General features: G+C 43.6%; 7 protein-coding genes, 2 long non-coding RNA genes, 52 other non-coding genes and 1 pseudogene across 68 annotated transcripts in view; 24 read left to right on the forward strand and 38 right to left on the reverse strand.

Moving 5' to 3' along the window:
- Nucleotides 1-10,184: 10,184 nt before the first annotated feature.
- Nucleotides 10,185-11,120, reverse strand: LOC116335497 (odorant receptor 131-2-like; the record flags this gene model as incomplete). Its single annotated transcript, XM_031759201.2, has 1 exon — nucleotides 10,185-11,120. A coding segment is annotated over one exon (936 nt), but the record flags the coding sequence as incomplete, so codon positions are not given.
- An 11,882-nt stretch (nucleotides 11,121-23,002) lies between these two features.
- On the reverse strand, nucleotides 23,003-24,565 carry LOC116335496 (annotated as a pseudogene).
- A 7,713-nt stretch (nucleotides 24,566-32,278) lies between these two features.
- LOC116335495 (odorant receptor 131-2-like) lies at nucleotides 32,279-33,244 on the forward strand. Its single transcript, XM_031759198.2, has one exon. It carries the CDS (start codon nucleotides 32,279-32,281, stop codon nucleotides 33,242-33,244), a length of 966 nt encoding a protein of 321 aa, XP_031615058.2.
- A 56,907-nt stretch (nucleotides 33,245-90,151) lies between these two features.
- On the reverse strand, nucleotides 90,152-91,447 carry LOC120442391. Its single transcript, XR_005614707.1, has 3 exons — nucleotides 90,963-91,447; nucleotides 90,740-90,850; nucleotides 90,152-90,223 (listed from the first exon to the last, which is right to left on the reverse strand). It is a non-coding gene; the product is annotated as an uncharacterized LOC120442391 (long non-coding RNA).
- Nucleotides 91,448-117,522: 26,075 nt separating this feature from the next.
- On the forward strand, nucleotides 117,523-118,500 carry LOC116309980 (odorant receptor 131-2-like). Its single transcript, XM_031726697.2, has one exon. The coding sequence runs from the start codon at nucleotides 117,523-117,525 to the stop codon at nucleotides 118,498-118,500; it is 978 nt and encodes a 325-aa protein (XP_031582557.2).
- A 10,542-nt stretch (nucleotides 118,501-129,042) lies between these two features.
- trnaw-cca lies at nucleotides 129,043-129,114 on the reverse strand. The gene has a single exon. It is a non-coding gene; the product is annotated as a tRNA-Trp (tRNA).
- A 758-nt stretch (nucleotides 129,115-129,872) lies between these two features.
- Nucleotides 129,873-129,955, forward strand: trnas-uga. Its single transcript has one exon. It is a non-coding gene; the product is annotated as a tRNA-Ser (tRNA).
- Nucleotides 129,956-130,939: 984 nt separating this feature from the next.
- trnam-cau lies at nucleotides 130,940-131,011 on the reverse strand. The gene has a single exon. It is a non-coding gene; the product is annotated as a tRNA-Met (tRNA).
- A 1,295-nt stretch (nucleotides 131,012-132,306) lies between these two features.
- trnaw-cca lies at nucleotides 132,307-132,378 on the reverse strand. The gene has a single exon. It is a non-coding gene; the product is annotated as a tRNA-Trp (tRNA).
- A 757-nt stretch (nucleotides 132,379-133,135) lies between these two features.
- Nucleotides 133,136-133,215, forward strand: trnas-uga. The gene has a single exon. It is a non-coding gene; the product is annotated as a tRNA-Ser (tRNA).
- A 2,109-nt stretch (nucleotides 133,216-135,324) lies between these two features.
- trnaw-cca lies at nucleotides 135,325-135,396 on the reverse strand. Its single transcript has one exon. It is a non-coding gene; the product is annotated as a tRNA-Trp (tRNA).
- Nucleotides 135,397-136,152: 756 nt separating this feature from the next.
- Nucleotides 136,153-136,234, forward strand: trnas-uga. The gene has a single exon. It is a non-coding gene; the product is annotated as a tRNA-Ser (tRNA).
- Nucleotides 136,235-136,982: 748 nt separating this feature from the next.
- Nucleotides 136,983-137,054, reverse strand: trnam-cau. Its single transcript has one exon. It is a non-coding gene; the product is annotated as a tRNA-Met (tRNA).
- Nucleotides 137,055-138,354: 1,300 nt separating this feature from the next.
- On the reverse strand, nucleotides 138,355-138,426 carry trnaw-cca. The gene has a single exon. It is a non-coding gene; the product is annotated as a tRNA-Trp (tRNA).
- A 753-nt stretch (nucleotides 138,427-139,179) lies between these two features.
- On the forward strand, nucleotides 139,180-139,260 carry trnas-uga. Its single transcript has one exon. It is a non-coding gene; the product is annotated as a tRNA-Ser (tRNA).
- Nucleotides 139,261-141,379: 2,119 nt separating this feature from the next.
- Nucleotides 141,380-141,452, reverse strand: trnaw-cca. The gene has a single exon. It is a non-coding gene; the product is annotated as a tRNA-Trp (tRNA).
- Nucleotides 141,453-142,209: 757 nt separating this feature from the next.
- Nucleotides 142,210-142,290, forward strand: trnas-uga. Its single transcript has one exon. It is a non-coding gene; the product is annotated as a tRNA-Ser (tRNA).
- Nucleotides 142,291-144,411: 2,121 nt separating this feature from the next.
- Nucleotides 144,412-144,481, reverse strand: trnaw-cca. Its single transcript has one exon. It is a non-coding gene; the product is annotated as a tRNA-Trp (tRNA).
- A 753-nt stretch (nucleotides 144,482-145,234) lies between these two features.
- On the forward strand, nucleotides 145,235-145,316 carry trnas-uga. The gene has a single exon. It is a non-coding gene; the product is annotated as a tRNA-Ser (tRNA).
- Nucleotides 145,317-147,413: 2,097 nt separating this feature from the next.
- On the reverse strand, nucleotides 147,414-147,485 carry trnaw-cca. Its single transcript has one exon. It is a non-coding gene; the product is annotated as a tRNA-Trp (tRNA).
- A 753-nt stretch (nucleotides 147,486-148,238) lies between these two features.
- Nucleotides 148,239-148,321, forward strand: trnas-uga. The gene has a single exon. It is a non-coding gene; the product is annotated as a tRNA-Ser (tRNA).
- A 751-nt stretch (nucleotides 148,322-149,072) lies between these two features.
- trnam-cau lies at nucleotides 149,073-149,144 on the reverse strand. The gene has a single exon. It is a non-coding gene; the product is annotated as a tRNA-Met (tRNA).
- Nucleotides 149,145-150,415: 1,271 nt separating this feature from the next.
- On the reverse strand, nucleotides 150,416-150,487 carry trnaw-cca. The gene has a single exon. It is a non-coding gene; the product is annotated as a tRNA-Trp (tRNA).
- Nucleotides 150,488-151,242: 755 nt separating this feature from the next.
- On the forward strand, nucleotides 151,243-151,324 carry trnas-uga. The gene has a single exon. It is a non-coding gene; the product is annotated as a tRNA-Ser (tRNA).
- A 2,114-nt stretch (nucleotides 151,325-153,438) lies between these two features.
- trnaw-cca lies at nucleotides 153,439-153,511 on the reverse strand. The gene has a single exon. It is a non-coding gene; the product is annotated as a tRNA-Trp (tRNA).
- A 752-nt stretch (nucleotides 153,512-154,263) lies between these two features.
- trnas-uga lies at nucleotides 154,264-154,344 on the forward strand. The gene has a single exon. It is a non-coding gene; the product is annotated as a tRNA-Ser (tRNA).
- A 2,117-nt stretch (nucleotides 154,345-156,461) lies between these two features.
- trnaw-cca lies at nucleotides 156,462-156,534 on the reverse strand. The gene has a single exon. It is a non-coding gene; the product is annotated as a tRNA-Trp (tRNA).
- A 751-nt stretch (nucleotides 156,535-157,285) lies between these two features.
- On the forward strand, nucleotides 157,286-157,366 carry trnas-uga. The gene has a single exon. It is a non-coding gene; the product is annotated as a tRNA-Ser (tRNA).
- Nucleotides 157,367-158,113: 747 nt separating this feature from the next.
- On the reverse strand, nucleotides 158,114-158,185 carry trnam-cau. Its single transcript has one exon. It is a non-coding gene; the product is annotated as a tRNA-Met (tRNA).
- A 1,301-nt stretch (nucleotides 158,186-159,486) lies between these two features.
- Nucleotides 159,487-159,558, reverse strand: trnaw-cca. The gene has a single exon. It is a non-coding gene; the product is annotated as a tRNA-Trp (tRNA).
- A 750-nt stretch (nucleotides 159,559-160,308) lies between these two features.
- On the forward strand, nucleotides 160,309-160,389 carry trnas-uga. The gene has a single exon. It is a non-coding gene; the product is annotated as a tRNA-Ser (tRNA).
- A 2,947-nt stretch (nucleotides 160,390-163,336) lies between these two features.
- On the forward strand, nucleotides 163,337-163,417 carry trnas-uga. The gene has a single exon. It is a non-coding gene; the product is annotated as a tRNA-Ser (tRNA).
- A 2,115-nt stretch (nucleotides 163,418-165,532) lies between these two features.
- trnaw-cca lies at nucleotides 165,533-165,604 on the reverse strand. The gene has a single exon. It is a non-coding gene; the product is annotated as a tRNA-Trp (tRNA).
- Nucleotides 165,605-166,358: 754 nt separating this feature from the next.
- trnas-uga lies at nucleotides 166,359-166,439 on the forward strand. Its single transcript has one exon. It is a non-coding gene; the product is annotated as a tRNA-Ser (tRNA).
- A 2,174-nt stretch (nucleotides 166,440-168,613) lies between these two features.
- Nucleotides 168,614-168,684, reverse strand: trnaw-cca. Its single transcript has one exon. It is a non-coding gene; the product is annotated as a tRNA-Trp (tRNA).
- A 756-nt stretch (nucleotides 168,685-169,440) lies between these two features.
- On the forward strand, nucleotides 169,441-169,523 carry trnas-uga. The gene has a single exon. It is a non-coding gene; the product is annotated as a tRNA-Ser (tRNA).
- A 752-nt stretch (nucleotides 169,524-170,275) lies between these two features.
- On the reverse strand, nucleotides 170,276-170,347 carry trnam-cau. Its single transcript has one exon. It is a non-coding gene; the product is annotated as a tRNA-Met (tRNA).
- Nucleotides 170,348-171,645: 1,298 nt separating this feature from the next.
- Nucleotides 171,646-171,717, reverse strand: trnaw-cca. The gene has a single exon. It is a non-coding gene; the product is annotated as a tRNA-Trp (tRNA).
- Nucleotides 171,718-172,473: 756 nt separating this feature from the next.
- On the forward strand, nucleotides 172,474-172,554 carry trnas-uga. The gene has a single exon. It is a non-coding gene; the product is annotated as a tRNA-Ser (tRNA).
- A 2,122-nt stretch (nucleotides 172,555-174,676) lies between these two features.
- trnaw-cca lies at nucleotides 174,677-174,748 on the reverse strand. Its single transcript has one exon. It is a non-coding gene; the product is annotated as a tRNA-Trp (tRNA).
- Nucleotides 174,749-176,331: 1,583 nt separating this feature from the next.
- Nucleotides 176,332-176,403, reverse strand: trnam-cau. The gene has a single exon. It is a non-coding gene; the product is annotated as a tRNA-Met (tRNA).
- Nucleotides 176,404-177,703: 1,300 nt separating this feature from the next.
- Nucleotides 177,704-177,775, reverse strand: trnaw-cca. The gene has a single exon. It is a non-coding gene; the product is annotated as a tRNA-Trp (tRNA).
- A 754-nt stretch (nucleotides 177,776-178,529) lies between these two features.
- Nucleotides 178,530-178,611, forward strand: trnas-uga. The gene has a single exon. It is a non-coding gene; the product is annotated as a tRNA-Ser (tRNA).
- Nucleotides 178,612-180,732: 2,121 nt separating this feature from the next.
- Nucleotides 180,733-180,804, reverse strand: trnaw-cca. Its single transcript has one exon. It is a non-coding gene; the product is annotated as a tRNA-Trp (tRNA).
- Nucleotides 180,805-183,758: 2,954 nt separating this feature from the next.
- trnaw-cca lies at nucleotides 183,759-183,830 on the reverse strand. Its single transcript has one exon. It is a non-coding gene; the product is annotated as a tRNA-Trp (tRNA).
- Nucleotides 183,831-186,783: 2,953 nt separating this feature from the next.
- On the reverse strand, nucleotides 186,784-186,855 carry trnaw-cca. Its single transcript has one exon. It is a non-coding gene; the product is annotated as a tRNA-Trp (tRNA).
- Nucleotides 186,856-189,919: 3,064 nt separating this feature from the next.
- trnaw-cca lies at nucleotides 189,920-189,991 on the reverse strand. Its single transcript has one exon. It is a non-coding gene; the product is annotated as a tRNA-Trp (tRNA).
- Nucleotides 189,992-192,944: 2,953 nt separating this feature from the next.
- On the reverse strand, nucleotides 192,945-193,016 carry trnaw-cca. Its single transcript has one exon. It is a non-coding gene; the product is annotated as a tRNA-Trp (tRNA).
- A 2,947-nt stretch (nucleotides 193,017-195,963) lies between these two features.
- trnaw-cca lies at nucleotides 195,964-196,035 on the reverse strand. Its single transcript has one exon. It is a non-coding gene; the product is annotated as a tRNA-Trp (tRNA).
- A 5,973-nt stretch (nucleotides 196,036-202,008) lies between these two features.
- Nucleotides 202,009-202,080, reverse strand: trnaw-cca. Its single transcript has one exon. It is a non-coding gene; the product is annotated as a tRNA-Trp (tRNA).
- Nucleotides 202,081-202,836: 756 nt separating this feature from the next.
- On the forward strand, nucleotides 202,837-202,918 carry trnas-uga. The gene has a single exon. It is a non-coding gene; the product is annotated as a tRNA-Ser (tRNA).
- Nucleotides 202,919-205,043: 2,125 nt separating this feature from the next.
- Nucleotides 205,044-205,116, reverse strand: trnaw-cca. The gene has a single exon. It is a non-coding gene; the product is annotated as a tRNA-Trp (tRNA).
- A 4,291-nt stretch (nucleotides 205,117-209,407) lies between these two features.
- On the forward strand, nucleotides 209,408-209,489 carry trnas-uga. The gene has a single exon. It is a non-coding gene; the product is annotated as a tRNA-Ser (tRNA).
- Nucleotides 209,490-210,121: 632 nt separating this feature from the next.
- LOC120442318 (piggyBac transposable element-derived protein 3-like) lies at nucleotides 210,122-210,844 on the reverse strand. The gene is made up of 2 exons (XM_039618687.1): nucleotides 210,731-210,844; nucleotides 210,122-210,491 (listed from the first exon to the last, which is right to left on the reverse strand). Exons 1-2 carry the CDS (start codon nucleotides 210,754-210,756, stop codon nucleotides 210,209-210,211), a joined length of 309 nt encoding a protein of 102 aa, XP_039474621.1. The 5' UTR covers nucleotides 210,757-210,844; the 3' UTR covers nucleotides 210,122-210,208.
- Nucleotides 210,845-213,213: 2,369 nt separating this feature from the next.
- Nucleotides 213,214-213,285, reverse strand: trnam-cau. Its single transcript has one exon. It is a non-coding gene; the product is annotated as a tRNA-Met (tRNA).
- A 2,989-nt stretch (nucleotides 213,286-216,274) lies between these two features.
- LOC120442400 lies at nucleotides 216,275-218,038 on the reverse strand. The gene is made up of 3 exons (XR_005614717.1): nucleotides 217,957-218,038; nucleotides 217,743-217,877; nucleotides 216,275-216,397 (listed from the first exon to the last, which is right to left on the reverse strand). It is a non-coding gene; the product is annotated as an uncharacterized LOC120442400 (long non-coding RNA).
- Nucleotides 216,361-229,248, forward strand: LOC116310004 (microtubule-associated protein 11-like). 3 transcript variants are annotated; one of them, XM_031726726.2, is made up of 13 exons: nucleotides 216,361-217,083; nucleotides 218,023-218,366; nucleotides 218,485-218,580; nucleotides 218,674-218,803; nucleotides 219,578-219,664; nucleotides 221,031-221,151; nucleotides 221,598-221,745; nucleotides 222,021-222,103; nucleotides 222,327-222,478; nucleotides 225,653-225,789; nucleotides 225,867-225,945; nucleotides 226,027-226,141; nucleotides 226,211-229,248. In XM_031726726.2, exons 1-13 carry the CDS (start codon nucleotides 216,891-216,893, stop codon nucleotides 226,365-226,367), a joined length of 1,842 nt encoding a protein of 613 aa, XP_031582586.1. In that variant the 5' UTR covers nucleotides 216,361-216,890; the 3' UTR covers nucleotides 226,368-229,248. The 3 variants fall into 3 exon arrangements, 2 of the variants coding, with proteins under 2 accessions (XP_031582586.1, XP_031582587.1); XM_031726727.2 differs by having other exon boundaries at nucleotides 218,026-218,366; XR_005614716.1 differs by lacking the exons at nucleotides 225,867-225,945; nucleotides 226,027-226,141; nucleotides 226,211-229,248 and adding exons at nucleotides 223,874-224,156; nucleotides 224,285-224,954 and having other exon boundaries at nucleotides 225,653-225,765.
- Nucleotides 229,249-230,036: 788 nt separating this feature from the next.
- Nucleotides 230,037-238,880, reverse strand: zgc:152891 (uncharacterized protein LOC767741 homolog). The gene is made up of 16 exons (XM_031726716.2): nucleotides 238,822-238,880; nucleotides 238,590-238,631; nucleotides 236,817-237,011; nucleotides 236,479-236,704; nucleotides 236,255-236,336; nucleotides 233,770-233,859; nucleotides 233,569-233,684; nucleotides 233,042-233,214; nucleotides 232,820-232,963; nucleotides 232,516-232,719; nucleotides 232,300-232,386; nucleotides 232,042-232,211; nucleotides 231,839-231,948; nucleotides 230,959-231,059; nucleotides 230,690-230,860; nucleotides 230,037-230,364 (listed from the first exon to the last, which is right to left on the reverse strand). Exons 3-16 carry the CDS (start codon nucleotides 236,970-236,972, stop codon nucleotides 230,185-230,187), a joined length of 2,010 nt encoding a protein of 669 aa, XP_031582576.2. The 5' UTR covers nucleotides 236,973-237,011; nucleotides 238,590-238,631; nucleotides 238,822-238,880; the 3' UTR covers nucleotides 230,037-230,184.
- Nucleotides 238,881-239,849: 969 nt separating this feature from the next.
- trnav-uac lies at nucleotides 239,850-239,922 on the forward strand. Its single transcript has one exon. It is a non-coding gene; the product is annotated as a tRNA-Val (tRNA).
- A 437-nt stretch (nucleotides 239,923-240,359) lies between these two features.
- trnaa-cgc lies at nucleotides 240,360-240,431 on the reverse strand. Its single transcript has one exon. It is a non-coding gene; the product is annotated as a tRNA-Ala (tRNA).
- A 383-nt stretch (nucleotides 240,432-240,814) lies between these two features.
- On the forward strand, nucleotides 240,815-240,896 carry trnas-uga. Its single transcript has one exon. It is a non-coding gene; the product is annotated as a tRNA-Ser (tRNA).
- Nucleotides 240,897-248,908: 8,012 nt separating this feature from the next.
- LOC116309992 (rap1 GTPase-activating protein 2-like) overlaps nucleotides 248,909-250,926 on the forward strand; it is a 36,939-nt gene continuing 34,921 nt past the window's right edge. For 5 of the 6 annotated variants that reach the window (XM_039618823.1, XM_039618824.1, XM_039618825.1 and 2 more), the window contains exon 1: nucleotides 248,909-249,032. In XM_039618823.1, the coding sequence (XP_039474757.1) occupies nucleotides 248,989-249,032 (44 nt within the window). In that variant the 5' untranslated portion in view covers nucleotides 248,909-248,988. The remainder of the gene's footprint in view (nucleotides 249,033-250,926) is intronic. The other variant, XM_039618827.1, reaches the window with a different exon arrangement.

Consider the following 250,926-nt stretch of genomic DNA (forward strand, 5'->3'; position numbering starts at 1 on the left):
AATACAAATACGAAATACAAAACAAATAATATCTAATGCTAATCATGGTACTTGCAGGGTGCACCATACTCCTGAGCTGGACCAGACTGACCATACAACCCCAGGCCTCAGCCAGAGAGACCGTGCGTCTCCCACGCCTCCCAGCCTCAGCCAGAGACCACAAACCAGTCTTCATACAGGTGAGTTTTTTATTGTATTCATATGCAGTTAAATTAATATATATTTGGAAGATCTGATGTTTAACTACTTCACTGTTATTTTTTCTTCCTAGCACTCCTTAGAAATATTCTCACAAATCAAGAAATGATAATGGACCAAATCAAAATTCTTTTCACAACTGTCCAGGGACTGAAAACTGTAACTGAAGAAGAGATAGGTGTTGAACCAAATCTGCTGCCATTAGCTGATCGCCAGGCTGTTGAAAACCTGGAGGAGCGGCTCAGAAATAGTCCCGACCTCAAAAACCAATTGGTAAGAACTGATTCAACTTCAGGATTTTCTGGCACTATTGCTGTTCTTGAATAAGTTTTAAATATTGTTTTCAAATCTTTCCTATTACAACATCAGGAAGCACCCTTCAGTCTTCATAATAATAAACATAATAATGATTATCACAGTGATCCAAATTGTATTTAAACAGACTAACAACTGTTAAAAGTAAGAACTACAAACATCACATCATAGACACACCAGTTGGTACAATGAAAGTAAGTATGGGGACACTGCCGTCACTCATGTACTTCTTTTCTATCTTTAAATATTAACAACGTTAAGCTTCTATTGTATAGGCCTCACACTGCTTAGACTATCAGATCAGGTCGATTTTTTGGCTGAAAATTTAAAATGTTTTAAGGTGTTGTATGTTGTACTGCTGATCAATTAACAAAGATATATTGATTCAGTGTGTTAGAAGAGTCATGGGTGCAACCTTAACTCATAGTCTTGCCAATAATGTCAACATGAGAGGCATTAATGGGAAGATAGGCTTTCAACACCTTCAAATAAAAGATATTGTGATTGGTAAGTTTGTCTAGAGATTTGAATCTAACTGAATCCGTCATACAGTCAATTAGACTTTGCATTTTTTATGGCTGGGTTTATCTTGATTCATTTTTGCATTTTTCTGATATTTGAAAAGTTTCATGTCTGTGTTTTAGCGGCTTTGCGACGTAATCGTCTTACTTCTAATGCCACAGCCCAAGAAGTTGAGATGAGAATAACCAAGTGGCTCCAAAACGCGCCTGATAGGAATGGAGGGCAAACTCAAAGAATGAGAAGGAAGGATTTGTGAAAGTGAAACTGTTGTGATTTGTGTTCCAGTGTGTTTTGTGTGTGTGTGTGTGTGTGCTACATTTGTTGTGGGGTTTTTTCAGTTCAAATTTTGATGTTTGAACTGTGTTCCTGTCCACAGTGTTTACTTTTGCACTATTATGTTCCAGCAGCAGTATTATTTGATATATTATACATTATATAAATTCTTCAATTCTCAATAAATATGTGCTGCATCACTTTTGTTGAGACATTTTTAATCTGTACTCAATACGGCACATGTTATTACATGGCTTGATTAGGGTACACATTAGGCTGACATTTGTGGCCAGAGCTGAAACTGTTCTGGGCCAGCACAGAGCTGTCTGCAACTGGCCTTGTGCTGGCCCATGTGTGGACTACCTCTGGCAAACCTGATTTGGGCCACCAAAGGGCCGTCATTCTTTGCGGTATGTGGGCCATGTGTCAGCACATTGTGTGGGCCAGATTCGGGCCATACCAATTTTGCTATCTGGGAAGCTGGCAACACTCGTTGTGCACCCCACCCTATGTGACTGGCTACAGGACTTTTTGACTGGCAGGCCCCAGACCATCAGGATCGGCAACAGGACTTCAACCAGCATTATTACAAACACGGGCGTTCCACAGGGTTGCGTCCTCAGTCCCATCCTCTACACCCTGTACACTCACAACTGTGTCACCTCCAATAGGGATAACACCATACTGAAGTTTGCAGACGACACTGCAGTGATTGGTCACATCACTGGAGGGACACAGTGGCTTATAGGAAAGAGGTGGCCGGTCTGGTGTCATGGTGTGAGGACAACAACCTCACCCTCAACACTGATAAGACAAAAGAGATGATAGTGGACATGAGGAAGAAGAGGAGGCCTCACTAGCCGCTGTTTATCTGGGGGCTTGAAGTGGGGAGGGTGAGCAGCTTTAGCAGTCCTCACCTGGACACTGAACACCACACAGCTGGTCAAGAAGGCTCAGCAGCGGCTGTATTTCCTGAGGAGGCTGAGGAAATTTGGTATGTCGGCCAAGATCCTCAGCAGGTTCTACAGCTGCATTGTGAAGAGCACACTGACCAGCTGCATCACTGCATGGTACGGCAGCACTACTGCTATGGTGCACAAATGCCTGCAGAGAGTGATAGCAACTGCGGAGAAGATCATTAGGACCCCGCTGCCCTGTTTGCAGAGCATCTACCATCGCAGAGTCCAGAGGAGAGCTGCCTCCATCCTCAAAGACCCCACACACCCCCAACACGGACTGTTCACACTTCTGCCCTCGAGACGGACACTCAGAAGTGTGAAATCCAGAACATCTCGACTCAACAACTCCTTCTTCCCCAATGGTATCAGACTGACCTACTTTAACAGTAATAATAATTTTTGCACATCAGGTAATCTCACATATTAAACCAGCGTATTTTATCTATTCTACATATTAACCAGCATCTGTGTGTGGACAGCAGAGAAAGAATTTCTTTGTACAGAGAAATTATTTTCTTGGAACACGTGAAAAAAAAAAGCTTTGAATCTTGGATCTTGTCTGAGGCGACTGAGGCCTTTCAACTTCTGTTGGACAATGCTCAGGCTTTTCTATGAGTCTGTTGTGGCCAGTGCTATCCTCTATGCTGTTGCATGCTGGGGCAGCAGGTTGAGGGTCGCAGACACCAACAGACTCAATAAACTAAACTGGCAGTAATCTTGTGGGCAGTGGCGGTTTTTGACATGGACAGTTGCCAGAGCAGCATCGTGGTATCTGCAAAACAAGAAAGTTGCTTGCACCCATGCTGCCCCAACATCATGCCAGCACATTTTGTGGATTGCATGGGCACCGAATGGTTTTCTATTGCCCATTTGCGAGGTGTAAGGACGCCCTCCATTTACGAGGTGCACTTGTTGCTTGCTGCATATAGGAAGGAGAGATGTAAAGGTCAGAGGGCTCAGTGGCTTAGTTAGTGACAAGCTGCACTTCTAACTCAGACCAGATTTTGTGGTGCACATGTGCCAGTAGGTAGCTCTCAATGAAGCGTCAAGCAGCGTGATACCGGACTCTAACGAATTAACAAATTGCAGCCCTTGGGAGCGAGTTTTCACGGTGTATTGGTGCACCTCAGCACTGTTAGATTCTGAATGAATCTTGAAGTAAAAACACTGCACCCGGCAAGGCTCTCTCTATTTCTTCCTTGGTCCAGGGGAATGCTACAAGAGGGGTGGGATGGCAGGGGATTCTCTGGCTGACTGGAGTGGCACCTAATTGTCATGGTCCTTGGTCATTTTGGCATTCTTAGTTTTCTTGTGTTTTGGTATTTTGTTAGTTCATTATTTAATCTACGGTTCCTAGGTTGTTCAGTTTAGTTTATTGGATTCCCCCTTGTGTCCCTGTCCTCTGTGTCTCCCTATGTGTCTGTGTTTATATTGTGGTGTGAGTTCTTGTGCCGTGGTTCCCTTTGTGTTTTATTCTGTTAAGTTTCCCCAGCGCGTCAAGCCTGTGCTCTCCCTTGTGTTCCCTCGCTCCCTCGTCTGCCTCTCCTCCACTCCCACATCATGTTTCCTGTTTTATTGTGAAGGTCCCACGTTTTCCTGTTTATTCTGTTCAGTCCAGTCTCCCATGTCTCATTATGGTTATTAGTGTCAGCTGTGTACCTTGTGTGTTCTCACTTCCTTGTTATCCCTCGGTGTATTTTGGTCAGCGTCTCCCTCATGCCTGTGTGTCTCTCCCTATGTGTCCCCATGAGTTCATATTCTTAGATTTTCCCAGTTTAGTTTTGTATCGCTCCCTCTGTTCCCAGCAATAAAACTGTATTTTGAGTTCACGTTTTTCTTAAGTGAGTTTGAGTCCAATTCCTGCCTGCACTCAGCCGGTTCATGACACTAATAACCAGCTTGCTAAATAAAATAAAATAAAATAAAATAAAATTAAATAAAATTAAATTAAATTAAATTAAATTAAATTAAATTAAATTAAATTAAATTAAATTAAAAAAAAAAAAACGAACAAACTAGGGCTGTCAAAGTTAACAGCGTCATCACGATTAATGCAATTAAAATTTTTAATGCAATTAATCCATCTGGAGCGCAGAATGACTCAAAATCCCTGAAAGGTCTCTGTCAACGCATTTCAGGCAGTTTGTCCAAAGTTTGTCTATTCTGCGCTCCAGGTGGGTTGATTCTGTTAAAAATTTTAATCGTGTTAATTGTTATGACCGCGATGACAACCCTACAACAAACACAAAGAAGACATTATGATATAGATTTATAATTTGTACACATATGTTTTCTAAATTCTTTCACACACATATAGACGAAAAGTGAGCGCGAGGGCTGCTTGCTGCTGCTGCTGCTGTGCTGAAGCCATCAGGTGCTCAGTTTTTCAAAGAGAAAAAAAGAGTCAAGTCAAGTCATCTTTATTTCTATAGCACATTTAAAAGACATCAAGTGTCGGTCAAAGTGCTGAACAGAGGGATAATATGATAAAAAGAATTAAAATAGATAAAATGAAAAACATCATAGAAACATTGTAAGACATCCATATATGTTTGTAAAAAGTATATGTGTACATGCGAATATGCAACTACATAAACAAAAATGTACACATTCACACACAAGCACACATACGTGAACATAAAATACATGTTATATGTGTACACACATGCAAACATCATCCAATGAGATAAAAGACCAGAATAGTTAAAACAGAATAAAAGTGGTGTCAGAGAGATCTGAAAGCCTTGGAAAATAGGTAGGTCTTCAGATTTGATTTGAAGACTTCGAAGGATGAAGAGGATTTTATGACTGTTCCAGAGTTTCGGGGTGGCAATGGAGAAAGCCCTGTCACCTCTAGATTTGAACTGGGAGTGTGGATCTAATAACAGGATCTGACTGGAGGAGCGCAGAGATCGAGTGGGTAAGTGCAGGCTAAGGAGATCTGAAATGTAACCTGGAGCCAAACCATGGAGAACTTAAAAAACAAATAATAAAACCTTAAAATCAATTCTATATTTAACTGGCAGCCAATGTAGAGATGTGAGTGTTGGAGTAATACTCTCTCTCTTTCTGGTACCCGTCAGAAGCCTTGCGGCTGCATTTTGAACAAGTTGCAGGCGGGACAGGCTTGAGTGACAGATGCCTAAGTAGAGAGAGTTACAATAGTCAAGACGTGATGATATGAAGGCATGGATTAGGGTGAAAAGATGCCAAAATGGAGTGCTGTTTTTTTCAGTACCTCTTCTTCTTTTCTTCTGGTCCTTTTTTTTTTATTAGTTTGCTTTAGAAACAGTCAAGAGGATGAAAATACAGGTAAGCAGATGTGTCTTTGGATAGTAGGAGGTCATGTATCCTGAAACAATCAGAATCAGAATCAGAATACTTTATTAATCCCTAAGGAAATTACGTGGGTTACAGTTGCTCCAGGAAGAAATTGTAAAAAACAGTAACAGTAACTGTTGTTAGTGTTATTTATACTGGAGCAACTAACACCCACATAATTTCCTCAGGGATTAATACAGTATGCTGATTCTGATTGTTACAAATGATCTTTTCATATCCTCTGACAGTAGACTGTGGAGTGTTCTTTATAATATTTTATTTTGGAGTGTTACGCCCCGTCTAGGGGTACAGGAACGCAGCATAAGTTGAAAGAAGAGTGACCCCGCCCTGGTCCCCAAAACCAAACCACAGCCGATTTATATGTGAAAGTGGCTTATTGTGCCTAAACTGAAGCGTGACTCCGGGGTGAACAAAGGCCAAAATAACAAACAAAACCAGCTTAATCAGTAAAGGGGGTGCTACCTAAATCCTACGTGATAAAAAGAACAAACAAAAGACAAATGCTACCCCTAACTCCCTAACTGAATAAACAGGAGGAAATAATACAGAAAATAACAAGGCAGCTCACCCCTTTGGCTTCAGCGACTATTTACACGTGACTCTAAACTACACACTATATACAGAAACTCAGCAATCCTCAGGAACACACACACGAGTAACACAGGGTTTGGAGGCCAAGGATGGGTCTGCTGCTGCTGTCAGTTGCTGTCCCGGGACAACTGCTGGTGACAGATTTTCAAAGCAACCACATGATCAGAGGACCAATCAGCAGCCGACAGCTTCTCCAATCAGGGACCTGCAGAGACTCTTAAAGACACAGACAGGCAGAACAAAAAACAGCCACCAAGACACATTATGGCCAGGGCCGTAACAGGAGATCAAAGCATACCATAGGTTTTAAAGGTACTGTGCTATAGTGGTTTGAATCATATTTATCTAATAGACTCCAGGTTGTTCATGTAGGGGACTCTTCTTCACACCTTAAGGATAATATTTGCGTTATTGTGTATTAGGCACATTGTGTGTTACACACATTCCCTGAGTAGGTACCCTTCAATTATTTCCATCTTACCCACATAGCAAGCAGGTCTGGCCCGGATCTGGTATCAAGCCGGCACTGCTGGCTGACTTCTGGCATGATAAGACATTTCATCTACTGGCGTAGATGGCACTGTCTATGTGATGGCATGCCATATCTGACTAGATTGTGGTTTGGTGCATGTGGCCCAGGCTCATAGAAAACAGGTCTTCCCTGGATCCGGCATCAAGTTGGCACTTCTGACTGACCGCTGTCATAGCAGAGTGTATGTCAGCCAGATATGGGCCAAGTCTGGCAATGATGGCACTGTTTATGTTCCTATTTTCCTAGTTTAGTTAGAAGATCCAAATGCCATGTTGCAATACTATACTGCTATGGTAGCCAACGTTTCAAATGCAGGTTTGACAGGTTTGTGAGTGTGCACTTTATCCAAAACCTATTGAGGGTTTACTCATGCTTATCACTGGGTGCTATAGCTCAGGAGGTTGAACGGGTCACCTACTGATCGGAAGGTTAGTCGTTCGATCCCTGTCTCCTCCAGTTTGCATGTCAAGAGTGTGAATGTAAGTGACTGTAGTTAGGAAGCACTCAGTTTAGAGAAAGTGTGTGATTGGGTGAATGTGACGTGTTGCATAGAGCACTTGAGTAATCCGGGAGAGTGAAAAGCCTTATATAAGAATCAGTCCATTCACTGTCTGAACAGAGTATCGTCATGTTACTTTTGCACTATTATGCACATGTTGTTATTACATGTCTTAATGAAGGTACACATTAGGCTGACATCTGGGGTCTGAGCTGAAACTGTTCTGGGCCAGCATAGGGCCACCAGTGTGTCTACAACTGGTCTTGTGCTGGCCCATGTGTGGGTCACCTCTGGCAAACCAGATCTAGGCCACCAAAGGGCCGTCATTCTTTGCGACATGTGGGCCATGTGTAAGCACACTGTGTGGGCCAGATCCGATCCATACCAATTTTACTATGTGGGTATCTTCTTTTCCTATCCTAAAACAATCTGAATGTAAATCTACATGCTGCCAATGGAGAGAAAGATCTACTCCATCTTAATTATAGCTTTCCTCAGGTTTCTGTGCTAGGAACACTTCTATTTACATTACACAAGTTTCCTTTTATGTAGGGCCACAAGAGCCACACACATTGAAATAAAGAATTCTGTGCTTAAATAATGAAATTCACAATAACATATGCATTTGTAAATTCATTTACAAATGTATTTTTTTATTATTTCATTTATTTAAACATAGAAAAGTTAAATCTGGTAAAGAATAATGACCAGCGAACATGACGAGGGTTAAGTCTCTTGGCTGTGTGAAGGTGAGTGAGATTTTTGTGATTGTCCAGATAATAAACGGATGCTCTGCCCCCTCGAAAAAATGACGCCACTCCTCTAAAGCAAGTTTAACTGTGAGAAGCTCCCTGTCCCCCACATCGTAATTCCTCTCCTCATGGGAGAGGCGATGGGAGAAAAAAGTGCACGGCTGTAGTTTGGGTGGTGAACCAGAGTGTTGAGACAATACTGTCCCTGCCCCCATGTTGGATGCGTCTGCTTCCACAATGAATGGTTTGCTGGGATCTGGGTGGACTAGCACAGATGCAGATGTGAACAGTTCCTTTAAGATGGCAAAAGAGAGGTGCTATCAGTGATAGCTGACAGCACCAGATCTGCATGGGTTCCTGTTCCAGGTGGTCGGTCGTGACCCACATTACAAGCTCCGGAGGTTGGAACTCCAGTGGAATGGCGGTAGAGGTGACGGGAAGCGTTCGCAGCAATGGCCAATGGGAGTTGTAGTTCTTTCCTTTCTTTCTCTCTCTCTCTCTCAGTCAGTTGTCTATGTGAGAGTGAGAGAGACAAGCTCTTCAAATGAGGCCGACTCATCCCTTGATGCTAACTGATCTTTCGTTGCTACGTTTGCCCTGCCAGAGATTCAGGAGCTTTCCAGCAACACTGCCCTACGAGCTGGGATGAGCAAAGGGTTTCTTTAACTCAATCTAAAACTCAGAGCAGAACTGAAACGGTCGTGCACAAACAGATGCCTCAGCCCACTGCACAGCTCGTCCCTGGAATTTTCCAATCAGGTAAGACATCCGAGATGCATTATCAGGGAAAGAGTGGGGAGAGCGGCTGAAAACTAAACCACATTGAAGTAGAAAACCACCGCACAGACCCGGCTCCCCAGAAAAAGGCACAGGCTCTGGGGAGGCAATGTCATGGAAGCTGGGAGCTAGAGGTTGCATGACATAATAGAAATTGCGGGAGGTGTGATTGGGGCATTGAGCCTGCCCGTCAATAATTTTCTTTTGTTGAGCTAACAGAAACTGGATTGATTGTTCATGGCTACCAAGAATGGCTCCCTGCTTGGTAATAGCAGTCCGGGTTGGATCTGCTGGGTCCATACTGCTGGCCAGAATGTACTGTCAAGGCAGAAGCCAAGTTTGATGTGGACCCAAAAGCAGATTCAAGACAGAGGCACCTAATGAGGTGAATGAGGTTTTATTTACAAAAGGCACTATGAACATAAACAATGAGACATGAACAATGAGACCGCCCCGAGGAGGAGAGCAGGCACTGTGGACAATTACTGTGACTCACCCACACCATGACATACCATGGTACTTTTCTGGGTCCCCAAAATATATTTTTGTTGCTTTGGTTTTACCACTGAAATATATATATAAAAAAATATGTACCAGTCAACATTACACACACACACACACACACACACACACACACACACACACACACACACACACACACACACACACACACACACACACACAATCAAAGAAACAAAAACATCTTAATTTCTATCCAAAATCTCAAAGCATTTGCAACCTTGCTTTAAAAAAAGGCAGAAGGTGCTACATTAGTGCTGCATTGCTCTGAAATTTTTTTAAGAGAAAATAAGTTGGTTTATATTATTTTAGTAGTACTGAAGTGTCTCTGTTTAAAAAAATTATAATACAGCAATAACTATACAATACATAATAACACTGCAATTAAATGATCCATTGTTATGACCAAGGAAAAAAGCCCGCTAACAACAAAAGATATAGGGTAAATAGCAAACATGTAAAAACTCAGGCTCAGTATTGGGTGTTATGCAAGACTAAGGCCGGTCAGCGACTCCAGCGACACAAAGTATGATTTCCTGAGATACATTGCTTAGTTAATTTGCACATCTTAGATTAGAAAGAAAACTATAGTTCCTAAATGTTTAAGACAATTAAAAACTTTAAGTGCAGGGTGTCACAAAAATAAAGGTATTATTTAGAGGACAGTTGTGATGTGGAGCAATTTCTGTCACTAAGCAACAAAGAAAGACAAATGCATGCTAATACACAAAATAGTATGTTCTTTGATCAAAAATTAAATGTCAAAATGAGGAAAACAGAGTAAGCCTGTTGTACTGTATTTAAGATTAATAAAGAAGCTGCTTAATTGATCCTTATAAAACTTAATTAAATGATTCTTTGATGATGCTGTAAACAGCATAAACAGTCTTGCTTGTATAAATTGGTTATCTCAGTCGACAGCATAGATGTTGCATGAGGACAGGTCTGATGCTTTGATCTCTGATACCATAAATCAGAGAACTCAAACATCTGGGAAGCAAGAAAATACACACATAAAAAACAACCTGAATGCGCACAAACACTATCCTTTTTAAAACTCTTGCAAGTGCTGTGAATAATGGGTAGTGAATTGTTGAAGACAGATAGAGGCCCAGCTGCACCAGATGTAGCAGCAGTGTGTTACAAGCCTTATGGGCTGAAGCTTTATCTGTGGAGGCCGACCTGGCTGCTACTATAACACCAATATAAGAGCATGTAATTGCCACACTTGCGGAAATAAACAGAACACATGTGAAAGCTTTGTCGTAATCATCAGACATAGACCCAACAAACATTGCTATGTCAGAGCAAAAATCTTTCATCTGCAGACTATCAAGGGCTTCAAAAGGAAACTCTAACAGCAGAAGAACCCGAGTGAGAATATTTAGTGAACCAATGGCCCAAATCGCAATGATGGCCACACCTGTGTTGGTGATAGTGATGATGGTGGTATGCCTCAGTGGGTAGCACACAGCGACATATCTCTCCAGAGACATCACCACCAGCGTGAGAGGAGAGACCACAGTTGTAAGATTGGCAAGCATGGTGAGAAAACCACATACAGGATACGTTAGTGTTATTCTAGAAGTAGCAATAATATACAGTAATTGACTCAGTGCCATCTGTACTGTGTCTGCAAACAGAAGGTTATACAGGAGAATGTATCGAGACGTCTCACAGAACAATATCTTACTCCTTAAAGTAAATAGCATGATTCCATTGATAAAGAGGAATATACAACATGACATCGTAGACAGAGTGAAAAATAGCACAATTTCCAAAACCCCTAGATACTGCAGGTTAGCAGTAACATTGGTCAGTGTTTGATTTGAAAGTGACATTTTAGAGAAACAATTTAGTTATAAAAATCTTTACAACATCCTAATGCCACTGAAGCTGAAGCACAAAGAAAACTTTCCAGTATCTATTTTCAATATACAGAAATTTTCAGCGTAGATTTCAGTAACCTTCTGTAGACAGGTAGAGTTATGTGGTTGTTTCAAGTTGAACAGGGCGTTCTTACCGTCACACTCTGTATATGAGCTCTGTCTCCACACCCCTTCCTGTGACACATGCCTGCTTGCTAAACAGTCTATGAGTATTCTATTTCTTACTTTGTATACAATATGAAATAGTCTCATATATATTCTACGCATCCGCAAAATTTTAAGAAAACTGGACCTTTGACCTTGAAGTCAAGGTCACTGAGATTCAAAGTTATCCAAGATTTTTAGTATATGAATCTATAGTATCAATTTGAATATTCCAAGGTGACTTACTTTTTAGATTATTGTACCCACAAGATTTTAAGTAGATGTATCTTTGATATTAATTTTTTTATTTTTTCCAAGATGGCGCCACAGTAGGCAGCTTGTTACCTCAGCTTCCAGTTTGCTTTTCCTTTCCTTTTTTAATGTGTTTTAAGCTTTTTTTCCCCCGACACTCTTGATCGTGTTTTATTTGAACTGCAACTGGACATGGACCCACGAATTTTCATGAGACTAGTAGCATGTCTTCTACTCTTTTTGGGACTTTTCAGCACCACTTCTGGAGAACCTGTAAGCCACCCCATTGTTTACAGCAGGGAGCAGCTATTATCACTGTGCAACAGGAGAGTATTCCCAGAGGAGTGACCCAAGATTTGGAAGGAATTACAGCATCGGAGGAGGGGAGTGAAGTACCAGGAAAGAGGGAGACGGTACAAACCAAGCATTCCATCCATTCTCTTGGGTAATGGAAGATGGAAGAGCTACTTGCGCTCACCAGACTGCAGTGGGAGTGCAAGCAGAGCAGCCTCTTGCTGTTCACGGAGACATGGCTCACGGACCACACACCGTACTCTGTCGTAACTCTGGATGGCTTTCAACTGGTTAGAGCGGAATGCAATGCAATGGAGAGTGGTAAGAGGAGAGGTGGGGGACTACCAATGTCAATGAGAGATGGTGTAACTCGGGACACATCACTGTGAGGAAATAGCGCTGTACCAAAGACATTGAACTGTTGGCGGTTAGCGTCCAGCCATACCACCTGGCCAGGGAATTTTCACACGTTATTGTGCTGACTGTTTACATCCCGCCCTCGGCCGACGCTACGGCAGCCTGAGAGTACATTCACTCCACTGTCTCTCAGCTACAGATGGCACATCCGCAGTCCCTCATTATTATCTCTGGGGGCTTCTCACAATCTGCCACTCTACCTAACTTCTCCCAGTATGTTGACTGCCATACAAGGGACACAAAAACCCTGGACTTATTTGTCTGTGAAGGTTCTCAGTCATCCAGGTCATCGTAGTCTAAGGAGCTTGGAAAGAAAAGCGTCTGGATTTCTTTAAGTTGCTTGAAGACGTTTCACCTCTCATCCGAGAAGCTTCTTCAGTTCTAGGGTCAAATGGTGGAGAGTCCCAGATTTAAACCCTGTGGGAGTGTCCCACCCATCCTCTACCTAATCACGAGCCAAGGTGTGAAAACGGGTGTGGGTCACAATCAGCCAAGGTTTCGAGAGCTCATTGGGAAACTTGCCCCCCCCGCCATGTGATTTCCTGAGGTCAGATGGCCCAGGATGTGAGTGGGCGTTAAGGCGTCTGGGAAGGGCTCTCAAAACTGGATTATAAATGGCAGACAGTTGGTGTCGTAAACCACCGCCTCTGTTCAAAGATGGTCGCTCACAGTGGACATAAATGACTTCTTTCACGCCTCTTTCAAACCATCTCTCTTCTCTGTCCAACAGGTGGACATTGGCATCCTCGAAAGAGTGACCTTTGTCCTTTAGATGCAGATGGACTGCTGAGTCTTGTCCTGTGGAGGTGGCTCTTCTATGTTGTGCCATGCGCTTGTGAAGTGGCTGTTTGGTCTCTCCAATGTAGAGGTCTGGGCATTCCTCGCTGCACTGTACAGCATACACCACGTTGTTAAGTCTGTGTTTTGGAGTTTTGTCTTTGGGATGAACCAGTTTGTGTCTGAGTGTGTTGCTGGGTCTGAAGTACACTGGGATGTCGTGCTTGGAGAAAACTCTCCTGAGTTTGTCTGATACACCGGCTACATAGGGGATGACAACGTTGTTGCGTCTGTCTTTCTTACAAACATCTCACAGACATCATGCTTTTTGACTTCTCTGGTGCTTTTCATTCAGTCTGCACTACTGAGAGGGAAGCTGGAGGGAGCCGGAGTAGGCAAACAGCTGACTGCATGGACCATCGACTACCTTACCCACAGACCACAGTATGTGAGGCTCCATGACTATGTGTCCGAGGTGGTAATCTGCAGCACGGGGGCACCACAGGGCTCGGTTCTCTCCCCCTTCCTGTTCAGTCTGTACACTTCAGACTTCTGTTATAATTCGGTTGATTGCCACCTACAGAAGTTCTCAGATGATACAGCCATCATCGGATGCCTATCAGGCAGGAATGATCAGGAATACAGGGGGTCATCAGTGACTTTGTTGAATGGAGTGAGACCAAAGTGCTCCAAATCAGCACGAGCAAAACAAAGGAGATGGTCATAGACTTCAGGAGGAAGTCTCCCCCTACAACACTGGTGAACATCCAAGGAAAACACATTGAGATAGTGGACTCTTATAAGTACCTGGGTGTTCACCTCAACAATAAACTGGACTGGACTACAAATACAGACGGACAGGGACAGGAGCAGGATTGACAAATTGGTGCGGAGGTCTAGCTCTATGCTGAGATGTCCTCTGGAGTCTGTGGAGGTGGTGGGCATGAGGAGGATGTTAGTAAAACTGACATCTATCATCATCATCATGAACAACCCACATCACCCACTCAGGGCTCTAGACTAACTTTTTGACATGGGCGCCTAACTTTAAAAATTTAGGCGCACCGGCACAAAAGTTAGGCGCACTCAAATTTTTCAACCGCATCGCTTAACACCGCAGTTTTACATGTGCACTTTCTTTGGGGGGGAAGTCCATACAGACAATATTCATTTCTAAATTATTAACTAACAAACTTGTGCTTAAATTGCTTTGTCAATATTGTAGAAAATGTTAAACTTAATCATCATCTCGGCTCCTCTGACGACCTGTTTGCTGCTGCCTGCTGCTGAAAGGCAGTGGGGAGAGGGGACACTTGGGCAGTGCATTTATTGCAGCATATAATGTGTTTTCTGGATACACTGCTGCTTTTTCAGCATTCAAAGATTGATGGCACCGTGTCAGAGCTGGCTATGAATTTCAGACGGATCAGGCCTTAACTTAACACAAAAGTTATCAATAGTTCTTTTATCTTTTCTTATTACCCACAGCTACATCCACTTCTGTCGGGCCTAGGCTGCTCACTAGGGCTGGGTATCATCACTGATTTCTATAATCCATTCGATTCCAGATCTCAAAGTCCTGATTCGATTCAATTTAGCCTCAGACAGTCAGAAATATTATAATTCTGATCATTTATCAGCACTGATACACATGAGACTTCATCAGAATTGTGAACATCACAGCAGATGCCTTTGTGTCAAAGTAACTAGAGAATAAAACACAGAAAAACATGAAGGAGATTTTCCTGGTCTGGCGTTTTATAGCAGATAACCTTAAAATATTCTGCAATTTTGCATAATTTTAAGAAGTTTAAATTTCTTCAGTATTGAACAGCAGAAATTAGGCTTTCTTGTCCGAGGTCATTTAAGTGAAGAAAAGAAAAAAGAAAAGAAAAAGACAGCGCCGACAGCGCTGTAAACAACGGTAGACTGGTGGGTAATAAGCCAATGAATAATGCAGAAAACAGAGATTTGAGACGGAAACTGTTCTTGAAGTAGAGAGAGAGAGAGAGAGAGAGAGAGCTGTGCATGAAGTGGGATTTTATCGTGGTGGAAGCAAAACAGCAAAAGTCAGAGGGAATTCATGACGACATTGATCAAATGTGAAGCGTAGTTTGCTGCTTCTTTTTGCTGCTGGCTCGGCGAATTTTGGTTGGAGAGACAAAACCTGCAGCTCAGAATCAGCGCAAAAAGACGGAAACACAGCGCGGACCCGCCGCATCAGAATCGCTGAGCTCCGACAGCGTGTCCGTGTTCGGGCCGTGGGGTGAGAAAGCCGAGAAAGACAAAGCTGGTTCTGATGCGTCGGGTCCGTTAATGAATTGATATCGCTTTATTCAAGCTACTCACCTCTCTCTTCCACCTGCACTTTCAACTGGACCACGGCCAATCAGAGAGGTCCCGCCCCTGACTATCTCTGATTGGTTTAGTCCACGATAGGGGCATAATGTGTGTCTGTTGTTGACCACACGGAGAGTTGCAGAGATTTTTTTTTTTTTTGTTACCCGAAAATATTTGGTTGCATTTGCGACCAAATTGGTCGCACTCTAGAGCCCTGCCACTGCATGAGTCTGTGAGTTTGCTGAGCAGCTCCTTTAGTCAGAGACTGAAACACCCTCGCTGCAGATCATTCATCCCAACAGCAGGTACACTCTATAACTCCTCAATCACGATGTCATAAATCACTGGACATTGTGGACATCCATCCACGGTCACCACTTCATGCATAATGCACCTTCTATGTGTATGGATGTGTGCAGCTATATGTGAATGTATATGTATACATATGTATATTTAGTGTGTACATGTGTGTGTGCGTGTGGATGTCTATACTTCTGGATATCTCTTACTTACATAGGAATAGTAGTGGTAGAATAGTTATGTTATAACTATATAGTTTATGTCTTGCATATTTCCACAACCATATCCATGATCACATACTTATTTTATATTTGTTTGTATTTTATTTGTATTTTTCTTCTGCTATCTGTACCTGAGCTGAAGTAACGCAAACATTTTCCCGCCGTGGGATCATCAAAGACCCCTCGCACCCTGGACACTCACTTTTTCCCCCCTCCCTCTGGTAAACACAACAGGTCCATCAGGTCAAAGAGAAACAGACTCAATAGAAGTTTTTACCCACAGGCTGTCAAACATGCCCTACCTCCACCCCGATTGGAAGATAACTGCACTGCCAACACTCATGGACATTACACCTTATTCATAAACCGTATTTCTATGTATACTTTAATGCAACCAACATTCATATCTCTTTAAACTGTATTTATTATACCACTATTTATTATAGTTGCAATATCACCCCCCCCACACACACTCAACGTGCAATATCACTGATCACTATGCAAGCATATATGTATGTATGTGCGTGTATGTATAACTTGTACATATCTTTCTTGTGTAAATGTAAATTTGTCTGTGTTATGTGTAAATACTTATGCTATCGTGTACTTCACACACATGGGGAGATGCCAAACTGCCTTTCATTGTTTTTGCAACAATGACAATAAAGAGCTATTCTATTCTATTTTATTCTTATCTTATCTTAACTTATCTTAATTTGAAAAGGCCACGTTTTCAAGTTAATGCTTTCACAAGATTTGCAGTTGATGCACGTGTTGAGTATCAACACGTGCATCAACACTGTGTGTAAGTTGTTTAGTTACTCCTCAGCCTCCTTTAGTAATAACTGCAATACACTGGCAGTTATTACTCTAATCATTGACGCTGCACTGAATCATATCTGTTATTAATCTCTGTCTCTCTTCCACAGCATGTCTTTATCCTGTCTTCCTTCTCTCACCCCAACCGGTCGCAGCAGATGGCCCCGCCCCTTCCTGAGCCTGGTTCTGCCGGCGGTTTCTTCCTGTTAAAAGGGAGTTTTTCCTTCCCACTGTCGCCAAAGTGTTTGCTCATAGGGGGTCATATGATTGTTGGGTTTTTCTCTATATGTATTATTGTAGGGTCTACCTTACAATATAAAGCACCTTGAGGCGACTGTTGTTGTTGTGATTTGGCGCTATATAAATAACACTGAATTGAATTGAACTGAATTATATCTTTTGGCTTGCTCAGGAATGCTTGTGTGTCGCCTTGGAAGATGTGGAGTAGACAGCTTTGGAGAGGGAGGTCTGGGAATCTCTGTTTAATTCAGTTCAATTCAGTTTTATTTAGGCAGTACCAAATCACAACAACAGTTGGCTCAAGGCAATTCATATTGTAAGGCAAAGACCCAACAATAATACAGTGAAAACAGAAAGACCACCAACTGTATGACCCCCTTTGAGCAAGTTCTTTGGCAGCAGGGAGAACTTCAAAAGAAATAAGAATGAAAAATTACTGTTTTAGAACTCATAAGTTTCATAATTTCTAGTTTCTGTTAGAGCTGGGCGATATAAGATTTTTTCATATCACGATATGTTTTTTTCATTTCAGGCGATAACGATATATATCACGATATAAGCCAAATAACTACATTTGTAAGATTTAAATGTGCCGTTGCTCACAAGTAAAATGTGAAGTAATCAGCAGCTTGTTTTAATTAAAATATTTATTTCCCATAATAAGTTCAACAGGGTAGATGTACTTAAGGAACATGAGACTTCAGTTTCAGATAAATAAAGGCAAATATTGCAAACTACACAAAAGGCAGCCGCTAAAGCGTTTAAGTTTCAAAATAGAACAAACAAACAGACTAAATTGTCAATTCCACTTAGAAACAAAATATTAATTCTAAAAATAAATCTTAGGTCGTTTTACAGAAGAACAGACAAAATTGAGTCTGACAAAAGCCGAATGACGAATCAGCGCTTTCAGTCAGAGATTGAGCATGCACTGCTTTATTGTATTTCCAGACTTGCTTTCGGCACAATTTACAGTGCGCTGAGAGGAGTAGGAATATTTTACTGCTATTATTTGCTGCTATTTTTATAATCATCATTACCATTTCATTATTAATAGTGATGTTGCATTTAGATGCATTCAGATGTTCAAATATATGGGTATTATATTAGTCTTTATTACAAGTCCAGAAGAAACACTTTAAATTGTTGAGTTGAATCTATAATTTTAAAGGCTTTTGAATGTTTTTATATTCTTATACTGAAGTCTTCAGTGGGTGAAGCACTCAAAGAGCAGGGACAGGAAACACGTCTGCAAGGCATGCTTTTGCAGAAGTGAAACTGAAAGCAGACTCTGAATGCAAGTACTGTGAGTAGGATATGAAACTGTATGAAGCTTTTAGTAGAGGCTCTTGATTAAAACATTTATTCAGTAGATTACATATATAGTTCCAGTTAGGTTATTATATGTAAGGATGAGCCTCTGTTCTGGTGAAAGGTCAGAAGTGCAACGGGTGAGAGGTGAGAGCATTTAAGGGCGAGACACACATACACACACATATAGTAAGAGAGGTCATGACACGTACGCAGTACACAGCACGCACGCGCCCCCGCACGTGCACGCACACACATATTAGATAGACTCATTTAGGTAAGAGTTTATGACTGCAAAGTTTGGGTGCGTACGTGGTAGTCTGTTCCAGGAAGTACACCAGATGTCCCAGAAGATAAGCGACAGTGAAGACGAGCTGGGGGAAGCACCTGGCTTCAACCCGAAGAAGATGTTCTGTTTTAACTATGTTAAAAGTCATTGTGGTTTTGGAGTGACGTATGCTTTGTTTGAGTCTGCCTGGTAACAGGAAGACTGCCAACCCTATAAAGTCTTTGTTCTGACTATTGTAGTTAGTTCGACGCTGAAATCTGCACAGCGGTCGGACTCACACATGTGTTCATTAAAATGTCGTCTAATTTGCACCCGGCTGGATCTGTGGTTATTTTTGAATTCCCCCTCAATATTTTTGAACCTTAACAGCGCGCTACTCTGTTTTTTGCCAGACTTGAAATAGCCGAAATACCTTCACACTACGGAACTTCTGTGGCCCTTCCGTTCGACAAGCTCTCCGGCATTGGAACCATCATCTGTTTTTTCTTCGGTAACCTTTGCTCACGCTCTCGGTTGATTTTTCTCTAGTCGGCAAACTCCTTTCCTTCATTACCCAGGCTGCACGGCTGCAAAAACAAATACACATGTGCGCCTTGTGCTGTACGTAACAAGTCACGTGACGCTGCGGCTGTGATTGGTTCGGCTCTGCGCTACTTAATTTGGATTGGCTGTTCTTTTTTTTTTAAGAGGACAAGAGAGATGAGGCCTATCGCAATAGTTTAATTTTTCTATCGAGAAATAGTTATTTCGCAATACATATCGTTATCGTTTTATCGCCCAGCTCTAGTTTCTGTCCTATTCATCACATAGTTCATAATATAAGCTTATCTAAGCAGAGATAGGAGATATGGAAACTCTAGAAAACTTTAGAAAAGGACTGTGCTATAACTCAGATGGTGGATACATTATTGAAATCTAATAGGTAAAACTGTAATGTTGTAACACTGTAAAATCTAATATTGTGTTTAATTAAAAATATTAAATAGGCTGAACTCAATTTTTATCAATTTGTTATTAGAACTCAATTTAAATACGTTACCAGTACTTTTTATGCAAAAACGCTGATAAACTCAATTTATTTGAGTTGTCTTAACTTAGAAAAACTAAGTAAGCTGGAAGTTTTGCTTCTCAGTGCGGAAGGATGAAAGATGTGTTTTGAAAATGCCACGTCACTACCGTCCTCCTCCCTCTCGGATCAGTCCGCATGTTCACGGTGCATTTTTTTATGGAATATGTTGAGCAAACCTGGAGAAGCTTCAGCTCAAGATATTATTGTTGTCATTGCTGTGGATCTTTACCTGATACACTGACTTGGTGAGTAAATGTTTACTGTTATTCAAACTGATTTTGTAGCTTCTCTTAGTTTAGCACCCGGTTTAAAATCTTGCTAGCTAGTTAGTGTTAGCCTAGCGTTGCTGCTGCCGCTGGGCTCATATTACTTAAAAATTAACACCACAGCCTTAAAAACCTTACATAAAACTATGTGGTGAAATTTTCTGTTGATTGTTTGAAAAAAAAAAAAAAAAAGTGAGATAAGAGCCCAGACAAAATTCTTCTGGAGGTGCAACCGTTAGGGGTGGGGTGTGGGGGGTATTTTCAATCCATAGCCATAACTAACTATAACTAACTAACTATATATATCATGTTTAACCTGAGTAGCAAAAGACTGCAGGGGGGTTGAAAACGATACACCAGGAGTTGGCTGTGCTCGCGGACTCTATCAAGCCTTGACCTCCCGGTCAGCTATCGCGCTGGTGGATAACAGAGCTCTCCGAAAACGTGGAAGCACTTTTACAAATATGTGATATTTTGATGAATTAAGTAGATATTTGAGCATTACACAGCTACATTCTCGCCTGAAAATATCTTAAAAGGTTATTTTGTGACCCAGAAAGGGTAGTGTGGGGAAAAGGAGGATCGCATTTGTCCACCACGTTTGCAGAGCCTGTGCGTACTTGTAAACGCGGCAATGGCGGAGGAGCGCGGCTAAAAAACTTATTACTTTTTCTGGGTCACAAAATAAACTTTTAAGATATTTTCAGGTGAGAATGTAGCTGTGTAAATTTCAAATATCTGTTCGATTTATCAAGACATCACATATTTGCAAAAATGCTCCAACGTTTTCGGAGACGTCTATTTTTTTTAATGCTTTGTGGCAGCTTTGAACATCTGTGGCATCTATTAATGTCAAATCTAGCCTTTATTTAAAAACATAAGCAAACTGCTTTTATATTTAACCACTTTTCTGTTTAATTACATTTTAAATAATAATAATGATAACAATAGTATTTATTTTGTTAAAAAATGTCTACTACTACAACAGTAGTAGACTACAACTATAAAGTCTAGGTTGGCTTTATAGTTGAGAATAAAGTAATATAGGTTGTCCTTTGAAAGAATTAAGTTAAATTCCACAGTTGAATCATAAGAAACATTATGTTACATATAAACCCTATGTTAGATCTGGTCATTTTGCTTATTAGAAACTTCATATATTGGAAGTTAACTTTTAACAAGCATGTAATGATTATATTTAAATTAGGTGGTCTTTTTTTAAACACATATCTCTTCAGGCCTAAACTGACAGTGCCAATACCACACATTCAGACACAGTAGTAGATGGTGTTTTTAATACTATATGTGTTAGTCTAATTTGGTTGTATGGGGTCTACATTGACCTTCTGTGTTGTAAGTTACAATGATTGCACAGCCATTACGGATCAAATCAGTTTCTGAAAAATGTTCTGTTTTTTCTCCCTCTGCTTGCTTCTTACTGTCTTTGAGGCTCGGGACCAGCACTCCTGCTGTTGGACAGAAAGACATCAGTAAGTGTTTTGGTTTTCCAATATATTAGCAACTGTCAGTGACATTTATATTAATCAGGCTGAACTTTAATCATACTTTAGATCAGCCTGTTTTACTTATTGTTTTATTTGTGCTTTGGTTTGGGGAAGTTGTTTTTTTACTGATCTTTTCCTGTCTTCTGTTATTAGACTTGAGATATGACTGCACTATGCTGTTGCTGGTGACTCCAGTTAATTCTACAAGACATGCTGTGTAAGTAAACAAACAACAACAGTTTGGTCTGCATTTCTTGAAAGATCACATCCCCCAAACTTAGTTTAGAGGGTCTACACTGTATATAGTGAAGTCTGCAAGTTTTCTAACAGCAAAATCTGTTTTGTGCCCAAATCATTTTGCAGATCATTAGAATGAAAGTTATTGGCCATGTTTGCATAGCCCTTTTTAAAATGATGCTTTCATGACATTATTGTATGCTGGGTGGTGGTCTGGGCTATGCAGACTGACAATTTGGGACATTGAATGTCACCTCTCCGGTGGGGAGGGGGCCTGAGATTGTCTAAATTGGAGTCTGTTCTATATCAAATGCAGAAAAAATTGTTTTAAGAAAGCAATTAAGTTCATGTTCCAAAATATATGATTGTTTGCTTGCAGGACAACAGGAGAGATGAGTCCTCCGTCACAGATGGTGTGGTCAGTGAAGATGGTCGCCTGTAGGTTCAAGCTCATTGCATCTCCAACCCACATCCACTGCTACTGTACTTAAGGGAAGTTAAAGACTTTCTTCTGCACCTACATTTGGATGACCTCGATCCATGACAGTCATTCAGGCAGTGATGCCTGGACTGGAAACAAGCATCCTTAAAATAATACAACATTCCAGCTCATGTGTTGGAATGCAAAACAAATGTGTTGTTTAAATTAGAGACTGCACTTGTGACAGAACAATAAATATTTTATTTTGATTATATAAGTAATGTAAGTACAAAACAAACTGTGGTAGGCCTAAACTTATTTTCAGAATAATTACATCTGAGACTTTGTTTCATTGTAAGATTATAATTGTTTGTTGTTCAGCAGAACAGTGTCCAGTATGTTGGCTGTTATACTTTGTTGTGTTTGAAAATAAAAGTTGGGCTGATTTTAACATCATTACAAAAAGTGTTGTTAATTATTTTTAATCATATTCAGGTTACCACAGATTGTTTTTTCATTTAGTTGAACTTGAAATATTTGTCACTAGGTAAACAATTAGTATTGTACAGTCAGAGATATCAGGTTATTCTTAATGCTGCAGACTTGCAATGTATAAGTTGTCCTAACAGTCATCTTAAGTACAACTTTACTCACTTTTTTTGAGGCAACGCGTTTCCATAGTTTTTTTGAGTTCTGTGAACTAATTAGATTTTACAGTGAAATGTAATTCAGTTTTATTTATATAGCACCAAATCACAGCAACAGTCACCTCATACATTGACAAACAATCATTATTTAATGTGAACATATGTTAAGCGCTGCAAAGTTAGCACATTGTAACTTAATTTTCCACCTCATCCAATGGCAGAAACCTTTCTCACATTCTTTTTTTTTCAATTTTGAATCCATAATTTTCAGTCAGATGACTGACTCACTACACTGGCGGGTAAAACATTACTCTATTATGACCATAAAAATCTCACCTGTCACGAGCCAAGACTGCTTGGACCATCTGTTCATGGAAAAATAACTACGATATAAGGAGAAACTACAAATATCGACTTGTGATCCATATTCCAGTTTAACCAAAGCATGTAATAATTTGAGAGAATTATAAAGAATTGTGTTCCTTTAGTAAACAGCAGCAATAAACTCCTCACCTATGTCATTTGACAATTATATGGTTTTCAATAAAAATTAAAAAGTCAAGTCAGTAACAGAAGGAGTTATAACATAATTACAATATATGAGTCTTTAATTGCTTGCAAAATTGCAGAATGGTACTTTGTTGGTCAGAATATACACCACGCTTACAAGCATACAAGTCTCGATCTATTTCAATCACAGCCTGGGATGAAAGTTCAGTCTTGGCTGTATGACTGAATATTTCAGTCGACAGCAAAGATGATATATGAGGACAGGTCTGATGCTTTGATCTCTGATACCATAAATCAGAGAACTCAGACATCTGGGGAAGATGAAAATACACACATAAAAAGCATTCTGGATGCGCACAAACACTATCCTTGTTAAAACTCTTGCTAGTGCTGTGAGAAGTGGGTTATAAATGGTTGAGGAAAGACTGAGACCCAGCTGCACCAGATGTAGCAGCAGTGTGTTAAGAGCCTTATGGGCTGAAGCTTTATCTGTGGAGGCCGACCTGGCTGCTACTATAACACCAATATAAGAGCATGTAATTGCCACACTTATGAAATAAACAGAACACATGTGAAAGCTTTGTCGTAATCATCAGACATAGACCCAACAAACATTGATATTTCAGAGCAAAAATCTTTCATCTGCAGACTATCAAGGGCTTCAAAAGGAAACTCTAACAGCAGAAGAACCCGAGTGAGAATATTTAGTGAACCAATGGCCCAAATCGCAATGATGGCCACACCTGTGTTGGTGATAGTGATGATGGTGGTATGCCTCAGTGGGTAGCACACAGCGACATATCTCTCCAGAGACATCACCACCAGCGTGAGAGGAGAGACCACAGTTGTAAGATTGGCAAGCATGGTGAGAAAACCACATACAGGATACGTTAGTGTTATTCTAGAAGTAGCAATAATATACAGTAATTGACTCAGTGCCATCTGTACTGTGTCTGCAAACAGAAGGTTATACAGGAGAATGTATCGAGACGTCTCACAGAACAAAGCTTTACTCCTTAAAGTAAATAGCATGATTCCATTAATGAAGAGGAATACACAGCACGGCAGTGTAGTCAGAGTGGAAAATAAAACTCTTTCCAAAACCCCTTGATACTGCTGGTTAGCAGTAACATTGGTCAGAGACAGATTTGCAAGTAACATTTCAATAAAGAAATTCAGTTTTTAACATCTTCAGTGGAACTAAAACACAAAAAAGTATTCCAACATATAACACAGAAAGATCCACAAAGCTCTTCAGATCATCTTCCTCCTGCGGGAAATTAACAGGTTAGAGGGCTGTGGTTGCTTTCAGCTGAACGGCACTGGACAGCAAGATTTTCTTACCCACACATTGTGTATATAAGCTCTATAGTCACGCCTTTTCACATGACTATCACGTCTGCATTTTTTTAATCCTTTTTATTTATGACCACCCTCCGCGCCCCAGAGACATGATAACTTGAACATCATAGGAGTAATATATTAATGACCTGTTAAGTTGATTCCGTATTGTTTAAAGCATTTTTTTTCCGATATTGCCATGTGTATCCTTATTAGAATAACTAACATTTACTATGTGAAATGATGTGCAACAAACAAGAATCATCACTCATGCCAGGTTGCCCCCCAAAACAATGTGACCTTGCCTGCTTGCCAGTGCTTTCGCTTTGGCCAATGCAAAAGGTGAACGTTTAGAGATTATTCAAACAATTTGCTTGCTTTGGTTGAGCATGCATCAAGACACGTACACCACTAGTACCAGTGTCTGCAGTCAAATGAGGAAGAGCATCAGTAAAGAACTGAAGGCAATTGATGTTGATTCACTTACAATAAACGTGGTCAACAACAAACATGGCTTCCAAAATGTCTGTGAAAGCCTATTTATTTCCTCTGCCTCCTTACTTTCGCTTAGCATACAGTTTCAGCGTTTTGGACTTGTGCTTTTTTGTCTTGATATTAGTAGCTTCTATCTCCTCCTTTGACCAGCAGGGCATCTGAAAACTGGGAGGGCACAGGCGTTAATTGCCCAGATCTTATTCTTCCCATTCAGTTGACTCCTCAGGACTTGCCTTACTATCTGCAGCTATTCTGTGATTGCAGTTTTCCTAGCAGTCTCTTCATGGTTCCCATTTCCCTGAGGGATTCCCAAGTACTTGTAGCTGTCCGCAATGTCTGCAATGTTGCTTTCTGGTAGTGCGATCCCCTCAGTTCTTACTACCTTCGCTCTCTATGTTAGCATCTCTTTACACTTCTCCAGTACGGATGACATTCTCTACAACATGGATCTACAACATGTCAGTGTTGTAGATCCATGTTGTGTGGATCAGTGAATCAATGTGCCTTTACCTTACCTGCTGGCATACAGCTTGATATCATCCAGTAGAAGAGGTGTAGCAGAGTTGGCTAACGGTTGCTCCATTCTGCAGTTGGTTTGCGTAGCCATCCTGATAATAATCTCACTGGGGATAGTGGGGACAGAGCATCTCCTTGGCACTGCTGGCACTTGATGGTGACAAGTGCAATTGCTTTAAAGTTAGCCTCTAGTGTTGTTCACTACATCCTCACCAAACTCCTGATGAAGGCTCTTAGGGTCCTGATCTTGTATAGTTACAAGTATTCCAGGATCAACGTGTGGACATTGAGTCAGAGACTTTATTTTAGTTAATTCAGGCAGTGCACAGGTTGGTCAGTCTGTTCGTACTGTCTCAAGTGACTGCTCTGTTTACCAGTAGCAGGGGTTTTGCTCCCATTATGTTTCTGCCAGTTCCTTTCTGGGCCCAGCTCAGCTTGTATTATTGTATGGTCTTTTCTTTACAATATAAAGTGCCTTAAGACAACTGATGTTTGTTGTTGGCGCTGTATAAATAAAATTGAATTGAACTGAATTCAATGTACCTACTGATCATGTCCATAGGAACCATGAAGAGGCAGGTAGGAAAGCCGCAACCAACATCTGCATTTCTACTCTTAACTATGGCCACTAGCCCCAAAAGTTGATTCTGTTCATCTGGACATAGTTTTTCAGTGGGAGAAACGTTACACCACCAAGTCATTGGTTCAGGTATGTGGATGACACCTGGGTGAAAAATCAAATCTCAGGCCGTACCGCAATTCACGGATCACATTAACTCAGTGGACCGACACATCAAATTCACCAGGGAGGATAGAGTCATAGACTGTGAGATTTTCATCAGTAATGGGGGACATCTAAAAGCTGATGTGTACCAGAAACCTACGCATAGTATTTAAAGTTTGACTCTCATCATCCACTGGAGCACAAACTGGGTGTTATCAGGACGCTACAACTTAGAGCAAACACCATCCCCACTGACACAGCGGCCAGGGAGGCAGAAGAACATCACATCAAGAAGGCCCTGAGCAAATGTGGTTATCCCAGCTGGACATTTGTCAAAGCTGGGAAGGCACCTAAAGACTCCAGCCGATCCAGGAGAGGACAACTGCTGCCTAAGCGAAAACCTGTAGTGATCCCATATGTGTCAGGAGTATTGGAGCACCTGAGACACATTTTTTCTAAACACTGAGACTTTGTGGCTTTTAAATCCCAAAACACGCTGTGCCAAAAATTTGTCCACAGCCCATTGTTCATTCAGTGGTGCTAGTTTCAGTCTCATATCTGACAAGCATGCCTCTTGGGCACCACCTAGGTGAGGGGTTTTGGAAAGATTGTAACTCTTGGTTGGCTTAGGAACATCTCAGTGTTCTCCTGGAGGAGCTGGAGTTGGAAATAAAGCATAGAAAGATATGCTTAGACTTCTGCCACTCCAACCTAGAGAAGTGGCAGAAAATTGAATGGAATGGGTAAAGCATGTGGACATATGACGATCTAAGTGAACAGTGTTTTTTTTTGTTTTTTTTACATCAGCAGCTGCAAGTTTTGCACTACTCAGGAAAGGCGAAACAAGCCTAAAAGAGTAGCAGGATACAATATTAAGTCAGGATAAATTGCTGTTTGTGATGTTACTTCTCATATCTAAGTTACTCAGTCTTGTAATGTAAATAGAAATGAAAGCTTTGTTTATAGCAAAATCTTTAATCTTTATCTAAATTTTTATGTTGCTGTAGGAGATTAACCAAATAAAATAAACAAAAATATATTTCTTTTTTTCATTTTTTTGCAGTTTATAAAACATTTCATTTTGTACATTTTGTATTTGGGTTTATCTTACAAAAACAGAAATTGAAAAAATTGTGTGCCGATTGTACTACATGACTTGCCAAAACAGGATGTTTGCTGTTGCATGTTGATATACTTCAGCATGGGCCAATTTTATATATCTAATACTCGATATAAGTAGTTGTGCAGTTTACCTATCAAATAAATCTGAGAATAAGGGTTTTCCTCTTGTTTTTGCACAGTTTTTAGTTTCAATGTAACTGTGTATGTGTTTTTTATTGAGCGTACTTAAAAGGCCCAGTAGCAGTCAACTAGTTGGATCACTCAGATTTGGCGCATTACTAAATCAACGCCCATGGGATCCATTAAGGACACTGAAATGAACTTTTCTCAGTTTACCTTTGACTTCTTGTTAACTTTCCCATGTGTCTCTGCTGGGATGCACATCATCCCCTCCCGACGAAGACTGTTAATCAATACCCATGGGATTCATTAATCATGTCAGTATTTACTATAAGCATTAATTAGTTAGGTTCTGAATATTTAATGTAATTAAATGAGTTATCAGGAGACTTTGTGAGATGGGAGCTTTCTCTCTATGGTACCTCTGAGTGGGTTCAGTTGTTGAAAAACAACAATGCCGCAACAACAACATTTAGACTTAGCACATTAGGAAAATGGCAGTGGTTAATTAAGAAAACAGAAGCAACGGGCTGATGTTGATGATGAAATCCAAGGGGAAAAAATAGTGGATAGAGACAAAACTTATTTGTATTTTTCTTCTATATTTTTCCTACAGTTAAAAAATGTAAAGGTACAACCAGGTCTTGCTTGCCATTGTCTTTTTATCATTAATACAAAAAAAAAGTAAAGCCACCCACAGCCAAAAAAGAACAAAAACAGAAAACACTGTCAAGCACTCTGATACACATGTAACATATGAAGTGCAGTTTTCGGTTTGGTTCCACACACAACTTAAAACTTAAACTTTCCTTTTCATCACTTTTGTTTTGAATTTTTTCAGGTGACAGGATCATCTGTGGACATGATGATTGGGAGACTTCTGCGTTTTTTCGTGGGGGGTTTAACTCAAGGGCACTATGATTAATTAACAACTTCATTCACACACTTGAGCTGACTATGCAACCAGATATCATGACCAAGCATGTAATTGACACGTCTGTCCACCGTGTCCATTTCACGCTTTGCCTTTCCAAAACATGAAAGGTAAACGTATGTGGAAGCCGCAGTAAGCTGCACTACCAACAGAGGGAGATATTATATTTCAAGGCAACATGGAAATAATCACAGGAAAGTTTTTAAACAGACATCGTTAACACATTTACATGTATATATATGTTAGCCCCCCTAGCCTAATCGATTCTGATGACGAAGGACCCTAGAATGTACTTGCACTTGTAAGTTTTTTGCTCCCTACCGATTTAACTTTAAAAATAGTCTTTTCCCCTGCTGGTAATGCAACTTCTGTGGGTGTGTCCATTTCTTGTTTTGGAGAGACAAACCAAGAAATGATGTCTATTACATCTTTTGCCATGATAATGGGTTAGACTATGCTGGAGACAGAACAATGATCGATATCTTCCCCCAATATCTGGCTCTCAGCTTTCAGTCTTCAATGACAACTTATTATGAAAAAGCTTTATTTTAAAGCAGTCTTTAAAGTTACAAAGTGCTTCACACAAATGTATATGTAAAATCCAAGAAACAGTTAAAAACTTTAAAACAGGAACAAAGAGAAACAAGACAAGACTCCCTCTTCTCTGCAAGATGCTACCACTGGTAAAAATAAAGAGATTTAAAACATTGTGTATATTGTATATTTAGTGTTCTTATATTGTTTCATTCTTTTTTGTATATTGTTTTCTTTACTTTGCACCTTGTTGGTCTTGCTACCTACCTTTGCTGTACAAGCAACTGTACAGTTACAATAAAAAAGGTTCTAAGTTCTAAAAGACAAAGACAATAACAAAGTTTTGGTCCCAGTGTGCAGACTGTTCCACAACTTAGCAGCTCTGATGGAAAAAACCTGCAGAGCTTCATTGCTAGCCAAGATATTACCAAGATTCTACCCACAGGCTGTCAAACATGCCCTACCTCCACCCTGATTGAAGGTTAACCTTGCTGTTAACATTCATGGACACTTGCACTGTACTTATCTATAAACATTTTTTATTACAGTATTTATTCATAAACAGGAGTCATTACAGTATAATAGAACCAACATTCCTACCTCTATTTATATAACTGTTCAGTAGCAACTAGCATTCCTACCCCTTACTCGATGTGCAATACAACCAGTATCACCACGCACTAATCCTGCTCCTTACACTGTACCTGTAGATATATTTATATATTTTGTTTTTGTATATAATGTGTGAATTACCTCTTAAACTTATTTTTATCTTTATTTATCTCATTCTCCAAAGAATGTTGAAATGGAGAGATGCCAAACTGTGTTTCACTGTTCTGGTAACAGTGACAATAAAGATCGATTTATCTATCTATTAGGAAACTAGTGGAGCTGCTTAAAATCAGAGAAGGACATGCTCAATCATCAGAAGCCTTTTAAGAGTGCTCTGAACAAAGAACATGACAAGGCAGGCAAAAATAAAAAATAAATAAATTGGTGGCAGACAAGAATGATCACTGTCCACCGTCACTACATGGTTACTGTCATACTGCTTAGCTTTGTGGCTCAATGATGGTGCCACCATGGCCACATTGTTCTGAAGGAGGATTTCTGTAACCCACATCTTAAAATCTTGTGGTCGATGCATTTTAGAAAGAAACAACTTTGGCTAGAGTGTCACATATGAGTCTGGTGGTGTCATAGTCATAATTGGCATTAATATTAATTTTAGGCACTTTAACTGCTGTATCATTTGAACTTGTGCAGTATTTAACTTTGAAGTGTTTTATAGAAAGTGTCCTAGGTGTTCATTTATTTTGCATACTGTACTATAAAATAAGATTTTTTACATATTTTTTTTATTTACTGCAAATTATTTATTATTGTAAACAAGTTCACACCTTTAAGATGTAAGCAGAGTTTTCAGGAAAGGCAGTGAAGATGAAAGTTTTCTCCAATCATATTGAACTTGCTTTTGCTTCTTAAACTTACACTTTGTCCCTACAGGGATACACATAACACTCACTTCATTAAGCTTAATGATGCCAACAGGACGCATTATTCACTGCCAACCTTAAAAAAAGTATTTGAATAATTAATGTGCTTAAATGAATAATCAGGGGACTGTTATACCTCTGAGTATTTCATCAAACTAAAAACAAAGTTTACAAGAGAAAAAACAACATAATTATTTGGAAAGTTTAGTAGGAATCAAAGTTTTACTCACAACTCTTACTCTCTGTATTTGTTCCTTGCCTTTGTTAATGTTGGTGTTTATAAACCTTTAGAATAAAACCTGAACCACTAACCTAACAAATAACATAACAACACTGCATAAAATGTCTTGATGCATGTTCAATCATCCAGGTAAGCAAGTGCCAAAAGGTTGATTCTGTTCATCTGGCCATAAACGATACGTCCAAATGAACAGAATCCACCTTTTGGGACTGCATAAAACAGATTTTGGAACATCTGGTATCCAGAGTTTAAAACTTTTTAACTTACTTTGTTCTTAATAGGTTTATATTTTGGAATAAAGTAAGAAATTATAAATTGGCCAATTTTGTAACTCTCAAAAACTGTATCAAGTGTAACACTGTCTGTGAAGCTGGTTTAAATTTTAGAACATATTTAGTGCCACCTTTTGCCAGCACAGAACACTGGCTAACTAGTGACAGAACCCATAAGTCAGGGGGAAATAAGGACACTAAATGTGTTATTGTTATTATCAGGATGCCCTAAAAACTCCCTGAAAAGCCTTCAGTTAATTCAAAATGCTGCAGCAAGAGTCCTGACAGGGACTAGAAAGAGAGAGCAGATTTCTCCTGTTTTGGCTTCCCTTCACTGGCTTCCTGTTAAATCCAGAATTGAATTCAAAATCCTGCTCCTCACATACAAGGTCTTAAATAATCAGGCCCCATCTTATCTTAATGACCTTGTAGTACCATATCACCCTATTAGAGCACTTTGGCTTACTTGAGTATTTAAAAGTAGGGCCTAAAAATGATCTAAAGCAGATGAACAGTATCCTGTTTGGGATGAGCTGGAAACATGATAAAATGTGTAACAAATGAAACACTGTGAAACTATACTGTAACTTCCAGCTGTTGAACCTACAAATTCCATAAAATGCAACACAAATAGCAATCACGCAATTATTGTTATTATCAGGATGTCCTAAAAACTCCCTGAAAAGCCTTCAGTTAATCCAAAATGCTGCAGCAAGAGTAAAAAAAGAAAGTCATATTGTAAGATCTGGACTGATGAGATTGTTTTTACAGCCAGCATTTTATTTATTTTAACAGTTATAGAGAGTAGCTTTTGTAACAGGGATTGGTGGTGTTTGTGGTTTTTTAATGTCATCATATCTATTGAGAAAAAAATAGATCACAGTTTTGGAAAGAGGATTACATTCGTTATTGCCGTCTAATTGGCTTACTACGCTTACACGTGATGCTGTCATGTGAATCGTGTGCGAGGACTGAGTTCTTAAAATGCATGTGAACGTGGGTAAATCCTGCAGAAGACTCCTGAGCAGATGGAACCAAGCACTGCTTGTTACCTGCTAACCACTGACAAAGTAGAACCTTTCTCTTTGGAATGTGAACTTAAAACGTATTGTGTCTTTGGGTTATAGCTGCAACAAAAAAAATGTAGTTTTTTTAGGTGTCGACTGACTTTTAACTGAGAATAATTACATGTCTAGATAAAATCCTTAGTCAAAACAATCAAAGCTTCAAGAGAGTCAAGTAAATGTGTATCTAATATGTCCTATGTCACTCCATCTAAGACTAACTTCACTGTTGGACTGCAGTACAGAGGGACACTGGAAGTTCTGTTGTTTTCTGCTCCAATTACAACATCTTGCTGTGTGTTTCTTTTAGTTAATGGGACCATGCTATACATCTTAAGGAGTAAAGCAGTGTTTCGTGAGACAGCCCGTTATGTTCTTCTTTATAATTTACTTTTTGCAGACACCATACAGATGGTCCTGAGTCAGTTACTGTACATACTATCTGCTTGTAGAATCAGACTGACATATCCTGTTTGTGGCTTTCTTGTCATGCTTGCCAATCTCACAACTGGGATCTCTCCTCTCACACTGGTGGTGATGTCTCTGGAGAGATATGTAGCTGTGTGCTACCCACTAAGGCATGCTAGCATCGTCACCATCAGGAAGACAGCACTAGCGATCATCATAGTTTGGGCCGTCAGTTCACTAAATGTTTTTATTCGACTGATTTTGCTGTTAAATTTTCCATTTGAAGACTTAGAGAGTCTCCAAATGAAAGACTTTTGCTCTAACACTCCTTTGTTACTTGGCCCCATGTCTGATCATTATGACAAAGCTTACACTTGGGTTCTTTTTGTATCTGCTGGTGTTGCAGTTACTTGCTCCTATATTGGTGTTATGATAGCAGCCAGGTCGGCCTCCACAGATAAAGTTTCAGCCCGTAAGGTTCGTAACACACTGCTGCTGCACCTGATACAGTTAGGTCTCAGTCTTTCCTCGACTATTTATGACCCTTTGGTTACGGAGATCTCAAAAGTCCTTGACAGAGTAACAATTTTACGCATCTGGAGTATACTTTATGTGTTTATGATCCTTTTCCCCAGATGTTTGAGCCCACTTATCTATGGCATTAGAGACCAAATGATCAGAGGCATCCTCATGTACCATCTGTGCTGTCAAGTAAAACTGCCCAACAGTATAAAATTACTCAAATATTAAATTAATGTAATTTAGAATATACTGTACATGTTGTTCTAAAGAAAAGCAGACTGTAGTGTATAAACAAAACTAATGTAGAAGACAACCAAGCTGATATCATATTTCTGCTTTATACTATACTGTAATTCTTTTTTATTGCATAATAGTAATAAACACGGTGGCACAGTGGTTATCACTGTTGCCGTAAGAAGGTCCTGAGTTCAATTCCACCATCAGGCCGGGGTCTTTCTGTGTGGAGTTCGCATGTTCTCCCCGTGTTTGCGTGGGTTCCCTCCGGGTACTCTGGCTTCCTCCCACTGTCCAAAGACATGCAGTTGGTGGGGATAGGTTCATTGATTAATCCAAATTGCCCATAGGTGTGAATGTGAGCGCAAATGGTTGTCTGTCTCTGTGTGTTAGCCCTGCAAATGACTGGCGACCTGTCCAGGGAGTACCCCGCCTCTCGTGCTGTGACAGCTGGGATAGGCTCCAGCGCCCCCCGCGACCCTGAAAAGGATGAGCGGAAGCAAACAGATGGATAGTAATAAAAGCATGGCTATGAAGCTGCTTTCTGAATTATGTCTTTTGTGCATATTCTGGATAACTAATATATAAAAACTGTTTTATTAATTGTGCATATTTTAATGTGTTCAAGCACTAGAGTAGTTGAGTATTTTAGATAGTCATATGTGTGTTTTGAGCACTGCAGTACTCTTGTATAGATCAAACTTCAAATCAAACTGCAGCTCTTGTCAGCATATCTAAATATGTTTATGCACTTTTAAAAATTCTTTCCACTCTGTTTACAATTATAAGTAACCGAGGAGGGTTTACACATTTACATCAATATACTGATTGATACTGATTTGATTTATATATTATATATTTATACTGACTGATTATATTGATTTATCAATCAATATAATCAGTCAGTATAAAAATATTATTATTAAGGAGTTACTAATTAACTGCACACAGAGGGTTAGAATGGTTACCCACCTCTCCACAATTATCAATATCAAATTTATTTCTATAGCACATTTAAAAGCAACAAAGTTGACCAAAGCACTTCACAATTAGTTAAAAACAAGAGAAAGCCATAGAAAAACAAATACAGATAAACAAGATGTATTAACATAAAAACAAAACAAACATAATAAACATAAAATAAGCCTGATGGTACTCAAACTGAACTTGAACTAAAGCCAACGTAAAAAGTGAGTTTTCAGATGTGATTTGAAACACTGAATAGACTCTGCAATACGAATATCGTCTGGCAAGTTTTTCCAGTGTCTAGGCGCTGCAAATGCGGAAGGCCCAATCTCCTCTATACTTCAATTGAGATCTCGCTTGTACAAAGAGCATCTGGCTAGATGCTCTGGCTATCTCAGTGCTTTTTTGGGGTTATGTATGTTGAGGAGTTTGCTTAAATAAATGGGCACCATACCATTTAAAACTTTCAAAGTAAGTAAAAGAAAATTCAAACCAATATGATCATGGACATGGAGCCTATGTAAATTTGCTAAAACTGGAGTGATGTGTTCATACATGCAGTAGTCCAGTCAAGAGATGATGAAGGCATGAATACATTTTTCTAGGTCTTTAGGAGGAAGGAGGCTTTGCTTTGGCAATTTCATGTAACTGATAAAAAGTGTTTTTCACAACTGTGGACACTTTGTTCTCTAATTTAAAAGAGCTATCTAAAAACACTCCAAGATTTCTTACAGTGTGGGGCTGATGACAAGCGGAATCAAGATGACCGAGGGCATCACGTAACTTATCCAAAGGGCATGACTTCCAAAAACAATAACTTCAGTTAAATACACTGACATAGGACACAGACCTTCACAAGAAAACAGGAAACTCACCACACATGCAAAGACACCGACTAAGAAACACGGGCTGGAGCTGGAGGCCATCACCCAATGAAGCCAACAGAACCACAGCATCCGCGAAAAGCAGAGATGAGATTCTGAGACCACCCAGGTGAAAGCCTTCCGCCACTTGGCTACGCCTAGAAATTCTGTCCATAATAATTCTGAACAGAATCAGTGACAAAGGGCAGCCCTGGCAGAGCCAGCCACCGCGAAGAAGTCCAATTTGTTGCAGGCTATGCAGACCAGGCTCTTGCAACAGTAAGATCGAATGGCCCATAGCAATGGGCCAAACATCCCATACTCCCAGATCACCTCCCATAGGACACTCTGAGGGATAGGGTCGAATGCCTTCTTCAGTCCATAAAACACATGTAGACTAGCTGGGCAAACTCCCAGGCACCCTAAAGTATCCTTGAGAGGATAAAGAGCTGGTCCAGTGACCAGGATGGAAACCACATTGTTCCTCTTGTTCAATTCTCAATTCAATTCAATTTTATTTATACAGCACCAAATCACAGTCACCTCAAGGTGCTTTATATTGTAAGGTAGACCCTACAATAATAGATATAGAGAAAAACCCAACAATCAAATGACCCCCTATGAGCAAGCACTTTGGTGACAGTGAGAGGGAAAAACTCTCTTTTGACAGGAAGAAACCTCCGGCAGAACCAGGCTCAGGGAGGGGCGGGGCCATCTGCTGTGAGTGGTTGGGGTGAGAGAAGGAAGACAGGATAGACGACATGCTGTGGAAGAGAGACAGAGATTAAAAGCAAGTACAATTCAATGCAGAGAGGTCTAACAATGATGATGTAACAAAAAATTAAAAGACAGGTATACAACAAAAATCACATATCTAGTACAGCAAAATATAAAGAGGATGTCATAAAATGGCCTGTCATCCAATATCTGGAAGTACTCAAGATTTAGCCCAATTGATGTTAACCAGCAAGTAATCATATCCAGATTGCTGTGTGTCTCACCCAAACCACAAGGCAGCAAACTTATTCAACAACCTGAAAAGACACCACAAACTGCAGTATAATGAAATTATTTAGACTCTTTTTCTCCATTTGGTCTTTGTGAAATAACTTCAGTAATTCCACAGGGTTCTGCGCTAGAACCAACTCTGTTTACATTTTATTTATTTATTTTATTTAGAAAGAGGGGCAATACATATTAATGAACATTTAAACAAATGTAAAATATGCCAGATTATAGCCTTGGGCTAATTTCCATCTGCAGACCCTCTGGCAGGTTGGTGTTAAACACATGTCGGTAAAAACATACAGAGACACTATTTACAGGTCATGTGACAGTGACCACATTATACTAGAACAAACAATGACAAGAAGAGTGGACACAGAGGACAATATAGATAACAATAACGGAAACACATCAATTATATTGCACAAACCCCAGTATTGCACATGCCCTGACTGTCCTGATATTGCACTGACCCATTGCACTAACAGTTGTTTCCCTTTTTGTAATACATTAACTCTTTTTCCCGTCCAATATAACGCATGATTATTAAACATGATCACATGTTTATATGTCCCTCAGCCGCCCTTTTAAGTGACTCTTAAAGATGGGGAGACTTGTACTTTCCCTCACTGACAGTGGAAGAATATTCCAGAAGCTCACTCACTGATATGACAGAGCATTCTGTGAAAAGGTGGTCCGCCTGAATGTCAATTCACAATCACCTCTAACAGCAGATTTTAATCATTTGAAATTAGAAATTTAGAAACTTGTATTTATCTAAAATGTCACAATGGTGATATGAAAAAGTTTTTTTATCTAATATTTTCAATGCTCTTTTGTAGCATACTTCGATTGGCCCAATAGCAGCAGAGCTCGTATAGGACCAACTTGTAATACCAGTATCATAGAGTAGAGGAATGTAATCGCTGCTGTTTCTGTTAATGATGTGTGGATAAGTCTACAGTTCTGTATATTAACATTTGCAGTTTTCACTACTTTTTTAACGTGTTTTTTAAAGGATAATTTTGAGTCTAGTAGCACTCCCAAATACTTAAATTCCTCAACATTAATTAGTTCTTGTGCACCCAAGCGAACTTTTACTGTAGTCATGGTTATTTTAGGTTTACTAAAAAACATTGATACGGTCTTTTTAACATTAAGGCACAGGCATGAGTCATTCAGCCATTTTTGTAAATCATGTAATGCCAATGAAAGCTGATGGGCTGCATCATCATACATGTCTTCCTTTAGGCAGTATTATTAGAAGGCATAGCATATATTTACACTGCTTCATTGCTAAATTATTTATTATTGTTAGCAAGTTCAGACCTTTAAGATGCAAGTTAAGGACGTTTTCAGGAAAGGCAGTGGAGATTAAAGTTTTCTCCAATCATATTGAACTTGTTTGTGCTTGTTAAACTTTGTCCCTACAGGGATACACATAACACTCCATTAAGATTAATGATGCCAACAGGATCATTCAACATTACATCATTATTTACTGCCAAAAAATCATTTGAATAATTAATGTGCTGAAATAAATAATCAGGGGACTGTTATACCTCTGAGTATTTCATCAAACTAAAAACAAAGTTTACAAGAGAAAAAAACAATAATAATTATTCCAATAATTATTTGGAAAGTTTAGTAGGAATCAAAGTTTTACTCACAGCTCTTACTCTCCATATTCGTTCCTTTCCTTTGTTAATGCTGGTGTTTATAAAACTTTAGAATGAAACCTAAAGCACTTACCTAACATAATTTAACAACACTGCATAAAATCCATTTTGGAAGCTGTGGTATCCAAAGTCTAAAACTTATGATAATAATGACAGTGTGTGTTACTGTATGTACTAAATAGATAAATTAAAACATAGCCATCAGGCATTTTAATTTATTCTTAAAAGTTTTATATTTTGGACTAAAATAAAGAATTATAAATTGGTCAATTTTGTAACTCTCAAAAATTGTCTCAGTTGTAACACTGTCTGTGAAGCTGGATTTAATATTTAGTAGTATTATTTAGAACATGTCTAGGCCCACCTTCTGCCAGCACAGAAAACTGGCTAACTAATGACAGAACCCATAAGTCAGGGGGAAATAAGGACACTAAACGTATTATTGTTATTATCAGGATGCCCTAAAAACTCCCTGAAAAGCCTTCAGTTAATCCAAAATGCTACAGCAAGAGTCCTGACAGGGACTAGAAAGAGAGAGCAGATTTCTCCTGTTTTGGCTTCCCTTCATTGGCTCACTGTTAAATTCAGAATTCAAAATCCTGCTCCTCACATACAAGGTCTTAAATAATCAGGCCCCATCTTATCTTAATGACCTTGTAGTACCATATCACCCTATTAGAGCACTTCGCTCTCGCACTGCAGGCCTACTTGTTGTTCCTAGAGTATTTAAAAGTAGAATGGGAGGCAGAGCCTTCAGTTTTCAGGCCCCTCTTCTGTGGAACCAGCTTCCAGTTTGGATTCAGTATACAGACTCCCTCTCTAATTTAAAGATTAGGCTTAAATCTTTCCTTTTTTGATAAAGCATAAAGCTTTCTAAATCTTTGTCAGAGTTTTCTTTGGACACTGGCTTCTTTTTTCACAAATTTTCAATGCAATTCTTGTATTTGAACATTGTCAGAAGAATGTTTTTCCCTCTGCAGTCCAGCCATCCCCTGCACCCATATCAGTTTCCTGGGTGAGGGAGGCTAGGCCCCCGTTGGTTCCTGGTCCGGTTCCCAGGCCGGCTGAGGCTCCGCTAGTCCCTGCACATGTACCTGCTCCTCTGGTGGGGACAGCAGATGCCCACCCATTGCCGATGCCTGTCCTGGCTCTCTGGGTGAGGGCGGCCGTGAACCAGCTCATTCCTGCACCCGTACCTACTCCTCAGGTGGGAGTGACTGATATCCTGGAGGCTCAAGTGAGCTTGTCCAGCCATTTTCTTTGTCAGGTGAACTAGCTTAGCCACCTGCTTAAACCTCTACTGTCACTAGCTCAGTCACTGGTGCTGGACTGCCTCTGGAGAGCCAGTCCAGAGCCATCATGTCCGTTGGGGGCTCTGGAGAGTTCGCCTAGGTGTCGTCTGTCTCCTGGAGAGTCCATCTCGCCGATCAACCAACTGCTCAACCGCCTGTGGCAGCCAAGTCACCATCAGCACAACTGCCAGATCAAGTGCCTGCGGCTGCCATTCCACCATCTGGTCCTGCATCATCTGGTGCTGTGCCCCGGCCACCTGCCAAGCCTCCCAAGAGCCTTGAGATACGTCCATGTCCTCCTTGGCCTGTGCTACCACATTCATCCACCACACCACATCAAAACCAGCCATTTTCTAGGCCATTAGGACTTGGACCTGCTTTGCCTGTGCCACCACCACTTTTCATGCAGTCGGCCCCCCTGAATTGTTTCTGCGTTACGCAGTGTCACGCAGTGTCACACAGCCAGCCTGTTTCACCCTGGGCTCCTGTGCTGCCGACCCCTGGGTCAACCCCCAGAATTGTGTTTTTTGGACTCTGTGTTTTGTTTATTCTTCTTGCTCCGATTACTTAGGAAGAACACATTTAAACCACCTATTTTGTTATAATATTTTTGTTGAATGTATATATAGAATGTTAACTATAACATAGTTTGGGGTATAGATTGGGGCAGCTTGGGGTGTGTGTAGAAACCAAAATAGGTGGACAGAAACCAAAATATTAACAGTGACAACCCTGAAAAACAAATACTCAAGAATGAAGAACAGAAATAAAGCAGCTACCAAACACTGGGTCACCGACCCACCGACCATAACACACAGTAAGACGAGATAAGAGTAATTACACAAATTTTTACATGCCTGAATATAGATTTTTTGTTTTTAATTTACTCATATCTACTGAGAAAAAATAGATCACAGTTTTGGAAAGAGGATAACATTACTTATAGCCGTCAAATTGTCATGTGAATCGTGGCCACTTTCCAGGCCACCGGCTGATGAGCTTCGCCATCAAGGGGAGCCTTCCGTAAGGTGTTGCCACCTTTTTCCACGTGGCCGGACTTCTCAACTGTTTCTTCACTGCTGCTGGCTCTGCAGTCAGCCTCCCAAACTGACTAATCATGGACTTTTGTGCCGTCGACCCTCGGGTCAGCCCCCAGATTTGCTTAAATTTGGACTAATGTGCTGGCGACCTCCAGGTGGATGTCCTTACATTTTGTTTTTTGAGTTAATTCGTTCGTCTTTTCCACTTTAGGTGTTAGTTACTTTAGTTTTAACCCAGTTTCTTCTGTCTTGGTTTTCTGTTCGCTTGTGATCAGCCATGTTTAAAAGGTTGGTTTTGGTGTAATTTCCTCTCTCAGACACTGAGAGAGGAACACTGGTGTTGAGGAAACAGAGTTACATTTTCACTCTGTTTACAATTATAGGTAACCAGGAAGAGTTTACACATCTACATCAATATGCTGATTGATATTGGTTTGATTAAAATCCTTGAGAAAGTTGTTGCCTCCCAGCTTCACTCATACCTCAATGACCATAATCTCTACGAACAATTTCAATCTGGTTTCCGCCCCAATCATAGTACAGAAACTGCTTTGTTAAGAATTACTAATGACCTTCTGATGGCGGCTGATTCTGGTCTTTTAACCATTCTCATCCTTCTGGATCTTAGTGCGGCATTTGACACAATTTCTCATAATATTCTCCTGAGCAGATCCAGATCCAGCAGCATCCATTGGCATTAGTCAAACCCCCCTTGCCTGGTTCACCTCATATCTGTCAGACCGCACTCAGTTTATCCAACCTAAATCAGACTCTTCAAGTCTCTATCCTGTTTCTGCTGGTGTGCCCCAAGGTTCAGTATTAGGGCCTCTTTTATTCATTATCCATCCTTGTCCATAGTCTTATCACCCCAATTCTTCAGCAGCTTCACTGGTTGCCCATAGAAGCCAGGATAAACTTTAAAATCTTAGTTCTCACGTTTAAGTGTATTCATAACCTTGGCCCTCCTTATCTCTGTGATCTGCTTCATATCACCACAGTTTCCTGCTCTCTCAGATCTTCATCTTGTTGTTCCTTCTGCTCGTCTTACCACTATGGGGCACAGGGCTTTCAGTCGCTCTGCTCCTTGGCTCTGGAACTCTGAACTTCCTTCAGCCTTAAGAAATATAGATTCCCTTCCCTTATTTAAGTCACAGCTCAAAACCCACTTGTTTAAACTGGCTTACTCGCTTTAATACAGATTTTACCTGCTGTCAAATCGTGTTTTTTTTGTTTTTTAATTTGTTGTTTGTGGTTGTATTTTGCTGGTTTCTGTATTTTAATTTATTAGAATCTATTTTAATCTACTGTTTTATTTGATTTCTTTTTCTCTTGTAAGGTGACCTTGGGTTTTAGAAAGGCGCCCTCAAATAGAATGTATTATTATTATTATTATTATTATTATTATTACATTATTTATTTATTATATTTATTTGTTTATATTATTATACTGATTGATTATATTGATTAATAAATCAATAAAATTAATTAATTAATTAAAAATATGATTAGGATTAAGGACTTCCTAAGTAACCGCACAGAGAGGGTAAGAATGGTTACCCACCTCTCCACATTTATCAGTCTCAGCACTGCCTCCCTGTGCCTCACTAGAGGGCTGTTTGCTTAGCCCCTGCTCTATACTCTTTTACATACATGACTTTACTCCTGCCCACCACAATAACACTGTTGTCACATTTTTGGACAATACCACTGTGCTAAGGCTCATTTCCGGGGTTTTGGGAGGGGGGGGCGGGGAGTGTGACTACAGGGAGGAGATGTAGCAGTTGGCAGCGTGGTGTAGGAACAACCTGAACACCACAAAGACCACGGAGCTATTGTGAACTTCAGGGAAAGGCAAATAACATCCTGCCACTCACTGTCAATGGGGTTTGTGTGGAGAGGGTCTCACACTTTTGCTTCTTGGGAGTCAACATCAGGCAGGAAATGACCTGGATAACATATATTGTTGAACTAGTGAAGAACACCCAAAAAGACTCAACTTTCTGAGGGTTCTCAGAAAGAAAAACATCCCTGAGAAACTGTTGGTGCAGCTATTGTTGCACAATACAGAGTATCCTGGTCTATTGTCTCTGTGCATGGTTCTCCAGCTGTACAGCAGCAAAGAAGAAAGAGCTCCACAGTGTTATATAGGTTGCCCACGGGATAGTCGGGTGTCCTCTACTCTCACTTGAAGAACTGCACAGCTTCAGTTGTCTCTGAGAACATGAATAAAATCCTTCACCCTGGTCATGTATTGTTTGAATGTCCACCTTCAGGCAGATGTTTAAGATCCATAAAAACAAAACCTAACAGATTAAAGAACACCTTTTACACCATGCTGAATGCTGCAACTTAATAGAAGAAGAAGAAGAAGAACTTTATTGTCATTGTAGTTATACAACGAAATTTATTTGGTAGCTCACAGGGGCCAGCAGCAATAAAACAAGAAGCAGCGTAGTAATAAATAACCGTAGTAAAAGTATAAGATATAAAGTAAAAGGAAGGCACTTAGCACAGTAAATAACAAAGAAAATATAATAGTATTTACAATATGAGTTTGAGCACAAACAGTATAAGATAATATAACTGTTAAGACAAAAGCTGATGGACCCAAGAAGCAGAACACACGGAGGCAGAGTTGCAGTGAAGGCAGTTTATTTACAGTGAGGGGAGGAGATATTTACAAGGACAACATATGTACAACGTGTATGAATGAGGACGCGGAGCCAGGACGTGCTAGTGACGAAAATACACATAAGCAGTGCACTCGATCTAGAAAAAAGGAGAGGGAGGAAAATTAGGAGGGTCTCGCCTGTTAACCGAAAAAAGCTTAAAACTTTACAGAGAGTTGGAGAGCTTACTTGGCACAGTTTGGAGCCCAAAACCTCCAGGCTAGGCAAAACAGTCGAGGCCAAAATCCTAAGGAGGAAACAAAAACTCCTTACAGACACCAAAGTAATCCGAGGGCTCCAACAGGCAGGGGCAGAATTTCCACACTCCAAAAACGCCAATACTCCGACACTAATCTTCTGTCAGGTAGCTCCTAAAAACACTTCTGAAGAGAGCATCTGATGAGTAACAGGTGCGCCAGGTTCAGTGACTCACTGCCCCGCCTACCTATACAAAAAGGGAGGCACCAAAAACACATACAAACAAAAACACCACATCACTAAAACCCAACACCTAACAATAACAGTATTTACAATGTAGCAGTTGAGTGCAAACATGAATGTCCCATTAAGTGTCTAAGATAATAAGTATAACAGTTATTACAGTGTGGTAATTTAGTGCAAACATTAATGCCCAGTAAATGACTTTGTACATTAGCAGCAGACATGATATGGGGTAAAGGAGAGAGAGGGAGAGTTAGCTATTGTGTGTTGGGGGAGGGTGACACAGGCTACAGCTCTGGGGAAAAAGCTGTTCTTTAGTCTGTTTGTGTGGGTTCTGATTGCCCTATATCTCTTCCCCGATGGGAGGGGTACAAAAAGTCTGTGACCTGGATGGGTTGGGTCCTTGATGATGCAGCTAGCTCGCTTCTGTAAACGGCTAGCATAAACGGTGTCAAGATTCAGGAGTTTGGTTCCAATGATCCCCTGGGCAGTTTTGACGATCCGGGTCAGAGCTTGACAGTTTTCTGCAGTGCAGCTGAAGTACCACACTGTGATGCAGTGATAGAGGATGCTCTCTATTGTGCTCCTGTAAAAGTTTACTAAGAGCTGGGTTGGCACGTTTGCTTTTTTAAGTTTTCTTAGGAAGAAGAGTCTCTGTTGTGCTTTCTTCACTAAGTGGGATGTGTTAATAGTCCATGTGAGATCTTTTGTTATGTGTAGGCCCAGGAATTTAATGTCATTCACCCTCTCAACTTCCTCACCATTTATGTGGAGGGGTGGTAATGTTGTTTTCTTGGCTCTCCTGTAGTCTACAACGATCTCCTTTATTTTGGCAGTGTTCAGAACCAGGTCGTTGTTTCCACACCATTTGATTAGATGTTGGACGCCGTCTCTGTAGTGAGACTCGTTGTTGTCTGAAATCCTTCCCACTATTGTAGTGTCATCAGCAAACTTCACTATGGTGTTAGAAGAGGAGTGGATGGGTTTGCAGTCGTGTGTGAATAGGGTGAAGAGAGCTGGACTAAGAATGCAGCCCTGCGGTACTCCTGTGTTAATGGTGATAGTAGAGGATGTAAGGTTGCCCAGACAATCAGATCCAATATAACTTTAATGTACAATGTTTAAAATAATAATGTGTCTTGTTTACTTCTTTACAACTGCATGTTTACCACTGATTTTACATCAACAACAGCAAATGGGGCCTAGGACAAAATGGAAACAATTGTGTTTTTGTTTATAGACATATTTGTATATAGAAATTTCCCCCTCTGGTGTTCCTGCCAATGTATTGAACCACATGTTTCATGTGGTAACTGAGGGAGTAGTGGTATTGATATTGAAGCAGGAGCAGGTGTGTGGAGACCTGGAAGAGACCCTTGTGTCAAGGTGAACAGAAGGACTCAAACGCAAGACTCCGAATAGTGCAATTAAAGTGAGTTTATTTACAGTGAGGCACCAGGTGCTATCTACAATATTGAAGGGAAAGGGGCTCCAGGGAATCTGGGAAAGAAAAAACACATCCACACTCCTCTCTTCACAAAGCCAGTCACTCACACGTCCCAACTTGCATTCCACACTGACACTTAGTCACAAACAAGAACTCGGAAGAGGTACTTCTAGAAGGAGGTCAGTAGCACAACCAGCATTCATGTTGGCAGACCACTCTAGCTTGTGATCCAGCAGCCACTAGGCCCAGGATCCTCCAGCAAGGCACCAACAACTAAACGGACAGTGACTTCAACGGGCCATCACAAGGTAACACCAATCTCACCATTTTCAAAATGCCGCCTAAAAAATCAAACCCAGGAGTTGAAGAGGACTTGGAGGAGATTAGGAAATCGCTTAATTTCATGTCTGATGAACTGAGCAAAGTGGCTAAACAACAAGGTATGCTACATGACCTAATGGATGAGATAAAAACAACTAAAAAACTTGATAAAGGAGAAGGACAAGAAAATAGACGACTTGGAACGGCGAATCGAGGACCTTGAACAATACACAAGAATGGATGACTTGATCATAAGTGGACTGGCAATGCAACACCGAACCTGCCCCAGAGTAACAGCTGGCGGAGGTAAAGACAGTGAAGATGCCCCGGCAGAGGAGCTGCAAATGCTTGAACAGCAAGTGATAAAATTCCTTCAAACGAAGAAGGTAAGTATCCAGAGCCATCATATCGCAGCATGCCACACGCTCCCCAGAAAAGACAGTAAAACAAAGCCAGCAATTATTCTTCGGTTTGTGAGTTGCAAAACAAAGATTGAGTTACTGAAACAGGGAAAGCAGCTAAAGGGGACCGGTGTGTATTTAAATGAACATTTAACGAAAAAGACTACTGAAATTGCAAGACAGGGATGCAGCCTGAAAAACCAAAATAAGATACAAGCGACATGGACGAGGAACTGCAAAGTAATGATAAGACTAAATGGCACTCCCGAAGAAGTGAAAGTTGTGATGATAAGAGAACTCAAAGACTTAGAGCAATATAAATAATCAAGAATCTAAAAACAATGGAAAAACAACAACAACAACAACAAAAACAACAACAACAACAACAACAACAACAAAAACACACAAATGACATGTTTGGACACAGATTATAGGTTTCCATTCAGAGATACTGAAGAGGAAGACTTTGATTATGAAAAGGAATGTCAAGGTGGTTATTTTGCAACACACGTTGAGAAAACAAACTTCAAAACATTTAACTATGCACAGCACAACATGCACGAGCCTAAAGTAACATTGACCCAGATAACCACTTCTACAATAACAACAATAACACTTGTGAGTACTAGGGTTGCAAAATTCCCGTAATTTTCAAAGATGGAAACTTTCCATGGGAATAAACGGGAATTTATGGGAATAAACTGGGAATTTTCAAAATTGAAGGTTGGCTCTTCTTAGGGAACTTAAATATAGTTGAGCAAAGTATATTTTAGCATAATATTGACAAAAACAAACAAATGCAATTCAAATACACTTGAATATCCATGCCATTCCTTAATCACATGTACAGAGCACATGCTTGCTGCATGGCTATTGAGACCACCTACTGGCACTGTGCATGCCTCCATCACATGTACACATGGACCACACTTTTGAGCCTGAAGAACAAATTGTAGTAATTGTATTGAGTATTGAAGGCACACATTTGAGCCTGTGGACTTAACAAGTGAGGTAAGTTTTGATGATATTATGGGAAAATATATTCATTAAATGTTTAAATTGTGAATATCACATAAAATGTATTAATCTGGTAGATAGCAATCTGATAAGATGCTAAATAAAATGCTAGCATCTGTTAGATGCTAAATAAGCCACAGCTAGTATAACATAAAGAAGATGCTAGCTTCCTCATTTGGCTGTTTTGTTTTGAAGATCATTCCAGTTGTTTAGCTAGCCTTACTATTTATATCTGTTTATTATCATATTGCAATTGTATTATTACGATCTCTTGCATTGCATTAGCATTTTTACAAGCTCTTGTTTTATTTTACAGAAAAATGCCACGTGCGCTATCTGATGTGTGGAGACATTTTACACCAGCTAATGTACAAGGGAAATCTGTATATATATGTGTAAGTATTGTGATAAGACGTACGTGAAGAATGCCACAAAAATGCAGCAGCACATTGCAAAGTGCAAAAAAATTCCTCAAGGCCCAACACATGCAGCAGCCAGGAGTTCCACTCAAGGGGAAAATGAATCTGTTTCAGCTGTATCAGAGTCAGATACCCACTCATCAGCTCCTGGTCCCTCTGGCATCAGAGGATTCTTTGATTTTATGGATGACACTAGCCAGAAAAACACAGATGAGTGTTTCGCTCGTGCACTCTATGCAACTGGCTCACCCCTGATGCTGACATCCAATGTGTACTGGAAGAGATTTTTGAATGTTCTCCGACCAGCAGCCATCTAACATTCAGTCATCTCTGATGGATGGTCCAATATCAGGGGACAAGGAATTATTAACTACATAATCACCACTCCTCAGTCTGTGTTCTACAAGAGTGTAGACACAAAGGAAAACAGACACACAGGCCAATACATTGCAGATGAGCTCAAAGTGATCATCAATGACCTTGGACCAGATAAGGTTTTTGCACTGGTCACTGACAACGCAGCCAACATGAAGGTTGCCTGGGCACATGTGGAGGAGACCTACCCTCATATAACTACTATTGGCTGTGCTGCCCATACACTAAATCTTCTCCTAAAAGACATAATGGCACTAAAAACAATGGACACTCTGAATAAGAGAGCGAAGCAAGTTCTGAAATATGTTAAAGGCAAACAAGTAACTTCCGCTACATTTCTGTCAAAGCAAAAGGAAAAGAACAAGAGTACTACACTGAAGCTTCCCAGCATAACGCGATGGGGTGGTGTTGTTATCATGTTTGACAGCCTTCTGGAGGGAAAGGAGTTTCTGCAAGAGATGGCCATATCCCAGTCTGTAGGCATCGACAGTGACATCAAGAAGGTCATCTTGGATGATGTGTTCTGGGAAAGAGTATCTAGCAGTCAGAAAATCCTCAAACCTATTGCAGCAGCAATAGCGAAGATAGAGGGGGATGGTGCCATCTTGTCAGATGTCCAGTGCCTTTTTGCAGAACTCAAAGAAGAAATCCAGACAATTCTGCCCACTTCCCTACTACTGAAAGCAGAGGAAACAGCTGTGGTCAAGTCATTGGAACAGCGGAGGGAGTTCTGCATGAAGCCAGTGCATGCAGCAGCATACATGCTGGACCCCAAATATGACAAGGGCATACTTTCTGGGGAAGAGATCAACGGTGCCTATGCGGTCATTACAGCCATGTCTGACCACCTGGGTCTCGATAAAGGCAAAGTTCTAGGCAGTTTGGCAAAGTATCGAACAAAGCAAGGCCTTTGGAAAGGGGATGGAATATGGCAGTCATGCCAGCACATATCTGCAGCCACCTGGTGGAAGGGACTATGTGAATCTGAGGCCCTTGCACCTGTAGCCTCCATCGTCCTCCAAATCCCACCATCATCAGCCGCGTCCGAGCGCAACTGGTCACTGTTTGGGAACACCCACACAAAGGTTCGCAACAGGCTCACAAGTGTGAGAGTGGAAAAGCTGGTCAGCATTTGGGCAAACCTACGGCTCTTTGAGCCTGACACAGAGCCATCCTCAACAAGGCTGGAAAGTTGACACTGAAGAGGAAGACTCAGAGTTGGATGCTGAGGAAGTGGACATGTTGGATGATGATGAGGTCCAGGAAGAGTCTATTGACTGAGCAAAAATGAGAAAAGAGGATTGCTTGAAGGAAGATTTGCATGTTTAATGGGACGTTTTGGGGGATAAGTGGCATTTTTCATTTAACCATTTGAATGGGCATTTTTGAATGAGCGGGGTTAGGGGATGGTAATATTGAACTCAACATTTCTGTTTTTATTCATCCATGAAACAAGTTATTGAAACGTGTTCTATTCTACTGTACTTACAAATAAATCTGTTGAAATATCTGTTGAAAACATTTTGCATGGAGGTTTTCTTATGATTTCTGTTTATATTTATGCTTGGAAATAATATATTCCCAGTTAGTTCTCCTAAATTCCCATTAATTTCCATAATTCCCATTATTTCTATGGAAAGTTTCCAATATGAAATATTTCCAAAATTCCCAAGCTTAACTTACCATGGAAATTTACCGGAAACTTTCCGGAAATTTACCGGAAATTTTCCGCCCCTTTGCAACCCTAATGGGTGAGGTGTGAGGAGGCAGAGTTCAGGAGTCTCATAGCTGTAAGGAAGAAGCTGTTCTGGTACCTGGTGGTCTTGGTCCGGAGGCTCCTGTAGCGCCTCCCCGAGGGCAGGAGTGTCCGTGCGCTGGGTGACTGGGGTCTTAGAGGATTTTCCTAACCCTTTTCAGACACCGCTTCCGGTAGATGTCATTTATGGCAGGAAGTGGTGCTCCGGCAATGTGCTGGGTGGTTTTCACGACCCTCTGCAACGCCTTCCAGTAGTGTAATGTAATGTCGCCCTTTCTATCTCCCTCGGGAATTCACTGTGGTCATTGCCTGCACTGTTTACATCCCGCCTCACGCGGACTCAGACACTGCCTTATGTGAGCAACATGAGGCTCTCACACATCAACAAGCACTTCACCAAGATGCCGCACTCATTGTTATGGGAGATTTTAACAGAGTAAATCTCAAACGGGCATTTCACAACCTTCACCAACACATCAAGTGCCCCACGAGGGGCACTAGAACATTAGACCACTGCTACACTCCATTCAAGGACTGCTACAAGGCTCAGCCTCTGCCGGCATTTGGAAAATTGGACCATGCCACCATCTTCCTCATGCATGCTTACAAACAAAGGCTAAAGCAGCAGGCACCAATCAGGAGGGAGGTTGCTCGCTGGACGGACCAATCTGTGACCACGCTGCAGGACGCACAGGATGACGCAGACTGGGACATATTTTGGCGCAGCTCTGATGACATCAACATGTTTTACGGAAGCGGTTGTGGGATTTATCGGGAAACTAGCGGATGACACAGCAGAAAGAACTGTCATCCGAACGTTTCCCAACCAGAAGCCGTGGGTGGATAAAAACATCCGTGACGCTCTTAGATCACGCACCGCTGCCTTCAATGAAGGGCTCGTCTCCGGTAACATGGACCTATACAAGGCTGAGTCGTACAACGTGTGCAGCGCGGTCAGAAAGGCAAAGCGGAGCTACGGGGAAAAACTAGAGTCACAGCTACGACAGTGTGACTCTAGGAGCCTGTGGAAGGAACTGCGGACAATAACGGACTATAAACAACCAGCTTCTCCAATGATGAATGCCAACGCTTCACTGGCTGATGAGCTGAACATGTTTTATGCTTGCTTCGACGCTACAACAATTACAACAACAAACGGTTGCGCGCGCACGGAGTACACCAGTGAAGACAACGCCTTCATCATCACAGAGCATACTGTGAGGAACACCTTCAGGAGGGTGAACACCAGGAACGCAGCAGGACCAGATGCAATCCCAGGCCGGGTCCTGAGAGCCTGCGCTGACCAGCTAGCACCGGTGTTCACGGAGATCTTCAACCTCTCCCTGGCCCAAGCAATGGTTCCCACGTGCTTCAAAGAGTCCATCATTGTCCCTGTCCCAAAGAAACAACAGCCTGCTTGCCACAATGATTACCACCCAGTAGCACTGACCCCAATTGTGATGAAGTGTTTTGAAAGGCTGATGAGAGATCATATTACTTCTTCACTTCCTGCCACCACTTCAGTTTGCTTACCGGACTAATCGTTCCACAGACAACGCCATACCTCACCTACTCCACACATCCCTGAGTCAACTGGACACTGGCAGAGGGAATTATGTTAGGATGCTGTTCGCGCACTACAGTTTAGCATTCAACACAAGAATTCCCTCTAAGCTTTTCACGAAGTTGACAGATCTAGGACTGAGCTCATCACTGTGTCAGTGGATCCTCAACTTCCTCACAGACAGATCCCAATCTGTGAGGGTGGGAAAACAAGTCTCCCCCTCCATCTCACTCAGCACCGGAGTGCCTCAGGGCTGTGTTTTAAGCCCCCTGCTGTACTCACTGTACACTTATGACTGTGTAGCCACATCAGACACCACCTCCATTGTCAAGTTTGCTGACAACACTGTTGTTGTGGGCCTGATCTCCGACAACATCGAGGAGGAGATTAGGAGGAGGAGATTAGGAAGCTGGAGACTTGGTGCCGGGAGAATAATCTCCTCCTAAACGTCAGCAAGACTAAGGAGCTAATCGTGGACTTCACTACAGGCGAGGAATGACAAGCCCCTCATCATCAGTGGCATGCCAGTGGAGAGAGTGGACAGTTTCCGATACCTGGGTGTCCACATCACTCAGGACCTGTCATGGTCTTGCCACATTAACACCCTGGTTAAGGGTTTTACTCCTGCACCATCGAGAGCGTCCTGACGGGAAACATCTGCACCTGGTTTGGGAACAGCACCAAGCAGGACAGACGAGATCTGCAAAGAGTGGTGCACTCAGCCGAACGCATCATTCGATCAGAGCTTCCTGATCTGCTGTCCATCTACACCAAGCGGTGCAAGGCTAAAGCCAGGAAGATTATGATGGACCTCTCCCATCCCAACAATGGACTCTTCTCACTTCTCACTGAGGTCTGGAAAGGGCTTCCGCTCCCTTAAGACCAAAACAGAAAGAATGAGGAGGAGCTTCTTCCCCCAGGCTATTCGGACCCTGAACCAGGTGTACGACTGGACTCTCTCACACATATCACATCACTATAGCACTGGACTCTCACACACATCACATCACCACACGCACTCTGGTTTTTCTTCTCGCACACTTCCTCTAATTTATAATTTCTTTTGACTAATAATCTCTTACGTAAACTGTTATTTGCACATTTTTTGCTGTTATTTCTACATTTTTACTGTAAATTTCTGAGTTGAAGCTGTAAATTTTGTAGTAACCTGTAAATTTGTATATCTTACTGTAAACCTACTGTCATTTAATGGTCGGGCACTGCACCGCTACAAGCATTTCACCTCATGTCATACTGTGTATGGTTGTGTGTGTGACAAATAAAATTTGAATTTGAATTTGAATTTAATGTAGACAAAAACAACAACAACAAAAGAAAGATAGTTACGGAGCAGGTCCTTACTGTGCATGTGCAAAGTCAGGACCGTACAAATTGGATCTACCCGATCCGTACCGCGCATGTGCAGATGTTCTCTTCTTCTTCTGTTTTGTTTAATGGCGGTTTACTCCCCAGTGTATGAGGATACCGCCACTTGCTGACCGAGTGAATGAGCCCTATTGTAAACTGAACTAGCGTCATTACAAATTATGTTTGTGTATGCGTTAAATTTCATTCAGTGATAGTCAAGTATGTTTATGGTTGTCTGTGTGGAGAGGATTGAGTGGAATAGTTATGATGATGTCCACTATCACTGTCAATTGCCAGTAAAAACTTAATCTGGCTGATTAATCTTCACGTGACATATTACCAAGTCTGTATTATTAATCCTGTAATTAGGCGCCATTCTTCTCATTTTACAGTGCTGTTATTCAATCGGGGGTAGCTTTCCATTCAGGAAAAAAGCATGAATTTGTTTGGAGGTATCCAGTGTTTAAATGTCCCGGGCAGTCGAAAACGAGGCAGAGCTGTGTCATCCAAATATATTAACTGTAGCAATGTTGGCAAAGACAGGAAGTGACGTGAGATTTGCGCATGCAAGGTACCGATCGGGTTTCCGGTACGGATCGGGTAGTGACAGCACCCTTCATTTCACCAGATTTGAAGGCTGGGTCCAGTGTAGACTTTGTGACCCAACTTATCCCACAATTCATAGCACAGCGGTGGGTGTAGATATTTTTTTCGGAAAAAAAACAGCAGATGGCTGAAGCAGAGCGGCCGAAGAGTAACCTTTTAACCGCAAATGTTAAATAACGAAGAACATTAAAAGATTACTCTTGGCCACATGTCGGCAAAGTTATGTTAGTGATGTTTGTACTTTCAGTGTTAACTTGGTCTTAAAGCCTTTTCTTTAAAATATACACCGTTCAATAGTTGACCTTAATCTTACAGAGAATGTTACAATTACATATTTAACATTTACCAAATCTAAGAAAACATTCAACTTTAAAATAACTTTTGATATCAGAACAATATTATATTATAATAATATTGTTATATAATATAAAATAATATATTACAATAGATTATATATTATATTATGCCTGTGCATAATTACATTACCTGTGCAGTACTGGTTTTTCAGCATCACTCTGAGACAGGATATTTCTAATTTTAGAGATGTTGCGCAAATGGAAGAAAGCAGTCTTACATATTTGTTTAATATGTGCGTTGAAGGACATGTCCTGGTCAAAAATGACTCCAAGGTTCCTCACAGTGTTACTGGAGGCCAAGGTAATGCCATCCAGAGTAAGAATCTGCTTAGATACCATATTTCTAAGATTTTCAGGGCCGAGTACAATAACCTCAGTTTGATCTGAATTAAGAAGCAGAAAGTTAGCGGCCATCCAGGTCTTTATGTCTTTAAGACATTCCTGCAGTTTAACTAATTGGTGTGTGTTACCTGGCTTCATGGATAGATAGAGCTGCGTGTCATCTGCATAGCAGTGAAAATGTATGCTATGTCTTCTGATGATACTGCCTAAGGGAAGCATGTATAATGTAAATAGAATTGGTCCTAGCACTGAACCCTTAGTGTGTGAAGAGGACTCTCCATTTACATGCACAAATTGGAGTCTATTAGATAGATATGATACAAACCACTGCAGTGCAGTACCTGTAATACCTACAGCATGTTCTAATCGCTCTAATAGGATATTATGATCGACAGTATCGAACGCAGCACTGAGGTCTAGCAGGACAAGCACAGAGATGAGTCCACTGTCAGAGGCCATAAGAAGATCATTTGTAACCTTCACTAAAGCTGTTTCTGTGCTGTGATGAGCTCTGAAACCTGACTGAAACTCTTCAAATAAGCCATTCCTCTGCAGATGATCTGTTAGCTGTTTGACAACTACTCTTTCAAGGATGTTTGATATGAAAGGAAGGTTGGAGATAATAGCTAAGACAGCTGGGTCTAGAGATGCTTTTTAAGTATAGGTTTAACTACTGTTAAGTCAAATTGTTGAATGTTGTCATTGTGTTTCTTAAATTTGTAAAGTCTTAGTTCAAGCAGTAGGATCAAAGCCATTCCTTCGATCCTGACCACCTCTCCAGCCACTCTGCGCTAGGGGAGGTTTTATTGTAGATACATCCTGTCTGGAAGATCTGTTTCTTGTGTTGTAAGCTTCCTGCTTTTATGACCCTTTTGGTGAGCAGGAGGTCACACAAACGCAACCCCATGACACACACACACACACACACACACACACACACACACACACACACACACACACACACACACACACACACACACACAGTGCCTTGTCTTTGTAACCAAGGGGGCTTTTACGGTGGGAGGTGCTTGTGCTGTGATGTGTATTGTAACTGTCATGTCAATAAATAGCTGCGAGGAGAGCTGCTCTTTGAAGGATTTGGGCTAGAGACAGGTGAGGAGCATTGCTCAGGCGGCGGAGCAATGCAATGCGGGTTAAAGACCGGTTGAAGATGTTCTGTCTTGTTTTTCGTTCTTCATGAGGAATAAGTCTCTAAACTAGCGGGGCCTGTGGAAACATAGACCCAACATTTATTTGGTCCTCCGAGCCGGAGACCAACACATCGCATCCACCGAGGAGGAGGGAGATGACGCCGCCGCAGTCTGCTAGCAGCCAGCATCTGGGACGCCTGATGAAAGACCTGGTGCTTAACTTTGACACCAGGCCGGACAGTTTGCGTCTGAACTCCCCTCAAGTTGGATGGCGATTGACGGGATCCAGAGACTTTCCCGTGAACAAAAACAACACGAACAGTGAGTACAGAAGGCCTTGGAGAGCGGCTATGTGACTGTGCGGTTAAACGCAGGTACGTGAGTGTGCAAGCTGTGCGTGTAGACGCAAGCTACCTGGTTTCTCCACCAGCTTTTCTTTCTTTATTGTTTTTTAAGGAGGTCTGGTTTCTCCACCAGTATTTTTAAAAAATTTTTAAGGAGGGTTATGCAGGTTTCCCCACCGAAAGGAGGTCTAAGCAGGTTTGTCCACCGAAAGAAGGTTAAAAAGGGGTTTTCTCCGCCGCTGAGGGCGTTGAGTGTTGGTTTCTCCACTAAATGTAAGGAAGTCAGAGCTCTTGTTGGTGTCTATTTTGTGTGTGCAGGCCAGACGTGGTCTCTTTGAGTGAGTCTGATTGTCGTTTTGTATGCAGTCACTTTTAAGCTGATGAGCAAGCTACACATTTTCAGAGCAGGAGCTGGTTGAACATATCAGAGGGGAGGGAAACAGAGCTATGATATCTCGAGCATGTAGCTATCCGTGAGTTCAGTTTCTTCCTCACACCTCATATGGGCAACAGCCTTTCTGCATCCTGATTCATGTGTGTGAGACTTTTGTAACATCAGCATCATGTTTTTGTTTTGGCGAAAAGCAGGTGATTGTGTCTGACGTCATGCTGTGTGGGTGAGTTACAGAGAGGTGTGAAAGTATGTGAGTGAAGCGGTATCCAGCTGGGGCAGACATGATTCTGCAGGTCACCTGCCCAGTGGACACAAAAGAGATAAAATTTCTGTTTATGAAATATGAATGAAAACATGAAGCGTGTTTGGTGTTTCTCAGCCTGAAACAACTGTAATGCCACTTTCTGGTTTTAAGAAAGGAGGGTTAAAAAAAAAAAGAGAGAGAGATGTGTGTTTTAAGCAGTGATGAGAATAATGAAAACGTGATGAGAGAGGTACACAAAAACACACACAAACAGAAAATGCATTAACCATACTAACCCTGCATGCATATTGTCAATGGAAAATTGTACTGAGTAGTCAGTATAAGCTTTTAGTGATATAAGTTTACTGATGATAGAATACTGCATGATGACCTTTTCATTGCTTAGAACTGATTGTTCTTTATAAAACGTGTTCTGATATTTCTATCTGAATCTTCCCACAGCGAGAGTAAGAAGTCGAACAAGCAGTTCTGACCTCACACACACACACACACATAATCACATACGCACATGCTCACGTCACTGAGCAAATGTATTCATTTTTCTTGTGTATAAATAAAGACAAGTGCAAGAACAGAGCACGCACTTCACAGGGCCCCCACTGTGATGTGAGCGTTCTGTGACCGCCCTTGCAAGTAAAACCTGCAGCGTGTGTGTGTCTTCACTCTTACGGTGTGTTCACACCGAACGCGATAGAGGCAGCCAGAGCGTCAGGTTTACATGTAAAGTCAATGGAAAGAGCGCGATGGCACGCGATTGCAGGTCCCGCGAAAATTCGGAGGCAGATTTGCGTCGCGAAAACGCGTGAAACGCGAGGCAGTGTACCGCGTCTGGCGCGTGTGACTTGTGAAGAAAACCACGCGCGTAAGTTTTTGTGTTGCATTTTGTGCATACGCGCACATCGCGTCAACCGCTCGAGTTGGAAAATCTGAACTCCAGCGTCAAATCGCACCGCGACAACCAATCAGGAGCCTGGTGACGTGGCTCTGACCCTAGGTCAAAGGGGTAGATCCAGCCAAAGCCCTTCATTCTTCATTCAGTATGGAGGAAAAGCTCGTCACTGCCGTGGCTAATCACCCTCACGTCCAATAGAAAAAACAGCACAAAAACACTCATAACTATGACCCTCATTCGGAAATACACACCTGCGCCGGGTGGGAAAAAGCCGCACGAAACTGGCGCGCAGACAGAGAAAAAGCGCAGCATAATAATACTTTTACGTTTTAAAATCGACAAAGGTTTGCACTTTGAGAATAAACTTGTGAGAACTGCGACTACTGTTCATGTGCTGCAATAAATAAGAGACCACTGTATATAATTTCTCTATGACTATTGTTTTCAACCTGTTAACATTTAATATTGTCTTGATAGAGCCAACTGATTCTGCAGCAGAGCATCCCCTGCTGCTTCTCCTGGCTCCCCAGTCCCTGGTCCCTCGACTCCTGCTGCTGCACCCACAGGTATGTACATCAAGCACTGATAGCTTTTTATATACCTACAACCAATCTGTTTATATCCTGTTTTTTTTTTTTTTTTTCAATTTTGAAAATGAAAATCTAGTAGCAGCCTTCTCATTTCTTTGTGTTGTTTTGTGCTGTGTTTTACAGGCCCACAGAGGAGGACAGCTCAAAGGCGGTCGAGGGACGGGTCCCAGGACGGTCCATCGGCGGTGGAGCTGGCCATCCTAGAGTCCCTGAAGAGGCCACGCCAGTCTCCAACGGAGCATTTCCTCCTCGGCCTTGTTCCTGCTCTGGAGAGCATGCCGCCTCAGACACGAGAATTCGTGAAATTTCAAATGTATAAATTAGTTTTTGAAAACAGCACAGCTGTGTTAAATTTGGAAACATTGGACCTTAATGATCAGTAGTTTTCTGATGAGGCAGCAGGCTCTCCTCCTTCTCCCTGAGGCTCTTCCACTCCAAGCTGGGTCCTTTTTATTCCTGTCTCTCTGTAAATAGTTAAATTTTATATATTTATGTTTAATGTTTTTGTTAGTGAATATATTTTTTACAGTAAACATTTGTAATGACTAATGTCTCTGTTCTACTACACAGCAAATATTGGCACCTGATTTGACACATGTAGAATTTATTTCATATTATACTAATGACAAAACATACTAGTACAGTGGGATGCAAAAGTTTGGGCAACCTTGTTAACAGTGATTATTTTCCTGTACAAATCGTTGGTTGTTACAATAAAAATTGTCAGTTAAATATATCATACAGGAGACACACACAGTAATATTTGAGAAGTGAAATCCAGTTCACTGGATTTACAGAAAGTGTGCAATAACTGTTTAAACAAAATCAGGCAGGTGCATAAATTGGCAACACAAAAAAAGAGAAATGAAATGAATATTTAGTGTATATCAATGTGTGTGTCTCCTATATGATATATGCAAGTGACATTTTTTTATTGTAACAGCGATTTATACAGGAAAATAATGACTATTAATAAGGTTACCCAAACTTTTGCAACACACTGTATATAGGAACATAGTGAAGACAAGTTATAGATAGATATAATTTTATTTCGAACATGCAAATATAATTGAAATAACAACAGAAAAAAAAAAAACAACTTAAAAATCATCAAGTTTTCATGTACATATCTTTGTCTACAGAATGCGTGTGCTCGAAAAGGAATAGGATGAAGTTTACACTTTTCTTGTTCCTACCCCCTTATTTCAAATTTCATTGCTTACAAATCCATATCCAGGATTCAACATTATTTGATCATATATGGTTAACTATGTACAAGTCTAACACATTGAACATACACAAATAAAAACCATTTTCAGCACGTAAACCAGAACAACAACAAACTACATTTTTACATAAACTAATCACCCTGTCTATAACACCCGCTTAATCTCTGAGCTTGTTTTATTTCTATGTGACAAACACCTTAATGAACACTTAAGGTTGGGTTACTCAGGCCTTGATCTATAAAAAAAACATGAGGACACAATGAGACAACTCAGTCACTGAGAGGAAGATTTCCTATATTCATGCAATTTATTATTTTTGAACAATCGTGTGAATTTTTGTATTGATGTACTTGTCTCGATCTCACCTGTACAGGTGTTCCACACACCAACTCCTCTGACTGTAATGCTCTGATATTTTACATTTGTCCTTCCTACTGGCTTGCTGAACATAAGGATTCCTCTCAGGTCAGGAGTATTTTGTCTTATTTGGAACAAGTTCTGAATGTTGTGGGGCAAAGATTTATTTGCTGCTTTGTACATTGTTTCCGCAGTTCTGAGGTTGACCAAATCTTTAAATTTGAGAATATTTAATTTGATAAAAAGTGGATTTGATGGTTCTCTTGAAGTAGCTTTATTTATTATCCTTATTGCTCTTTTTTGCAGAATGTATATTGGATGAGTGTGTGTCTTATACGTGTTTCCCCACACTTCCACACAGTATGTCATGTACGGCAGTATAATAGAACAATAGAGAGTATATAATGATGTTTGATTTATGAGATCCTTGACCTTATAGAGAATTGCCAGAGACTTCGATATTTTGCCTTTGATATGAGTAATGTGGGGAATCCAGGATAGTTTGTGATGTATTATCACACCAAGGAATTTTATTTCAGATACTCTAATTCAGTGTCATTTATTGTCAGTTTACTGTTAGTAGAATATGTGCGATTCCCAAATAATATGAATTTTGTTTTGCTCAGGTTCAATGTTAATTTATTATGGTCAAACCAGGTCTTCAGATTATTTAATTCATTTTCTAGCTCATTCATTTTCAAAGACTTTGAAATGGCATTTATTTGGGTAAATTGTTTACAGTTTGTAAGGTAACTGTTAACCCATGATAATGCCACCCCTCTGACCCCATATGTACACAGTTTGTTAAGTAACAGGCTGTGATCAACTGTATCGAATGCTTTCTTTAAATCTAAAAAAACTCCGACAGCATATTTTTTGTTTTCAATAGCAGTTGTTACTGTATCTATAAACTCCATTAAGGCATGCGTTGTGGTCTATTGTAAAATATTTTTCCAGTATCTTAGAGAACTGCGGTAGTAGAGAGATGGGCCGATAGTTTGTGGGAAGATGTTTATCTCCAGCTTTATTGGAACTACCTTTGCAATTTTCATCTTATCAGGGAATAAACCACTTTGTAATGACAGTTTACAAATGTAGGTAAATGGTTTCACAATACATCCAAAAATATCTTTAATTAAGTGCATATCAATGCCATCACAGTCAGTTGATTTCTTGGAGTTAAAGGATATAACTACATCCATAATTTCCTCTTCATCTACTCCCTCATAAACATTGAGTTTGCTACATTAATAGTTTTAGTTTTAGGAGGGTGCCCAGTTTTTACAATTTCTTTAGCCAAGCCAGGACCAACATCAAGAAAAAAGTCATTAAAACCATTTGCAATTTGTTTTATGTCACTAGTTGTTGTATTTTGTATTTGAAAGTTATTTGGATATTCCAATCCTTTAGTTCCTTTATTTACAATATTATTTAGTACTGTCCACATGTTTTTCATATTTTTTTATTTTCATCTAAAAGTTTACTGTAGTAATTTCTTTTGCTGCTTCGCATGATCCCTGTCAATTTATTCTTATACCTCTTATAAGTTTGTTCAGCTTCTATTGTTCTTTTCTTTAAAAATGTCTTGTACAACAGATTCTTTTTCTTGCATGCGTTCAATATCCCCTTTGTTAGCCATGGTTTTTTTCCTGAGTTTTCAGTTTTCTTTGTTTTATTCACCAGGGGACAGTGTTTATTGTAAAGAGTTAATATTATTGATAAGAAGTTTTCATATGCCACGTCAACGTCTTGAACATAGATGTTACTCCAGTCTTGGTTGTTGAGCTCTTTCTTAAGGCGGCAAATTGCTTCTTGTGTTTTATGTCTAATTAATTTCTTATTAGGTTCACATCTGTTAATCCTGGCGTAGCTCTGTACTGTTGCAAAATCTGGTAGATGGTCACTTAAGTCATTTATTATTAATCCACTTACAACATTCCTGTCAACAACATTAGTGAAAATATTATCGATAAGTGTAGCACTATGTGAGGTTATTCTAGTTGGACGGCAGATTAAGGGATAAAGACTAATGCTGTACATTGTATGGATGAAATCAGTGATGGCACTGTTCACAGTTGGATTCAACAAATCTATATTGAAATCACCACATATAAATGTCATTTTCTTGTTGTTAACGGGATTGTACATCTTCAACATTTCCTCTGTGAACATTTTTATACATGATCCAGGGGTCCTGTAGATACAGCTGATTTGCAGATTCTTTGAATTTTCAGCTTCTATTTCGATAGTTATGCACTCCATTATGTTATCCAGTGCTAGTGACAGTTCACTGATGATTCTACATTTGTAATTTTTATCAGTATAAAAGGCAACACCCCCTCCCCTTTTTTTTATTTCTATTGATATAATACATGTCATAGCCATCAATCTTCACTAAGTTTTGATCCCCATCTAACCAAGTCTCTGAAACTGCAATGACAGTGAATTTCTTAGAAAACTGTGCCAGACAGTCCAGGATTTTTGAATGGTTTGAATTGAGGCTTCTGCTATTAAAATGTATGATTGATTTTGCATTATCCATTATTATTGTATTTTGATTGAATTGCTCATTTGTATAATACTCACATTTTTGATCATACTTATGGGTATACAAATTGTTTTCAGGGTCTATATCGTTTTCCAAGTCCCATGGTCTGTGATCAGTATACTCAAAGGGTTTTAGTCCCAAATCCTTATATACAATGTTCATATATGGGTAAGGTTCATTTTCACCTTACTAAGAAAAGTGATTATTTATCACAGTTGTGTCATGTTATATGATTTATTTCTATAGTTGGTGTCTCAAGGTTTGTTTTTTAGAATTTCTAGTATTTATCCAGTTCTGAAAGTTCTTTAATGACCACAACTTTTTGTTCTTCTGGTGTTCCTTTGAGTTTGATGTAGACCTTGCAGTTTGCAGTCCATGTTGATTGAATCTTGTTTTGTCTTCTTAGTATTCGTGCTTGTCGTGCTATGTCAGCATTTTTCTTTGTCAGATGCTCGTTTATGTAGACATTGGTTCCTCTCAGCTTCTTAGCTTGTCTTAGTAGCTCCTTTTTTGATTTTCTGTTCACAAAACGAATTATTATAGATGGTTTTCCACTATTATTTTTTCGAGGCAGAGGATGGCAAGCTTCAATACTTTACTATTAATGGTAATTCCCTTGCCACTAAAGAAATTGAGAATTTGTTGCTCCAAAGAGTCGATGTCAGCTTCAGTGGGCTCCCTGCCTTCCTCTGCCACTACAGCTCTGGCATACGTTCTGTGTTTGGTCTCCAATCCACTTACTATTAAGTCATTCATACGGGTGTACTGCTCTAGATCTGCCACTCGGGACTCAAGTAGGGCTATTTTTTTGTCCTTTTCTTCATTTAGTTTTTGCAGTTCTTTAATCTGTCCCATCATATCCAAAAGCAATTTATGTTGTTTGGAGATAGTAGAAAGCTCTCCTGACATGTAATTTAGAGATTTCTTAATCTCCTCCATCTCATCCTCGGAGACTGTGCCTTTCTTTGGTGGCATTTTGTAGGCGGCTCAAATAAGATGCAAACACACCTGTTTAGTTGTTGATGCCTGATGTTGGATCCTGGGCCTGGTGCCTGGTGGTGGATCCTGGGCCTAGAGGCTGCTGGGGGATCCTGGGCCTGGTGGCTGATGGTGGCTCCTGGGCCTGGTAGCTGTTTGAGGCTCCTGGGCCTGGTGGCTAATGGCGGATCCTGGGCCTGGTGGCTAATGGCGGATCCTGGGCCTGGTGGCTAATGGCGGATCCTGGGCCTGGTGGCTGATGGTGGATCCTGGGCCTGGTGGCTGATGGTGGATCCTGGGCCTGGTGGCTGATGGTGGATCCTGGGCCTGGTGGCTGCACCAACAAGGTGATTCCCAAAAAGCTATTATCTGAAAACCTGACATATTTCTGACACAGGACCTGAGAGATGCATCTGACCTCATCAGATACATTTAAGAGAGTAAAGAGAGGTTAGTTTATTTTGGAGTAGAGCTCCATTTATTAAGAAAAATTTAAAAAGGCAGGGACACTCTTTAGAGGTTTGTGGGTGGCTCTTAAAAGAGCCGTTGTGGGGAAGTCACTCGGACTTCAAACAGGCTACTCCTTTGGTTGCCAAGACACAGCTCCCTCCGCCGAGAAGTGGGCCATGAATTTCTCCCTCACCAGGGCAGCCTCTCTGGAGGAGTTGTTTACTGCAACACGACCCAGGCCTTGCAACGGCTCCACCACAGCAGGTGCCACACCCCTCACAGCAGGTGCCTTTCTCTCGTCCAAACAGCGCAAACACTGATAACAGCATACAGTAAATCGACTTAAATCGGGACTTGATGAGACCTTTCGAGTATCACTAGAAATATTATAAACAGTCGTCTCCATACCACAGTTTGCTATCAGTAAACACCGACGGCATTCACTGTTAGCATAGCACATCCATGTTAGCAGTGTATAAAGGGATAGCTTAGCATATATTAGCACAGGTATCAATAAAGGACTACCACATTAAACACTTTTACTAACCTCAGGCAGATGGACAGGCGCTTTGCAGGTGGGATTGAGCGCCTGTAGTTGGTGTCTAGGCGGGCGATGCTTGGCCGACACAGGAAAGCAGGTCCTCAAACTGGCCGAGTGAAAGATGGTGGTATCGCTGGAATCGGCCGTCATCCAGGCGCAGCTCCTGGAGCAAATGGTGAAACTCACCAAACTGCTCACGCTTCTGGAGGACCTGATGGACCCAGGTACGGCGAGGACGTCTTTTACGCCGCTGCTCTGCTCTCCACAGTAAATAGCGCTAGCTCGACAGCTGCCATCTTGAGAAGATACCGTCTCACACAACCTCCTCCCACATTCCTCCCACATTTCCGGTTCACGCGCGTCAAAATTGCATATTTTGACGCGCGATGGATTTTTCTTGGACACGCGTTGAGGTGCGAATGTGCACGCGTCAAATTAGGGGCGTTTGGGGCGTTTTCGCTCGCATCTATCGCGTTCAGTGTGAACACACCGTTAGACTCTCAGCTGAAGAAGTGTCATTTAGAACAAATCTCTTGACACATATACACATACAATGACACTCATGAAGACCAGACAGCATCTTAAGCATGAGATTCTGTTTGTCATCTTGTCCAAGTCACTAGTAAGATGAAAGTGATACATAGACTAGTGGACTGAATATTATAGGAGAACAAATGGTTGCATCATAGGGAGAAAACAGAATGCTAATGAGGGGTCTTGAATGAGTGAGCTGAGTGAGCTGATTGTTGAGTTTCTGGTGTGTGAAGAAGTTTTAACATGGCACACATTTGGTTACATGAGAAGAAACTTATTATGTGATGAGACAACAGGGTTATGCTGTATGTTGTGTGTGGCTGATTGGATGAATGTTTTGAGATTAAACTGGCTGATGACTTTTGTTGCAAAGTTGAGCCTGCCAATTAGGTTTGGTATGATTTATCCCCCTGAGATGAAGAACATGTGTCATGATTTAACAAGGCCTTTCTTTTCTTTTTATTCTTTTTATTTTGATACTTTCACAGTGCACTGAAAGTTTTGTTTGATAATCTCTATCGTTTGAGCAGATCTGCACGATTAGAACGAAAGCCCTATACGGCATGCCATCGGGAAAACCGTTGCAAGTGAGTTTCTCCAAAATTAAAATGGGCTCATGTGAAAACCACTTTCTAAAAGGATTCAGTGAGGAAATCCAGTCTAAATTCTTTTCCTTTTTAATGTCGTCGTTTTGCTGAGGGTGGAAATGAAATGCGACGATAAATTCCACTATCAGCAAAGAAAGAATCGCTGAGTGAATGATGAGTGAAAATAAAAAAAATGGGGAACTGACTGACTGGTAAAAGCTGACAAGACTGACTAACTTAACACAACTATGCGAAGTTAACCCCCACGCCAATGTGACAAAGGTGTGGATGTATATCTGTGTGTCTTCTGCAGGAGCAGGAGGAGACCACAGGAGGAAACTTGGGTCACATGACTATGTGAATCCTGCAAATTTAACCTCATTAGTTGTAATTTTTCTGGATGTTTTTGAATTTACCAAGGGTGTTTTCATCACCTTGTGTTGCTCACAGAGGTCACTGTGAGAAAGTGTGTATACACCTGCACAGCGCTAACATTTACATTTCTTTTCCACAGCAGAGGGTTAATCATGTGATTTGATCATGTGATTTACAGCAGGACACAAAACTTAATAATGTTTTTCTACAACAGGATTACTCAATTTTTGTGTGAAGGAAACTGTGGTTACAGGCTATATGTTGGTGATGAAATTACACTGTGTTGTTGAGAAAATGTGAATATTACAGGGAAGAAGAGAATACAGTGTGATACATACTGTGTTTGAAACCAGTGTTACTTCTTTTTACAGCAGAGTGTTAACTTTATGACCTTTTACAGCACCTCTGGAATCTGGATGACCTAGGCTCGACCACCAGGATGAACCGTGTGTTTGGCTAATGTTTGTTTTCTTTAACAGTGCTTGTAAAGGATTCAGCACAGACAAACAAGTGACACTTGAACAGATGTGCAGTGGTTACTGAATAATTAAATTGGGCTCATTATCTGACCACTATTGAGCTCATAGTGAATGACAAACTTAAGGAAAGTCGCTGATTACAATGTGGAATGAAGTTGAGATGTTCAATGATTTGGAGCCAGGAGAGAGGCTTCAGGAGGATCAGAGATCATCTTCAGCACAGCAGACATCCCACAGAGAACTGTGCTACTGGGCTTCCAGAATATCGTCATGAGGAGACTTTGCACAGCAAAATCTTAAATAGAATGAAACGAAATGCGACGTTGACGTTGAGGAAGACAACTAGGGTGTACGATGTGCTCTGCCTTAAATCGTCCGCAGCATTGGAACATGAGAACCTGAAGGATGAAGGAGCGTGCCAATCTCCATCCGACGGGCAGGAGAAAGTTCAGCGATGGACTTGTGGTTCTGTGAACAGCACAAATGGCAGGTGACTGTGAAATAACTAACAGCACTTTACCCAAAAATGAAGCCAGTAACTTACTATTCTAAGAGATTAGATCCAGTTGCCTGTGCTTTACCTCCGTGTGTGAGATCAGGATGTGCAGCAGTTCAAGCTGTACAATGTTCTGGGAAAGAGTTTTATTTCACCCTTTTTACACTGTTAGTTCCACACGAGGTAGATGTTTTACTACTGCAGACTAAAATGACATTTCTGTCACCTACAAGATGCTTGTCTTTAATGTTACTGTTACTCTCACAACCTCTCATAACCATAAAGGGGTGCACAATTCTGAATCCGTCAACCCTTCTGCCAACAGAGGAAGAGGGCACTCCTCATGAGTGTAGAGAGCACGTGGAGAAGGAATGTAAACCAAGAAATCACTTAATAGATGTGCCAGTCGTTGAGGGAAAGGTTTGGTTTGTTGATGGTTTGAGCTTTACAACAGCAGAGGGACAGACTAAAATAGGGTTTTATTCTAGTAGATAGTGAGAAAGTTATCTGTGCAGGACAATTAGCATGTTCCATGTCTGCTAAAGCAGCAAAAATAGTAGCTTTAACGGAAGCGTGTAAAGCTGCAGAGAAACACTATATATGCTGATAGTTAATATGCATTTGGTATATTAAATTTCTTTGCAGCGCAGTGGGCAAGACGAGGTATGACAACCTCGACAGGGGAACCTGTAGAACACGCCAAACTCCTGCAAAATCTGCTGGAGGCAGTGTTATTACCCAGTAGAATTGCCATTTGTAAATGTGCAGCACACATGTGAGGGAAAGATCCAGTTGCATTAGGGAATGCTTTTGCGGATAAGATCGCAAAAGAGGCAGCTTTAGGAGCACATGGTGTTCACATTTTAACAGTGCAACACCAGCAGACATTGCCTATTATATGAGATGCATTGGCAGACATGCAGGCCCGGCAGGAAAAACAGTTGAGGTTCACAAATGGTGCAAGCTTGCAGGATGATGTTTATTATCTGTGCGATAAACCAACACTGCCTGAGAATTTATATAAGACTGCTGCGATTTTGAGCCATGGGCTGTGCCATGTCTCAACAGGAGGTATGATGGCAGCAGTAAAGCAACATTTTCATACTCTAGGATTTAGTGCTTTTAAAAAAAACTTTTGGAGGTCATGTATAATATGTTGCAAGCACAATTCTCAGGGTAATTTGAGACCTAAGAGAGGGAAAATCCCCAGACCCAGTCACACATTTCAAGTTATTCACATGGACTTTATAGAGCTGTACAACTGTAATAACTACAAGTACTGTCTAGTGATAGTGGGCCCTTTTTCAAAGTGGGTAGAAATCATCCCAACTAGGAAAGCAGATGCCATTTCGGTTGCCAAAGCAATATGTAAGAATATCATTATTTATAGTGATAATGGTCCACACTTTGTAAATGAAGTGATTGGATTAATGGCACAGCATCCAGTGATAACTCTTAAACATTATTGTTCATATCACCCACAAAGTGCAGGGTTGGTAGAGAGAACTAATGGGACAGTAAAGCTAAGACTTAGGAAACCAATGGAAGAGACAGGCAGCACATGGTTAGACTGCATAGAATTAGTTAAGATGTACATGAGGATTACTCCAACAGAGAACGGTCTGACACTCTTTGAGATTATATATGGTAGACCATTTAGAGTTCCAGTTTTCAGTAGTGATGATAGAAAAGCAGAAGAGAGAACACATTAGCAGATTGGATGCTTAAAATGTTAAAAAGTGAAGAAATCATGAGAACAAATGATCTGCCAGATGATTCTGTTTCTCCACAGGAGCAGAGTCTGAAGTCTGGAGATTGCGTGCTGATAAAGGCCATAAAAAGGAAGTGCTGGTCCAGTCCACGGTGGGAAGGTCCCTATCAGGTGCTGCTGACGACGCCCACAGCAGTGAAGACTGCTGAGAGAAACATTTGCATACATCAAGCGCACTGCAAGAAGGTAACACACTTCCTGGCCGAGTCTGGGTAATTGTGAAAAGTCCAGGGTTCAAAGTGGGGGAGAAAATCTCTAGGACCTCTCATCTCAATCCTGGTGAAGAAACCAACGGATCCAGAACCCAATTTAGAATGGCTAAGGAATGTGCTGTGCACCTTCTTGAGCCAGTTAACCCTGAGTGGATTTACAGGAGCGCACTGGGACAGAGCAAACCACACCCAGTACCTGCATGGGTTTTCAACTACAACTGCTCACATAAACAACGAGACCAATTGTTATGCTTGTGATGCCACTGTCTACACATTCTTCTGGGCTATGGCCATATAGCATCACTGAGAGTGAGACAGTTGTTTGCTGTCTCACTCTCAGTTGCTTGCACATTCTCACACACTGACTCAAACACACACCCCCACACACATTCTTGCACACATGCTTACACGTGCACACACACACACACACACACACACACACACACACACACACACACACACACACACACACAGTGCCTTGTCTTTGTAACCAAGGGGGTTTTACAGTGGCAGGTGCTTGTGCTGTGATATGTATTGTAACTGTCATGTCAATTAATGACAGCCTGGCTACAGTGCTGAAGAGAAACCTGGGGTTGTTCTTATTTTCTTCAATCAGTGATGAATAGTAAGATGTTCTGGCTTTGCGGAGGGCTTTCTTATAAAGCAGCAAACTATTTCTCCAGGCTAAATGATGATCCTCTAAATTTGTGACACGCCATTTCCTCTCCAGCTTACGAGTTATCTGCTTTAGGCTACGTGTTTGAGAATTATACCACGGAGTCAGGTACTTCTGATTTGAGACCTTAGTTTTCACAGGAGCTACAGTATCCAGAGTCGTACGTAGTGAGGAGGTAAAATTATTAACAAGATAATCGACCTCTGTTGGAGTAGCGTTCAGATAGCTGCTCTGCTCTATGTTGGTACAGGGCATTGAAGATGATAACAGTGGGTGGATTATATTCTTAAACTTAGTTACAGCACTTTCAGAAAGACATCTACTGTGATAAAGTCTACTCTCCACTGCTGTGTAATCAATTATTGTAAATGTAAATGTTATCAGGAAATGATCAGACAGCAGAGGGTTTTCAGGAAACACTGTTAAATGTTCAGTTTCTATGCCATATGTTAAAACAAGATCTAGAGTGTGATTAAAGTGGTGGGTGGGTTCTTTTACATTTTGAGAGAAGCCAATTGAGTCTAATAACAGATTAAATGCCATGTTGAGGCTGTCATTTTAGCATCTACATGGATGTTAAAATCACCCACAATAATTATTTTATCTGAGCTGAGCACTAAATCAGATAAAAAGTCTGAGAAATCAGAGAGAAACTCTGTAAGGCCCAGGTGGACGATAGATGATAACAAGTAAGACTGGTTTCTGAGTTTTACAGCTGGGGTGGACGAGGCTAAGCATCAGGCTTTCAAATGAATTAAAAGTCTGTCTGGGTCTTTGGTTGATTAATAGACTGGTGTGAAAAATTGCTGCCACACCGCCCCCTCGGCCTGTGCTTCGAGGTTTCTGGTAGTTAGAATGACTCGGGGGTGTTGATTCATTTAAACTAACATAATCATCCTGCTGCAACCAGGTTTCTGTAAGGCAGAGTAAATCGATTTGCTGATCAATTATTAAGTCATGTACTAACAGAGACTTGGAGGAGAGAGACCTAATATTTAATAATCCACATTTCACTGATTTACTCTTTGGTTCAGATGTGGATACTGTATTGTTCTTTCTTTGCGATTTTTTATGTTTAAGTTGTTTATTGCTGGTTTTTAGTTTGTTTTTTGTCTGTTTGGGAGCTGACACAGTCTCAATGGAGATCTGTCAGGAGACAGGAGACCTGTCTGTCTGTCCTGCACTCTCTCTCTGTTTCTTTCTCTCTGATTGTGGAATAAAAGTATGAACATGTATTTATAAGTTACACTTGTGTTTGAATCCTGCAGCTTATCACACATTTGATTTCCATGTGTGACAACTGCAAGTGTCCAGAGTGAGGACAGACTGAGGGACCCACTGCTGCACATCATCTGTAAGGCTTTGCACCCCTGATGATCCACCAGGACAAACTCAGCAGTGTGTGAGGAAGAGGAGGAGGAAGAGCCAGCAGCAGCTGACAGATGGAGAGAATAGACAGACTGTTCCCTGTTTGTGAAGGACTGCTAGGAAAGTTTAACATAACTAATTGTCTGTCCTGAATCAGTCTTATTAGGTAATGTTCAAATAATGTTATCATCCCAGTGTTTTCAGTGTGGGAGAAAGTACTCAGGGCCTTCAAGTTACACACTATGAAAGGCAGCAACAAGTTTAATATTCAGAAACCTAAAGTATGTATCAGCAGCAGAATGTAAATGTCATGGTCTCCGTGCCTGCCCAGCCGGCCTCGCAAGGCTACATGTGTTTGTTTCATTTTCTCTCTCTCCCTCTCTCTCTCTCTCTCCCTTCTCTCTGCCTGGGCGGCGCTCACTGCAGGCTCCCGCCCTTGACCCACACACCTGTCCATGATCAGCTGTCATTACCTGTCCACTATTTCAGGCTGGGACACAGACCTTCTCATCGCTGGATGATTGTTCTACAGACGTTAGTGATTCTCCCAGCTCCCGTGAATCTGTGCTTTAGTGTTTTCGTGATTCGTGAGTGACTTCTTTTTCCTGTGCCACAGTTTTCCTTCCCGGACCTATGACCTTCCTGCAGTGCGAGCGTGTGTGAGGCTGGGCATGAAGACGAGAGCGAGTGTAAGAGAGCTTCCCCTTGGTCCTTTGGAGCCTGGATTTTCCCCTCACTGTATATATTGTGCACCGGTGTTGTAAATAAACTGTTTGGAGACGTCAACCTGTTCTGCTCTTGAGTCCCTACTATCAGTTGTGACAGAATCATCCAGCCAAGGAAATGGACTCAGCAGATTCTGTGGTCTTTTTCCTACTCCGAAAGCTTTCACTGGAGAGATTGATAAGTGCACTGGTTTCCTTATTCAATGTGCCCTTCAGTTTCGCCAGCAACCACAAGCCTTTTCTAATGATGGTGCAAAAATCGCTTATATTGTCCAGTTGCTCCAGGATCGTGCTCTAACCTGGGCACAAGCTGTGCTTCAAGCAAATCCGGACATTACTTTTTCTGACTTTCTTGATAAGTTTAAAGGTGTGTTTGACAGGAAATCTACGACTGCCACCGGCGGCCAATGCTTACTCGCGCTCAAAGAAGGCAACCGGAGCATGGCTGATTTTTCTATTGATTTTTCTACTTTGGCTGAGCAGACGAAATGGGGGGAAGAGGCTCTTAAGAGTGCATTACTCGCTAATATTAATGAGGAGATAAAGAGTGAACTGATCCTTCGTGAACTGCCTTCCTCCCTAGATGCGCTTTTGTCCCTGTGTATTCGGGTGGACGATCAAGTGTGCACACACCTGGGTGCACGCATACGTTCGGGGCATGAATCGCTGGATTTTCATGGAACCTCCACAGCAGCCCATGGGCTGCTGTGCGACTCCGACACTTGTGAAGAGGAGGAACCCATGCAGCTTGGGCGCTCACGGCTGTCACCCGCGGAACGCCAGCACCACCTTGCCGCCGGTGAGTGCGTTTATTGCTGCAGTAAGGGCCACTCTGTCTCCTCCTGCCCGACACTGGCAAAAGGGCGTGCTCACCAGTAATCGAGAGGGTGCTGGTGGGCGATCTGTCAAGTGAGAGCCCTCTTCCCAGATTTCTCTTACCGGCTAAACTACTCGTTCAGTCTGTTTTTCGCTTTCTCTCGGTACTCATTGACTCTGGGGCTGAGCAGAACTTTATTGACACCTCGCTCGCCGCTAAACTAACCATCACGTTGGAGCCTCTGTCGCGCCCTCTCCGTGTTCACGCACTGTCAGGTCAGCACCTGCCCGATATTACTCATGTTTCTGAGTTCCTTTCATTATCCCTCTCGGGCAATCACACAGAGAGGATTTGTTTTTTTTCGTTTAAAGCTCCACTCACTCGACTGGTTCTGGGTCATCCCTGGCTTGTTCTCCACAACCCGCACATTGACTGGGAGAAAGGTGACATACTGGGTTGGAGTGTGAATTGTCACATGAACTGCCTCTAGGCTGCGGCTTCACCCGTCCCACTTCCGCCCCCTGACTCGCCGTCCGGCCCCCCGGACCTCTCAGCGGTTCCGCAGGTTTATCATGATTTGCGGGATGTTTTTTGTAAGGATCATGCGTGGTCCCTTCCCCCCCACCACCCGTACAATTGTGCCATCGATCTCCTTCCTGGAGCCCTGTTGCCGTCTAGCCACCTGTACAGCCTCTCCCATCCCGAGAGGGATGCTATGGAACGTTACATCACGGAGTCGCTTGCAGCAGGGTTGATTCACCCTTCCTCTTCTCCTGTTGCGGCTGGATTTTTTTTTGTGGATAAGAAGGATGGGTCACTGCGCCCATGTATTGACTATCGGGGCCTTAACCAAATCACTGTTAAGAACAAGTACCCTTTGCCGTTGCTCTCCTCGGCCTTTGAGCTGCTTCAGAGTATAACTGTCTTTACCAAACTGGATCTGCGCAACGCTTACCACCTGGTGCGCATCAGAGAGGGGAATGGAAGACCGCGTTCAATACTCACCAGGGCCACTTTGAGTATCTCGCGATGCCTTTCAGTCTGACCAATGCTCCCGCAGTGTTTCAGGCAATGGTTAATGATGTGCTTTGTGATTTTGTTAACCGCTGTGTTTTTGTGTACTTAGATGACATTCTGATATTTTCTAACACGGTCACGGAGCACCAAGTTCACGTGGGGTAGGTCCTGCTACGCCTTTTGGAAAACTGGCTTTTTGTGAAGGGGGAGAAGCGCGAGTTCCACGTGACTCCAGTGGCCTTTTTGGGCTATATCATCGAAAATGGGAACTTAAGGACTGACCCGGAGAAGGTGCGAGCGGTGGTGGAGTGGCCCACTCCTCCTAATCGCCGAAAACTGCAACCTTTTTTGGGATTCGCAAACTTTTACAGACGATTCATTCATGATTTCAGCAGAATCAGTCTCCCTCTCACTAAACTCACCTCTCCCAAAGTTCCTTTTCAGTGGGATCCTGCCACTCAGCAAGCCTTCACCCTGCTTAAGGAGAGATTTACCACTGCACCCATTCTCCGGCAACAGGAACTCACACAGCAGTTCGTTGTGGAGGTGGGCACGTCGGACTCCGAGGTGGGGGCAGTCCTGTCCAGAGGACAGAACAGGAGGACAGTAAGCTCCACCCGTGTGCTTTCTATTCTCGCCGTCTCTTTCCCGCAGAATGTAACTACGACATTGGGGACCAGGAGCTCCTGGCCATTAAGCTTGCCTTGGAGGAGTGAGACATTGGTTGGAGGGAGCTGCACAGCCGTTCATTGTATGGACAGATCACAAGAATCTGGAGTACCTCCGTTCGGCCAGACATCTCAATTCCCAGCAAGCCAGGTGGGCACTGTTCTTTACTCGTTTTGACTTCACTATCACCTACAGGCCAGGGTCGCGAAACGTGAAGCCAGACGCCCTGTCCCGGCAGTTCTCCATCACGGGGGAAGAATTGGACCTCGAACCCGTTCTCCCGGCCACCTGTGTAATTGGAGCAGTTTCTTGGGAGATCGAGTCACTCATTCAGGCACAGGAAACCGAACCGGATCCTGGGACCGGTCCGCCCAGCCGCCTCTTCGTTCCTTCAGGTGTCCACTCTCAAGTTATCCAGTGGGCTCACACCACCCATTTTTCATGCCATCCGGGGGTCCTCCGCACCTTATCCTTCCTCCGATGCTACTTCTGGTGGCCTGCTATGGCTAAGGATGCCAGGGAGTATGTGTCGGCCTGTTCGACCTGCGCCCAGAACAAGCTTTCGAAGCACCCTCCTACGGGCCTTCTTCAGCCTCTTCCCACACCAGCCCGACCGTGGTCACATATCTCTCTGGACTTCATCACGGGACTGCCGCCCTCTGCAGGTAACACCACTATACTTACCATTGTCGACCGTTTCTCCAAGGCTGCACACTTCGTCGCCCTCCCGAAGCTGCCCACTGCCCTGGAGACGGCTCGGCTCCTCACCTCACCTCACATGTGTTCAGGCTTCACGGGATCCCCGAGGACGTCGTCTCGGATAGCGGGCCACAGTTTACTTCCCAAGTATGGAGGGAGTTCTGCTCTGCGTTGGGAGCCAAGGTCAGTCTCTCTTCCGGGTTCCATCCACAGAGTAACGGACAATCGGAGCGGGCCAACCAGGAGCTGGAAGCTGCCCTCCACTGTGTCGCTTCACATAATCAATTGACCTGGAGTGAACAGCTTCTGTGGATTGAATACGCCCACAACAGTCACACTTCTACCGCCACGGGCAAATCTCCTTTTGAAGCGTCCCTGGGTTACCAACTGCCTTTGCTTCCAGCAATCGAAGGTGAGCACTCCGTTCCCTCTGTACAGGCTCACCTCCGCAGGTGCCGCCATGCCTGGCGTGCAACTCAGGCTGCCCTACTCCACACTAAGGAACGAAACACGGCCCTCGCTGACCGTCGCCGGACACCGGCCCCAGAGTACGCAGTCGGACAGCAGGTATGGCTGTCTACCCGCTTTGTGCCACTACGGACCGAATCAAAGAAACTGTCCCCCCAGTTTATTGGCCCTTTTTCCATAGACACCATTGTCAATCCTGTGTCTGTCTGTCTCAAACTGCCACGCAACATGCGCATTCATAAGGTCTTTCATGTGTCTCAGGTCAAGCCAGTGCTCTCCAGCCCGGACCTGTGACCTTCCTGCAGTGTGAGCGTGTGTGAGGCTGGGCATGAAGACGAGAACGAGTGTGAGAGAGCTTCCCCTTGGTCCTTTGGAGCCTGGATTTTCCCCTCACTGTATATATTGTGCACCGGTGTTGTAAATAAACTGTGTTTGGAGACGTCAACCTGCTCTGCTCTTGAGTCCCTACTATCAGTTGTGACAGTAACTAAAAATAAATGTCCATGTTTTTTTTAGTTCTATGAAGCTTCGAGTATTTTGTGCTGTGTTGTTGCATCACATTGCTGTAATAGTTTTTATGCTTTCTATATTCTGAGGTAAGTTGATCTATAGTGTTACATCATATTCTATAAAGATGTTATGTGTTTGTATACTTTCTGCCCAGTTTGACCCATTTAGCAGAAGTCAGCCTGTTTAAGGCTCTGATATCTATTCTGTATGACTTAAAGCAGTTATTACATGGTATCATTTTCTCACCCAATAAAGGAATATTTCATATATCAGTCTACTTTTCACTCTGTCAGAAACAGTTATCACAGCTCGTACATTTTCTTTTTACACATGTAAGTAAGCATTCAGACAACTTTACTAATGCCAACATATCAAAAGAACAATATTTGTCTCTTATATATAATACATCTATATATACACTGTCAAAGATAAACAACCGCTACTTCAATCTTTACTGAAGCTCAGTATTTGAAACAGAGTTCAAGCTCACTGCTGTAATAAATCATAATTAATAAAATAATAAATATAATATTGGCCATATTGTGTTTACATTATCAAAGTGTAATGACACTAGTCTCATGAGTGACATTAGCTAATTGTTATTTACTAGCTCATCTTGAAAAAAAACAGTTGGTTAGAGAAATGAAGCCCAACAATCATGTATTTACAGTCCTGTGGTCTCAGCCTCAGATACTCAAAAAATCAAAACATCTCATAAAAAAAACAAAAGAACAAAAAAAACAAACATTTTTTCTCCTTCATTTCTGTCAAACAATTCTCTATGAAAAGTTACTAGTGGTTAGTATCATGGTTGCCAGGCAACTGGAGCAGCGTGAAGGAGGCTAGACTGTCCCATTTCACAAGCCTCTCACTTTCGCCCTTCTCTCTTTGGAGTGCCCGCCCCATATAGACCACGAAGGCCGTGTACTCCAAAGTGTGCGGCCCCTGAATTGGGACACAGCTATAGCCTTACCGTTATTCTTCTTCGCTATAGCAACTCAAGTTCACAAGCACTGCACAGTCTCATAGTGCCACATAGTGGGGCGATCGTAGCTCAAGAGTTGGCCGTTCGTCTTGCAATCGGAAGGTTGCCGGTTCAAGCCCCAGCTTGGACAGTCTCGGTCGTTGTGTCCTTGGGCAAGACACTTCACCCGTTGCCTACTGGTGGTGGTCAGAGGGCCCGGTGGCGCCTGTGTCCGGCAGCCTCGCCTCTGTCAGTGCGCCCCAGGGCGACTGTGGCTACAATGTAGCTTGCCATCACCAGTGTGTGAATGAATGGGTGGATGACTGGATGTAGTTTAAAGCGCTTTGGGGTCCTTAAGGACTAGTAAAAGCGCTATGCAAATACAGGCCATTTACCTACTGACATTCCTCAGGAACAGCAGTTAATTTTATTAGGCAATTTTAGGTGACTTACAATAATATCTAAAGCCTTAGACAGTTGAAACTTTTTCCAACAGTACAATGGCCCCTGAACACCCAATGAACCTAGTTGTTAAAAAGGAAAATCAGGAAAGTGGTTGCTTTCCTACAATGCAAAGAGTTTAAAACAGCCTCTTTCAGTTAAAGTGTTGTTTTCAATAAATTGCATGCTCAAAAAATGTTATGTCTCACTCCCATTTCTTCCTGTTGCATGTTGAAGCTCGACTTGGAACCTTGTTAAGATCCAACCATTGAAAGTTGTTTAGTCATCAATGTTCGGGTGGACCAGCACCCCAGTACAGGAAGTCTGGATCGTCTCTGTTTAAAAAGTCCTATCCCAGGGGTCAGCAACCTTTAAGACCCAAAGAGCCATTTGGACCCAGTTTCCACGTAAGAGAAAACACTGGGAGCCGCAAATACTTTTTGACATCTAAAATGAAGATAATACTGTATATATTGTTTTTTACTTTTATGCTTTGTGTGAACAACTAAGGTGTGTTGCTTATGAAATCCATGAAGTGCTACAGAGAAAATTACATTTTCTTTATGTAATTAACACATTTTGAACTCTTAAAGAAATATAACAAAAGAAAAAACACCCAGCTGAACTAAAATGATCCAATGAAACAAAAACTGTTGTGAGCCGCCACCCTTATATCGCTTTTGGGCTTCTGGAACCTTGACCTGACTTTTTAAAAAAATTTGAAAAAAAGCACTATGCTGCTAAAAAATTAAAAATAGATATTTGCAAAATTCTGCCTAAATATATATTTTACCTGGATAATGTGAGTAGTAATATACCTATAGCTTTTTTTGCCCCACCCCCCCACCCCTCACCCCCCACACCTCCACCCGCATCCCCCTCCGCGTCCATGTGTGCGCGCGAACGGACCTTGCGCGTGAACGGACCTTGCGCGTGAACGGACTTGCGAGTTCAGAGATCATATGTTTACATGTGTTTAATAGCGTTTTATTTAATGAAACCATTATGTGTTTTAATTAAACTCTTTTTTAAAGGATTGTATAGGTCTCAGAGTTCTGTTATTTAGACATAGATGATTTAATTTAACTAGTTTAGGGAATTTTTCTTTAGGGCTCTGAAACACACACAGAGGCTAATAGTTTTTAAACAGAAAGTTTTTCCACCTTCTAAAAACACATATTCACACGCAGCATATAATTTAGCTAGTTTAGGGGTTTTAAACAGAAGTTTTTTCCATCTTCTAAAAACACATATTCACACACAGCATTTAATTTAACTAGTTTTAGGGGTATTTTTCTTTAGGGCTCTGAAACACACAGAGGCTAATAGTTTTTAAACAAAGTTTTTTCCACCTTCTAAAAACACATATTCACACGCAGCATTTAATTTAACTAGTTTTAGGGTATTTTGCTTTTCTTTAGGGCTCTGAAACACACAGAGGTTAATAGTTTCAAACAGAATACCACAAACAGCAGGCATTCCTTTAGAAATAAACAGGATTCTTAATTCTGCAACAGTTAGACCCCCTACAGTCAGCAGAAGAGGTCATCCTTATCAAGAGCATCTCAATTGTACTGCCATAGTTTTCAATACAAACAGTCTCCTTTATCTTATGGCAGAGGTCCGGCTGTGCTAGGTCCATCGGAGCCACTATAGCTTTTATCATGCCATTACACTTTGTACTGACCATCCTCCAAACAGGCATCATCTTTTGTTTACACCTTTATCTCTGCATCTCAGAGGTCACCTGAAACAAGCCCCACACCTATATAAAAAAACGCCCTAATCAAACACCCTGTATTTTTCCTCACTACTTTACATCGGTCATTGAGAGCATAACACTTACGTTCACCAGCACGGACAACAACCCTAAAGCGTTCTTTTTAACATGGACAGCATGTATGGTAGGTAAAACAAGACTATTAACGGATTCTTAAATTTATACAATTGCATATCAAAAAATATTCAAACTGTTTTCTCTTCTAAACAAAAGCCTGATTTTTAGGAACTTGGTACACTGGGACACCCCACGCGGCACTTACACAAGGTTTGTATTTCTTCTTCTCACACAAAACAGATTGTGCCTCATTGTTTAGAAGCAATCTTACCTGTTTCACACATAGTAACATTTAAATGTGTATTTCTCATTCTTTCTACAGGATCACAAAGCTATATAGGGCAAACAACACCTCTAACTAAGGAGTGCAGGATGACGTCGGCATCAACCATGACGAACAGCCAGAACATCGCCCAAGCCACAGAAGCTCAGGGTGCGTGTACAGGTATATGTACCGATGCCCCTCATCGTAAAAAGCAACGCTGTAAAAACGTCGTAGATGGGTCTAAATTTAAGTTAGAATAGCAAGGCAGTAATAGGTATGTGTATACTGTTAAATATAACAGCGGAGCAGTTATACTTCGCGTAGATTGTGGTGAGGGAGTGTTTGGGGGGGGGAGTCACAAGTCATATTTGCGCTGTCTTGGACAATGTAGTCATCCCAGAGATGCTGTATGTTTCCCAGTGGAACAGTCCAACAGGCCCTGAGCTTTACAGTGCGAGGCTGATCGTTTCAACCGTAGCACCGATGACTTTATTTTTCTCAGTGTATGTGATGACAGGGAAAGTTTTATAGCTGCCAGAGGGGTTGAAAACTGGAGGTTAAATCCTTACCCTCTGAGCATAGAAGAGCCGCACTACATGGTTTAAGGATATGGTTTTTATACAGTGGCATAAATGTGTGTGTCTATGCAACAAAATATAAAATCTTTTTTATTGTTCCCATTTTCAGAGCGAGACATGCAAGCGTGGGACCTCTCAGACTCCCCACCGCCTGCGCTGCTAATCCAGACCCCACCACATCCTCCCCCCTCTCCTCAGCTGCTGCAGGATCCTACAGGATCGGGTCTGTGTGAGGAAACCATTATCGACATCAAGCTTGCAACCCATCACCTGGTGATGTTGGCATTAAACGCCTTTCTACAGGAAACATGCTACGGATGTCGAACAGCTCAACCCAGTCAGGTGCAACACAGTTGTTTGCTCGAACTGCCCGAGTATTACTTTGACACCTACTACGACGATGTGATGCTGAGGCTCAAGACATTCCGATTCATCCCCGCCATTCGCCTGTTTGTACGCTCGTACACAGTCGATGGGACTAAAACACAATTCAGCAGAATTGCAGAACACACCATGACTGAACTGAGATCATCACAACATATAGTATGTGCAATTAACGACAATATTGCACAGCTGCTAGAAGAAGCAAGTCGTTATGCCCGTCGTGTTAAACCAGCCATGCTTCGCATGATTGGTAACTACTGGGCTGGGAGACACCTGGTTTAATGTATGCTGTTCAGTATTCATTGTCTGTGTGAATGAAATAAAAAGACATGTCAACACCGACACCTTAGTCATTTGCGGTCGACTTTGCTTATACAATAGAGAAAAGCAACAATACAGCGTGTTTCTCTGCTCCAAGACATCGGCGGGCCTTTCACACGGTAAGCATGTCTGTTATACCCAGCGCATAAATGTCTGTGTGTCAGTGCTGATTATACAAACCCTGTTTAAAATGTGACACATATGTTGTCCGAAAACAAATCCTCTAAATTTGCAAAGTTACTGATTTAAAATATATTTTCGAATTTTTAGTTGCATGACAAACATACGATAGACTCTTGAGCGTATTTATTTATATAGCTACATTCACAATGGTATAGACGTGCTAAATAAAAGAGGCTCAAGCACCAAAACACTCTAATGCAAGCCTCTAAACTGTATGTTGATAAGTGCATAAAGTGTACCTCTACAGTTGAAAACAGTTTGTATCCGCACTCTGAGGGTCTGCTGAATTGTTTTTAATATTGCTTTTTTTTCACGAACTGCAGATGATGAATTTCTCTTTATTGGACATAGTGTCTCTAAGCTATTGTTGCTCATACTTACAGAGTTCCCTAGCTACTTCTTTACTATGTCAGTAAACTTTTCGAAAAGGAAGGTGTTGTAGATTTAAAGAAACATCCTAATTGAAGCAAAGGCAAAAATTGGAATGAATTTTATGTGACTGTTCATATTAAAGCCAACAACAAGTGAAAATCCAAAACCGGCTCCAATCCTTTGTATTAATGATCTCCCCTCTCTCTCTCTCTCTCTCTGTGTGTGTGTGTGTGTGTGTGTGTGTGCCCTCACAGAAGGAAGGACACAGCAGGAGCTTTTTCAAACGCGTTTCCAATCATTTTTACAAGAAGTGTAGCTCATACGATGGTATAAATGTATTATTTGCGATACTTTATAAATATGAAACTCTAAAGATTTTGAGTTCATGCAAATTGTGAAACAAGAATCTAAATATTTTGTGTCACAATGATTTCTATAAAAGCATGTTGTTTATGGGCATAATGTAACAAATCTTTTGTGGGCCCTATTAATGATCAAAGGTGATTGAAGAGGAAGCTTGAACCCAGGCTCGGACATCTTCATGACAAGTGACAGCGCAGACATCTACTAATGAGAGAACACTGTGATATGAAGCATCGTTAAAGTGTCACTTCAGTAATGTTTTTAATAGATGTCTTTAAAACACTAAACTCTAATTTCTGGGGCTTTATTTTAAGTTTACAGAATATAACATGTGGTAAGACGACGAGTTTTACTTCTCACAGGTTGTGTTATGTGTATCTATTTATCATGTATGCTACTTTGCTCTGTGGACTGTAAAATGTTTCATTGTGTTCATAAAATAAACCAAACTTTCACCGTCTGAATCTTTTACTGTTTTTCTGCTTTTGTTCACACCAAGTTTGACAAACCCACAGACATCCAGAGTTAACTCACTAACAATGTGGAGCAGTCTCAGCGTATTTAGCTGCTTTTTCCCTAAACACAACCAACTGAGAGAAACGCTTGTAGTCCTCACTTTGGTCATTTGAACGCTGAAGGAGATTTGCTCCATAGACACCTTATACTAGTGTTTCCTGCACTTAATCCATCAGCACTATGTTCTATTTAAATTCAGATTCCTTTTATAGTTTGCAGTGAAATTTCTTAAACCGCTGCTTAATGTGACAGAAGTACACGTCACTCTTTACTAACACATTTGTAGATAAGTTATTGCTGAACCACACAGCCAGCAGGCTCACACACTCTTTAGGTTTTTGAAGGTTTGTGTGTAATGGTTTAGTCTATCAAACCTTATCCTTTTCTCCCCAGTATCACAACAGTATGACTCCCAAAGTACGGATCAGTAAACAACCAATGATTCTAAAGCCAGAACAGAAAGATACAGTTGGAAGATGCATGATTGCGTTTTTATGAAGCGTAGTAAAACTGGTCCCTCTTCTTCTTCTCTGTTGTTGTTGTTGTTGTTGTGTGTGTGTGTGTGTGTGTGTGTGTGTGTGTGTGTGTGTGTGTGTGTGTGCCTTAGAAGTCAAATAATACATTAGCCACACTTAAAAAACAAAAACATTTGAATTTCATTTAGAACTGAGATTCTAAGTTGTAAGCAGAAATCTTGTGCTCAGCCACAAACATGTTTCCCCACTTTCACAATGCTGAGGTGTCAAATCCACAACCCCAACAGATGGTTTGTTACACGTGGGGTGAAGGGCAAGCTTTACTTACACAGCCTCACACACAGTAGATTTTTAAAGTTTTTGGGGACAATGGTTTAGCCACAGATGTAACTTCTACTTTTGATAAAGATCACTCCACCTGTTTATTTCTTAAGAAATTAAGCATCTTTATTAAGCTCTTATTTATACATGTCTACACAATAATAGACACTGTGTGCTCTGTGACATTATAGTCTTCTACTGCTGCTTCCATTGGTTTGCATTTTAAACTCCCAACCTTTCAGGTTGTTATGAACGACTTATATTTCTAACATTTTGTGATATAAAAGTGAACCATGTGGGTTTTTTTTTAATTTTCTGTGTGATGGAAGGACTTAAGACACGAGTTATTTAAACAATTCTAAATGAAAGTGTGATGGCCATAGTACTTAGTGTGGGCCAAATATGTTAAGGATAATGTTTATCAATGTAAAATTGCAAAGAACCTTTGAATAGATTATAACATTTTGTAAACAGTTACCTCAGAACCTGTACTGTCAGCCCTATGTATGTAAGGTGAAACTTTCCACAGTACTTACACTTAAGTAACTAAACACATAAAGTCACCCTTTACCAATAATCCACAGCTCCTTGAAAAAGTAGCACAAACAGACAACTGACTCAGCAATGATGAGTAGAGCTACCCGAGGCCGAGACTCAAGCAGAAGAAAATTAAAAGTTTTGGTTTTTTTGCGGCTCTCGAAAAATTAAAGAAAGTATGTTTAATAATTCAACAAGACCTACACTTTCAACACACGTACATTCAAATTTTGGATCAGACTAACATCGATGTTGTTCAATAGTTTTTATCCGTTCAAAAAAGCCATTTTACGGCTTTAATGTTTCCAGCTGATAAGGAGAATGAGTGCATTTCATCAAATGCGGCGTCCAAAGGCTTTAAACAACCGCTTTGTCTGTAAAGACAGTATCAAACTACAGAGCATTGTTTTACTAAAATTCAACATTTTCAGATGAAAATTTGGCTGCTTTTTTTTCACTGTAACACCCCTCAATGCCATTTTTAGGATATTCTCGGTGATCCCATTTTTATCATATTTATGCTTTTGGGACTGAGGGTATCTAATCACGCACGTCGTCACAGTGTATTGTACTACCAACTGTGAGGGCTCTGCTTTTGCTTTGAGCAGACTGTTTTTATTTTGTCTCCTGAGTGTGTGTTTTCAAACGAGATCCTCCTCCTCAGTTTGATTTTGTTACCACAAACTTTGTGTAAAGTTCACAACAGAGGTAAAGAGATTTAAACACCCCAGTTTGAGGAGGCAGGGGTTGGACCAGCTGCGCAGGGCAGGTGAAACAGAGAGTGTCAGGGGAGATGTGCAACAGAAGCAGAGGAACATTTTACAAGATGATAAATGCCACATTTAGGTGATTAAGGATTTGTTGACAAGATTAAAAGACACGGCAGTCAGAGTTCAACAACATTACAGTTTGATTAAATAAAAAGTTTTAAACTACACAAGGTTCATTTTCTCCTCTGATAGTAATCATATTAAACATGTCAAGAAAGAAAGAGTACAAAGAAAAATAGTAAAGGTGTGTCTAATTCAACTCTTCCTGTGAACCTTATATGGTGAACCTTATATGGCGATGGCCAGAGGGGCCGATGGCGCGATATGGCAGCCTAGCCTCTGTCAGCCTCCCCAGGGCATCTGTGGCTACAACAGTAGCTTGCCGCCACCTGTGTGTGAATGTGAGACTGAATGAATAGTGGCATTGTAAAGCAATTTGGGTGCCTTGAAAAGCGCTATATGAAACCCAATCATTATTATTATTATTATCATCCCTTAATATGTTCGGTGTTACAAACTTGAAGAATCAGAGAAAAGATCATCAGACATTAATCTAATCAGTTTTCAGCCTTCATTCATTCATATTGAAAAGTTGGAAATCTTCCTGCTAGACCAAAGTGTAGCGTTTAACACCGTTGGCCATAACATTTTATTACAGCTATTATTAAATGGAGAGGCCTCTTCACACACCGAGGTTAATTATGAAGCTCCACAGGCTTCTGTGCAAAGATCAGTTCTGTTTACATTATACGTGCTTTAGAAGACATAGCGTACATTTTCACTGCTATGCATATGATACCCACTTTTATTGGTTAAACTGCTGGGATGTCTTAGACACATAATGAGCTTTAATTTTCTGCTTCTAAGTTCAGATAAAACTGAGGTTATCGTAACGGGGGGTAAAAATCTTAGAAACACTGTCTAACAAGATCCTTACTCTGGACGGCATTGCCTGAGTAGTCTGTTGTAGTCATTTGGCGCATTATAAGTAAAATTGAAACATACAATCCCATAGCACAACATCAACATTTATTTATATACAAAAATAAAAATGCTTTTTTACAGAAAAGAATTGTAACTTCATATTTTATCAACGATTACGCGGGTACATAAGGTAAGTCCTCATCATTATCCCATAGCGGTTCCGGTAATCTCTCAGGACCTTGGAAGGGTGGCCATGCCCAGTCTACCTCATCAATGTCGGGAGAGTCGCGAAATACAAAAAAATCTTCCTCGTTGTCAGTGTCCATAGTCCACAGTTGTGGTGGTGAAGGGGGTGGGCTCCACTCTGATACTGGTGAATACGGTGCGTCTTCACTCCAATCTTCAAATGCAGGGTTAGTGGATGGCTCTTCAGAGAGTAAAGAATGCCCAGCATCACTGATAGTACCAAGTACCAAGTATGTACCAGGTTCAGCCACTTTGATGGTTGATTGAACAGAAGGGCTGGAAGATGCCATTTTCATGGAGAATTTCAAGCCCAACAGATGAAAATTACCGCTCTTTTCCAAAGTTGCAACTGCTAGAGAGACACGTTGGCCAACTCTACGGTTTTTGAAAATTGTTGCCACTCCTACCCACAACCTTTAAGATCAACCCACTTCCAGATCACGCCCCCTCCTGTTATTTTAAAAAGAAGACCGCCGTCTCATTCCTTCAAACCTTTTTTTAGCTCAAAAACCAGAAGTATGGCCTCTACAGCCCTGCGCCACACTGAGGAGGAGGAAAGTTCTGCGGCCGAGGGCACAATAGTACCCGACACGCCCGGTTACTATCGCCCCTTGAGAAGCAGCAGCAGCAGCAGCAAGCCAAGCCGACGAGCTTGACGGTTGGGCATCTTCTTTTTCATCGATACCGTGAAAACCGCGGTGTATCATCTAGTCAACCTAGTAATCAGCAGGTACCTCACTGACGAATGCAACGGCTGTAAGTCCGATCACCCCCGCCAGAAACAACACGAGTGTCTGCAAGTCTTGGAGGATGACTTTTACGCTGAAAATTATCACAGCATCAGAAAAAGACTCCTCACCCCACGTTTCATTCCATCTATTCAACGGCTTCTGATTGCTCGCAACATCAAAATGGACGACGTCAAAGTCCGCATGGTGGCGGAAACTCTCTTGCACGAACTGAAATCGGAAAGGAAAGTCTTTGACGCCATAGCCGAGGCATACACCAATCTGGTGGGGTTGGACATGGTGAAAATCAGACAGCTACGGCTGGTCGCAGAGTGTTACAAAGGAGGCTGCTAATGTTTTCTTTGAAAGACTGATTTTTCTTTCTTAAAACGTGTAACCTGCATTTTACCAAACAATGTATCCAACATTTAGTGCATTTTTAAAACATGTACCCGCGTAATCGTTGATAAAATATGAAGTTACAATTCTTTTCTGTAAAAAGCATTTTTATTTTTTGTATATAAATAAATGTTGATGTTGTGCTATGGGATTGTATGTTTCAATTTTACTTATAATGCGCCAAATGACTACAACAGACTACTCAGGCAATGCCGTCCAGAGTAAGGATTTTGTTAGACAGTGTTTCTAAGATTTTTACCCCCCGTTACGATAACCTCAGTTTTATCTGAACTTAGAAGCAGAAAATTAAAGCTCATTATGTGTCTAAGACATCCCAGCAGTTTAACCAATAAAAGTGGGTATCATATGCATAGCAGTGAAAATGTACGCTATGTCTTCTAAAGCACGTATAATGTAAACAGAACTGATCTTTGCACAGAAGCCTGTGGAGCTTCATAATTAACCTCGGTGTGTGAAGAGGCCTCTCCATTTAATAATAGCTGTAATAAAATGTTATGGCCAACGGTGTTAAACGCTACACTTTGGTCTAGCAGGGAAGATTTCCAACTTTTCAATATGAATGAATGAAGGCTGAAAACTGATTAGATTAATGTCTGATGATCTTTTCTCTGATTCTTCAAGTTTGTAACACCGAACATATTAAGGGATGATAATAATAATAATAATGGATTGGGTTTCATATAGCGCTTTTCAAGGCACCCAAATTGCTTTACAATGCCACTATTCATTCAGTCTCACATTCACACACAGGTGGCGGCAAGCTACTGTTGTAGCCACAGATGCCCTGGGGAGGCTGACAGAGGCTAGGCTGCCATATCGCGCCATCGGCCCCTCTGGCCATCGCCATATAAGGTTCACCATATAAGGTTCACAGGAAGAGTTGAATTAGACACACCTTTACTATTTTTCTTTGTACTCTTTCTTTCTTGACATGTTTAATATGATTACTATCAGAGGAGAAAATGAACCTTGTGTAGTTTAAAACTTTTTATTTAATCAAACTGTAATGTTGTTGAACTCTGACTGCCGTGTCTTTTAATCTTGTCAACAAATCCTTAATCACCTAAATGTGGCATTTATCATCTTGTAAAATGTTCCCTCTGCTTCTGTTGCACATCTCCCCTGACACTCTCTGTTTCACCTGCCCTGCGCAGCTGGTCCAACCCCTGCCTCCTCAAACTGGGGTGTTTAAATCTCTTTACCTCTGTTGTGAACTTTACACAAAGTTTGTGGTAACAAAATCAAACTGAGGAGGAGGATCTCGTTTGAAAAACACACACTCAGGAGACAAAATAAAAAACAGTCTGCTCAAAGCAAAAGCAGAGCCCTCACAGTTGGTAGTACAATACACTGTGACGACGTACGTATTAGATACCCTCAGTCCCAAAAGCATAAATATGATAAAAATGGGATCACCGAGAATATCCTAAAAATGGCATTGAGGGGGTGTTACAGTGAAAAAAGCAGCCAAATTTTCATCTGAAAATGTTGAATTTTAGTAAAAACAATGCTCTGTAGTTTGATACTGTCTTTACAGACAAAGCGGTTGTTTAAAGCCTTTGGACGCGCATTTGATGAAATGCACTCATTCTCCTTATCAGCTGGAAACATTAAAGCCGTAAAATGGCTTTTTTGAACGGATAAAAACTATTGAACAACATCGATGTTAGTCTGATCCAAAATTTGAATGTACGTGTGTTGAAAGTGTAGGTCTTGTTGAATTATTAAACATACTTTCTTTAATTTTTCGAGCCGCAAAAACCAAAACTTTTAATTTTCTTCTGCTTGAGTCTCGGCCTCGGGGTAGCTCTACTCATCATTGCTGAGTCAGTTGTCTGTTTGTGCTACTTTTTTCAAGGAGCTGTGGATTATTGGTAAAGGGTGACTTTATGTGTTTAGTTACTTAAGTGTAAGTACTGTGGAAAGTTTCACCTTACATACATAGGGCTGACAGTACAGGTTCTGAGGTAACTGTTTACAAAATGTTATAATCTATTCAAAGGTTCTTTGCAATTTTACATTGATAAACATTATCCTTAACATATTTGGCCCACACTAAGTACTATGGCCATCACACTTTCATTTAGAATTGTTTAAATAACTCGTGTCTTAAGTCCTTCCATCACACAGAAAATTAAAAAAAACCCACATGGTTCACTTTTATATCACAAAATGTTAGAAATATAAGTCGTTCATAACAACCTGAAAGGTTGGGAGTTTAAAATGCAAACCAATGGAAGCAGCAGTAGAAGACTATAATGTCACAGAGCACACAGTGTCTATTATTGTGTAGACATGTATAAATAAGAGCTTAATAAAGATGCTTAATTTCTTAAGAAATAAACAGGTGGAGTGATCTTTATCAAAAGTAGAAGTTACATCTGTGGCTAAACCATTGTCCCCAAAAACTTTAAAAATCTACTGTGTGTGAGGCTGTGTAAGTAAAGCTTGCCCTTCACCCCCACGTGTAACAAACCATCTGTTGGGGGTTGTGGATTTGACACCTCAGCATTGTGAAAGTGGGGAAACATGTTTGTGGCTGAGCACAAGATTTCTGCTTACAACTTAGAATCTCAGTTCTAAATGAAATTCAAATGTTTTTTGTTTTTTTAAGTGTGGCTAATGTATTATTTGACTTCTAAGGCGCACACACACACACACACACACACACACACACACACACACACACAAGAACAACAACAACAACACAGAGAAGAAGAAGAGGGACCAGTTTTACTACGCTTCATAAAAACGCAATCATGCATCTTCCAACTGTATCTTTCTGTTCTGGCTTTAGAATCATTGGTTGTTTACTGATCCGTACTTTGGGAGTCATACTGTTGTGATACTGGGGAGAAAAGGATAAGGTTTGATAGACTAAACCATTACACACAAACCTTCAAAACCTAAAGAGTGTGTGAGCCTGCTGGCTGTGTGGTTCAGCAATAACTTATCTACAAATGTGTTAGTAAAGAGGACGTGTACTTCTGTCACATTAAGCAGCGGTTTAAGAAATTTCACTGCAAACTATAAAAGGAATCTGAATTTAAATAGAACATAGTAGTGATGGATTAAGTGCAGGAAACACTAGTATAAGGTGTCTATGGAGCAAATCTCCTTCAGCGTTCAAATGACCAAAGTGAGGACTACAAGCGTTTCTCTCAGTTGGTTGTGTTTAGGAAAAAGCAGCTAAATACGCTGAGACTGCTCCACATTGTTAGCGAGTTAACTCTGGATGTCTGTGGGTTTGTCAAACTTGGTGTGAACAAAAGCAGAAAAACAGTAAAAGATTCAGACGGCGAAAGTTTGGTTTATTTTATGAACACAATGAAACATTTTACAGTCCACAGAGCAAAGTAGCATACATGATAAATAGATACACATAACACAACCTGTGAGAAGTAAAACTCGTCGTCTTACCACATGTTATATTCTGTAAACTTAAAATAAAGCCCCAGAAATTAGAGTTTAGTGTTTTAAAGACATCTATTAAAAACATTACTGAAGTGACACTTTAACGATGCTTCATATCACAGTGTTCTCTCATTAGTAGATGTCTGCGCTGTCACTTGTCATGAAGATGTCCGAGCCTGGGTTCAAGCTTCCTCTTCAATCACCTTTGATCATTAATAGGGCCCACAAAAGATTTGTTACATTATGCCCATAAACAACATGCTTTTATAGAAATCATTGTGACACAAAATATTTAGATTCTTGTTTCACAATTTGCATGAACTCAAAATCTTTAGAGTTTCATATTTATAAAGTATCGCAAATAATACATTTATACCATCGTATGAGCTACACTTCTTGTAAAAAATGATTGGAAACGCGTTTGAAAAAGCTCCTGCTGTGTCCTTCCTTCTGTGAGGGCACACACACACACACACACACACAGAGAGAGAGAGAGAGAGGGGAGATCATTAATACAAAGGATTGGAGCCGGTTTTGGATTTTCACTTGTTGTTGGCTTTAATATGAACAGTCACATAAAATTCATTCCAATTTTTTGCCTTTGCTTCAATTAGGATGTTTCTTTAAATCTACAACACCTTCCTTTTCGAAAAGTTTACTGACATAGTAAAGAAGTAGCTAGGGAACTCTGTAAGTATGAGCAACAATAGCTTAAGGACACTATGTCCAATAAAGAGAAATTCATCATCTGCAGTTCGTGAAAAAAGCGCAATATTAAAAACAATTCAGCAGACCCTCAGAGTGCGGATACAAACTGTTTTCAACTGTAGAGGTACACTTTATGCACTTATCAACATACAGTTTAGAGGCTTGCATTAGAGTGTTTTGGTGCTTGAGCCTCTTTTATTTAGCACGTCTATACCATTGTGAATGTAGCTATATAAATAAATACGCTCAAGAGTCTATCGTATGTTTGTCATGCAACTAAAAATTCGAAAATATATTTTTAAATCAGTAACTTTGCAAATTTAGAGGATTTGTTTTCGGACAACATATGTGTCACATTTTAAACAGTGTTTGTATAATCAGCACTGACACACAGACATTTATGCGCTGGGTATAACAGACATGCTTACCGTGTGAAAGGCCCGCCGATGTCTTGGAGCAGAGAAACACGCTGTATTGTTGCTTTTCTCTATTGTATAAGCAAAGTCGACCGCAAATGACTAAGGTGTCGGTGTTGACATGTCTTTTATTTCATTCACACAGACAATGAATACTGAACAGCATACATTAAACCAGGTGTCTCCCAGCCCAGTAGTTACCAATCATGCGAAGCATGGCTGGTTTAACACGACGGGCATAACGACTTGCTTCTAGCAGCTGTGCAATATTGTCGTTAATTGCACATACTATATGTTGTGATGATCTCAGTTCAGTCATGGTGTGTTCTGCAATTCTGCTGAATTGTGTTTTAGTCCCATCGACTGTGTACGAGCGTACAAACAGGCGAATGGCGGGATGAATCGGAATGTCTTGAGCCTCAGCATCACATCGTCGTAGTAGGTGTCAAAGTAATACTCGGGCAGTTCGAGCAAACAACTGTGTTGCACCTGACTGGGTTGAGCTGTTCGACATCCGTAGCATGTTTCCTGTAGAAAGGCGTTTAATGCCAACATCACCAGGTGATGGGTTGCAAGCTTGATGTCGATAATGGTTTCCTCACACAGACCCGATCCTGTAGGATCCTGCAGCAGCTGAGGAGAGGGGAGGATGTGGTGGGGTCTGGATTAGCAGCGCAGGCGGTGGGGAGTCTGAGAGGTCCCACGCTTGCATGTCTCGCTCTGAAAATGGGAACAATAAAAAGATTTTATATTTTGTTGCATAGACACACACATTTATGCCACTGTATAAAAACCATATCCTTAAACCATGTAGTGCGGCTCTTCTATGCTCAGAGGGTAAGGATTTAACCTCCAGTTTTCAACCCCTCTGGCAGCTATAAAACTTTCCCTGTCATCACATACACTGAGAAAAATAAAGTCATCGGTGCTACGGTTGAAACGATCAGCCTCGCACTGTAAAGCTCAGGGCCTGTTGGACTGTTCCACTGGGAAACATACAGCATCTCTGGGATGACTACATTGTCCAAGACAGCGCAAATATGACTTGTGACTCCCCCAAACACTCCCTCACCACAATCTCACGTGAGTATAACTGCTCTCGCTGTTATATTTAACGGTATACACATACCTATTACTGCCTTGCTATTCTAACTTAAATTTAGACCCATCTACGACGTTTTTACAGCGTTGCTTTTTACGATGAGGGGCATCGGGTACATATACCTGTACACGTACCTAGAGCTTCTGTGGCTTGGGCGATGTTCTGGCTGTTCGTCATGGTTGATGCCGACGTCATCCTGCACTCCTTAGTTAGAGGTGTTGTTTGCCCTATATAGCTTTGTGATCCTGTAGAAAGAATGAGAAATACACATTTAAATGTTACTATGTGTGAAACAGGTAAGATTGCTTCTAAACAATGAGGCACAATCTGTTTTGTGTGAGAAGAAGAAATACAAACCTTGTGTAAGTGCCGCGTGGGGTGTCCCAGTGTACCAAGTTCCTAAAAATCAGGCTTTTGTTTAGAAGAGAAAACAGTTTGAATATTTTTTGATATGCAATTGTATAAATTTAAGAATCCGTTAATAGTCCTGTTTTACCTACCATACATGCTGTCCATGTTAAAAAGAACGCTCTTAGGGTTGTTGTCCGTGCTGGTGAACGAAGTGTTATGCTCTCAATGACCGATGTAAAGTAGTGAGGAAAAATACAGGGTGTTTGATTAGGGCGTTTTTTTTATATAGGTGTGGGGCTTGTTTCAGGTGACCTCTGAGATGCAGAGATAAAGGTGTAAACAAAAGATGATGCCTGTTTGGAGGATGGTCAGTACAAAGTGTAATGGCATGATAAAAGCTATAGTGGCTCCGATGGACCTAGCACAGCCGGACCTCTGCCATAAGATAAAGGAGACTGTTTGTATTGAAAACTATGGCAGTACAATTGAGATGCTCTTGATAAGGATGACCTCTTCTGCTGACTGTAGGGGGTCTAACTGTTGCAGAATTAAGAATCCCTGTTTATTTCTAAAGGAATGCCTGCTGTTTGTGGTATTCTGTTTGAAACTATTAACCTCTGTGTGTTTCAGAGCCCTAAAGAAAAAGCAAAATACCCCTAAAACTAGTTAAATTAAATGCTGCGTGTGAATATGTGTTTTTAGAAGGTGGAAAAAACTTTGTTTAAAAACTATTAGCCTCTGTGTGTTTCAGAGCCCTAAAGAAAAATACCCCTAAAACTAGTTAAATTAAATGCTGTGTGTGAATATGTGTTTTTTAGAAGATGGAAAAAACTTTCTGTTTAAAAACCCCTAAACTAGCTAAATTATATGCTGCGTGTGAATATGTGTTTTTTAGAAGGTGGAAAAACTTTCTGTTTAAAAACTATTAGCCTCTGTGTGTGTTTCAGAGCCCTAAAGAAAAATTCCCCTAAACTAGTTAAATTAAATCATCTATGTCTAAATAACAGAACTCTGAGACCTATACAATCCTTTAAAAAAGAGTTTAATTAAAACACATAATGGTTTCATTAAATAAAACGCTATTAAACACATGTAAACATATGATCTCTGAACTCGCAAGTCCGTTCACGCGCAAGGTCCGTTCACGCGCAAGGTCCGTTCGCGCGCACACATGGACGCGGAGGGGGATGCGGGTGGGGGTGTGGGGGGTGAGGGGTGGGGGGGCAAAAAAAGCTATAGGTATATTACTACTAATGTGTGCGGCGGGGCGTGGTCTGCAGCGCGCTGCAGAGGAGGCAGACGCACCTGAGCAGCACCCGCAATCACGCCTCGCCGCCTTAACGTCTGTGCTATCTATGCTGTTGTGTTGTTGTTGGTGTGTGTCGGGCTGTGAGCTGAAAAGCTACAGCCGGCTGTATGTGTACAGCAACTGTGTGTGAAAAGTGGTCAATAAAGAGATGCTGAAAAGCATGCTCATGGAAACATCGTCGGGTCTGCCGTGATTTGTTTACAATGGGACTTCTGCTCATGAACCTCTGCGCACAGCGTCTGCAAATCGGGGCTATACGAAGTCACTTTCATCTTTACGCAGGACTGTAAGCTGTCATCTGTCAGGTGTGAGCGGTGTTTGTTTTTAACATAGTTCACGGTGGAGAACAGCTGCTGACATAATGTGAAGATCCATAATTGGCCTACCTGGGGTTGAAAGTCTCGATAAATGCACGGCGTTTCGGCGGGAATACTGTCTTCCGCAAGTGTGACTCTTATTTTGAGCGATGAAAAAATAATAGAATATGATTTTATTTTTATATTTCAATATTACAATAATCTTCCAATTAAGAACTACGAGTTAAAAAGAACTAACATAAATAAAATACACTTCAGCTAAATACTTCTAATTTATTTTCCCAAACCACGCAGAGCCGCACTATAAGGACTAAAGAGCTGCACGTGGCTCCGGAGCCGCAGGTTGCCGACCTCTGTCCTATCCTATAATCCTATGAGTATTACCCACCAGGCCATGCAGAACTCAGATGGAGCTCTGCATTGGCTGCAGGCCCCTTCCTACCAGCCACACCTGTTACAGCAGCTACCCCCTAGATTAATGCACTTGGAATACCTGGTTTAATTTTAGGGGCCTCTGAGACAGGGGCCAAACAATGATAACTAGGTAACTCCATCAGAATATCTCCATAGCACCCCATAATCACTCAATTTCATTCTGCTGGAAATCCAGGTTGCCATCTACATTTCAGGACATTTAAGTAGTTAGATCATTAAAGCGGTTTGGAGTGGGAGGAAACATATTCCAAGAGGCCTATTAGTTACTCTTGGCAGTTAATTTAAAATGTTTGAATGTTTTATCTTTTACGAACTTAGAAGTTGATTTGTTAAATACTTTCACTTTAAAATCAGTTTACAAACACAGCTACACAGAGAATAGAGCTGCTTCTGCTTTTCAATTCAACTCAGTTCAATTTTATTTATACAGCGCCAAATCACAACATCAGTTGCCTCAAGGTGCTTTATATTGTAAGGTAGATTGTACAATAATTCCGTCCATCCATCCTCTTCCAGCTTATCTGGGGGAACACCAAGGTGTTCTCAGGCCATCTGAAAGATATAATCTCTCCAGCGTATCCTGGGTCTGCCCCAGGGCCTCTGCCTACACCTCACCCAGGAGGCACTCAGGAGGCATCCTTGACAGATGCCCGAACCACCTCAACTGGCTCCTTCCGATGTGAAGGAGCTCTACTCTGAGCCCCTCCTGGATGGCCGAACTTCTCACCCTATCTCTAAGGGAGAGGCCAGCAATCCTTCGGAGGAAGCCCATTTCCGCAATCTTGATCTTTCTATCACTACCCACAGCTCATGACCATAGGTGAGGGTAGGGACGTAGATTGGCTGGTAAATTGAGAGCTTCGCTTTTACACTAAACTCTCTCTCACCACAACAGACCGGTACAGCGTCCCAATCAGTTCAGCCACAGCACCAATCCATCTGTTGATCTCCCGCTCCCTTCTCCCCTCACTCACGAAGACCCCAAGATACTTAAACTCTTCCACTTGGGGCAAGAACTCGTCCCTTATTGCTGGCTATATGGACAAAACTGTTGCAATGGTTGTATAAGGATTAAATGGCCCGTAGCAATGTGCCAGACACCCCATACTCCCAGAGCACCTCGACAGGACACTCTGAGGTCCGCGGGAGAATGTCTTCTCCACATGTACACTGGTTAGGCAAACTCCCAGGCCATCTGCTGCGACCAGTTGGCGTGTTTCTTGCATTTTTTTTGCTTGCCTTAATCTTAGTGTATAACTGTTAACAGGCAAGTTTTCTGAAACACTGAAGAACAAACCAGGTCCCACAGTTTTGCTACATTTCACCTTTTACAAGCACTCCATGTTACACTAAAGAACACTGATCCAGAAGCACACATTACAGAGCCAAGTTGTCAAATGGCAAGGAGCACTTGCTGCTGAAGCTAGATATGCAGTTTCACTAATGAGCAGAATTTAGCTGCAGTATTCAGATGTGGCAGTAGTAAAACACAAAGATGAAGAGAAAGCTCACTTTCAAAAACAGGCTGTTACGGCTGCGGCCATATGACCACTGTGTGCTGTCTTGTTCTGTCTCTCTACTGTGTTTTAGACTCTTTGCAGGTCCATCCTCTAATGAAGAGTAGCGAGCGGCTGATTGGCCCGTGGAACACGTGCCCACGTTCAAAAGCCGCTCTGACAGCTCCGGGGAGAGAGAGAGAGAGAAGCGAGCAAGCGGTTTGACAGCCGACGCGGTCCTGGCCCTGGTTTCCAGCTTATACCTTTTGTTGTGTATTTGTGTGAGCGTGTTCGGTGAGAGCAGCTCCTAGTGTGTTAACTTAGTGCTTAGGCACTTATAGGCTGAAGCAGAAGGGGTGAGCCGCCTTTTTCTTTGGAACAGTTTTCTCCTGTTTTCCGGGTTAGGGAGCGAGGGTTAGTATTGTCATTTGTTTGTTTTATTTCTTTCATAGGGTTTAGTTAGTTTTCTCTGGTGGGATTTAGTTGGTTTTGTTTATTGTTTTGGCCTGGGTTCACCCTGGAGCTATGCTTCATCACCTTTAATAAAATCACTTTTTTTACTCACAACTGGTTTTGGATGTTTGGCTTGGGAACCAGGGCGGGTATTTGTCTCTCTCTCTTCCAACCTTTATGTGCGTCTCCACCCGCCTAGACTGGGGGCGTAACATAAATGGGGGCTCGTCCCTTTTCGTTCGTTTGATTGGTTCGTTTCCTTTTTGCGTTTGTGGTGGGGGGAAGCGTCATTTGGGGTGTGTGGGGAGACGGAGGGTTTCATTCGTCTAAGCGTTAGGCGCGAGTTTGCGGCCCTTGAGTGAGCGGCTGTAGCTGCGGTTAGTTGTCTGCAGAGGTGTGTTTTTCCTTGTTGCTTTGTTCGTGATGACGTTTGACATGGATGATTTTGCGCAGCAGCCCTCCATTGAGAAGTTGGAGCGGTGCACAAAAGCAGATTTGTTGGTAGTGGCTCATTTATTCAATGTGGATGTTCCGTTGCATTCTAAGAAGGCTGAAATTAAACAATGTCTGATAGAGAAACTGGTGGATAGGGGAGTGTTTGGGAGGCTTAAAACTTCGCCGAGGGGGTCTGGGAGTTTGGAGACGGCAGTGGGGGCGGAAGCTGCTGGGGCCGTCCCGAAACCTTCCAAGGGGCGAACGACGTCGGAGGCGGAAGCTCCTGTCGCCGTTCAGTCTCCTAAATTGGACCCGATTGGCCATGTTGCGGCGGGTTTGGTGACGGAGGATCTTAAGCTCGCCCTTCGCTTGAAGGAGGTGGAGCTGGAGGCTAAGGCTAAGGAAGTCGAGCTCATGCATCTTCGCATACGAGCTATGGAGCTGGATCCTTCTCGAGCGAGAGACGCTGCTCCCGTCCCTGTAAGTACAGCCCCCGACACTTCTGCTGTGGATCAGTTTAACGCTAGCAAGCAAATTGTTTTGGTACCTCCTTTTAGGGAGGGAGAGGTTGATTCGTATTTCACTGCTTTTGAGCGCATCGCTACCACTTTAAAATGGCCAAAGGATGTCTGGAGTCTGTTGTTGCAATGCAAATTAGTAGGAAGAGCGCAGGAGGTTTGTGTGAGTCTTTCCATTGCTGACAGTCTGGATTATGAGGTTGTCAAATCCACTATTTTGCGGGCTTATGAGTTAGTCCCGGAGGCTTATCGGCAAAAGTTTCGTGCCTGTAGCAAGTCCGACAGACAAACATTTGTGGAGTTTGCACGTGAGAAAGCTGTCTTATTTGATAAGTGGCTGGCTGCCAGTAAAGTAAAGAACTTTACCGAGCTGAAGGAGTTGATCCTGTTGGAGGAGTTTAAGACATGTCTCCCTGAAAGTATTGTGGTGTACCTTAATGAACAGAAGGTGGAGTTACTGTCTAAAGCCGCTGTTCTTGCCGATGAATTTGTGTTAACCCATCGCGCATCACTCTCGACAGCACGCCGTGAGTGCGTTTCCCCGACTCAGCATGCCAAAAGTTATAGGGTTTCTCCTAAGCGACAGACGCGTTCTGCTGCTATTCCTGTGTCAGACCGCAAATGTTTCTATTGTCATGAAATCGGTCACCTTGTCGCTGCTTGTCCATCACTACAGCGCAAGGAGCAGGCTCACACGGTAAGGAAGCCGAAAAGTGTTGGTTTCGTTCGTTCTATGTCTGCTTCCACTTCACCTGACAATGAAGTGAGAAGTGACAGCCTTGATGACAGCTACCGTCCTTTTGTGTCGGAAGGATTTGTTTCTCTGAACGGAAAGGAGGAGGATCGGGTGCCGATCACGATTCTGCGTGACACGGAGCCGCGCGAGACACTTATTTTGAGGGGTATTTTGCCTTTTTCTGATTTCTCTTTTTGTGGTTCGGATGCTCTTGTCTGGGGAGTGAAAATGGATGTGTTGCGAGTACCGCTACACAAGGTGTTTCTCCAATTGCCGCTCGTTTCGGGTCCGGTAACGGTTGGAGTGCGCGATTATCTGCCAGTGCCCGGTGTTGCGATGATTTTGGGGAATGATTTAGCAAATGGGAAAGTGTTTTTCACCCCGAGAGTGGTTGAGAATCCTGTGCCTGATACTTTGATATCTGACCCTGCTGCGGAGCGCTCCCACTCTGTTTTTCCTGCCTGCGCAGTAGCTCGCGCGCACAAGCGCAGGTATGGCGACGTTGATTTGTCGGATTCTTTTCTCTGCGCTGGTGGTGAGCCGGAGTCTGAATCTAAAACCTGTGACCCGCTAATGGGCGACTCGGAGGCGATGCTGTCTGTTAGCTCATCCGTGACATCTCAACTGCCTTCCGGAGTTAACAAAAAGGATTTTGTTTTGGCACAACACAGTGACCCGACTCTGGTGGGTTGTTTTTCAGCTGCCCACACTAGTGACCAGTACCCTTGTGTTTATAGTGTTGAGGATGATGTGTTGATGCGTACCTGGTATCCGCCTGCAGCTGGTGATCTGGGTTGGAATGTGTCTAAGCAGGTTCTGGTGCCTCAACAGTACCGGCACAAAGTTCTTAGTCTTGCCCATGACAATTTTTCTGGACATTTAGGTATTAGGAAAACCTACCACCGCATTCTGCGCCATTTCTTTTGGCCAGGACTGAAGAGTGACGTTGCTAAGTATTGTCGTTCTTGTCACACCTGTCAGATTAGCGGTAAGCCTAACCAAGTCATTCCACCCGCTCCATTACACCCTATTCCAGTTTTAGGGGAACCTTTTGAACACATACTCATTGACTGTGTTGGTCCACTTCCTAAAACAAAATCTGGCCACCAGTACCTCTTGACTTTGATGTGCGTTGCTACACGTTTCCCTGAAGCGATTCCATTGCGCACCCTTAAGGTTAAATCAGTTGTTCGGGCGTTGGTAAATTTCTTTTCTACGTTCGGGTTACCAAGAGTTGTCCAAACCGACCAAGGCTCTAATTTCATGTCTAGGATTTTTGCTCAAGTTTTGCAGTCGCTTGGTGTTAAACATCAAAAATCCAGTGACTACCATCCAGAGTCTCAAGGTGCACTTGAGCGGTTTCACCAGACCTTGAAATCCATGATGCGAAAATTCTGCCTTGAGTCTGGAAAGGAGTGGGATGAGGGGTTGCCGCTGCTCCTTTTAGCGGTGAGGGAAAGTGTGCAGGAATCGCTGGGATTTAGCCCTGCTGAGCTGGTGTTTGGTCACATGGTGCGTGGCCCACTGCGACTGCTCAGGGAGAGTTTCCTGTCCGACACAGTTGCTCCTAAGGAAAATGTGTTGAATTATGTGAGTTCTTTTAGAGAGCGTTTGCATAAAGCATGTGCAATCGCACGTGATGCTCTCGTGGCAGCGCAGGGCAAGATGAAGAGAAAGTTTGATAAGAAGGCTGTGCAAAGGAAATTTGAGGTCGGTGATAAGGTTTTAACCCTTCTACCGGTCCCTGGTTCTTCTCTCCAGACAAAGTTCAGTGGTCCGTATACGGTGCAGGCAAAGTTGAGTGACACGGATTATGTCATCGACACCCCAGAGCGAAGGAAAAAAATGTCGTGTGTGTCATATTAATATGATGAAGCCCTACTTTGCTGGTGGTGTGTCAACAGTTGCGACTGTGGGGTGTCAGGTTTAGAAGCCCGGTATGACCCGTAAATGATGATTTAGTTTTCGGTTGTGCGGAGGGCTGCGCACGCGTCTTGAAACTCTGAAATCCTAAGTGACCTCAGGTCCCATCTAACAGATCTAGATGATGATGTTCAAGATGACGTGTGTCAGTTGATTGAGAATCATCTTGATCTTTTCTCGGACACTCCATCCTGTACTACCGTGCTGGAGCATGACATCGATGTGGGGGCCATCCTCCAATCAAGCAGCATGCCTACCGGTGAATCCCACTAAACGTGCTCTTTTCCAGACAGAGGTCTCTTATCTGTTGGAAAATGGTCTTGCTGTTCCTAGCTCTAGCGGCGTGGAGTTCCCGTGTCTCCTAGTGCCTAAAGCGGACAAGACCCCACGGTTTTGTACAGATTTTCGGAAGGTGAACAGCGTGACCAAGCCTGACTCATATCCTCTTCCCAGAATGGAAGATTGTGTTGATAGGGTCGGTTCTGCGAAGTTTGTCACTAAGCTGGACTTGTTAAAGGGCTATTGGCAAGTTCCTCTAACATCACGTGCAGCCGAAATCTCTGCTTTTGTCACTCCTGACCATTTTCTGCAGTACACTGTCATGCCTTTCGGGTTGCATAACGCCCGCCACATTCCAACGACTCATGAACATTGTGCTGGGAAGCGTTCGCAAGTGTGAAGTGTACCTAGATGATATTGTCGTCTACTCAGACACCTGGTCAGAGCATATAGAAACACTCACTGGACGTGTTCCATCGCTTGGGAAGGGCATCCTTACCCTCAATCTCGCCAAGTGTGATTTCGGTAAAGCCATGGTGACATATCTGGGGAAGCAGGTGGGTCAGGGCCAAGTGCGCCCTCTTCTGGCCAAAATCCAGGCCATACTGGACTTCCCTGCCCCTCGTACTAGGCGTGAGCTCCGCCGTTTTCTCGGCATGGTGGGCTACTACCGGGGTTTCTGCCGGAATTTCGCGGAAGTGGTCGCACCCATCACTGGCCTCACTAGTGTATTGAAACCTTTTGTGTGGTCTTCTGTGTGTCAGAGTGCGTTCCTGGCTGTTAAAGCGCTCCTGTGCAGTGCGCCAGTGCTGGCTGCCCCTGATTTTGCGCGCCCTTTTAAATTAGAGGTGGATGCCAGTGCAAACGGAGCAGGTGCCGTACTGCTACAGGAAGACCAACATGGTGTGGATCACCCAATCGGCTATTTCTCAAAAAAATTCAATGTCCATCAGCGAAGGTATAGCACGATTGAAAAAGAGGCCCTCTCTCTGCTGTTTGCATTGCAGCATTTTGAGGTGTATGTCGGTTCCAGCCCCTCGCCTGTGATCGTCTATACCGACCACAATCCCCTGGTGTTCCTAATGCGTATGCAGAACTCGAACCAAAGGCTTATGAGATGGTCTCTTCTGGTGCAGGATTTCAATTTGGACATCCGCCATAAAAAGGGGACAGAGAATGTGTTGGCGGATGCACTGTCCCGTACCTTCCTTTAAACGTGAATGTCAAAACATCTACAAGGGCGATGTCTTTGATTTTGGGAAGGGGGGTGTTACGGCTGCGGCCATATGACCACTGTGTGCTGTCTTGTTCTATCTCTCTACTGTGTTTTAGACTCTTTGCAGGTCCATCCTCTAATGAAGAGTAGCGAGCGGCTGATTGGCCCGTGGAACACGTGCCCACGTTCAAAAGCCGCTCTGACAGCTCCGGGGAGAGAGAGAGAGAAGCGAGCAAGCGGTTTGACAGCCGACGCGGTCCTGGCCCTGGTTTCCAGCTTATACCTTTTGTTGTGTATTTGTGTGAGCGTGTTCGGTGAGAACAGCTCCTAGTGTGTTAACTTAGTGCTTAGGCACTTATAGGCTGAAGCAGAAGGGTGAGACGCCTTTTCTTTGGAACAGTTTTCTCCTGTTTTCCGGGTTAGGGAGGCGAGGTTAGTATTGTCATTTGTTTGTTTTATTTCTTTCATAGGGTTTAGTTAGTTTTCTCTGGTGGGATTTAGTTGGTTTTGTTTATTGTTTTGGCCTGGGTTCACCCTGGAGCTATGCTTCATCACCTTTAATAAAATCACTTTTTTTACTCACAACTGGTTTTGGATGTTTGGCTTGGGAACCAGGGCGGGTATTTGTCTCTCTCTCTTCCAACCTTTATGTGCGTCTCCACCCGCCTAGACTGGGGGCGTAACACAGGCCAAAAGGTCAGTGGCAGCAAGAAACCTAAGCAACTGATCAAATTACCCAGGGCGCTTGTGGGTCACCCAGACGTTGCCCCTTTCTGCACTTACTAACCGGTGCAGATGTCAGTTTAAAATAATTGAGGGTAACTGTGCAATTATAATTGGTAAATGGATATACACTCCCCCGCCCCCTTAATAAAAAGCCTGCTGCTGCCCATTGTGCTCATGCAGACCAAGAGACAGCCCCTGCAAATTAATAGCTTTTAATATGAAGGAAGGAAGATCTGTACTCAGTCAGTTCTCTACATCACTATTGCTTTCCCTGTCCTAAATCCCATCACCGCTGGGATTCCATTCTGCCATTATGGGCAATCGGATTCTAATCCTGAAATACAGGAGCTTCTTTATCTGAATAAATCATGTTCAGTTCTTCCAAATGATTGTTCCTTATTGAACTGCCAATAAAAGAAATTTGGTTAAGCTTTAGAAAAAGATTTTGTTTTGGCTATAAATACAACATTTCCCACTTCTTTTAAAGTTTTGTTTTCTTGGTTGTTGTGGTGAGAAATCCCTACCTTTTCCAGAAAAAATAAGACCTTCTAACAGAAAATATACTTCCTATTGAAACACAGTGAGACGCAAAAGACTGTTTTTTCATAGTATTACATAGATTTCTGTAAAAACTAGGCACAGCCTTTGGGCTTCCATGGTAATTAAGAGAATAAGTAGCAGCTAAGTGCTGCTATTTAAATGCACTTGATTGATTGAGAGTATTTAAAAGTAGAATGGGAGGCAGAGCCTTCAGTTTTCAGGCCCCTCTTCTGTGGAACCAGCTTCCAGTTTGGATTCGGGAGACAGACACTATCTCTACTTTTAAGATTAGACTTCAAACTTTCCTTTTTGCTAAAGCATATAGTTAGGGCTGGACCAGGTGACCCTGAATCCACCCTTAGTTATGCTGCAATAGACGTAGGCTGCCGGGGATTCCCATGATGCATTGAGCTTTTCCTTTCCAGTCACTTTTCTCACTCAGTATGTGTTAATAGACCTCTCTGCATTGAATCATATCTGTTATTAATCTCTGTCTCTCTTCCACAGCATGTCTTTATCCTGTCTTCCTTCTCTCACCCCAACCAATCACAGCAGATGGCCCCGCCCCTCCCTGAGCCTGGTTCTGCTGGAGGTTTCTTCCTGTTAAAAGGGAGTTTTTCCTTCCCACTGTCGCCAAAGTGCTTGCTCATAGGGGGTCATATGATTGTTCGGTTTTTTCTCTGTACCTATGAAGCACCTTGAGGTGACTTTAGTTGTGATTTGGCGCTATATAAATAAAATTGAATTGAATTGAATTGATCATTAGCAAATAAGAGCACATCTATAAAAACAAATGTGTTTCTCAGTTTGTTAACATACATTTTAGTTCTCTAAATCCTGAAATCCCTTGACACAGCAAAATGCCACCATCTTTCCAAGGAAAAGATGTCCAAGTAAATTTCTCTCAAGGTCAGACCAAAAAACCCAAGAGCTCTAGCTCAGTCTCTAACATGCTAACTGAGGCTTGTAAATATTAAAGTTCATGACAGTGCCATTAGAAAAACACTAAACAAGTATGGCTTTTTTGGAAGGGTTACCAGGAAAAAGCCTCTTCACTTTGCATGAACAACCCTAACCAGCTGTCAGTGAAGTGGTGGTGGTTATGATTATTTGCGCCTATTTTACAGTCACCTTTCAGTCAATGCGTGGAAGTTTGTAGATCAAAGTTGTCTAGAGATCAAATGTGAAGCTATTTCTCTGAGAGCTAAAGCTTGGCTGGAATGAGATCATGCAATAAGACAATGATCCAAAATACAACAGCAAATCTAAGATAGAATGGCTTAAAAACTAAAGCATTGCCACGATGTCCCAAAGTCCAAGTTTCAACTCAACTAAAAAGGTTGAATAATTAGATACTAGGAAAGATGGTTTTTTTTGGCTATTTCACATTTTCATCATCATCATCATCGTTTATTTGTATAGCACTTTAAAAAACCAGGCAGACCAAATGTCAGGGTTCCTGGGTCGGTGACCCAGTGTTTTCAGTTTTGTCACGTTTAGGTTATGTTGCCACATTAATGTCCTCACTCCCTGTTTTTCCTGTGTCAGCTCGTCTCTTGTGTCATTAGCCAGATTATGTTCAGCTGTGTTCTCACCGGTCTCCCATTATCATCCGCATCACTCTGTGTATTTAAGTTCTCAGTTTCCTCCAGTTCTTTGTCGTGTCATTGATGTTATTGTGATGTTATGTTGTCGGTTCCGCCTGCATTCAGTCAGCCAGCCATTCAGTCCTTCAGTCAGTCAGTCGTTCATTCGTTCATTCAGTCAGTCGTCCAGCCAGCCAGCCGTTTCCTACTTCTGTTCTGTTTGTTCACTCCATCGACAATAAACACCCACCTTCACCTACCTACCTGTGAGTCCAGCGTTTGGGTCCTCCTTCTCTCATCCACGCCTCCATGACACAAATCCTGACAGAATGACACGACCCCGCGTTGTGGACCCAGCGGACTCTGAACTTTTTGAGCGGCAGGAGGCAGCGCTCCTTCGCTGGATGGAGGACCTCAGGGGGAAACAGCGGCTCATCGCTGAGAGAGAGGGGAGTGTAGGATTATAGGAATTATTTTAGGGTTACTGTTCATAACCATCATCTTTATCATTGCATCAATTATCATTTCATCCAAGCATTTATTGAAGTGCTGGCATTAGGTTATAATTTGTATTACAGGGGTTATCATAATCAAATATTAACAGGTTTATTACAGGTTGAATCTATAATTTAAAGGTTTTTGAATGTTTTTATATTCTTACACATAGTCTTCAGTGGGGGAGAAGCTGACTGCAGGCTGATAGGAAATGCGTCTGCAGAGCATGTTTTTGCAGAAGTGAAACCGAAAGCAGAGCGAGCGCAACCCAAAGAGTAGGGTGTTTATTCAGTAGATTAAATATATAGTTCCAGTAAGGTTATTATAGGGAGGGATGAGCCTCTGTTCTGGTGAAAGGTCAGAAGTGTAACGGGTGAGATGTGAGAGCATTTAAGGGCGAGACATATACATACAGACACAAATAGTGAGAGGTCATGACACGTACGCAGTACACAGCATGCACGCGCCCTCGCACGTGTACACACACACACATACACACCATGGTAGATCTATTTTGGTAGGGCAGAAATGCAGAAGTGTGCCGAAGTACTTAGAGGAAGTGCAACTGATGTTCCAGGGAGATAAGCGACAGCGAGAATGGAGACAGGAAGCATCAGCCGTCGACACGAAGATGATGTTCTATGTTAAAAGTCATTGTGGTTTTGGTGTGACGTATTTCTGCCTAGTAACAGAAAAGGGGGCTGTACAATTCTTAACCCCATAAAACAGTTGTCTGAATATGATAAAGACAGTTCAACACTGATTGGGTTGTTGAACTCACACATGTGTTCATTAAAATGCCGTCTAAATTGCACACGCCTGGATCTGTGGTTATTTATGGATTACTCTCTCAACATTGAACCCTAACATTTGGGGGCTCGTTCCGGTGAGAGAGAGAGGGAATAATGTTGGGGTTTTGGAGAGATCCAGGGTCTGTGGTGATTAGATGGGCAGATAGGAGTCAGTGGTCTGAAGTGAGAGACAAGCCGGCTTAAACAAAGGTAAGGCACATACCTGTTGAATTTTCCAAAATGTGCTAGATTGGGCATGTCAAATTAAAGTCTACTCACTGAAAATTACTGGTGAATGTCTGTTTTTTAATTTTGGTGAAGTTTTCATGAAGTTTACCGGTTGAAGTAATGATAATGAAGTATAAGTGACAGTACTGAATAATGAGAATAAAGGAATGAAAAGAGAATTAAAGCAGTTGGAGCTGCTAAGTGAACTTTTAGAATGATAGGGAATTTGGTCATTTTGTGGGTTCAAGTCCCATTGGTTATGCAACCCTTAAGAACTTTCTCGGAGGTGACGCTCCCTGCTGGATAGAGAAATTTATCCTTCCCCTAGCGATGACTAGGGATAGTTTCGGGCAACATCCGAAGAGGACTGGGGAATCTCTAAAACTGTTGAGGGTTGTCCTTAATCTTAATCCTGTTTTGGGTGTAGATTGTTGTTTCAAATTATTCTAAAATTACTTGAGGACGAGGAGTCTGGGACCCTTAAGAAGCGCATTTTCTCCTTGGTAACGCTTGCGCCTGGGCAGGACGCTGACCCTTGACCTACCGCTGAGTAGGGATAGTACCGTCGACAGCGGGGAGAGGTTGGGAAACTCCGAAATTGCTGGGGATCGATTGAATCCCTATTTGCGCTTTTACAGCTACGATAAATTTGGTTAGGGCATTAGCAATCGGGCCACCGTCAGGGACGGAATACTGGCTAAAATTGGTCGCAAAAAAGTCAGGGACTTTATCGGTCGGACCGTTATGGGTAAATTTGTCGAAATTTATAGGATTTAAGAGGCCTAAAAAATCTGTGCAGTTGTAATGAAAGACGTCTGTAATATAAAATATGAGATCTATGAGTAAGATCAGTCTCTGTGTCAGCGATGCACAGCCGGATGTGCACGGATGGTGTGTGTAAATGCAAATGAGCAGCAGTGACGCGCAGAGAGGGTGGTTTCAATTTCGAGAGGACTGAGAGCTTTTTGCTAAATGCCTGTATATAAGAGGTTGGTTTTGCTTATTATGAGAGTGTGAATGCAGTGTGAATATATTAGTGTGGATGTATAGTAAATGACTGAATTTTGATAGATGTATATTTCGTGAGCCATAAATGTTGGTGTGTTTTATTTTTCAGTTATGTGTGTGTGGGGAGAAGCTGCGAGACGATGAGAGGTTTCAGTTTTCTTTTTCTTTTTCTTTTGACTTGCTCTTTCTGATCATGGAAGGCATGTCCAAAATACTCGTATGAAAGCGTATTTTGTGTGATTTTAACTGTGTGAATGCTGTCAGTATTTGATTTGAGTGACTGGGTGATTTGTCTGAGTAAGTGAAAAGGGAAGTTTGAGAGAGAGAAAGGCAGTGCGTGTGAGACGATTTATGGCGTCTGAAAGAGGTTAGAGCATTTAAAAGGTGTGTATGGAATAAAGGTGTGAAATATATTTCTTGTGTGATGAAAAGTAGGATGTGCTAAAGTTTGAAAGTGTTTTTAATTCAAGAAAACAAAAAAAACAAAGGAGTTAGATTAGTTTGAGGAACAGGAAATATTGCTCTGTGTACCGGGGCTGCAGCGACAGGAAATAGTGAACAGGAACTGTGCATGCCCATATATGGGAACTGAGTGTGTACAGAAAGAACACAGAGAGACAGACGAGGCCCATGGAGCAAATGAAGCCTTTAAGAAAAATGAATATATTACTAATTGTATGCTTTAGTGTGTCAATACAGGTGGACTCTCTCAACATTGGAACCTTGAGTTCAGCAGCAGAAAAGTAGATTAAAAGAATTGGGAGAATAAGCCAGTTTTTGGCTCGAAATTGTGCGGCTGGATCTCTCACTTTGTCCCTGAAGCGGAGAAGAAGTTCAAAGGACAGTCAATCGCCTGATGAAGACCGACAGAACATCGTGAACTTGAATACAGCAGGCAAACGGCAGTGCCACTGATCCATTAACACTGATGGCGACTGACGACCAGCAGCAGCATGGAAGACTAATGCAACATGTACTGTGAAAATACAGGCTGGGCAGTTGAACAGTGGGATAAAGAATTGTGGAAGAGCACTGGACATTGAGTGATATTTTGCCATGCTGGGACTTAATCTGAAAGAAAGACTGTAAAGAAACAGAGAAGAAGACAACAGCTGAGTTGAGACTGTGTTTGCTGGAGCTTTGAAGCCCGAACAGGACATTGTGCAGAGAGGACCAGTGAGAGATGAAGCTGGACGAGTTTGACTGTGAGAATATAGGATATAATTGGATTGAAAATTGAAACCTGAACTCATGAATTGTTTAGGGGTGTCCACCACAGCATAACAAAGAGGTAAACATTAGAAAAGGTAAGAATAATGAAAGAAAATAATTGTCATTATCTTAATGAATAGAAAACACACATACAAATTGTTACATGTGAGATTATTTTTGAAATGAATCAGAAGTGAGATAGTTTGAATCTAAAGCTCAGTGGTGAAATGCATAAATTAAATATGAATATATAGGATGCAATGAAGAAACAGCTTACACGTAGTGTACATTAACATGAATACATCGCAAGGCAACGAAGAACTCAATGAATTAATTTAATGAAGAAGCAGTTTACACCCAAGTAACATAAAATGCAGGGAAGAACACGCTTACATGCCTGGCATAATTGGTGTTTCTGATCGGAGATAGAGAAATGGGTTATTTAACCACTGGTGATAATAATGAAAATGTCTTAGTTTTGTTATTTTCAGGAGTAAAGCAGACTTGGACCGGCTCTCCAGATCCAGCAGTCGGAAGAAAGTTAGAGGTTAACATCTATGGATAAGTTAAGGCAAGTTTCTGGTTGAATTGTTCACAGCATGATGTGTCCAGGAACCTGAAAAGCAAGCCCTAGCTCCTGGCTGAAGACCAGGAGGGCGGTAATTTAAGGTGGGAAATCAAAATGTGGGCTAGTAACTCGGGGAAAAAGAAAACTGACTGCTTAACTGGAGAGTTGGGAAGAAGTCTGGGAGACTGTGAAGTCATAGATGCAAAATAACATATACCCATACACACACAAACAGAAAATGCATTAACCTTATAAAGACAAGCTCCTGAAGCTTAATGAACAGATATTGATTAAAAACCTGGCTAAGAACATAAGCATATGCAATGAAGATCTGCTTGCTGCTTGTATGAGTGAGAGAATGGTGTGAATGGTTCATAAAATAGATGGAAAAACAAAAGAAAAGTGTCTATAAGAGTGACTCAGGAGTGCTCTTGCATTGATTGATCAAAGTAAGTGATTAGTATAGAAAGAAAATGAAAATAATTCAATAATGTGATAAAGTTTAAACATGTATTTCTTTTGCCAAGTTAAAATGTTGAGATATGGCTGAGTATGGAAAAGTTTGAGAGCTCGTGTGAATGTGGACAGAGGAGCTTGCTGTGTGGGTGTGATTGAGGCCTTAAAGGAGGGGTAGATTGTTCAGAGGTGCAAATTTGATTAGGAGGTTTATAAATTAGTGTTGACACATTGTTGTAAGGTGTTAGGCTGAATCTGAGTATGGTAATGTGCTTAACAGGGGTTATTGTTGTGTACGAAATGGTGTAGCTTTTGGCGAGGTTTTCGGTGTGTTGAATGGGTGAAATTTAAGATTGTTTTAGATTTTTGAGGCTGTTGTTTCTATTTCAAGAGAGGGAGTTTTGATAAACATGGACATGTCTAAAAGGGCCCATAGTTTTTGTAACAGTGCACTTAGAGAAAAAACCTGTCAGGTGATTTTGTTTTGTACTTTGATGAGCTAATACTCAGCTCTCTTTTTTTCATTTTTGTTCTAAGCAGGCCTGGAAGAGAGTGAACGGACGGCGCTGACAAAATTACCAAGTACGAAAATCAGGTGGGCTTTACAGAATTATAATTGATTACAATCAGAGACTGAGTGGCGGCGAGTCTCTGTCTAAAAAATGATTGCAGCGTGTCAATCCAGTCAAAAGTATAGAGAACTATTTTCCTAAAAAGGAAAACGAAATAAAACAAATGATTGAGCTCATTTTGCTGATGTGGAGCATCTGATGACGTGCGCAGAAGGCTGCAGATCAGCAAAAAATATCATGTGTGAATGCATGGGAGTGAATGTGAGTGATGGGACCAAGGGGGAAATAAATGAAAGGACAAGTGGGAGACTTAAATCTGGGGATGCTGATGTTCCTTTGAGTGAATTTCTGTTTTATTGATTTGGGTTAGACCATATTAATACATTATAAAATGCTAGAAGGGAAACATTGTTTGATGTAACTTAAGTTACCATGAACTGAGGTAACACATGATTAATAACTGTTCTGTTTAAGTTTATTTTGTGTCATGACACAGATTGGATCATATAGGGGGAGAGTTGAGTAAAGGTTTTGTTTTCAGGAAATTCCAAGGATCCAAACTTTGCATGGAGCAACGAGTTGAAGGAGATTTGACATGATGATTAAATTGATTTTGTTCCTTAAACACAGGTTTTCAGGGCTGGAGCAAAACACCGGAGAGGAGAATTGCTGAGCTGTTCTGAGAAATGAAATGAAATGACTAACCTTTTTTCCTTTTGATTGGTTAAGCTTGGGTGGAGCACTTTGAGTTTTTTGCCACATGAGATGTGTCAAAAAGAGAGGGATTTAAGATTTAATTTGTTTAATTTGAAATGGGTTTTAGTATGATTTTATAACGATTGGGTTTTTGATAATTTAGAGATGGTAAAATCCTTTAAATTCTTTAAAGAGAGGATTAAAATGAACTGAATTAGGTTTAGAAGATAAATTGCTGGGGTTAATAAGAAGTTGTACACCAAACTTAAAGGGGAAACTGTGGGAATAAAGGATATGCTTTGGGGAAAATAGTGAAGATTTTATGAGTAGAAAATGTGTGATTTCTTTTTGATTTTTAGGATAAGTTGTAACAGTGACATAATGCTAGAATGTTGTTATAAGGTAGGCTTTAGAAATAGATAGTAAATAGATTTATTTCTAGGGTAGAGGAGAGCTTTTATGAGGATGTTAAAAGTCTCGCTGACTCAAATGAATAATATTGGAGATTATATATGTAGAAAGGATTTTTTCATACACATTGCATTTTTGTGCCTTTGACGGAGTTGTGGCTCAGAGAGTCGTCTCTTGAGGGTCACAAACTTTTGGTTAACGTTATGATTAGCCAATCTACTGGGAGAATGACCTGAGTTTTGAAGGATTGCACACGCTTACAGACATATAGAGTTCATTAAGACCTGACAGTATTGATTCCAGGCAAAAGGCCTGAAATCCATTTAGCATTTAATTCAATAGGAGTTTCGTTTGTAACTAAACTGTGTGACATGTAAAATATGGAGATAACACATGCAGTTCTAAATTAGTCCTCTTATATAAAATGCAGTTACAGGATAACAAATACTTGTTGAAGGGATCAAGTTTTTGCTTTAAACCAGGTCCAAGGGGGGAAAAGCTTATGTATTTTGGTTAAAACTGATAAAATATAATTACTGATAAAATATAATTAGAATGTACCATTACATTAAGAGTAGTAAACTGAAATAAAATGATATATTAAAACAGGTTATAACACAGGAACTGTGAGTGTTACAATGAAGTTAGTGTCAACACACAGAAGTTGTTCCTAGGGAGCTTTTAGCTATGATGAAAGTTATTTAGGAGTAATTGATTATATGCTTAAACTTAGTTGATTAAAATGGTTGTTTTTTCTTTGATCCTTTAGTAAAATCAGTGTTTAGGATTTTTCTTCTGAAAGGTGACTTTAGATGAGAGGTAGGCCCTTGCAGCAGTGACAGTTTTGTGTACAGGATGTGGGTGATCAGATAAGGAACCAACAGGAAGCCTGCAGAGACGTGCAAGCAGTGCTTTGAGAGTTTTACAAATGCTGAGTACGGTTGAATGAGATATAAAAATAAAAGTCAAAAAACCAAATACAAAATTAGGTTCATGTTTTGAGTAATATTAGCTGGAATCAGGTTTGAATAAAGTAAGGAGAAAGGGTTTTCTATCCTTTACAGGAGAAGATTTCCACGAGAGAGGGACCAAGGACGAACCTGACTTTACCCATGGAGTGTTCTTAGGGGGAGCGGGCATTTCTAGAGAGGGTCAGAGTAATGTTATAAGTGTATGGTGACCTCTTGTGGTCAAGAGGTCAAGAGAGGGGAGTGTAGGATTATAGGAATTATTTTAGGGTTACTGTTCATAACCATCATCTTTATCATTGCATCAATTATCATTTCATCCAAGCATTTATTGAAGTGCTGGCATTAGGTTATAATTTGTATTACAGGGGTTATCATAATCAAATATTAACAGGTTTATTACAGGTTGAATCTATAATTTTAAAGGTTTTGAATGTTTTATATTCTTACACATAGTCTTCAGTGGGGAGAAGCTGACTGCAGGCTGATAGGAAATCGTCTGCAGAGCATGTTTTTGCAGAAGTGAAACCCGAAAGCAGAGCGGCGCAACCCAAAGAGTAGGGTGTTTATTCAGTAGATTAAATATATAGTTCCAGTAAGGTTATTATAGGGAGGATGAGCCTCTGTTCTGGTGAAAGGTCAGAAGTGTAACGGGTGAGATGTGAGAGCATTTAGGGGCGAGACATATACATACAGACACAAATAGTGAGAGGTCATGACACGCACGCAGTACACAGCATGCACGCCGCCGCACGTGTACACACACACACATACACACCATGGTAGATCTATTTTGGTAGGGCAGAAATGCAGAAGTGTGTCAAGTACTTAGAGGAAGTGCAACTGATGTTCCAGGGAGATAGCGACAGCGAGAATGGAGACAGGAAGCATCAGCCGTCGACACGAAGATGATGTTCTATGTTAAAAGTCATTGTGGTTTTGGTGTGACGTATTTCTGCCTAGTAACAGAAAAGGGGGCTGTACAATTCTTAACCCCATAAAACAGTTGTCTGAATATGATAAAGACAGTTCAACACTGATTGGGTTGTTGAACTCACACATGTGTTCATTAAAATGCCGTCTAAATTGCACACGCCTGGATCTGTGGTTATTTATGGATTACTCTCTCAACATTGAACCCTAACAACGTCTTCGTAGGGACTCGCCTGGCTCTGGGCGGGCCTTGTGGACGCCGCGTTCTTCCGCCTGCTGCCTCTACTGCATCGGAGCATTCGCCGCAGAGAGTGGGCGACGCTGGCCAAGTTTCGGCCGCTCGCCCCCTCGCCACTCAGCTCCTCGCTCGCCCGCCGGCTGCTTCACTCTCCAGCCTCTCTGCCTCGCCACGGCACAGCGGATACGCCTCCCACCTCGGCTCAATGGAGGCTACAGCCCCAGAGGCTCAGCTGTTTACCCTGCCCACTTCCTCTTCCCGGAGAAAGCGGTGCTCACGCCGACATAAAACGGACTATTTTCAGCAACTCCCGGTGGTGAGTTCCATTGACTGTTCTCCACACCCTTCATCAGATTCTTCACCTAAAACGCATAATGCAGCGGTCCCCAACCTTTTTTGCGCTACGGACCGGTTTATGCCCGACAACATTTTCACGGACCGGCCTTTAAGGTGTCGCGGATAAATACAACAAAATAAAACTAGTACCGGTACCGAAAAAAAGAAGATTTATTCATAACACACGTGAAAAGACCCAGGAAAACCGAGTTAACGATAAAAACGATAACAAAATAACGCTGAAAACCAATAAAAACCCTGAAAACCATACATTTCACACCTGAGCCTCAACTCTCGCGGCCCGGTACCAAACGACTCACGGACCGGTACCGGTCCGAGGCCCGGGGGTTGGGGACCGCTGGCATAATAGACTCGTTTCTGATTCATGGGGAACTTCCCTCCTAGAGGATGAAGTGGACTGGGAAGATTTTTTCTGCTCTGCTCCCCCAAAGACTGTTCAGACTGTAAATAGTGGTGGCAGAAGGACCAGAATAAATCCCGATAGACCTGTCAGTATCACTCACCCAGTCATTATTTCCACTCCTATCAGTCAGCCTACACCCACACCTGTGCCAGCTCCCAGGACAGGGGCAGCTGTGACTCAGTATACCCCCACACCCGCTTCTGTTCCTCGGGTGGGGGTGACTGGTGTCCAGCCACCTCCCGTGCCTGTCCCAGCGCCTAGGCTGAGGGCAACCAGAACCCAACCTGATCATCCCAGAGGCCCAGCCAAGACTCTCCAGCCAGTGCCCTCATGCTCTGGAGGCTCGGAAGAGCTAGCCTGCTTCCCCATCAGTCCACCACTTCATCCACCACCTGATCCAGCCTTTGACGCACTAGCTCTATCCCTGGTTAGGCTAGCTGAGGTGTCCCCTGCTCAGGCACCAGCTTTACTTGCCCAGGCTGTAGCTTTATCTCCCTCACTAGCTCAGTCTATAGCTCAGCTATCAGCCACACCAACCTCAGCTCCGTCGTCAGCTTCGCCTACCTCTGTTCATCCTTTAGCATCCCCACTCCAGTCAGTTCACACGCCTGCTGTTCAGCCGCCACTCCAGTCAGTTCACACGCCTGCTGTTCAGCCTCCAGCCCAGTCAGTTCACACGCCTGCTGTTCAGCCGCCACTCCAGTCAGTTCACACGCCTGCTGTTCAGCCGCCACTCCAGTCAGTTCACACGCCTGCTGTTCAGCCGCCACTCCAGTCAGTTCACACGCCTGCTGTTCAGCCGCCACTCCAGTCAGTTCACACGCCTGCTGTTCAGCCGCCGGTCCAGCCAGTTCCCTCTCCTGCTGTTCAGCCGCCGGTCCAGCCAGTTCCCTCTCCTGCTGTTCAGCTCCCAGTTCCGTCAGTTCACTCACCTGCTCTCCAGGCTGCTCCTGTCCAGTCACCTGTAGCTCAGGCTGCTCTTGTCCAGGCCCCTGTAGCCCAGTCTCCTCCTGCCCTCCAGGCCCCTGTAGCCCAGTCTCCTCCTGCCCTCCAGGCCCCTGTAGCCCAGTCTCCTCCTGCCCTCCAGGCCCCTGTAGCCCCAGTCTCCTCCTGCCCTCCAGGCCCCTGTAGCCCCAGTCTCCTCCTGCCCTCCAGGCCCCTGTAGCCCAGTCTCCTCCTGCCCTCCAGGCCCCTGTAGCCCAGTCTCCTCCTGCCCTCCAGGCCCCTGTAGCCCAGTCTCCTCCTGCCCTCCAGGCCCCTGTAGCTCAGTCTCCTCCTGCCGTCCAGTCAGGCCAGTCGCCTCCCATCCGGCCGCCTGTAGCTCAGTCACCCGTTCTCTCACCATCTGTAGTCCAGTCTTCTCTGGTCCAGTCATTCATCCACCATCCTGTTCAGTTCCCAGACCTGCAGCCACAGCATCCAGAGCCAGCTGTGAGCTCTCCCGCTCCTCAGCCAGAGGCTTCCGTGCCTCCTGGCCCTGCCTGTCTCCAGCCAGAGGCTTCCGCGCCTCCTGGCCCTGCCTGTCTCCAGCCAGAGGCTTCCGCGCCTCCTGGCCCTGCCTGTCTCCAGCCAGAGCCTTCCGCGCCTCCTGGCCCTGCCTGTCTCCAGCCAGAGGCTTCCGCGCCTCCTGGCCCTGCCTGTCTCCAGCCAGAGGCTTCCGCCGGCTCCCACGCCGCCTCCTGCAGCTGCTCCTCAGTCACCGTCGGCTCCCACGCCACCTCTTGCAGCTGCTCCTCAGTCACCGTCGGCTCCCACGCCGCCTCCTGCAGCTGATCCTCAGTCACCGTCGGCTCCCACGCCGCCTCCTGCAGCTGCTCCTCAGTCACCGTCGGCTCCCACGCCTCCTCCAGCAGCTGCTCCTCAGCCACCTTCTCCTCGTCGCCGGCGTGGTCAACCACCGGACCTGCTCAGCGGCCGCCGCCGCCTTCCTCGCGGCCGCCCACCGGACCTGCTCAGCGGCCGCCGCCTCCTTCCTCGCGGCCGCCCACCGGACCTGCTCAGCGGCCGCCGCCACCTTCCTCGCAGCCGCCCACCGGACCTGCTCAGCGGCCGCCGCCACCTTCCTCGCAGCCGCCCACCGGACCGACTCCAGCGTCACCGCCGGCCGCGTGGCCTCCCACCTGAACTGTCTCTGTTTGGATTCCGTCCCTCCATCCTGGGCCCCCTCCGCCCGCCCTGTTCTGGTCCTTCTCTCTTTCGGCCGTCGGGTGCCGGCCTTTTTAACGGGCAGACCAAATGTCAGGGTTCCTGGGTCGGTGACCCAGTGTTTTCAGTTTTGTCACGTTTAGGTTATGTTGCCACATTAATGTTCTCACTCCCTGTTTTTCCTGTGTCAGCTCGTCTCTTGTGTCATTAGCCAGATTATGTTCAGCTGTGTTCTCACCGGTCTCCCATTATCATCCGCATCACTCTGTGTATTTAAGTTCTCAGTTTCCTCCAGTTCTTTGTCGTGTCATTGATGTTATTGTGATGTTATGTTGTCGGTTCCGCCTGCATTCAGTCAGCCAGCCATTCAGTCCTTCAGTCAGTCAGTCGTTCATTCGTTCATTCAGTCAGTCGTCCAGCCAGCCAGCCGTTTCCTACTTCTGTTCTGTTTGTTCACTCCATCGACAATAAACAACCACCTTCACCTACCTACCTGTGAGTCCAGCGTTTGGGTCCTCCTTCTCTCATCCACGCCTCCACGACACAAATCCTGACACCAAAGTGCTGAACAACACAAATCAAAGCAACTAGCAAAGTTAAAAATACAATAAAATTAATAAGAAGGGTGCCAGCGTCCTACAGAGTTAAAAGCCAAGAAATAAAAATAGGTTTTCAGTCTGGACTTAAAGACCTGCACTGATGACGCTTGTCTAAAATGGAGAGGAAGGTTAGTCCGATCCATGAGAGCCGCAATTGAGAATGCTCGGTCTCCTCTGAGTTTCAGCCACGACTTAGGGACCGACAGCAAGAGCTGCACATTTGCATACGAGACTGGACTGGATCTATCATATAACAGTTTGGCTTCACAGGCAATGTTCCCTCTAATTTTTCACGTGTCTGAGCGAACACACAAACACCCTGAGCGATCCCTTGGACCACTGTGAGTGACATCAGACGTGTGCATTGTGGTCACACCGGCATCTAATCCATCCAAGTTACATGGTTTATTAAAATAATCAAATTACAGCATTTAAATTTATGTTAGACTACTTTTAATTAACTGCTTTAGCCCACTTACAATGAAAATGTAAAAAAGATAATCTAGTCATTGACCTGTGTAGTATGTTAACACTATTGGAAGTAAAAATAACTTGAACTCCAATTTTGAAAACACAACTTTCTTTCTTTTTTAAAAAAAGCTCTGACTTGTATTATGAGTCTGTGGTCTGGGAGAGAGTCTGTAACTCTCTGTCTGCCAAATACAGTATATAATGACCAATGCTGGGCAATTAATTATATAGTTACTTCTTCAAAAAAGTAACTCAGTTTGGCAAACAACAAAGATTTTTGCAGATATTTTTTTTTTTAAATGCAGTCAAGGCGTTTTTTTAAATAAACATTTCAAACTATTTACAGAACAATCAGCTGTTCTGCATCAAATCTGATGACACACAAATTATTTGTGCCACTCCAAAAAATAATTTCTGTCCACTATGAGATAAAGGAGAACAACAGCCTGATACCTGCAGGCCTGACAGCAGGAGATGTATCACTGCTGTAACACCTGTAACATTCAGCAGCCGCCTCATTGTTCTGACACACACAACAAAACTATTGACTACACTACACACTAACTACACACTAACTACACACTAACTACAAAAGATTTGCGCTAAACGTCGCAAATCTCTCACATCTCAGAACACCGCCGTCACTCCTAAAACTTCCCCCCGTTTCTTAACAACTAGATGACACGTTGCCATATCATTTTTTGATTGGTCGACACGGTACTTTTTTCGACCAATAGGAAAGGGAGAGGGGGGTGGAGTATGTTTTTGCTCACAGGCGGAGAGCGCTTTCGAGCCTTTTTTCTCATAAAAGGCCGTTTTTACCGTTTCTTCCCGCAGTAAATATAAACAACGATAGTATTCAGCATATTTTTTTTATCATAACTCTGGTTTTACGTGGCCTATCAACACAATTTAAAAACTGGTATGAAGTCCACACTTTTTCCATCAATTGTTCCGTCTGTCCTGCTCACATCTCCAATGGTTGGACACGTTGTCATTAATGTGGCTTCACTCCACGTCAGCCACGCTGCTTTGCTAGCTAAAACACCGGTGTCGGCACATAAGGACGCTGTCATAGCCTGTCAACGACGTTGATTAGCTGCGTATATACGAATGTGAATCGCATTATTGGCTGGACTATAGGATAAGGTGGCATCGTTCTAATACAATATGGGAGCAGCCAGTCACTCACTGACTAACACTGCAAAACAGAATTGTTAAAGTATTAATTTTAATTTCAATTCAGTTTAATTTTTTTTGTGCGCAACACAGATTTTCTGTGCGCAGAGACCGTGCCAGCAGTGCGCAATTGCGCAGCTTAGAGGGAACATTGCTCACAGGGCAATGAAAGTTTTCTTTCTCCAGCTACAAAAGATTCAAATTATTAGATATTTAATTAATTAATACTTATACTTTTTTTAGATTGTTTTGAGTTGAACATTTATTTTGTTAACATCACAAAAACAGCAGGTTATTCCTGAGTCACACTGATAAGTTACCCAGAACCTGACATTAACATTGTAGGGACAGGCTGTTTCCAGACAAAGACTGGCTCACATAACCTGACAGGTTCTACACAGGTGGAGTTTCAAATACATGAACAACAGTAGTCAGAAAGAAATGATCAGCCACATTTAGATAAAGAAGACCACGAAAATCACGTTAAGCTCCTGAAAATTCATTTTGAACAACAGATCACTGTGTCGAAATAAGGATTACATCATATAAAACAAAATTTAATTGATGTGCTTACACGTGACAGTGTTATGTGAAGTGGGTGTGAGAACCAAGTTCTTAAAATGCACATGAATGTGGGCAAACCCTTCAGATGAGTGGGTGCTTATTATCTGCTCAGCCCTGACAAAGGGCATTTTGACATTTAAACTGAAGACTCACTATGGCTGTTTTTCATAAGGGTATAAAAATCCTAATGGTTTGTTTTAGGCCTTGACTGCTTTTTCTAACAGCTGAAAATGATATTATATATGGATAAAATCCTTAACAGGTATCAGATTTTTAAGGTGGTTCAATAAATTGCTCTTAAACATGTCTTATGGCACTCAATCTCAGGCCAATGCCACTACTCAACAGCAGTACAGAGGGATACTGGAAATTCTGTTGTCTTCTGCTCCAATTACAACATCTTGCTGTGTGTTTCTTTTAGTTAATGGGACCATGCTATACATCTTGAGGAGTAAAGCAGTGTTTCGTGAGACAGCCTGTTATGTTCTTCTTTATAATTTACTTTTTGCAGACACCATACAGATGGTCCTGAGTCAGTTACTGTACATACTATCTGTTTGTAGAATCAGACTGACATATCCTGTTTGTGGCTTTCTTGTCATGCTTGCCAATCTCACAACTGGGATCTCTCCTCTCACACTGGTGGTGATGTCTCTGGAGAGATATGTAGCTGTGTGCTACCCACTAAGGCATGCTAGCATCGTCACCATCAGGAAGACAGCACTAGCGATCATCATAGTTTGGGCCGTCAGTTCACTAAATGTTTTTATTCGACTGATTTTGCTGTTAAATTTTCCATTTGAAGACTTAGAGAGTCTCCAAATGAAAGACTTTTGCTCTAACACTCCTTTGTTACTTGGCCCCATGTCTGATCATTATGACAAAGCTTACACTTGGGTTCTTTTTGTATCTGCTGGTGTTGCAGTTACTTGCTCCTATATTGGTGTTATGATAGCAGCCAGGTCGGCCTCCACAGATAAAGTTTCAGCCCGTAAGGTTCGTAACACACTGCTGCTGCACCTGATACAGTTAGGTCTCAGTCTTTCCTCGACTATTTATGACCCTTTGGTTACGGAGATCTCAAAAGTCCTTGACAGAGTAACAATTTTACGCATCTGGAGTATACTTTATGTGTTTATGATCCTTTTCCCCAGATGTTTGAGCCCACTTATCTATGGCATTAGAGACCAAATGATCAGAGGCATCCTCATGTACCATCTGTGCTGTCGAATAAAAACTCTGAGTAATCCTAGCAACGGCCAATGTGTCAAATTAAGCTAAGATTTGAAGTACAGGTTATTCTAAAGTAACACAAGAGAATATAAACAACAGAAGTAACTGCAGAAACATTACGATAATTAGTCTATTATACAACTGTAAATTAATAATAAACAAAGTTGCTTAGTTTGAAACTTCAGTCATCTCTTCATAGTGCAAGTCGTTGTTCAAACAGACTCATCATAATTTACTGTGTTTGGAGCACATAGCACACCTGCAATCTACTTTACAAGAGAAATAAAACTGAGCTTTACTTTTCTGGACAATTCACCAGTCAGTGTTTTTTCTTTTTCTTTTTTGCAGCTCAGTTACTATTTGACTTGAAATTTACATCTGTACATGTCTAAAAATGGGATGAAAGTGCAGAATTTAATATTTCTTTATTTGCAGGTATGCTTGAAGATGCCTTTATAAATTGTATATGTTTATAACCGCTTACTTTTCCATGTCTATTACTCCTTCTACTGTTAAAAATCTATGTTTTTGTATATGGGACTCTTTCGAAAAAAGAACAGCTCAAGCTCTATGAGACAACCTATTTCAATAAAAGACTTAATCATCATCATCATCTCAAATTAAATTTCTCAAATGGATTCTGCACATTCTGAATCCAACCATATATGATTAAAAACTGTAAATTATATTAGGGTACCACAACAATAGCAGCGCTTTTAAGGCTCACCCTAAAGGTCAGACTAGACAGCAAAACTGTAATTTTCAATGCAATTTATTTTCTTCATATAGCGCAACACAGCAACAGTTGCCTCAAGGTGCTTTTATACTGTAAGGTAAAGAGTGTACACTAATACAATAATAACCCCAGAACCAGGGACAGAAAGGATGAGCCAGCTGTGGTGTTTTGTTGGGGGTGAGGAGATTTCTCATTTCTCATCTACACGTATATTTGTTGATAGAAATAAATTGAAGGAAAGGTTTGAAAACTTTGCACTTTAAAAATTTCAAAGAAAAGCATTTTAGTTGTATGCAAGTAAAGACTATACTCAAAATAAGCGGGCCAAGTGAGAACTTCAATAATTCAGTAATAATCAATATGTTGATTAGAAAAGTACCTTTAAGGCTCACACAAGTACTTCCACAACACAGAAATATAACAAATTTAATGTCCCTTGATGGCCTGAGATTCCTCACAACACTGAACTGGATAACTGGTTAAGAAAATGGATGAAAGAATCTCTAACACAATCTAAGACCACATCCAGGACTACGGGAATAAAGTCACTATTGTTATAAGGAAAGCACAGGTTTTCTAAAGCACTCTGAGTGCTCCGAGTAGAAGAGCGCTACATAAGAACCAGTCCATTTACCATTTACCAGTTCACATGAGACTGTATGACCTCTGGAACTCAATTCAAAATATTACTGAATGAATAATAAAATTATGTTTACTTGGTAGTTCAGCAAATGTGAGTTTTTAAACTGGTTCAAGCCTGTAACAAAAGAGGACGCCCAGACACACCAAAGGATGAATTTGTTAGGCAGAAATATTAACAACTTGTTACAAACAAATCACATAAATCCCAGAGGTATACAGTTTACAGCTGTGAAGTGTACGTCGATACATGCATGAGTATTTCTTCTTCAGTCACCTTTTTCACCCACTGTGTGTTTATACACCTCTCTGCATTGAATAGTCACTTATTATTCATCTTTGGATCTCTTCCACAGCGTGTCTTTGTCCTGTCTTCATCCACTCACCCCCAGCAGATGGCCGCCCCTCCCTGAGTCTAGTCCAGCTGGAGGTTACTTCCTGTTTTTCCTTCCCTCTGTCACTAAAGCACTTGCTCAAAGCGGGTCATATGATTGTTGGGCTTTTCTGTTTTCTTTGTACTATTGTAGGATCTTTATTTTATCATAGATAAAGTGCCTTGACGCAACTGTTGTTGTGATTTGGCAGTATATCAACTGAATTGAATAGAATTGAATAGAATAGATGATAGTCTCCTATTCACAGCCACGATGGTCGTTTGCACTGTTTCCTCCTTTCACAAATGAGACTGTTTGAATTTTAGCTTTGCACAGTTCCAAACTTAACCCTGATGAATCACTACTGAACTACACAACTTAAAGCAGACCTGTTATAGTACCTGTACTCCCCTCTGCAAGTCCAAGATGTCTCATTGTTTAGGGGGCTGTTACACCACAGCTCTGAAATGGGATTTATAGCCCCGCAAATACACTTTTTGGTCAGACAGAGGTTTACACCCACGCAACCCAGATAGCAAGGAAACATTGAAACAATGTTGAGTCAATATCAGGCGATGTCATTGAAGCAACGTTGAAGTGTGACGTTGACCCAACGTCACTCTTGCACCCATTTTTAACGTTGAAACAACGTCAGGTTTTGATGTTGAATCAATGTTGAAACCTGACATTGATTCTACGTTATATTTTCTAACACTGTTGACACTGAAACAATGTCAGATTCTGATATTGAAACACTGTTGAGCTATGGTATTGATTTTCCACCTCTTTCGCACAGTTGCTTTTTATTGAAAAAAAAACAAAAAAACAAAAAAGGTCAATAGACATGTATCATTTGCAAAATACTTTATTAAAAGACAAAGTTTCCTATTTACATTTCTGTTTCACGTCACTTTTTATTATTTACTCCGGGATGGGGATGGATGATGTGCGTCCCTGCGCCACCCGCACGATCTGGAGCATATCTGAGCCATTTCTGGACTGCTTGAGCAAAGACCAACTCAGACATAGAGTTCGCCCCTACCTGCTGCGCCAGGCCATCTAGGACAAAAAATACACACACACAAAAAAAAAAAAGACAAAAAAGGGAATTAGAGCACATGAATAAGCTCTTGTTAACTGTCTTCAGCAGGGAGAAAGTATGTAAACTCCTAGGCTGATAAACATGAAAGTCACCAGGCGGAAATCAGTAAACTGCTGCATTTGATTCCCAAAGAGCTATAAGCTGAAAATGTGATATGTCTTAGCATGGTGTGCCGTGTATCCTTTAAAAAAAAAAAAAAAAGAAAACATGGGGTCCTCGGGCTGTACAAAGTGTACAACCCGAGGACAAAACAAGCCGAAGACCAAAGACTCTATCTCCAGATTAACCGGACATGAAAGTCTTGTTATTAAGAAGGACAAAGTAATATAGCAAAAAAAAAAACATAGGAAATGTGAAACGCACCCAGCACATCAATTGATCCCTTTATTGTTCACTTTAGGCTCCTAAAACTACAATAAATGTTAAAACTTACCAAATATGCATCTGCACAGCGCTGTCTCTTTAAATGCCCTTTTTGCTTTGTCTGGTCCTTGGTTTTTCCCTGCCCAGTTGAGTACAGAGGCCAGCTCCTTTGTAATGGCATAAACCATTACACGGCGGACTCGCACCTCCAGTGTGGTCCAGCAGCACCAATCAACGCAAAGCGTCTCACCTATAGACACATTTTATGAGATGGAATTAGCGTGTCTCATGTCTTAAATGTGTATGCAAGTGCTTGTGTGTTTACTTCATGTAATTGATGATAGAAACATGTCATTTAGTTTTCCCTAAAGCCTGATTTTCAAGTCATACAAAGAATAAACCAAAGTATTGGCAGTACAATGTATTTCTATTCCCTTTTGTTGGATATTCATTTGTTAGTTCTTGTAACTGCTAAAAGTGTTTACTAGTTTTTGCCTGTCACATATATTTGTTGTACCATGTAAACTGTGAAATTCCAAGATTTTCAAACTTGCCTTGTAATAGTGGCCTCACAGAGTCTCTGGAATCTACAGAAAAAAAAAATCACAACAAGATGACATTCAGGAGTATAAATTGGGGTTTTTTTTAGATAAGAGTACAATGACATTGTGATGCAGCTTTAAAGCTTTTTTAAAAGCATACCATCTATAGGGAAGACATCATACTGCATGCTGGCGAGATCGCAACGCTGTGTCGGTTTGTGCCGGAGTGGCGAAAGGTGCCGGAAGCTGGGTGGGGCATTATGATGGTTGCTATCAGTGGGCTGGGGGGCAGACTGCGGAGTGATGAGGGCTGTTTAGAAAAGATAATTTTTAAGTATTTAAGAATACAGACAACTTGTCAAAAAAGTTTCCTCGTGTCAGACACAGATATGTACACAGACACTAGACAGTATTTTATTACCTGGTATTTTCACTCGAGGGGCCTGGGGAAACCATTTTTTTTGTAGGCTGCTCATCCTCTGAGTCCGTATATATGTACAGGGATTTGGTCTAAAGAAAAGAAATTAAAAACGGTCTTAAGTAATTGTAAATATGCTTTTGGCATATTGTTTCCTAAAGTTAGTTTGATTTCTAACAACACACACAGGAAACAGAGACGTGCAAGAAGGTACAGTATACAATGAATTTTTGAAGTGCACAAGTGTACACGGCTTTGCATTTTAAAAAGTTTACAAACTTCCACTTTTTGGACTATATTATGTGGTGATATTGCAGTATGCAAGCACCATAGATATGTATAAAAGACAAGATCATAAATTCTTAACAATCAAAGATATGTTTGTGAATAAAAAGGTTTTACTTGTGCTTTCTTTTAAGACTGGTCAGGGTTTCTTCTTCGGACTGAAGGTCAGATGTATCACAGCGTTCACGTGGATATCTCTGAAGACTGCGTTCTGCTTCGTGAAATGTGCCTGAAATACAAACACAATGTACGGCCAGACATACATTACGTGTGGACAAAAGGTGCAAACGCATAGAAAAATCAGCGGTTTCAAAAATACGCTGGTGCGTGTGGACGTAGCCTTATTCATTATTCAAGGCACAAAGCGGAAAGTCATGTATGCGGCGTGCAGCGTACAGTCACGTGGGCATGCTGCGTGAGCATTCGAACTGAGTCTAAAGTTTTCGTGTGCAAATTGAAGCGAGTGCTCTCCAATCATCAAAAGTAACAAAGTCATTGAACACGTTTATACAGTTAACTTTACGTTTATCAATCATATATCACAGATTTAGAATTTTTGTAGTACTAAGCAACTACAGAGCGAAAGTCTGGGTCAAGCGCCGAGGCGGACGGCAAGAACAAAGGAAACCTCAAGCGTCAAAGCTAGCTTTGTAAGGGAATATAACGAAGAAATTATGAAACAAAAATGTTTTCTTTGTTGATATACTTTGTTCGCAGTGCAATTTATTTGTTGCCGGATTGCAAGAAGTAGACACAATTTCGGGTTCCCACATTTTGTGGGAGCAACGTAAATAACAGTAAAAAAAACCTCGTTAATTTTACTGTTATTCAAATGTAAACATGGAAATAACGAGTAGGAAAAAAAATCATTCATTCTTACCTTATACTAATCGTGGTGCAGGCCAGTGCAGTGCATGACCTGATGCCTTCTCTGGTCAATTCCGCTGAGAGTAAATCGAATGTCCCGCTCTACTGTAGAAGACAATGAATACCTGGGGGATGTACCAATGTGAGAGGGTGGTGCGGAATAGTCCAAGTGATCGCTGCTTTAATTTCCGGTCAACTATACATAAATTGCACGTAGACACGATTTTTTAAAGCTGGTGAACTAGACCAAGTCATTGATAACAAATGAACAATAAATCTACTTTCTCTGGTACTTTATACCCGATCAGTTGCAGTGCAATTTAATGCTCAACTACAAATCGATGGTTTTGATGGTGACCGGAGCGAATGATCGTCAACTATAAATAGAGCGTTTTCTCGACGTTGTTGTTGTCACCTGGTCGACTACAAATAGATCAAATATCAATGACAAAAAAACAACGGTGAATCAACATCGTTACAACGTCTCTATAGTAAGACCGTCGGTTTACCACAGTATTTCAATGTTGTTACAACATTGGCATTTCAACCCCGACCATATACGACGGTTCGGATGAAAAATCAACATAGATTCAATGTCGTCTTGCTATCTGGGTCTTACCTTGAATTTTGTGTGCAGAATAGAATAGCCCTTTACTGTCATTGTACATGTACAACGAAATTGTGGAGTACAGATGCAGATGTGTGCCGTTGCTTTCCTTCATGTTGCATTGTGGTTTTTGTTCGAACAGAATTTGTCATTGAACACCAATTTAAACACAAGACGCTCATTTCAGTTTCATGAGCACTTACCGCCATCTTTACACGTTGTTCTTAGTCCCCTACTGTACACTCTGTACACAAATAACTGTGTCAGTTCCCACCCAGACAATGCAGTCATTAAGTTCGAAGATGATACCACAGTGGTGGGGCTCATCTCTGGGGGAGACGAGACGACGTATAGAGCTGAGGTTCAGAGGCTGTCAGATTTGTGCGCAGACAAAAGCCTGGACCTCAATACCACCAAGACAAAAGAGTTGGTAGTCGACTACAGAAGGAGGAAGTCTGAGCTGCAGCCTGTCAGCATCAACGGGGAGAAAGGAAAGGGTGTCCAGTTTCAAGTTCCTGGGTGTGCACATAGACACAGAGCTCAAACACCTAGTTGATTTTAAAGAAGGCACAACAGTGTCTCCACTTTCAGAGAATCCATAAAAAAATGGACCAGAAGAGGGAGCTGCTGATTGTTTTCTACTTTTGCTCCATTGTGTGCTGACATATTGCATATGTTTGTGGTTCTCCAGCTGCACCATGGCACATAGAAAACCACTTCAGAGGCTCATTAATATGGCCCACAAAAAATGGTAATGGCCTGTATTTGTATAGCTCTTTACTTGGTCCCTAAGGACCCCAAAGCACTTTACACATTCAGTCATTCACCCATTCACACACTGGTGATGGCAAGCTACATTGTAGCCACAGCCACCCTGGGGCGCACTGACAGAGGCGAGGCTGCTGGACACTGGCGCCACCGGGCCCTCTGACCACCACCAGTAGGCAACGGGTGAAGTGTTTTGCCCAAGGACACAACGACCGAGACTGTCAGAGCCGGGGCTCGAACCGGCAACCGTACGATTACAAGATGAACTGCTAACTCCTGAGCCACGATCGCCACATGTCCGAAAACCATTGGACATCCTCTTCTGAGGTCGCAGAGAAACAGACTCAAGAACAGGTTTTACAAAAGGGCAATAGTCCTACTCAGTGCTAACACCTGACCTCATTGGCTACCTCCCTGCACAAAATCCACTTTAAGTTACTGTGTTGTGTTGTGTTGTGGGTAGTGCCGACATGGGACAGGTTTCAGTTTCGTTGTACTGTGTAGCATTGGTGGTGTAACACAAGTAGTGGGCATGTAAGACCATGTTAGTGCTACTTCTAGGCTTCTTTGCATGTAGTATAGGCAATATAGTTACCTTTAACCACAGTACAAGGACAGATGGGAAATATGGGCCAGATCAGACAGGTTCTAGATTCGTAGGACCCAAGGGTGTCTGACAACAGAGGACTTGTACGCAGTAGGTGTAGAAAACAAAATTGCATTTATTACGAGTTAGTAAAGTTTAGCAGGTTGTGCACATTTAACAAAAGTAGAGTGTGCTTCTTGAAAACAAAATAAAAGAAAAGAACCCCACAAATAGTCGACCCAAGGTTGTATTGTGTTTTGTATCCTTTTTTAAAATCAATTTCAGTCTGTCAATGTTCATTAGTCACTCTGTGTGTTTGTAACCAGTCGGGTTACAATCTACCAGTTGGTCCAGCTCTTTGGGCTGGGGCTCGCCATCCAGTACTGGAAAAGGGACCCTCAATTCTGCACAGGTCCTCGAAAACCAGTCCAATCGAAATAAGCAAACGAAAAAAACCTGACCTGGGGACCAAGTCAGAACACAGTAGTTCAACATTTAAGCTATGATGTCTATGACTTATTATTGCTACTAATTGCTTCTAGTGGTTCCAAATTTATCTCAAAATATTATATGTTGTACAACAAATTAATTCTAATTTTCAAAGGAAAAAGTGCACAGGAAACATGTTGGCTTAAGATTTATCAAGTTCCAGCTAAGTAAAGTGCAGATGAAGGCACTTAATTTCACATTGCTAATCCTTAGTGTGCAGAACCACAATTAGCACCATGAGAGAAGTGAACATGTGCTAACATAACAACTTCGCACAAAACCACACATTTTACATCAATACCATGCTAATATGACATGAACCTTTAAAGAACATTTTGTATAAAGTGCAGCAGACTCAGTGCTAATTGCTTTAGCCTCGGACAGGGGCACTTTCATTGTAAAATGGCTAGCGGAAATTAGCATTGGAGCTAGCGGCAAGAAGCATGTTATGCTAGCGCACATGCACTGACTGGGACTTACCATGTGAAGCAGCAAATGCTATACAGGGCTTCACAGTGCTCGCGTGGGCTCACAACCATCAGAATTCACTAATACTCTCCAAGTACTTTCACCGAAAAGGCTTTTACTGTCCAGTTAGCTTCTTTCTCTTTCCGTCTGTATCTCTGGCGTAGCTGACTGGTACACGTAGGTAAACACAGGTGTCCGAGCAGCATACACAGATTGGGGGAGGGGCAGACCAGTCAATGATTGGTTACTCAGTGGATCTAACAAAAACACTCTAATGGAGAAAGTCCTGCCTCCACAATATTTATCCTCATATTAATTAAACTTATGTTTACATGCTTTTATCAGTATTTATTATTGTTACATCCCCCAGGAGGATGTTTCTTCTTTCAACTAACTCCTTATGTTCCACCTCCTCTGTCCTGATTGGATGCGACTCACAGAATCCAGCTAATTGTCAATTAGCAGAGAGCTACTTAAGGCCTGTGGAGCTGTGTTTTTGGGCCCTCTGGCCATTTTGATTGCATACCTGTGCAGGCTTGCATGCCTTTGTGACTTGTATGTGCATTTTTGTGTTCATGTTCAGACTGCCTGTAGGGGAGAGCTGCCTTTGGTTTTGACACCCTGTTTTCTCCTGTTTATGTGTTGTTAGGTAGGTTATGGTTATAGGTTGTATATTTTGTTTTCTTTGGAGTTAGGTCAGTTTCTTCTATTTTCATATCAGGGATGTTTTGTTTGTTATGTTGGCCTTGGCTCTCCCTGAAGTTAACCCTCTGTCTGAACCAGAATTTCAACACTAGCATTAAATAAACCTTTTAAAATTACCATCTTGGCTCCTCCTTCACTATTTACCTTTATGTTCGTCCCTTCAAACCCCCTAGATTAGCCAGGGGACATAACATAAATATTTAATTGCTTTTTATCAATATTTATTCCCATTGTGAAACAAGTATTTTAATCAAAATAGTATCAATATTTCTGCTTTTAATCCAGTTTTTAACACTAGGTTACAACTGGGTATAACTGTCCAGTGACAAAAAAGAATTATAAAGTTACTATAAATGAATCAGTATCAGAACCATCACCCTTTAATAATTTCAACACTCGTGTGTCACTCTCGATGATGAAATATGATACACTTTCTACTGAACGTAAAACAGACCTGCCATACAAATAAAGTTGTATACGTCTTTAATTTTCTTACACAATACTTGTTTGGTCACATATGACGGGATTAATATTTCTCAGTATTTGAGGTATCCATCCACCCATCTCATCTGTCACTCCTACTGCACACCAGACTGTCTCACTGTCCTCATACATCTCCTTGCACCACCCTCAGATACGTCTCTGCCAATCCTTACTTTCTCATGCAGTATCATAGTTCCTCTCTCAGCAGCCAATCATCAGCATCCCTGATCCACAAAGACAGTGCAACATCTGTAGTGCTCGTCTGTTTCACAAACACACTCTGCTGATGCACTTCGATGCTCTTAACCCTTCCCGCTGATTGTCAATGGTGGTTCTTATCGGTAGAGATGTAATACCGTTTGTAATCACAAGCACCGCAATTAGACATGAAATCTGAATGTATCCAACACAGCGGACACAGTGACATTGTCCACAGTGAAAAACTATCCTGGATATGATGAGTTTGCTTCAGAGAGCCGAGCCCAGCTCTGAAGCTGCCTTTACATTTCATTATCATTCAAAACTATTTGTTTGCTCAAAATGAAAAACTTATACTCGTTATTTGAAGGTTTTTTCGTTAGAAAACTTTTGTGAGTTTCTCTTTGGTGCAGTCTTTACTTCTTTCAACTATGTGTTTACATGTATCTCATGGCATTGTTCTCTGTATACCTGCAGCATGCGGTGTTTTGTTTGCCATTTTGATTCAGTTCCATTTACAGAGGCCCTCTAATTCCGCCACGATTCACACCTATCCAATGTATTCACACCTGTTGCTTTCAGAAAACAATGGAACGGTCCAGCTGGCCCGGCCCCCACCCCAGACGGTCAACACTTGCGGCTCCCCATCACCTCTACCACTCAGTAAAGCTCAGCAGTTGACACCTCTCTCCATACTTGAAAGGGATGTAAACAGACTCTCTAAGACACAGGACCCACGCAAAGCAGCTGGGCCAAACTGGGTGCCTCCATCCACCCTGAAGCGCTGTGCTGATCAGTTGTCTACAGTGTTCACTGACACCCTCAACAACTCACTGGAGACACGTCATGAGTCATGGGCCTTAATGTCTGGAGACGCACGAGCATACCGCAAGCAACTAAAAATCTTCCTATGCAAAGAGAGTCACAGCCTGTGGTCCTCGCACTCTGGAAACACTTGGCTGACCTTGGCGTGATTTGAACACGCAACCTTCTGATCTGGAGTCAGACGCGCTACCATTGCGCCACAAGGTCCCACAAAGCGCTGCCTCTCTCCGAAACATCTGAAAATCTCTGCAAAGCCAGTCCGTCTTCTTTCCACACAAGCAATTTTTCAGCAACTTGTTCAACTTGTGAATGCAAAGAAGTTGTGTCAAAGACGCATGTCATTTCAAACCATGCATGTCAACACGCACACATAGCATCTCCACTTATACTTGAAAGGTTCTCCTCTTTGAGAGAAGAGTACAAATCCAGGTGCGAAGTGCGCTTGCAGTAGTCAATCAAAAGCCGAACAAAGTGTCTGTCATTCAGTGCTCGCGCTCTGATCAGCTTTGCCGGCCAGCTAGACAATTCTTAACAATGGATATTTGTTACTGATGCTTGTCAGAGAAAGACAAAGTCTTTGGACAGTGTCTAACAACAAAAGACCTTACTCTGACACACACCTGAGAAGTGATTGCTCAGTAGGGAGTGCTTTTTGTACGTGATGATCTCCAGTCTCCAACAGAACCTGCTCTGGAGGAGGCTCCTTGCGCCGTCTGCACCAAAATGCTATATATGAGGTAGGAGACCAGTTCTGTCAGCCTTGAATGAAATCTTACCTGACTAAAAGACCTTACAGTTCACACACAACACAGTCAATGGTCTCTTCAACGACTGTTAATGGTATTTACCAGAGAAGTGACTTCTGAGTAGGGAGTGGTCTGGTATGTGATGATCTCTAAAAGGACCTGCGCTGTTGGAGCAGGCGTCTCTCACCATGCTCCAAAAGGTGTAGGTGAGCTGAGGGAGCTGTGATGGCCGAGAGGTTAAGGCGTTGGATTTGAAATCCAATGGGGGGCTCCCCGCGCAGGTTCAAACCCTGCTCACAGCGAAAGTCCATTTCGCCAGCGTTCCTTTGACAAAGTAAAGGTTGCAATTAGGCGGAGGAGCTCATATTCAAAAGTTGCAACGGTGTCTTGGGCGCTGAGTGACTGACAGTTTTCAATCACCAGTTCAAACCACTGTACTTAAATACTAATCAGTCCAGTACAAAATTTACATGTCTCCAAGTAGAGTCCTCTTCTTCTCTCCAGGCTTTATAAACAATAATGGTCGGAGATGTCGATCAGTGGTATGTGCACAAAGTTTGAATCAGATATTAATACATCAAAATTGTTGCAGGGGGCTACTTGTTATCACTGCTATAGAAAGGCTAAAATGCCAAATCTTTACCTCTTAATCTTTTCCGGCTACGTTTGTTTTTCAGTTAGGCGACAGTACCTGGGTCCCTGGTCTCCCGGCAAACAGAGCTAGCCATTTGGGTACACCCAAAGCAACACCGTGGTCCAACCGTTTACCATCACTTTAGCAGCAGGTACACCATTGCCTCCATTGTTGTGTTTGTATTAGAAACAAGTCATCTCACGCTGTTAAGCTCACAAAGTGAATGGGCTTTGAAGCAGATGTGCGGTACAGGTTAGAGCAGGGGTCCCCAATCCCAGTCCACGAGGGCCGGTGTCCCTGCAGGTTTTAGATGTGTCCTTGATCCATCACAGCTGATGTAAATGGCTAAATGACCTCCTCAGCATGTCTTGAAGTTCTCCAGAGGCCTGGTAATGAACTAATCATGTGATTCAGGTGTGTGGACCCAGGGTGAGATCTAAAACCTGCAGAGACACCGGCCCTCGTGGACTGGGATTGGGGACCCCTGGGTTAGAGTAACTAGGATTTGGTTCTTAGTCAGGCAACTTCTGGGTTCAGTCTGTTTTGTCCAGTTTTATGAAGGTAAATGGCTCCTTCCTGGTAACCTATCCCAGACTTGTAAGGACGCCTTTCTGAGCACAGTTGTTCAGTACCTCGTGAAAACAGACGCGCCTAGCAGAGGATGGTTTCGATCCATCGACCTCTGGGTTATGGGCCCAGCACGCTTCCGCTGCGCCACTCTGCTCCACACGTGCTGTCAGACTAGCGCTGCTTAAAAGTGGGCCTTGAATAACATCTTGCATGAACAAACAGGGAATTCTGAAAGTGGACAGCACCCGCTTGATTATTGTCTTTTATAAATCTTTGTCACCTCGGCGTTTAATGCTTCAGAGCTTCTTGGACTGCTTGTCAGATCTCGTGTGTGGCCCAACAGATTTTAAGCTAGGGTCACCCAACCATTTCCTCGTTAGCTGCTAACTCTTAAGAATCCCTGAGGTTATTGTGTGAGTCACTGGGTCGCATAGTCACGTATCACGCTTAGAAGTGAAAGCACTGACACTTGGGGTTGCATATCTTTACCGGAAATAAACCCATGAAGTCTCTTCTCTGAACCTTATTTTACCTCATGTTAAGCATAATCGACGTTCTGATTCACAAACACACTCTGCTGATGCACTTCGATGCTCTTAACCCTTCCCGCTGATTGTCAATGGTGGTTCTTATCGGTAGAGATGTAATACCGTTTGTAATCACAAGCACCGCAATTAGACATGAAATCTGAATGTATCCAACACAGCGGACACAGTGACATTGTCCACAGTGAAAACTATCCTGGATATGATGAGTTTGCTTCAGAGAGCCGAGCCCAGCTCTGAAGCTGCCTTTACATTTCATTATCATTCAAAACTATTTGTTTGCTCAAAATGAAAAACTTATACTCGTTATTTGAAGGTTTTTTTCGTTAGAAAACTTTTGTGAGTTTCTCTTTGGTGCAGTCTTTACTTCTTTCAACTATGTGTTTACATGTATCTCATGGCATTGTTCTCTGTATACCTGCAGCATGCGGTGTTTTGTTTGCCATTTTGATTCAGTTCCATTTACAGAGGCCCTCTAATTCCGCTACAATTCACACCTATCCAATGTATTCACACCTGTTGCTTTCAGAAAACAATGGAACGGTCCAGCTGGCCCGGCCCCCACCCCAGACGGTCAACACTTGCGGCTCCCCATCACCTCTACCACTCAGTAAAGCTCAGCAGTTGACACCTCTCTCCATACTTGAAAGGGATGTAAACAGACTCTCTAAGACACAGGACCCCCACGCAAAGCAGCTGGGCCAAACTGGGTGCCTCCATCCACCCTGAAGCGCTGTGCTGATCAGTTGTCTACAGTGTTCACTGACACCCTCAACAACTCACTGGAGACACGTCATGAGTCTTAATGTCTGGAGAGACGCACGAGCATACCGCAAGCAACTAAAAATCTTCCTATGCAAAGAGAGTCACAGCCTGTGGTCCTCGCACTCTGGAAACACTTGGCTGACCTTGACGTGATTTGAACACGCAACCTTCTGATCTGGAGTCAGACGCGCTACCATTGCGCCACAAGGTCCCACAAAGCGCTGCCTCTCTCTGAAACATCTGAAAATCTCTGCAAAGCCAGTCCGTCTTCTTTCCACACAAGCAATTTTTCAGCAACTTGTTCAACTTGTGAATGCAAAGAAGTTGTGTCAAAGACGCATGTCATTTCAAACCATGCATGTCAACACGCACACATAGAATCTCCACTTATACTTGAAAGGTTCTCCTCTTTGAGAGAAGAGTACAAATCCAGGTGCGAAGTGCGCTTGCAGTAGTCAATCAAAAGCCGAACAAAGTGTCTGTCATTCAGTGCTCGCGCTCTGATCAGCTTTGCCGGCCAGCTAGACGAATTCTTAACAATGGATATTTGTTACTGATGCTTGTCAGAGAAAGACAAAGTCTTTGGACAGTGTCTAACAACAAAAGACCTTACTCTGACACACACCTGAGAAGTGATTGCTCAGTAGGGAGTGCTTTTGTACGTGATGATCTCCAGTCTCCAACAGAACCTGCTCTGGAGAGGCTCCTTGCGCCGTCTGCACCAAAATGCTATATATGAGGTAGGAGACCAGTTCTGTCAGCCTTGAATGAAATCTTACCTGACTAAAAGACCTTACAGTTCACACACAACACAATCAATGGTCTCTTCAACGACTGTTAATGGTATTTACCAGAGAAGTGACTTCTGAGTAGGGAGTGGTCTGGTATGTGATGATCTCTAAAAGGACCTGCGCTGTTGGAGCAGGCGTCTCTCACCATGCTCCAAAAGGTGTAGGTGAGCTGAGGGAGCTGTGATGGCCGAGAGGTTAAGGCGTTGGATTTGAAATCCAATGGGGGCCCAGCGCAGGTTCAAACCCTGCTCACAGCGAAAGTCCATTTCGCCAGCGTTCCTTTGACAAAGTAAAGGTTGCAATTAGGCGGAGGAGCTCATATTCAAAAGTTGCAACGGTGTCTTGGGCGCTGAGTGACTGACAGTTTTCAATCACCAGTTCAAACCACTGTACTTAAATACTAATCAGTCCAGTACAAAATTTACATGTCTCCAAGTAGAGTCCCTCTTCTTCTCTCCAGGCTTTATAAACAATAATGGTCGGAGATGTCGATCAGTGGTATGTGCACAAAGTTTGAATCAGATATTAATACATCAAAATTGTTGCAGGGGGCTACTTGTTATCACTGCTATAGAAAGGCTAAAATGCCAAATCTTTACCTCTTAATCTTTTCCGCTACGTTTGTTTCAGTTAGGCGACAGTACCTGGGTCCCTGGTCTCCCGGCAAACAGAGCTAGCCATTTGGGTACACCCAAAGCAACACCGTGGTCCAACCGTTTACCATCACTTTAGCAGCAGGTACACCATTGCCTCCATTGTTGTGTTTGTATTAGAAACAAGTCATCTCACGCTGTTAAGCTCACAAAGTGAATGGGCTTTGAAGCAGATGTGCGGTACAGGTTAGAGTAACTAGGATTTGGTTCTTAGTCAGGCAACTTCTGGGTTCAGTCTGTTTTGTCCAGTTTTATGAAGGTAAATGGCTCCTTCCTGGTAACCTATCCCAGACTTGTAAGGACGCCTTTCTGAGCACAGTTGTTCAGTACCTCGTGAAAACAGACGCGCCTAGCAGAGGATGGTTTCGATCCATCGACCTCTGGGTTATGGGCCCAGCACGCTTCGCTGCGCCACTCTGCTCCACACGTGCTGTCAGACTAGCGCTGCTTAAAAGTGGGCCTTGAATAACATCTTGCATGAACAAACAGGGAATTCTGAAAGTGGACAGCACCCGCTTGATTATTGTCTTTTATAAATCTTTGTCACCTCGGCGTTTAATGCTTCAGAGCTTCTTGGACTGCTTGTCAGATCTCGTAGTGTGCCCAACAGATTTTAAGCTAGGGTCACCCAACCATTTCCTCGTTAGCTGCTAACTCTTAAGAATCCCTGAGGTCATTGTGTGAGTCACTGGGTCGCATAGTCACGTATACGCTTAGAAGTGAAAGCACTGACACTTGGGGTTGCATATCTTTACTTGAAATAAACCCATGAAGTCTCTTCTCTGAACCTTATTTTACCTCATGTTAAGCATAATCGACGTTCTGATTCACAAACACACTCTGCTGATGCACTTCGATGCTCTTAACCCTTCCCGCTGATTGTCAATGGTGGTTCTTATCGGTAGAGATGTAATACCGTTTGTAATCACAAGCACCGCAATTAGACATGAAATCTGAATGTATCCAACACAGCGGACACAGTGACATTGTCCACAGTGAAAACTATCCTGGATATGATGAGTTTGCTTCAGAGAGCCGAGCCCAGCTCTGAAGCTGCCTTTACATTTCATTATCATTCAAAACTATTTGTTTGCTCAAAATGAAAAACTTATACTCGTTATTTGAAGGTTTTTTCGTTAGAAAACTTTTGTGAGTTTCTCTTTGGTGCAGTCTTTACTTCTTTCAACTATGTGTTTACATGTATCTCATGGCATTGTTCTCTGTATACCTGCAGCATGCGGTGTTTTGTTTGCCATTTTGATTCAGTTCCATTTACAGAGGCCCTCTAATTCCTTCACGATTCACACCTATCCAATGTATTCACACCTGTTGCTTTCAGAAAACAATGGAACGGTCCAGCTGGCCCGGCCCCCCACCCCAGACGGTCAACACTTGCGGCTCCCCATCACCTCTACCACTCAGTAAAGCTCAGCAGTTGACACCTCTCTCCATACTTGAAAGGGATGTAAACAGACTCTCTAAGACACAGGACCCACGCAAAGCAGCTGGGCCAAACTGGGTGCCTCCATCCACCCTGAAGCGCTGTGCTGATCAGTTGTCTACAGTGTTCACTGACACCCTCAACAACTCACTGGAGACACGTCATGAGTCTTAATGTCTGGAGAGACTTGCGAGCATACCGCAAGCAACTAAAAATCTTCCTATGCAAAGAGAGTCACAGCCTGTGGTCCTCGCACTCTGGAAACACTTGGCTGACCTTGGCGTGATTTGAACACGCAACCTTCTGATCTGGAGTCAGACGCGCTACCATTGCGCCACAAGGTCCCACAAAGCGCTGCCTCTCTCTGAAACATCTGAAAATCTCTGCAAAGCCAGTCCGTCTTCTTTCCACACAAGCAATTTTTCAGCAACTTGTTCAACTTGTGAATGCAAAGAAGTTGTGTCAAAGACGCATGTCATTTCAAACCATGCATGTCAACACGCACACATAGAATCTCCACTTATACTTGAAAGGTTCTCCTCTTTGAGGGAAGAGTACAAATCCAGGTGTGAAGTGCGCTTGCAGTAGTCAATCAAAAGCCGAACAAAGTGTCTGTCATTCAGTGCTCGCGCTCTGATCAGCTTTGCCGGCCAGCTAGACAATTCTTAACAATGGATATTTGTTACTGATGCTTGTCAGAGAAAGACAAAGTCTTTGGACAGTGTCTAACAACAAAAGACCTTACTCTGACACACACCTGAGAAGTGATTGCTCAGTAGGGAGTGCTTTTATGCGTGATGATCTCCAGTCTCCAACAGAACCTGCTCTGGAGAGGCTCCTTGCGCCGTCTGCACCAAAATGCTATATATGAGGTAGGAGACCAGTTCTGTCAGCCTTGAATGAAATCTTACCTGACTAAAAGACCTTACAGTTCACACACAACACAATCAATGGTCTCTTCAACGACTGTTAATGGTATTTACCAGAGAAGTGACTTCTGAGTAGGGAGTGGTCTGGTATGTGATGATCTCTAAAAGGACCTGCGCTGTTGGAGCAGGCGTCTCTCACCATGCTCCAAAAGGTGTAGGTGAGCTGAGGGAGCTGTGATGGCCGAGAGGTTAAGGCGTTGGATTTGAAATCCAATGGGGGGTCCCCGCGCAGGTTCAAACCCTGCTCACAGCGAAAGTCCATTTCGCCAGCGTTCCTTTTGACAAAGTAAAGGTTGCAATTAGGCGGAGGAGCTCATATTCAAAAGTTGCAACGGTGTCTTGGGCGCTGAGTGACTGACAGTTTTCAATCACCAGTTCAAACCACTGTACTTAAATACTAATCAGTCCAGTACAAAATTTACATGTCTCCAAGTAGAGTCCTCTTCTTCTCTCCAGGCTTTATAAACAATAATGGTCGGAGATGTCGATCAGTGGTATGTGCACAAAGTTTGAATCAGATATTAATACATCAAAATTGTTGCAGGGGCTACTTGTTATCACTGCTATAGAAAGGCTAAAATGCCAAATCTTTACCTCTTAATCTTTTCCGGCCACGTTTGTTTTTCAGTTAGGCGACAGTACCTGGGTCCCTGGTCTCCCGGCAAACAGAGCTAGCCATTTGGTACACCAAAAGCAACACCGTGGTCCAACCGTTTACCATCACTTTAGCAGCAGGTACACCATTGCCTCCATTGTTGTGTTTGTATTAGAAACAAGTCATCTCACGCTGTTAAGCTCACAAAGTGAATGGGCTTTGAAGCAGATGTGCGGTACAGGTTAGAGTAACTAGGATTTGGTTCTTAGTCAGGCAACTTCTGGGTTCAGTCTGTTTTGTCCAGTTTTATGAAGGTAAATGGCTCCTTCCTGGTAACCTATCCCAGACTTGTAAGGGACGCCTTTCTGAGCACAGTTGTTCAGTACCTCGTGAAAACAGGCGCGCCTAGCAGAGGATGGTTTCGATCCATCGACCTCTGGGTTATGGGCCCAGCACGCTTCCGCTGCGCCACTCTGCTCCACACGTGCTGTCAGACTAGCGCTGCTTAAAAGTGGGCCTTGAATAACATCTTGCATGAACAAACAGGGAATTCTGAAAGTGGACAGCACCCGCTTGATTATTGTCTTTTATAAATCTTTGTCACCTCGGCGTTTAATGCTTCAGAGCTTCTTGGACTGCTTGTCAGATCTCGTAATGTGCCCAACAGATTTTAAGCTAGGGTCACCCAACCATTTCCTCGTTAGCTGCTAACTCTTAAGAATCCCTGAGGTCATTGTGTGAGTCACTGGGTCGCATAGTCACGTATACGCTTAGAAGTGAAAGCACTGACACTTGGGGTTGCATATCTTTACTTCGGAAATAAACCCATGAAGTCTCTTCTCTGAACCTTATTTTACCTCATGTTAAGCATAATCGACGTTCTGATTCACAAACACACTCTGCTGATGCACTTGATGCTCTTAACCCTTCCCGCTGATTGTCAATGGTGGTTCTTATCGGTAGAGATGTAATACCGTTTGTAATCACAAGCACCGCAATTAGACATGAAATCTGAATGTATCCAACACAGCGGACACAGTGACATTGTCCACAGTGAAAAACTATCCTGGATATGATGAGTTTGCTTCAGAGAGCCGAGCCCAGCTCTGAAGCTGCCTTTACATTTCATTATCATTCAAAACTATTTGTTTGCTCAAAATGAAAAACTTATACTCGTTATTTGAAGGTTTTTTCGTTAGAAAACTTTTGTGAGTTTCTCTTTGGTGCAGTCTTTACTTCTTTCAACTATGTGTTTACATGTATCTCATGGCATTGTTCTCTGTATACCTGCAGCATGCGGTGTTTTGTTTGCCATTTTGATTCAGTTCCATTTACAGAGGCCCTCTAATTTCGCTACGATTCACACCTATCCAATGTATTCACACCTGTTGCTTTCAGAAAACAATGGAACGGTCCAGCTGGCCCGGCCCCCCACCCCAGACGGTCAACACTTGCGGCTCCCCATCACCTCTACCACTCAGTAAAGCTCAGCAGTTGACACCTCTCTCCATACTTGAAAGGGATGTAAACAGACTCTCTAAGACACAGGACCCACGCAAAGCAGCTGGGCCAAACTGGGTGCCTCCATCCACCCTGAAGCGCTGTGCTGATCAGTTGTCTACAGTGTTCACTGACACCTCAACAACTCACTGGAGACACGTCATGAGTCATGGGCCTTAATGTCTGGAGAGGCGCACGAGCATACCGCAAGCAACTAAAAATCTTCCTATGCAAAGAGAGTCACAGCCTGTGGTCCTCGCACTCTGGAAACACTTGGCTGACCTTGGCGTGATTTGAACACGCAACCTTCTGATCTGGAGTCAGACGCGCTACCATTGCGCCACAAGGTCCCCAAAGCGCTGCCTCTCTCCGAAACATCTGAAAATCTCTGCAAAGCCAGTCCGTCTTCTTTCCACACAAGCAATTTTTCAGCAACTTGTTCAACTTGTGAATGCAAAGAAGTTGTGTCAAAACGCATGTCATTTCAAACCATGCATGTCAACACGCACACATAGAATCTCCACTTATACTTGAAAGGTTCTCCTCTTTGAGAGAAGAGTACAAATCCAGGTGTGAAGTGCGCTTGCAGTAGTCAATCAAAAGCCGAACAAAGTGTCTGTCATTCAGTGCTCGCGCTCTGATCAGCTTTGCCGGCCAGCTAGGCAATTCTTAACAATGGATATTTGTTACTGATGCTTGTCAGAGAAAGACAAAGTCTTTGGACAGTGTCTAACAACAAAAGACCTTACTCTGACACACACCTGAGAAGTGATTGCTCAGTAGGGAGTGCTTTTGTGCGTGATGATCTCCAGTCTCCAACAGAACCTGCTCTGAGAGGCTCCTTGCGCCGTCTGCACCAAAATGCTATATATGAGGTAGGAGACCAGTTCTGTCAGCCTTGAATGAAATCTTACCTGACTAAAAGACCTTACAGTTCACACACAACACAGTCAATGGTCTCTTCAACGACTGTTAATGGTATTTACCAGAGAAGTGACTTCTGAGTAGGGAGTGGTCTGGTATGTGATGATCTCTAAAAGGACCTGCGCTGTTGGAGCAGGCGTCTCTCACCATGCTCCAAAAGGTGTAGGTGAGCTGAGGGAGCTGTGATGGCCGAGAGGTTAAGGCGTTGGATTTGAAATCAATGGGGGCTCCCAGCGCAGGTTCAAACCCTGCTCACAGCGAAAGTCCATTTCGCCAGCGTTCCTTTGACAAAGTAAAGGTTGCAATTAGGCGGAGGAGCTCATATTCAAAAGTTGCAACGGTGTCTTGGGCGCTGAGTGACTGACAGTTTTCAATCACCAGTTCAAACCACTGTACTTAAATACTAATCAGTCCAGTACAAAATTTACATGTCTCCAAGTAGAGTCCCTCTTCTTCTCTCCAGGCTTTATAAACAATAATGGTCGGAGATGTCGATCAGTGGTATGTGCACAAAGTTTGAATCAGATATTAATACATCAAAATTGTTGCAGGGGCTACTTGTTATCACTGCTATAGAAAGGCTAAAATGCCAAATCTTTACCTCTTAATCTTTTCCGGCTACGTTTGTTTTCAGTTAGGCGACAGTACCTGGGTCCCTGGTCTCCCGGCAAACAGAGCTAGCCATTTGGGTACACCCAAAGCAACACCGTGGTCCAACCGTTTACCATCACTTTAGCAGCAGGTACACCATTGCCTCCATTGTTGTGTTTGTATTAGAAACAAGTCATCTCACGCTGTTAAGCTCACAAAGTGAATGGGCTTTGAAGCAGATGTGCGGTACAGGTTAGAGTAACTAGGATTTGGTTCTTAGTCAGGCAACTTCTGGGTTCAGTCTGTTTTGTCCAGTTTTATGAAGGTAAATGGCTCCTTCCTGGTAACCTATCCCAGACTTGTAAGGGCGCCTTTCTGAGCACAGTTGTTCAGTACCTCGTGAAAACAGACAGCGCCTAGCAGAGGATGGTTTCGATCCATCGACCTCTGGGTTATGGGCCCAGCACGCTTCGCTGCGCCACTCTGCTCCACACGTGCTGTCAGACTAGCGCTGCTTAAAAGTGGGCCTTGAATAACATCTTGCATGAACAAACAGGGAATTCTGAAAGTGGACAGCACCCGCTTGATTATTGTCTTTTATAAATCTTTGTCACCTCGGCGTTTAATGCTTCAGAGCTTCTTGGACTGCTTGTCAGATCTCGTAATGTGCCCAACAGATTTTAAGCTAGGGTCACCCAACCATTTCCTCGTTAGCTGCTAACTCTTAAGAATCCCTGAGGTCATTGTGTGAGTCACTGGGTCGCATAGTCACGTATACGCTTAGAAGTGAAAGCACTGACACTTGGGGTTGCATATCTTTACTTGGAAATAAACCCATGAAGTCTCTTCTCTGAACCTTATTTTACCTCATGTTAAGCATAATCGGCGTTCTGATTCACAAACACACTCTGCTGATGCACTTGATGCTCTTAACCTTTCCGCTGATTGTCAATGGTGGTTCTTATCGGTAGAGATGTAATACCGTTTGTAATCACAAGCACCGCAATTAGACATGAAATCTGAATGTATCCAACACAGCGGACACAGTGACATTGTCCACAGTGAAAAACTATCCTGGATATGATGAGTTTGCTTCAGAGAGCCGAGCCCAGCTCTGAAGCTGCCTTTACATTTCATTATCATTCAAAACTATTTGTTTGCTCAAAATGAAAAACTTATACTCGTTATTTGAAGGTTTTTTCGTTAGAAAACTTTTGTGAGTTTCTCTTTGGTGCAGTCTTTACTTCTTTCAACTATGTGTTTACATGTATCTCATGGCATTGTTCTCTGTATACCTGCAGCATGCGGTGTTTTGTTTGCCATTTTGATTCAGTTCCATTTACAGAGGCCCTCTAATTCCGCTTCTGATTCACACCTATCCAATGTATTCACACCTGTTGCTTTCAGAAAACAATGGAGCGGTCCAGCTGGCCCGGCCCCCCACCCCAGACGGTCAACACTTGCGGCTCCCCATCACCTCTACCACTCAGTAAAGCTCAGCAGTTGACACCTCTCTCCATACTTGAAAGGGATGTAAACAGACTCTCTAAGACACAGGACCCACGCAAAGCAGCTGGGCCAAACTGGGTGCCTCCATCCACCCTGAAGCGCTGTGCTGATCAGTTGTCTACAGTGTTCACTGACACCCTCAACAACTCACTGGAGACACGTCATGAGTCATGGGCCTTAATGTCTGGAGAGGCATGCGAGCATACCGCAAGCAACTAAAAATCTTCCTATGCAAAGAGAGTCACAGCCTGTGGTCCTCGCACTCTGGAAACACTTGGCTGACCTTGGCGTGATTTGAACACGCAACCTTCTGATCTGGAGTCAGGCCGCGCTACCATTGCGCCACAAGGTCCCCAAAGCGCTGCCTCTCTCCGAAACATCTGAAAATCTCTGCAAAGCCAGTCCGTCTTCTTTCCACACAAGCAATTTTTCAGCAACTTGTTCAACTTGTGAATGCAAAGAAGTTGTGTCAAAGACGCATGTCATTTCAAACCATGCATGTCAACACGCACACATAGAATCTCCACTTATACTTGAAAGGTTCTCCTCTTTGAGAGAAGAGTACAAATCCAGGTCTTGAAGTGCGCTTGCAGTAGTCAATCAAAAGCCGAACAAAGTGTCTGTCATTCAGTGCTCGCGCTCTGATCAGCTTTGCCGACCAGCTAGGCGAATTCTTAACAATGGATATTTGTTACTGATGCTTGTCAGAGAAAGACAAAGTCTTTGGACAGTGTCTAACAACAAAAGACCTTACTCTGACACACACCTGAGAAGTGATTGCTCAGTAGGGAGTGCTTTTGTACGTGATGATCTCCAGTCTCCAACAGAACCTGCTCTGGAGAGGCTCCTTGCGCCGTCTGCACCAAAATGCTATATATGAGGTAGGAGACCAGTTCTGTCAGCCTTGAATGAAATCTTACCTGACTAAAAGACCTTACAGTTCACACACAACACAGTCAATGGTCTCTTCAACGACTGTTAATGGTATTTACCAGAGAAGTGACTTCTGAGTAGGGAGTGGTCTGGTATGTGATGATCTCTAAAAGGACCTGCGCTGTTGGAGCAGGCGTCTCTCACCATGCTCCAAAAGGTGTAGGTGAGCTGAGGGAGCTGTGATGGCCGAGAGGTTAAGGCGTTGGATTTGAAATCAATGGGGGCTCCCAGCGCAGGTTCAAACCCTGCTCACAGCGAAAGTCCATTTCGCCAGCGTTCCTTTGACAAAGTAAAGGTTGCAATTAGGCGGAGGAGCTCATATTCAAAAGTTGCAGCGGTGTCTTGGGCGCTGAGTGACTGACAGTTTTCAATCACCAGTTCAAACCACTGTACTTAAATACTAATCAGTCCAGTACAAAATTTACATGTCTCCAAGTAGAGTCCCTCTTCTTCTCTCCAGGCTTTATAAACAATAATGGTCGGAGATGTCGATCAGTGGTATGTGCACAAAGTTTGAATCAGATATTAATACATCAAAATTGTTGCAGGGGCTACTTGTTATCACTGCTATAGAAAGGCTAAAATGCCAAATCTTTACCTCTTAATCTTTTCCGGCTACGTTTGTTTTTCAGTTAGGCGACAGTACCTGGGTCCCTGGTCTCCCGGCAAACAGAGCTAGCCATTTGGGTACACCCAAAGCAACACCGTGGTCCAACCGTTTACCATCACTTTAGCAGCAGGTACACCATTGCCTCCATTGTTGTGTTTGTATTAGAAACAAGTCATCTCACGCTGTTAAGCTCACAAAGTGAATGGGCTTTGAAGCAGATGTGCGGTACAGGTTAGAGTAACTAGGATTTGGTTCTTAGTCAGGCAACTTCTGGGTTCAGTCTGTTTTGTCCAGTTTTATGAAGGTAAATGGCTCCTTCCTGGTAACCTATCCCAGACTTGTAAGGGCGCCTTTCTGAGCACAGTTGTTCAGTACCTCGTGAAAACAGGCGCGCCTAGCAGAGGATGGTTTCGATCCATCGACCTCTGGGTTATGGGCCCATGCGCTTCCGCTGCGCCACTCTGCTCCACACGTGCTGTCAGACTAGCGCTGCTTAAAAGTGGGCCTTGAATAACATCTTGCATGAACAAACAGGGAATTCTGAAAGTGGACAGCACCCGCTTGATTATTGTCTTTTATAAATCTTTGTCACCTCGGCGTTTAATGCTTCAGAGCTTCTTGGACTGCTTGTCAGATCTAGGTGTGTGTGCCCAACAGATTTTAAGCTAGGGTCACCCAACCATTTCCTCGTTAGCTGCTAACTCTTAAGAATCCCTGAGGTCATTGTGTGAGTCACTGGGTCGCATAGTCACGTATCACGCTTAGAAGTGAAAGCACTGACACTTGGGGTTGCATATCTTTACTTGGAAATAAACCCATGAAGTCTCTTCTCTGAACCTTATTTTACCTCATGTTAAGCATAATCGACGTTCTGATTCACAAACACACTCTGCTGATGCACTTGATGCTCTTAACCCTTCCCGCTGATTGTCAATGGTGGTTCTTATCGGTAGAGATGTAATACCGTTTTGTAATCACAAGCACCGCAATTAGACATGAAATCTGAATGTATCCAACACAGCGGACACAGTGACATTGTCCACAGTGAAAAACTATCCTGGATATGATGAGTTTGCTTCAGAGAGCCGAGCCCAGCTCTGAAGCTGCCTTTACATTCATTATCATTCAAAACTATTTGTTTGCTCAAAATGAAAAACTTATACTCGTTATTTGAAGGTTTTTTCGTTAGAAAACTTTTGTGAGTTTCTCTTTGGTGCAGTCTTTACTTCTTTCAACTATGTGTTTACATGTATCTCATGGCATTGTTCTCTGTATACCTGCAGCATGCGGTGTTTTGTTTGCCATTTTGATTCAGTTCCATTTACAGAGGCCCTCTAATTCCGCTTCGATTCACACCTATCCAATGTATTCACACCTGTTGCTTTCAGAAAACAATGGAGCGGTCCAGCTGGCCCGGCCCCCACCCCAGACGGTCAACACTTGCGGCTCCCCATCACCTCTACCACTCAGTAAAGCTCAGCAGTTGACACCTCTCTCCATACTTGAAAGGGATGTAAACAGACTCTCTAAGACACAGGACCCACGCAAAGCAGCTGGGCCAAACTGGGTGCCTCCATCCACCCTGAAGCGCTGTGCTGATCAGTTGTCTACAGTGTTCACTGACACCCTCAACAACTCACTGGAGACACGTCATGAGTCATGGGCCTTAATGTCTGGAGGCACGCACGAGCATACCGCAAGCAACTAAAAATCTTCCTATGCAAAGAGAGTCACAGCCTGTGGTCCTCGCACTCTGGAAACACTTGGCTGACCTTGGCGTGATTTGAACACGCAACCTTCTGATCTGGAGTCAGGCGCTACCATTGCGCCACAAGGTCCCCAAAGCGCTGCCTCTCTCCGAAACATCTGAAAATCTCTGCAAAGCCAGTCCGTCTTCTTTCCACACAAGCAATTTTTCAGCAACTTGTTCAACTTGTGAATGCAAAAAGTTGTGTCAAAGACGCATGTCATTTCAAACCATGCATGTCAACACGCACACATAGAATCTCCACTTATACTTGAAAGGTTCTCCTCTTTGAGAGAAGAGTACAAATCCAGGTGCGAAGTGCGCTTGCAGTAGTCAATCAAAAGCCGAACAAAGTGTCTGTCATTCAGTGCTCGCGCTCTGATCAGCTTTGCCGGCCAGCTAGGCAATTCTTAACAATGGATATTTGTTACTGATGCTTGTCAGAGAAAGACAAAGTCTTTGGACAGTGTCTAACAACAAAAGACCTTACTCTGACACACACCTGAGAAGTGATTGCTCAGTAGGGAGTGCTTTTATGCGTGATGATCTCCAGTCTCCAACAGAACCTGCTCTGAGAGGCTCCTTGCGCCGTCTGCACCAAAATGCTATATATGAGGTAGGAGACCAGTTCTGTCAGCCTTGAATGAAATCTTACCTGACTAAAAGACCTTACAGTTCACACACAACACAATCAATGGTCTCTTCAACGACTGTTAATGGTATTTACCAGAGAAGTGACTTCTGAGTAGGGAGTGGTCTGGTATGTGATGATCTCTAAAAGGACCTGCGCTGTTGGAGCAGGCGTCTCTCACCATGCTCCAAAAGGTGTAGGTGAGCTGAGGGAGCTGTGATGGCCGAGAGGTTAAGGCGTTGGATTTGAAATCCAATGGGGGCTCCCAGCGCAGGTTCAAACCCTGCTCACAGCGAAAGTCCATTTCGCCAGCGTTCCTTTGACAAAGTAAAGGTTGCAATTAGGCGGAGGAGCTCATATTCAAAAGTTGCAGCGGTGTCTTGGGCGCTGAGTGACTGACAGTTTTCAATCACCAGTTCAAACCACTGTACTTAAATACTAATCAGTCCAGTACAAAATTTACATGTCTCCAAGTAGAGTCCCTCTTCTTCTCTCCAGGCTTTATAAACAATAATGGTCGGAGATGTCGATCAGTGGTATGTGCACAAAGTTTGAATCAGATATTAATACATCAAAATTGTTGCAGGGGCTACTTGTTATCACTGCTATAGAAAGGCTAAAATGCCAAATCTTTACCTCTTAATCTTTTCCGGCTACGTTTGTTTTTCAGTTAGGCGACAGTACCTGGGTCCCTGGTCTCCCGGCAAACAGAGCTAGCCATTTGGGTACACCCAAAGCAACACCGTGGTCCAACCGTTTACCATCACTTTAGCAGCAGGTACACCATTGCCTCCATTGTTGTGTTTGTATTAGAAACAAGTCATCTCACGCTGTTAAGCTCACAAAGTGAATGGGCTTTGAAGCAGATGTGCGGTACAGGTTAGAGTAACTAGGATTTGGTTCTTAGTCAGGCAACTTCTGGGTTCAGTCTGTTTTGTCCAGTTTTATGAAGGTAAATGGCTCCTTCCTGGTAACCTATCCCAGACTTGTAAGGGCGCCTTTCTGAGCACAGTTGTTCAGTACCTCGTGAAAACAGGCGCGCCTAGCAGAGGATGGTTTCGATCCATCGACCTCTGGGTTATGGGCCCAGCATGCGCTTCCGCTGCGCCACTCTGCTCCACACGTGCTGTCAGACTAGCGCTGCTTAAAAGTGGGCCTTGAATAACATCTTGCATGAACAAACAGGGAATTCTGAAAGTGGACAGCACCCGCTTGATTATTGTCTTTTATAAATCTTTGTCACCTCGGCGTTTAATGCTTCAGAGCTTCTTGGACTGCTTGTCAGATCTCGTGTGTGCCCAACAGATTTTAAGCTAGGGTCACCCAACCATTTCCTCGTTAGCTGCTAACTCTTAAGAATCCCTGAGGTCATTGTGTGAGTCACTGGGTCGCATAGTCACGTATACGCTTAGAAGTGAAAGCACTGACACTTGGGGTTGCATATCTTTACTCGGAAATAAACCCATGAAGTCTCTTCTCTGAACCTTATTTTACCTCATGTTAAGCATAATCGACGTTCTGATTCACAAACACACTCTGCTGATGCACTTGATGCTCTTAACCCTTCCGCTGATTGTCAATGGTGGTTCTTATCGGTAGAGATGTAATACCGTTTGTAATCACAAGCACCGCAATTAGACATGAAATCTGAATGTATCCAACACAGCGGACACAGTGACATTGTCCACAGTGAAAAACTATCCTGGATATGATGAGTTTGCTTCAGAGAGCCGAGCCCAGCTCTGAAGCTGCCTTTACATTCATTATCATTCAAAACTATTTGTTTGCTCAAAATGAAAAACTTATACTCGTTATTTGAAGTTTTTTTTCGTTAGAAAACTTTTGTGAGTTTCTCTTTGGTGCAGTCTTTACTTCTTTCAACTATGTGTTTACATGTATCTCATGGCATTGTTCTCTGTATACCTGCAGCATGCGGTGTTTTGTTTGCCATTTTGATTCAGTTCCATTTACAGAGGCCCTCTAATTCCGCTCTCGATTCACACCTATCCAATGTATTCACACCTGTTGCTTTCAGAAAACAATGGAGCGGTCCAGCTGGCCCGGCCCCCCACCCCAGACGGTCAACACTTGCGGCTCCCCATCACCTCTTGTAAAAAATATACTTGAAAGGGATGTAAACAGACTCTCTAAGACACAGGACCCACGCCAAAGCAGCTGGGCCAAACTGGGTGCCTCCATCCACCCTGAAGCGCTGTGCTGATCAGTTGTCTACAGTGTTCACTGACACCCTCAACAACTCACTGGAGACACGTCATGAGTCATGGGCCTTAATGTCTGGAGAGGCGCATGCGAGCATACCGCAAGCAACTAAAAATCTTCCTATGCAAAGAGAGTCACAGCCTGTGGTCCTCGCACTCTGGAAACACTTGGCTGACCTTGGCGTGATTTGAACACGCAACCTTCTGATCTGGAGTCAGGCGCGCTACCATTGCGCCACAAGGTCCCCAAAGCGCTGCTCTCTCCGAAACATCTGAAAATCTCTGCAAAGCCAGTCCGTCTTCTTTCCACACAAGCAATTTTTCAGCAACTTGTTCAACTTGTGAATGCAAAGAAGTTGTGTCAAAGACGCATGTCATTTCAAACCATGCATGTCAACACGCACACATAGAATCTCCACTTATACTTGAAAGGTTCTCCTCTTTGAGAGAAGAGTACAAATCCAGGTGTGAAGTGCGCTTGCAGTAGTCAATCAAAAGCCGAACAAAGTGTCTGTCATTCAGTGCTCGCGCTCTGATCAGCTTTGCCGACCAGCTAGGCAATTCTTAACAATGGATATTTGTTACTGATGCTTGTCAGAGAAAGACAAAGTCTTTGGACAGTGTCTAACAACAAAAGACCTTACTCTGACACACACCTGAGAAGTGATTGCTCAGTAGGGAGTGCTTTTGTGCGTGATGATCTCCAGTCTCCAACAGAACCTGCTCTGAGAGGCTCCTTGCGCCGTCTGCACCAAAATGCTATATATGAGGTAGGAGACCAGTTCTGTCAGCCTTGAATGAAATCTTACCTGACTAAAAGACCTTACAGTTCACACACAACACAGTCAATGGTCTCTTCAACGACTGTTAATGGTATTTACCAGAGAAGTGACTTCTGAGTAGGGAGTGGTCTGGTATGTGATGATCTCTAAAAGGACCTGCGCTGTTGGAGCAGGCGTCTCTCACCATGCTCCAAAAGGTGTAGGTGAGCTGAGGGAGCTGTGATGGCCGAGAGGTTAAGGCGTTGGATTTGAAATCCAATGGGGGCTCCCAGCGCGAGGTTCAAACCCTGCTCACAGCGAAAGTCCATTTCGCCAGCGTTCCTTTGACAAAGTAAAGGTTGCAATTAGGCGGAGGAGCTCATATTCAAAAGTTGCAGCGGTGTCTTGGGCGCTGAGTGACTGACAGTTTTCAATCACCAGTTCAAACCACTGTACTTAAATACTAATCAGTCCAGTACAAAATTTACATGTCTCCAAGTAGAGTCCCTCTTCTTCTCTCCAGGCTTTATAAACAATAATGGTCGGAGATGTCGATCAGTGGTATGTGCACAAAGTTTGAATCAGATATTAATACATCAAAATTGTTGCAGGGGGCTACTTGTTATCACTGCTATAGAAAGGCTAAAATGCCAAATCTTTACCTCTTAATCTTTTCGGCTACGTTTGTTTTTTTCAGTTAGGCGACAGTACCTGGGTCCCTGGTCTCCCGGCAAACAGAGCTAGCCATTTGGGTACACCCAAAGCAACACCGTGGTCCAACCGTTTACCATCACTTTAGCAGCAGGTACACCATTGCCTCCATTGTTGTGTTTGTATTAGAAACAAGTCATCTCACGCTGTTAAGCTCACAAAGTGAATGGGCTTTGAAGCAGATGTGCGGTACAGGTTAGAGTAACTAGGATTTGGTTCTTAGTCAGGCAACTTCTGGGTTCAGTCTGTTTTGTCCAGTTTTATGAAGGTAAATGGCTCCTTCCTGGTAACCTATCCCAGACTTGTAAGGGACGCCTTTCTGAGCACAGTTGTTCAGTACCTCGTGAAAACAGGCGCGCCTAGCAGAGGATGGTTTCGATCCATCGACCTCTGGGTTATGGGCCCAGCACGCTTCCGCTGCGCCACTCTGCTCCACACGTGCTGTCAGACTAGCGCTGCTTAAAAGTGGGCCTTGAATAACATCTTGCATGAACAAACAGGGAATTCTGAAAGTGGACAGCACCCGCTTGATTATTGTCTTTTATAAATCTTTGTCACCTCGGCGTTTAATGCTTCAGAGCTTCTTGGACTGCTTGTCAGATCTCGTGTCTTGGCCCAACAGATTTTAAGCTAGGGTCACCCAACCATTTCCTCGTTAGCTGCTAACTCTTAAGAATCCCTGAGGTCATTGTGTGAGTCACTGGGTCGCATAGTCACGTATACGCTTAGAAGTGAAAGCACTGACACTTGGGGTTGCATATCTTTACTTGGAAATAAACCCATGAAGTCTCTTCTCTGAACCTTATTTTACCTCATGTTAAGCATAATCGACGTTCTGATTCACAAACACACTCTGCTGATGCACTTGATGCTCTTAACCCTTCCGCTGATTGTCAATGGTGGTTCTTATCGGTAGAGATGTAATACCGTTTGTAATCACAAGCACCGCAATTAGACATGAAATCTGAATGTATCCAACACAGCGGACACAGTGACATTGTCCACAGTGAAAAACTATCCTGGATATGATGAGTTTGCTTCAGAGAGCCGAGCCCAGCTCTGAAGCTGCCTTTACATTTCATTATCATTCAAAACTATTTGTTTGCTCAAAATGAAAAACTTATACTCGTTATTTGAAGTTTTTTTTCGTTAGAAAACTTTTGTGAGTTTCTCTTTGGTGCAGTCTTTACTTCTTTCAACTATGTGTTTACATGTATCTCATGGCATTGTTCTCTGTATACCTGCAGCATGCGGTGTTTTGTTTGCCATTTTGATTCAGTTCCATTTACAGAGGCCCTCTAATTCGCTTCGATTCACACCTATCCAATGTATTCACACCTGTTGCTTTCAGAAAACAATGGAACGGTCCAGCTGGCCCGGCCCCCCACCCCAGACGGTCAACACTTGCGGCTCCCCCATCACCTCTTGAAATATACTTGAAAGGGATGTAAACAGACTCTCTAAGACACAGGACCCACGCAAAGCAGCTGGGCCAAACTGGGTGCCTCCATCCACCCTGAAGCGCTGTGCTGATCAGTTGTCTACAGTGTTCACTGACACCCTCAACAACTCACTGGAGACACGTCATGAGTCATGGGCCTTAATGTCTGGAGAGCGCATGCGAGCATACCGCAAGCAACTAAAAATCTTCCTATGCAAAGAGAGTCACAGCCTGTGGTCCTCGCACTCTGGAAACACTTGGCTGACCTTGGCGTGATTTGAACACGCAACCTTCTGATCTGGAGTCAGGCGCGCTACCATTGCGCCACAAGGTCCCACAAAGCGCTGCCTCTCTCTGAAACATCTGAAAATCTCTGCAAAGCCAGTCCGTCTTCTTTCCACACAAGCAATTTTTCAGCAACTTGTTCAACTTGTGAATGCAAAGAAGTTGTGTCAAAGACGCATGTCATTTCAAACCATGCATGTCAACACGCACACATAGAATCTCCACTTATACTTGAAAGGTTCTCCTCTTTGAGAGAAGAGTACAAATCCAGGTGCGAAGTGCGCTTGCAGTAGTCAATCAAAAGCCGAACAAAGTGTCTGTCATTCAGTGCTCGCGCTCTGATCAGCTTTGCCGACCAGCTAGACGAATTCTTAACAATGGATATTTGTTACTGATGCTTGTCAGAGAAAGACAAAGTCTTTGGACAGTGTCTAACAACAAAAGACCTTACTCTGACACACACCTGAGAAGTGATTGCTCAGTAGGGAGTGCTTTTGTGCGTGATGATCTCCAGTCTCCAACAGAACCTGCTCTGGAGGCTCCTTGCGCCGTCTGCACCAAAATGCTATATATGAGGTAGGAGACCAGTTCTGTCAGCCTTGAATGAAATCTTACCTGACTAAAAGACCTTACAGTTCACACACAACACAATCAATGGTCTCTTCAACGACTGTTAATGGTATTTACCAGAGAAGTGACTTCTGAGTAGGGAGTGGTCTGGTATGTGATGATCTCTAAAAGGACCTGCGCTGTTGGAGCAGGCGTCTCTCACCATGCTCCAAAAGGTGTAGGTGAGCTGAGGGAGCTGTGATGGCCGAGAGGTTAAGGCGTTGGATTTGAAATCCAATGGGGGCTCCCAGCGCAGGTTCAAACCCTGCTCACAGCGAAAGTCCATTTCGCCAGCGTTCCTTTGACAAAGTAAAGGTTGCAATTAGGCGGAGGAGCTCATATTCAAAAGTTGCAGCGGTGTCTTGGGCGCTGAGTGACTGACAGTTTTCAATCACCAGTTCAAACCACTGTACTTAAATACTAATCAGTCCAGTACAAAATTTACATGTCTCCAAGTAGAGTCCCTCTTCTTCTCTCCAGGCTTTATAAACAATAATGGTCGGAGATGTCGATCAGTGGTATGTGCACAAAGTTTGAATCAGATATTAATACATCAAAATTGTTGCAGGGCTACTTGTTATCACTGCTATAGAAAGGCTAAAATGCCAAATCTTTACCTCTTAATCTTTTCCGGCTCGTTTGTTTTCAGTTAGGCGACAGTACCTGGGTCCCTGGTCTCCCGGCAAACAGAGCTAGCCATTTGGGTACACCCAAAGCAACACCGTGGTCCAACCGTTTACCATCACTTTAGCAGCAGGTACACCATTGCCTCCATTGTTGTGTTTGTATTAGAAACAAGTCATCTCACGCTGTTAAGCTCACAAAGTGAATGGGCTTTGAAGCAGATGTGCGGTACAGGTTAGAGTAACTAGGATTTGGTTCTTAGTCAGGCAACTTCTGGGTTCAGTCTGTTTTGTCCAGTTTTATGAAGGTAAATGGCTCCTTCCTGGTAACCTATCCCAGACTTGTGGGGCGCCTTTCTGAGCACAGTTGTTCAGTACCTCGTGAAAAACAGGCGCCTAGCAGAGGATGGTTTCGATCCATCGACCTCTGGGTTATGGGCCCCATGCGCTTCCGCTGCGCCACTCTGCTCCCACGTGCTGTCAGACTAGCGCTGCTTAAAAGTGGGCCTTGAATAACATCTTGCATGAACAAACAGGGAATTCTGAAAGTGGACAGCACCCGCTTGATTATTGTCTTTTATAAATCTTTGTCACCTCGGCGTTTAATGCTTCAGAGCTTCTTGGACTGCTTGTCAGATCTGGGTATGCGACCCAACAGATTTTAAGCTAGGGTCACCCAACCATTTCCTCGTTAGCTGCTAACTCTTAAGAATCCCTGAGGTCATTGTGTGAGTCACTGGGTCGCATAGTCACGTATACGCTTAGAAGTGAAAGCACTGACACTTGGGGTTGCATATCTTTACTCGGAAATAAACCCATGAAGTCTCTTCTCTGAACCTTATTTTACCTCATGTTAAGCATAATCGACGTTCTGATTCACAAACACACTCTGCTGATGCACTTCGATGCTCTTAACCCTTCCGCTGATTGTCAATGGTGGTTCTTATCGGTAGAGATGTAATACCGTTTGTAATCACAAGCACCATAATTAGACATGAAATCTGAATGTATCCAACACAGCGGACACAGTGACATTGTCCACAGTGAAAAACTATCCTGGATATGATGAGTTTGCTTCAGAGAGCCGAGCCCAGCTCTGAAGCTGCCTTTACATTTCATTATCATTCAAAACTATTTGTTTGCTCAAAATGAAAAACTTATACTCGTTATTTGAAGGTTTTTTCGTTAGAAAACTTTTGTGAGTTTCTCTTTGGTGCAGTCTTTACTTCTTTCAACTATGTGTTTACATGTATCTCATGGCATTGTTCTCTGTATACCTGCAGCATGCGGTGTTTTGTTTGCCATTTTGATTCAGTTCCATTTACAGAGGCCCTCTAATTCCGCTACGATTCACACCTATCCAATGTATTCACACCTGTTGCTTTCAGAAAACAATGGAGCGGTCCAGCTGGCCCTGCCCCCCACCCCAGACGGTCAACACTTGCGGCTCCCCATCACCTCTACCACTCAGTAAAGCTCAGCAGTTGACACCTCTCTCCATACTTGAAAGGGATGTAAACAGACTCTCTAAGACACAGGACCCACGCAAAGCAGCTGGGCCAAACTGGGTGCCTCCATCCACCCTGAGCGCTGTGCTGATCAGTTGTCTACAGTGTTCACTGACACCCTCAACAACTCACTGGAGACACGTCATGAGTCATGGGCCTTAATGTCTGGAGAGGCATGCGAGCATACCGCAAGCAACTAAAAATCTTCCTATGCAAAGAGAGTCACAGCCTGTGGTCCTCGCACTCTGGAAACACTTGGCTGACCTTGGCGTGATTTGAACACGCAACCTTCTGATCTGGAGTCAGGCAGCGCTACCATTGCGCCACAAGGTCCCAAAGCGCTGCCTCTCTCCGAAACATCTGAAAATCTCTGCAAAGCCAGTCCGTCTTCTTTCCACACAAGCAATTTTCAGCAACTTGTTCAACTTGTGAATGCAAAAAGTTGTGTCAAAGACGCATGTCATTTCAAACCATGCATGTCAACACGCACACATAGAATCTCCACTTATACTTGAAAGGTTCTCCTCTTTGAGAGAAGAGTACAAATCCAGGTCTTGAAGTGCGCTTGCAGTAGTCAATCAAAAGCCAAACAAAGTGTCTGTCATTCAGTGCTCGCGCTCTGATCAGCTTTGCCGGCCAGCTAGGCAATTCTTAACAATGGATATTTGTTACTGATGCTTGTCAGAGAAAGACAAAGTCTTTGGACAGTGTCTAACAACAAAGACCTTACTCTGACACACACCTGAGAAGTGATTGCTCAGTAGGGAGTGCTTTTGTGCGTGATGATCTCCAGTCTCCAACAGAACCTGCTCTGGAGAGGCTCCTTGCGCCGTCTGCACCAAAATGCTATATATGAGGTAGGAGACCAGTTCTGTCAGCCTTGAATGAAATCTTACCTGACTAAAAGACCTTACAGTTCACACACAACACAGTCAATGGTCTCTTCAACGACTGTTAATGGTATTTACCAGAGAAGTGACTTCTGAGTAGGGAGTGGTCTGGTATGTGATGATCTCTAAAAGGACCTGCGCTGTTGGAGCAGGCGTCTCTCACCATGCTCCAAAAGGTGTAGGTGAGCTGAGGGAGCTGTGATGGCCGAGAGGTTAAGGCGTTGGATTTGAAATCCAATGGGGGTCCCAGCGCAGGTTCAAACCCTGCTCACAGCGAAAGTCCATTTCGCCAGCGTTCCTTTGACAAAGTAAAGGTTGCAATTAGGCGGAGGAGCTCATATTCAAAAGTTGCAGCGGTGTCTTGGGCGCTGAGTGACTGACAGTTTTCAATCACCAGTTCAAACCACTGTACTTAAATACTAATCAGTCCAGTACAAAATTTACATGTCTCCAAGTAGAGTCCCTCTTCTTCTCTCCAGGCTTTATAAACAATAATGGTGGGAGATGTCGATCAGTGGTATGTGCACAAAGTTTGAATCAGATATTAATACATCAAAATTGTTGCAGGGGGCTACTTGTTATCACTGCTATAGAAAGGCTAAAATGCCAAATCTTTACCTCTTAATCTTTTCCGGCTACGTTTGTTTTCAGTTAGGCGACAGTACCTGGGTCCCTGGTCTCCCGGCAAACAGAGCTAGCCATTTGGGTACACCCAAAGCAACACCGTGGTCAACCGTTTACCATCACTTTAGCAGCAGGTACACCATTGCCTCCATTGTTGTGTTTGTATTAGAAACAAGTCATCTCACGCTGTTAAGCTCACAAAGTGAATGGGCTTTGAAGCAGATGTGCGGTACAGGTTAGAGTAACTAGGATTTGGTTCTTAGTCAGGCAACTTCTGGGTTCAGTCTGTTTTGTCCAGTTTTATGAAGGTAAATGGCTCCTTCCTGGTAACCTATCCCAGACTTGTGGGGCGCCTTTCTGAGCACAGTTGTTCAGTACCTCGTGAAAACAGGCGGCGCCTAGCAGAGGATGGTTTCGATCCATCGACCTCTGGGTTATGGGCCCAGCTGCGCTTCCGCTGCGCCACTCTGCTCACACGTGCTGTCAGACTAGCGCTGCTTAAAAGTGGGCCTTGAATAACATCTTGCATGAACAAACAGGGAATTCTGAAAGTGGACAGCACCCGCTTGATTATTGTCTTTTATAAATCTTTGTCACCTCGGCGTTTAATGCTTCAGAGCTTCTTGGACTGCTTGTCAGATCTAGGTATGTGGCCCAACAGATTTTAAGCTAGGGTCACCCAACCATTTCCTCGTTAGCTGCTAACTCTTAAGAATCCCTGAGGTCATTGTGTGAGTCACTGGGTCGCATAGTCACGTATCACGCTTAGAAGTGAAAGCACTGACACTTGGGGTTGCATATCTTTACTTCGGAAATAAACCCATGAAGTCTCTTCTCTGAACCTTATTTTACCTCATGTTAAGCATAATCGACGTTCTGATTCACAAACACACTCTGCTGATGCACCCGATGCTCTTAACCCTTCCGCTGATTGTCAATGGTGGTTCTTATCGGTAGAGATGTAATACCGTTTGTAATCACAAGCACCGCAATTAGACATGAAATCTGAATGTATCCAACACAGCGGACACAGTGACATTGTCCACAGTGAAAAACTATCCTGGATATGATGAGTTTGCTTCAGAGAGCCGAGCCCAGCTCTGAAGCTGCCTTTACATTCATTATCATTCAAAACTATTTGTTTGCTCAAAATGAAAAACTTATACTCGTTATTTGAAGTTTTTTCGTTAGAAAACTTTTGTGAGTTTCTCTTTGGTGCAGTCTTTACTTCTTTCAACTATGTGTTTACATGTATCTCATGGCATTGTTCTCTGTATACCTGCAGCATGCGGTGTTTTGTTTGCCATTTTGATTCAGTTCCATTTACAGAGGCCCTCTAATTCCGCTCTGATTCACACCTATCCAATGTATTCACACCTGTTGCTTTCAGAAAACAATGGAGCGGTCCAGCTGGCCCGGCCCCCCACCCCAGGCGGTCAACACTTGCGGCTCCCCATCACCTCTACCACTCAGTAAAGCTCAGCAGTTGACACCTCTCTCCATACTTGAAAGGGATGTAAACAGACTCTCTAAGACACAGGACCCACGCAAAGCAGCTGGGCCAAACTGGGTGCCTCCATCCACCCTGAGCGCTGTGCTGATCAGTTGTCTACAGTGTTCACTGACACCCTCAACAACTCACTGGAGACACGTCATGAGTCATGGGCCTTAATGTCTGGAGGCATGCACGAGCATACCGCAAGCAACTAAAAATCTTCCTATGCAAAAGAGTCACAGCCTGTGGTCCTCGCACTCTGGAAACACTTGGCTGACCTTGGCGTGATTTGAACACGCAACCTTCTGATCTGGAGTCAGGCAGCGCTACCATTGCGCCACAAGGTCCCTAAGCGCTGCCTCTCTCCGAAACATCTGAAAATCTCTGCAAAGCCAGTCCGTCTTCTTTCCACACAAGCAATTTTTCAGCAACTTGTTCAACTTGTGAATGCAAAGAAGTTGTGTCAAGACGCATGTCATTTCAAACCATGCATGTCAACACGCACACATAGAATCTCCACTTATACTTGAAAGGTTCTCCTCTTTGAGAGAAGAGTACAAATCCAGGTGCGAAGTGCGCTTGCAGTAGTCAATCAAAAGCCGAACAAAGTGTCTGTCATTCAGTGCTCGCGCTCTGATCAGCTTTGCCAGCCAGCTAGGCAATTCTTAACAATGGATATTTGTTACTGATGCTTGTCAGAGAAAGACAAAGTCTTTGGACAGTGTCTAACAACAAAAGACCTTACTCTGACACACACCTGAGAAGTGATTGCTCAGTAGGGAGTGCTTTTGTGCGTGATGATCTCCAGTCTCCAACAGAACCTGCTCTGGAGGCTCCTTGCGCCGTCTGCACCAAAATGCTATATATGAGGTAGGAGACCAGTTCTGTCAGCCTTGAATGAAATCTTACCTGACTAAAAGACCTTACAGTTCACACACAACACAGTCAATGGTCTCTTCAACGACTGTTAATGGTATTTACCAGAGAAGTGACTTCTGAGTAGGGAGTGGTCTGGTATGTGATGATCTCTAAAAGGACCTGCGCTGTTGGAGCAGGCGTCTCTCACCATGCTCCAAAAGGTGTGGGTGAGCTGAGGGAGCTGTGATGGCCGAGAGGTTAAGGCGTTGGATTTGAAATCAATGGGGGCTCCCAGCGCAGGTTCAAACCCTGCTCACAGTGAAAGTCCATTTCGCCAGCGTTCCTTTGACAAAGTAAAGGTTGCAATTAGGCGGAGGAGCTCATATTCAAAAGTTGCAGCGGTGTCTTGGGCGCTGAGTGACTGACAGTTTTCAATCACCAGTTCAAACCACTGTACTTAAATACTAATCAGTCCAGTACAAAATTTACATGTCTCCAAGTAGAGTCCTCTTCTTCTCTCCAGGCTTTATAAACAATAATGGTGGGAGATGTCGATCAGTGGTATGTGCACAAAGTTTGAATCAGATATTAATACATCAAAATTGTTGCAGGGGCTACTTGTTATCACTGCTATAGAAAGGCTAAAATGCCAAATCTTTACCTCTTAATCTTTTCCGGCTTCGTTTGTTTTTCAGTTAGGCGACAGTACCTGGGTCCCTGGTCTCCCGGCAAACAGAGCTAGCCATTTGGGTACACCCAAAGCAACACCGTGGTCAACCGTTTACCATCACTTTAGCAGCAGGTACACCATTGCCTCCATTGTTGTGTTTGTATTAGAAACAAGTCATCTCACGCTGTTAAGCTCACAAAGTGAATGGGCTTTGAAGCAGATGTGCGGTACAGGTTAGAGTAACTAGGATTTGGTTCTTAGTCAGGCAACTTCTGGGTTCAGTCTGTTTTGTCCAGTTTTATGAAGGTAAATGGCTCCTTCCTGGTAACCTATCCCAGACTTGTAAGGGACGCCTTTCTGAGCACAGTTGTTCAGTACCTCGTGAAAACAGGCGCGCCTAGCAGAGGATGGTTTCGATCCATCGACCTCTGGGTTATGGGCCCAGCACGCTTCCGCTGCGCCACTCTGCTCCACACGTGCTGTCAGACTAGCGCTGCTTAAAAGTGGGCCTTGAATAACATCTTGCATGAACAAACAGGGAATTCTGAAAGTGGACAGCACCCGCTTGATTATTGTCTTTTATAAATCTTTGTCACCTCGGCGTTTAATGCTTCAGAGCTTCTTGGACTGCTTGTCAGATCTCGTAATGTGACCCAACAGATTTTAAGCTAGGGTCACCCAACCATTTCCTCGTTAGCTGCTAACTCTTAAGAATCCCTGAGGTCATTGTGTGAGTCACTGGGTCGCATAGTCACGTATCACGCTTAGAAGTGAAAGCACTGACACTTGGGGTTGCATATCTTTACTTCGGAAATAAACCCATGAAGTCTCTTCTCTGAACCTTATTTTACCTCATGTTAAGCATAATCGACGTTCTGATTCACAAACACACTCTGCTGATGCACTTGATGCTCTTAACCCTTCCGCTGATTGTCAATGGTGGTTCTTATCGGTAGAGATGTAATACCGTTTGTAATCACAAGCACCGCAATTAGACATGAAATCTGAATGTATCCAACACAGCGGACACAGTGACATTGTCCACAGTGAAAAACTATCCTGGATATGATGAGTTTGCTTCAGAGAGCCGAGCCCAGCTCTGAAGCTGCCTTTACATTCATTATCATTCAAAACTATTTGTTTGCTCAAAATGAAAAACTTATACTCGTTATTTGAAGGTTTTTTTCGTTAGAAAACTTTTGTGAGTTTCTCTTTGGTGCAGTCTTTACTTCTTTCAACTATGTGTTTACATGTATCTCATGGCATTGTTCTCTGTATACCTGCAGCATGCGGTGTTTTGTTTGCCATTTTGATTCAGTTCCATTTACAGAGGCCCTCTAATTCAGCTACGATTCACACCTATCCAATGTATTCACACCTGTTGCTTTCAGAAAACAATGGAGCGGTCCAGCTGGCCCGGCCCCCCACCCCAGGCGGTCAACACTTGCGGCTCCCCATCACCTCTACCACTCAGTAAAGCTCAGCAGTTGACACCTCTCTCCATACTTGAAAGGGATGTAAACAGACTCTCTAAGACACAGGACCCACATAAAGCAGCTGGGCCAAACTGGGTGCCTCCATCCACCCTGAGCGCTGTGCTGATCAGTTGTCTACAGTGTTCACTGACACCCTCAACAACTCACTGGAGACACGTCATGAGTCATGGGCCTTAATGTCTGGAGAGGCGCACGAGCATACCGCAAGCAACTAAAAATCTTCCTATGCAAAGAGAGTCACAGCCTGTGGTCCTCGCACTCTGGAAACACTTGGCTGACCTTGGCGTGATTTGAACACGCAACCTTCTGATCTGGAGTCAGGCGCGCTACCATTGCGCCACAAGGTCCCCAAAGCGCTGCCTCTCTCGAAACATCTGAAAATCTCTGCAAAGCCAGTCCGTCTTCTTTCCACACAAGCAATTTTTCAGCAACTTGTTCAACTTGTGAATGCAAAGAAGTTGTGTCAAAGACGCATGTCATTTCAAACCATGCATGTCAACACGCACACATAGAATCTCCACTTATACTTGAAAGGTTCTCCTCTTTGAGAGAAGAGTACAAATCCAGGTGCGAAGTGCGCTTGCAGTAGTCAATCAAAAGCCGAACAAAGTGTCTGTCATTCAGTGCTCGCTCTGATCAGCTTTGCCGGCCAGCTAGGCAATTCTTAACAATGGATATTTGTTACTGATGCTTGTCAGAGAAAGACAAAGTCTTTGGACAGTGTCTAACAACAAAAGACCTTACTCTGACACACACCTGAGAAGTGATTGCTCAGTAGGGAGTGCTTTTGTGCGTGATGATCTCCAGTCTCCAACAGAACCTGCTCTGGAGGCTCCTTGCGCCGTCTGCACCAAAATGCTATATATGAGGTAGGAGACCAGTTCTGTCAGCCTTGAATGAAATCTTACCTGACTAAAAGACCTTACAGTTCACACACAACACAGTCAATGGTCTCTTCAACGACTGTTAATGGTATTTACCAGAGAAGTGACTTCTGAGTAGGGAGTGGTCTGGTATGTGATGATCTCTAAAAGGACCTGCGCTGTTGGAGCAGGCGTCTCTCACCATGCTCCAAAAGGTGTAGGTGAGCTGAGGGAGCTGTGATGGCCGAGAGGTTAAGGCGTTGGATTTGAAATCAATGGGGGCTCCCAGCGCAGGTTCAAACCCTGCTCACAGCGAAAGTCCATTTCGCCAGCGTTCCTTTGACAAAGTAAAGGTTGCAATTAGGCGGAGGAGCTCATATTCAAAAGTTGCAGCGGTGTCTTGGGCGCTGAGTGACTGACAGTTTTCAATCACCAGTTCAAACCACTGTACTTAAATACTAATCAGTCCAGTACAAAATTTACATGTCTCCAAGTAGAGTCCCTCTTCTTCTCTCCAGGCTTTATATAAACAATAATGGTCGGAGATGTCGATCAGTGGTATGTGCACAAAGTTTGAATCAGATATTAATACATCAAAATTGTTGCAGGGGCTACTTGTTATCACTGCTATAGAAAGGCTAAAATGCCAAATCTTTACCTCTTAATCTTTTCCGGCTACGTTTGTTTTTCAGTTAGGCGACAGTACCTGGGTCCCTGGTCTCCCGGCAAACAGAGCTAGCCATTTGGGTACACCCAAAGCAACACCGTGGTCCAACCGTTTACCATCACTTTAGCAGCAGGTACACCATTGCCTCCATTGTTGTGTTTGTATTAGAAACAAGTCATCTCACGCTGTTAAGCTCACAAAGTGAATGGGCTTTGAAGCAGATGTGCGGTACAGGTTAGAGTAACTAGGATTTGGTTCTTAGTCAGGCAACTTCTGGGTTCAGTCTGTTTTGTCCAGTTTTATGAAGGTAAATGGCTCCTTCCTGGTAACCTATCCCAGACTTGTAAGGGCGCCTTTCTGAGCACAGTTGTTCAGTACCTCGTGAAAACAGGCAGCGCCTAGCAGAGGATGGTTTCGATCCATCGACCTCTGGGTTATGGGCCCATGCGCTTTCGCTGCGCCACTCTGCTCCACACGTGCTGTCAGACTAGCGCTGCTTAAAAGTGGGCCTTGAATAACATCTTGCATGAACAAACAGGGAATTCTGAAAGTGGACAGCACCCGCTTGATTATTGTCTTTTATAAATCTTTGTCACCTCGGCGTTTAATGCTTCAGAGCTTCTTGGACTGCTTGTCAGATCTCGGTATGTGCCCAACAGATTTTAAGCTAGGGTCACCCAACCATTTCCTCGTTAGCTGCTAACTCTTAAGAATCCCTGAGGTCATTGTGTGAGTCACTGGGTCGCATAGTCACGTATCACGCTTAGAAGTGAAAGCACTGACACACTTGGGTTGCATATCTTTACTTGGAAATAAACCCATGAAGTCTCTTCTCTGAACCTTATTTTACCTCATGTTAAGCATAATCGACGTTCTGATTCACAAACACACTCTGCTGATGCACTTGATGCTCTTAACCCTTCCGCTGATTGTCAATGGTGGTTCTTATCGGTAGAGATGTAATACCGTTTGTAATCACAAGCACCGCAATTAGACATGAAATCTGAATGTATCCAACACAGCGGACACAGTGACATTGTCCACAGTGAAAAACTATCCTGGATATGATGAGTTTGCTTCAGAGAGCCGAGCCCAGCTCTGAAGCTGCCTTTACATTCATTATCATTCAAAACTATTTGTTTGCTCAAAATGAAAAACTTATACTCGTTATTTGAAGGTTTTTCGTTAGAAAACTTTTGTGAGTTTCTCTTTGGTGCAGTCTTTACTTCTTTCAACTATGTGTTTACATGTATCTCATGGCATTGTTCTCTGTATACCTGCAGCATGCGGTGTTTTGTTTGCCATTTGATTCAGTTCCATTTACAGAGGCCCTCTAATTCGCTTCGATTCACACCTATCCAATGTATTCACACCTGTTGCTTTCAGAAAACAATGGAACGGTCCAGCTGGCCCGGACCCCCACCCCAGACGGTCAACACTTGCGGCTCCCCATCACCTCTACCACTCAGTAAAGCTCAGCAGTTGACACCTCTCTCCATACTTGAAAGGGATGTAAACAGACTCTCTAAGACACAGGACCCACGCAAAGCAGCTGGGCCAAACTGGGTGCCTCCATCCACCCTGAAGCGCTGTGCTGATCAGTTGTCTACAGTGTTCACTGACACCCTCAACAACTCACTGGAGACACGTCATGAGTCATGGGCCTTAATGTCTGAGAGGCGCATGCGAGCATACCGCAAGCAACTAAAAATCTTCCTATGCAAAGAGAGTCACAGCCTGTGGTCCTCGCACTCTGGAAACACTTGGCTGACCTTGGCGTGATTTGAACACGCAACCTTCTGATTGGAGTCAGGCGCGCTACCATTGCGCCACAAGGTCCCACAAAGCGCTGCCTCTCTCCGAAACATCTGAAAATCTCTGCAAAGCCAGTCCGTCTTCTTTCCACACAAGCAATTTTTCAGCAACTTGTTCAACTTGTGAATGCAAAGAAGTTGTGTCAAAGGCGCATGTCATTTCAAACCATGCATGTCAACACGCACACATAGAATCTCCACTTATACTTGAAAGGTTCTCCTCTTTGAGAGAAGAGTACAAATCCAGGTGCGAAGTGCGCTTGCAGTAGTCAATCAAAAGCCGAACAAAGTGTCTGTCATTCAGTGCTCGGCGCTCTGATCAGCTTTGCCGGCCAGCTAGGCAATTCTTAACAATGGATATTTGTTACTGATGCTTGTCAGAGAAAGACAAAGTCTTTGGACAGTGTCTAACAACAAAAGACCTTACTCTGACACACACCTGAGAAGTGATTGCTCAGTAGGGAGTGCTTTTATGCGTGATGATCTCCAGTCTCCAACAGAACCTGCTCTGAGAGGCTCCTTGCGCCGTCTGCACCAAAATGCTATATATGAGGTAGGAGACCAGTTCTGTCAGCCTTGAATGAAATCTTACCTGACTAAAAGACCTTACAGTTCACACACAACACAGTCAATGGTCTCTTCAACGACTGTTAATGGTATTTACCAGAGAAGTGACTTCTGAGTAGGGAGTGGTCTGGTATGTGATGATCTCTAAAAGGACCTGCGCTGTTGGAGCAGGCGTCTCTCACCATGCTCCAAAAGGTGTAGGTGAGCTGAGGGAGCTGTGATGGCCGAGAGGTTAAGGCGTTGGATTTGAAATCCAATGGGGGGTCCCAGCGCGAGGTTCAAACCCTGCTCAGCGAAAGTCCATTTCGCCAGCGTTCCTTTGACAAAGTAAAGGTTGCAATTAGGCGGAGGAGCTCATATTCAAAAGTTGCAAGCGGTGTCTTGGGCGCTGAGTGACTGACAGTTTTCAATCACCAGTTCAAACCACTGTACTTAAATACTAATCAGTCCAGTACAAAATTTACATGTCTCCAAGTAGAGTCCCTCTTCTTCTCTCAGGCTTTATAAACAATAATGGTCGGAGATGTCGATCAGTGGTATGTGCACAAAGTTTGAATCAGATATTAATACATCAAAATTGTTGCAGGGGCTACTTGTTATCACTGCTATAGAAAGGCTAAAATGCCAAATCTTTACCTCTTAATCTTTTCCGGCTACGTTTGTTTTTCAGTTAGGCGACAGTACCTGGGTCCCTGGTCTCCCGGCAAACAGAGCTAGCCATTTGGGTACACCAAAAGCAACACCGTGGTCCAACCGTTTACCATCACTTTAGCAGCAGGTACACCATTGCCTCCATTGTTGTGTTTGTATTAGAAACAAGTCATCTCACGCTGTTAAGCTCACAAAGTGAATGGGCTTTGAAGCAGATGTGCGGTACAGGTTAGAGTAACTAGGATTTGGTTCTTAGTCAGGCAACTTCTGGGTTCAGTCTGTTTTGTCCAGTTTTATGAAGGTAAATGGCTCCTTCCTGGTAACCTATCCCAGACTTGTAAGGGCGCCTTTCTGAGCACAGTTGTTCAGTACCTCGTGAAAACAGGCGCGCCTAGCAGAGGATGGTTTCGATCCATCGACCTCTGGGTTATGGGCCCATGCGCTTCGCTGCGCCACTCTGCTCCACACGTGCTGTCAGACTAGCGCTGCTTAAAAGTGGGCCTTGAATAACATCTTGCATGAACAAACAGGGAATTCTGAAAGTGGACAGCACCCGCTTGATTATTGTCTTTTATAAATCTTTGTCACCTCGGCGTTTAATGCTTCAGAGCTTCTTGGACTGCTTGTCAGATCTCGTGTGTGACCCAACAGATTTTAAGCTAGGGTCACCCAACCATTTCCTCGTTAGCTGCTAACTCTTAAGAATCCCTGAGGTCATTGTGTGAGTCACTGGGTCGCATAGTCACGTATCGCTTAGAAGTGAAAGCACTGACACTTGGGGTTGCATATCTTTACTTCGGAAATAAACCCATGAAGTCTCTTCTCTGAACCTTATTTTACCTCATGTTAAGCATAATCGACGTTCTGATTCACAAACACACTCTGCTGATGCACTTGATGCTCTTAACCCTTCCGCTGATTGTCAATGGTGGTTCTTATCGGTGAGATGTAATACCGTTTGTAATCACAAGCACCGCAATTAGACATGAAATCTGAATGTATCCAACACAGCGGACACAGTGACATTGTCCACAGTGAAAAACTATCCTGGATATGATGAGTTTGCTTCAGAGGCCGAGCCCAGCTCTGAAGCTGCCTTTACATTTCATTATCATTCAAAACTATTTGTTTGCTCAAAATGAAAAACTTATACTCGTTATTTGAAGGTTTTTTTCGTTAGAAAACTTTTGTGAGTTTCTCTTTGGTGCAGTCTTTACTTCTTTCAACTATGTGTTTACATGTATCTCATGGCATTGTTCTCTGTATACCTGCAGCATGCGGTGTTTTGTTTGCCATTTTGATTCAGTTCCATTTACAGAGGCCCTCTAATTCCGCTACGATTCACACCTATCCAATGTATTCACACCTGTTGCTTTCAGAAAACAATGGAGCGGTCCAGCTGGCCCGGCCCCCACCCCAGACGGTCAACACTTGCGGCTCCCCCATCACCTCTACCACTCAGTAAAGCTCAGCAGTTGACACCTCTCTCCATACTTGAAAGGGATGTAAACAGACTCTCTAAGACACAGGACCCACGCAAAGCAGCTGGGCCAAACTGGGTGCCTCCATCCACCCTGAGCGCTGTGCTGATCAGTTGTCTACAGTGTTCACTGACACCCTCAACAACTCACTGGAGACACGTCATGAGTCATGGGCCTTAATGTCTGGAGAGACGCACGAGCATACCGCAAGCAACTAAAAATCTTCCTATGCAAAGAGAGTCACAGCCTGTGGTCCTCGCACTCTGGAAACACTTGGCTGACCTTGGCGTGATTTGAACACGCAACCTTCTGATCTGGAGTCAGACGCGCTACCATTGCGCCACAAGGTCCCACAAAGCGCTGCCTCTCTCCGAAACATCTGAAAATCTCTGCAAAGCCAGTCCGTCTTCTTTCCACACAAGCAATTTTTCAGCAACTTGTTCAACTTGTGAATGCAAAAAGTTGTGTCAAAACGCATGTCATTTCAAACCATGCATGTCAACACGCACACATAGAATCTCCACTTATACTTGAAAGGTTCTCCTCTTTGAGAGAAGAGTACAAATCCAGGTGCGAAGTGCGCTTGCAGTAGTCAATCAAAAGCCGAACAAAGTGTCTGTCATTCAGTGCTCGGCGCTCTGATCAGCTTTGCCGGCCAGCTAGGCAATTCTTAACAATGGATATTTGTTACTGATGCTTGTCAGAGAAAGACAAAGTCTTTGGACAGTGTCTAACAACAAAAGACCTTACTCTGACACACACCTGAGAAGTGATTGCTCAGTAGGGAGTGCTTTTGTACGTGATGATCTCCAGTCTCCAACAGAACCTGCTCTGAGAGGCTCCTTGCGCCGTCTGCACCAAAATGCTATATATGAGGTAGGAGACCAGTTCTGTCAGCCTTGAATGAAATCTTACCTGACTAAAAGACCTTACAGTTCACACACAACACAGTCAATGGTCTCTTCAACGACTGTTAATGGTATTTACCAGAGAAGTGACTTCTGAGTAGGGAGTGGTCTGGTATGTGATGATCTCTAAAAGGACCTGCGCTGTTGGAGCAGGCGTCTCTCACCATGCTCCAAAAGGTGTAGGTGAGCTGAGGGAGCTGTGATGGCCGAGAGGTTAAGGCGTTGGATTTGAAATCAATGGGGGCTCCCAGCGCAGGTTCAAACCCTGCTCACAGCGAAAGTCCATTTCGCTAGCGTTCCTTTGACAAAGTAAAGGTTGCAATTAGGCGGAGGAGCTCATATTCAAAAGTTGCAACGGTGTCTTGGGCGCTGAGTGACTGACAGTTTTCAATCACCAGTTCAAACCACTGTACTTAAATACTAATCAGTCCAGTACAAAATTTACATGTCTCCAAGTAGAGTCCCTCTTCTTCTCTCCAGGCTTTATAAACAATAATGGTCGGAGATGTCGATCAGTGGTATGTGCACAAAGTTTGAATCAGATATTAATACATCAAAATTGTTGCAGGGGCTACTTGTTATCACTGCTATAGAAAGGCTAAAATGCCAAATCTTTACCTCTTAATCTTTTCCGCTACGTTTGTTTTTGTTAGGCGACAGTTTCAGTTGCCGGCGACAGTACCTGGGTCCAAAGCAACACCCGGCAAACAGAGCTAGCCATTTGGGTACACATTGCCTCCAAAGTATTAGAAACAACCGTGGTCCAAATGGGTTTACCATCACTTTAGCAGTCCCCAATCCAGGTACACCATTGCCTCCATTGTTGTGTTTGTATTAGAAACAAGTCATCTCCTCAGCTGTTAAGCTCACAAAGTGAATGGGCTTTGAAGCAGATGTGGACCCAGGGTGCGGTACAGGTTAGAGTAACTAGGATTTGGTTCTTAGTCAGGCAACTTCTGGTTCAGTCTGTTTTGTCCAGTTTTATGAAGGTAAATGGCTCCTTCCTGGTAACCTATCCCAGACTTGTAAGGGACGCCTTTCTGAGCACAGTTGTTCAGTACCTCGTGAAAACAGACGGCGCCTAGCAGAGGATGGTTTCGATCCATCGACCTCTGGGTTATGGGCCCAGCACGCTTCGCTGCGCCACTCTGCTCCACGTGCTGTCAGACTAGCGCTGCTTAAAAGTGGGCCTTGAATAACATCTTGCATGAACAAACAGGGAATTCTGAAAGTGGACAGCACCCGCTTGATTATTGTCTTTTATAAATCTTTGTCACCTCGGCGTTTAATGCTTCAGAGCTTCTTGGACTGCTTGTCAGATCTCGTGTGCGGCCCAACAGATTTTAAGCTAGGGTCACCCAACCATTTCCTCGTTAGCTGCTAACTCTTAAGAATCCCTGAGGTCATTGTGTGAGTCACTGGGTCGCATAGTCACGTATACGCTTAGAAGTGAAAGCACTGACACTTGGGGTTGCATATCTTTACTGGAAATAAACCCATGAAGTCTCTTCTCTGAACCTTATTTTACCTCATGTTAAGCATAATCGACGTTCTGATTCACAAACACACTCTGCTGATGCACTTCGATGCTCTTAACCCTTCCGCTGATTGTCAATGGTGGTTCTTATCGGTAGAGATGTAATACCGTTTGTAATCACAAGCACCGCAATTAGACATGAAATCTGAATGTATCCAACACAGCGGACACAGTGACATTGTCCACAGTGAAAAACTATCCTGGATATGATGAGTTTGCTTCAGAGAGCCGAGCCCAGCTCTGAAGCTGCCTTTACATTTCATTATCATTCAAAACTATTTGTTTGCTCAAAATGAAAAACTTATACTCGTTATTTGAAGGTTTTTTCGTTAGAAAACTTTTGTGAGTTTCTCTTTGGTGCAGTCTTTACTTCTTTCAACTATGTGTTTACATGTATCTCATGGCATTGTTCTCTGTATACCTGCAGCATGCGGTGTTTTGTTTGCCATTTTGATTCAGTTCCATTTACAGAGGCCCTCTAATTCCGCTTACGATTCACACCTATCCAATGTATTCACACCTGTTGCTTTCAGAAAACAATGGAACGGTCCAGCTGGCCCGGCCCCCACCCCAGACGGTCAACACTTGCGGCTCCCCCATCACCTCTACCACTCAGTAAAGCTCAGCAGTTGACACCTCTCTCCATACTTGAAAGGGATGTAAACAGACTCTCTAAGACACAGGACCCACATAAAGCAGCTGGGCCAAACTGGGTGCCTCCATCCACCCTGAAGCGCTGTGCTGATCAGTTGTCTACAGTGTTCACTGACACCCTCAACAACTCACTGGAGACACGTCATGAGTCATGGGCCTTAATGTCTGGAGAGACGCACGAGCATACCGCAAGCAACTAAAAATCTTCCTATGCAAAGAGAGTCACAGCCTGTGGTCCTCGCACTCTGGAAACACTTGGCTGACCTTGACGTGATTTGAACACGCAACCTTCTGATCTGGAGTCAGCGCGCTACCATTGCGCCACAAGGTCCCACAAAGCGCTGCCTCTCTCGAAACATCTGAAAATCTCTGCAAAGCCAGTCCGTCTTCTTTCCACACAAGCAATTTTTCAGCAACTTGTTCAACTTGTGAATGCAAAGAAGTTGTGTCAAAGACGCATGTCATTTCAAACCATGCATGTCAACACGCACACATAGAATCTCCACTTATACTTGAAAGGTTCTCCTCTTTGAGAGAAGAGTACAAATCCAGGTGCGAAGTGCGCTTGCAGTAGTCAATCAAAAGCCGAACAAAGTGTCTGTCATTCAGTGCTCGCGCTCTGATCAGCTTTGCCAGCCAGCTAGACGAATTCTTAACAATGGATATTTGTTACTGATGCTTGTCAGAGAAAGACAAAGTCTTTGGACAGTGTCTAACAACAAAAGACCTTACTCTGACACACACCTGAGAAGTGATTGCTCAGTAGGGAGTGCTTTTGTACGTGATGATCTCCAGTCTCCAACAGAACCTGCTCTGGAGAGGCTCCTTGCGCCGTCTGCACCAAAATGCTATATATGAGGTAGGAGACCAGTTCTGTCAGCCTTGAATGAAATCTTACCTGACTAAAAGACCTTACAGTTCACACACAACACAGTCAATGGTCTCTTCAACGACTGTTAATGGTATTTACCAGAGAAGTGACTTCTGAGTAGGGAGTGGTCTGGTATGTGATGATCTCTAAAAGGACCTGCGCTGTTGGAGCAGGCGTCTCTCACCATGCTCCAAAAGGTGTAGGTGAGCTGAGGGAGCTGTGATGGCCGAGAGGTTAAGGCGTTGGATTTGAAATCCAATGGGGGGCTCCCCGCGCAGGTTCAAACCCTGCTCACAGCGAAAGTCCATTTCGCCAGCGTTCCTTTTGACAAAGTAAAGGTTGCAATTAGGCGGAGGAGCTCATATTCAAAAGTTGCAACGGTGTCTTGGAGCGCTGAGTGACTGACAGTTTTCCAATCACCAGTTCAAACCACTGTACTTAAATACTAATCAGTCCAGTACAAAATTTACATGTCTCCAAGTAGAGTCCCTCTTCTTCTCTCCAGGCTTTATAAACAATAATGGTCGGAGATGTCGATCAGTGGTATGTGCACAAAGTTTGAATCAGATATTAATACATCAAAATTGTTGCAGGGGGCTACTTGTTATCACTGCTATAGAAAGGCTAAAATGCCAAATCTTTACCTCTTAATCTTTTCCGGCTACGTTTGTTTTTCAGTTAGGCGACAGTACCTGGGTCCCTGGTCTCCCGGCAAACAGAGCTAGCCATTTGGGTACACCCAAAGCAACACCGTGGTCCAACCGTTTACCATCACTTTAGCAGCAGGTACACCATTGCCTCCATTGTTGTGTTTGTATTAGAAACAAGTCATCTCACGCTGTTAAGCTCACAAAGTGAATGGGCTTTGAAGCAGATGTGCGGTACAGGTTAGAGTAACTAGGATTTGGTTCTTAGTCAGGCAACTTCTGGGTTCAGTCTGTTTTGTCCAGTTTTATGAAGGTAAATGGCTCCTTCCTGGTAACCTATCCCAGACTTGTAAGGACGCCTTTCTGAGCACAGTTGTTCAGTACCTCGTGAAAACAGACGCGCCTAGCAGAGGATGGTTTCGATCCATCGACCTCTGGGTTATGGGCCCAGCACGCTTCCGCTGCGCCACTCTGCTCCACACGTGCTGTCAGACTAGCGCTGCTTAAAAGTGGGCCTTGAATAACATCTTGCATGAACAAACAGGGAATTCTGAAAGTGGACAGCACCCGCTTGATTATTGTCTTTATAAATCTTTGTCACCTCGGCGTTTAATGCTTCAGAGCTTCTTGGACTGCTTGTCAGATCTCGTGTGTGCCCAACAGATTTTAAGCTAGGGTCACCCAACCATTTCCTCGTTAGCTGCTAACTCTTAAGAATCCCTGAGGTCATTGTGTGAGTCACTGGGTCGCATAGTCACGTATACGCTTAGAAGTGAAAGCACTGACACTTGGGGTTGCATATCTTTACTTCGGAAATAAACCCATGAAGTCTCTTCTCTGAACCTTATTTTACCTCATGTTAAGCATAATCGACGTTCTGATTCACAAACACACTCTGCTGATGCACTTGATGCTCTTAACCCTTCCCGCTGATTGTCAATGGTGGTTCTTATCGGTAGAGATGTAATACCGTTTGTAATCACAAGCACCGCAATTAGACATGAAATCTGAATGTATCCAACACAGCGGACACAGTGACATTGTCCACAGTGAAAAACTATCCTGGATATGATGAGTTTGCTTCAGAGAGCCGAGCCCAGCTCTGAAGCTGCCTTTACATTTCATTATCATTCAAAACTATTTGTTTGCTCAAAATGAAAAACTTATACTCGTTATTTGAAGGTTTTTTTCGTTAGAAAACTTTTGTGAGTTTCTCTTTGGTGCAGTCTTTACTTCTTTCAACTATGTGTTTACATGTATCTCATGGCATTGTTCTCTGTATACCTGCAGCATGCGGTGTTTTGTTTGCCATTTTGATTCAGTTCCATTTACAGAGGCCCTCTAATTCCGCTACGATTCACACCTATCCAATGTATTCACACCTGTTGCTTTCAGAAAACAATGGAACGGTCCAGCTGGCCCCCCCCCACCCCAGACGGTCAACACTTGCGGCTCCCCATCACCTCTACCACTCAGTAAAGCTCAGCAGTTGACACCTCTCTCCATACTTGAAAGGGATGTAAACAGACTCTCTAAGACACAGGACCCACGCAAAGCAGCTGGGCCAAACTGGGTGCCTCCATCCACCCTGAAGCGCTGTGCTGATCAGTTGTCTACAGTGTTCACTGACACCCTCAACAACTCACTGGAGACACGTCATGAGTCATGGGCCTTAATGTCTGGAGAGACGCACGAGCATACCGCAAGCAACTAAAAATCTTCCTATGCAAAGAGAGTCACAGCCTGTGGTCCTCGCACTCTGGAAACACTTGGCTGACCTTGACGTGATTTGAACACGCAACCTTCTGATCTGGAGTCAGACGCGCTACCATTGCGCCACAAGGTCCCACAAAGCGCTGCCTCTCTCCGAAACATCTGAAAATCTCTGCAAAGCCAGTCCGTCTTCTTTCCACACAAGCAATTTTTCAGCAACTTGTTCAACTTGTGAATGCAAAGAAGTTGTGTCAAAGACGCATGTCATTTCAAACCATGCATGTCAACACGCACACATAGAATCTCCACTTATACTTGAAAGGTTCTCCTCTTTGAGAGAAGAGTACAAATCCAGGTGCGAAGTGCGCTTGCAGTAGTCAATCAAAAGCCGAACAAAGTGTCTGTCATTCAGTGCTCGCGCTCTGATCAGCTTTGCCGGCCAGCTAGACGAATTCTTAACAATGGATATTTGTTACTGATGCTTGTCAGAGAAAGACAAAGTCTTTGGACAGTGTCTAACAACAAAAGACCTTACTCTGACACACACCTGAGAAGTGATTGCTCAGTAGGGAGTGCTTTTGTACGTGATGATCTCCAGTCTCCAACAGAACCTGCTCTGAGAGGCTCCTTGCGCCGTCTGCACCAAAATGCTATATATGAGGTAGGAGACCAGTTCTGTCAGCCTTGAATGAAATCTTACCTGACTAAAAGACCTTACAGTTCACACACAACACAGTCAATGGTCTCTTCAACGACTGTTAATGGTATTTACCAGAGAAGTGACTTCTGAGTAGGGAGTGGTCTGGTATGTGATGATCTCTAAAAGGACCTGCGCTGTTGGAGCAGGCGTCTCTCACCATGCTCCAAAAGGTGTAGGTGAGCTGAGGGAGCTGTGATGGCCGAGAGGTTAAGGCGTTGATTTGAAATCCAATGGGGGCTCCCAGCGCAGGTTCAAACCCTGCTCACAGCGAAAGTCCATTTCGCCAGCGTTCCTTTTGACAAAGTAAAGGTTGCAATTAGGCGGAGGAGCTCATATTCAAAAGTTGCAACGGTGTCTTGGAGCGCTGAGTGACTGACAGTTTTCCAATCACCAGTTCAAACCACTGTACTTAAATACTAATCAGTCCAGTACAAAATTTACATGTCTCCAAGTAGAGAGTCCTCTTCTTCTCTCCAGGCTTTATAAACAATAATGGTCGGAGATGTCGATCAGTGGTATGTGCACAAAGTTTGAATCAGATATTAATACATCAAAATTGTTGCAGGGGCTACTTGTTATCACTGCTATAGAAAGGCTAAAATGCCAAATCTTTACCTCTTAATCTTTTCCGCTACGTTTGTTTTTCAGTTAGGCGACAGTACCTGGGTCCCTGGTCTCCCGGCAAACAGAGCTAGCCATTTGGGTACACCCAAAGCAACACCGTGGTCCAACCGTTTACCATCACTTTAGCAGCAGGTACACCATTGCCTCCATTGTTGTGTTTGTATTAGAAACAAGTCATCTCACGCTGTTAAGCTCACAAAGTGAATGAATGGGCTTTGAAGCAGATGTGCGGTACAGGTTAGAGTAACTAGGATTTGGTTCTTAGTCAGGCAACTTCTGGGTTCAGTCTGTTTTGTCCAGTTTTATGAAGGTAAATGGCTCCTTCCTGGTAACCTATCCCAGACTTGTAAGGACGCCTTTCTGAGCACAGTTGTTCAGTACCGTGAAAACAGACGCGCCTAGCAGAGGATGGTTTCGATCCATCGACCTCTGGGTTATGGGCCCAGCACTTCCGCTGCGCCACTCTGCTCCACACGTGCTGTCAGACTAGCGCTGCTTAAAAGTGGGCCTTGAATAACATCTTGCATGAACAAACAGGGAATTCTGAAAGTGGACAGCACCCGCTTGATTATTGTCTTTTATAAATCTTTGTCACCTCGGCGTTTAATGCTTCAGAGCTTCTTGGACTGCTTGTCAGATCTCGTGTGTGGCCCAACAGATTTTAAGCTAGGGTCACCCAACCATTTCCTCGTTAGCTGCTAACTCTTAAGAATCCCTGAGGTCATTGTGTGAGTCACTGGGTCGCATAGTCACGTATACGCTTAGAAGTGAAAGCACTGACACTTGGGGTTGCATATCTTTACTTCGGAAATAAACCCATGAAGTCTCTTCTCTGAACCTTATTTTACCTCATGTTAAGCATAATCGACGTTCTGATTCACAAACACACTCTGCTGATGCACTTCGATGCTCTTAACCCTTCCCGCTGATTGTCAATGGTGGTTCTTATCGGTAGAGATGTAATACCGTTTGTAATCACAAGCACCGCAATTAGACATGAAATCTGAATGTATCCAACACAGCGGACACAGTGACATTGTCCACAGTGAAAACTATCCTGGATATGATGAGTTTGCTTCAGAGAGCCGAGCCCAGCTCTGAAGCTGCCTTTACATTTCATTATCATTCAAAACTATTTGTTTGCTCAAAATGAAAAACTTATACTCGTTATTTGAAGGTTTTTTCGTTAGAAAACTTTTGTGAGTTTCTCTTTGGTGCAGTCTTTACTTCTTTCAACTATGTGTTTACATGTATCTCATGGCATTGTTCTCTGTATACCTGCAGCATGCGGTGTTTTGTTTGCCATTTTGATTCAGTTCCATTTACAGAGGCCCTCTAATTCCGCTACGATTCACACCTATCCAATGTATTCACACCTGTTGCTTTCAGAAAACAATGGAACGGTCCAGCTGGCCCGGCCCCCACCCCAGACGGTCAACACTTGCGGCTCCCCATCACCTCTACCACTCAGTAAAGCTCAGCAGTTGACACCCTCTCCATACTTGAAAGGGATGTAAACAGACTCTCTAAGACACAGGACCCACGCAAAGCAGCTGGGCCAAACTGGGTGCCTCCATCCACCCTGAAGCGCTGTGCTGATCAGTTGTCTACAGTGTTCACTGACACCCTCAACAACTCACTGGAGACACGTCATGAGTCATGGGCCTTAATGTCTGGAGAGACGCACGAGCATACCGCAAGCAACTAAAAATCTTCCTATGCAAAGAGAGTCACAGCCTGTGGTCCTCGCACTCTGGAAACACTTGGCTGACCTTGACGTGATTTGAACACGCAACCTTCTGATCTGGAGTCAGACGCGCTACCATTGCGCCACAAGGTCCCACAAAGCGCTGCCTCTCTCTCCGAAACATCTGAAAATCTCTGCAAAGCCAGTCCGTCTTCTTTCCACACAAGCAATTTTTCAGCAACTTGTTCAACTTGTGAATGCAAAGAAGTTGTGTCAAAGACGCATGTCATTTCAAACCATGCATGTCAACACACACACATAGAATCTCCACTTATACTTGAAAGGTTCTCCTCTTTGAGAGAAGAGTACAAATCCAGGTGCTAAGTGCGCTTGCAGTAGTCAATCAAAAGCCGAACAAAGTGTCTGTCATTCAGTGCTCGCGCTCTGATCAGCTTTGCCGGCCAGCTAGACGAATTCTTAACAATGGATATTTGTTACTGATGCTTGTCAGAGAAAGACAAAGTCTTTGGACAGTGTCTAACAACAAAAGACCTTACTCTGACACACACCTGAGAAGTGATTGCTCAGTAGGGAGTGCTTTTTACGTGATGATCTCCAGTCTCCAACAGAACCTGCTCTGAGAGGCTCCTTGCGCCGTCTGCACCAAAATGCTATATATGAGGTAGGAGACCAGTTCTGTCAGCCTTGAATGAAATCTTACCTGACTAAAAGACCTTACAGTTCACACACAACACAGTCAATGGTCTCTTCAACGACTGTTAATGGTATTTACCAGAGAAGTGACTTCTGAGTAGGGAGTGGTCTGGTATGTGATGATCTCTAAAAGGACCTGCGCTGTTGGAGCAGGCGTCTCTCACCATGCTCCAAAAGGTGTAGGTGAGCTGAGGGAGCTGTGATGGCCGAGAGGTTAGGCGTTGGATTTGAAACCAATGGGGGGTCCCAGCGAGGTTCAAACCCTGCTCACAGCGAAAGTCCATTTCGCCAGCGTTCCTTTGACAAAGTAAAGGTTGCAATTAGGCGGAGGAGCTCATATTCAAAAGTTGCAACGGTGTCTTGGGCGCTGAGTGACTGACAGTTTTCAATCACCAGTTCAAACCACTGTACTTAAATACTAATCAGTCCAGTACAAAATTTACATGTCTCCAAGTAGAGTCCCTCTTCTTCTCTCCAGGCTTTATAAACAATAATGGTCGGAGATGTCGATCAGTGGTATGTGCACAAAGTTTGAATCAGATATTAATACATCAAAATTGTTGCAGGGGCTACTTGTTATCACTGCTATAGAAAGGCTAAAATGCCAAATCTTTACCTCTTAATCTTTTCCGCCACGTTTGTTTTTCAGTTAGGCGACAGTACCTGGGTCCCTGGTCTCCCGGCAAACAGAGCTAGCCATTTGGGTACACCCAAAGCAACACCGTGGTCCAACCGTTTACCATCACTTTAGCAGCAGGTACACCATTGCCTCCATTGTTGTGTTTGTATTAGAAACAAGTCATCTCACGCTGTTAAGCTCACAAAGTGAATGGGCTTTGAAGCAGATGTGCGGTACAGGTTAGAGTAACTAGGATTTGGTTCTTAGTCAGGCAACTTCTGGGTTCAGTCTGTTTTGTCCAGTTTTATGAAGGTAAATGGCTCCTTCCTGGTAACCTATCCCAGACTTGTAAGGACGCCTTTCTGAGCACAGTTGTTCAGTACCTCGTGAAAACAGACGCGCCTAGCAGAGGATGGTTTCGATCCATCGACCTCTGGGTTATGGGCCCAGCACGCTTCCGCTGCGCCACTCTGCTCCACACGTGCTGTCAGACTAGCGCTGCTTAAAAGTGGGCCTTGAATAACATCTTGCATGAACAAACAGGGAATTCTGAAAGTGGACAGCACCCGCTTGATTATTGTCTTTTATAAATCTTTGTCACCTCGGCGTTTAATGCTTCAGAGCTTCTTGGACTGCTTGTCAGATCTCGTGTGCGGCCCAACAGATTTTAAGCTAGGGTCACCCAACCATTTCCTCGTTAGCTGCTAACTCTTAAGAATCCCTGAGGTCATTGTGTGAGTCACTGGGTCGCATAGTCACGTATACGCTTAGAAGTGAAAGCACTGACACTTGGGGTTGCATATCTTTACTTCGGAAATAAACCCATGAAGTCTCTTCTCTGAACCTTATTTTACCTCATGTTAAGCATAATCGACGTTCTGATTCACAAACACACTCTGCTGATGCACTTGATGCTCTTAACCCTTCCCGCTGATTGTCAATGGTGGTTCTTATCGGTAGAGATGTAATACCGTTTGTAATCACAAGCACCGCAATTAGACATGAAATCTGAATGTATCCAACACAGCGGACACAGTGACATTGTCCACAGTGAAAACTATCCTGGATATGATGAGTTTGCTTCAGAGAGCCGAGCCCAGCTCTGAAGCTGCCTTTACATTTCATTATCATTCAAAACTATTTGTTTGCTCAAAATGAAAAACTTATACTCGTTATTTGAAGGTTTTTTTCGTTAGAAAACTTTTGTGAGTTTCTCTTTGGTGCAGTCTTTACTTCTTTCAACTATGTGTTTACATGTATCTCATGGCATTGTTCTCTGTATACCTGCAGCATGCGGTGTTTTGTTTGCCATTTTGATTCAGTTCCATTTACAGAGGCCCTCTAATTCCGCTACGATTCACACCTATCCAATGTATTCACACCTGTTGCTTTCAGAAAACAATGGAACGGTCCAGCTGGCCCGGCCCCCCACCCCAGACGGTCAACACTTGCGGCCCCCATCACCTCTACCACTCAGTAAAGCTCAGCAGTTGACACCTCTCTCCATACTTGAAAGGGATGTAAACAGACTCTCTAAGACACAGGACCCACGCAAAGCAGCTGGGCCAAACTGGGTGCCTCCATCCACCCTGAAGCGCTGTGCTGATCAGTTGTCTACAGTGTTCACTGACACCCTCAACAACTCACTGGAGACACGTCATGAGTCATGGGCCTTAATGTCTGGAGAGACGCACGAGCATACCGCAAGCAACTAAAAATCTTCCTATGCAAAGAGAGTCACAGCCTGTGGTCCTCGCACTCTGGAAACACTTGGCTGACCTTGACGTGATTTGAACACGCAACCTTCTGATCTGGAGTCAGACGCGCCACCATTGCGCCACAAGGTCCCACAAAGCGCTGCTCTCTCCCGAAACATCTGAAAATCTCTGCAAAGCCAGTCCGTCTTCTTTCCACACAAGCAATTTTTCAGCAACTTGTTCAACTTGTGAATGCAAAGAAGTTGTGTCAAAGACGCATGTCATTTCAAACCATGCATGTCAACACGCACACATAGAATCTCCACTTATACTTGAAAGGTTCTCCTCTTTGAGAGAAGAGTACAAATCCAGGTGCGGCGCGCTTGCAGTAGTCAATCAAAAGCCGAACAAAGTGTCTGTCATTCAGTGCTCGCGCTCTGATCAGCTTTGCCGGCCAGCTAGACGAATTCTTAACAATGGATATTTGTTACTGATGCTTGTCAGAGAAAGACAAAGTCTTTGGACAGTGTCTAACAACAAAAGACCTTACTCTGACACACACCTGAGAAGTGATTGCTCAGTAGGGAGTGCTTTTGCACGTGATGATCTCCAGTCTCCAACAGAACCTGCTCTGAGAGGCTCCTTGCGCCGCCTGCACCAAAATGCTATATATGAGGTAGGAGACCAGTTCTGTCAGCCTTGAATGAAATCTTACCTGACTAAAAGACCTTACAGTTCACACACAACACAGTCAATGGTCTCTTCAACGACTGTTAATGGTATTTACCAGAGAAGTGACTTCTGAGTAGGGAGTGGTCTGGTATGTGATGATCTCTAAAAGGACCTGCGCTGTTGGAGCAGGCGTCTCTCACCATGCTCCAAAAGGTGTAGGTGAGCTGAGGGAGCTGTGATGGCCGAGAGGTTAAGGCGTTGGATTTGAAATCCAATGGGGGCTCCCCGCGCAGGTTCAAACCCTGCTCACAGCGAAAGTCCATTTCGCCAGCGTTCCTTTTGACAAAGTAAAGGTTGCAATTAGGCGGAGGAGCTCATATTCAAAAGTTGCAACGGTGTCTTGGAGCGCTGAGTGACTGACAGTTTTTCAATCACCAGTTCAAACCACTGTACTTAAATACTAATCAGTCCAGTACAAAATTTACATGTCTCCAAGTAGAGTCCTCTTCTTCTCTCCAGGCTTTATAAACAATAATGGTCGGAGATGTCGATCAGTGGTATGTGCACAAAGTTTGAATCAGATATTAATACATCAAAATTGTTGCAGGGGCTACTTGTTATCACTGCTATAGAAAGGCTAAAATGCCAAATCTTTACCTCTTAATCTTTTCCGCCACGTTTGTTTTTCAGTTAGGCGACAGTACCTGGGTCCCTGGTCTCCGGCAAACAGAGCTAGCCATTTGGGTACACCCAAAGCAACACCGTGGTCCAACCGTTTACCATCACTTTAGCAGCAGGTACACCATTGCCTCCATTGTTGTGTTGTTTGTATTAGAAACAAGTCATCTCACGCTGTTAAGCTCACAAAGTGAATGGGCTTTGAAGCAGATGTGCGGTACAGGTTAGAGTAACTAGGATTTGGTTCTTAGTCAGGCAACTTCTGGGTTCAGTCTGTTTTGTCCAGTTTTATGAAGGTAAATGGCTCCTTCCTGGTAACCTATCCCAGACTTGTAAGGACGCCTTTCTGAGCACAGTTGTTCAGTACCGTGAAAACAGACGCGCCTAGCAGAGGATGGTTTCGATCCATCGACCTCTGGGTTATGGGCCCAGCACGCTTCGCTGCGCCACTCTGCTCCACACGTGCTGTCAGACTAGCGCTGCTTAAAAGTGGGCCTTGAATAACATCTTGCATGAACAAACAGGGAATTCTGAAAGTGGACAGCACCCGCTTGATTATTGTCTTTATAAATCTTTGTCACCTCGGCGTTTAATGCTTCAGAGCTTCTTGGACTGCTTGTCAGATCTCGTGTGCGGCCAACAGATTTTAAGCTAGGGTCACCCAACCATTTCCTCGTTAGCTGCTAACTCTTAAGAATCCCTGAGGTCATTGTGTGAGTCACTGGGTCGCATAGTCACGTATACGCTTAGAAGTGAAAGCACTGACACTTGGGGTTGCATATCTTTACTTCGGAAATAAACCCATGAAGTCTCTTCTCTGAACCTTATTTTACCTCATGTTAAGCATAATCGACGTTCTGATTCACAAACACACTCTGCTGATGCACTTCGATGCTCTTAACCCTTCCCGCTGATTGTCAATGGTGGTTCTTATCGGTAGAGATGTAATACCGTTTGTAATCACAAGCACCGCAATTAGACATGAAATCTGAATGTATCCAACACAGCGGACACAGTGACATTGTCCACAGTGAAAAACTATCCTGGATATGATGAGTTTGCTTCAGAGAGCCGAGCCCAGCTCTGAAGCTGCCTTTACATTTCATTATCATTCAAAACTATTTGTTTGCTCAAAATGAAAAACTTATACTCGTTATTTGAAGGTTTTTTTCGTTAGAAAACTTTTGTGAGTTTCTCTTTGGTGCAGTCTTTACTTCTTTCAACTATGTGTTTACATGTATCTCATGGCATTGTTCTCTGTATACCTGCAGCATGCGGTGTTTTGTTTGCCATTTTGATTCAGTTCCATTTACAGAGGCCCTCTAATTCGCGCTACGATTCACACCTATCCAATGTATTCACACCTGTTGCTTTCAGAAAACAATGGAACGGTCCAGCTGGGCCGGCCCCCACCCCAGACGGTCAACACTTGCGGCTCCCCCATCACCTCTACCACTCAGTAAAGCTCAGCAGTTGACACCCTCTCCATACTTGAAAGGGATGTAAACAGACTCTCTAAGACACAGGACCCACGCAAAGCAGCTGGGCCAAACTGGGTGCCTCCATCCACCCTGAAGCGCTGTGCTGATCAGTTGTCTACAGTGTTCACTGACACCCTCAACAACTCACTGGAGACACGTCATGAGTCATGGGCCTTAATGTCTGGAGAGACGCACGAGCATACCGCAAGCAACTAAAAATCTTCCTATGCAAAGAGAGTCACAGCCTGTGGTCCTCGCACTCTGGAAACACTTGGCTGACCTTGACGTGATTTGAACACGCAACCTTCTGATCTGGAGTCAGACGCGCTACCATTGCGCCACAAGGTCCCACAAAGCGCTGCCTCTCTCCGAAACATCTGAAAATCTCTGCAAAGCCAGTCCGTCTTCTTTCCACACAAGCAATTTTTCAGCAACTTGTTCAACTTGTGAATGCAAAGAAGTTGTGTCAAAGACGCATGTCATTTCAAACCATGCATGTCAACACGCACACATAGAATCTCCACTTATACTTGAAAGGTTCTCCTCTTTGAGAGAAGAGTACAAATCCAGGTGCGAAGTGCGCTTGCAGTAGTCAATCAAAAGCCGAACAAAGTGTCTGTCATTCAGTGCTCGCGCTCTGATCAGCTTTGCCGGCCAGCTAGACTTAATTCTTAACAATGGATATTTGTTACTGATGCTTGTCAGAGAAAGACAAAGTCTTTGGACAGTGTCTAACAACAAAAGACCTTACTCTGACACACACCTGAGAAGTGATTGCTCAGTAGGGAGTGCTTTTGTACGTGATGATCTCCAGTCTCCAACAGAACCTGCTCTGAGAGGCTCCTTGCGCCGCCTGCACCAAAATGCTATATATGAGGTAGGAGACCAGTTCTGTCAGCCTTGAATGAAATCTTACCTGACTAAAAGACCTTACAGTTCACACACAACACAGTCAATGGTCTCTTCAACGACTGTTAATGGTATTTACCAGAGAAGTGACTTCTGAGTAGGGAGTGGTCTGGTATGTGATGATCTCTAAAAGGACCTGCGCTGTTGGAGCAGGCTCTCTCACCATGCTCCAAAAGGTGTAGGTGAGCTGAGGGAGCTGTGATGGCCGAGAGGTTAAGGCGTTGGATTTGAAACCAATGGGGGCTCCTCCCAGCGAGGTTCAAACCCTGCTCACAGCGAAAGTCCATTTCGCCAGCGTTCCTTTTGACAAAGTAAAGGTTGCAATTAGGCGGAGGAGCTCATATTCAAAAGTTGCAACGGTGTCTTGGAGCGCTGAGTGACTGACAGTTTTCCAATCACCAGTTCAAACCACTGTACTTAAATACTAATCAGTCCAGTACAAAATTTACATGTCTCCAAGTAGAGTCCTCTTCTTCTCTCCAGGCTTTATAAACAATAATGGTCGGAGATGTCGATCAGTGGTATGTGCACAAAGTTTGAATCAGATATTAATACATCAAAATTGTTGCAGGGGCTACTTGTTATCACTGCTATAGAAAGGCTAAAATGCCAAATCTTTACCTCTTAATCTTTTCCGCCACGTTTGTTTTTCAGTTAGGCGACAGTACCTGGGTCCCTGGTCTCCCGGCAAACAGAGCTAGCCATTTGGGTACACCCAAAGCAACACCGTGGTCCAACCGCTTACCATCACTTTAGCAGCAGGTACACCATTGCCTCCATTGTTGTGTTTGTATTAGAAACAAGTCATCTCACGCTGTTAAGCTCACAAAGTGAATGGGCTTTGAAGCAGATGTGCGGTACAGGTTAGAGTAACTAGGATTTGGTTCTTAGTCAGGCAACTTCTGGGTTCAGTCTGTTTTGTCCAGTTTTATGAAGGTAAATGGCTCCTTCCTGGTAACCTATCCCAGACTTGTAAGGACGCCTTTCTGAGCACAGTTGTTCAGTACCGTGAAAACAGACGCGCCTAGCAGAGGATGGTTTCGATCCATCGACCTCTGGGTTATGGGCCCAGCACGCTTCGCTGCGCCACTCTGCTCCACACGTGCTGTCAGACTAGCGCTGCTTAAAAGTGGGCCTTGAATAACATCTTGCATGAACAAACAGGGAATTCTGAAAGTGGACAGCACCCGCTTGATTATTGTCTTTATAAATCTTTGTCACCTCGGCGTTTAATGCTTCAGAGCTTCTTGGACTGCTTGTCAGATCTCGTAGTGCCCAACAGATTTTAAGCTAGGGTCACCCAACCATTTCCTCGTTAGCTGCTAACTCTTAAGAATCCCTGAGGTCATTGTGTGAGTCACTGGGTCGCATAGTCACGTATACGCTTAGAAGTGAAAGCACTGACACTTGGGGTTGCATATCTTTACTTCGGAAATAAACCCATGAAGTCTCTTCTCTGAACCTTATTTTACCTCATGTTAAGCATAATCGACGTTCTGATTCACAAACACACTCTGCTGATGCACTTCGATGCTCTTAACCCTTCCCGCTGATTGTCAATGGTGGTTCTTATCGGTAGAGATGTAATACCGTTTGTAATCACAAGCACCGCAATTAGACATGAAATCTGAATGTATCCAACACAGCGGACACAGTGACATTGTCCACAGTGAAAAACTATCCTGGATATGATGAGTTTGCTTCAGAGAGCCGAGCCCAGCTCTGAAGCTGCCTTTACATTTCATTATCATTCAAAACTATTTGTTTGCTCAAAATGAAAAACTTATACTCGTTATTTGAAGGTTTTTTCGTTAGAAAACTTTTGTGAGTTTCTCTTTGGTGCAGTCTTTACTTCTTTCAACTATGTGTTTACATGTATCTCATGGCATTGTTCTCTGTATACCTGCAGCATGCGGTGTTTTGTTTGCCATTTTGATTCAGTTCCATTTACAGAGGCCCTCTAATTCCGCTACGATTCACACCTATCCAATGTATTCACACCTGTTGCTTTCAGAAAACAATGGAACGGTCCAGCTGGCCCGGCCCCCACCCCAGACGGTCAACACTTGCGGCTCCCCATCACCTCTACCACTCAGTAAAGCTCAGCAGTTGACACCCTCTCCATACTTGAAAGGGATGTAAACAGACTCTCTAAGACACAGGACCCACGCAAAGCAGCTGGGCCAAACTGGGTGCCTCCATCCACCCTGAAGCGCTGTGCTGATCAGTTGTCTACAGTGTTCACTGACACCCTCAACAACTCACTGGAGACACGTCATGAGTCATGGGCCTTAATGTCTGGAGAGACGCACGAGCATACCGCAAGCAACTAAAAATCTTCCTATGCAAAGAGAGTCACAGCCTGTGGTCCTCGCACTCTGGAAACACTTGGCTGACCTTGACGTGATTTGAACACGCAACCTTCTGATTTGGAGTCAGACGCGCCACCATTGCGCCACAAGGTCCCACAAAGCGCTGCCTCTCTCCGAAACATCTGAAAATCTCTGCAAAGCCAGTCCGTCTTCTTTCCACACAAGCAATTTTTCAGCAACTTGTTCAACTTGTGAATGCAAAGAAGTTGTGTCAAAGACGCATGTCATTTCAAACCATGCATGTCAACACGCACACATAGAATCTCCACTTATACTTGAAAGGTTCTCCTCTTTGAGAGAAGAGTACAAATCCAGGTGCGAAGCGCGCTTGCAGTAGTCAATCAAAAGTCGAACAAAGTGTCTGTCATTCAGTGCTCGCGCTCTGATCAGCTTTGCCGCCAGCTAGACGAATTCTTAACAATGGATATTTGTTACTGATGCTTGTCAGAGAAAGACAAAGTCTTTGGACAGTGTCTAACAACAAAAGACCTTACTCTGACACACACCTGAGAAGTGATTGCTCAGTAGGGAGTGCTTTTGTACGTGATGATCTCCAGTCTCCAACAGAACCTGCTCTGGAGAGGCTCCTTGCGCCTGCCTGCACCAAAATGCTATATATGAGGTAGGAGACCAGTTCTGTCAGCCTTGAATGAAATCTTACCTGACTAAAAGACCTTACAGTTCACACACAACACAGTCAATGGTCTCTTCAACGACTGTTAATGGTATTTACCAGAGAAGTGACTTCTGAGTAGGGAGTGGTCTGGTATGTGATGATCTCTAAAAGGACCTGCGCTGTTGGAGCAGGCGCTCTCACCATGCTCCAAAAGGTGTAGGTGAGCTGAGGGAGCTGTGATGGCCGAGAGGTTAAGGCGTTGGATTTGAAACCAATGGGGGTCCCCGCGCAGGTTCAAACCCTGCTCACAGCGAAAGTCCATTTCGCCAGCGTTCCTTTGACAAAGTAAAGGTTGCAATTAGGCGGAGGAGCTCATATTCAAAAGTTGCAACGGTGTCTTGGAGCGCTGAGTGACTGACAGTTTTCCAATCACCAGTTCAAACCACTGTACTTAAATACTAATCAGTCCAGTACAAAATTTACATGTCTCCAAGTAGAGTCCTCTTCTTCTCTCCAGGCTTTATAAACAATAATGGTCGGAGATGTCGATCAGTGGTATGTGCACAAAGTTTGAATCAGATATTAATACATCAAAATTGTTGCAGGGGCTACTTGTTATCACTGCTATAGAAAGGCTAAAATGCCAAATCTTTACCTCTTAATCTTTTCCGCTACGTTTGTTTTTTTCAGTTAGGCGACAGTACCTGGGTCCCTGGTCTCCCGGCAAACAGAGCTAGCCATTTGGGTACACCCAAAGCAACACCGTGGTCCAACCGTTTACCATCACTTTAGCAGCAGGTACACCATTGCCTCCATTGTTGTGTTTGTATTAGAAACAAGTCATCTCACGCTGTTAAGCTCACAAAGTGAATGGGCTTTGAAGCAGATGTGCGGTACAGGTTAGAGTAACTAGGATTTGGTTCTTAGTCAGGCAACTTCTGGGTTCAGTCTGTTTTGTCCAGTTTTATGAAGGTAAATGGCTCCTTCCTGGTAACCTATCCCAGACTTGTAAGGACGCCTTTCTGAGCACAGTTGTTCAGTACTCGTGAAAACAGACGCGCCTAGCAGAGGATGGTTTCGATCCATCGACCTCTGGGTTATGGGCCCAGCACGCTCGCTGCGCCACTCTGCTCCACACGTGCTGTCAGACTAGCGCTGCTTAAAAGTGGGCCTTGAATAACATCTTGCATGAACAAACAGGGAATTCTGAAAGTGGACAGCACCCGCTTGATTATTGTCTTTATAAATCTTTGTCACCTCGGCGTTTAATGCTTCAGAGCTTCTTGGACTGCTTGTCAGATCTCGTGTGTGCCCAACAGATTTTAAGCTAGGGTCACCCAACCATTTCCTCGTTAGCTGCTAACTCTTAAGAATCCCTGAGGTCATTGTGTGAGTCACTGGGTCGCATAGTCACGTATACGCTTAGAAGTGAAAGCACTGACACTTGGGGTTGCATATCTTTACTTCGGAAATAAACCCATGAAGTCTCTTCTCTGAACCTTATTTTACCTCATGTTAAGCATAATCGACGTTCTGATTCACAAACACACTCTGCTGATGCACTTCGATGCTCTTAACCCTTCCCGCTGATTGTCAATGGTGGTTCTTATCGGTAGAGATGTAATACCGTTTGTAATCACAAGCACCGCAATTAGACATGAAATCTGAATGTATCCAACACAGCGGACACAGTGACATTGTCCACAGTGAAAACTATCCTGGATATGATGAGTTTGCTTCAGAGAGCCGAGCCCAGCTCTGAAGCTGCCTTTACATTTCATTATCATTCAAAACTATTTGTTTGCTCAAAATGAAAAACTTATACTCGTTATTTGAAGGTTTTTTTCGTTAGAAAACTTTTGTGAGTTTCTCTTTGGTGCAGTCTTTACTTCTTTCAACTATGTGTTTACATGTATCTCATGGCATTGTTCTCTGTATACCTGCAGCATGCGGTGTTTTGTTTGCCATTTTGATTCAGTTCCATTTACAGAGGCCCTCTAATTCCGCTACGATTCACACCTATCCAATGTATTCACACCTGTTGCTTTCAGAAAACAATGGAACGGTCCAGCTGGCCCGGCCCCCACCCCAGACGGTCAACACTTGCGGCTCCCCCATCACCTCTACCACTCAGTAAAGCTCAGCAGTTGACACCCTCTCCATACTTGAAAGGGATGTAAACAGACTCTCTAAGACACAGGACCCACGCAAAGCAGCTGGGCCAAACTGGGTGCCTCCATCCACCCTGAAGCGCTGTGCTGATCAGTTGTCTACAGTGTTCACTGACACCCTCAACAACTCACTGGAGACACGTCATGAGTCATGGGCCTTAATGTCTGAGAGACGCACGAGCATACCGCAAGCAACTAAAAATCTTCCTATGCAAAGAGAGTCACAGCCTGTGGTCCTCGCACTCTGGAAACACTTGGCTGACCTTGACGTGATTTGAACACGCAACCTTCTGATCTGGAGTCAGACGCGCCACCATTGCGCCACAAGGTCCCACAAAGCGCTGCCTCTCTCCGAAACATCTGAAAATCTCTGCAAAGCCAGTCCGTCTTCTTTCCACACAAGCAATTTTTCAGCAACTTGTTCAACTTGTGAATGCAAAGAAGTTGTGTCAAAGACGCATGTCATTTCAAACCATGCATGTCAACACGCACACATAGAATCTCCACTTATACTTGAAAGGTTCTCCTCTTTGAGAGAAGAGTACAAATCCAGGTGCTAAGGCGCGCTTGCAGTAGTCAATCAAAAGCCGAACAAAGTGTCTGTCATTCAGTGCTCGCGCTCTGATCAGCTTTGCCGCCAGCTAGACTAATTCTTAACAATGGATATTTGTTACTGATGCTTGTCAGAGAAAGACAAAGTCTTTGGACAGTGTCTAACAACAAAAGACCTTACTCTGACACACACCTGAGAAGTGATTGCTCAGTAGGGAGTGCTTTTGTACGTGATGATCTCCAGTCTCCAACAGAACCTGCTCTGGAGAGGCTCCTTGCGCCGCCTGCACCAAAATGCTATATATGAGGTAGGAGACCAGTTCTGTCAGCCTTGAATGAAATCTTACCTGACTAAAAGACCTTACAGTTCACACACAACACAGTCAATGGTCTCTTCAACGACTGTTAATGGTATTTACCAGAGAAGTGACTTCTGAGTAGGGAGTGGTCTGGTATGTGATGATCTCTAAAAGGACCTGCGCTGTTGGAGCAGGCGCTCTCACCATGCTCCAAAAGGTGTAGGTGAGCTGAGGGAGCTGTGATGGCCGAGAGGTTAAGGCGTTGGATTTGAAACCAATGGGGCTCCCCAGCGCAGGTTCAAACCCTGCTCACAGCGAAAGTCCATTTCGCCAGCTGTTCCTTTGACAAAGTAAAGGTTGCAATTAGGCGGAGGAGCTCATATTCAAAAGTTGCAACGGTGTCTTGGAGCGCTGAGTGACTGACAGTTTTCCAATCACCAGTTCAAACCACTGTACTTAAATACTAATCAGTCCAGTACAAAATTTACATGTCTCCAAGTAGAGTCCCTCTTCTTCTCTCCAGGCTTTATAAACAATAATGGTCGGAGATGTCGATCAGTGGTATGTGCACAAAGTTTGAATCAGATATTAATACATCAAAATTGTTGCAGGGGCTACTTGTTATCACTGCTATAGAAAGGCTAAAATGCCAAATCTTTACCTCTTAATCTTTTCCGGCGCCACGTTTGTTTTTCAGTTAGGCGACAGTACCTGGGTCCCTGGTCTCCCGGCAAACAGAGCTAGCCATTTGGTACACCCAAAGCAACACCGTGGTCCAACCAATCACTTTAGCAGCAGGTACACCATCACTTTAGCAGCAGGTCATCACCATTGCTCCAGTGAATGTGAAGCAGATGTGTTTGTATTAGAAACAAGTCATCTCACGAGGGCGGTGTTAAGGTTTCACAAAGTGAATGGGCTGATGTTTGAAGCAGACCTCCTCAGCATGTCTTGAAGTACAGGTTAAGAGTAACTGATTCAGGTTTGGTTCTAAAAGTCAGGCAACTTCTGGACTGGGTGGGGAGTCTGTTTTGTCCAGATTTGGTTTTAGTCAGGCAAGGTTCAAATGTTTTGTCCAGTTTTATGAAGGTAAATGGCCTTCCTGGTAACCTATCCCAGACTTGTAAGGACGCCTTTCTGAGCACAGTTGTTCAGTACCGTGAAAACAGACGCGCCTAGCAGAGGATGGTTTCGATCCATCGACCTCTGGGTTATGGGCCCAGCACGCTCCGCTGCGCCACTCTGCTCCACACGTGCTGTCAGACTAGCGCTGCTTAAAAGTGGGCCTTGAATAACATCTTGCATGAACAAACAGGGAATTCTGAAAGTGGACAGCACCCGCTTGATTATTGTCTTTTATAAATCTTTGTCACCGGCGTTTAATGCTTCAGAGCTTCTTGGACTGCTTGTCAGATCTCGTGTGCGGCCCAACAGATTTTAAGCTAGGGTCACCCAACCATTTCCTCGTTAGCTGCTAACTCTTAAGAATCCCTGAGGTCATTGTGTGAGTCACTGGGTCGCATAGTCACGTGATACGCTTAGAAGTGAAAGCACTGACACTTGGGGTTGCATATCTTTACTTCGGAAATAAACCCATGAAGTCTCTTCTCTGAACCTTATTTTACCTCATGTTAAGCATAATCGACGTTCTGATTCACAAACACACTCTGCTGATGCACTTCGATGCTCTTAACCTTCCCGCTGATTGTCAATGGTGGTTCTTATCGGTAGAGATGTAATACCGTTTGTAATCACAAGCACCGCAATTAGACATGAAATCTGAATGTATCCAACACAGCGGACACAGTGACATTGTCCACAGTGAAAAACTATCCTGGATATGATGAGTTTGCTTCAGAGAGCCGAGCCCAGCTCTGAAGCTGCCTTTACATTTCATTATCATTCAAAACTATTTGTTTGCTCAAAATGAAAACTTATACTCGTTATTTGAAGGTTTTTTCGTTAGAAAACTTTTGTGAGTTTCTCTTTGGTGCAGTCTTTACTTCTTTCAACTATGTGTTTACATGTATCTCATGGCATTGTTCTCTGTATACCTGCAGCATGCGGTGTTTTGTTTGCCATTTTGATTCAGTTCCATTTACAGAGGCCCTCTAATTCCGCCACAATTCACACCTATCCAATGTATTCACACCTGTTGCTTTCAGAAAACAATGGAACGGTCCAGCTGGCCCGGCCCCCACCCCAGACGGTCAACACTTGCGGCTCCCCATCACCTCTACCACTCAGTAAAGCTCAGCAGTTGACACCTCTCTCCATACTTGAAAGGGATGTAAACAGACTCTCTAAGACACAGGACCCACGCAAAGCAGCTGGGCCAAACTGGGTGCCTCCATCCACCCTGAAGCGCTGTGCTGATCAGTTGTCTACAGTGTTCACTGACACCCTCAACAACTCACTGGAGACACGCCATGAGTCATGGGTCTTAATGTCTGAGAGACGCACGAGCATACCGCAAGCAACTAAAAATCTTCCTATGCAAAGAGAGTCACAGCCTGTGGTCCTCGCACTCTGGAAACACTTGGCTGACCTTGACGTGATTTGAACACGCAACCTTCTGATCTGGAGTCAGACGCGCTACCATTGCGCCACAAGGTCCCACAAAGCGCTGCCTCTCTCTGAAACATCTGAAAATCTCTGCAAAGCCAGTCCGTCTTCTTTCCACACAAGCAATTTTTCAGCAACTTGTTCAACTTGTGAATGCAAAGAAGTTGTGTCAAAGACGCATGTCATTTCAAACCATGCATGTCAACACGCACACATAGAATCTCCACTTATACTTGAAAGGTTCTCCTCTTTGAGAGAAGAGTACAAACCAGGTGCGGCGCGCTTGCAGTAGTCAATCAAAAGCCGAACAAAGTGTCTGTCATTCAGTGCTCGCGCTCTGATCAGCTTTGCCGCCAGCTAGACGAATTCTTAACAATGGATATTTGTTACTGATGCTTGTCAGAGAAAGACAAAGTCTTTGGACAGTGTCTAACAACAAAAGACCTTACTCTGACACACACCTGAGAAGTGATTGCTCAGTAGGGAGTGCTTTTGTACGTGATGATCTCCAGTCTCCAACAGAACCTGCTCTGGAGAGGCTCCTTGCGCCGCCTGCACCAAAATGCTATATATGAGGTAGGAGACCAGTTCTGTCAGCCTTGAATGAAATCTTACCTGACTAAAAGACCTTACAGTTCACACACAACACAGTCAATGGTCTCTTCAACGACTGTTAATGGTATTTACCAGAGAAGTGACTTCTGAGTAGGGAGTGGTCTGGTATGTGATGATCTCTAAAAGGACCTGCGCTGTTGGAGCAGGCGTCTCTCACCATGCTCCAAAAGGTGTAGGTGAGCTGAGGGAGCTGTGATGGCCGAGAGGTTAAGGCGTTGGATTTGAAACCAATGGGGCTCCCCGCAGAGGTTCAAACCCTGCTCACAGCGAAAGTCCATTTCGCCAGCGTTCCCTTTGACAAAGTAAAGGTTGCAATTAGGCGGAGGAGCTCATATTCAAAAGTTGCAACGGTGTCTTGAGCGCTGAGTGACTGACAGTTTTCCAATCACCAGTTCAAACCACTGTACTTAAATACTAATCAGTCCAGTACAAAATTTACATGTCTCCAAGTAGAGTCCTCTTCTTCTCTCCAGGCTTTATAAACAATAATGGTCGGAGATGTCGATCAGTGGTATGTGCACAAAGTTTGAATCAGATATTAATACATCAAAATTGTTGCAGGGGCTACTTGTTATCACTGCTATAGAAAGGCTAAAATGCCAAATCTTTACCTCTTAATCTTTTCCCGCCACGTTTGTTTTTCAGTTAGGCGACAGTACCTGGGTCCCTGGTCTCCCGGCAAACAGAGCTAGCCATTTGGTACACCCAAAGCAACACCGTGGTCCAACCGTTTACCATCACTTTAGCAGCAGGTACACCATTGCCTCCATTGTTGTGTTTGTATTAGAAACAAGTCATCTCACGCTGTTAAGCTCACAAAGTGAATGGGCTTTGAAGCAGATGTGCGGTACAGGTTAGAGTAACTAGGATTTGGTTCTTAGTCAGGCAACTTCTGGGTTCAGTCTGTTTTGTCCAGTTTTATGAAGGTAAATGGCTCCTTCCTGGTAACCTATCCCAGACTTGTAAGGACGCCTTTCTGAGCACAGTTGTTCAGTACCGTGAAAACAGACGCGCCTAGCAGAGGATGGTTTCGATCCATCGACCTCTGGGTTATGGGCCCAGCACGCTCCGCTGCGCCACTCTGCTCCACACGCGTGCTGTCAGACTAGCGCTGCTTAAAAGTGGGCCTTGAATAACATCTTGCATGAACAAACAGGGAATTCTGAAAGTGGACAGCACCCGCTTGATTATTGTCTTTTATAAATCTTTGTCACCTCGGCGTTTAATGCTTCAGAGCTTCTTGGACTGCTTGTCAGATCTCGTGTGTGCCCAACAGATTTTAAGCTAGGGTCACCCAACCATTTCCTCGTTAGCTGCTAACTCTTAAGAATCCCTGAGGTCATTGTGTGAGTCACTGGGTCGCATAGTCACGTATACGCTTAGAAGTGAAAGCACTGACACTTGGGGTTGCATATCTTTACTTCGGAAATAAACCCATGAAGTCTCTTCTCTGAACCTTATTTTACCTCATGTTAAGCATAATCGACGTTCTGATTCACAAACACACTCTGCTGATGCACTTCGATGCTCTTAACCCTTCCCGCTGATTGTCAATGGTGGTTCTTATCGGTAGAGATGTAATACCGTTTGTAATCACAAGCACCGCAATTAGACATGAAATCTGAATGTATCCAACACAGCGGACACAGTGACATTGTCCACAGTGAAAAACTATCCTGGATATGATGAGTTTGCTTCAGAGAGCCGAGCCCAGCTCTGAAGCTGCCTTTACATTTCATTATCATTCAAAACTATTTGTTTGCTCAAAATGAAAAACTTATACTCGTTATTTGAAGGTTTTTTTCGTTAGAAAACTTTTGTGAGTTTCTCTTTGGTGCAGTCTTTACTTCTTTCAACTATGTGTTTACATGTATCTCATGGCATTGTTCTCTGTATACCTGCAGCATGCGGTGTTTTGTTTGCCATTTTGATTCAGTTCCATTTACAGAGGCCCTCTAATTCCGCCACGATTCACACCTATCCAATGTATTCACACCTGTTGCTTTCAGAAAACAATGGAACGGTCCAGCTGGCCCGGCCCCCACCCCAGACGGTCAACACTTGCGGCTCCCCCATCACCTCTACCACTCAGTAAAGCTCAGCAGTTGACACCCTCTCCATACTTGAAAGGGATGTAAACAGACTCTCTAAGACACAGGACCCACGCAAAGCAGCTGGGCCAAACTGGGTGCCTCCATCCACCCTGAAGCGCTGTGCTGATCAGTTGTCTACAGTGTTCACTGACACCCTCAACAACTCACTGGAGACACGTCATGAGTCATGGGCCTTAATGTCTGGAGAGACGCACGAGCATACCGCAAGCAACTAAAAATCTTCCTATGCAAAGAGAGTCACAGCCTGTGGTCCTCGCACTCTGGAAACACTTGGCTGACCTTGACGTGATTTGAACACGCAACCTTCTGATCTGGAGTCAGACGCGCCACCATTGCGCCACAAGGTCCCACAAAGCGCTGCCTCTCTCCGAAACATCTGAAAATCTCTGCAAAGCCAGTCCGTCTTCTTTCCACACAAGCAATTTTTCAGCAACTTGTTCAACTTGTGAATGCAAAGAAGTTGTGTCAAAGACGCATGTCATTTCAAACCATGCATGTCAACGCACACATAGAATCTCCACTTATACTTGAAAGGTTCTCCTCTTTGAGAGAAGAGTACAAATCCAGGTGCTAAGCGCGCTTGCAGTAGTCAATCAAAAGCCGAACAAAGTGTCTGTCATTCAGTGCTCGCGCCTGATCAGCTTTGCCGCCAGCTAGACTAATTCTTAACAATGGATATTTGTTACTGATGCTTGTCAGAGAAAGACAAAGTCTTTGGACAGTGTCTAACAACAAAAGACCTTACTCTGACACACACCTGAGAAGTGATTGCTCAGTAGGGAGTGCTTTTGTACGTGATGATCTCCAGTCTCCAACAGAACCTGCTCTGAGAGGCTCCTTGCGCCGCCTGCACCAAAATGCTATATATGAGGTAGGAGACCAGTTCTGTCAGCCTTGAATGAAATCTTACCTGACTAAAAGACCTTACAGTTCACACACAACACAGTCAATGGTCTCTTCAACGACTGTTAATGGTATTTACCAGAGAAGTGACTTCTGAGTAGGGAGTGGTCTGGTATGTGATGATCTCTAAAAGGACCTGCGCTGTTGAGCAGCATGCCTCTCACCATGCTCCAAAAGGTGTAGGTGAGCTGAGGGAGCTGTGATGGCCGAGAGGTTAAGGCGTTGGATTTGAAACCAATGGGGGGTCCCCCCAAGAGGTTCAAACCCTGCTCACAGCGAAAGTCCATTTCGCCAGCTGCCTTTTGACAAAGTAAAGGTTGCAATTAGGCGGAGGAGCTCATATTCAAAAGTTGCAACGGTGTCTTGGAGCGCTGAGTGACTGACAGTTTTCCAATCACCAGTTCAAACCACTGTACTTAAATACTAATCAGTCCAGTACAAAATTTACATGTCTCCAAGTAGAGTCCTCTTCTTCTCTCCAGGCTTTATAAACAATAATGGTCGGAGATGTCGATCAGTGGTATGTGCACAAAGTTTGAATCAGATATTAATACATCAAAATTGTTGCAGGGGGCTACTTGTTATCACTGCTATAGAAAGGCTAAAATGCCAAATCTTTACCTCTTAATCTTTTCCGCCACGTTTGTTTTTCAGTTAGGCGACAGTACCTGGGTCCCTGGTCTCCCGGCAAACAGAGCTAGCCATTTGGGTACACCCAAAGCAACACCGTGGTCCAACCGCTTACCATCACTTTAGCAGCAGGTACACCATTGCCTCCATTGTTGTGTTTGTATTAGAAACAAGTCATCTCACGCTGTTAAGCTCACAAAGTGAATGGGCTTTGAAGCAGATGTGCGGTACAGGTTAGAGTAACTAGGATTTGGTTCTTAGTCAGGCAACTTCTGGGTTCAGTCTGTTTTGTCCAGTTTTATGAAGGTAAATGGCTCCTTCCTGGTAACCTATCCCAGACTTGTAAGGACGCCTTTCTGAGCACAGTTGTTCAGTACCGTGAAAACAGACGCGCCTAGCAGAGGATGGTTTCGATCCATCGACCTCTGGGTTATGGGCCCAGCACGCCCGCTGCGCCACTCTGCTCCACACGTGCTGTCAGACTAGCGCTGCTTAAAAGTGGGCCTTGAATAACATCTTGCATGAACAAACAGGGAATTCTGAAAGTGGACAGCACCCGCTTGATTATTGTCTTTATAAATCTTTGTCACCTCGGCGTTTAATGCTTCAGAGCTTCTTGGACTGCTTGTCAGATCTCGTGTGCGGCCCAACAGATTTTAAGCTAGGGTCACCCAACCATTTCCTCGTTAGCTGCTAACTCTTAAGAATCCCTGAGGTCATTGTGTGAGTCACTGGGTCGCATAGTCACGTATACGCTTAGAAGTGAAAGCACTGACACTTGGGGTTGCATATCTTTACTTCGGAAATAAACCCATGAAGTCTCTTCTCTGAACCTTATTTTACCTCATGTTAAGCATAATCGACGTTCTGATTCACAAACACACTCTGCTGATGCACTTCGATGCTCTTAACCTTCCCGCTGATTGTCAATGGTGGTTCTTATCGGTAGAGATGTAATACCGTTTGTAATCACAAGCACCGCAATTAGACATGAAATCTGAATGTATCCAACACAGCGGACACAGTGACATTGTCCACAGTGAAAAACTATCCTGGATATGATGAGTTTGCTTCAGAGAGCCGAGCCCAGCTCTGAAGCTGCCTTTACATTTCATTATCATTCAAAACTATTTGTTTGCTCAAAATGAAAAACTTATACTCGTTATTTGAAGGTTTTTTTCGTTAGAAAACTTTTGTGAGTTTCTCTTTGGTGCAGTCTTTACTTCTTTCAACTATGTGTTTACATGTATCTCATGGCATTGTTCTCTGTATACCTGCAGCATGCGGTGTTTTGTTTGCCATTTTGATTCAGTTCCATTTACAGAGGCCCTCTAATTCCGCTACGATTCACACCTATCCAATGTATTCACACCTGTTGCTTTCAGAAAACAATGGAACGGTCCAGCTGGCCCGGCCCCCACCCCAGACGGTCAACACTTGCGGCCCCCATCACCTCTACCACTCAGTAAAGCTCAGCAGTTGACACCTCTCCATACTTGAAAGGGATGTAAACAGACTCTCTAAGACACAGGACCCACGCAAAGCAGCTGGGCCAAACTGGGTGCCTCCATCCACCCTGAAGCGCTGTGCTGATCAGTTGTCTACAGTGTTCACTGACACCCTCAACAACTCACTGGAGACACGTCATGAGTCATGGGCCTTAATGTCTGAGAGACGACGCAGCATACCGCAAGCAACTAAAAATCTTCCTATGCAAAGAGAGTCACAGCCTGTGGTCCTCGCACTCTGGAAACACTTGGCTGACCTTGACGTGATTTGAACACGCAACCTTCTGATTTGGAGTCAGACGCGCCACCATTGCGCCACAAGGTCCCACAAAGCGCTGCTCTCTCCGAAACATCTGAAAATCTCTGCAAAGCCAGTCCGTCTTCTTTCCACACAAGCAATTTTTCAGCAACTTGTTCAACTTGTGAATGCAAAGAAGTTGTGTCAAAGACGCATGTCATTTCAAACCATGCATGTCAACACGCACACATAGAATCTCCACTTATACTTGAAAGGTTCTCCTTGAGAGAAGAGTACAAATCCAGGTGCGAAGCGCGCTTGCAGTAGTCAATCAAAAGCCGAACAAAGTGTCTGTCATTCAGTGCTCGCGCTCTGATCAGCTTTGCCGCCAGCTAGACTAATTCTTAACAATGGATATTTGTTACTGATGCTTGTCAGAGAAAGACAAAGTCTTTGGACAGTGTCTAACAACAAAAGACCTTACTCTGACACACACCTGAGAAGTGATTGCTCAGTAGGGAGTGCTTTTGTACGTGATGATCTCCAGTCTCCAACAGAACCTGCTCTGAGAGGCTCCTTGCGCCGCCTGCACCAAAATGCTATATATGAGGTAGGAGACCAGTTCTGTCAGCCTTGAATGAAATCTTACCTGACTAAAAGACCTTACAGTTCACACACAACACAGTCAATGGTCTCTCAACGACTGTTAATGGTATTTACCAGAGAAGTGACTTCTGAGTAGGGAGTGGTCTGGTATGTGATGATCTCTAAAAGGACCTGCGCTGTTGAGCAGGCGTCTCTCACCATGCTCCAAAAGGTGTAGGTGAGCTGAGGGAGCTGTGATGGCCGAGAGGTTAAGGCGTTGGATTTGAAACCAATGGGGGCTCCCCGCGCAGGTTCAAACCCTGCTCACAGCGAAAGTCCATTTCGCCAGCGCTCCTTTGACAAAGTAAAGGTTGCAATTAGGCGGAGGAGCTCATATTCAAAAGTTGCAACGGTGTCTTGGAGCGCTGAGTGACTGACAGTTTTCCAATCACCAGTTCAAACCACTGTACTTAAATACTAATCAGTCCAGTACAAAATTTACATGTCTCCAAGTAGAGTCCTCTTCTTCTCTCCAGGCTTTATAAACAATAATGGTCGGAGATGTCGATCAGTGGTATGTGCACAAAGTTTGAATCAGATATTAATACATCAAAATTGTTGCAGGGGGCTACTTGTTATCACTGCTATAGAAAGGCTAAAATGCCAAATCTTTACCTCTTAATCTTTTCCGCCACGTTTGTTTTTCAGTTAGGCGACAGTACCTGGGTCCCTGGTCTCCGGCAAACAGAGCTAGCCATTTGGGTACACCAAAAGCAACACCGTGGTCCAACCGTTTACCATCACTTTAGCAGCAGGTACACCATTGCCTCCATTGTTGTGTTTGTATTAGAAACAAGTCATCTCACGCTGTTAAGCTCACAAAGTGAATGGGCTTTGAAGCAGATGTGCGGTACAGGTTAGAGTAACTAGGATTTGGTTCTTAGTCAGGCAACTTCTGGGTTCAGTCTGTTTTGTCCAGTTTTATGAAGGTAAATGGCTCCTTCCTGGTAACCTATCCCAGACTTGTAAGGACGCCTTTCTGAGCACAGTTGTTCAGTACCGTGAAAACAGACGCGCCTAGCAGAGGATGGTTTCGATCCATCGACCTCTGGGTTATGGGCCCAGCACGCCCGCTGCGCCACTCTGCTCCACACGTGCTGTCAGACTAGCGCTGCTTAAAAGTGGGCCTTGAATAACATCTTGCATGAACAAACAGGGAATTCTGAAAGTGGACAGCACCCGCTTGATTATTGTCTTTATAAATCTTTGTCACCTCGGCGTTTAATGCTTCAGAGCTTCTTGGACTGCTTGTCAGATCTCGTGTAAGTGCCCAACAGATTTTAAGCTAGGGTCACCCAACCATTTCCTCGTTAGCTGCTAACTCTTAAGAATCCCTGAGGTCATTGTGTGAGTCACTGGGTCGCATAGTCACGTATACGCTTAGAAGTGAAAGCACTGACACTTGGGGTTGCATATCTTTACTTCGGAAATAAACCCATGAAGTCTCTTCTCTGAACCTTATTTTACCTCATGTTAAGCATAATCGACGTTCTGATTCACAAACACACTCTGCTGATGCACTTCGATGCTCTTAACCCTTCCCGCTGATTGTCAATGGTGGTTCTTATCGGTAGAGATGTAATACCGTTTGTAATCACAAGCACCGCAATTAGACATGAAATCTGAATGTATCCAACACAGCGGACACAGTGACATTGTCCACAGTGAAAAACTATCCTGGATATGATGAGTTTGCTTCAGAGAGCCGAGCCCAGCTCTGAAGCTGCCTTTACATTTCATTATCATTCAAAACTATTTGTTTGCTCAAAATGAAAAACTTATACTCGTTATTTGAAGGTTTTTTTCGTTAGAAAACTTTTGTGAGTTTCTCTTTGGTGCAGTCTTTACTTCTTTCAACTATGTGTTTACATGTATCTCATGGCATTGTTCTCTGTATACCTGCAGCATGCGGTGTTTTGTTTGCCATTTTGATTCAGTTCCATTTACAGAGGCCCTCTAATTCCGCTACGATTCACACCTATCCAATGTATTCACACCTGTTGCTTTCAGAAAACAATGGAACGGTCCAGCTGGCCCGGCCCCCCACCCCAGACGGTCAACACTTGCGGCTCCCCCATCACCTCTACCACTCAGTAAAGCTCAGCAGTTGACACCTCTCTCCATACTTGAAAGGGATGTAAACAGACTCTCTAAGACACAGGACCCACGCAAAGCAGCTGGGCCAAACTGGGTGCCTCCATCCACCCTGAAGCGCTGTGCTGATCAGTTGTCTACAGTGTTCACTGACACCCTCAACAACTCACTGGAGACACGTCATGAGTCATGGGCCTTAATGTCTGAGAGACGCACGAGCATACCGCAAGCAACTAAAAATCTTCCTATGCAAAGAGAGTCACAGCCTGTGGTCCTCGCACTCTGGAAACACTTGGCTGACCTTGACGTGATTTGAACACGCAACCTTCTGATCTGGAGTCAGACGCTACCATTGCGCCACAAGGTCCCACAAAGCGCTGCCTCTCTCCGAAACATCTGAAAATCTCTGCAAAGCCAGTCCGTCTTCTTTCCACACAAGCAATTTTTCAGCAACTTGTTCAACTTGTGAATGCAAAGAAGTTGTGTCAAAGACGCATGTCATTTCAAACCATGCATGTCAACACGCACACATAGAATCTCCACTTATACTTGAAAGGTTCTCCTCTTTGAGAGAAGAGTACAAATCCAGGTGCGAAGTGCGCTTGCAGTAGTCAATCAAAAGCCGAACAAAGTGTCTGTCATTCAGTGCTCGCGCTCTGATCAGCTTTGCCGGCCAGCTAGACGAATTCTTAACAATGGATATTTGTTACTGATGCTTGTCAGAGAAAGACAAAGTCTTTGGACAGTGTCTAACAACAAAAGACCTTACTCTGACACACACCTGAGAAGTGATTGCTCAGTAGGGAGTGCTTTTGTACGTGATGATCTCCAGTCTCCAACAGAACCTGCTCTGGAGAGGCTCCTTGCGCCGCCTGCACCAAAATGCTATATATGAGGTAGGAGACCAGTTCTGTCAGCCTTGAATGAAATCTTACCTGACTAAAAGACCTTACAGTTCACACACAACACAGTCAATGGTCTCTTCAACGACTGTTAATGGTATTTACCAGAGAAGTGACTTCTGAGTAGGGAGTGGTCTGGTATGTGATGATCTCTAAAAGGACCTGCGCTGTTGGAGCAGGCGTCTCTCACCATGCTCCAAAAGGTGTAGGTGAGCTGAGGGAGCTGTGATGGCCGAGAGGTTAAGGCTGGATTTGAAACCAATGGGGGGTCCCCCAGCAGGTTCAAACCCTGCTCACAGCGAAAGTCCATTTCGCCAGCTGCCTTTTGACAAAGTAAAGGTTGCAATTAGGCGGAGGAGCTCATATTCAAAAGTTGCAACGGTGTCTTGGAGCGCTGAGTGACTGACAGTTTTCCAATCACCAGTTCAAACCACTGTACTTAAATACTAATCAGTCCAGTACAAAATTTACATGTCTCCAAGTAGAGTCCCTCTTCTTCTCTCCAGGCTTTATAAACAATAATGGTCGGAGATGTCGATCAGTGGTATGTGCACAAAGTTTGAATCAGATATTAATACATCAAAATTGTTGCAGGGGGCTACTTGTTATCACTGCTATAGAAAGGCTAAAATGCCAAATCTTTACCTCTTAATCTTTTCCGGCTACGTTTGTTTTTCAGTTAGGCGACAGTACCTGGGTCCCTGGTCTCCCGGCAAACAGAGCTAGCCATTTGGGTACACCCAAAGCAACACCGTGGTCCAACCGTTTACCATCACTTTAGCAGCAGGTACACCATTGCCTCCATTGTTGTGTTTGTATTAGAAACAAGTCATCTCACGCTGTTAAGCTCACAAAGTGAATGGGCTTTGAAGCAGATGTGCGGTACAGGTTAGAGTAACTAGGATTTGGTTCTTAGTCAGGCAACTTCTGGGTTCAGTCTGTTTTGTCCAGTTTTATGAAGGTAAATGGCTCCTTCCTGGTAACCTATCCCAGACTTGTAAGGACGCCTTTCTGAGCACAGTTGTTCAGTACCGTGAAAACAGACGCGCCTAGCAGAGGATGGTTTCGATCCATCGACCTCTGGGTTATGGGCCCAGCACGCTCCGCTGCGCCACTCTGCTCCACACGTGCTGTCAGACTAGCGCTGCTTAAAAGTGGGCCTTGAATAACATCTTGCATGAACAAACAGGGAATTCTGAAAGTGGACAGCACCCGCTTGATTATTGTCTTTTATAAATCTTTGTCACCTCGGCGTTTAATGCTTCAGAGCTTCTTGGACTGCTTGTCAGATCTCGTGTGCGGCCCAACAGATTTTAAGCTAGGGTCACCCAACCATTTCCTCGTTAGCTGCTAACTCTTAAGAATCCCTGAGGTCATTGTGTGAGTCACTGGGTCGCATAGTCACGTATACGCTTAGAAGTGAAAGCACTGACACTTGGGGTTGCATATCTTTACTCGGAAATAAACCCATGAAGTCTCTTCTCTGAACCTTATTTTACCTCATGTTAAGCATAATCGACGTTCTGATTCACAAACACACTCTGCTGATGCACTTCGATGCTCTTAACCCTTCCCGCTGATTGTCAATGGTGGTTCTTATCGGTAGAGATGTAATACCGTTTGTAATCACAAGCACCGCAATTAGACATGAAATCTGAATGTATCCAACACAGCGGACACAGTGACATTGTCCACAGTGAAAAACTATCCTGGATATGATGAGTTTGCTTCAGAGAGCCGAGCCCAGCTCTGAAGCTGCCTTTACATTTCATTATCATTCAAAACTATTTGTTTGCTCAAAATGAAAACTTATACTCGTTATTTGAAGGTTTTTTCGTTAGAAAACTTTTGTGAGTTTCTCTTTGGTGCAGTCTTTACTTCTTTCAACTATGTGTTTACATGTATCTCATGGCATTGTTCTCTGTATACCTGCAGCATGCGGTGTTTTGTTTGCCATTTTGATTCAGTTCCATTTACAGAGGCCCTCTAATTCGCCACGATTCACACCTATCCAATGTATTCACACCTGTTGCTTTCAGAAAACAATGGAACGGTCCAGCTGGCCCGGCCCCCACCCCAGACGGTCAACACTTGCGGCTCCCCATCACCTCTACCACTCAGTAAAGCTCAGCAGTTGACACCCTCTCCATACTTGAAAGGGATGTAAACAGACTCTCTAAGACACAGGACCCACGCAAAGCAGCTGGGCCAAACTGGGTGCCTCCATCCACCCTGAAGCGCTGTGCTGATCAGTTGTCTACAGTGTTCACTGACACCCTCAACAACTCACTGGAGACACGTCATGAGTCATGGGCCTTAATGTCTGGAGACGCACGAGCAGCATACCGCAAGCAACTAAAAATCTTCCTATGCAAAGAGAGTCACAGCCTGTGGTCCTCGCACTCTGGAAACACTTGGCTGACCTTGACGTGATTTGAACACGCAACCTTCTGATCTGGAGTCAGACGCGCTACCATTGCGCCACAAGGTCCCACAAAGCGCTGCCTCTCTCCGAAACATCTGAAAATCTCTGCAAAGCCAGTCCGTCTTCTTTCCACACAAGCAATTTTTCAGCAACTTGTTCAACTTGTGAATGCAAAGAAGTTGTGTCAAAGACGCATGTCATTTCAAACCATGCATGTCAACACGCACACATAGAATCTCCACTTATACTTGAAAGGTTCTCTCTTTGAGAGAAGAGTACAAATCCAGGTGTGCGAAGCGCGCTTGCAGTAGTCAATCAAAAGCCGAACAAAGTGTCTGTCATTCAGTGCTCGCGGCCTGATCAGCTTTGCCGGCCAGCTAGACAATTCTTAACAATGGATATTTGTTACTGATGCTTGTCAGAGAAAGACAAAGTCTTTGGACAGTGTCTAACAACAAAAGACCTTACTCTGACACACACCTGAGAAGTGATTGCTCAGTAGGGAGTGCTTTTGTACGTGATGATCTCCAGTCTCCAACAGAACCTGCTCTGAGAGGCTCCTTGCGCCGTCTGCACCAAAATGCTATATATGAGGTAGGAGACCAGTTCTGTCAGCCTTGAATGAAATCTTACCTGACTAAAAGACCTTACAGTTCACACACAACACAATCAATGGTCTCTTCAACGACTGTTAATGGTATTTACCAGAGAAGTGACTTCTGAGTAGGGAGTGGTCTGGTATGTGATGATCTCTAAAAGGACCTGCGCTGTTGGAGCAGGCGTCTCTCACCATGCTCCAAAAGGTGTAGGTGAGCTGAGGGAGCTGTGATGGCCGAGAGGTTAAGGCGTTGGATTTGAAATCCAATGGGGGGCTCCCGCGCAGGTTCAAACCCTGCTCACAGCGAAAGTCCATTTCGCCAGCGTTCCTTTTGACAAAGTAAAGGTTGCAATTAGGCGGAGGAGCTCATATTCAAAAGTTGCAACGGTGTCTTGGAGCGCTGAGTGACTGACAGTTTTCCAATCACCAGTTCAAACCACTGTACTTAAATACTAATCAGTCCAGTACAAAATTTACATGTCTCCAAGTAGAGTCCCTCTTCTTCTCTCCAGGCTTTATAAACAATAATGGTCGGAGATGTCGATCAGTGGTATGTGCACAAAGTTTGAATCAGATATTAATACATCAAAATTGTTGCAGGGGCTACTTGTTATCACTGCTATAGAAAGGCTAAAATGCCAAATCTTTACCTCTTAATCTTTTCCGCCACGTTTGTTTTTCAGTTAGGCGACAGTACCTGGGTCCCTGGTCTCCGGCAAACAGAGCTAGCCATTTGGGTACACCCAAAGCAACACCGTGGTCCAACCGTGCTTACCATCACTTTAGCAGCAGGTACACCATTGCCTCGATTGTTGTGTTTGTATTAGAAACAAGTCATCTCACGCTGTTAAGCTCACAAAGTGAATGGGCTTTGAAGCAGATGTGCGGTACAGGTTAGAGTAACTAGGATTTGGTTCTTAGTCAGGCAACTTCTGGGTTCAGTCTGTTTTGTCCAGTTTTATGAAGGTAAATGGCTCCTTCCTGGTAACCTATCCCAGACTTGTAAGGACGCCTTTCTGAGCACAGTTGTTCAGTACCTCGTGAAAACAGACGCGCCTAGCAGAGGATGGTTTCGATCCATCGACCTCTGGGTTATGGGCCCAGCACGCTCCGCTGCGCCCACTCTGCTCCACACGTGCTGTCAGACTAGCGCTGCTTAAAAGTGGGCCTTGAATAACATCTTGCATGAACAAACAGGGAATTCTGAAAGTGGACAGCACCCGCTTGATTATTGTCTTTTATAAATCTTTGTCACCTCGGCGTTTAATGCTTCAGAGCTTCTTGGACTGCTTGTCAGATCTCGTGTGCGGCCCAACAGATTTTAAGCTAGGGTCACCCAACCATTTCCTCGTTAGCTGCTAACTCTTAAGAATCCCTGAGGTCATTGTGTGAGTCACTGGGTCGCATAGTCACGTATACGCTTAGAAGTGAAAGCACTGACACTTGGGGTTGCATATCTTTACTTCGGAAATAAACCCATGAAGTCTCTTCTCTGAACCTTATTTTACCTCATGTTAAGCATAATCGGACGTTCTGATTCACAAACACACTCTGCTGATGCACTTCGATGCTCTTAACCCTTCCCGCTGATTGTCAATGGTGGTTCTTATCGGTAGAGATGTAATACCGTTTGTAATCACAAGCACCGCAATTAGACATGAAATCTGAATGTATCCAACACAGCGGACACAGTGACATTGTCCACAGTGAAAAACTATCCTGGATATGATGAGTTTGCTTCAGAGAGCCGAGCCCAGCTCTGAAGCTGCCTTTACATTTCATTATCATTCAAAACTATTTGTTTGCTCAAAATGAAAAACTTATACTCGTTATTTGAAGGTTTTTTCGTTAGAAAACTTTTGTGAGTTTCTCTTTGGTGCAGTCTTTACTTCTTTCAACTATGTGTTTACATGTATCTCATGGCATTGTTCTCTGTATACCTGCAGCATGCGGTGTTTTGTTTGCCATTTTGATTCAGTTCCATTTACAGAGGCCCTCTAATTCCGCTACGATTCACACCTATCCAATGTATTCACACCTGTTGCTTTCAGAAAACAATGGAACGGTCCAGCTGGCCCGGCCCCCACCCCAGACGGTCAACACTTGCGGCTCCCCATCACCTCTACCACTCAGTAAAGCTCAGCAGTTGACACCTCTCTCCATACTTGAAAGGGATGTAAACAGACTCTCTAAGACACAGGACCCACGCAAAGCAGCTGGGCCAAACTGGGTGCCTCCATCCACCCTGAAGCGCTGTGCTGATCAGTTGTCTACAGTGTTCACTGACACCCTCAACAACTCACTGGAGACACGTCATGAGTCATGGGCCTTAATGTCTGGAGAGACGCACGAGCATACCGCAAGCAACTAAAAATCTTCCTATGCAAAGAGAGTCACAGCCTGTGGTCCTCGCACTCTGGAAACACTTGGCTGACCTTGACGTGATTTGAACACGCAACCTTCTGATCTGGAGTCAGGCGCGCTACCATTGCGCCCACAAGGTCCCACAAAGCGCTGCCTCTCTCCGAAACATCTGAAAATCTCTGCAAAGCCAGTCCGTCTTCTTTCCACACAAGCAATTTTTCAGCAACTTGTTCAACTTGTGAATGCAAAGAAGTTGTGTCAAAGACGCATGTCATTTTTTTTTTTTTTTTTTTTTTTTTTTTTTTATTAAACCTGTCCCGTTTGGTTCTTTTGCCATCAGAATTATTGTCTAAAGGCGAAGAAAGATGCCCAACGGATTTATTTTACCAAATGGACCATCCCAGCCTTGCCGTAATGGTCCATTTGATTCACCTTTTATTGTTTATTTTATTTTGACTTGCTGAATACGGGACAGACTTGACTGGTGGAAAGAAAGGGAGAAAGAAAGAGGAAAGAAAACAGCTGAGAAGAGGGACGGGGAGAAGGGCAAAACCAAAACCAACAGAATAAGCAGACAAAAATACATATATCGATCACCTGGATCACCTGTTGAGAAAAAAAAAAGAAAGCAAGCAGAAGAAAACGAGAGTAATAAACAACATCACAATGATATATGGGAATATGACAGTAAATACTAAATATTAAACATTATTGTGCAGCACGTAGGATCGACAGCGCACAGCGTGCTTTTGAGGTAGGAGCCAAAAGGGTGTAGTTGTGTGTGTGATCACCCGTGTGTGCACCTGTGAGCATGAACGCGCTTGTTTTTAAAAGGTTCCTTCATGTAATGATCTGCTAGAGGTGTGGGGGCCACTGCCCGTCCTCCAGGGCATGAAGCAGGTATGGAGGAGATCAAAACTCCAGACATCCAGAGGCCCCCAGAACACAAGAGACCAAGGAAGACCAACAGAGGGCAGCAGCATGCTATCCCAGAAAGAGCTGAGGAGAGTCCCAGATGAGGGGTCACTCAGCAGCCGCGAGCAGAAGCCGGGGTTGCAGTGGCGTGCCCGTGAGCTCCGCCGGCAGCCAGCTGTGCCTGAGTGACCGAGCCCGGGCTGAGAGGCCGAGGCACCCCATCCCAGTGGCCCGAGCGAGCCCCAGGCTCCAGCCCCGATAAGCAGCCGCCAAGGAGTGAGCGGTGGGTACCTGGGCGCCCATCCCGGACACAAAGAACCACCAACGCACCGATGTCTGAGGGCGTCTGCCACCGGCAGGGGAAGTGGTGGGGGAGATGGGCCTCCAAACCTTGGAGGGCCTGAGATGTCCCCAGAGAGGTGGCGTCTGATACCCAACCTGACATAAAGACACAGACAAACAGGCACACACAGATACAAACATCTATTCCCACCCTCATGCTCTCATATACAATTACTCAACACTCACCCAACGTGGAGACGGACATAAAGAGACGCTGTACACACAATCACACTCCCCAAGCGTACTCTAAGCCCCGGGTCTAGGTACCCTTGCCCCTGGAGGGGGAAACTGCGCCCAGACCCAGGTGATGTTACCCTTTTCCCTGCGGTGGGGAGAAGCAGACTGCCCGACTCCGCAGCAGCAGGGAGGCCCCACATTCCAGACCCCAGTCGGACGGCCAACTCCTCCTCCTAGCCCCCCGCTCCAGCAGGCCGCAGAGAAGGCGGGGTGTAGGAAGACTCAAACCTCCCTCCACCCGCTCTTATGTAGTGTTGATGTATGTGTGTTCTAAGGTGCATTTAAAACCCAGGAGGGCATGGAGCTACCTGCCAGAGCAGCAGGTAAGCGTATAGCCCCTCCTGCTAGCCCTCAATGTCTACGTGTATTTAAAATTGAGAGGTGGGCAACGACGCCAGGGGTGAGGTGTACACCCTGATGGTAATTTGGAATCCGTGTAGCGTGCCCACCCCAAGATCCTATATGTATGTGTAACGAGAGTGTGAGTAATGTGAATGTCTAAGTTGTGGGATAAAATTGAGGCAGAGGCAGCCAGAAGGGGACAGAGGGGGATGTCTCCTCTGCACCCTGGTGACACACCCCTACCCCAAGGCCCTGCATGTGTGGGTGATTGTGGTGGAGCGGGAAGAGGAGGCAGCTGGAGATGGGAGGGAAGGAAGGGAGGGCAGTGACCCCTCCTGGGGCCAGCTCCCCGCTGACCCCAGTAGGCACCCCCATACTCTGCAACCCGCCAGGAAAAGGGGCCCAGGCCCATCCGGACCGGGGCCCAGTGCAGCAACGCCGCCCAGCCCCACAGAGCCCGGGACAGTCCACCCGACCCCACCACAGAGAAAACTGCACCCACCCCATCATCCACTCATCTTCCAGACTACACAAGACAATAGACGCCCAGGCTGAGATCTTCCTCCACCTCTCCTGTATCTCCCCTCCTGCAGAGAGAGTTCCTGAAGAGAGGAAATCTCCTGCAGGATTTGACAACCTCCCCACCAGTTGAAGAGCCCCCAGGTGGTTCGATGCACAGGCGGCACCCTGCGCCAGGACTGGGCCCCCATACACCCACCCGCCCACAACCCCGGCAACACACCAACCAGGACCCAAGCCCCTGAGGCTTGGCCAGGGCCCCAGCCCAGAGACGGAGTGCCCCAGAACCTCACGCCCATCCCGGACCCACCCAGGGGCAGCCAGGCTACCAGGTCAGTAACCCACGTCCGTCAGCACAGACCCTCCCTAGCCCTGCTGCACGCAGCCACGAGGAAACCGTCACCTAAGAGCCAACAGAGCCCCTAATTGGCCATGACCGTTATCCCGGGTTGAGCCCCCAAGGAAGATGCTCCCGGGGAACCCCTGATGCCCTAAGCCCGTCCCTACCCCCACACCAATCACAACAGTGAAGGTGGGACCAAACTAAGACCCCCACCCCACTAGGTGATGGAGCTGATCAAAGGAGCCCAGAGCAATTGATCTGATGTGGTGGCAGAGGCTGTATCAAGACTAATGTAATCTAATAGATAATTTCTATATTGGTTAGAATTAAGATTATTTTTATTTTTCCAGTTCATGAGGACTGTTTTCTTGGCTATGCATAGGGCAGTGAAAACCATATGGGCTATATTCTTTTCCGGAGTGACATTATCTAAGCTGCCCAACAAACATACTAAAGGGAAGTTGGAATGTTACATTTCAGACACTTTGATAAGTCTTCACATATCTCACGCCAAAACTTCTGAACTGGTGGACAGAACCAAAGAGCGTGGATATAATTGTCCGGTGAATTGGTTTGGCAGTGTGAGCAGTTGTTGGTAGACGTAAAGCCCATCTTGAACATCCGATGGCCTGTATAGTGCACTCTATGTAGTATTTTGTATTGAATTAATTGAAGACTGGGATTTCTAATTAGATGAAAGGTTTTTAAGCAAATCTGAGACCAGAAGTTTTGGTCAAAGTTAACTGATAAATCCGCTTCCCATTTTGCAATAGGAAGTGATATTGATTCATCTGTTTTAGAAAGCATTCTGTATATTTTGGATAGTAATTTGGGGTTTTAAGAGTAAGAAATTGAACCACACTTGGTGGCGTTTGTAGTTCAACTTGACCCGGTTTAAATCTCTTTTTATTATGGATTTAATTTGTTGATATTCTAAAATCTTTTCTTGTTGATCCCATATTGTGTAACTAGTCTGTCAAATGAAATAAATTCTGTTCCTTCTAGTATATGTTCTAAGTATTTGATTCCTTTACTACTCCAATCTGAAAAGTTTATCATATTATTGTTTTGTAATATGTCAGGGTTGTTCCAGATAGGTGACGCATGTCATTTCAAACCATGCATGTCAACACGCACACATAGAATCTCCACTTATACTTGAAAGGTTCTCCTCTTTGAGAGAAGAGTACAAATCCAGGTGCGAAGTGCGCTTGCAGTAGTCAATCAAAAGCCAAACAAAGTGTCTGTCATTCAGTGCTCAAGCGCTCTGATCAGCTTTGCCGCCAGCTAGACTAATTCTTAACAATGGATATTTGTTACTGATGCTTGTCAGAGAAAGACAAAGTCTTTGGACAGTGTCTAACAACAAAAGACCTTACTCTGACACACACCTGAGAAGTGATTGCTCAGTAGGGAGTGCTTTTGTACGTGATGATCTCCAGTCTCCAACAGAACCTGCTCTGAGAGGCTCCTTGCGCCGTCTGCACCAAAATGCTATATATGAGGTAGGAGACCAGTTCTGTCAGCCTTGAATGAAATCTTACCTGACTAAAAGACCTTACAGTTCACACACAACACAGTCAATGGTCTCTTCAACGACTGTTAATGGTATTTACCAGAGAAGTGACTTCTGAGTAGGGAGTGGTCTGGTATGTGATGATCTCTAAAAGGACCTGCGCTGTTGGAGCAGGCGTCTCTCACCATGCTCCAAAAGGTGTAGGTGAGCTGAGGGAGCTGTGATGGCCGAGAGGTTAAGGCGTTGGATTTGAAATCCAATGGGGGCTCCCAGCGCAGGTTCAAACCCTGCTCACAGCGAAAGTCCATTTCGCCAGCGTTCCTTTGACAAAGTAAAGGTTGCAATTAGGCGGAGGAGCTCATATTCAAAAGTTGCAACGGTGTCTTGGCGCTGAGTGACTGACAGTTTTCCAATCACCAGTTCAAACCACTGTACTTAAATACTAATCAGTCCAGTACAAAATTTACATGTCTCCAAGTAGAGTCCCTCTTCTTCTCTCCAGGCTTTATAAACAATAATGGTCGGAGATGTCGATCAGTGGTATGTGCACAAAGTTTGAATCAGATATTAACCCGTTTGTGCCCAGATTTTTTTCAGAGTTGTAAGGCATATCATTTTATCAGTTGAGTCCCTCTGAATCATGTTATGTATTTATTTTTTCCATTTTGTACTTTTTTTTTGAAGAAAATAGCATTTTTATGACTGCCAACAATTGTTGCCAGTAGTCACACAGCTTGTCACTAGGTCAAATGTCACCTAATAATAATAATAGAGAAGTAATAATAATAATATAATAAGAACAAAATAATAATATAGTCATAATAAATAATAACAAAAGGTGGAGCCTCAGGTTCCCCTGTATAAAATTCAAAACATCAAACAATTTGAACTGATTTCTTTATTCTCAATTTTTTATACTCAAAAACTCAACAAACATTTTTTTCTTAGAACCTCTAAAAACATATATACATATATAACATATTTCTTCCCATACATTCCATCATCTTTCATGCATGTTCTACTCAGTGTGGTACTTCTTGAAGCACTCCACATGTAGTGGCACATCACACTTTCCACACGCAAATGATGTGCGTCCGCCGCAGTTCTTGCATCGCTTGTACCTGCTACCAGTGTTGCAGGGCCAGTGGTTCAAATTATCAAACCTGGTGGCATCAGTTATCGCCACCGCCATTGAAGATCTTCTGCCCTGCCTACTTGGCTTTGTTCCATGGCGCAGGAGGAGGGTCTGGGCTACCAGCCTCTGGAAGGAGAGGAGATCCTTCTCCCCGCTTTTCCAGGACCTAAATGAATGACAAAACAAGCATGATAGATGCATGAATGTGCATCGTTTCATCCTTTCTACAACGTCATGCCCCATATGTAGAATGTTCTGTAAAAGCAATATCACACTTGAGTTTGTGATGTTGGTCTGGATATCATCACTGTTGCTCTTGTCGACCGAAGAGCACTAGCGATGACCTCGAGTCAAACATCACCAACTCGATTGTGATATCACTAAATAACATACAGCCTTGTGTACCTGTAATAGCACCAGCTGTTCACCATGGCACTGTTCAGGGCCCAGCTGAAGCATGGCCACCACCACTTCTTGGACCGGATGTTGACTCTGTAGCGGCTGACAAACTGGTCATGCAGGTCCCTCCTCCCATGTGTGTGTTGTAGTCCTGGATACACTTGGGCTGTCTGACCTTGTCCATAGTCCGCTTCTGTTTATTCCATCTCTTCGCCTCAGTTTGGTGAACTCCTCTCCATGTTCGACACCACGGTGACCACGCTGTTGTCATTCCACCTTACAATCAGCTTCTCTGCCTCAACCAGATACTCAGCATCTCCTCTGGGTGTCTTCTTGAAGGTCTGGGGTGCTGTGAAGGAACGTTATGGAGCTGAGTTTGTCGCATCGTGCCACAGCTGCCATAGCCTCTCAGGGTCATCTCATCCACCAGGGACAGGGTTGTGAAGAGGTTGTCGTGGTAAAACTTGACTCCAGGTGGCACTTCAGCTTTCTCTGCCAGGCCAAGAACCACACTTGGACCCTGACCAAGTCCAGTTTCCACCAGATGTGTGTGGCTTCTACATATGGCTCCATCTGATGGACAAACCCGGAGGAGGATGCTAAGCTCCATATTTTATACCCAAAACGAATAGGCTTCCCTCTAATAAACTGTTTGCACCCATGCCTTCCAAAATACTCAATCATCATCTCATCTACTGCCACATGTTCTGCTATCGGGATTGCGTTGTTGATGTCATTTAGATGCTTAAAAATGTGAATTTATTTAGCTAGGAATTATTCTAAAAGGACTAAAATGAGCCATTGTACATCATTCTACAATTTTAAAATAAGTAAATTAGGAGCAATCCTGCAGACAGTGTTTTCCTTTAGTTAGCGACATGCTATGTGCCCACTGGCAACTTTTGTTGCCACTCACAGAAATAAGCCCATGAACAAAAAAATATTTATCCTAGGTACAATTTTTTTGGGGAGGGTTACTCTAGAGACTTGAATGATTAAATAATTATAAATATGTTTGGGGGGAAAGTCATAAGAAATTTATGAAAATTACCTCTTTCCAGGATGATTTGCATCCGCCATGTCTTCAGCCAGAAAGAGCGGGAAGCAGATGATGTCATGCGATAGGAAGCACTTGGAAACGATTTTTTAAAAATCAAAACCTTTGTCTAAGTTGTCTACTAGCATATAAGTGGAAAAAGTTGCATTAGTACCTTTGAGATTTTTTATTGTGAGTCGAAAATGACAGTGATAAACTTTGGCAACAATTGTTGCCAGTGGGGCAAAACGGGTTAATACATCAAAATTGTTGCAGGGGGCTACTTGTTATCACTGCTATAGAAAGGCTAAAATGCCAAATCTTTACCTCTTAATCTTTTCCGGCTACGTTTGTTTTTCAGTTAGGCGACAGTACCTGGGTCCCTGGTCTCCCGGCAAACAGAGCTAGCCATTTGGGTACACCCAAAGCAACACCGTGGTCCAACCGTTTACCATCACTTTAGCAGCAGGTACACCATTGCCTCCATTGTTGTGTTTGTATTAGAAACAAGTCATCTCACGCTGTTAAGCTCACAAAGTGAATGGGCTTTGAAGCAGATGTGCGGTACAGGTTAGAGTAACTAGGATTTGGTTCTTAGTCAGGCAACTTCTGGGTTCAGTCTGTTTTGTCCAGTTTTATGAAGGTAAATGGCTCCTTCCTGGTAACCTATCCCAGACTTGTAAGGACGCCTTTCTGAGCACAGTTGTTCAGTACCTCGTGAAAACAGACTGTTATGGTTTAATGTTGTCAGTGTTTTGTTTTATGTCATGTTTAAGGATTTTGTTCTCGGTTGTATCTCACGTTTAGTTTAGTTCAGGTTCCATGTGTCATTCTGTCTCTCAGTGTCAGGTCTTCGTCTTGGTGTAGTGTTCTCATTTCCTGTTTTATTGTGAAGGTCTGCGTCTCATGTGAGTGTGTTCAGTTTTACCTCTGTCTCGTCTGGTTGATTATTCCCAGCTGTGTTCCCCACCTGTGTGAATCTCCCTGTGTTTCTGTGTGTATTTAAGTCGCGTCGTCTGTCTTTGTGGGGGCTGGTCTGTCTGTATCCACCATGTTTCTTTCGTGTGTCTGGTGTTAGTGTCTTAGTTTTGTAAATAGTCTTGTCAAGTAGCGATCGTACATTTTGTTCACTTCGTACATATCCTTCACTGCAGCGGTCTAGTAGGCGTGAGAAGCCATTTTTTGTTGATTAAGTTTTCTCCTGTTTTTCATTTAGAAAGTTAGGTAAGTGGATTTTCTTTTGGTTGGTGTTTATTTTGTGTAGGAAAGCACAGGGACCAGTAGGGAGTTTTGTTTGTTATTTTTGGCACTGCTCACTGCTGAAGAAAATAAATGGCTGCTTAGCGCTTTTAGAAGATATTGTGGTTTGTGTACTTAGTTGGGTGGTGTGTGAGTGGGCCAACTTCTTGTTGCGTTCATACACGCCTAGACAAAGAACGTAACAAGACGCGTCTAGCAGAGGATGGTTTCGATCCATCGACCTCTGGGTTATGGGCCCAGCACGCTTCCGCTGCGCCACTCTGCTCCACACGTGCTGTCAGACTACCGCTGCTTAAAAGTGGGCCTTGAATAACATCTTGCATGAACAAACAGGGAATTCTGAAAGTGGAGATTATCAAGCACGGTAGATAACTGTGCACTTATCACTTCCGAATATGGGCAGATGTGATTACCAATCGAGCGACACTTTAATTTCATAGGCAGTAGTTCTTTATATAATTGAAGCTGGGAAAACGTCAGTTTAACTTTTAAGGTCAAAGTGAGATTCCTATTATGCGATTGCAAGAAATTGGTATTCAGAAAAACCTCAAATGACTCTAACATTGCCACTTACTTCACATAATGTCCCCCATCTATATATTCACTTAATGTATATAAAGTTCCTCTCACCCGTTTTGCACATTCGAAGAGCGTGACAGGATACATTTCGCTGCTTGTTGTACATGTATAACTATGCACGTGACAAATAAAGAATCTTGAATGTATTAAAGAGCCCACACTCTCCTGCTGGTGTTAACGGTAATTCATTAGGATTGCCAATGTGTGTCACATGTTTTCACCAACGAGAGTAAACCTTTCTACACCATCACTGGTCAACAATGTTTCCGCTCTGTGTCCATAGAACTGAGGACACGGCGGATTAATTTACAAGACTAACAGGGATGAAAGGAGGATCTTTATTATTGTACAGTATAAAAACTGTGTGTGTGTGTTTATATTACTACAGAGTCTCCAGTTGGTTACCAAGAAAATCTTGTACATATGAAAAGAGTAAAGAAACATATACGTCTATATATCTTTTAATTTGCCACTTTATTACAATCACATGGCAGCAATTCAGTGTTTCACCACAGATAAAGGGGTGGTGAGCAGAAGACTACACTCAGTCATTCCTGTTAATGAGAACAGGAAACCGAGGGTAGAATATACACAGGGTCACCAAAACTGTACGACAGAGACAGAAAAACGTTTTTGCCTGTATCAGTGGTTCAGGCTGCTGCTGGCGTGATGGTGTGGGGTCATCGATTAAACTCCACAGCCTGCCCGAGTGTTGACCAAGTCCCTCTCTTTGTGACCTCAGTGCACTGTGTTCATCAGGATAGCAAAGCTCAGACTAGTCTGAGTTCTTTTATTGAAACACTCATCGTGGATGCAGCCGACACATCTAATGATGTCCACATCAACATGGAGCCAAACTTCAGAGGAATGTTTCCAGCAACTCGCTGAATCTAAGCAATGAAGACTTCAGGAAGCTTTCTGGCAAAAAGTGGGTCCAACCCAGAACCAGCAGTCTACCTAACGAATTGTGTGTATTTGGTAATTGTCCGAGGTTGCTGTCAAATAAGACAACACAGTAGTAACACAAGTACTGGCTGTGTTCACTCCAGCTCACAAATCTCACAAGTGTCAGCTTTGTTTTTGTACATGGATATAAAAATATAGATATGCACTGACCTGAGTCTGAATCGAGTCAGTTATAGAAATTAGTGATGATACCCATCCCTGCTGACCTGTCCAGGTGTACCCTCCCTCCTGTGACCGCTGGGATATGGGCCTGGGCTTGGATATGCAGTTAAAAGTGACGGATTCTTTTTATTTTCCAGTCTGTGTGGAGGAGACAGGTTTGGGTCCCATGCCCTGTTTATATGTTACTGCTGTACAGTCTTTAAAACGAGTGAGAGACACTTCAGAATAAAGCTCTGTTTAATGATCTGGTCTGAAAACCAAACATATTTCAAATAAATGATCAGATTCAAACTTGCACCGTAGCTGTGCTCTCCTGCAAAGCTCCACATGTGATGTGGTTTAGCAGAGCTGAGCTGTTACTTTTTCTGCAGCCAAGCTTAGAGCTAAACGCTCTGGACCTGAGTGAAGTTGCCCCCCCACCTTCTTCAGATCAAATAAAACTGATGGTGAACGTTTCAGCTGCTATCATTTTAAAAATATTAATAAAAGTTTATAGAGGTCATTCGAGGTCAAACAGCTCCTTTCTTTACTGTGAAAAGGTTGTGAGTCATAAACCAGTATTGGATATTTTTATCATGATCACACTCTTTAAAAGTAAAAAAAAATATTTGGAATATACAAAACTATCAGAACAACGTAGGCATGCTTCCTGTTAGAAATACGAAATACATGGAACTGTCGAGCCTCACAAGAATGACTCCAAAAATTTTAGCTATTTCATCACAAACCAGCACAAATGTGGCACACTTGATTGACACCATTTTAATTTGTTTTCTTTAATGAGCGTGTGTGTGTGTGTGTGTGTGTGTGTGTGTGTGTGTGTGTGTGTGTGTGTGTGGGTGGGGGTGACCCCGGATGACCTCTAAAAACTTTTACTAATATCTTTTTTTTTTTTTGTCTGTCCCATTTGGTTCTTTAGCCGTCAGAATTGTTGTCTGAAGACCAACAAGGATACCAAATGGATTTATTTTGCCAAATGGATCATCATGGCATTGCCGTATTGGTCCATTTGATCAAACTTTGTTGTTATTATTTACTTTATTTTCAGTTGTTACAGATGGGACAGACATGACTGGGGGATAGGAAAGGGAGAAAGAACGAGAGGAAGGAAAAGAAAAACAGAAGGGAAAAGGGACAGTGAGAAAGGGCACTTACAAAGACAAAGAGAAAAAAAAATCTCCTGGATCACCTGTTGAGAGAAAAAGAAGAGAAAGCAAGCAAAAAAAAACCAAAAAAACAAAGCAACATACTAAACACAACACCATCACGTTAATCTAGCTGAGTGTGAACAGCAGTAAATACTAAATATTGAATGTTGTTGTGCAGCACGCAGGACAGACAGCGCACAATCTGCTTTGAAGTAGCAGCTAAGAAAGGTGTAGTTTATGTCTACGAACAGTGAACACCCGTGTGCACACCTGTGTGGATCAACGCGCTTGTATACAAAAGGTTTCCCCATGTAACGGTCTGCTAGAGGGTGTGGAGGGCCATAGCCCCGTCCCCCAGGGCATGAAGCAGGCATGGAGGAGATCCAGGCTCCAGACATCCAGATATTTTACTAATATCTTTAAAACAAAATCAGCACAAACAAAAATGTTTGACATCAATTTTGTTTGATTTGAAGAAGGTGGGGGGCCAACTTCACTCACATGGACGACCAAACACTGGACCTGCAGACAAAACACACTTCTGGAAAATTCAAACAATTCAATGCACACACACACACATATGTAAACACGTGTGTGAACTCAAAACGTCAAAAAGGAAAGAAAACATGTCTGCATCGGTACATGGATGTGAATTTATCTCGTTTCGAGACAATAAGACGGCATCTCTGCTGCTCCGCGCTCTAATCAGAGGCACACTTATGTGCTATAAATCATGTAAAAGGTCCACATAGCTGCATTTAAATAACAGCTAAATAAAACCCAGTCGCTCCTCTCGGTGCTTATTATTTTAAATTTTATGTGCTTTTGGTAACAGAGAGAAACTCGGTGTCGTAGTACCGTGAACGTCCACTACGGGGCGCTATCCGTCTCATTTTTCCCCATTTGGCAGGTGTCCGTGCTTTTACTTTGAAAGTCGCAGCAGGAAGTGCGCGTTTCATTGTTAGAGCGCGTTGACTGTGGTCCTGCGGCCGCTCAGCCTCCTCCCGTCGTCGCCATGGTGCAGATGATGGAGTCGCAGTGCGAGTATTTCATGTATTTCCCGGCGGTGCCGATCACGGACCTGTCCGACCCGGCCCGGTACCGCACGCTGCCCCGCAGGAGCCACCTGTACCTGGGCGAGACCGTCCGCTTCCTGCTGGTGCTGCGCTGCAGGGACGCCGGAGCGACGCCGACCGAGCACGGCCCCGGTACGTGAGGGAGGGCCGGGGAGAGATGAGTGCCCGAGCCTGTGATAGTCACACAGACGTGAACACGAACCCGCGGAAACACGAAACCGTGAAAACACGGAGACAGGGCGCAGTGTTTGGTGTGGGAGCAGCTGTCACAAAAACCTGCTGAGGCTCCTCCTGTAACCTTAGCATGTTTTCGTGACGTGTCCCGCAGGTGTGCACAGGATATCCTCGTTATGTCGTCTTACATACGTCACATGTATTTATATGCATGAGTCACGTTAATCAGGATGTATAAATATTTAAAGCAGGAACAAACAACAAAGCTTCAGCAGTGACTGCTGCACACAAAGGAGGCCGCACACTCACGGTTAACCCTTTGTTGACCCACAGACACGCCCTCTGATTATCTGCATTTATGGGGTCATATCTGCACCACCCAGAAACCTCCACCTGACTGTTATGAGCATGCAGTTTAGGTCAAAGCAGGCTAAACATCAGCGGTAACAGAGCACGAGAAGCTAACACATCCAGACAAATGCAGTAATTAAACCTGCGTTTGGCCCACAGTAGATACGAGCTTCAAATGAAACCATGTAGGCGCAGAGTGGGACTCAACGTCACATACAATGAACCGGAGTTAAACTCCTGAGATGATCCGGCCGGGGGACACTTACCGATACAGGTCCTGAACGATCGCTCAGTACTCTGCAAACTGGAGCTGAGACGGGGTAAAATCCCACAGCTCTAACACGGCTGAAGCACTGAAACAGGAAATTATCTAAAGGTTCAAAACAGGGTGAGCGCTGCCACTGAAAACAAAGAAACAAAAGTTTCAGTTATTTTCTCAGAAGTCTGAGTGACAGAGTCAAACTCTTGAAACTTTTGTACCAAAAAATGTTTCTTTGGGTGTAAAAAAGCTTCCTTAATTCTGGAGCGGAGCTGTCTGTTTTCCAGCAGGGGGCGCTGATGGCACAGCGGCAGGTTTTGGGACCGAATCGGCCAGCAGCCGGGCGTGGAGGGAGTTGGCCGGATCTCTGTGCGCCGTGGCGAGCGTGAGTCCGGGTGAGAGCAGTCGTCACCGGGGCAACCACCATCAGCATCACCACGACTACCAGAGCAGCGGGGACGAGGCCAACGAGGACGGCGAAGAGGACTACATCGCAGCTGCCGAGGCCGCCATCGCAGCGCTCGGCAGCAGGGTTGATTCCCGGTGCCGGAGCTTCAGGGACTGCAAACCTCTGCTCATCCACAACTCCTCTGGGACGGCGTCGAGGGAGTTCCGCAGGGCGCCCGTCCAGGTAGACGCGCACCTTTACCTGTCTTTGATATGGCGCTCCTCTCTCCACCTGTTAGATCAGTCCTCAGAGGCGATGCTTTCCTCTCAGGCGCGATGATGTGTTTGCTCCTCCCTGTCAGTCTCCTCTAGATGAGCCGGTGGTCCTGACGGATGAGGTCATCTTCCCGCTCACCGTCTCTCTGGACAAACTGCCCGTCAGCACCCTTAAAGTCAAGGTCCGCCTCATTTTGGATGCAGATATCTGGTGTTGTGTGAAGGCTTTGAGTCGTAGCTGCTTTGCTCAGTAATTTTGCTCCGTGTGCATTCAGGTGATGGTCACGGTGTGGAAGAAGGAGGCGGAGAAAGTGGAGGTGCAGGAACTCGGCTACCTGAGCGTGCTGCAGCAGAGAGAGCCGACGCACACCTTCAGACACGACCTGAACACTTTCAAGGCTCAGGGTAGGCACTGAATGCTTCATGGGAACGCCGAGGTTAGAGCGCCACAGAGCCAGACCGTTCCATTAAACATGAGCCACAGACAGGGAACTGCTGTTACACCAGGGCTGAGAGGAAGCAGGGAACAGGTGGGAACAGCACACACCTGACAATGACTGACACAGGTGACGATGAGAACAGGTTTGACACTCAGGAAGCAGAACAAACAAGATGCAACAGGAAAGTAACCTTCAAAATAAAACAGGAAGTACTGAACACTTATGAATCAAAGTAATGGAATGACGAGACCTCTCTGCATTAATCATTATTTATTATTGATGTCTGGCTCTCTTCCACAGCAGGGGGTCACATGAGTGTGGGGTGTTATTGTAGGCTCTGCCTGACAGTGTAAAGCTCCTCGAGGTGACACAACCTGAAAACAGAGTCGTCAGAGCACAACAGAGCATCCGTCTAGATTTCATTAAATCAAGATAAATACTGTAACAGTAAAAAAACAATAAATCCAGCCATGATGGAGGTCAGTTACTGACATATGATCAGTTTCATTGATCAGTCGGGGGTTAAATCAGCTCGTTCAGTCCCGGCCTCCTCGACACCTCAGTCACCTGAGGTGGGGTGGGACTCATTTCCTGCTCCTCTCCGCCCTCGCCTCTGAGAGCCTCGCTGAGGTTCTCAGACTGAGGGCGGGACTGTTTCATCCTGATAAACAGAATTTTAATGATTTTATAAGATGTCATGTTGTCCTCTGGGAGGTTTAACGCAGCTTCTGATCCACAGTGAGCACCACCCTGACCGTCCTGCCGCCTCCGACCGTCCGCTGTAAGCAGATGACTGTTTCTGGAAAACACCTCGCTGTCTTAAAAGGTACAGAACACTCTTCATTGTCACTGTGATGACAGATGTTTACATGTCAGGGAAGCCTCCAAGCTAAGTGACATAAACCCAGCTGTGTGCTGTTAGGTCAGTCAGGAAAATGCATGAAGCTGAACAGGGCAGCGATCAGCACGTCCTTTAACCTGACGTCCAGTAGTGGTGGGCGGATCGATCCAAATATCGATAGTATCGATCCCAAGTCGGGATCTGTATCGGATCGATACTAGCCTGGTTAGATCGCTTCTTTACTTTGAGTTCTGTTTGCTACGCTGTGCTTTCGGCAAAAACGAAACAGCCAGGTCGCTGGACTCGCCGCTCCTGTGTCAGCGGAGAGCAGGCACACTTTGCTCCCCCCGCCCCCCCTCTCTTATGTTTCGGTTTTGCGCTGACACGTCACGTGACTTAGACACTTTGGGGGTTATTAAGTTGTTTACATATTAATTATATTTTTACCAATTGTTTTTGAGAATTGTAATTGTGATTTTCGTATTATAGTTTATCAACACTATTTGTTTTAATTTGTTTACTGGTTTGCGTGCACTTAAGATTAAAAAAAAAGAAAAGAAAAGAAAAAGATCGCCGCCACGGCAGACCCGATGGCATTTTCATGCTTTGCCGCATCATTTATTCTTACAATAATCACACGGTTGCTGTAACAGTACATTCAACGGCTGCGTACACATCACCACCACCAAACCTGCAGCGGCATCGCAGAACACGCCCTGCCACATACCCCCATCGCCTACTTCACCCCACCCCGCGAGCAGGCGAGGGAATCGGCCTGGACCATCGGCGCCCCATGCCCCGGCATGAGTCCACCTCATCTGCAGCAGCATCGCAGACCACGGCCCGCCACAATAATAAAACATTTTTTATTTAATTATAAATAAATTATTTCTCCTAATTATGTCCTGGGTTTTAAGTAATTAATAATACCAAAGGAAACATCACAAAAAACACTTAAGGTCATGAAAATTAATTGCGATTTAGCAATTCAATGACGCATCCACCTGATTTATTGAGAAGTATCGGTATCAGTATCGGCGATACTGGCCCGTATTTACTTGGTATCGGATCGATACCAAAATATGCAGTATCGCACACCACTAACGTCCAGCATGCCAGCGCACTCAGCCGGCACGCCAAGGCATCGCTGAGACCCCGAAACTGCCGAGTCTCTGCTGTTATTGGTTGTGACTCTGATCAGCAGGACGATGTAGGAATATTTTGGTATTTAATCTAAAAGCACCAGCAGAGGGCGCTGGTTTTTAACTCATCGTTAAAGACCGAAACGAATCCTTGCTTGGTTGCAGTGGTTTGATTCAACCTGTGATTCTGTTTCCTGTCCAACTCTCAGTGCTGAACGAGTCTTCTCAGGAGGAGGTGAGTATTCGGGATGTTCGGATTTTACCGAACCTCAACGCTTCCTACCTTCCCGTGATGCCCGACGGCTCCGTGCTGCTGGTGGACAACGTGTGGTACGTATATGAGTGAGGCACGTTCAAATGGTGTGTGGAAGGTTTCTGCTCAGAGTTCAGAAGGCGCCGCCGTGGCTGCTGGGTTCATTTTGGAGACAGGCGAGACAAATATGCTCAACGTGCATTTTCTTACATGTATTAAGCAGTTTTGTGATTTCTGCTCCTGTTTCTGGATGCTTTGCTCTCACATTAGTTATTACTCTGTGTTTGTTACATTGCATTTAATGACAGTGTGTTGTGTATACTTTGTTACGCTGTGTTGGATTTTTATCGTTTGTATCATTGCAGATAGTTTTTAGTAATGATGCTACTTTGTCTTATACTCGATTACTTTGAGTTTCTGGGACTTTGTTAGTCGTAAAACGAGTTGTTGTGCAGTCAGATTGTGTGTTTGTGTGATCTCGTGTGCGCCTGAATGTCTGTATTTGTTGTTCTTCGCTCCGCAGCCATCAGTCCGGTGAGGTCGGCATGGCGTCCTTCTGCCGGGTGGACAGCCTGGCCTGCCGTCTTCCCAGCATGCTCAGCGCTTTAGAGGAGCACGACTTCCTGTTCCAGCTGCACCTCAACGACATGCCGCAGGACGACTCCAATGAGGTGCGCACACATTCGTGTTGCGTTGTGTGTTTTATAGTTTGGTGCACAGTGCGCTCTGGTCACATGACATGTTGTGTTCTCCTCACGATTTCCTGAGGAAGGAAAAGTCAGTGCCGTGTTTCTGTGGACAGATGTGTCAACGCAGGATTTTATTACGACTTTGAAAGGCAGACACACTTCAGGGCAGCTGTGATGCGGCGGTCGGCGAATCGTTCCTGGATTAATGCGTCCTTTATTTATTTCACTGCGGTCAGCATGTGTGTGCTTGTGTTCAGGGGCTGGAGGTTCCTCTGGTCGCTGTGCTGCAGTGGTCAACTTCCAAGATGCCTTTCACCAACTGCATCTACACCCACTACAGGTAAGGCTGGATGAAACGCTCCACACGTGCTGTGTTAGTCATGGGAAGAGATATCCAGGCTCGGGGGTGCAGACCTCTGCTGTGACCACCAGGAGCGACGGGAAAAATCTGGGTGTATCCTGACATATTTCCCGTCCAGCAGCAGGTCAACACAGTGTGTTTTGTTTTTTGTTTTCCTGCTGCTTCTCTAAATGACCCGCCGTCCTCCCTCCCCTCCACCCAGGTTGCCCAGTATCCGTCTGGACCGGCCGCGCTTCGTCATGACGGCCAGCTGTCCGAGCACCGTCAGGGTGAAGGAGCACTTCAAGGTCAAATATGTTCTTCTCAACAACCTGCAGGACTTCCTGGCTGTGCGGCTCGTCTGGACTCCAGAGGGTCAGCGAGCATTTCCATTCATGTTTGATGTTTTGAAAAAATCCACCCTGCAGCTGTTTGAAAGGAAACCTGTGAACGGGTTTATTTCTGGGACATTTTACAGTTTTTCTCAAATGCTAAAACACAAACGCCAAACCTCTAAACCAGATGACCAGTTGTCTAAACACATTTACTAAATCGAGCCATCATTTACCAATATCATAAACACATGTCACATGAAGACACAATTCACAGAACACAATCCTCCGTTGTCATAAATCTAACCACATCTGTCCTTGCTAAAACACAAGTTACAAAAGAACTCTGCTCATATTCTCAAATGAAAGCTCATGTGATGCAACATGCTTGCCACAGTCAGCAATATTTGAACACAATGAACACAGCTGGCGTCATTCATTACACACAACGACTCAAAATTGAAGACACTTGTTGCTAATGCTGTGACCACATGTATAAAAGCAAGTTCAGAGTGGAGATTCCAAACAAACACAATGGATGAAGGCAGAGTCAGGGGAAGAGGAATTCGATGCAGAGGAGGGAGAAGAGCTGGCCCTGGAAGAAGAGGAGCAGGCCAACGAGGAAGAGGAGTTCAAATGAGAGGAGGAAGAGGAGCAGGTCAACGAGGAAGAGGAGGAGGCCAACATGGGAGAGGAGAAGGTCCAGGAGGGAGAGCAAGACAACCTCGCACCATCATTACGGACGAGATGCGAGCAACAGTTATTGACCATGTCATTGTCCATGGCATGACAATGGCTGAAGCAGGACTAAAGCTGTGTCCCAAAACGTCGGCTGCATCCTCCTGAGGACCCGGCCTTCGCGGTCTACGTGGGCCGGGTCCTTCGAAGACCGAGAAGGCCGGAAGTGCGAGGCTGTGAAATTGGACGGTCTAGCCTTCAGATCTGCGTCACCGCTGTCTCGGTGGAGTTTAATAAACTCGGCCGTCTGCTCCTTGCTATCTAAAATATAACAGGACACTGGAGTAAACTCTCGACCGTCTCACACTTCTGTTTAATCAGTTTTCTGTTTGACGTTTATTCAGCTGTGTGAAAATCCCGGAGGAACCCACCCGATGGATTAATAAAGTTTTATTTAATCTAATAATCTAATAACTTTGATCTCAGCCAAACCAATTTACTCAGGAACAAATAAAACACCGAAATAAGGCAAACAATTACATTTTTAAGTTATCCGAGTGACTTATATATCATGTTTAACCTGAGTAGCGAAAGAGCGGGGGTCTGAAAACGATGAAGCCGGGAGTCCGCTGCTCTCGCCGGCTCGAGTGACCATTGAACCCCCCGGCTTACAAACCTGTGAAAGTCGTCTATTGGTTTCAAATCAGTTGTGACTGTATTGTAACACATGTCAATTGACAACACATGTTTCTTTCTATAGAGTTGAAAGAATGCCACATAGAGGTGGGAGGGTTGCCATATTTACAGCGGCACAGGAAACCCTCATTGTGGATATGGTTCGTGGGAACAACCTCATCAGACTCCGGGAGATCAGAGACAAAGTCATTGCCGATAATGTCAACTTTAAGAGCATTGACGATGTCAGCTTGGCCACAATAGACCGAGTTCTCCGGCGCCAAAAGACGCGGATGAAACAGCTCTATAGGGTTCCCTTTGAGCGCAACTCTGCGCGACACAAAGACCTACGTTACGAGTTTGTGCAAGTAAGTATACATCCATGTTCACAGTACAGTTAGTGGACATACTGTGTTGCTCACATTACTTCTGGACAATACTGTGCTACCTGATTGACTGTTGTTCTGAACACCTGTGCACTTTCACATTTTCACAGAGGATATTACAGTTGGACGCGATGGCCAGACCTCATGAGTACCTCTTCCTGGATGAGGCTTCAACCTGCAGAAACGAAGGCAAAGAGGCCGTAACATCATTGGCCAAAGAGCCATCACTGAGGTCCCTGGCCAACGGGGGGGTAATATTACCCTTTGTGCGGCCATGGGTTCGGAGGGGCTTGTCCACCGGCATGCTGTCCTTGGGTCTTACAACACCCAACGTCTCCTCACCTTCCTAGAGGAGCTAAAAGACATCCTCCTGGACCGCCAACAACACCATCCTGGGCCCGCACATCAGCTTTATGTGATCATTTGGGACAATGTCCGCTTCCACAGAACAAACCAAATCAGAGAGTGGTTCACCACCAACAGTGACCACTTTTTAAACGTCTGTCTGCCACCCTACTCCCCTTTCCTGAACCCTATAGAGGAGTTCTTCTCATCGTGGAGATGGAAGGTTTATGACAGACAACCATACACAAGAGAGAACCTCCTAAGGGCAATGGAGCTGGCCTGTGTTGACATCCCAGCGGAGGCCTTCCAAGGATGGATTCGCCATTCCAGGGTGTTTTTCCCGCGGTGCCTGGCGAGAGACAATATAGCCTGCGATGTGGATGAGATGATGTGGCCCGATGCAGCTCAGCGACATGATGGCGCACAGTGATTGTGGTGTGTGTGTGGTGTGAATAAAGGAAATAAAAAAACTTCACACCCTGATCATGTTTTCAAGAGTACTGTTGTGTGCAATAGATTCTGTTTTTGCATTGAGTTGTGTTACAGTAGTGTACGTACATGCAGGATTTTCTACAGATTTATACTCTTCATATGAAACTCACAAATCTAAATGCCTAATCCTCTGCAGAGATCTACGACGATCTGTTACTGTATAGTTTCGAAAAATATGCATTGGCAGTTATGAAACAAAGAACCTTCTCACAAATTGAGCATTGTGTTTTCAGTTGTTTTGCTGTAGTGTGTAACGATGTGTATAGTGTTTACATTTTTGAAAGCTTCGAGCTGCTCTTTTGGTGTGAAAGTTTGAGTTTTGCAGTGGGAAGGTGTGGTTGTGTTTATGTAGCTTTAGAAAAGGCTGTTGTGTTTAGACAGTGGGGAACATGGTGGGAACGTTTGAAATGTGTTTTAGCATTTGAGAAAAACTGTAACATGGCAGTCTATGGGGACTGAGCCTCTAGTGGACGTTAGGGGGAGTGCAGGTTTTGGCTCCTCAGCCCTGATGGTGCTTTGTCCGGCTGGTTGTAGTTGTGTTCTTCTCGGGGATGGAGACAGTTCTCTGGACCAGTTTCAGGAGAAACTCTCTGTCAGTCATGGTTCACACTGAGTAATGTGTTGTTTGCTTGCTCGCTCAGGTCGAGGTCAGGGGGAAGACGCAGCGCTGTCTGCCGTGGTCTGTCACACCCCTCTCAGTAACCTGGGTCACTGCCGCAAAGGAAGCACTCTGTCGTTCAGCGTGGCCTTCCAGATCCTCAAACCTGGACTCTACGAGGTACGCTGAGCTTTGAGCGCCTGCTTCCTTATTTCACCCACTCACACGGGACATCATGTTTTCTCCTGTCTCTGCAGCTGAGTCAGCACATGAAGTTAAAGCTCCAGTTCACAGCGTCGGTGTCCAACCCTCCACCCGACGCTCGGCCCCTGTCACGTAAGCTCTAACCAGGAAACAAACACAAAAGGCTTCGACCCACGTCTGTCCTGATTTCTGTGTCGTGTCAAAACCATCCAGGTAAAAACAGCCCGTCCAGCCCGGCGGTTCGAGACCTGCTGGACCGACACCAGGCCAGTCTGGGACGCTCTCAGTCCTTCTCCCACCAGCAGCCGTCTCGGTCCCACATCATGAGGTAACTTTAGTAACTTCAGCCTTATATCACATCAAGTATGTCGTTTAATCTTATCTGTATGTCCGACAGGACGGGCAGCGCTATGGAGCGACGGGCCATCACGCCTCCCGTTGGCTCTCCGGTGGGTCGGCCGCTCTACCTGCCGCCGCAGGACAAGTCGCTGCTGTCGCTGGACAAGATCGCCAAGAGAGAGTGCAAAGTCCTGGTGGTGGATCCTGTCAGCTAGGCAGCGAGAGGAGAGGCTTTTATTTTGAAAGAGAAACACACACGAGAAGAGATGACAAAGAATCTGACTTCATGTTACTGCAGGGAACACTCCTGTGTTTGATCAGCTGACCAATCAGGAAACAATCAGATTTTCCTTCACAAGGAGGAAGAAGTTCATCCTTCAGCTGAAATATTTCATGTTTTACTTCATTTCAAGACACTTTGTGTTTTCCAGCTCATTTCCTGGAAGCGTTCTTTAAAATTTTATCTTATATTGAACTTTAAAGCATCGTCCAGATTGAGCCACTGAATCGTTTTATGCTCCAGGTGTGTTTTACAGCATGAAAACTGCAAACACGCAGCTCAGCTCCACGAAGAGCCGAAGAACTGAGAATTTATTTTACAATGTTTAGTAAAGTTTCCAGGAAATAAGCTGGGAAGTGCCAAACCTCCAAAATAAAGTGTTACCTTTTTACTTCTGTGTTATTTTCAGAGTAAAAGACATTACAGGTTAAAAACGTATAAAACTGAGGACAGTCACGGTTAATGTTTTCTTTCAGTGTTATTTCCTCCATCGCGTCACAAACAGTAACTTCAGCAGAATGTTGATAATAAAATGAATGGTGGTTGTTGTGAGTCAGCTTCCCTCTGAGGACACTCAGCCTTTTATTAAAGAGCAGCAGGAGTCTGCTGCCTTGCTCATGGTGTTCTGGTTCATCCTGGTTATGATCTGGCGCACGTTAGCAAGACAAACTCATGAAAACTCAAAATCAGGAATTCATCTGAGATGCAGGCAGGAATCTCCAGCACTCAACCCGGGAAAACAGGTTATTCCTGGCTCTGGCTATTCCTGATGTTTTTATGGGAGGGGCTACTGGGGCGTCAGTGTCAGCTGTAGCTCCTCCCACTCCAGGTAGTAACAGGGACCGTTGCTGCGTTAATTTATCGCAGTTCTTGGTTTGTCATTAGTGAAACAATAAGCTAACAGCGAGGACACAGATGTAGTCAGAGTGTATCTGCTGTCTCACTGCTAAAAATCAACACAAGAAGAAATGCGCGTTTCTTTAACGTCCGAGGTCACATGATGCACCCAGGCATTTGATTGGTTCTGCTCTGTTCTCTGTGTACTTCTGTATTCTTGAAGACGTTTCATCCAAGAAGGTTTTGCAGTTCAGGAAGAATCTCAAAACTGGATTATACACGGCAGACAGTTGGTGTCATAAGCCCCGCCCTCTGTTCAAAGATGGTCATTCACAGTGGACATAGATGCTTCTTTCACTCTCAAACCAACAGGTGGACTCTGGCATCCTCAAAAAGTGACCTTTGACCTTCAGATGGACAGATGGGTTAGGGGTTGACAAAATAGTTTAGTTTGTGTTTCTGATCCTCCGTCGTTGGTGTCGGATCTTGTTTTCTGTGCGTCTTTGCTAATTTGACGAAAGCCTCGTTGGGATAACCACACGTTTCTTTACACGTGTGTTCCCTCTTTTTCCTATTTGTTTTAGAGGGAACGCTTAGAGGGTCCTGATGACTCCAAGTTTGACAATTTTATCTATTTTTATTCAGTTATGACATAATTGTGATGATTGGCTGTTACACGTTTGCCTGTTTGAAACAGAAAAATAATGCAAACAAAAAGAGATAAAAGCTTTTCCTCAGTACTTGCTGCTGCTTCATGTTCTGTGTGATAGTTTCCATCAAATTCACCAGAATCTGCAAAGCTTGTGACTTCCAGTGATGAATGAGAGACTAACTAAAACAAAATGCTTCCCTTCAGGTGCAGTAAGACTTTAGACCAGTGGACGTCCTGCAGTACTGACCACCACCACACACACAGATACACAGGGTAAAGATGGGCAAAAGTGGAAAAGCATCAGATCCTGAGAAACAACCAGCTGGAGCACAGTTTGAACAGTGTGTTTAATAAATGAGTGAAACATCAGGTCTGTGGATGGATTTGGTTTTCAGAAGATCGATTACAAAAACAGGATGTGGATCCTTAAAGTCCACGCCTTTATTCTCCGATTGGACGAAAGTAGCGTTTCATGATTCACAGTTCAAAGTAATCCTTATTTGTACTGAGCCTCAGTGGAGCGCCACTCTTTGTGACATCACACAGAGCTGACAGGAAAAAAATGTGAAAACTGACTTTTAGAGCAGTGTGAAGTCCGACGTTGTCATGTGACATCCTGACCTGTAACAGCATGTGTGTGATGTGTTATTAGCTTCTATTTTGGATGGGCTTTCATCATAAAAACCCCTGAGAATAAAATATTCTGCATGTAAAATCCTGAAAGGGCTCATTTTACATAAAGATTGTTACTTTCAGTTCTTTCTTATGCTTGTAGTTCTGGACGTAATTCTGAGGGCAGGACTTTTACTCAAAGCTTTCTTTGAGTTTCTGTTTGTACTTGAAGGAGAAATAAACTCGGGTATCCACAAATCTAACTGTGACAAGAACAGACACCGAGGCACTCAGAGCACAATGCCTCATGTTATCGGTTGAATATTCAGCCACGAGCATGAGTACAGCTGACAGCCCATCCTCTGTTTCTGACTGGCTTCATTTCCAGCTGACAGAGATATGTCTGTGAAGGTCATCGTAATCTCAGGAGCTTGGAAAGAAAACCGTCTGGACTTCTTTAAGTTTCCTTGAAGATGTTTCCTCCGACAAGATTTTGTCTTTGGGATGAACCAGACATCCCAAAGACAAAACTCCTAAACACAAACTTAACAACGTAGTGTATGCAGCACAGAGCACCAAGGAGTGCTCTGACCTTTACATCGGCGAGACCAAAGAGCCACTTCATAAACGAATGGCACAACATAGAAGAGCCACCTCCACGGGCCAAGACTCGGCTGTGCATTCAATTCAATTCTATTCTATTTATGCAGCACCAAATCACAACAACAGTCTCCTCAAGGTGCTTTATATTGTAAGGTAGACCCTACAGTAATACATACAGAGAAACCCCAACAATCATATGACCCCCTATGAGCAAGCACTCTGGCGACAGTGGGAAGGAAAAACTCCCTTTTAACAGGAAGAAACCTCCGGCAGAACCAGGCTCAGGGAGGGGCGGGGCCATCTGCTTCGACCGGTTGTCAATCTGCATCTAAAGGTCAAAGGTCACTCTTTGAGGCCGCCAATGTTCACATTTTGGACAGAGAAGACAGATGCTTTGAAAGAGGAGTGAAAGAGCGACCGTCATTGAACAGAAGGCGGGGCTTATGACACCAACTGTCTGCCATCTATAACCCAGTTTTGAGATCCTTCCCAGACGCCTTAACGCCCACTCACACCCTGGGCCAACTGACCTCAGGAAATCACACGATACGGTGGGGCGAGGTTTCACAGTGGGTTCACCTGAAACCTTGGCTGATTGTGACCTACAGCTGTTTTCACACCTCGTGTGATTAGGTAGAGGATCATTAGGGGGTCCTTTTGTCCCTCTTCGGGGGGATACCATTTGACCCTAGAACTGAAGAAGCTTCTCGGATGAAACATCTTAAAGAAGTCAAGATGATTTCTTTCCAAGCTCCTTAGACGTTAGAATAGAGACTGCCTCTAATATTTAACCTCCTGTATTCATGTAACACAGTGTGAGCTCACACCAAGTCACTTCATTGTGTATGAAATTGCACGCCAAACAAAATCATTTGGTGAGCTCACAAAGCAAGACATTAATTTCAGCGTCGGAGAACATTTGAGTTTAAGGTGCGTTACAGTCAGCTCGAAAAAAAAAAGTTAACACATGAAAAATGTTGCGGTTTGAAGTATCCCAGCAGAAACGATTACTCCATCACATGATCGCAGGTGAGGACGATGACAGTTACTAAATGGCCACGCTGTTCTCGATGCGCTCGGGGCTCAGGTACGGATACGGCAGCTCCAGCTGGCTGTTACGCTCTGCGATGGCATCAGAGATGGCCCGGAGCTGTGCCTGCACCTCCTCCAACAGCCTGCGGTGGGCGTCGTCCCTAAAGATAGCCTCCTTGTAGTGACAGAGAGGAACCTGCAGGGGGAGACACACAGGTTTAATCTGTAAAAACGTGACAAATAACGAGACGTGTTGAAATGATTTGAAATGAAAATTATCACAAAAAGCAGAGGAAGACCTCAGAGGAGGTGCAGAGGGTTGGAGTGACAGGAGGATGGAGGGATAGGAGATGGAGCAGTGATTGGTTGTGGTGTCCGAGGAGGAGGAAGACAAAAGAAAAAGCTAACAATGAAGAAGAAAAAATGTAAACGACGAAAAAGAAGAAGATGACAAAGATTTTGAAGAGGAGGAATTGAAGAACCGAGCATAAATGTTTCATGAGGAGTGGGCGGAGCCTCACAAAGTTGATGGCTGGCTGCGACAGCCCGTTCAGTGCCATCAGGACGCGGCACGTCGTGTTCACATCTGGCAGGAAGGACATGATGTCATCCTCTGTGACGGCGCATTTGGCCTGCGGAGGAGGACGCAACATGGCGACGGGACAGTTTGGCACCCAGAAGGCAAAGTCCAGCTGGAGGACGGCAAGAGAGAGGAGACAAACGTGAGGCGGCGGGACATGCTCAGCAGGAAGCTGCGAGCTTTTCCCACCTCTCGCAGTGGCCGACTCACCTGGGAGAAGTTGACGGCAGCGTGCAGAGCTGAGCAGGAGTAGATGAGCGCGGTGACAAACTTGGCCACTTCCGCTCTGGTGTGAAAGCGCTGAGGGAAACCTGTGCAGAGCCACCATAGTCACAATGTTCAGGTGAATGTATGCGTGCACCTGTGTGCTGTGAGCGAAGGCGGAGTCAAAAAGAGCTGCTCGGTGTTCCAAGCACATAAATAACAAATGTTAATGAACATAAAAACACATGAACATGGAAAACTATCATGTGGTCATCTTTTTATAATAACATATACATATTTATCTCTAATTATTTAACCACTAAAATCCCAAATTTTTGCTTTTAATATTACATCATTACATTAAACTATCAATATTTAATACCATGCAGTGTCAAACAGACAACATGTTTAAATATTCAACATCCTGCCGGATTAATATAATTTCATATTCATGCAACTTTTCAGATCCTCCTCCGTACTCCTCACAGATCCAAAGGTCGACATAGTTTGGTGTCGGGTCACTCTGCTCGTCTCTGCAGAGCCCCGTGATGCTGTGAGCTGACCTGTTAGTGTTACATCCATCGACTAAAGCTGTGCCAGTGCTTCCAGCTCTCCATCAGGAGCTCAACCCCCCCACCTACACCTCCATCCCTCTCCACTTTACACTTGTTTTTAAAAGTTCCACTGCAGCATGAAAGGAGACTCAACTAGCAGTGATTATCATTATTATATTATTATCATATAACTTAACGTGTAAACACAGTTTGCTGACAGAGTCGTTTAAAACGGTGCAAATTCCTGGAGGACTGCAGCGTCTTTTGTCTCACAGCAGGCAAAATGTTGTACGTTTAGCTCGCGTGCCACGTTTTAGCATCATAAAACTGACCGTTACTGAAGCCGTGTGTGTTGATGTCTGTGAGCCAACAATGGAGCTCAGGGTCACGCTGCACCGCGTCGTCTCCATGGTAATACAGATCCACCCAGCTGGTTACAAAACTGCCACACACACACAGATCACAGAGGAACTCCTGTTGCCATCGGATAAAACGTTTGCACGAGTGTTCGTGTTTCTCAGGTGTGCTCGTTTACCTGTGCACTGCGTCCCAGATCCTCAGAGCGTCCTGGGCGTAGAAGCTCTGCGGCAGTTTGTCCAAACCGCGGTCGCTCAGGTCTTCGGGGACGCACAGGGTTCGATAGGAAATCTTGGCTGATGCCCTGGAGAGGAGAACGGGTAACGTCTCCAGACCAGAACCGACAGCCTGGAGGGACGAGACCAGGGAACACAACAGGTTTTACTTTGCTTGTTTGTGCTCCTCTTTTTGGTTTCTCTTACAGTCGGTGTTTTACCTGATCAAACAGCCCTTTGGAGGCCAGCAGCGACGCTCTGGCCCCAACGTTTATCTTTAAAGATGTCTTGACGTGCGGCAGTAGCAGCTGTCCATAAAAGAAATGAGACAAAAGACAGCTCAAGCCATTTAAAAGGAGAAATGATGGGATACAACAATTCCGTTCTCTGGTCTTCTGTGGGTAAGGTTGAGCGAGCTGCAGGTGAGTGGGGTTTACCTGGTGCAGCGGGTGTGCATCTGGGAGCTGCCGCAGCGTGGCCACGCAGCACAGCTCTGCCATCATGTGAGTCCGCAGGTAATGTGAGATCAACTGGTGACACTGGAAGTCCGCACTGTGAACCCACATCTTAGCCAACAGCCAATCGTAGCCGGAGTCAGAGGGCAGGAAGACCGGGTTCTGAGGGCCAGGTTTCTGCTGCAGCTGAAGGACGGGACCACATTCCCAGGTTGACTGGTTTGAACTTGGTAGACAACAGGATTCAAACTGAAGACAGGTATGGGTTTCTACGTAAGAAGCAAACCTGGATGGCGATGGGGAGCAGCTGCCCTTGCTGGTTCAGGTGGAGAAGGCACAGCGGGGCGGACAGATACGTCTGCTTTTCATTGATCACATTGGCTGGAACACCGTCTAGAACCTCGTAGTCCAACAGGTAAATGTTGCCTTTCTGTCACAAAATACAAACACACTGATTAAAAAGGGCAGCAGCAAATAACACACAGCTGGAAGTCACAACAGCACACACCTGTAGCTCGTTTTCGAGGGAGCAGCCTTCAGGCAGGAAGGGGCGGAGCATGTCAGAGGTGACGGACAGGTTTGGAGGGAGGTGGCGGGTCTCACGCAGCATGAGAGGGTTGCTGCCGTTCAGACACTGGTAGCCAAAATACCAATCCTCCATCCAATGAGCCTTAACGAACCCTGAGAGACAGAATAACCGTCTCATTATTCAATGTCACCGAGCCCGATCGCCGAGTCAGGAGGCCTCACCTGGAACAGCAGAACTACCCACAAACACACTACAAACAGACACAACGCTACAAAAACAATTACAGATGCTCACAAAAGACAGAAACCTACAACAAAGCACAAAATAATCAAAAAGACACAAAACTACTTAAACATAAATACAAATGATGAAAGAACGATACAGTAAATATAAGAATAAAGACCCAGAATAACCACAAGGGGAAATAAAAACTTTGCCAAGATGTCCTGTAACTAGAAAGGTTCAAAAACACAAAGATGAATGAGATGTGCTGTGTTGTTTCTTACTGGCGATGTCGTTCTGTTGTGCACTGTAGGTGAAAATCATCTCCAGCTCTGAAAAACTCTTCCAGGACTCGACTCGGGTGGTGAAGCCGTTCAGATAGTACAGGTTAGTGGCCGGACTGAGGACAGAGGGACAAACACAGCTCAGACCGGCAGGTTCAGCCTGCATTTCATTCACAATGTGCACCGACTGTTAGCGCTCACCTCTTCTGCGTGTAAAGAAGGTTTGGCCCGAGTTCAGACAGACTGTTCACATCAACGCACTGCGGAGCGCCGCCAACGAAGATTCGCCACCTGAACGAGAGACAACCAGTTTTCAAGCTGTCATTTTCAAATTTTGTAGGATGCAGATACCAAAAACAGCACATCTCATTCATCTCTGTGTTTTTGAATCGTTCTAGAAAACACACACACACACACACACACACACACACACACACACACATACATATATATAAATCACATGAACGGGCATGAAGACTGTGCAACATGCTTTTTTTCAGTATGATACTCTATGATGTCACAAACAGCATGGATACATCTTAAAATCTAAAGTTTTATATTTATTTAATTCAATTCAGTTTTAATTATACAGCACCAAATCACAACAACAGTAACCTCAAAGTGCTTTATATTGTAAGCTAGACCCTATAATGACAGAAACCCAACAATCATATGACCCCCTATGAGCACTTTGGCAACAGTGGGAAGGAAAAACTCCCTTTTACAGTTTTTTCTGAATGCTTAAACCCTAACTGTGATTCTTATAGCACAATTTCTAAAACTATTACTACTTATAGCAAAACCACTCACTGAGTTTGCAAAACTAAAAGCACAAACACTGCTTTGCACTCAGTTTGCCATTTTGTAACACACACTTTGCAAACCTGTAGCTACAATCCACTGCACAGCACTCTTTTTGCAGAACTGTAAACACAACTCACTGCTTTACACTCAATTTGCAAAGGATCAACGCACTCCTAGCAAAACTATACACATTTAAGGCCATTATTTACACTATTTTGCCAACTGTCTGGCACACTGTCACATGTGAAAACTTTTTTAGATAATTAGTTCACTTTGCAATCAGCCTACGCACTATAATACAGGTAAGCTGTGTGTGTGGAGTACAGTGGAGGGAGCAGGAAGAGTGAGAAGTAGAGGAGGCCGAGGAAGAGGACGTGGAGGTGAAGAAGTAGGATGAAGAGGACGACAAGGACAAGGAGGAGCAAGAGGAGGACGAGGAGGGGGGAGAGGAAGATGAGGAGGGGGGAGAGGAAGGGTAAGAAGAGTAAGAAATAGAATTGCTGATGACATCAGAGCTACAATAGTGGACCAAGGAATCAACCATGGAGTGACCCTGAGGGAAGCTGGCCAACGGGTTCAGCCTAACTCGAGCCGCTACACTGTAGCAAGCATCATAAGGACATTTTGAAATGAGAGTCGGTTAGTACAGTCACTTTGCACTAAGATTCGTAGCACTGCCATGCTAATGAGAAACAACAATACCATAGATGTAAAAATACTGAAATTTTTACTTTACAGAATTGCTAGACGACCAGATGCTGGGAGCAGAGGAAGAATGTTCACTGCAGACCAAGAAACCCATACAGTCAATATGGCGATTGCAAATAATTCTATACTTGGAAATAAACACTTGTGTTTGTTTTGATGTGTGTGAATAAACACCAGTACTTGAAGTTTGGATCCCTCTATGCTTACGGATCTATGACAAAAGTATGAGCTCAAACTGACATAGCCTACCTTGTGCACAGAGAAAGCAAAAGCCAGGTGTGTTTTTTATTCATACCATCAGTGTGTAGTTGGTGCATTGTGTGCTTATTAATATGATGGCTTGTGTTAACTGTCGGATACGAAAATACCATTTTTACAAAGGTGTGGAGAGTTAAGCAAAGGTTATTCGCTTTTACAAGAAAACTACAATGTTTTGCTGATTGGGTGAAGAGTTTTCTTATTTGTGTGTTTTGCAAAAATAGCCAATAGTTACAAAAAATGTGCTCAAGCCATCAGAAAAAACTGTAACAGGAAGAAACCTCCGACAGAACCAGGCTCAGGGAGGGGCGGGGCCATCTGAGTCCACTGTCAGAGGCCATAAGAAGATCATTTGTAACCTTCACTAAAGCTGTTTCTGTGCTGTGATGAGCTCTGAAACCTGACTGAAACTCTTCAAATAAGCCATTCCTCTGCAGATGATCTGTTAGCTGTTTGACAACTACTCTTTCAAGGATGTTTGATATGAAAGGAAGGTTGGAGATTGGCCTATAATTAGCTAAGACAGCTGGGTCTAGAGATGCTTTTTAAGTAAAGGTTTAACTACAGCCAGCTTGAAGGCCTGTGGTACATAGCTGATTATTAGAGATAGGTTGATCATATTTAAGATTGAAGCATTAATTAACGGTAGGATCTTATAGATGTTTCAGCCAGTTCTGCTCCAGTCATATTGGTAAAGATAATATAATACCCCATTTTAGCATTCAAGGTCATAGGTCAAAGGTCAGATATCAGTGTGGTGTAAACATGTTATTGTGTTTGGATGACACTGGCCGCCCACAGAGTACAGCTCAGAAACACTGCGTGCTGCCCCTCTGCAGGACTCCAGGATGTGGCCAGTCAGAGCGCTGTAAGAGGACCAAAGGTAAACCAGCACGCTAACACTGACATCAGGTACCTGATGAGCTGCTGCTGATGTTGCAGCTGTCTGAGCCTCTGCTGCTTCAGCTTCTCTTCTATCTCCTCCTCCAGCAAACACACTGTCGACCAACAACAGGGAGAACTGCTTTTAGATTCAAAGGAAATGATTTGCATGGGCACACCTGCAGGGTGAAGTGAGGAAATAAAGAGGTTTTTGTGCTTGGGTCTGTTTCCTCCCAACGGTCATTAAACGTCACTCACACTTTCCACTCCGGAGCTCCACGTCGCCATCTGCTGGTCGCAGCCACCTGTCGCACAGGAACACCTGTGTTTCTGAGTCTGACCCCTGACCTTTAGACACCCTCCACACCTCCACTCTGCTGCAGTGCCAGTCCAGGTTTGGAAATCTGGTCTGAACCTCGAGGCGGAGCCGAACCAGAATCAGGCGACCCAGAGGACTGCTGGCCTGAACCCGGACTGGACACACCTGTGAGCGTGACAGGAAGAGACCGTCAAAATAAAACTCCAAGTACAGACCGTAAACCATGCCCTTCAGTACTCCCAGCGAACGCTGCAAATGAATGAATCTCAAAACTCACCGATCCTGGCAGGAGATGACTGTTACCGTCGGTCACACGGATGGGCGGAGTTTCGCCCTCAGAGCCAATCAGGCTGAGCCACAGGTGGCTGAAGGTTCCACAGGTGGGGCCAGGTGAGGTGTGAACGGTCACTTCAAACTCCTGACAGGAAGCCATTATGTTGGACACGATGGGGACAAAACTGGACAGCGCCACCTGGTGGCCAGAATACACCTGAGTGCAGGTTTGTGAGCCTTTCACCCGCAAATTAATATTGAAAACATGTTGTGACCTGTGTCAGGCAAAATTGAAGGAGGAGGTAAAGCTGTTTAAGCAGAATCACCTGACAGACACAAAGACACTTCACCTCCGGCTGGTGGGATGATCAGAGCCTCACGTGGTGAAACGGCCGCTTCAAGAGTCTTTACAGAGGTTTCACCTGAAGCTCTACATCTCTCACACTTCCTGTTTTATTTGTGGAGATGAGAATCGCCACCATAACTGTCAGTGTCACTATCATCTCAGGACCATCAGAGCTGCATGAAGGTCCAGAAAGGCTAAAGCAAGGCCCTTAAAGACATCAGCGCTTACAAAACATCATCCATGAGTAAATTCAGAGGGCGCGTTCCTCGTCTTTCTCCTGAGTGAATAACATAGAAGGTGCTAAATTTGACACTTTTCTTATTTTGTTGGAAAGTTTGTTATTTTCTCTCCATGTTTGCTGTCTTTGTTTTGCACCATGACACAGAGAAAAATTCCCAGAATGCTTCACATGTTCCATCTCTGTGAAGCTCATAATGAAACTGCGTTGCTATCAGCTTTCATTTATCTTAAAAATAAAAATGACTCTTGAAAACACATTTCTGTCTTTGTGCTGTGCAGGACTCCCGCCGATGCTGACATCAGCTTATTTGTTTACCTTGCTCACATTTGCCTTGGAAATGAAGGACTGTTAGCGTGGGCTTCCAGCTAACACACTGGCTTCTCCTGACAGATCCACAAGCAGTAAACACTGCCCTCTTTCTTGTTAAAGGTCACGTTGTCAGCCTGACGAGGAAGCTTCCTGCTCCGTGGTTACAATCGGTACAGAAATCAGCCATAAAAACACCGGCTGCTGATTTTCCTGTTTCCTCCTGTTTTATCATGTTAGAGATGAACCTACGAGTTACATTATCTACACCGGCTCTGACCCGAGGGTACGTTTAAAAAACCAAATCATTTGTTTATTGGGTCGCAGGCCTCGTTTCCTAGAAATAATCCGTAATGAAGAGGTCAGGACAAAAATCCACTCAATATAAACTCTGCACATATTTAGTCCTTACTTAATCCTTGTGTTCTTTGGGCTTTTAGTTTCAATTGAACACAAAATTAAAAAGGAAATGTGATCATATTTATATTGAATGTCTTTTAACATGCTACATGAAAGGAAGAAATATATTACTGTTCTGAATTATAAATAACAAAAAACTCAACTGAAACTGAGTAAAAAAATTAGACAAAATAAAATAAAATGTATATTTTTTAAATAAAATAAAATAAATGAAAACAAAACTTATAAAATATCAGACTTAGATTCAAATTAAAGTTGCAGCAACTGTTTTTTAATGTCAGATTTGAAGCAAATGAATCAAATCTTTCTACGATAAGACGGCCAGCTTAGTTTTACTGGTGGGACAGATTAAAAGAAAAACATGCCCTCTTAACCCCAGAGGTGGGGGTGGTTTGGGGAGGGTTCCTCTGCTGCAGTGGGAATTTTGCTCCCACAAAATCAACAAAAGAAAAGTGTTTGTTTACCTGTCAGAAGATTCTGGTTTCTGGAAATGTTCTGGAAGATTTCTGCATGAAAAACAGGAACATAAAAGAAACTATTAGGGAACAAGCAAAACAGGCCACAGCAGAGTGCAGAGTATACACCTGAAGGCCGTTCAAGGGATGGAGACAAACACCTGAGGCAGGTGTGTTAAGCAAAACTAAAGTATGTGAATAGAAAGCTGACTGGCTGAGAGAAACACACAGGTAAACATACCTGCAGAGTGAGCCTCCTCTGCTCCAGCTGGGCTGCCCACGAGTTGCTTCTCTCCCAGGGTCTCTCTCTCACCCGATATCTCTGTTTAGTGCTCCGCCCATCAAGTCAACGGCACATCCTATTGGGTTAAAACAACACCTGAATAACAGGTACTGCTTTACCGCGTTGTTTCCCCTGTAAACTGATTAATTTAAACATATTAACTAGCAAATAACATATCAACTTATGAATGAATACTGAGAAAAACAAAAAAGTTACCACATATTAACAACAATAATTACAACATTTTTTTACGATTGCATTCATTTCTTCTATTCAGAAATCCCATTTCTAATTAATCTAAAATTGATACTTCACAAAAGAAACAAATACCCTAAATCAAATGAAGCATTTAAATAAACAAGATTTACATAAACGTGGAAATAACATTATATACTAAAGGTAAAATGAAGTGTGTAAATATATTTATGTATATCTCCAAAGGTTGAATCTGTTCATCTGGACGTAGCGTTTTGTGGGAGAAACGTTTCGTCACTCATCCAAGTGACTTCTTCAGTCTCAGCTGACTGCAGGTTTCCCCAAACCTTATAAACAGTACATTTGCATAATGACTGAAACCAGCCCACTGAAGGAACAATGGGCTGTGAGGTCAGTTTCTTAATCATAATTATGCAAATTCCCATGACCATTGATCAACAATCACTGACCAAAACCCACTGATCAAAGAACACTGATCAATGGCCATGAGTACCATTCACAGAGAGTTGGGGAATGGCTGCAATCACAGCGTTGTAAGATGGCGAAAGATGTACCCTTAGGCCCCCTCCTCGATTCAGAGATGGTCTTTCCCTTTTCACGTAAATGGCCTCCTTGACTCCGCGCTCAGCAGAACAGATTCAACTTTTGGAGATTTACTTTCCTGGATGATTGAGAATGCATCAAGAAGATATTTATGTATACATCTTGGTATCGCTTGTACAAGTATCATTTCAAATATTAACATAAACATTAAGCACGCACACGTATGGGGTTCCATAGTGTAGCGGTTATCACGTCTGCTTTACACGCAGAAGGTCCTGGGTTCGAGCCCCAGTGGAACCACTGATTTTTCGTGATTATTTTTGCTTTTAGGTTATCAATACGAATGTTGATCAAAACAACTGTATGACAAGAAGATTAAATGCTACATATTCTAATATCTGCCGAAATGCATGACGGCTAACGTCATCACAGTTCACACAAAACGAAAGGATATGAAGCATAACATCCGGTTTGGACAGGTAACCTTCAAAATTAAAGCGGAGACTATGAATCGTATTTTTCTAACATAACACAAAGAAAAGGATTCAGATTTGTAAAAATCTAAACCAATATGTGTTTTTATTGTTTATTGTTTGTTTATTTATTGTTTAATATTTGTAAAACAAATGTAAGGTTCACATGAATAAAGACATGAAAACCAAAAGTTTCACCTGTGATCTGTCTCACGCTGTGGCAAGTATTTCACGAGAAACTGACGATTAAATCTAAAACAAACATGGAGATGCCGGGGATTGAACCCGGGACCTCATACATGCGAAGCATGCGCTCTACCACTGAGCTACATCCCCTCACGTTAGTACGAAAAGGAAAAACATTAGTATTTATCTGCAGCGGAGGTCGGCGTACTTACATTGTCCTCAACTACGTTAAATATCTGAAGCTTTCCTTACAATAAAGTTGCTAAACGTTTAAACGGTGTAAAGCCACTCAAAGAGCTCTAAATACACGCATGTGACGACAGCGAAATATGAAACTTTGCAGAAAATCTGATACGATGACGACGAAAAACAGGCCTAATAACTCACTCCAAACCCTCCTGACATCCGCGGTAATGTCAGGTTGATGCCACGTGGCTGATATTAAGAAGACCCACTCTCCACCAGAGTAGTTCCCATATGATGTGTTCGCTGACGCCGGATAAGTATGATTGGGAAAGTGATAGGTGACGTGAGCTGCGATGGCCGAGTGGTTAAGGCGTTGGACTTGAAATCCAATGGGGTCTCCCCGCGCAGGTTCGAACCCTGCTCGCAGCGACACATCTGTGTTTTTCTTTATGATACATATTGTTAACTTAACCTCATGCGTTTAAGCAAACTCATTATCTCTCCAGTGAAGTACTAGCCAGAATAGACTAGTTTCGTACATACATACATGTGAACTTTTTTGGTCAGTCACTGGAAGAGCATCTAACAAAACCTAACAACTACATAAGTACTATATATAAAAACACCTGCGTTGATATGGAGGGCCAGGAGTGACAAAACGAATTATTTACATACACCATTTAATAATTAATTAAACGTTTCAAAGTCATCAAAGTCAGCATTCATCTTTTGTTATTAGACACTGTCCAAAGACTTTGTCTTTCTTTGACAAGCATCTTTGATGAGCATCAGTAACAAGATAACATAACACCTTTATTAGTCCCACATGTGGGAAATTACAGCAGCAAAAATTAAGAAAAACAATGGAATAGGAAGAGAAAAAGAATAACATACTACATACAGTAGAATAAAACACTATGTTGTCAAAAAAAATTACACTTAATGTTATTGCACGTGTGAGTTTGGCCAGCTGTGAAGGCTTTATTGTAAAATCTGACAGCAGTAGGATGGAAAGACCCGCGGAATCTCTCCGTCCCACACCGTGGGTGCCGCAGTCTCCCACTGAAGGAGCTGCTCAGTGCTGTCACAGTCTCCTGCATGGGGTGGGAGATGTTGTCCAACAGGGATGACAGCTTAGCCACCATTCTCCTGTCACTCACCACCTCCACTGGGTCCAGGGGGCATCCTAGAACAGAGCTGGGCCCTCGTATCAGCCTGTTCAGTCTTTTCCTGTCCCCAGCAGAGATGCTGCCGCCCCAGCAGACCACACCGTAAAAGATGGCCGAGGCCACCACAGAGTCAGAGAAGGTCTTCAGTCTGCTGTAGATGGTTAAAGCCAGAACCATTCCCTGTGGGGCCCCCGTACTGCAGACAATAGGCCTTTCTGTACTGAATCATACAGATCATACATACACCACCCCTCCCTAAGCCTGGTTCTGCCAAAGGTTTCTTCCTGTTAAAAGGGAGTTTTTCCTTTTAACAAGAGTTAAACAGAAGACACTTCATGGGTTTATTTCTGAAGTAAAGATATGCAACCCCAAGTGTCAGTGCTTTCACTTCTAAGCGTATACGTGACTATGCGACCCAGTGACTCACACAATAACCTCAGGGATTCTTAAGAGTTAGCAGCTAACGAGGAAATGGTTGGGTGACCCTAGCTTAAAATCTGTTGGGCTGCAGTGAGTGAACAAGAAACACTCAATGCATCATGGGAATCCCCGGCAGCCTACGTCTATTGCAGCATAACTAAGGGAGGATTCAGGGTCACCTGGTCCAGCCCTAACTATATGCTTTAGCAAAAAGGAAAGTTTGAAGCCTAATCTTGAAAGTAGAGATAGTGTCTGTCTCCTGAATCCAAACTGGAAGCTGGTTCCACAGAAGAGGGGCCTGAAAACTGAAGGCTCTGCCTCCCATTCTACTTTTAAATACTCTAGGAACAACAAGTAGGCCTGCAGTGTGAGAGCGAAGTGCTCTAATAGGGTGATATGGTACTACAAGGTCATTAAGATAAGATGGGGCCTGATTATTTAAGACCTTGTATGTGAGGAGCAGGATTTTGAATTCTGGATTTAACAGGAAGCCAATGAAGGGAAGCCAAAACAGGAGAAATCTGCTCTCTCTTTCTAGTCCCTGTCAGGACTCTTGCTGCAACATTTTGGATTAACTGAAGGCTTTTCAGGGAGTTTTTAGGACATCCTGATAATAATGAATTACAGTAGTCCAGCCTGGAAGTAATAAATGCATGAACTAGTTTTTCAGCGTCACTCTGAGACAGGATATTTCTAACTTTAGAGATGTTGCACAAATGGAAGAAAGTGTAAGGACAAGAAAGGCATTATTGACAAAAAGAAGACACCCCATAATCTTTTATTTACAATAATATATTTCTTTAAAATGTTCTGATTGTTTAAACATGTTATTTTCTTTGATTGTTGTAAAATAATGTGTTCTCCAGTCTCCAATAAGACAGCGCTGGAAGAGTAGTTATTCCTCTGTTACACCACAAGAGGGAGTTTCTCCTGAAATGAGCAGCTCTAGCGGAAGTAAACAAGCCGGCCACTCACTAACGCAGTGGCCTAACATGAGCTGTGTGAGACTGTACAAATGTGTAACAATGTACTATATCTGTATATTTGCAGGTAAGCAGATACAAGATAGTAAATAACTTGAGCTGTGTCTAAAGATAAGTCCACAGGGCTGCAGAGAATGTGGGAAAGTTGGTCTTTAATCCCCATTATGTGTGGTTAGTGTATAGTTATTAGTAGATATGTAGATTAGCCATGAAGCTAATGATTAGCAGCTAGAGCTAATTCGCCAGTTCCCGTTGAAACCTCGTGGCATTGTAGATGGATCTATACCTGTATCAGGCTGTAATCACACTGGATGAAGACTGGTGAATCACACGATCTTTGATTTATGTTTTTTTCCTTTATGTTACTGTAAGGAGTATTATTAGTGTTAAAAGTTTAAAAACAAGCCCGGCCACTCACTAATGCAGTGTGCCTAACATGAGCTGTGTGAGACTGTGGACAAATGATGGAACGATGTGCTATGTCTATATTTTTGCAGAAGATACAGTAAAGGCAAAGTCACAAAGCTATACAGGATTCAATTCCTTTTAATTCGAGTATGCAACAAAAGCAGTCTTACATATTTGTTTAATATGCGTTGAAGGACATGTCCTGCTCAAAACTGACTCCAAGGTTCCTCACAGTGTTACTGGAGGCCAAGGTAATGCCATCCAGAGTAAGAATCTGCTTAGATACCATATTTCTAAGATTTTCAGGGTTGAGTACAATAATCCTCTAAATTTGTGACACGCCATTTCCTCTCCAGCTTACGAGTTATCTGCTTTAGGCTACGTGTTTGAGAATTATACCACGGAGTCAAATAGTTCTGATTTGAGACCTTAGTTTTCACAGGAGCTACAGTATCCAGAGTCGTACGTAGTGAGGAGGTAAAATTATTAACAAGATAATCGACCTCTGTTGGAGTAGCGTTCAGATAGCTGCTCTGCTCTATGTGGGTACAGGGCATTGAAGATGATAACAGTGGGTGGATTATATTCTTAAACTTAGTTACAGCACTTTCAGAAAGACATCTACTTTGATAAAGTCTACTCTCCACTGCTGTGTAATCAATTATTGTAAATGTAAATGTTATCAGGAAATGATCAGACAGCAGAGGGTTTTCAGGAAACACTGTTAAATGTTCAGTTTCTATGTCATATGTTAAAACAAGATCTAGAGTGTGATTAAAGTGGTGGGTGGGTTCTTTTACATTTTGAGAGAAGCCAATTGAGTCTAATAACAGATTAAATGCCATGTTGAGGCTGTCATTTTTAGCATCTACATGGATGTTAAAATCACCCACAATAATTATTTTATCTGAGCTGAGCACTAAATCAGATAAAAAGTCTGAGAAATCAGAGAGAAACTCTGTGTAAGGCCCAGGTGGACGATAGATGATAACAAGTAAGACTGGTTTCTGAGTTTTACAGCTGCGGTGGACGAGGCTAAGCATCAGGCTTTCAAATGAATTAAAAGTCTGTCTTGGTCTTTCGTTAATTAATAGGCTGGTGTGAAAAATTGCTGCCACACCGCCCCTCGGCCTGTGCTTCGAGGTTTCTGGTAGTTAGAATGACTCGGGGTGTTGATTCATTTAAACTAACATAATCATCCTGCTGCAACCAGGTTTCTGTAAGGCAGAGTAAATCGATTTGTTGATCAATTATTAAGTCATGTACTAACAGAGACTTGGAGGAGAGAGACCTAATATTTAATAATCCACATTTCACTGTTTTACTCTTTGGTTCAGATGTGGATACTGTATTGTTCTTTCTTTTGCATTTTTTATGTTTAAGTTGTTTGTTGCTGGTTTTAGTTTGTTTTTGTCTGTTTGGGAGCTGACACAGTCTCAATGGAGATGGGTTTTTGGGGGTAGCAGGAGGAGAGAAGCTGCAGAGAGGCGTGTAAGACTGCAACTCTGCTTCCTGGTCCCAACTCTGGATAGTCATATTTTGGGGGGGTTTAATAAATTGGTCCATATTTCTAGAAATGAGAGCTGCTCCATCCAAAGTGGGATGGATGCCGTCTCTCCTAACAAGACCAGGTTTCCTCCAGAAGGTTTGCCAATTATCTATGAAGCCCACATCGTTTCTGGGACACCACTCAGACAGCCAGCAATTTAAGGAGAACATGCGGCTAAACATGTCACTCCTGGTCTGATTGGGGAGGGGACCAGAGAAAACTACAGAGTCCCACATTGTTTTGGCAAAGTTACACACCGATTCAATATTGATTTTAGTGCCCTCCGATTGGCGTAACCGGGTGTCATTACTGCCGACGTGAATTATGATCTTACTGTATTTACGTTTACCCTTAGCCAGCAGTTTTAAATTTCCTTCAATGTCGCCTGCTCTGGCGACTGACTTCAGACTGATGTTAAATGTCCAGCAGGCTCTGAACCCTCAGCCTGACTGTTACCGGCCCGGCTCTTCCGTGGTGACTTACACGAACGTTTGCAGCTCATTAATGTTGGTTGTTTTTGTATTTTTCTCTTATTGCATTGCATGTGCACTTGTGTCTCCCAAGGCTCATATTATTCTGGGTAAATACATTAAATGAATTGTTTTACTTAAGCTACATGCATGACTCCATCATTCCTCCTTCATCGTGCAAAATGAAAAATATGGTTTTATAAATAACTTTGTGTGCACAAACTGGTCCCAGGTCTTCAGTGTAAACGGTGCTTTTCATTGGTGGTAATGTGATGTAAATGTATTCAGCTGCTGAAGGGTTTTCATGGAGAATTAAACCTGAGGACTCCAGAATTAGAGGAACCCCTCTGAACGCTGCGCTGCTGCGTCTTCATTTACATTTCGATCTGCGACCTCTGAATCATCGTAGCAATGACTGAGCTTTTTCTCTTGTTGCCACACAAACGTTCCCTCTGCTGTCAGCACGGTAACACATTAACTGCGTTCACACTCGCAGCCTCTGCATGTGTTTCCATGCAGTTTAGCAGGGCTGCATGCGTGCATCAGTATCACCGATGTCAGACGGCCAGAGTCTGCCATCAATGCGCGTTCAGGTGAGACACGACAGGTGAATCAGGACAAGATTAACAAAGATGTCAGCCTGACACGCTCCAAGCTGATTATGAGCTGAAGAAACAGTTAAATGTGTAAAATGTGCTTTTGCATCACTGCTGGAACATTTTCAGCAGCTCAGCTGGTAACGTCTCCAGAAACTGGAGTTTAAAATCCATCTGTGCTTTCAGTGATGAGTCACAGTCTGCTTTAAATCACTTGATAAATCAGGACACACCGTGAGAAGAGTCCAGTTCAGAGTTTTTAGGAATGAAACATGTATAAGACTCTGAATGGGACCAAAGACACTCCTGGGGACTGGTTCCCTGGTCCGGTGAGAGCTGTGGGAGTACCACGGGGGAACAACATGTCAATTACTGTGAAAATAAATAAAAAACAGATTCTTACAAAATAACAAAACTAATGAAACAAGCCGTGTAGTCTGTCTGTTTAACTCGTCTTAAACAGGCAGACTTGGCTGGACAGACGAACTCAGAGGACAAAGTAAAGCTGTTAATGGAGAATCTGGCTAAACGAGGAGGAAGATACACAAAGCTTAATCCTTCATCTTAGACCAGTGCGATGATCGGAGCAGTTAAAGGTTAACTTGGCTGTCCGATTAGTCCAAACGCAGTCAGCTGTTCATATAAACATTGGTACGTGGACTGATTCCCTTTATACAACAGACGCTCTGCTGTCGATGCCAAAGTGCTTTTGAACGTTCACACTCTGATGGCTGCATCGGAGAGCAAACTGGGGTTCAGCGTAGGGCAGTCAGGAATCAAACCCTCAACCTTCCACTTACTAGATCAGCTTCTCTGCCTCCTGACCTACAGCCCCGAAGAATCGAGCCCTAATTCCCCGTTACCCTGGTCACCACGGCAGACACGTCCCACTGAAAGCTGACAGGGCAGACATTCAGGTCGAGGCTATCTAAAGTCCCCAAAGCGGTCGGGGCCCCTGAAGGACGCCCCACGTGGGTGTTGGGTGTGATAAATGCTCACACACCCAGAGGGTCAGCGCTCGTTTGCACGTATGAGCTCTAGAACTGCCACAGTGTAGGATAAGCCATCGCAGGAACCGTGGCTTTAATGAGCCAGTGTCCTTTTCACTGCGTGCACGTAGACCCGCGTGGCTGAACCTCTGAGACAAACATATGGTTCTGGCAGGATCTGCCCCGAGGCCTCGTCTCAGGCGGACACGCCCAGAACACCTCGCCCCGCAGGTGCCTGCAGGCACCCAGGACACCCCAACTGGCTCCTTTCAATGTGGGGACATTAGGGTTTGACCTGAGCAGGACACAAACATCACAGTGACATCAGGTCGAGTGGACGGCACAGCTGAGCAGCTGATGAGCTTACCATGCCAGCCAATCAATAACAGTGGGGCGTGGCTTTCTTTAGTGGGCGGGTCATAACCTCCAATAAGACATAAGTGTTACGCCTTCAGACTGACGTGAAGGTGTGGATTCAGGTGCAGTAGACAGTGGCCGTTTATCAATGCCCAAGTATGCGAGTACGTACTCGCGTGCTCGGTGAGTACGTACTCGCCGAGAACGCACGGGAGTACGTACCCGGCGAGAACGCGAGCACGGACTCGTGGGCCGTTTCTCAATTCTCAAGTACGCGAGCACGGACTCGTGATTTGTACAGTCGGAACACCAGCGTGCGTGATGATGTCACAGGTCCGGAGTTTTACTGCCGCCCCTCCTAATTTAACTGTGAGTAACATGTTATGAAGCTTAACTTTAATCACAGCCAAACCGGTTTACTCAGGAACAAATAAAACACTGAAATAAACCAAACATTAACATTTAGAAGTGATCTACGTGACTTATATATCATTTTTAACCTCAGTAGTGAAACCTCTAATAATAAAAATAGTGTACATGTACATACGTGTACATACCTTAATAAAAACAAGCAGGTGAGATGTTAGAACGCTTTTATTTCTATTCTAGTGGACACTCAATACTATAGACAGCTGCTGGGGTTTCTTTAACCTGAGTAGTGAGAAGTCCGCGAGCGGGGGGGGGGGTGAAAACGATGTGCCGGGAGTCCGCTGTTGAGTTTTGGACGAAATGCATTCTGGGATATTTAGCTGTCCCAAGTCTACACCGATGCATGCTCGATAAAACGGGCGGATCGAGAACACATCCGGGACTTTTTCGCGTTCTCTGCTTGATGCATACTTCGAATTGGAACAGTACTTGGTCTCCGACTGATGACGTATCACGAGTACACGAGATCGCAAGTACGCACAAGTACGCATATTGATAAACGCCCAGTGAGTGAAGACTTTTCCACGCTGAGTGAATCAACAACAGGAAGTGAAAGTTTCAAAGGTGATCATTTAGCCGAGTGTGCGAGGTTTCTGCACTGCTGTGTGTGTTTGTTAGCAGTAATGATGGTACGCCTGAAGCCCTCCTGAATCAAAATCCTTCCTCGTTCCTTTTCCTTTGTGACGTTCTCTAAAACTGATGTGTTTGCAGATAAAAGTAAAAACTGCCGTCAGCTGCAGCCGTGTTGCATAACAGCAGGTCCCGTAAACCGACGCGTGCTTCCATCCATTTATGTCCATTTATTATGGATGATAAGTTTTCAGCTCCTCTCTATCAGGCAGGCAGAGAGCGGGTACACCCTGTAACCCTCCTCCTGCTGTCCCTCTATGTCTCTCTACCCTCTCTCTCTCTCTCTGCTGGCTCTGTGCTGTGAAGTGGGAGAGGAAGACGAGAGAGCAGCGTTACCAACAGGAGGAGGAAAAAGGAGAGGGAGGAGAGGGAGCGTCTGACAGAGAGGAGAGTATTTATAGGAGGAGAGATGAGGAGTTAGAGCGACAGCAAAGGGAGAGAGGGAGGGAGAGAGAGGGAGGAAAACCCAGACACAATAAGAAGAAAAGAGAGACAAAGAGGAGGAGGGCGAGCGAGGCACCATGCTGAGGAGGAAGAGGAGCGTGTCGTTCGGAGGCTTCGGATGGTAAGAGTGCTCGCCCTTTGATGAACGGCTGAATGATGTCAGCAGCTCTGTCCGGCACACTTTCTCTGGGTTTTTGAGTTCATCTCCAGCTCGAGCTGCACTGAATGACATCACGGTGACATCATCAGCTCTGGAGTCAAATTGTTAAATTCACGCGGTGGGATTGTGGATGTTGTTTAGATCAGGCGAGGGAAGCTGAACGTTAACAAAGCCGAAGTTAAAATGGGACGTTTTTTGAATGGGCTTTGGTGGAAAAGTTGTCGGGGCTCTGCGAGTTCCTTCTTTGTGAGCGTCAGACGCTTTTCTGTGTCGTCTGTGTTTCCAGTCGACCGACGGTGAACAAAACGCCGCTCAAGTTAATCAGCAACTTTCTGCGTTCGGACGAATCCGAAGGAGAGTTTAAAGCTCTGCAGGCGTCTCGTTTTCTGTCTTCTCATCAGCTTCATTTGTTCTGTGGCACCAAAGAGGACAGCGTGCTCACACCCAGCACAGCAAACAGATGATACATGTCTGTTCCCCATAAAGTCCACACAGTGCATGAAGATGCAACAAAGACCTAAAGCAACATTTTCCTTCTTTAATGAGAAAATCTGATGTTTGATGTCCCAGCTGCTTCTTTCTTCCTGTTGTTGGTGGTTTTGAAGTTAAACTCGCAGCTGACGGCGCGTTCCACGTCTTTGACCTCTGCGTGCGATCATCACCTGAAACAAAAAGCTTGATGAGGTCACTCTGACTAAATCAGTCTTTATAGGATCCAGTTTAAAACACTGATCATTTCTTTCACTGAGCCCCAAATATTCACGTCACCATCAGAGATCCAGAAGTGAGAGCACGCATGCCTCGTCCTGCCCCTCTGCAGGCTTCCTGGAATCAGCCAATGAGAACAGCTTGTTTCAGAGTGGATAAACTGATGGGCTACAACACTAGATCATACAAAGCTCCTCTAAGTCCAAAAATAACAATAAAAGCTTTTAAAAGCTGCTCATTTATTTTCTATTTCACAGTTTATACACAAATATATTTGCGACACCACGTTAGTTATTTTAGATTTAAAGAAACAATCATTGGAAATGTAAAAGTGTCACACGGAGCATTAAAGTCAATGACACAGATGTGGGTCAGACCTTAAATCACATCCTGGGACCAGAGAAGAGCGTAACCTTGGTTACGACAAATGTGACCCCAAACACATGAAATATAAATATTATTAATAAACGCAAAAACAACAAAATATGTATGCAATATTTAAATGTTAATGATTAATTAGATCAGAAGTTTATTATGTATTTTAGTCAAAAGTTTATTTACTCAGATTATTTGTGTAATATTTTTTATAAATTAACTATTTTAGAAATGTTTTCTTTATTTATATCTAATGTTTATAAATGTTAAAAATATTAAATGCATGTAATAAATTACTGAAAAAATTCACAAATGTTGGCAAATATATTTTTTAAATTATTAGACAACAATAATATAAAAAATTCAACTATTAATCAGTGTTATTATTAATAGAAATGTATTAAAAATATTATTAATTTATTAAATCAGAAGTTCTCAAATATCAAATATGTTTTTTATCCAAAGTGAAAATTTAATATTATTATTATTGGTTAATTGTCAGCATTAAATACATCATGGAAACCTTTAGTAACAAACATTAATTAACATTTACATAAGAACTGATGTTTCGTTAGTCACTGCTGGTCCTCCGCACAGCTGCCTGTGTTTGACACTGAAATGTGAAATATTTACAGGAGAGAATCTTTAGTGTCTGTGCGGTTAATGAATGCTGCAGGTCAGAGGAGGAGGAGGAGGAGGAGGAGTGAAGGTCAGAGGGCAAACCAGCAGCAGCTCTGCGTCCTCTCGTCCTCGCCTCAGTGAACCTCAGCCT

Source organism: Oreochromis aureus, linkage group 10, assembly GCF_013358895.1.
Source record: "Oreochromis aureus strain Israel breed Guangdong linkage group 10, ZZ_aureus, whole genome shotgun sequence".
Taxonomy (NCBI): Eukaryota; Metazoa; Chordata; class Actinopteri; order Cichliformes; family Cichlidae; genus Oreochromis; species Oreochromis aureus.

Coding starts and splice junctions, on each gene's coding strand:
- LOC116335495 (XM_031759198.2), top strand. CDS start 32,279: ATGTCCTATGTCACTCCATCTAAGACTAACTTCACTGTTGGACTGCAG.
- LOC116309980 (XM_031726697.2), top strand. CDS start 117,523: ATGTCTTATGGCACTCAATCTCAGGCCAATGCCACTACTCAACAGCAG.
- LOC120442318 (XM_039618687.1), bottom strand. CDS start 210,756: ATGGTGAACAGCTGGTGCTATTACAG. Junction 210,492..210,730: donor AACAGCTGGTGCTATTACAG/GTACACAAGGCT, acceptor TCATTCATTTAG/GTCCTGGAAAAGCGGGGAGA.
- LOC116310004 (XM_031726726.2), top strand. CDS start 216,891: ATGGTGCAGATGATGGAGTCGCAGTGCGAGTATTTCATGTATTTCCCG. Junction 217,084..218,022: donor GCCGACCGAGCACGGCCCCG/GTACGTGAGGGA, acceptor TCTGTTTTCCAG/CAGGGGGCGCTGATGGCACA. Junction 225,946..226,026: donor CGACGCTCGGCCCCTGTCAC/GTAAGCTCTAAC, acceptor AAAACCATCCAG/GTAAAAACAGCCCGTCCAGC.
- zgc:152891 (XM_031726716.2), bottom strand. CDS start 236,972: ATGGCTTCCTGTCAGGAGTTTGAAGTGACCGTTCACACCTCACCTGGC. Junction 236,705..236,816: donor GTCATCTCCTGCCAGGATCG/GTGAGTTTTGAG, acceptor TCACGCTCACAG/GTGTGTCCAGTCCGGGTTCA. Junction 231,949..232,041: donor ATCTGGGACGCAGTGCACAG/GTAAACGAGCAC, acceptor TGTGTGTGGCAG/TTTTGTAACCAGCTGGGTGG.